Source organism: Phyllobates terribilis, unplaced genomic scaffold (genome assembly GCF_046119375.1).
Source record: "Phyllobates terribilis strain yellow unplaced genomic scaffold, ASM4611937v1 Scaffold_9__5_contigs__length_417890890, whole genome shotgun sequence".
Classification (NCBI taxonomy): domain Eukaryota; kingdom Metazoa; phylum Chordata; class Amphibia; order Anura; family Dendrobatidae; genus Phyllobates; species Phyllobates terribilis.
In genome coordinates, this window is record NW_027362769.1 from 410,186,828 (window position 1) to 410,475,185 (window position 288,358).

At 48.8% G+C, this 288,358-nt stretch overlaps 3 protein-coding genes across 12 annotated transcripts; 1 reads left to right on the forward strand and 2 right to left on the reverse strand.

Annotated features, from left to right (window-relative positions):
* The first annotated feature begins 5,020 nt into the window (after positions 1 to 5,020).
* Positions 5,021 to 88,583, forward strand: LOC141162662 (uncharacterized). Of its 3 annotated transcripts, none has more exons than XM_073648998.1 (10): positions 5,021 to 7,188; positions 52,805 to 53,007; positions 57,527 to 57,724; positions 57,928 to 58,016; positions 61,916 to 62,180; positions 68,538 to 68,813; positions 71,996 to 72,033; positions 80,603 to 80,873; positions 80,970 to 81,179; positions 85,325 to 88,583. In XM_073648998.1, the coding sequence occupies exons 1-10, from the start codon at positions 5,261 to 5,263 to the stop codon at positions 85,417 to 85,419; spliced, it is 3,573 nt and encodes a 1,190-aa protein (XP_073505099.1). In that variant the 5' UTR covers positions 5,021 to 5,260; the 3' UTR covers positions 85,420 to 88,583. The 3 variants fall into 3 exon arrangements, with proteins under 3 accessions (XP_073505099.1, XP_073505100.1, XP_073505101.1); XM_073648999.1 differs by having other exon boundaries at positions 80,970 to 81,173; XM_073649000.1 differs by lacking the exons at positions 80,603 to 80,873; positions 80,970 to 81,179; positions 85,325 to 88,583 and adding an exon at positions 72,258 to 73,451 and having other exon boundaries at positions 5,022 to 7,188.
* Positions 88,584 to 106,123: 17,540 nt separating this feature from the next.
* On the reverse strand, positions 106,124 to 217,328 carry LOC141162664 (uncharacterized). 4 transcript variants are annotated; one of them, XM_073649002.1, is made up of 12 exons: positions 217,118 to 217,328; positions 215,235 to 215,314; positions 213,234 to 213,253; positions 212,893 to 213,148; positions 201,406 to 201,606; positions 198,016 to 198,111; positions 197,439 to 197,531; positions 184,274 to 184,423; positions 183,451 to 183,476; positions 107,696 to 107,981; positions 107,145 to 107,339; positions 106,124 to 106,669 (listed from the first exon to the last, which is right to left on the reverse strand). In XM_073649002.1, the coding sequence occupies exons 2-12, from the start codon at positions 215,293 to 215,295 to the stop codon at positions 106,644 to 106,646; spliced, it is 1,410 nt and encodes a 469-aa protein (XP_073505103.1). In that variant the 5' UTR covers positions 215,296 to 215,314; positions 217,118 to 217,328; the 3' UTR covers positions 106,124 to 106,643. The 4 variants fall into 4 exon arrangements, with proteins under 4 accessions (XP_073505103.1, XP_073505102.1, XP_073505104.1 ...); XM_073649001.1 differs by having other exon boundaries at positions 217,103 to 217,328; XM_073649003.1 differs by having other exon boundaries at positions 184,274 to 184,369; positions 217,103 to 217,327.
* Positions 217,329 to 244,232: 26,904 nt separating this feature from the next.
* Positions 244,233 to 285,347, reverse strand: LOC141162665 (uncharacterized). Of its 5 annotated transcripts, none has more exons than XM_073649010.1 (12): positions 285,074 to 285,347; positions 284,394 to 284,557; positions 282,793 to 282,815; positions 281,623 to 281,884; positions 280,078 to 280,278; positions 272,747 to 272,772; positions 272,072 to 272,354; positions 264,047 to 264,241; positions 262,774 to 262,862; positions 250,318 to 250,398; positions 249,860 to 250,136; positions 244,233 to 246,845 (listed from the first exon to the last, which is right to left on the reverse strand). In XM_073649010.1, the coding sequence occupies exons 2-12, from the start codon at positions 284,452 to 284,454 to the stop codon at positions 246,625 to 246,627; spliced, it is 1,719 nt and encodes a 572-aa protein (XP_073505111.1). In that variant the 5' UTR covers positions 284,455 to 284,557; positions 285,074 to 285,347; the 3' UTR covers positions 244,233 to 246,624. The 5 variants fall into 5 exon arrangements, with proteins under 5 accessions (XP_073505111.1, XP_073505109.1, XP_073505110.1 ...); XM_073649008.1 differs by having other exon boundaries at positions 250,312 to 250,398; XM_073649009.1 differs by having other exon boundaries at positions 250,318 to 250,401.
* Between the last annotated feature and the right edge of the window lie 3,011 nt (positions 285,348 to 288,358).

Here is a 288,358-nt window from a genome sequence, read left to right on the forward strand (position 1 = left end):
GTGCCCGAGCAATGTTGTTGCACTGTTCACTACTCTGCTTCAGCCCTCAGGTCCCGTTGCCAGTTACCTGCCAGATTCCTGCCAGTTTGCTGTCTGATTCCTGCCTGATATTCCGCTTACCTGCCTGCTAGCCTGAGGTCCGACGGTCTGCCTACCGACTCCTGTCAGTCTGTCTAAGGACCAGCTTGCCCGCTCACCTGGGAGCGCACTTCTGCTACCTGCCTGCTAGCCTGAGGTCCGACGGTCTGCCCTCCAACTCCTGTCAGTCTGTCTATGGACCAGCTTGCCCGCTCACCTGGGAGCGCACATCTGCTACCTGCCTGCTAGCCTACCTGGAGGCTCCGCCGTCACGTGCTGTGACCACCCGCCTGTCCAGAGACTCCTGCCCACTCACCTGGGAGCGCTCATCTGCTGCCTGCCTGCTAGCCTACCTGGAGGCTCCGCCGTCACGTGCTGTGACCACCCGCCTGTCCAGAGACTCCTGCCCGCTCACCTGGAAGCGCTCATCGGCTGCCTGTCTGTTGGTCTACCTGGAGGCTCCGCCGTCACATGCTGTGACCACCCGCTTATCCAGAGACTCTCGCCTGCTCACCTGGGAGCTCACGTCTACCATCTGCCTGCTAGCCTACCTGGAGGCTCAGCCGTCACAGGTCGTACCAACCCTTTACCCAGAGACTGCCCCGGTCACTTGCCGTGACCTCCTGCCCGTTCATCCAGAGACTGCCCCGGTCACTTGCCGTGACCTCCTGCCCGTTCATCCAGAGACTGCCCCGGTGACTTGCCGTGACCTCCTGCCCGTTCATCCAGAGACTGCCCCGGTCACTTGCCGTGACCTCCCGTCCGTTCACCCAGAGACTGTCCCGGTCACCTGCTGTGACTGCCTGCCCGTCTTCCCTGGTCGCCACCCGCTCCCTTACAAGGACCGCCCCCTTGTATTGTAGCTCAGAGGTTCCGCCTCCCAGACCCGTTACACTGTGTGGCATGGGACATTGTCCTCAGAGTTGGGGAACATTGCCTGAGCAGAAGGAAGCAAGTGTTCTTCAAGGATAACCTTGTATGCGGCTTGATTCATACGTCCTTCACAAAGATTAACCTGCCCAATTCCAGCCTTGCTGAAGCATCCCCGGATCATCACCGATCCTCCACCAAATTTCACAGTGGGTGCAAGACACTGTGGCTTGTACGCCTCTCCAGGTCTCCGTCTAAGCATTAGCTGAAAATTAGACTCATCAGAGAAGATTACCTTACTCCAGTCCTGTATGGTCCAATCCTTATGGTCTTTGGCAATCTTCAGCCTGGCTCTCCTTTGCTTCTCATTGATGGAAGGCTTTTTTCTAGCTTTACATGACTTGAGGCCTCTAGGAGCCTGTTACGTACTGTTCTTGCCGCGCACTTCACCCCACCGGCCATTTGCCATTCCTTTTGTAGGTCACTTGATGTTTCTGAGTGACATTGGAATAAGATGACGGTCATCCCGGTCAGTGGAGAGTCGCTTTCGCCCTCTGCCGGTCTGTAGCTTTGTTGTCCCCCATGTCTGCTGCTTGACCTTGTTCTCATGGACTGACGTCTTCGAAATTTTAAGGATGGAGGCAACATGACGCTCACTGTATCCCTCTGCTAGTAAAGCCAGAATTGAACCCTTCTTTTCCTCACTCGAGACTTTTCTTTCCACCTCCTTTGGCATGGTTACAAGTTATTTTTTCACTCAAGTTACTTTTGGGCTATTCCTAGCACTTGTTTTGCCATCCAGCCGTCCTATTACAAGAGGATTGTGAAGACCACAGCAGGGTTTTTTATACTTTCTCTCGTTACATAAGATTTGGTTCAGGTGATCACCTAATCAGGAGCACATTAAGTAGAATGAGGTGGACGGTGGTTGGAATTCAGCTGACACTGGAATGGAATGGTGGTCAGACATGTGGAGAAAACTGGGCAGTGGTCTCGTAATTTTTGCCAGAGCTGTATATACGAGATAGAGAGGTTATAGTATAAGCGGTCGTCTGATAGCAGGGGATGAAAGAAAATAAATATAAAAATTAAGATCATCACCACCCTTTTACCCACCTTAAAAATAAAGGACAAAACAAAATAATCATATTTGGTGTCGCCATGTCTGTAAAAGTCCAATCTCTCTATAAAATTCATTTACCCATATGGTAAATACTGTAAAGACAAAAAAGGCAACACACCAGAATTTCATTTTTGGTCACCTTACCTCCCTTAAAAACTGTAATGAAAAGGGATCAAAGTGTCGTATATTTCCCATATTGGTATTAATGAAGTTGCTTCATCACGCAAATGTGAAGCCATCGCTCAGCTCCATCAATGGAAAAATAAATATGGTAACACTATTTTTTGTATCACAGATAGAGAAAAAAATCAATATGACTTTTTATTTTATTACATGTTGGAAGGAACTTTTTTGGACTGCACACATATGGAGACAGTCTTCTATGTAACAATGTGACACCTTAACTTGTGGTGATGGCTTCTGTGAAGAATATTCTATAATAATCACATGTGCCCTGGTTGTCAATTGTTTGATCACTAACATGTGCTCTTTTGTTATGGTACTATATTTCAATACTGAGTTGTGGAAGAACTATATGTCCCAGCTCTTCACAAAATGGATTTTCTAGCTCAGGGGGAGATAGCGAATGCCAGACTGCATCCCAGCCCAATCTAGCATGCAGGGATGAAGAGATACACGTCCCAGCCTTTTAGAAGCCCCTAAGGACACTGTGTTTGGTCTCCACATGTAGCAGGGTCCGGCTGGGTCCGATGACACCAGAACCGGTCCCCCGGGACCATCCAGTAAGGAGGTATAGCTCATTTTAGTTTTTGAGGTCTCTTAACTAAGAGGGAACGGGGTGGAGACTTGGGCTTGAGCAGGGGGGCAGTAGTGGGAGTAACCCAGAGTTTAAAAACTCCTGCAGGTCTCCTCCCACCTGTCTTTTCCTGGGGTAGCTCGTGACATCAAGACGTGTGAGAGAAGTCCAGCAACCAAGCAGGGCCCACAACCTCCCCCATGTGGCCGCCCATCCCCTGAGCCAGGCTTTCCATCTAAACTGATAACTGACTTTAAGTTCTGCTTACTTGGTGTACCATGCTTTTGTATTTGTAACTCTGACCACTGTATATGTATAATCCTTATGTATATATAGTTTGTTTAGTGAGCCCTTATGGTGATTAAATATATAATTTAATCTTGGGCTGTTCTTTTATCTCGACCCCAGTACCTTACATATGTTGTATGGTCCAACGAACACACTACCGGGCTGGTTTCTAGCCCAATATAAGTCTGTTATATCAAATAGGAACTGGTGGCAGCTCTATCCAGGCCGACAAGGCTCTGCTTCACTGGAGTAGTGAAAGAGCCTCTCTGCCTGTCAGGGGTGTGAGTCAGTGTCTGCGTGGACCACCATTTCTCACTCCCTGGTGCCTCTCTGTACCCGTGTGGACAGGAGGTGATGGTGTAGAACTGTACCAATCTGACCTTATGCGTCCTTAAGGGGGGTGCGGAACGTCAGTTAGGTGCAAGTGGTAGATCTGTATCAGGTGCTCCGTCTGGCATAGTGTGACGTCAGGTGGGTGGTGGGGTGTGGATCCACCGGAAGGAGTGGCAATAGCGAGACTCTGTGGGGCCCCCCTGGTGCCATTCCTTCACAGCTTCCCTTATACAAAAGGCTCCTCCCACTTGGCCATTAAGAGGTTCATGTAGCTGTGCACAAATTTGGCCTCCATTACCTGTTTTTTGGAGGTAGTACGACCAACGGAAGTAATTTTGGGTCAGCATAACCTGTAAGCCGCTCACAATAAGCGACTGATGACTCACTGAGCATGGAGCGAGTATTTGACTGATAGGGAAGTTGAGCCGTCTACTGTAGCTCCACGCTAGATTTGCTTGTATTGTTTCAAAGAGTTGGCCACTGTTCACACAAGGAAAGGTCATTTGGTTTTTTGGAGCTGAAATTATTATATCTAGTTGGATTGGACGGAGGAAAAGATCAGGTGAGGTCTGGTGTTGTCCAAATGGTGTCAGTTGTCTCTGCGCCAGTTCCTTCTCCCTTCTTTAATGTCTGCCTTACTATGCAGCAGTTCACACAGGGTTTCTCAAGGCTTTTAAGGCTGACTCAAACAGAAATCAGGTGCTTAGGACTTAAACCCAACGTATTACCAGGTTTTTGCTACATTATGCGACAGCAACACGATATAAGGGCAGAGAACCTGATTTTAGCGATATATCGCTAAAATATCTTATCATTACAAATGTATTTGTTTATTGGTTGAAGCAGTTTTGATAAAATCATTGTTTCTCTGCTGCAAATCTAGCAGATCTCGGAATGCTGAGCTGGGTATAACCACGCCCTCACACCACCCCGATTGCAGCTTTCTTTGTACGCTGTGCATAGGCAGAAAGCTGCTAATCAGTAATGGGGACATGGTTGGACTAGGAGGCACAAGGCAGCTTTTCCAGTAGTGATAACCTCCTGTTGATAAAACTGACTTTATTGTCACAAGTCTGCACGCAGTTTCCTTTCCTCAGCTTCAGACGTGAAGCCATAGGTTCCTCTGTGTCTCCTGTCTTCCATATTACAATCCGTGTTGTTTCCAACCTCAGTGTCGTCCACACGAACCCCTCAGCATGGAGGTTTCGCCTCCTCAGAGCTATTCACATGGGCAGAAGTGTAGGGGAGTGGTGGAGAATATGCACCGGGTGCTGGAGATGGGCGACCCCTCTATCGTCAGTATCACAATATACCATAGGGATAGATCCCGGCCTCCATGGAGGAGGAGGGACGGCTATCACCATATAGCTGGCACTGCACCGGCAGGAGGATTTCTGGGCCCCTCGTGTGATAAGGACCGTGTCAATCTAACATGGCTCCTATCAATCCCCCTGGGTTGTGCTGTAAATGATATATATTATGGCACTGGCACAGTAGGGTTAATGCTATAACAAGTTGCTATCTCAGTGCAATAATCTCTCTACATACCTCCCCCTTTGTACCTTGGTCAGAAACTTTATAGCACTTGGAATTTTCTTATTTTCTACGTTTCCTGCTGTGCGGGATCTACGAGAAAGAAGTTACTGACAACCACAGAAGATCCGGCTGGAAATACTGCAAGAAAGGGCGACTCCTGTGTCCTCACTGACCACCGAGACAGACATGAAGTCCATAAAGGTCAGTGATCAGTATTAATCAATGCAGGCAAAGGGGAACATCACAGACCTCAGAGAAGAAGATCAGGGAGGAAAATGGGGAACAATTTGCCTTGTTTTAAAAAAAGACAGACATTCTCAGTTACTACATCTAAGCCACCAGACCAAGGAGGTACCGAGACTGAGAAAACACTTGAACCAACTACACAACCAGAGAAAAAGACTGATGAGAATCCACCAATGGAAATAACGAGATCATCAGAGTCACAAAATGAAAAGACACCGAAAGACCAAAATCCACCATCACAGACACAAACTGGGAAGAAAGGGCCGATAATATCATCTCCACCTCTACCACCAAAGTCACCAGAAAAACGGAAGCTTCAGAATGGACCCAACCCACCATCAGAGCCACAAACCGAGAAGAAGCCACAGACAGGACCCAGTACACCATCAGAGCCACAAACCGAGAAGAAGCCACAGACAGGACCCAGTACACCACCAAACTCTCAAACCAATGACATGTCACAGACAGGACCCAGTACACCACCAGATTCTCAAACCAATAACATGTCACAGATAGAACCCAGTACACCACCAGAGTCACAAACCAATAACATGTCACAGATAGGACCCAGTAAACCACCAGAGTCACAACCCAATGACATGCCGCAGACAGGACCCAGTACACCACCAGAGTCACAAACCAAAAATAAGCCACAGACAGGACCCAGTACACCATCAGAGCCACAAACCGATAACATGTCACAGACAGGACCCAGTACACCATCAGAGCCACAAACCGAGAAGAAGCCACAGACAGGACCCAGTACACCACCAGAGTCACAAACCAATAACATGTCACAGATAGGACCCAGTACACCACCAGAGTCACAAACCAATAACATGTCACAGATAGGACCCAGTACACCACCAGAGTCACAAACCAATAAAATGTCACAGACAGGACCCAGTACACCACCAGAGCCACAAACCGAGAAGAAGCCAAAGACAGGACCCAGTACACCACCAGAGTCACAAACCAATAACATGTCACAGATAGGACCCAGTACACCACCAGAGTCACAAACCAATAACATGTCACAGACAGGACCCAGTACACCATCAGAGCCACAAACCGAGAAGAAGCCAAAGACAGGACCCAGTACACCACCAGAGTCACAAACCAATAACATGTCACAGATAGGACCCAGTACACCACCAGAGTCACAAACCAATAACATGTCACAGATAGGACCCAGTACACCACCAGAGTCACAAACCAATAACATGTCACAGATAGGACCCAGTACACCACCAGATTCTCAAACCAATGACATGTCACAGACAGGACCCAGTACACCACCAGAGTCACAAACCAATAACTTGCCACAGACAGGACCCAGTACACCACAAGAGTCACAAACCAATAACATGCCGGAGACAGGACCCAGTACACCACCAGAGTCACAAACCAAGAATAAGCCACAGACAGTACCCAGTACACCACCAGAGTCACAAACCAATAACTTGCCACAGACAGGACCCAGTACACCACCAGAGTCACAACCCAATAACTTGCCGGAGACAGGACCCAGTACACCACCAGATTCTCAAACCAATAACTTGCCACAGACAGGACCCAGTACACCACCAGAGTCACAAACCAAGAATAAGCCACAGACAGTACCCAGTACACCACCAGAGTCACAAACTAATAACTTGCCACAGACAGGACCCAGTACACCACCAGAGTCACAACCCAATAACTTGCCGGAGACAGGACCCAGTACACCACCAGACTCACAAACCAATAACTTGCCACAGACAGGACCCAGTACACCACCAGAGTCACAACCCAATAACTTGCCACAGACAGGACCCAGTACACCTAAGCAGAAGCCACAGATAGTACTCAATAAACCATCAGAGTTACAAACCAAGGAAGAGCCACAGATGGAAAAATCACAAACAGAAGACCAAGGAAATAGAGGGAAGATTGCGAAGCTAGAAACAAGTCCAAGGTAGGTGTTAGAAGTGCTGAGTCCTCCAGACCAGGTGGCTTTTTAGACATTTTTTTAAATGCATCTCAACATTTATTGATGTAATAGATCAGACAACCAGACACAAGAGCGTACTATATAAACTGTGACAACCTCTCATATGTGTACAGAGGCTGGTTGTCAGCAGTATTAGATGTGGAGCCAGTGCTGTAGTGTAAGGTATGTGGTCTCATGTCATTATATCAGTGATGTCACCACCAGGGGGCGGTGCTGACAACCCCTCACACCGTATACAGGCGGGGTGTCAGATATTATATCAGTGATGTCACCACCAGGGGGCGGGGCTGACAACCCCTCACACCGTATACAAGTAGGGTGTCAGATATTATACCAGTGATGTCATCACCAGGGGGCGAGGCTGACTACCTCTCACACCATATACAGGCGGGGTGTCAGATATTATACCAGTGATGACATCACCAGGGGGCGGGGCTGACAACCCCTCACACCGTATACAGGCGAGGTGTCAGATATTATATCAGTGATGACATCACCAGGGGGCAAGGCTGACAACCCTTCACACCGTATACAGGCGGGGTGTCAGATATTATACCAGTGATGACATCACCAGGGGGTGAGGCTGACAACCCCTCACACCGTATACAGGCGGAGTGTCAGATATTATACCAGTGATGACATCACCAGGGGGCGAGGCTGACAACCCCTCACACCGTATACAAGCGGGGTGTCAGATATTATATCAGTGATGACATCACCAGGGGGAGGGGCTGACAACCTCTCACACCGTATACAGGCGGGGTGTCAGATATTATACCAGTGATGACATCACCAGGGGGCGGGGCTGACAACCTCTCACACCGTATACAGGTGGGGTGTCAGATATTATACCAGTGATGACATCACCAGGGGGCAAGGCTGACACCCCCTCACACCGTATACAGGCGGGGTGTCAGATATTATATCAGTGATGACATCACCAGGGGGCAAGGCTGACACCCCCTCACACCGTATACTGGCAGGGTGTCAGATATTATATCAGTGATGACATCACCAGGGGGCGAGGCTGACAACCTCTTACACCGTATACAGGCGGGGTGTCAGATATTATATCAGTGATGACATCACCAGGGGGCGGAGCTGACAACCCCTCACACCTTATACAGGCGGGGTGTCAGATATTATATCAGTGATGTCATCACCAGGGGGTGAGGCTGACAACCCCTCACACCGTATACAGGCGGGGTGTCAGATATTACACCAGTGATGACATCACCAGGGGGTGAGGCTGACAACCCCTCACACCGTATACAGGCGGGGTGTCAGATATTACACCAGTGATGACATCACCAGGGGGCGAGGCTGACAACCCCTCACACCGTATACAGGCGGGGTGTCAGATATTATACCAGTGATGACATCACCAGGGGGCGGGGCTGACAACCCCTCACACCGTATACAGGCGGGGTGTCAGATATTATACCAGTGATAACATCACCAGGGGGCGGGGCTGACAACCCCTCACACCGTATACAGGCTGGTTGTCAGATATTATACCAGTGATGACATCACCAGGGGGCGAGGCTGACAACCCCTCACACCGTATACAGGCTGGTTGTCAGATATTATATCAGTGATGACATCACCAGGGGGCGGGGCTGACAACCCCTCACACCGTATACAGGCGGGGTGTCAGATATTATACCAGTGATGACATCACCAGGGGGCGGGGCTGACAACCTCTTACACCGTATACAGGCGGGGTGTCAGATATTATACCAGTGATGACATCACCAGGGGGCGGGGCTGACAACCTCTTACACCGTATACAGGCGGGTGTCAGATATTATACCAGTGATGACATCACCAGGGGGCAGGGCTGACAACCTCTCACACCGTATACAGGCTGGTTGTCAGATGTAATAGATGTGATATCTGTAGTATAAGGTTTCTTGATCTCATGTACACTGTCCCTGAAGTATATAAGGAAGTTATTGGACTATTCTGAGTTATTTGCTCGTTATCTCGTTCAGTAATTCTCAGGTTGGATAATTCCTTAAAGTTCCCAGTACAAAGGTGACAGTCCAGGTTGATGGTTTATGTCAGTGCTGGAATGTGACATGTCATGTGAGATACTGAGGTTGTGTTCAGGTAGTGGCGGTTCTCCTGGGTTCAGTATATTTGGGGATTTATGAATACGGTCAAATCCATCTGTAGCTGATGATAGAGGGTGGTGGTAATGATAGGAGCCACAGGGAGTTGTTGTCCGGTTTTGGGACCATAGAAGACCTTCAGCTGTTAGTCCCGGTCCTCTGCTCAGCTCGGTGACAGCTCTAGAGCTGCCCGGGTTGTCATCTCCTCACTCTCAGAACTTTGACCTTCTGTTATAATGATTGTCCTAAATTGGTACACTTTTTATTAATTAGTTTTATATAGTAAAGTATGCACACAGCGGTGCCACACAGTGTGCACGGGATCTTATTCCATCCTTTTCTCTGCCATGATCCCGCCCTACTTCTGTCTCTGATATAAGCAACCAAGCTCCCGCTTACATGAGCCTGTCACTTCCTGAGCCAATCAGTCCTCTGGAAAACACTAGTCATGATATTTTCTTCTCTTGCTTTGCAGAAAGTTGGCAAACATGGACAAGGTCATTCATGAGTGATCACTGTATTAGTACAGTTTTCTATAACCCTATTCTTTATGATGAGACATGAGTTCGTTGCTGCATTCTGCTCCCCTTGGTGATCAAGGCTACACGGCTCAGTACGTACCTCTGTGGTTGGTGCTGTACATAAGAAGGGGTTACATACAAAATGCAGCTATCACAGTAAACAAACTGTCAGGAAATTGTGCACTCACGATCCAGGTTACTCGCTACATAGCTATCAGCAAGCGATCAGAGAGCGTATGGCGTACACATCTCCGGATTCCAACGCATGGAATATATGTATACGTCCCCGTACGGTCACGGCCAGCTTCACGATAGCTCAATTATGATTATTCGCTGCCACCACTGATTAATTTGAAAATATAATACAGGCCTGATCGGACGCCTGCTTTCTGGTAGCGTATATGGCTTCAGGGGGAGGAACGATTACAGGACAAAAGAAACAGGACTATTGAATTTTATATTTAATCCAAAAGGGAGGGAGTGTTTCTGAAAAATATACAAAAGGTTTTACAAAAGGAGACAATACAATACAGAATATACAGTTCCACAAAATAAATGGGATTAAAGAAGAACTTACTAAATAGATCGCAGAGACGATTCAGTTTAGCTGGAGGGGAGACGCTCCAATGAATTTGACCGTTATTGAACGGGACCCCTGCTATATAAAATATAGACTTCCGGCATGAGTATGGACCCATCTTCAGCTGGGTCTTTTATACCGAAGGGGGGACCTGCTCACACACACCTTGTGGTGACATCACGTGGGCGGGGCTCCACCTTTCATGTTTTTATTAAAATATCTAACTTCTGCCATAACTCCACGCGGGTTGATCGCAGAAGCTTGCAAATGATACCATATTTTTCATTACGAATTTACCTTTCTTAAGAGACCACACATGGCATAGCTGCGTTCTGTTATTTTGTACTTTTGCATTACAGCTCACCGGAAGGGCGTACAGATTCGGAAAATTATGCGTATTGTTCCTTAGCTGACCCGGCCGCTAAAAATATGTGTCCCATTATTATCGGAAGTATAGAACTCCCGATATTCCATAGTTCGTGTCGGTGCCGACGAGACTGCAGATTTCTGTTTGAGCAAATGGGGATGCCCTGGGGGTGAGAAAGAATTCTTTTGAAGCCAGGAACTGCATCCTTCTCACCTAGGTGTATATTTATCACAACCCTGTGCCGCTAGGAAATACACTCGTATGTTAATTTGAATGGACTATTGAGCTTCTTTTACTCTGACATATGGTAGATAAGGGAGAGGGCGAGAGGGGCTTCAGGGGGAGAGAGATATTTTCTTAATATTTCTAATACATCTCCCCCTCTTTGAGGTTGCGTAGGGGCCTTTACCTTGCGGCCCAACCTTCCTGCTGGTCCGATAAGCCGTGGACCCAACTCACCCACCACTCTGACTGACTGGGGATCCCGTTTTCCGATCACCCTGACGGCTTCGGGATACATTTTTCCCACCCGTCTTACTGGCTATGGGCACCTTCCTCCCATATCCCTGACAGACAGTGGGACACACATTTCTTTCACCCTGCCCGATTGTGGAGCCTACCTTTCCACCCTTTCTTGTTCCCTTCGGAGCTGTGCTAGTTATGGGGCAGTTACGACCGGCCATGTCACAGTCCGTCGTGACACTGGTCGGCGTCACGGGACCACTTTCCCTATGATCCCCATGTTTCTCTCCATCCTTTCCCGTTACCTTTGGAGCTGTGCTCATCATGGGGCAGCTACCAACGACCATGTCACCGTCCGTCATGACACTGGTTCGCTGCACGGGACGACCTGCTTCCTGGTGTCCGTGCCTGCTCCCTTTGCCCATAGCACTTATGCTGGCTCGTTTTAGGGGATCCTCAGCAGCATCACCCCATGGCGTGAGGTGGCTGAGTTCCCCTTTACCACAACACTCATTTTTATTAGGCATCACATTGACATTATTGAAAGTGGCATTGCATGACAGATCAGATCTGGGAGGGTTGTTAGGAATGTATCGGGCAACCAACCATCCCAGATCAGTTCCCAATAGCACATTAGTGGGGAGATTCTCAAACACCCCCACTTCCCTTAACCCCCTCCCAGCACCCCAGTCCAGGAAAACTCGGGCCATCGGTATGGGACAGCGAACACCCCCAAACCCGGTGACAGTCAGGGTCTTTCCAGAAATGTTTTCTTCTGTTAACATGAACTCAGGGCGGATAAGGGTACGTTCTGTGCCAGTGTCCTTAAGGTCAACAGTATCAGTGTTGCCCACAGTAACCGGTTGTAAGTTCTCATGGGCCTGGCAGACCGCCCCACCCACATAAAGAATGGCTGCAGTGGGCCCTGGGGCCTCAGGGGTGGGGTTCATCTTCTGCTCCCCAGGCAGACAAGGCTGATGTGACGTGTTTGGTCACAAATATAACACTTACGGGAGTCAAATGCAGACCAGATGTTGGAGGATGAGGCAGGACCCGCTGCAGATAGCTGCTCCAAGACCATCTGCAGGTGGGGGTCCACACTACCCTGGCTACGGGTCTGGTTGGCAATCACAGGTGGGACCCTTGCAGCAGGGCCAACCGGGCCTTGGCTGGCCGCTCCATCATCAAGGCTCTGCTGTCGGACTGGCTCTGCGGCATCTTGCATCAGTTCAGCAATCAGTTGGGCCTTGTTTTTGCCCGTGAGGTCAATCTGTCTCAGCTCACAGAGGGCAGTGAGAGTGGGCTTCGACTGCTGGTGATAACTGGGCTCTCCATGTGTAGCCATCGTTGCCAAATAAAAGATAAGACAGAAAAACAAGAGAAGGGAGGGGATGTAACTGCTACACGTACAGTAATGTCCCAGATAAAAAAATATTAAAACACTGAGTCTGGTTCCTTAAAACGTTGCACAGAATTCTCGCAAGAACAGTGTAAGTTTTCAGTGACAGGAATGATTTCTCAATCCAGCCACTGATGTTCTGTAATATCCCACCAATTGCTACCAATTTGTCAGGAATTTGTGCACACACGATCCCGGTTACTCGCTATGTACCTATCGGCAAGCGAGCAGAGAGCATATGGCGTACACACCTCCGGATTCCAACGCATGGAATATGTGTATACGCCCTCGTACGGTCACTGCCAGCTTCACGATAGCCCAATTACGATTATTCGCTGCCACCACCAATCAATTTTAAAATATAATACAGGCCAGATCGGACGCCTGCTTTCTGGTGGAGTATATGGCTTCGAGGGGAGGACAAAAGATTACAGGACAAAAGAAAGAGGACTATTGAATTTTATATTTAATCCAAAAGGGAGGCAGTGTGTCATGCCAGGTGTGGGAAAGACTTAGTGCAACACAGAGGGAAGAGGGAAAAGGAGCCCAGACACTAGGGAAAGGGGGAAGTGGAGACCTCCTAGTCTGGTCTAGTGTCACCATGTCTCAACTACCGTCCCTATATTGCCTCTTTAGCAATCTCCACACGCGTGCCTCGCCCTGACTTTCCCTGGCATATGGCTAAGGCAAGGGATGGGAGGAGATGAGGACTAGGACTAGTTGATCTCCACTAAACTCTATAGACAACAAGGGTAAACAAACAGGGGGAAATTTCTTAGCTTAAGATGACTCCAAATGTGCACATGGCCTCAAGCTCCAGAGAGGACGAAGTACTGCTCTTGCTAAGCCTCACAAGTAGAAATTAATATAGCTGGCACCTCCCTCTCAGACATACCAGGTATTTATACACCCAGGCCAGAGAGCTAATTAGCCAGAGGGAGGTAGCCTAAAGACGGCCTCTCATCTAAGAAGATGTCAGTAATGCCAAACGTAGAGATCTACTGCAACCAACTGCAGGGTGACTGTCTGTCACCTCTGACACATCCGTGACTCAGTGTTTAAGAAAAATATTCAAAAGGTTTTACAAAAGGAGACAATACAATACAGAATATACAGTTACACAAAATAAATGGGATTAAAGAAGAACTTACTAAAGAGATCGCAGAGACAATTCAATTTAGGTGGAGGGGAGGCGCTCCAATTGATTTAACAGTTATCGAACGGGACCCCTGCTATATAAAATATTTACTCCCGTCATGAGTATGGACCCATCTTCAGCTGGGTCTTTTATGATGAAGGGGGGCCCTGCCCACACACCCCCTGTTATGACATCACGCGGGCGTGGCTCCATCCTTCATGTTTTTATTAAAATATCTAACTTCCGCCATAACTCCTCGCGGGTTGATCGCATAAGCTTGCAAATGATACCATATTTTCCATTACAAATTTACCTTTATTTAGAAACAACACATGGCATAACTGCGGTCTGTTATTTTGTACTTTTGCATTACAGCTCACCGGAAGTGCATACAGATTCGGAAAATTATGCGTATTGTTCCTTAGCTGACCCTGCCGCTAAAAATATGTGTCCTATTATTATCAGAAGTATAGAACTTCCGATATTCCATAGTTCTTGTCGGTGCCGATGAGACTGTAGATTTCTGTTTGAGCAAATGGGGATGCCCTGAGGGTGAGAAAGAATTCTTTTGAAGCCAGGAACTCCATCCTTCTCACCTAGGTATATATTTATCACAAGTCTGTGCCACTAGGAAATACACTCGTATGTTAATTTGAATGGATTATTGAGCTTCTTTTACTCTGACAGATGGTAGATAGGGGAGGTGGGTGAGAGGGGCTTCAGGGGGAGAGAGATATTTTCTTAATATTTCTAAGACACAAACTAACAATGATAGACTGGTACAGAGGGAAGATGGCCAGGCCCCTGCAGGCTTACATTCTACATTCATATAATAATATTCTTAGTGTGAACTATTCTGTTCAAAAAAACATAAAAAATAATTTTCTGTTGCTATAATGAGGTTCACTGATCCCAAATACATGTAGTGTACTGTAACCCAACCAGGGTTCCCCAAAAACTCTGGGGCTCCTTGAATTCTGGCCAGTGTTTCCCCAGGACATGACAGCAGGAAGCCTGGTCAAGTTTGCAGAGGGAAGGTTCCTGCTCTTGTCGTCTTCATCATTCATTGGTAAACTACCTGATGAAGAAGCTGCTGTGATCGGAAAGCTGAAATATCATTCATCTGGTTAGAGAATAAAAGTCTCACTCCTAGAAGGAGTCAGAGATGATTAGCAAACAATGGCAGGATCTAGAGCTGGACAGGACATGTAGAACGTGGCTCCAGCCTCCACCCATCAGTCACTTATAAAATGTGGTGCCAACAAGGATGTAAGAACGAGAAACAGTGAAAGGAAGACATTTATAAGGTGCAAAGTATGAAGTACAGACCGGAGCACAATCTATCGACCCCAGGAAGAATGCAGGAAGTGTCTGTTATCTCTCAGATAAGGAATGAGGGCAAACTTTAGCAAGTACAAAGCCCTCAGCACAAGGAACTAAGCCCTGGCCCATGATTGCCGAGGCCCATCCTTTGGTTTGGGTCTCATGTATGCCTATTAGTGATGTGCGAGCATTAAAATGCTCGGGTACTAGTTGCTCGGGTCGAGCACATTGGAATACTTGGGTGCTTGACCCGAGCAACAAGCCCAATGTAAGTCTATGAGAAACTCAAGCATTTTTCCGGTGATCCCCCCGGCGGTCTGCAGAGGGCCTAAAAATTGCCTAAATTGATGGGAACAGTGCTCAAATGACATGGGGACAGCATGGGGAAGACCCCTGGAAGCATCTCTGACTCCCAGGTCACTGCTGTCAACAATGTGGTCAGAGTATTACGCCACTTTTACAGACTCACAATAAAACATACAAAAACGAAACCAAAATGGATTTTCCTGGGAAATATGTTAACCCTCCGTCAGGGGCAATATGTTTCATAACGAGTTTAGGGGCATTGCGCTTGTCATGCACAGGCTAGAAAATTGGCTATATTTTCCTTTTTTTTAAATTTCAATGCTCTAAAAGTGATCAGTTACCTTAATAGGAATGTAATAAATGAGAATACACATAATCAGGTGGAAAAAAAAAAGTTTACTAACCAGAAAAGTAATATGTTTCAAAGTGCGCACTGAAAATAGAGAAATGAAACTAAGTGAGCTGCGCCTGTCAGATCAGTTGCCCCTGACGGAGGGTTAAGGAACATCCTTTCCAGGGTAATGACTTGTATATAAGGCAAAATAAATAACCTAAAACAAAAATATTCCTCCGCATCATAGGCTATGTTCACACGTAGCGTTTTTGATGCGTTTTTGCACTTTTGTATTGCTTCCAACCGTGACAAATGCATTCACCGGGAAATGTCATTTTAATATTTTACAACCATATCTGCCCATGTGCTGTGTGAGACATGATCAGACACATCCTGTTTCGTTTAAGAAGGGGGGACTCTGAAAGTCACAAAGCCCATTTTTATAGGGCCATCAGGTGGCCTTTACTATTCTTAAAGGGCCAGCAGTAGGTCCTCACTATTGTTAGAGAGCCATCAGCTGGCTATGCTTCGTTGTTCAAATTACTAAAGAGTGGGTCTCCTATACTGTTATTGCGTATGCAGTGAGTGGCAGGGCTGCCCAAAATTTGGACGTGCACCAATACCTCTTTGAAAATTTGGATGCACCCCAATACCCCTTTGAAGAGACTTAGAGGAGGTCCTCCTGAAAACAATGTTAGCGTTATTAGGAAGTGGATCTCCTATACTGTTTGCTTATGCAGTGAATGCAAGAGCTTCCAAAAATTTGGACCTACTCCAATGCCCCTTGGAAAAAAAATAGAGGGGGCCTCCTAAAAAAAATGTTCACATTATTAGGAAGTGGGTCTCCCATTGTGTTTGCCTATGCAGTGAATGCAAAGGCTGCCAAAAATTTGGAGGCACTCCAATGCCCCTTGGAAGAGACGTGGAGGTCAGAGGGCCTCCTGAAAACAATGTTCCCATTATTAGGATGTGGGTCTCCCATTGTTTTTGCCTATGCAGTGAATGCAAGGGTTGTCAAAAATTGGGAGGCACTCCCATGCCCCTTGGAAGAGACGTAGAGGGCCTCATGAAAAAATGTTCCCATTATTAGGAAGTGGGTCTGCCATAGTGTTGGCCTATGCAGTGAATGCAAGGGCTGCCAAAAATTGGGAGGCACTCCAATGCCCCTTGGAAGAGACGTGGAGGAGGGCCTCATGAAAAAATGTTCCCATTAGAAAGGAGCGGGCCTCCTATACTTGTATTGCCCTTGCACTAAGTGTATGGGCTGACAAACATTTACCCCTGGGGGTATACATGAACTGTATAAATAAATTTTTATGGGCATCATAAACACCCTTTAAAATAATTATGTGGGTGTTGCCTCACGGACCACGGTCACCCTGGTGATATGGTGGTGGAGGATGAGGAGAAGGAGGAGGACAAGACCAGATAGACAAAATCAAGAAGCGTATACCCATGTGTGGGTGTGAAAAGGTGCATGAGAATACACCTCTCAAGAAAAGACACTGGATTTGAGTTTATGTTACGCTGCTATCATTCGGCGGTGTTGAGAAGTCTGGCCCAATCCAGCCCTTGTTCATTTTTATAAGAGTCAGCCTGTCAGCATTTTCAGTTGACAGACTGATGCGCTTATCAGTTATAATTCCACCAGCGGCACTAAAAACCCGCTCTGATAAAACGCTAGTGGCAGGGCAGACCTCCAAGGCATAGAGAGCCAGTTCATTCCACGTGTCCAGCTTGGATACCCAATAATTATAAGGCACAGCGGAATCACGTAGGACGTTGGTACGGTCGGCAAGGTAGTCCCTCAGCATCTTCCCAAACTTTGCACTCCTCGTGAGAGTACCTCAGGGCCTGTGCGATGGGAGGGGCTGAGAAAATTCTACCAGAACTTTGACAGTGTTCCCCTGGCTCTGCTGGATTGAAGTTGTGTCTCTCTCGCCTGTACTCCTTGGTTGTCCAATGAACTATGACCTCTGCCGCCAGCTTTTTCAGATGGGAATTTTTTTAATAGTTCCGCAACAAGGGCCTTCTGGTACAGCCCCATTTTTGTAGATCTGTCCGTCTCAGGAATAAGAGATATAAAGTTCTCTTTATAGCATGGGTCTAGCGGTGTCACCAACCAGTAATGACTGTCACCAAAAATTTTGAGAACGTGAGGGTCATGGGAAAGGTAGCGTAACATAAACTCAGCCATGCGTGCCAAACTGCTAACAGGCAAGACTTCCCTGTCCTCACCAAGAGGACAACTGACCATGCTCTCCTCCTCCTTCTCCTCCTCTTCTCTGTCCTCAGGCCATCCACGCTGAACAAACGGTATGACAGTTGTGCAGGTAGTACCGTCTATAGCACAGGAAACTAGCTCCTGTTCTTCCTCCTCCTCCTCTTCCTCATTGTCACCCAATCCACGTTGGGATGAGATGAGGTTGGCTGTGTGTAATCACCCTGTATGGTTCCTTGCTCCATCTCATCGTGCTCCGCCTGCAATGCATCCTCTTTGATTGTGAGCAGAGAGCGTTTCAGAAGACAGAGAAGTGGGATGGTGATGCTAATTATGGCGTCATCGCCGCTCACCATCTTGGTGGAGTCCTCAAAGTTTTGGAGGATGGTACATATGTCTGACATCCATGTCCACTCCTGAGGTCTTACGTGTGGAGTCTGAACTGAATATCGACGGCCTTGTTGATGCTGGTACTCAACAACTGCCCTCTTCTGCTCACAAATCCTTCCCAACAGCTGCAGTGTAGAGTTCCAACGTGTGGGGACATCGTGGGGACATCACACGCCAATCTGTGAGCCTGAAGCTGCAAACGCTGCTGAAACACTGCAAGGGTGGCGGAAGCTGTAGGTGACTTTTCTAAAATGGGCACACAGGTGGCATACTTTAACAAGCAGATCTCATAGTTCCGGGTAAAATTTGAGAAACCGCTGAACCACGAGGTTAAGCACATGGGCCAGGCATGGTACGTGTGTGAGCTCGCCTCATCTCAGAGCCGCCACCAGGTTCCGGCCATTGTCACACACGACCATGCCTGGATGTAGGTTCAGTGGTGTCAGCCATAGATCTGCCTGCTCTTTCACAGCTGTCCCCAACTTTTCAGCATTGTGCGGTTTGTCACCCAAGCATATTAGCTTCAGGACAGCCTTTTGCCGCTTGGCCGAGACATTGCTGCAATGCTTCCAGCTTGTGACTGATGTGGTCATTTCGGAGATGGATGCTGATGAGGAGGAGGAAGCTGAGAAGGATGAGGTGCAGGAGCTGTAGACTGTGAGAGGCCCGAATCTATAAATGGGAAAGTGAACAGCTCTTCAGAGTGTCCAAGTGTGGGATCAGTTGTCTCCAGGCACTCGGCATGGTGGGAGGAAGGAGGATCAGGGTGAGGAATATTCGGTCCAGACTCACGGCTACTGAGACTTGACCGTGTGGAAGACAGGGTGGTGGTGGCAAAGTGACTGGAAGATTTAACCGCTATCCAACCAACAACCTTTTGACACTGCTCTGGGTTCAATAGTGATGTGCTGTGGTCCCCTAGGAATTGGGACAGGAAGGTCGGGCGAGAAGATGTGGGTATTTGTTGTTGCACAATTTCAGCTTGCCCATGGCCTCGGCTTCTGCATGCACCAACACCATCACCATCATGTCCAGTTCCCTGTCCCTTGCCACGCGCCTTGCCCATTTTAAATGGAGGACAATATCTTCCACGCTCACTACAAATGGCTGGATTTGGAGCGAAGTTATATGTGATCCGTGTGACGGAGAAAACAGAGTTTTAAATAGCTGGATTTTTAGCGCTGTAATATGGAAAGGACCTGGCTGTATTCTGCAGTGCCAGCAAGCAAATGTTCTCTGGATTGCTTTTTAAGCAAATAATGAGGATTAAGATCCAAAAAAAAATTATTCTTTGCCCGAGACCTGGGCCTATGTCTAGAAATGTCTAACAGCAGCAGCAGACAGAACTGGAATGAAGCCTCTTGTGCTATATGCACTGCAGTCTGCTATATACACTGCCTGCCTATATACACTGCCTGCCTGCTATCTCTGCAGATGGATTAGTCCTCAGAAGGACTGTTTGTTGAGATGGATATGTGTAATATACTTCTGCTCTACCTACACTACATAATAAACAAGCAAATCTCTCCCTAGCTCAGCAGCACCTCTCCCTACACTGTATGATTGCGGTGTAGACTGACGAGCACAGCGGCGCCAGGTCTGATATAGACCTGATGACGCTGTGCGGCCAGCCAATCACTGTAATGCCACAACCAATATGGCTGCGGCATTACAGTGAGTGGCAGGCAATCCCTGCATGTTCATTGGTTCTGTAAAGAGAGCCAAACATGCAGGGAGGAGACCCGAGCATCTGCCCCAGCATCTCGCAAGAACTCGGCGAGCTCCGAGCATCTCGATTACGGAGATGCTCGGGCGAGTACCAAGTACTTGCGAGATGCTCGCTCATCACTAGTGTCATGCATTCTCCAAAGATGACTCTGATATAGGCTGTATCCTGTTCTTGCATTTGAAAATTAATTTGAAAGACATGACCCCAGTAACCAGAAGTTACATGTCTGTGCCAAAAACGTTACATCGTGAAGTGAAAGAATATTTACAAGATCTCATCAACAGAGGTTTGGTCCAAAAGTCAAAGTCATCTTATGCCTCTCCTATTGTCTGTGTTAGGAAGAAGGACGGTACGTTGAGACTCTGTTGTGATTACCGGGAACTAAACTGAAAGTCAGTACCTGATCGACAGCCAATACCAAAGATCCAAGATATGCTGGATAGCCTTTCAGGAAGCACCTGGTTCTCTGTCCTCGATCAGGGTAAGGCATACCACCAAGGGTTTGTCGAAGAGTCCAGTAGACCCTTGATAGCAATCATCACACCGTGGGGATTATATGAGTGGATCCGCATACTGATTGGGCTCAGTTCAGCTCCAGCAGAATTCCAGAGGAGCATGGAGACATGTTTAGGAGGATTGAGGGACGATATCCTCCAGCCGTACTTGGATGCCAATGTGGTACACAGCAAAACCTTCCGGGAGCATGAACACGTGAGGTATCAACAACACGGAGTTAAGTTGACCCCAAAGAAGTGTGAACTGTTCAAAAGGCAAGTCCAATTTCTAGGGAAAATTGTGTCCGGAGAAGGATATACCATGGACCCAGCAGAAATCGCTCTGGTACTGGCCTTAAAAGACAAGCGGCCCTCTACTGTCGAGGAGTTGAGGCAGATCTTAGGATTCCTCTACTACTATCATACTTGCATTCGGAACTTCTCCAGGATTGCCGCCCTGCTATACCTCCTCCTGGGGGGAACGACAAAGTCAACAACACCCATGTAGAAAAAGAAGAATGCGGGTAGGACGGGGCTTAAAGAAACAACACTGTTTCATCCCAACAGCCCATTCTCTGGACAGCAGACCACCAGGAGGTATTGGAAGAACTAGTAGACTACCTGGTAAAACCACCCATCGTTGGAAATCCTGATTTCAACTTACTATTTAATCTTCATTGAGACGCTTCTCAAGGTAGACTGGGAGCTGCCCTGTATCAGCATCAAGATGGAAAATTGAGAGTTATCGGTTACTGTCAGGGAAAGATTGATGTCAGGAAAATATTGACCATTCCTCCCAAGCTCCTCTTCTATCTCACCCCCTCCCTTATCCATCTTTTGAGAGCTGACAGAACAGAAATGACAACCTACAGTGTCTTCCTGCAAATCATCAACCACTGCCAAAAGGCCTTACACAAACATATGGCAGCCAAGAGGTGCTACCAAGCTACTTAGGATGCGAGCCTCTTGTCCCTGGCACATACAGGGGGTAATTAGCAACAGGATCGCTCTAATTGGCTTGTAACTGGGAATATTTGCTTTCCCGAGCTTCAAAGAGAGTTTAACAGAAATTTCAAGACGTTCCGACTCCGAAACAAAATATGAAATATTGTGAGTTCCATGCGTCTGACAGTAACGGGACCCATATTTTTAGTGACCAAATCAGCCCAGGAATGTATGCTCAGTTTTTCATAGTCGTAGGCTTTTCTGGAGAGCTGTAGCGCAAAAACACCAGAATAGCAGACTGCAGCTATGCGATGTGTGGTCTCTAAATGAAGGTAAAATCATAATGGAAAATATGATATCATTTTTGGACTTCTGGGATCAACGAGCGATGAGTTATCCCAAAAAACAAGTTTTTACTACAGATCTGAGGGGTGCCCCCGTGATGTCATCACAGGGGGGTCTCCTTTCAGCATAAAAAAGTTTGTTGAGAGTGCAGCCGTGTTCTCTGTCCGGGAGTATATGTCTATCATAGCAGAGGACCCTGTTCAATAACAGTAACCGGAGCATCTCCCCTCCACCTATATTGAGTCGTCGCTGTGAACTTTATAGTGCAAGTTTCTCCTTTTTATCCTGTTTATTTTATGTAACTTCTTATGTATATTTATGTCTCCTTTGTAACATCCTTGCATATATTTTTCCTAAACACTGCCTCCCTTTTGGATTAAATATAAAATTTAATAGTTCTGTTTCTTTTGCTCTGTAATCGTTCCCTTCCCCGAAGCCATACATGCTACCAAAAAGCAGGCGTCCGGCCAGGCCGGTGGTAGTAGAGAATAATAATAATTGGGCTATCGTGAAGCTGACAGTGATTGTATGGAGGGCGCAAACACGGATTCCAGGCTTTGGAACCCAGAGGTGTGACGTCATATGCTCACTGGTTGCTAGCCGATACCCACGTAGCGAGTAGTCTGGATCGTGTGATCGCGATTCCGGACGAAATACTGACAGCATGACGGCACGGTGAGATGTTGCGTGATCTCTCCGGTGCCGGCCCTGTGTGGGGATCCCTGACAGTTACGGTTCTATAATGTTGACAGGCGCCGAGAAGGATTACCATCTGCATTCTGGAAAATTGGAGTTCCTGGCATTGAAATGGGCTATCTGTGAACGATTTAAAGATTATCTCTACTACAGTAAAGAGTTTGAGGTATATGACGTGCCCACTGGGCCGTGGGGATACCCGGAGCCGGGCCTGTATATGGCTGGGAGTTGTAGTCACCGTGGCGGCGACCTGGTCCGTGACCCAGGGCGGTCAAACCAATGGCGGTCTATGTGTAAAGGTTTATTTAGTCCGACTACGCCACCTGTGGATTGCGGTTATGGAGAACCGCCGCTGCGGAGCAGTCCACTGAAGCTGGTGATATGCGCAGAAAGTGTAGTATAGCTCCCCACAGGAAGAGTGTAGCTTCAGGGCAGCGCAGGTGAATGATGGTGGTTGTGCAGGGAGTCCCAGTGCTGTGAGTGCTGGCGCGGTAAGAAACACGGAGACAAGGTGATGCAGTCCCAGGGTCTTTACTCACGGTTATCAGTTTCCAAGTTACACTGCAGATCATAACTTCCCACGTTGTGCTGTGCGTACTCAGTGAGGGGCTCAGTCCACCCTCAGGTATCTCCAGAGCACTTTTCAGGACCCCGTTCTGTGTACCTTCCTGGCCTCTCTCCTTGTACCTCACACTTAGCGGCACCTCTGTCCAGTGTCCTCGGGCCTTGGCGGGCGACGTGTGTTCCATCCCCTGACCCTATGTGGCTACCTTCCTAGTGACTGGTGTGGGCGGCTTGCCGTATTTGAAGTGCTGCAGCCTCCGGTTCCCAGTTGAGCCCTGTAGTCTCTGCTGGTTGAGGGATCTGGTTCCCTTTCTTCTGGCCTGACCCCCCTACCTTCAGGCAGCGGCGGGCGTACGGGTGGCAGCTGCACGGCCCGTACCCCTGGGGTCCCTTCTGTTCCTTTTCTGGAGCCTTCCTGCTCCCTATTTCCTCTCCTTTCTCCTTTCAGGCTCAGGCCTCTTGACTAGGCCTGCCTGCGGAGCAGAGCTCGTACAGAGCCCCTGCTCCTACACTCTCCTCCTCTGACTGAACTCCTCCTCTCACCCTGAACCAAAATGGTTCCTTCCTTTTATATGCCCCTTCTCCAGTGCTCCCCTTAATTACTTCCTCCACCCATCCGCTACCTGGTTCCCCCTCTCTAGGTGGTTCCTCCCCACTCCAGCCAGGGATCAGGGACAGTTGTGCTTCCCCACAGGAGCATTGTCGCCCTGTCCCCCGGAAATGTGGTGTAGTGGATGTAGTGTTAGGGTCCTGAGCCATACTCCTTCCTTACCTGAGAGTGAGATACCACACCTCTGGATGAGATGCAATACCTCTGTGGTGACCGAACCCTCAGGGGCGCCACATATACACTGACAACAACCCTTTGACCTATGTCCTCACTACAGCCAAACTGAATGCAACGGATCAGAGATGGGTCGCTGAACTAGCTGACTTCAATTTCAACATCAAGTACAGGCCAGGAAAATGCAATGTGGATGCTGACGGATTGTCAAGAATGCCACTAGAGGTTGAGGAGTTCATGCAAGAATGCTCGGAGAAAGTCAGTCTGGAAGCAATTGAGAGCACTACCCAAGCAGTGCAAGCTTATCAAGAGGAAGACACACCATTGTGGTGTCCATTGACGGTGGAAACCACCATAAAAGCGAGAGAACAAGATCACTCCCTGTCCATTCAACAACTACCAAAAAGAAAAATCTATAGAGCACAATGGGAAGATCAGAAAATTGATAGAATACTACTTTATGTGGACCAAAATCGTTTTTCAAGTAAACGAGTGATAGATAATGAGTCACCAGCAGTATCTGTTTTAGTTAAAGAATGAACAAAGCTCTACCTCAGTGAAGACAGAATCCCGTATCGTAAAGGAGGACAAAACCGGCAGTTGGTACTACCCAGGGTATTCCGTAGGTTGGTCTTCAAAGAACTCCATGATAAAATGGGACACCAGGGAGTGGAAAGGACAACCAACTTGATCCGTGAACGTTTCTTCTAGCCATACATGCAGAGAGATATTGAGAGGTATGTGACCAGGGTGTTTGGGTGTCTGAAAGATAAAGGTCTCAACACTTCACCTATGGGCAACATCCAAATTATGTATCCGTTTGAAATGGTCTCAATAGACTTTCTACATCTTGAAACGTGCAAGGGTGGTTACGAATACATATTGGTGGTGATGGACCATTTTACTCGATTTGCCCAAGCATATGCCACCACCAATATAGCTGATCGAACAGCGGCAGAGAAGATCTTCAGTAATTTTGCTTTGAGGTTTGGGTTCCCTATGAGGTTATACCACGACTAAGGAAGAGAAATTGAGAACCAGCTCTTTGCTAAGCTAGGAAAGTACTGTAGAATTCAGAGATCCCACACAATGCAGTATCACCCAGAGGGTAATGGACAAGTGGAACGTTTTAACCAGACATTATTGTCGATGTTGTGCACTTTAACAGCTGATGAGAAGAAAGTGTTAGAATTAGTGATGAGCGAGCATGCTCCGTACTGCTCGGTACTCGCCCGAGCTTCTCACTGCTCGAGATGCTCGGCGCTCGCCGAGTATTTCCAGGTTGTTTGGGCGGGAACTCGGGTCCCCTCCCTGCATGTTTGGCGCTCTTTAGAGAGCCAATGAACATGCAGGGATTGCCTGCCACTCACTGTTATGCCATAGCCATGTTGGTTGTGGCATTACAGTGATTGGCTGGCCGCACAGCGTCATCAGGTCTATATCAGACCTGGCGCCGCCATGCTCGCCACAGTCACTCCAGATCAAACAGTGTAGGGAGAGCTGCGGCTGTGTCAGGGAAAGATTTGCTTGAGTATTAGGTAGTGTAGGGAGAAAAACCGTACATTACACATATCCATCTTAACAAACAGTCCTTCTGAGGACTAATCCATCTGCAGAGATATCAGGCAGGCACTGTATATAGGCAGGCAGGCAGTGTATATAGCAGACTGCAGTGTATATAGCACAAGAAGCTCCATTCCAGTTCTGCCTTCTGCTGCTGTTAGATATTTCTAGACAAAGGCCCAGGTCTCAGGGGCCAGGAATACTTTTCTTTGGATCTTAATCCTCATTATTTACTTAAAAAGCAATCCAGAGAACACCGTTGTTCTGCGCCATTTGCTTGTTGGCACTGCAGAATACAGCCAGGTCCTTTCCATATTACAGCGCTAGAAATCCACCTATTTAAAACCGTGTTTTCTCCGTCACACGGATCATATATACATTGTCAGAAAATGCTGTCATTTCTGGCCTCCATTAAAAATTTCCTTTAGTGTGTCAGTGAAGCAATTCACACCAGTTTGCTGTTCAAACTACTTACCTACAGGCCAGGTATTTAAAACTCTGCTTTCTCCGTCACATGGATCACATATAAGTTTGCTCCAAACTCAGTCATTTGTAGTGAGCGTGGAAGATATTGTCCTCCATTTAAAATGGGCAAGGCACGTGGCAAGGGACGGGGAACTGGACGTGATGGTGATGGTGAATGCAGAGGCTGAGGCCAAGGCCGTGGGCAAGCTGAAATTGTGCCACAACAAACACCCACATCTTCCCGCCTGACCTTCCTGTCCCAATTTCTAGGGGACCGCAGCACACCACTATTGAACACAGAGCAGTGTGAAAAGGTTGTTGGTTGGATAGCGGATAATGCTTCCAGTAACTTTGCCACCACCACCACCACCCTGTCTTCCACACAGTCAAGTCTCAGTAGCCGTGAGTCTGGACCGCATATTCCTCACCCTGATCCTCCTTTCTCCCACCATGCCGAGTGCCCAGAGACAACTGATCCCACACTTGGACACTTCGAAGAGCTGTTCACTTTTCCATTTATAGATTCGGGCCTCTCGCCCGATCCACTTGAAGCGGGGCAAGACTGGATCGCGTGCAGCAATGCCCAAATATTTGAGCAGCCACGGTCACACGAAGGCGACGGTGGGAAAGTGTAACAAGAGGTGGACGATGATGAGACACAATTGCCAGAAAGTCAGGAGGAGGACCAGGGTGCAGAAGTGGAAGACGAGGTGGTGGATGATATAGTAACTGACCCAACCTGGCAGGAGGACATGCAGAGCGAGGACAGCAGCACACAGGGGGAGGGAGGCAGAGCATCCCAACAGGCAGGAAGAAGCAGTGTGGTGGCCGCAGACAGAAGGCAGGCAACCGTTCTCCGTAACACCAACACGAAGGAAGTTGCCAGTGCAACTGTTAGGTCTTCCCGAGTCTGGTTGTTTTTTAAAGACTCTGCCGATAACCCCAAAAAGGCCATTTGCACCACCTGCCATGCCAGCATCAGCAAAAAAACAGTATGATCAGACACATGGCAGCAAAGCACCCGACTTTGTGGGCCGAACCCCAGGGTCCAGGAACAGTGTCTGCGGGTGGCACCATTGCTTCTTCCGCTGTTGTGCATGCAAGCCAATCCCCTGTCCATGGTGCATGCGAAGACGCCTCCTGCCCTGCACCTGTCGTTGCACACTGTCAAGTAGCAGCATCAGGAAGCACATCCATGTCCTTGTCCCAGCGTAGCATTCAGTAGTCCATACCCCAGTCCTTGGAACGCAAGCGCAAATATGCAGCCAACGCCCTACAGTCCACACTACTAAATTCTCACATTTCACGACTGCTTGCACTCGAAATTTTGCCTTTTAGGCTTGTGGAGACGGAAGCATTCCGCAACCTGATGGCGGTGGCCGTCCTTCGGTACTCGGTACCCAGCCGCCACTATTTCTCCCGGTGTGCCGTCCCCGCATTACACAAGCACGTGTCCCAAAACATTAGCCGTGTTCTCAACAACGCAGCTACCGGGAAAGTCCACCTAACCACAGACACGTGGACAAGTGCTTGTGGGCTGGGACAGTACATCTCGCTGACGGCACACTGGGTTAACATAGTGGAAGCCAGGACTCAGTCGGACCTAGGGACGGAACACGTCCTCCCGACGCCAAGGATTGCGGGCCCTAGGTCAATCAGAGTTGCCCCCACAGTCTACAGCTCCTGCACCTCATCCTTCTCAGCCTCCTCCTCATCTTCAGCCTCCATCTCCGAAATGACCACATCAGTCACAAGCTGGAAGCACTGCAGCACTGCCTCGGCCAAGCGGCAACAGGCGGTGCTGAAGCTAATATGCTTAGGTGAAAAACTGCACAATGCTGAAGAGTTGTGGACAGCTCTGAAAGAGCAGGCAGATCTGTGGCTCACACCGCTGAACCTACAGCCAGGCATTGTGGTGTGTGACAATGGCCGGAACCTGGTGGCGTCTCTGAGGCGAGGCGAGCTCATACACGTACCATGCATGGCCCATGTGCTTAACCTCGTGGTTCAGCGGTTTCTCAAATCCTACCTGGAGCTGCCGAATCTGCTTGTTAAAGTACTCCGCCTGTGTGCCCATTTTAGAAAGTCAGCTACAGCTTCCGCCACCCTTGCCGTGTTTCAGCAGCGTTTGCAGCTTCTGGCTCACAGAGTGGTGTGTGATGTCCCCACATGATGGAACTCTACACTGCAGATGTTGGGAAGGATTTGTGAGCAGAAGAGGGCAGTTGTTGAGTGCCAGCATCAACAAGGCCGTCGGTATTCAGTTCAGACTCCACACATAAGACCTCAGGAGTGGACATGGATGTCAGACATATGTACCATCCTCCAAAACTTTGAAGACTCCACCAAGATGATGAGCGTCGATGTCGCCATAATTAGCGTCACCATCCCGCTTCTCTGTCTTCTGAAATGCTCTCTGCTCACACTCAAAGAGGAGGCATTGCAGGTGGAGCACGATGAGTTGGAGCAAGGAACCATACAGGGTGATTACACACAGCCAAGCCTCATCTCATCCCAACGGGGATTGGGTGACAATGAGGAAGAAGAGGAGGAGGAGGAAGGACAGGAGCTAGTTTCATGCACTATAGACGGTACTATCTGCACAGCTGTCATACCATCTTTTCAGCGTGGATGGCCAGAGGACAGAAAGGAGGAGGAGCAGGAGTAGAGCATGATCAGTCATCCTCTTGGTGACAACACGGAAGTCTTGCCTGTTAGCAGTCTGGCACGCATGGCTGAGTTTATGTTACCCTGCCTTTCCCATGACCCTCGCATTCTCAAAATTTTGGGTGACAGTCAATACTAGGTGGTGACACTTCTAGACCCACGCTACAAAGAGAACTTTCTATCTCTTATTCCTGAGGCGGACACTTCTACAAAAATGGGGCTGTACCAGAAGGCCCTTGTTGCGGAACTATTAAAGAAATTCACATCTGAAAACGCTGGCAGCAGAGGGCACACTTCATTGGACAACCAAGGAGTACAGGCGAGAGAGACACAACTTCAATCCAGCAGAGGCAGGGGAACACTGTCAAAGTTCTGGAAGAGTTTTATCAGACCCTCCCATCGCACAGGTCCTGAGGCGCGGGGTACTCTCACGAGGAGTGCAAAGTTTGGGAAGATGCTGAGGGAGTACCTTGCCGACCGTACCAACGTCCTCCGTGATTCCGCTGTGCCTTATAATTATTGGGTATCCAAGCTGGATACGTGGAATGAACTGGCTCTCTACGCCTTGGAGGTCCTGACCTGCCCTGCTGCCAGCATTTTATCAGAGCGGGTTTTTAGTGCTGCTGGTGGAATTATAACTGATAAGCGCATCCGCCTGTCAGCTGAAAATGCTGACAGGCTGACTCTTATAAAAATGAACAAGGGCTGGATTGGGCCAGACTTCTCAACACCACCGAATGATAGCAGCGTAACATAAACTCAAATCCAGTGTCTTTTCTTGGGAGGTATATTGTCATGCACCTTTTCACATCCACACATGGGTATACGCTTCCTGATTTTGGCTATTTGCACTTGTCCTCCTCCTTCTCCTCATCCTCCACCACCATATCACCAGGGTGACCGTGGTCCATGATGCAACACCCACATAATTTTTTTAAAGGTTGTTTATGATACCCGTAAAAAAAATGTTGTATGTTCATGTATACCCCCAGGGGTAAATGTTTGTCAGCGCATACACTTAATGCATGGGCATTACAAGTATAGGAGGCCAGCTCCTTTCTAATAGGAGCATTTTTTTATGAGGCCCTGCTCCACGTCTCTTCCAAGGGTCATTGAAGTGCCTCCAAATTTTTGGCAGCCCTTGCATTCACTGCATAGGCCAACACTATGGGAGACTCTCTCCTTTCTAATGGGAATATGTCGTTACTGTGGCCCTGCTCTATGTGTCTTTAATTTCTTAGTGGGGTTTTTCCCAAATTTTGGCAGCCCTTGCAGTCATAGCATGGGCATTACCATCCGCTCCTTTATAATGGGAACATTTCTTTTACCGAGACCCTCCTCTATGTCTCTTCAAAGGGATATTAGGTTGCGTCCAAAGTTTTGGCAACCCTTGCAGTCACTGGATACGCAATAACAGTATAGGAGACCCACTTGTTAATAATGGGAACAACAAAGCATAGCCGGCTGATGCCTCTCTAACAATAGCGAGGGCCGACTGCTGGCCTTTTAAGAATAGTAAGGGCCATCTGATGGCCCTATAAAAATAGGCTTTATGACTTTCAGAGTCCCTCCATCATAAATAAAACAGGATGTGTCTGATGATGTGTCACACACCACATTGCCAGATAAGGTTGTAAAATGTTAAAATTACATTTCCCGGTGAATGCATTTGTGTTAAAAAATAACGTAAAAAATCCCAAAACAATAGGATCTTTCTATAGTATAAAAAACAGCGTCACCAATTTAACCTCAATGTAATTACATTGTTCAGCTCATGCACCTCCTCCTCCAACTCCGAAATGACCACATCAGTCACGAGCTGATAGCACTGTAGCACTGCCTTGGCCAAGCGGCAACAGGCTGTGCTGAAGATAACATGCTTAATGCTTAATTGACAAACCACCCAGCGCTGCAGAGTTGTTGAAAGCTGTAACACAGCAGCCTGATCTGTGGCTCTCACCGCTGAACATACAGCCAGGCATGGTCATGTGTGACAATGGGCGGAACCTGGTGACGGATAAATGACAGCTGGGGTAGGTACGGTTTCCCTCTATGCCAGTCCTTTCACCGAGCTGAAGAATATGGCTGTGGTGAAATACAACTCCCACTGAGAAGCTGTTTCAGATTGAAAAACATTGTGCCCACCAGAGGATTTGATTCTGAGGGCTAACCTTTCTTACCTGCTCAAGAGCCCCATAGCAGCTGCAAAGTTAGCTCTATCATGAACTCTCCTGAGGTAAAAGCCAGGGCACACCAGTGGATTCTCTGGTGGGACCGTCCAACCCTGCTGAGAAGCAGTCCTGGCTGAGAAAAGTGTGTGGGAAGGTTCCCGGACACTCTATTTTTACTGAGGAGGAAACACATGCAAACACGGGGAGAGCATACAAAGTCCTTGCAGATGTTGTCCTTGCTGGGATTTGAACCCAGGATCCCAGTGCTGCAAGGCTTCAGTGCTAACCACTGATCCAATGTGCTGCCGTTCACCCTCTAATATCTAACAGGCTGGAGAAACTTGCACCTACTGCCACTCTATCTTCAGCTCCTTTGTGAGAAAAAGATTTTGGGCAGCCACTCAGTCTACCAAATAAAATTCCTGAGAAGGAAATTGGGGATGACTTCACTACTGGTACTTGGCGCAGTGCTAATACCATGGCGTCGTACCATAGTTTGCTGGAAATATTCCAGGCTGGTTGGAGACAAGCAAATTCCCACAGAAAAGTACCAGCAGTAATGTTCAGGCCACATTTCAAGTGCAAGCAGCTTTAGAGGACTTCCTGCGAGAAATGACACGCAGGGTAGATACGGTTTCCCTCTATGACAGTCCTTTCACCGAGCTAAATACAACTCTCAGCAAAAAAAGTTGTGGACCGGCTCCGTACCGCCCCTGGCCACATTCACCTGTCCACATGTTTGCGGTTAGGCGGTCCTTCCCAGTAAGTGCACTGGGGAGGGCACGGGTAATGTTATGGGACTCGTGCTTGTGGAAGGCGGAGGCGATACCGGGAAATATAGTGGTGGCTGGGGACCGAGTATGGACACCCGGCCGCCACCGGCATGAGGTTGTGAAAAGCTTCTGCCTCAACGAGCTTAAAAGGCCTTATTTCAAGTGCAAAAAGCTGCCCAGAAATGTGTCAGTTTAGTGTTGCGGCCTGTGAGTGGGTGGGTGGCTGCATACTTGCGTTTGCATTCCAAGTAACAGAAAACTAAGCAGATGGTGGCCTCTATCATCATCATGGCCTCACCTCGGCACTATGAACTCTCCTGAAGGAGAAGCCAGGGCCTGCCGGAGGAGTCTCCGGTTCTCTGGTGGGCCCGTCCAACCCTGCAGAAAAGCAGCCCTGGCTAAGAAAAGTGTGGGGGAAGGTTCCCGGACACTCTATGGCTGCTTTTTTAATGTGGATCGGCCATGCTTAGTCATGTTATTTCTCAAAATGCATTACCGATCAGGCCATTGTCCAACTCTGTATTCATGAAATTAAATGCGCAAAGAAAGATGTGTGTGTGTCAAAGCACCACCGACAAGTGCGAGTTGATGTTGGATGGGCTGCCATTGCTTCTGCAACAAGCTCAATTACAGGACTTCCTGGGAGAAATGACACGCAGGATAGATACAGTTTCCCTCTATGCCAGTCCTTTCACCGAGCTAAATACAACTCTCAGCAAAAAAAGTTGTGGACTGGCTCCGTACCGTCCCTGGCCACATTCAGCTGTCCACGTGTTTGTGGTTAGGCGGCCCTTCCCAGTAAGTGCACTGGGGAGGGCACGGGTAATGTTGAGGAAGGCGGAGGCGATACCGGGAAATATAGTGGCGGCTGGGGACCAAGTATGGACACCCGGCCTCCGCCGGCATGAGGTTATGAAAAGCTTCCGCCTCCACGAGCCTAAAAGGCCACATTTCAAGTGCAAGCACCTGTCAAAAATTTGGCAGTATAGTATTGCAGCCTGTGGGTGGGTGGGTGGCTGGCTGCATACTTGCGCTTGCATTCCAAGGAATGGAGTAAGGACAACTGAATGCTGCAGTGGGACAAGGATGTGGACGGTGATTGTTGCAAGTCTGCAGCGACAGGTGCATGGCGGGAGGCATCTTCGCATGCGCCAAGGATAACTTATGATGGGCACACTTTTAGGCAGTGACCTGGGAGTCAGAGATGCTTCCAGAGGTCTTCCCCATGCTGTTCCCATGTCTTTTCAGCACTGTATGCATGTGTCTGATGATGTGTCACACACCACATGGCCAGATAAGGTTGTAAAATGTTAAACTGACATTTCCTGGTGAATGCATTTGTCTTGGTTGAAAGCAATGCAAAAGTGCAAAAACGCATCAAAAACGCTACGTGTGAACATAGCCCAAGGTGTGGAGGAGTATTTTTGTTTTTGCTCATTTATTTTGCCTTATATACAAGTCATTACCCTGGAAAGGATGTTCCTTAGCATATTTCCCAGGAAAATCCATTTTGGTTTCGATTTTGTATGTTTTATTGTGAGTCCGTAAAAGTGGCGTAATACTCTGACCATGTTGCTGACAGCAGTGATCTGGGAGTCAGAGATGCTTCCAGGGGTCTTCCCCATGCTGTTCCCATGTCATTTGAGCACTGTTCCCATCGATTTGGGCAATTTTTAGGCCCTCTGCAGACCGCCGGGGGGAGCCGCCTGAAAAATGCTCGAGTTGAGCACCCGAGTATTCCAATTTGCTCGACCCAAGCAACGAGTACCCGAGCATTTTAGTGCTCGCTCATCACTAGTTAGAATCTATTTTGTTTTACTATTGGCCATTCTGTTGTGGGTTGCTGGCTTCTAGTCTTTTCCTCTGGTGCTGGGTTCTTGGTCACGTGATCTCTGCACTCTTTATTACTCAGCACCTTGCTCCCATTCCCTGCTGGACATCAGTGTTGTAACGCTCGTGCTGTGGCTAAGTAGCCTTGTTTAGTTCTTCTTTCATTGGACTATTGTCATCCTGGGACTTATTGTTCCACCAGTTTTGTTTCCTTTAATTTTCGTTTCTGCAACTAACTTTTCTGTTAGGAGGTCTCTTGCTTTTACTCCCAGTCCTTAGATCTTTTAGGGACCCCTTTCCCTGTCCTACAGGTCTTCGTTTGAGTTCAGTGCAGGAGTTTCGGTGGGGCTATTCATAAGGAATAGGGCACCCACCCCAGCATAGGGTTAAGCTGAGTCTCAGTGCAGGGACAGCTTTTCCCTCCTATTTCTTAGTTCTAAGTTGCAGAACATAACAGTATGCCAAGCTGCATTTAAAAAAAAAAGGTTTTTTTTTCTTCTCCTCTCCTTTTCCTGGATTTTCTTCAATATGGTTACCATTCAGGAGCTTGCTCAACACTTGCAAGGTTTGACTCTGGAGGTTGCCCATCTTCAGCTGTATGTGAGTAAATACCCTGCAGAATGCTATGAAGAACCTAAGATAGGATTACCTGAGTGTTTCTCGGGGAAACGACAGGATTTTTTTTTCATTTAAAAATGCTTGTTTGTTGTTTTTTCTGCTCAGACCTAGATCTTCTGGTAGTGAACTACAGCATGTAGGAATTATTATGTCTCTATTGCATAAGGAACCTCAAATCTGGGCATTTTCCTTGTCTCCTGATGATCATTGTTTGAGTTCTGTGGAGGCATTTTTTGATGCCATGGGTTTGCTATATGATGATCCTGATCGGGTTACATCAGCTTAGGCAGAGCTCAGACGTCTCAAGCAGGGTTCTCGTGATGCTAAGAGTTATTGCACCCTGTTCAAACGATGGTCTGCAGAGGTCAGGTGGAACTATCCTGCACTCAAGTTTCAGTTTCTGGCAGGCTTTAGTGAAAGGGTTAAAGATTTGCTCATTGCATTCCCTCCACCTGATACTCTGCAAGTTGCCATACAGTTAGCTATCCGTGTGGATAGAAGGTTGAGGGTTAGACAGAATGAGGAAAAGTTACCTGTATTGCTGGATATTCCTGCTGACACTGGGGAACCTATGCAGGTTGGGGCAATGTCATCCCATTCCTAGGAGAGGGACAGGAGGTTCTCTGAGGGACTGATCATTTTTTAAAGCAATGTGAAGTTCGCTTAAGGAAATAAAAAAAAAATGGTCAGTAGAAATAACACTCCCGTTCGCATTGCGTTTTTACGTTCTGCTGGGGTGTTTTTTCCTGGTAATAACACCTGTCAGGGTCGTTCGATTGAGTTTCAGGTAATGGTGGATTGTGGTTCTGCACTTAATTTGATTGATCAACAATTTCTTGAAAAGTATAAGTTTGATTCTGAACCTTTGTCGTCTCCTTTTCCTGTGGTGGCGATTGATAATACTCCCCTGGAGCATGGGAGCATTCTTCGAAAGGTCACTGGGTTTCTGCTTACTATGAATATGGGACATCAGGAACAGATTGACTTTTTTGTACTTGCTAAGTTGCCTTCCCCGGTCGTCCTGGGGTTGCCCTGGTTAAAAGTGCATAATCCTTTGCTGGACTGGTCGTCTGGTTCCATAAGATCCTGGGGTCAGGGGTGTTATGGTAAGTGTTGTAATGTTCAGATTGCGGCTGTTATGAAGGGGGAGTTACCTGAACCCATTCAGGATTTTTGGAGGGTTTTTTTCGGAGGTGGAGTCGAAGGCTTTACCACCTCATAGAGATTACGATTGCGCTATTGACTTCGTCCCTGATGCTAAGCTCCCCAAGAGCTGGTTGTTTAATCTAACAATTCCCGAGAGGGAACCTTTGAAGGAGTACCTTCAGACTAGTTTAGCTGCAGGTTACATAAGACCCTCTAAGTCTCCTGTGGCGGTTGGGTTCTTTTTTGTCAAAAAGAAGGATGGAGGTCTTAGGCCATGTCTGGATTTTCGGGAGATTAATAAGATCACTGCGCAATCCTTACCCATTACCACTTTTTCTGGATTTGTTTAACCAATTGACCGGAGCTAAATGGTTTTCTAAGACTGACCTTCGTGGGGCATATAATTTGCTGCGGGTGAAGGACGGAGATGAATGGCAGACAGCTTTTAATACCCCGGAAGGTCATTTTGAGTGTTTGGTGATGCCTTTTGGGCTTACTAACGCTCCTGCATTTTATCAAAATTTCATCAATGACATTCTGAGACCTTTGATCGGTAGGAGTGTTATTGTTTATCTGGATGACATTTTGATTTATTCATCGGATCTTGAGTCTCATTGGCACAGAGTCCGCGAAGTTCTTCAGATACTGAGAGATAACACACTCTTTGCTAAATTGGAGAAGTGTCAGTTTGCTGTCCAGAAAATTAGTTTTTTGGGTTACTTTGTCTCTTGTGATGGTTTTGAGATGGACCCGGTGAAAGTTCAGGCTGTGCAGGAATGGCCGAGGCCTGAAGGTTTGAAGTCCGTACAGAGGTTTTTGGGGTTTGCCAGTTATTTCAGGAAATTCATAAAGAATTTCTCTGTCATCGCTAAACCCATTACTGATCTCACCAAGAAGGGTGCTAATACAGTCCAATGGTCCACTGAGGCTATTGAAGCTTTTGAGTATCTCAAGGACAGGTTCAGCTCTGCTCCTGTTCTTATCCAGATGGATGAGACCAAGCCATTTTTGGTTGAGGTGGATGCCTCATCTATAGGCGTAGGGGCAGTTCTGTCCCAGGAGGGTGAGGATGTGGTACATTCCTGTGCTTTCTTTTCAAAAATTTTTCTGAGACAGAGCTCAGCTATGATGTTGGGAATCATGAGTTGTTGGCTATTAAACTCGCGTTGGCGACATTTTTTGGAGGGGGCTCGACATCCTATACAGGTTTTCACTGATCATAAGAATTTGATTTGTCTGGACGCAGCTAAACGTTTGAATGCCCGTCAGGCTAGGTGGGCACTGTTTTTTGCCCGGTTCAATTTTTCCGTGACCTTTGTCCCGGGGACAAGGAATGTTAAGGCTGACGCTTTGTCTCGTAGTTTCTCTCCAGCGGTGAATGCTGAGAGGGAGGAGTGTATTTTGCAGAGAGGGGTGGAGGTGGCCTCTTTGGATTCTGAGTTGGAGAATAGCATCCTAGGAGCTCAGAGTGCGGCACCAACTAACGCTCCGTGCGGTAAATTGTTTGTGCCTAGAGCCTTGAGGAGAGCGTTGTTTGTTGAATGTCATGAGTCTCGGTTGGCGGGTCACCCAGGAATTTCGGAAACTAGGAAGTCTATTGGTTGGAGTTTCTGGTGGCAATGGTGGCAAAGGGAAGTCATCTGTGTGCGCTAGGTCGAAGGCCTCTCACGCTCCGCCTGCGGGATTGCTATGCCTCTTGGAAGTTACTAGTTCGCCATGGACGCACCTTGCCATGGATTTTATCACCGATCTGCCTTTATCGGAGAGTTTTTCTGTCATATAGGTTGTTGTGGACCGGTTTAGTAAAATGTGTCATCTGGTTCCATTCAACAAGTTACCTTGCACCAAGACTCTTGCTAAGGCTTTTGTGAAGGAGATTGTTAGGCTCCATGGTGTTCCCATGGACATTGTTTCCGATAGAGGACCACAGTTTGTGGCTCGCTTTTGGCGTGCTATTTGTGACAGATTGAAAATTCATTTGTCATTCTCGTCGGGGTATCATCCAGAGTCCAATGGACAGACTGAAAGGAAGAACCAGGATGTCTAGCAGTTTTTGAGATGCTTTGTGGCAGACAATCAGGAAATGTGGTCAGAATTTCTACCACTTGCGGAGTTTGCCCTTAATAATCATACTTCTTCCTCGGCTGTTTTATCTCCTTTTTTTTGTTGTACTGGCAGGTATCCATCTTTTGGTCCATTTTCCAAAGTTGGGGCTGCTGTACCAGAGGAGGACAATTTTTCTGGTGATTTGGAGAGGGTTTGCACCAGTGTACGTCTGAACCTTAAAGAGGCTAACAGGAGATCAAAAAGGTATTTTGACAAAAAAAGAAAGGAGTCCTTGTTTGCTGTTGGGGATATGGTTTGGTTGTCCTCTAGGAATCTTCGTTTGAAAATTCCTTCTAAAAAACAGGGGCCTAAATTTGTGGGTCCTTTCAAAGTGGTTCAGATTGTCAACTCGGCAGCGGTGAGGTTGGGCATTCCCTCGTCCTGGAGGATTAATTCTGTGTTTCATGTGTCGCTACTTAAGAAGGCGGACAAGCCTGATAAGCAGGCGAAGCCTACTGTTCCTCCTGTTGATGAGGACGGTGAATTTGAGATTTCTCGCATTTTGGATTCCAGGTGGCATAGAAGATTACAGTATCTTGTGTCCTGGAGAGGTTTCAGCCCTGAGGATAATTCCTGGGTGAAGGCCGAGGACGTCTCGGCCTCAAGGCTAATTAAGGCTTTTCACAGGAGATTTCCTGGTAAGGCTCAGCCTAGAATATCCAGAGGAACCTCGTAAAAGGGGAGGTACTGTTAGAATCTATTTTGTTTTACTATCGGCCATCTTGTTGTGGTTTGCAAGCTTCTAGTCTTTTCCTTTGGTGCTGGGTTTCTTGGTCACGTGATCTCGGCACTCTTTATTACTCTGCACCTTGTTCCCATTCCCCGCTGGACATCAGTGTTGTAACACTCATGCTGTGGCTAAGTAGCCTTGTTTAGTTCTTCTTGCTTTGGACTATTGTTATCCTGGGACTTCTTGTTCCACCAGTTTTGTTTCCTTTAATTTTCGTTTCTGCAACTAACTTTTCTGTTAGAAGGTCTCTTGCTTTTGCTCCCAGTCCTTAGATCTTTTAGGGACCCCTTTCCCCTTCCTACAGGTCTTCATTCGAGTTCAGTGCAGGAGTTTTGATGCGACTATTCATAAGGAATAGGGAACCCAACCCAGCATAGGGTTGAGTCTCAGTGCAGGGACAGCTTTTCCCTCCTATTCCTTAGTTCTAAGTTGCAGAACATAACAGAAAGACTGGAAGAGTTCTGTCAAAAGTGGTACATGCCTATAACTGTAAAAAGAGTGATGCAACTAGTTACTCAGCCTTCTTCCTATTGTATGGACGATTGCCAAGACTTCCAATCGACATCATGTTCGATACTTCGATGTCAGAGACTTACAGAACATATCCGGAGTACATTTGAAAATGGAAGGAACAGATGGCAATGGCATAAAATATAGCGTCCAAAGTGGTTACGCAAGGACAGAGCAAGAGTAAGGAGTACTATGATCGAAAATGCTATAGAGCAGAATTGGCTCCGGGAAGCCGGGTGTTAGTCAAGAACGTACGTGAGAAAGGCGGACCAGGAAAACTTCGTTCGAACTGGGAAGACAAAGTGTATGTGGTCGTAAGGTGGAAAGCTGATGACAGGCCAGTGTATGAAATCCGATTGGAAACGGGAAACAAGAAAACCAGAATAGTTCATTGGAATTTACTACTACCCTGTGATTATCTCCCACCACAACAAGACTTCCCATAAGTAGACTGACATCATCCGAGATCGACTAAGGGACCACCACAGACTGGAGCTCCGGAGGTGGATAGTGACCTTGAAAGTTCCGATGAAGATGAACACACTGTTGTATTTCTCGGACCGGCAAGGAGAGGGATGTACCTTCCTCAGGAGAGTGAATTAAGTCCCGAGGCTCCAGAGTTTGTACCAAGGAGTACAGATGAAGTCAAGTTCAGATCTGATGATCGAACACTGGTCCCTGAAGAGACCGATTGACACTCAGGAGAAGCGGAATTACCAGATAGTGCGAAAACAGGTGATTCAGGAGAAGTACAGGAACTTACAGAGGCAACTCCAAGAGCATCTGAGGAAGCACAGGAAATGAGTGCGATGGAAGAAACTCCTGTGACTGAAGAACCCGTGGTATCTGAGGAACAACCCACCAGGAGGATGTCGACTCGAGAAGTGAGGAGGCCTGTGATGCTGATGTATGAGACACTTGGTGAACCAAGTCAAGTGCCAAGGACTGTCGACTGGAAACAGGTATCTCTGTCTACGGACCAGGTAAGCCCACTGGAGAGGTATTCACCACCGAGAGGCAGTATGGAAAATGTTGCCTACTGGAAAGACTTGTTTTCATGCTTTGATTTTCCTTAAAAGACGTTGTAAAAACAAAGAACTGTTAAGGCCTAGTGAGAGAAAGAGCTGGTTGAAGACATACGAAAAGCTCCAGCTGAAGAGATGCTGATTGTTTTAATTGTGTTAATTGTTTATTTCTTACAGGCGTCCTACAAGAAAAAGGTTGTAAGAATAGGTTGTTATCAATGTTTATGAACGTTATACCAATTTGATAATGCCAATTTGTATATGAAGTTATGCAACTTTCACCACTGTCTCTGAATTGGTCAGATTGACCAATTAAGACGAATATCGTGGACGACATTCAAAAAGGAGGGAAGAGTGTGACATGCAGAAGTAGTGCTGTTGCTTCAAAAGCATCCAGCAACTATTAGAAGTAACAAGCACAGGAGACAGGGAGTGTTGTGCTTGAGAAGCATCCAGCAACTAGAGGGGTTAACCAATCCGTCCTGAATGCGGCAGCCAGGGTCGTATTTCTGTCCAGCCGCTTCACCGATGCCTCCATCTTGTGCTATTCAATACACTGGTTGCCCATTCGCTACAGGGTCCAATATAAACTCTTCGCTCTCACCCACAAAGCTCTCCACAGTTCTGCACCGCCTTATATCTCCTCTCTCATCTCTATCGCCCTACACGTGCCCTCTGTTCTACAAATTACTTAAGACTAACATCCCCATAATCCGAACCTCGCACCTCCATCTCCAAGACTTCTCTCGTGCTGCCCCAGTTCTCTGGAATGCTCTACCCCAGACGATCCGACTGCTGCCTAGCCCCCATGTCAAGCACGTTTTAAAAACTCATCTCTTTAAACAAGCCGACCACCTCAACTACTCAGTAAACTAACTTTCCCCTGTTCCCTCCTTCTAAATATTATTCAGAATCTGCTCCCTACTGTTCATCTGTCTCCACACCCTCCATGCACACGATAACGGCACTCGATACTTCATTATTGCACTTATACATACAGACTGATGACCGGATCATGCAGCTTTATATGAAAATTCCTAATTATTATAATTGCCAGACCTGAAATAACAAGCAATTTTCACCTATTGTGTCCCCCCATTTCCTTGTAGATTGTAAGCAGCGAGCAGCCGGACCCTCACTGCTAATGTAACTGTTTAAAATGTCTTAAATTGTATTGAATTTATTGTCTGTACATGTCCCCATTTAATTGTAAAGTGCTGCGGAATATGTTGGCGCTATATAAATAAAAAATATTATTATTATTATTTGTACCATCTAATCTGTGCTGCAAATTAATTAAGGAACATCAGAACCGTGGACCTCCTCTATCGTCGTTTTTGGTGGCCGGGGTTGCATCGGGATGTGATTAAACACGTAGCTGCTTGTAGTATTTGCGCACATTCTAAGGTTTCGCATACTTGTCCTTCTGGTACTCTTCTTCCGCTACCTATCCTTAGTAGGCCATGGACACACTTGTCCATGGATTTTATTTCTGCAGGAAAAACGGTGGTTTTGGTGGTTGCAGATAGGTATAGTAAAATGGTTCACTTCGTCGCATTACCTGCACTTCCAAATGCCAAGACACTTGCTCAGGTGTTCATAAATGAGATTGTGAAGCTTCACGGGGTTCCCTCCTATGTGGTGTCAGATCGGGGAACTCAGTTTGTTTCCAAGTTCTGAAAGGCATTCTGTTCTCGACTGGGGGTGCAGCTGTCCTTTTCCTCTGTCTTCCATCCTCAGTCAAATTTTCAGACCGAGCGTGTCAATCAGAATTTGGAGACCTACCTCAGATGTTTCATCTCCAAAAATCAGGAGGGTTGGGCATCCTACTTACCGCTGGCAGAATTAGCCATTAATAATCATTGTCAAGAATCCACTGGTCGGTCACCATTCTTCGGTGCATACGGTTATCATCCACAGTTTGGTACCTTTAGTGGGGGAGAAGCTTCAGGAGTTCCTGAGGAGGAACAGTTTGCTTCGTCACTCTCCTCGGTATGGCACAGTGTGCTGAGTAATTTAAAGACCATGGGTGACAGGTATAAACGTATGGCTGACAAAACGGCTGCCAGGTTCGGACCTGAATGTGAATGACTTTGTGTGGTTGTCTACCAGGAATATAAGATTGAAAGTTCCTTCTAGGAAGCTGGGACCTAGGTTTATTGGTCTCTATAAAATAACCGCCGTCGTTAACCCATCAGCGTTTCGTCTTGAACTTCCTCAGGCCCTTAAGGTCCACAACGTGTTCCACAGGTCCTTACTCAAGAAGTATGTAGAACCTCTTGAGCCCTTACCTCTACCACCGCCCCCAGTAATGGTTGATGGTAATCTGTAATCAGATTTCGAGGATTGTAGATTCTAATCTTCAACGTCGTTCTCGACAATATTTGGTACACTGGAAGGATTACGGTCCAGAGGAGAGGATGTGGGTTTCAGCATCAGAGGTGAACTCTCCCAGGTTGGTTCGCTCATTCCACACCTTTTATCCTGAGAAACCTGGTCCTGAGTGTCCAGAGGCCACTCGTAGAAGGGGGCTACTGTCACGGGTGTGTCAGAGGGTGACAGACAGTCACCTGCAGTTGGTTGCAGGTGATCTCTACATTTGGAATTACAGACATCTTCTTAGAGACTGTCTCTAGAACCCAGCGGCTACCTTCCTCTGGCTAATTAACACCCTGCCTGTGTATCAGAGGGAGGTGCCAGCGATATTCATTACTACTTGTGAAGGCTTTAGGAAGAGCAGTACTTCGTCCTCTCTGGAGTTTAAGGCCATGTGCGCATTTGTCTGGAGTCATCAAAAGCTAAGCAATCTTTCCCTGTTTGTGTACCCTTGTTGTCTATAGTGTTTAGTGGAGATCGACTAGTGCTCATCTCCTCCCTTCCCTAGCCATAACCATACACCAGGGAAAGACAGGGCTAGGCACGCATGCGGCGATGGGTGAAGAACCAATACAGGGACATTATGGGAGACATGGTGACGCTTGATCAACCTAGGAGTTCTCCACTTCCCCCCTTTCCATTGAGTCTGGGCTCCCTTTCCCTTCCTTTTCCCCTTTGTGTTGCACAAAGTCTTTCCCACATCTTGCGTGACACCTCTGGTTTGGCTACTCTTCACATTTAGCATTAGCACTGAGCAGGGCTGGCGTCAGCACACGGGCAAGTGCCGGGGCCCTGGACAAAGGAAGGGGGGTACACTTGCCATCAGGCTCCGGCAGCTGTACCAAGTTGACACGCAAGCAAAATTAAAGGTGCAGTGCCAACCCGGCCCTGTCATTACTAGCAGACACAGCCACACAGTGCAGCCATGTCTATTTAAATGATGGCCATCAAGCAGATCGCCCTGCACAGCCACATGCCAGAGATGCTGAATGGGAGACAAGCCGGGGGGAGGTGAGCGAGTCTTGTTGCCGGCTACCCCATGTTATGTCAGTAGCCCATGTATGTCAGTGTGTATGACTGTGTATCTACACTGCTCAAAAAAATAAAGGGAACACTTAAACAGCAATATAACTCCAAGTAAATCAAACTTCTGTGAAATCAAACTGTCCACTTAGGAAGCAACACTGATTGACAATCAATTTCACATGCTGTTGTGTAGATGGAATAGACAATAGATGGAAATTATTGGCAATTATCAAGACACCCTCAATAAAGGAGCAGTCCTGCAGGTGGGGACCACAGACCACATCTCAGTACCAATGCTTTCTGGCTGATGTTTTGGTCTCTTTTGAATGTTGGTTGTGCTTTCACACTCGTGGTAGCATGAGACGAACTCTACAACCCACAGAAGTTGCTCAGGTAGTGCAGCTCATCCAGGATGGCACATCAATGTGAGCTGTGGCGAGAAGGTTTGCTGTGTCTGTCAGCGTAGTGTCCAGAGGCTGGAGGCGCTACCAGGAGACAGGCCAGTACACCAGGAGACGTGGAGGGGGCCGTAGGAGGGCAACTACCCAGCAGCAGGACCGCTACCTCTGCCTTTGTGCAAGGAGGAACAAGAGGAGCACTGCCAGAGCCCTGCAAAATGACATCCAGCAGGCCACAAATGTGCATGTGTCTGCACAAACGGTTAGAAACCGACTCCATGAGGGTGGTATGAGGGCCTGACGTCCACAGATGGGGGTTGTGCTCACAGCCCCACACCGTGCAGGACGCTTGGCATTTGCCACAGAGCACCAGGATTGGCAAAGTGGCCACTGGCGCCCTGTGCTCTTCACAGATGAAAGCAGGTTCACACTGAGCATATGTGACAGACGTGACAGAGTCTGGAGACGCCATGGAGAGCGATCTGCTGCCTGCAACATCCTTCAGCATGACCGGTTTGGCAGTGGGTCAGTAATGGTGTGGGGTGGCATTTCTTTGGTGGCCCTCCTGTGCTCGCCAGAGGTAGCCTGACTGCCATTAGGTACCGAGATGAGATCCTCAGACCCCCTGTGAGACCATATGCTGGTGCGGTTGGCCCTGGGTTCCTTCTAATGCAGGACAATGCCAGACCTCATGTGGCTGGAGTGTGTCAGCAGTTCCTGCAAGATGAAGGCATTGAAGCTATGGACTGGCCGCCCGTTCCCCAGACCTGAATCCGATTGAGCACATCTGGGACATCAAGTCTCGCTCCATCCACCAACGTCACGTTGCACCACAGACTGTCCAGGAGTTGGCGGATGCTTTAGTCCAGGTCTGGGAGGAGATCCCACAGGAGACCATCCGCAACCTCATCAGGAGCATGCCCAGGCATTGTAGGGAGGTCATACAGGCACGTGGAGGCCACACACAATACTCAGCCTCATCAGGAGCATGCCCAGGCGTTGTAGGGAGGTCATACAGGCACGTGGAGGCCACACACAATACTCAGCCTCATCAGGAGCATGCCCAGGCGTTGTAGGGAGGTCATACAGGCACGTGGAGGCCACACACAATACTCAGCCTCATCAGGAGCATGCCCAGGCGTTGTAGGGAGGTCATACAGGCACGTGGAGGCCACACACAATACTCAGCCTCATCAGGAGCATGTCCAGGCGTTGTAGGGAGGTCATACAGGCATGTGGAGGCCACACACAATACTCAGCCTCATCAGGAGCATGCCCAGGCGTTGTAGGGAGGTCATACAGGCACGTGGAGGTCACACACAATACTCAGCCTCATCAGGATCATGCCCAGGCGTTGTAGGGAGGTCATACAGGCACGTGGAGGCCACACACAATACTCAGCCTCATCAGGAGCATGCCCAGGCGTTGTAGGGAGGTCATACAGGCACGTGGAGGCCGCACACAATACTCAGCCTCATCAGGAGCATGCCCAGGCATTGTAGGGAGGTCATACAGGCACGTGGAGGCCACACACAATACTGAGCCTCATCAGGAGCATGCCCAGGCATTGTAGGGAGGTCATACAGGCACGTGGAGGCCTCACACAATACTCAGCCTCATCAGGAGCATGCCCAGGCATTGTAGGGAGGTCATACAGGCACGTGGAGGCCACACACAATACTCAGCCTCATTGTGACTTGTTTTAAGGACATTACATCAAAGTTGGATCAGCCTGTAGTGTGTTTTTCCACTTTAATTTTGGGGGTGACTCCACATCCAAGCCTCCATTGGTTAATAAATGTGATTTCCATTGATGATTTTTGTGTGATTTTGTTGTCAGCACATGCAGCTTTCTACAGAACAAAGTATTCAATGAGAAGATTTCATTCATTCAGATCTAGGATGTGGTATTTCAGTGTTCCCTTTATTTTTTTGAGTAGTGTATGAATATGACGCGCCCCCTGGGCCGTGGGGTACTCGGTGCCGGGCTGATCGTTGTTGGGGAGATGTCACAGTGGCGGTGACCCGGTCCGTGACCCAGGGCGGTCAATAAAAGGGGAATATTTACAGGGCATTTATAGTTTTTATATACAGTTTGTGACGCCACCTGTGGTATGCGGCTATATGGGGCCGCCGCTGCGGAGCAGGTCCTCTGGAGCTGATGATGACGCAGCAGAGTTGGTTCAGCTCTCCACAGGCAGAGCTTAGCTCCAGGGCAGTGTAGATGTTGCTGTTATGGAAGTAGCACTTGTGGTGCAGTGTGGTGCAGGGGGTGATGGCGCAGAAATAATTTCACAGAGACAGTGGGGTGTAGTCTTCAGGGTTTACTCACAGTTGTTAAGTTCCTCAGGTTGCACTTTCCGGATTACGACCTCCCACGTCGCGCTGCGTTCACCGGTCAGGGGTTCAGCAAACTCCCAGGTGTTTCAAGAGTGCCTGACAAGACCCCGTTCTATATGCCCTTCTCAGCCGTTTTCCTGCGCTGGCTCTCACCCTTCTTGCCCTGCGCCTCGAAAAACAATGTCCCAAGCCAGTATCCTCGGATCTTTCTGGGCAACCTGCAGTTCCCTGGATCCTATGTGGTTACCGTTTTGGCGACTTGAGTGCGGATGTGGCAACTGCACCCTGAAAGTACAGAAGCCTCCGGTTTCCAGTTGAACTTTGTAATTCTCACTGATTAGGGGCCGGTCCCCTCTGTGGCTCGACCCCTCCACCGCCTGGCAGATTCGGGCGTACGGGTGGCCTCCAGCACTGCCCATACCCCTGGGATCCCTTCTTCATTCCTGGAGCCTTCCTCCTGCTCCTCTCCTCCTCAGTCTGTCCTGGGCCTCTCTGGCTAGGCCCTCCTCCTGAGCAGAGCTCCTACAGAGCTCCTGCTCCCTCTACTTCTCTTCTCAGACTGAACTGTCCTTTCAAGATGGCTTCTCTATTTAGATCACTTCTTCCAATGCTCCCCTGATTTACTTCCTCCACCCACACCCACTACATGGTTCCCTCTACTTTGGTTCCCCCCACTCCAGCCAGGGACAGGGCTCAGCAGGGAAGTGACGCATCTTGCCCCTTCTGCCAGTCTGGAGTAGTGTAGTGTTAGGGTCCCGGGCAGTACTCCATCCTTACCTGAGAGTGGGGTACAATGATAAAAATCCAGTGAAGTTATTGACACCAGGTCACTGTGAAAAATAGTAACCTACAGGCCAGCTATTTAAAATTGTGTTTTTTCATCACACGTATCACATATCACTGCGGTTGAAATCCAGCCATTTGTAGTGAATGTGGAAAATATTGTCCTCCATTTAAAATGGGCAAGGCGCGTGGCAAGGGACGGGGAACTGGACGTGATGGTGCATGAAGAGGACGAGGCCAAGGCAGTGGGCAAGCTGAAATTGTGCCACAACAAACACTTACATCTTGTCACTCGACAACACCACTATTGAACCCAGAGCAGTGTCAAAAAGTTATTGATTGGATAGCAGATAATTCTTCCAGTCACTTAGCCACCACCACCACCACCCTGTCTTCCACACGGTCAAGTCTCAGTAGCCGTGAGTCTGGACCGCATATTCCTCACCCTGATCCTCCTTCCTCCCACCTTGCCGAGTACCGAGAGACAACTGATCCCACACTTGGACACTCCGAAGAGCTGTTCACTTTTCCATTTATAGATTCGGGCTTCTCGCCCTGTCCACTTGAAGCGGGGCAAGAGGAGATCGCGTGTAGCGATGCCCAAATATTTGAGCAGCTACGGTCACACAAAGGCGACGGTGGGAAACTGTCACAAGAGGTGGTTGATGATGAGACACAATTGCCAAGAAGTCAGGAGGAGGACCAGGGTGCAGAAGTGGAAGACGAGGTGGTGGATGATATAGTATATGCAGAGCGAAGTCAGCAGCACAAAAAGGCCATTTGCACCACCTGCCAGGCCAGCATCTGCAGGGGTAGCAAAACTACTAGCCAGACCACTACCGGCATGATCAGGCACATGTCAGCAAAGCTCCCGACTAACTGGGCCGAACCCCAGGGTCCAGCAACAGTGTCTGCGGGTGACACCACTGCTTGTTCCGCTGTTGTGCGTGCACGCCAATCCCCTGTCCATGGCGCATGCCAAGATGCCTCCTGCCCTGCACCTGTTGTTGAATACTCTCAACTAGCACCATCAGCAAGCATGTTCACGCCCTTGTCCCAGCGTAGCGTTCAGTTGTCCCTACCGAAGTTCTTGGAATGCAAGCGCAAATACGCAGCTAACGCCTCACAGGCCACACTACTAAATTCACACATTTCGCGAATGCTTGCGCTCGAAATGTTGCCTTTTAGGCTTATGGAGACGGAAGCTTTGCGCAACCTGATGGCGGCGGCCATCCCTCGGCACTCAGTGCCCAGCCGCCACTATTTCTCCTGGTGTGCCGTTCCCGCATTACACAAGCACATGTCCCACAACATTAACCGTGCCCTGAAAAATGCAATTACTGGGAAAGTCCACCTAACCACGGACACGTGGACAAGTGCTTGTGGGCAGGGACAGAACATCTCACTGACGGCACACTGGGTTAACATAGTGGAAGCTGGGAACCAGTTAGACCTTGGGATGGAATGCGTCCTCCCGACGCCAAGGATTGCGGGCCCCACACATTCTATAGCTCCTGCACCTCCTCCTCCTCTTCCACTTCAGCCTCCATCTCCGAAATGACCACATCAGTCACTAGCTGGAAGCACTGCAGCACTGCCTCAGCCAAGCGGCAACAGGTTGTGCTGAAGCTAATATGTTTAGGTGACAAACCGCACAATGCTGAAGAGCTGTGGACAGCTCTGAAAGAGCAGACAGATCTGTGTCTGACACCGCTGAACTTACAGCCAGGCATGGTCATATGTGACAATGGACGGAACCTGGTGGCGGCTCTGAGTCGAGTCGAGCTCACACACGTACCATGCCTGGCCCATGTGCTTAACCTCGTGGTTCAGCGGTTTCTCTAATCCTACCCAGATCTGTTGGATCTGCTTGTCAAAGTACGCCGCTTGTGTACCCATTTTAGAAAGTCAGCTACAGCTTCCACCACACTTGCCGTGCTTCAGCAGCTTTTGCAGCTTCCAGTTCACCGACTGATCTACGATGCCCCCACGCTTTGGAACTCTACATTGCAGATGTTGGGAAGGATTTGTGAGCAGAAGAGGGCAGTTGTTTAGTACCAGCATCAACTAGGCCATCAGTATTCCAGTCAGACTCCACACATAAAACCTAAGGAGTGGACATGGAAGTCAGATATATGTACCATCCTCCAAAACTTTGAGGACTCCACCAAGATTGTGAGCGGCGATGACGCCATAATTAGCATATTCATCCTGCTTCTGTCTTCTGAAACGCACTCTGCTCTCATTTAAAGAGGATGCATTGCAGGCGGAGCACGATGAGATGGAGCAAGAAACAATACAGGGCGATTACACACAGCCCAGCCTTATCTCATCCCAACGTGGATTGGGTGACAATGAGGAAGAGGAGGAGGAAAAACAGGAGCTAGATCCATGCACTATAGACGGTCCTACCTGCACAGCTGTCATATTGTCTGTTTAGTGTGGATGGCCTGAGGACATGGAGGAGGAGTAAGAGGAGGAGGATGAGGAGTAGAGCTTTGTCTGTTGTCCTCTTGGTGAGGACACCGAAGTCTTGCCTCTTTGCAGTCTGGCACACATGGCTGAGTTTATGTTACGCTTCTAGACCCGACCCACGCTACAGGGAGAACTTTGTGTCTCTTATTCCTTTGCAGGACAGGCCTAATAAAATTGGGCAGTACGAGAAGGCCCTTGTTGCGGAATTAGTGAAAAAATTCCCATCTGAAAACGCTGGCGGCAGAGGTCACAGTTCATTGGACAACCAAGGAGTACAGGCGAGAGAGCCACAAATGCAATCCAGCAGAGGCAGGGGAACACTGTCAAAGTTCTGGGCCAGTTTTTTCAGACTCTACCATCGCACAGGTCCTGAGGCGCGGGGTACTCTCACAAGGAGTGCAAAGTTTCAGAAGATGGTGAGAGAGTACCTTGCCGACCGTACCAACGTCCTCCATGATTCCCGTGTGCCTTATAATTATTGGGTATCCAAGCTGGACACGTGGTATGAACTGGCTCTCTACGCCTTGGAGGTCCAGGCCTGCCCTGCCGCCAGCGTTTTGTCAGAGCGGGTTTTTAGTGCCGCCGGTGGAATTATAACCGATAAGCGCATCCGCCTGTCAACTGAAAATGCTGACAGGCTGACTCTTATAAAAATTAACAAGGGCTGGATTGGGCCAGACTTCTTAACACCGCCGAATGATACCAGCATAACATAAACTCAAATACAGTGTCTTTTTTTGGGGAGGTCTAACTCTGTTCCCATGCACCTCTGTCTTCACACCCAGACATGGGTATACGCTTCTTGATTTTGTCTATTTGCTCTTGTCCTCCTTCTTCTCCGCATCCTCATCCTCCACCAACATATCACCACCATAAGTCCCATATCAACATATCTACGTCTCTTGCAAGGGGCATTGGAGTTCCTCCAAATTTTTGCCAGCTGTTGCTTCACTGCATAGGCAAACACTATGGGAGACACCCTTCCAAATAATGTGAACATTGTTTTTAGGAGGCTCTCTGACCTCTACGTCTCTTACAAGGGACATTGGAGATCCTCCAAATTTTTGGCATCCGTTGCTTCACTGCATAGGCAAACAGTATGGGAGACCCACTTCCTAATAATGGAAACATTGTTTTTAGGAGGTTCTCTGACCTCTACATTTATTGCAAGGGACATTGGAGTTCCTTCAAATTTTTGGCAGACGTTGCTTCACTGCATAGGCAAACACTATGGGAGACCCACTTCCAAATAATGGGAACAATTTTTTCAGGAGACCCTCCAACCTCTACGTCTCTTGCAAGGGGCATTGGAGTTCCCCCAAATTTTTGGCAGCCCTTGCAGTCACTGCATACGCAATAACAGTATAGGAGACCCACTCGTTAATAATGGGAACAACAAAGCATAACCGGCTGATGGCTCTCTAACAATAGCGAGGGCAGACTGCTGGCCCTTTAAGAATAGTAAGGGCTGCCTGATGACCTTATAAAAATAGGCTTTGTGAATTTCAGAGTCCCTACATCATAAATGAAACAGGATGTGTCTGATGATGTGTCACACACCTCATGGCCAGATAAGGTTGTAAAATGTTAAAATAACATTTCCCGGTGAATGCATTTGTCTTAAAAAATAAAAAAATAAATAAAAACACAGTAGGATATTTGTTTAGTATAAAAACCAGATTCGCCAATGTAACCTCAATGTAATCACATTGTTCAGCTCCTGCACCTCCTCCTCCAGCTCGGCCGCCATCTCCGAAATGACCACATCAGTCACAAGCTGACAGCACTGCAGCACTGCCTTGGCTATGCGGCAACAGGCTGTGCTGAAGATAACATGCTTAGTGCTTAGGTGACAAACCGCCCAGCGCTGCAGAGTTATTGAAAGCTGTAACACAGCAGCTTGATCTGTGGCTCTCACCGCTGAACATACAGCGAGGCATGGTCGTGTGTGACAATGGGGGGAACCTGGTGACGGAGAAATGACAGACAGGGTAGATACGGTTTCCCTCTATGCCAGACCTTTCACCGAGCTAAAGAATATGGCTGTGGTGAAATACAACTCCCACTGAGAAGCTGTGTCAGACTAAAAAACATTGAGCCCACCAGAGGATTTGATTCTGAGGGCTCACCTTTCTCACCCGCTCAAGAGCACTATAGCTGCTGCAAAGTTTCCCGGACACTCTTTAACAAACACAGGGAGAACATACAAAGTCCTTTCAGATGATGGTTTTGCTGGGATTTGAACCAAGGATCCCAGGACTGCAAGGCTTCAGTGCTAACCACTGATCCAATGTGGTGCTGTTTATCCTCTGATATCTAACAGGCTGGAGAAACTTGCACCTACTGCCACTCTATCTTCAGCTCCTTTGTGAGAAACTGATGTATTTGGGCAGCCACTCAGTCTACCAAATAAAATTCCTGAAAGGAACTTGGGGATGGCTTCGCAACTGGTACTGGGGGCAGTGCTAATACCATGGCGTCGTACCATAGTTTGCTGGAAATATTACAGGCTGGTAGGAGGCAAGCAGATTCCCACAGAAAAGTACCAGCAGTAATGTTCAGGGACCCTTGCTTGTGGAAGGCGGAGACAATACCGGGAGAAATAGTGACGGCTGGGGATTGAGTATGGACACCCGGCCACCACCATGAGGTTGTGAAAAGCTTCCACCTCCACGAGCCACATTTCAAGTGCAAGCACCTGTCAAAAATGTGGCAGTATAGTATTGCAGCCTGTGGATGGGTGGGTGGCTGGCTGCATCCTTGCGCTTGCATTCCAAGGAATGGGGTAGAGACAACGGAACACTGCACTGGGAAAAGGACGTGGACGGTGATTGTTGCAAGTCTGCAATGACAGGTGCATGGCGGGAGGCATCTTCTAATGGGCACACTTTTAGGCAGTGACCTGGGAGTCAGAGATGCTTCCTGGGGTCTTCCCCATCCTGTTCCCATGTCTTTTCAGCACTGTACGCATGTGTCTGATCATGTGTCACACACCACATGGCCAGATAAGGTTGTAAAATGATAAAATGACATTTCCTGGTGAATGAATTTGTCTTGGTTGAAAGCAATGCAAAAGTGCAAAAACGCATCAAAAATGCTACGTGTGAACATAGCTCAAGGTGTGGAGAAGCATTTTTGTTTTTGGTTATTTATTTTGCCTTATATACAAGTCATTACCCTGGAAAGGATGTTGCTTAACATTTTTTTCACAGGAAAACAGTTTCAGTTTTGTTTTTGTATGTTTTATTGTGAGTCCGTAAAAGTGGCGTAATTTTCTGACCACGTTGTTGACAGCAGTGATATGGGAGTCAGAAATGCTTCCAGGGGTCTTCCCCATGCTGTTCCCATGTCATTTGAGCACTGTTCCCATCGATTTGAGCAATTTTTAGGCTCTCTGCAGACCGCCGGGGGGAGCCGCCTGAAAAATGCTGGAGTTTCCCATAGACTTACATTGGGCTCGTTGCTCAGGTCGAGCACCCGAATAGTCCAATGTGCTCGGCCCGAGCATTTTAGTCCTTGCTCATCACTAGATTCTATTCATCACCCATGTTCTCTCCATTTGGTATGGTAATTAGCCTGGGTAATTGACTTTTGCACTTGTTTTGAGCCCTACCATTTGCATAGAAGCAGCCTTCTAGATTGCGAGCTCTTGCTCCTTTGACAAATGGTATAGGGGAGGAGGGACGACTGAGAGGGGTTTCAGAGGGAAAAGAGATTATTAATATTTTCTATGAAAGATGGCATCAGCTCTTTATCTTTGTTAGAGGATGGGGAACCATTTTCAACCTTTTACAAGTGTGGGAGTGACAGCGCTGACCACAGGGACAGGGTCTAATCTCTCCTTGACGGTTGTACTCCTCTCTCAGAGCGATGATCTTCTCATCGGAAGAGGACAATCGTATGAAAAGTCTGGTGAAGTGGACGAGGAACATCATCCCTGACTGCCAACTCATCACTCCAACTACCATCGAAGACTGGAAAGCGAAGGTGGAGAACTGTGCCATAGTCATAGTCTACACTGCTTCATCCTCTTATGAAAAGATGGCACAGTACATGGAACACTGGAAAGGTTGGTATAAGGACAGAAGGAAGAGAAAGATAAAGATAGATAATAGATACATGATAGATGATAGATAATAGATAGATAATAGATACATGATAGATGATAGATAATAGATAGATAATAGATAGATGATAGATAATAGATAGATGATAGATAATAGATAATAGATAGATAATAGATAGATGATAGATAGATAATAGATAGATGATAGATAATAGATAGAAAATAGATAGATAATAGATAGATAATAAATAGATAATAGATAGATGATAGATAGATGATAGATAGATGATAGATAATAGATAGAAAATAGATAGATAATAGATAGATAATAGATAGATAATAAATAGATAATAGATAGATGATAGATAATAGATAGAAAATAGATAGATAATAGATAGATAATAAATAGATAATAGATAGATGATAGATAGATGATAGATGATAGATAGATAATAGATAGATAATAGATAGATAATAGATAGATAATAAATAGATAATAGATAGATGATAGATAATAGATAGAAAATAGATAGATAATAGATAGATAATAGATAGATAATAAATAGATAATAGATAGATGATAGATAGATGATAGATGATAGATAGATAATAGATAGATAATAGATAGATAATAGATAGATAATAAATAGATAATAGATAGATGATAGATGATAGATAGATAATAGATAGATGATAGATAATAGATAGAAAATAGATGATAGATAGATGATAGATAGATGATAGATAATGGATAGATAATAGATGGATAATAGATAGATAATAGATAGATGATAGATAGATGATAGATAATAGATAGAAAATAGATAGATAATAGATAGATAGATAGATGATAGATAATAGATAGATAATAGATAATAAATAGATGATAGATAGATAATAGATAGATGATAGATAGATGATAGATAATAGATAGATAATAAATAGATAATTGATAGATAATTGATAGATAATAGATAATAGATAGATAATAGATAGATGATAGATGATAGATGATAGATGATAGATAGATGATAGATAATAGATAGATGATAGATAGATGATAGATAATAGATAGATGATAGATAATAGATAGATGATAGATAGATGATAGATAATAGATAATAAATAGATGATAGATAGATAATAGATAGATAATAGATAGATGATAGATAGATAATATATATATAATAGATAATAGATAGATGACTGATGATAGATAAATGATAGATGATATATAGATAATAGATAGATAATAGATAGATATATAAAAGATAGATAGATAATAGATAGATAATAGATAAATGATAGATGATAGATAATAGATAGATAATAGATAGATAGATAATAGATAGATTATAGATAATAGATAGATGATATATAATAGATAGATAATAGATAATAGATAGATGATAGGTAGATGATAGATAATAGATAGATAATAGATAGATGATAGATAGATATTAGATAGATGATAGATAGATGATAGATAATAGATAGATAATAGATAGATGACAGATAGATATTAGATAGATGATAGATAGATGATAGATAGATGATAGATGATAGATATATAATAGATAGATAATAGATAATAGATAGATGATAGATAATAGATAGATAATAGATAGATAATAGATAGATAATAGATAGATAATAGATAATAGAAAGATAATAGATAGATAATAGATAGATGATAGATAATAGATAGATGATAGATAATAGATAGATAATAGATAGATGATAGATAATAGATAGATAATAGATAGATGATAGATAGATATTAGATAGATGATAGATAGATGATAGATAATAGATAGATAATAGATAGATATTAGATAGATGATAGATAGATAATAGATAGATGATAGATGATAGATATATAATAGATAGATAATAGATAGATAGATAATAGATAGATAATAGATAAATGATAGATGATAGATAGATAATAGATAGATAATAGATAGATAGATAATAGATAGATAATAGATAAATGATAGATGATAGATAGATAATAGATAGATAATAGATAGATAGATAATAGATAGATAATAGATAAATGATAGATGATACATAGATAATAGATAGATAATAGATAGATAGATAATAGATAGATAATAGATAAATGATAGATGATAGATAGATAGATAATAGATAGATAGATAATAGATAGATAATAGATAATAGATAAATGATAGATGATACATAGATAATAGATAGATAATAGATAGATAGATAATAGATAGATAATAGATAGATAATAGATAGATGATAGATAGATGATAGATAATAGATAGATGATAGATGATAGATAGATAATAGACAGATAATAGTAGATGATAGATAGATATTAGATAGATGATAGATAGATGATAGATAATAGATAGATGATAGATAGATGATAGATGATAGATAATAGATAATAGATAGATGATAGATGATAGATAATAGATGATAGATAATAGATGATAGATGATAGATAATAGATATATGATAGATAGATGATAGATGATAGATAGATGATAGATAATAAATATATAATAGATAGATGATAGATAGATGATAGATAGATGATAGATAATAGATAGATGATAGATAGATGATAGATAATAGATATATAATAGATAGATGATAGATAGATGATAGATAGATGATAGATAATAGATATATAATAGATAGATGATAGATAGATGATAGATAGATAATAGATAGATGATAGATGATAGATAGATGATAGATAGATAATAGATAGATGATAGATAATAGATAGATAATAGATAGATGATAGATAGATAATAGATAATAGATAGATAATAGATAGATGATAGATAATAGATAGATGATAGATAATAGATAGATAATAGATAGATGATAGATAATAGATAGATAATAGATAGATGATAGATAGATATTAGATAGATGATAGATAGATGATAGATAATAGATCGATAATAGATAGATGACAGATAGATATTAGATAGATGATAGATAGATGATAGATAGATGATAGATAGATGATAGATGATAGATATATAATAGATAGATAATAGATAGATAGATAATAGATAGATAATAGATAAATGATAGATGATAGATAGATAATAGATAGATAATAGATAATAGATAGATAATAGATAATAGATAAATGATAGATGATACATAGATAATAGATAGATAATAGATAGATAGATAATAGATAGATAATAGATAGATGATAGATAATAGATAGATAATAGATAGATGATAGATAGATGATAGATAATAGATAGATGATAGATAGATAATAGACAGATAATAGATAGATGATAGATAGATATTAGATAGATGATAGATAGATGATAGATAATAGATGATAGATAGATGATAGATGATAGATAATAGATAATAGATAGATGATAGATGATAGATAATAGATGATAAATGATAGATAATAGATGATAGATGATAGATAATAGATAGATGATAGATAGATGATAGATAGATGATAGATAATAGATATATAATAGATAGATGATAGATAGATGATAAATAGATGATAGATAATAGATAGATGATAGATAGATGATAGATAATAGATATATAATAGATAGATGATAGATAGATGATAGATAGATGATAGATAGATGATAGATAATAGATATATAATAGATAGATGATAGATAGATGATAGATAGATAATAGATAGATGATAGATAGATGATAGATAGATAATAGATAGATGACAGATGATAGATGATAGATAATAGATAGATGATAGATAATAGATGATAGATAATAGATATATAATAGATAGATGATAGATAGATGATAGATAGATGATAGATAATAGATAGATGATAGATGATAGGTAATAGATATATAATAGATAGATGATAGATAGATGATAGATAGATGATAGATAATAGATATATAATAGATAGATGATAGATAGATGATAGATAGATAATAGATAGATGATAGATGATATATAGATGATAGATAATAGATAGATGATAGATAGATGATAGATAATAGATATATAATAGATAGATGATAGATAGATGATAGATAGATGATAGATAATAGATATATAATAGATAGATGATAGATAGATGATAGATAGATAATAGATAGATGATAGATGATAGATAGATGATAGATAGATAATAGATAATAGATAGATAATAGATAGATGATAGATAATAGATAGATAATAGATAGATAATAGATAGATAATAGATAGATGATAGATGATAGATAGATAATAGATAGATAATAGATAGATGATAGATAATAGATAATAGATAGATAATAGATAGATAATAGATAGATAATAGATGATAGATAATAGATAGATAATAGATAGATGATAGATAGATGATAGATAATAGATAGATAATAGATAGATGATAGATAATAGATAGATAATAGATAGATAATAGATAGATGATAGATGATAGATAGATAATAGATGATAGATAGATGATAGATAATAGATAATTTTTTGCATCTTTCCTCTCTTTTTGCCGCTCATCTTGTCCAGGATATGAGAAAGTGATTGTGGTGATCGGGGACATCCAGACATTGGAGAATGAGGTCAGATCGGGGTGGGACGTCGTCCGATCTCCTCAGTGTGAGCTGCACATGTTCACACAGTCAGAGCTGCAGTGGGTTCTCCGAGACCCCCGGCTGCAGGAGACGTGGAGGAAGATACAGCAGATCCGGGACATTGTACTCAGAGGTGAGTGAAGGACGTCGCTGTATGGGCAGACATGGAGAGACCCTGTTGTTGGCTTCCTTCTCCCCTGGTGATGTGATGGTGACTGGGCGGTGTGTCCAGCCGTGCAGCTCGGACCTGGGAATCGCATGGACCGTTCTTTGTCGCTGTCCGCCGTCCATCTTATTCATAGCTGACCTTCCTCACTCACTTTCTCTAATTTCCAGATTATCAGAAGGAGATGACTTTAAAGGGAAAACAGAGGCATCAAGTGAAATTTGTTTCTATGTCAGACATCCACAAGAACCAGAAAAAAGTACGTTTACTGCACATTATATATCCTGCAGATGTTACCTCCAGCACTCAATGCCAAGCAGAGGCTGCAAAAGCAAGCGCAATATGAAGGTGCAAGAAATCCTGGGATACCAAAAATTATTTTCAAGACCTGCTACATTCCATTGTTTATCTCAATAACTGTAGAAAGTGTTGTGTGGTATTATGTATGTGTGGAGACAGCTCCATCATCATTAAGGGAAGGATTCTTCATAGTAAGAGCAACTACACTAAAGAATACCAGGCAATAAATGACAAGTTTCATAAAAGTAAATGTAGATAATAGCACTCCAAAAAGGTGGCGCTCTAATAGTCTTATTACTTATTATAAATCTGTATAACTAGGCCCTTTGTTGAACATAGAAGTGATACCTACTTGCCGTCCAACATGTATAATGATTTGCTCAATAACTTAGATCTTCTTCTGATAGAATATAAACATAAAAATGCAAAAAGAAATCTAATCAAAATTTGAAAATAATGATCTAAAAGAATTAAATAAACAACTGGTGAAATATATAGAACTTTGGGTCAGCCAAACATCAAAACCTATGGAATATGGCTGGAGACCATAAGGCTGATACGTGTAAAGTGCCAATATGGCTGAATTAAGGGCAAATACATTATGCGCTATAAGGGAGCATACATAGATAATTACTACAGGTGTGAGATTATTATTGTTTATTATTATAGCGCCATTTATTCCATGGCGCTTTACATGTGATAGGGGTATACATACATGAACAATTACAATGATCTTTAACAAAACGTCACAGCGACTGGTACAGGAGGAGCGAGGACCCTGCCCGCGAGGGCTCACAGTCTACAGGGGATGGGTGAGGATACAGTAGGTGAGGGTAGAGCTGGTCGTGCAGCGGTATGGTGGAGCGAGGACCCTGCCCGCGAGGGCTCACAATCTACAAGGGATGGGTGAGGATACAGTAGGTGAGGGTAGAGCTGGTCGTGCAGTGGTATGGTGGAGCGAGGATCCTGCCCGCGAGGGCTCACAGTCTACAGGGGATGGGTGAGGATACAGTAGGTGAGGGTAGAGCTGGTCGTGCAGCGGTATGGTGGAGCGAGGACCCTGCCCGCGAGGGCTCACAATCTACAAGGGATGGGTGAGGATACAGTAGGTGAGGGTAGAGCTGGTCGTGCAGCGGTATGGTTGAGCGAGGACCCTGCCCGCGAGGGCTCACAATCTACAAGGGATGGGTGAGGATACAGTAGGTGAGGGCAGAGCTGGTCATGCAGCGGTATGGTGTAGCGAGGACCCTGCCCGCGAGGGCTCACAATCTACAAGGGATGGGTGAGGATACAGTAGGTGAGGGTAGAGCTGGTCGTGCAGCGGTATGGTGTAGCGAGGATCCTGCCCGCGAGGGCTCACAGTCTACAGGGGATGGGTGAGGATACAGTAGGTGAGGGTAGAGCTGGTCGTGCAGCGGTATGGTGGAGCGAGGACCCTGCCCGCGAGGGCTCACAATCTACAAGGGATGGGTGAGGATACAGTAGGTGAGGGTAGAGCTGGTCGTGCAGTGGTATGGTGGAGCGAGGATCCTGCCCGCGAGGGCTCACAGTCTACAGGGGATGGGTGAGGATACAGTAGGTGAGGGTAGAGCTGGTCGTGCAGCGGTATGGTGGAGCGAGGACCCTGCCCGCGAGGGCTCACAATCTACAAGGGATGGGTGAGGATACAGTAGGTGAGGGTAGAGCTGGTCGTGCAGCGGTATGGTTGAGCGAGGACCCTGCCCGCGAGGGCTCACAGTCTACAGGGGATGGGTGAGGGTACAGTAGGTGAGGGTAGAGCTGGTCGTGCAGCGGTATGGTGGAGCGAGGACCCTGCCCGCGAGGGCTCACAATCTACAAGGGATGGGTGAGGATACAGTAGGTGAGGGTAGAGCTGGTCGTGCAGCGGTATGGTGGAGCGAGGACCCTGCCCGCGAGGGCTCACAATCTACAAGGGATGGGTGAGGATACAGTAGGTGAGGGTAGAGCTGGTCGTGCAGCGGTATGGTGTAGCGAGGACCCTGCTCGCGAGGGCTCACAGTCTACAAGGGATGGGTGAGGATACAGTAGGTGAGGGTAGAGCTGGTCGTGCAGCGGTATGGTGGAGCGAGGACCCTGCCCGCGAGGGCTCACAGTCTACAAGGGATGGGTGAGGATACAGTAGGTGAGGGTAGAGGAGGTCGTGCAGCGGTATGGTGGAGCGGTGGTTACTGCAGGTTGTAGGCTTGTCGGAAAAGGTCGGTCTTCAGGTTCTTTTTGAAGGTTTCCATAGTAGGCGAGAGTCTGATATGTTGGGGTAGAGAGTTCCAGAGTAGGGGGGATGCACGGGAGAAATCTTGTATGCGATTGTGGGAGGAGGAGATAAGAGGGGAGTAGAGAAGGAGATCTTGTGAGGATCGGAGGCTGCGTGCAGGTATGTACAGGGAGACTAGGTCACAGATGTATGGAGGAGACAGGTTGTGGATGGCTTTGTATGCCATGGTTAGGGTCTTGAACTGGAGTCTCTGGGCAATGGGGAGCCAGTGAAGAGATTGACAGAGAGGAGAGGCCGGGGAATAGCGGGGGGACAGGTGGATTAGTCGGGCTGCAGAGTTTAGGATGGATTGGAGGGGCACAAGAGTGTTAGAGGGGAGGCCACAGAGCAGGAGGTTGCAGTAGTCGAGGCGGGAGATGATGAGGGCGTGCACTAGTGTTTTTGCAGATTCTTGAGGAATGTGCGGATCCGGGAGATATTTTTGAGTTGGAGTCGGCAGGAAGTGGAAAGGGCTTGGATATGTGGTTTAAAGGAGAGATCAGAGTCAAGGGTTACCCCGAGGCAGCGAGCTTGCGGGACTGGGGAGAGTGGGCAGCCATTGACGTTGATAGATAAATGTAACCTGTACGGTGGCTCCAGAAGACCATGTCCTGACATAAGGGATTCATAATGTGTCCAGCAGAGAGACGAGTAAGTGTGCAGCTATGGCATAGGTATGGACGACTGTGACAGATTCGTGTCACGGTGAATGGAATGGATGTGACATAGCACAAGATCCAGCAGCCGGGAAGGACGTACTGAATGATGTTATCAGAAGTGTAATCTATATATATATATATATGACATTAAAACCCTGCAATGCGGCAAAGTAATAAGGAGGAATCAGATATATAAGTATAAAGCAGTTTAACATCAGTGGTCAGACAGAGATCGAATGAAGACAAATGAAATGAGGCTGAATCTCATGCTCCTTATTGAGACCTTTGGGTTCCATGTTGGAAGATCAAGGATCCAGTATACTCCTCTTCTTTTCAAGGTTAGATGCCACTCTCTCCTCCTCGGCACGGCAATGGCTCTTTCTCAATCGCCTGAAATTTCAGCTGTGAAATGCTGTGGCCCGTGTGGTGAGAGTGGTCCTGTGGTGGCAGAGGTCCAGGTACGGGCCGATCATCCCGATTACAGAAAGGTTTATCTTTTTTGCCCATCCTATGAATTCAGTACCGTGGATTTTTAAATGGATCTCCGGCATTTCTACAAAAATGTCCATTTAAAAACATCTCCGGATCCATCCCGTGAGAGATGAGTCCGGTGTGACCAAATCGTCACTGATCGCCCTCTCGGATTTAGGCCTTAAAAAAGTCATTGTAGACCCTCAGAGAAGCATTGGCCCCAGAACCTGTCGTTGAGGTTGTGTCCCAGGATTTCAGGACACGACAGCGAGATACAACACAGCAGATTATATTGTAACTCCGATATTTCTTCTGTTGATCAACAAGCAATTAATGATTATATGATGTGTGGGGGTCCGGAGGGGTCGTCTTTCTTCAGTGATGTAAATGTGTCTACAGCTTCTCCAGGGACGGTGGGATGTATTTATCCAATCTTAGATGTTATTTCTCCATTAGGAAAAAAATAAACGAGATCAAAAGAGAGGAAGCGTCAACGACAACTTAAACCGAGATTCCACCCAGAAGGAGGTCCACTGGCTGGGACCGCTGCTGACAGACAATGAGAAAGTGGATTTTACATCCTGCCAGATCTCAGAAATTAAGAACTTCCTACCCAAAGAGAAGGGGACCGTCCTCACGTGCATCCTGCACTTCACCAAGGAAAACTTCCAGAAGATTACAGAGAAGAATTCAGACCAACAATATATCAAGAAGCTGAAAGGTAAATACTGTGACCCATACCAGCTCCGAGAAAGACGCCTCCACCTAGGTCCTGGGCCTCACAGTAATAGCCGCAGACTGGTCCTACAGGCCGAATTACGGTGTCAGTAGCTCCCCTTATGTCTCTTTATTTCTGTATGTCTGGCGCTATCACTGACCTGTAGGGAAGGTTCTCCCATCACGGTCAGAGCCCGGACATATAGGTCATCATGGTATCATCTGGGTCCCCCCGCACTTCTCCATAGTGTCGGAGGATATTGATTGACCATGACTGGCTGTGTAATACTGTAGATTATACTGTCAAAGATTATGCCATAGATTATGCTTTAGCTTTTCTGAAGAGTCGGGGTATTCTTGGTGGCTTTATTTTTAACCTGGTGTATTAATATTTATTTAACGACCTTCAGCTTGATCTCGAGCCATGGTGACTTGATCGATGAATGATCTGTAGGAAAGTCTATGTTGTGGAGCCTAGATAGGTCCACCAGGGTCTTCTCCTCACTATCTTGACATTATCAAGCCATAGATTATGCTTTAGCTTTTCTGAAGAGTCTGGGTACTCTTGGTGGCTTTATTGTGACCTGGTGTATTAATATTTATTTAACGGCCTTCAGCTTGATCTCGAGCCGTGGTGGCTTGATGGATGAATGATCTGTAGGAAAGTCTATATTGTGCAGCCTAGATAGGTCCACCAGGTTCTTCTCCACACTATCTTGACATTATCAAGCCATAGATTATGCTTTAGCTTTTCTGAAGAGTCTGGGTACTCTTGGTGGCTTTATTTTTAACCTGGTGTATTAATATTTATTTAACGGCCTTCAGCTTGATCTCGAGCCGTGGTGACTTGATGGATGAATGATCTGTAGGAAAGTCTATGTTGTGCAGCCTAGATAGGTCCACCAGGGTCTTCTCCTCACTATCTTGACATTATCAAGCCATCGGGTTGCTGCTCTTCCTCTTCGCCTTGTTCCTTCTATTCTTCCGACCATGATGTCCTTCTCCAGTGATCGCTCTCTTCATATAATGTGTCCACAGTAGACAAGTCGTAGCTTGGTGATCCTTGCTTCCAGTATCCCTCGTCAATTAATGTGGGGTCTTCAAACTGACCCAGAGTCACCACTTTGATGCTGAAGAAAGATTATGCTCCTGATTCGATCACATCGATTATGATCTAGAATATTATAAGTAGATTTTATACTATAGATTAGAATGTAGATTGTACCACAGATTGTGCTGTATTATATATCATAGATTATAACATAGATTATACTGCAGATTATAAAGTGAATATACTGTTAGATCTTAGATAATATCATAGATTATAACATAGATTATACAGTGAATATACTTTTAGATTTTAGATTATATCATAGATTATAACATAGATTATACTGCAGATTATAAAGTGAATATACTGTTAGATCTTAAATTATATCATAGATTATAACATAGATTATACAGTGAATATACTTTTAGATCTTAGATTATATTATAGATTATAACATAGATTATACAGTGAATATACTTTTAGATTTTAGATTATATCATAGATTATAACATAGATTATACAGTGAATATACTTTTAGATCTTAGATTATATTATAGATTATAACATAGATTATACAGTGAATATACTTTTAGATTTTAGATTATATCATAGATTATAACATAGATTATACAGTGAATATACTTTTAGATCTTAGATTATATCATAGATTATAACATAAAATATATGGTAGATGATACTGTAGATTATAGCACAGACTAGCTGTTGTAGATTAAGCCATATCATATATTGTAGGATATACCGATAATTATACCAGTGATTATGCCTTACATTATACTTAGATTTTCCTATAGATTAAACCACAGATTATATCATAAATTATAGAGCAGATTACAACTATGCTATAAATAATACCGCAGATTATAGTGTTAACACAATTAATAGGCAATTTGTAGTTTTTATGATAATATTATTATTGATCATCCCCAGTGTCGTCAGTCCAGAAGGTGAATAAACCTGAAACTTGAGTATGTGGACAAAGTAAATGTGCGGCGGGAGTGGAAATGTTCCATATCATGAAGATATAATCACCCGGTGTACCCTTAAATATTACGTTAAAACTCCATCATTAGAACGAGGGTGTAGATAGAATAAAAGCCAACCTGTTCCAAACGCCACATACGTTCATAGTCATGGTATAGCACATACTGAGAAGCAAGGGGTTAACCCTTTAATGTCCCGTGGATATATTCATCATGGAATGTGTCAGGTACTTTGGAGCGGATTTAGAAGCAGAAATGGCTCCACACAGGGCAGATACCGGCTATATTATATAGCTGACATCTGCCTCTTACATCATTGGTTGGCGAGCCCACTAATCACTGCTGTTACCCTCTTAAATGGCGTCAACTGCTGACAGTGGTGTTTAAGCGTCGCAATTGTTAGTTAAGAATCCATTGACTCCCTGCAACACAATCGCAGGGAGCTGATAGATTGCTATGACAGCCGGAGGCAGGCTGAACGCCATCATGTCTGTCATGTGATCTCCTGCGACGTCCAGCCTGTGTATGCGCGTCATAGAAGACAGTGATTTTTTACTATATATAGCAAAGCCGTGTTATTGCTCTATATAGTAGAAGTGATCAGACGTCCGCCGGTAAAGTTTCTCAAGGTGACTAACAAATATGGTAAAAAGTAAAGAGAAAAAGTAAAAAAAAAATGTAAAATATATATAAAAATTCAAATCACCCCACCTTTTCCCAGTTAACAATAAAGAAATGTAAGCAAATAAAAAAATGCACATAGAGACCCAAAAAGCCATTATGGAATTGCGTTTTTCTTTGCAATTTTACTGACTTTTTTTTCTCAATTTCCATTTACCATATGATAAAATGTATGGTGTTATTCAAAAGTACAAATTCCAACTTGTGGCCTCCTCCTAATCAATAAATCTTCTTAACTCCTCAATAGCTATTCATCAACTGCCTAACAACCAGGAACTAGCTTCCCGTGTGCCCACGTAACCCCTCCCAGCCTGGGCCGGCACTAACTGTTATTACTGTCTTAGGCTGCAGAACACCGTGTATATAAAATCACATGAAATAAGACACATAAAACAGCAAGTCAATACAATAATATATGAGAAGACTTTGGAGAGGGTGCTAAGACGACTTCTCCACCTTTCATGTTCCCACAACGAGGAAAAATATGCATGAAAAAAAACAAAAAGAAGAGTAACAAGACATATTGGTGAATAGCAAATGATATTCATATAAAATGGAACAGATAATACATTGTTTCATAGAGTATGTGTGAGTGACTGCTGAACGGGCAACAAGTCTGTTTTACTCCATGCCCGGAGCCAAAGAGACCTGGCTCAGACATAAAGGACCGTAGATTATACCATAGATTATACCACAGACTAAACGGTAGATTATACCGTAGATTATACCATAGATTATACCACAGACTAAACGGTAGATTATACTATAGATTATATCACAGACTAAACCATAGATTATACTATAGATTATACCGTACATTATACCATAGATTATACTACAGACTAAACCGTAGATTATACTATAGATTATACCGTATATTATACCATAGATTATACTACAGACTAAACCGTAGATTATACTATAGATTATACCGTACATTATACCATAGATTATACTACAGACTAAACCGTAGATTATACTATAGATTATACTGTAGATTATACTATAGATTATATCACAGACTAAACCGTAGATTATACTATAGATTATATCACAGACTAAACCGTAGATTATACTGTAGATTATACTATAGATTATATTGTAGATTATACCATAGATTATACTATAGATTATATCGTAGATTATACCATATATTATACCACAGTTTAAACCGTAGATTATACTATAGATTATACCGTAGATTATACCATAGATTATACCACAGACTAAACCGTAGATTATACTATAGATTATACCGTAGATTATACTATAGATTATATCGTAGATTATACCATAGATTATACCACAGACTAAACCGTAGATTATACTATAGATTATACCGTAGATTATACTATAGATTATACCGTAGATTATACCACAGATTAAACCGTAGATTATACTGTAGATTATACCATAGATTATACCAAAGACTAAACCGTAGATTATACTATAGATTATACCGTAGATTATACTATAGATTATACCGTAGATTATACCACAGATTAAACCGTAGATTATACTGTAGATTATACCACAGATTAAACCGTAGATTATACTATAGATTATACTGTAGATTATACTATAGATTATATTGTAGATTATACCATAGATTATACTATAGATTATATCGTAGATTATACCATAGATTGTACCACAGTTTAAACCGTAGACTATACTATAGATTATACCGTAGATTATACCATAGATTATACCACAAACTAAACCGTAGATTATACTATAGATTATACCGTAGATTATACTATAGATTATACCGTAGATTATACCATAGATTATACCACAGACTAAACCGTAGATTATACCATAGATTATACCACGGACTAAACCGTAGATTATACTATAGATTATACCGTAGATTATACTATAGATTATATCGTAGATTATACCATAGATTATACCACAGAGTAAACCGTAGATTATACTATAGATTATACCGTAGATTATACCACAGATTAAACTGTAGATTATACTGGGACAGGAAAAGGTGCGTCCAGCGCAGAAATCCGGGAATGTTCAACTTACATTTAAAAACAAACTTTTATTGAAAAACTAGTTAAAAACTCGTGATGTTAAAAGAGCGCTATGTAAGAGGCATGCGCACTGACGCGCGTTGAACTCCCGGTTCTTATTCATCGTATAGCATAGTTCTCCCGCGCTGAACATTGCTTAAATAATGTGGAAATGGGACGTGACGTGGAAAGATTACCGATTCTCAGGGAAAATATATATTTTTCTCTTTTTATTAGTATATATTTCGTGGTTGCCCATGTTCTCATATTTGTGTGATCACTAGGAGATACACGGTTGCCGATGGTGATGCCCCGTTTAGACACAAATCGACAACCCTTTTCAGCAATATTTTTTAGGGTTTTGTCAGTATGTAATATTCGGAATCCTTATAATTTGATAATAGTTGGTGCTGTAATTGGTAGAAGGAAATCACTGAGGAATCACTATCATGGATTTTGCACTGTGACACATACTCTGTTGCTTTATTATGGAGTTCGCTACTTTTATAGCTTTATTAAGAATCTCACCTGAATAACCTCGTTTAGAAAAACGTGAATCAGTTACAGCTCATTCCGTATTATTAATTATAATTAAACAGTGTTTGACCTTTATATCCTCTCCTACTGGCAGATTATCAACTACTAGTGATGAGCGAGCGTGTTCTGTTAACCCTTTCGACGAGCATGCTCGGGTGCTCGCCGAGTATCTTCGGCGTGCTCGAGTGTTATATTTTAGTCACTGATGTCCATGATTTGCAACTGTTTGACAGATTTAATATATGTGAGGAATGCCTGACAAACAGGCATTCCTCACTTGTATTAAAGCTGTCAGTCGCAAATCATGGACAGGCAGTGACTAAAACATATCACTCAAGCATGCCGTAAATACTCGGCGAGCACCCGAGCATGCTCGTCGAAAGGGTTAACAGAACACGCTCGCTCATCACTATCAACTACATGTCTAGGGTGGCAAATCCTAAACATGCTACAGGACTCAAATATTTATCGTAAATTAACCATCGATCCGACTTTACAAATTAAAGCAAAACTGACATAACTTTTGAAAGAAGGCAATGATTGAGGAGTAATAAATATGAAACAAGTTGCATTTCTTAATTCTAAATATTCATGGATTCCAATAATTCATGCCCTCCCAAAAAACACACAAACAGAAGTTCCCACCGCCTTTCAGAACGAGATCCTGAGAATCGTTAATCCTTCCACGTCACTTCCCATTTCCACATTATTTAAACAATGTTCAGCGCGGGAGAACTATGCTATACGATGAATAAGAACCGGGAGTTCAACGCGCGTCAGTGCGCATGCCTCTCATATAGCGCTCTTTTAACATCACGATTTTTTTTAACTATTTTTTCCAATAAAACATTGTTTTTAAATGTACGTTGAACTTTCCCGGATTCCTGTGCTGGACGCACCTTTTCCTGTTTCTATTCTCATTGCTGCCGACACGAGCCTCAAGTCCGTGCCCCACCGGATGAATTTTCACCGACAGTGAGTGAGCTGGATACAAACTTTTTTTCTTTTCTTATCTTGTAGATTATACTCTATACAGTCACTGTAGATTATTCTATTACTTGCAGGACAGAAAGATCTGACCGTGGTTGTGGTAGTTGACGATCTGAATGATGAGCGTTTGGAGAAAGATCTTGAAGAGAAGTATAAGAAGTCCGAGTACAGCGGATTGTGGCACCTGTTCCTGTTCAGGCGGGAGGAGCAGCGGCCGGAGTGTCTGAATTACGTCTCGGCAGAAGTGACGGCCAAGGAGAAATGGAGCAAACTCCAGATATCTATCGAGACAATAGTGTCAAAGTCCAAGACCTGCGACACACCTGACACCACATCCTGTCCACCCCCAGGTAACGGCCGCTATCCTCTTCTTATATTATGGACACACGGGTGCCACCACCGGTCCAGGCTCAGTGTCTGTGGGTTATCAGACATAAGAAGGGAGAAGTAACACACGACCGCAGAATGTGAACTGCCATCTGGGCGACACAGGAGCTGCGTACACAAAACGGTAGAAGACTTTTAATGAGAACTAATTTATAGCTCCCAATCATCCCGAATTCATCGGGACTGTCCTGATTTTGTCCCACAGTCCATTTTGTCCCGACTTCCACTCTCTCTTCTCTGAGCGACGTCTTCACCCCTCTGTCTCTTCTCCTCGTCAGACTTCCACTCTCTCTTCTCTGTGCGACGTCTTCACCCCTCTGTCTCTCCTCCTCCTCAGACTTCCACTCTCTCTTCTCTGTGTGGAGTCTTCATCGCTCTGTTTCTTCTCCTTCTCGGGGCGGCGCCGCATCTCTGCTCTGCACACACTTACATTAATTACATAAACAATTCTCTTCTTTTCTTGTTATCTGGTCTAACCGGGTATAGAACCCATGACCTATATCATTGAAGACAGATTATACAGATACATAGAGCTACATATGTATATAGCAGTGTATTTCTATGTCCCTGTAGGTGAAGAAAAAGTTAGATTTTTTTCTTACTACAAAATTACTAAAATATAATGAAAATCAATAACAATAATTCTATTTTTACTGCACTTTTTTAAAATGATAATAAACATCACAAATCAGCAAATAACAGACATATTTATGTCCCTGTAATCGTAAAGACCCGCGCAACACATAAAAATGTAACCCATAAAAAATGTAATAAAAATGTAACGCTGAGGCCATGTTCACATACAGCTTAAATGCTGCATTTTTTCGACTGCTTTTTTCTGCAGTTGTCCACAAGACACAATAGCAATCTTCTCTGATTATTGCATGTTTTCTGCATTTCTTTTATGTGTTTTCCCCCTTATTTAATGTATTTTTGGTGCTGATGTGAAGCCAAATCTTAATCTTTAAATATTACACAAAAGCTTTGATTCTCTGGTCAAGAGGTCACATATAATCCTCACTGTCAGGGATCACCACACAGGGATGACACCGGGGAGATCACGTGATATCTCACTGTGCCGTCACACTGTCAGTATTTCGTCCGGAGTTGCAAGCACGCAATCCAGACTACTTGCTACGTGGATATCGGCAAGCAACCAGTGAGCGTATGGCATCACACCTCTGAGTTCCAAAGCATGGAATCCATGTTTACACCCTCCGTACCATCACTGTCAGCTTCACGATAGCCCTATTATTATTATTCTCTGCCACCTGCGGCCGAGTTTGAAATATAATACCGGCCTGGGCGGACGCCTGCGTTTTGGTAGCGTATATGGCTTCGGGGAAGGGAACGATTACAGGACAAAAGAAACAGAACTGTTAAATGTTATATTTAATCCAAAAGGGAGGCAGTGTTTAGGAAAAATATATACAAGGATGTTACAAAGGAGACATTAAAATACATAAGCAGTTACATAAAATAAACAGGATAAAAGAAGAAAAACTTACACTATACGATTGCTGAGATTATTCAATATAGGTGGAGGAGGGGCTCCCCAGTTTGATTATGCTATTATCGAACGCAACCCATTGCTTATAATCCTTATACCCCCTGGCAATGAGTGCTTCTGTACTGTCCATGAGTTCTCTTATACCTAAAGGGAGATTTACTCTCATGCCCCTTGTGGTGACATCATGCAGGCTGGTCTCCAGCCTGTACATTTTTATTAAAAACTCTAACTTCTGCGATAACTCGTCGCTCGTTGATCGCAGAAGCTTGCAAACCACGCCATTTTTTACCTTATGATTTTATCTTCAGTTAGAGACCACACACCGCATAGTTGCAGTCTGTTGTTCTGGTGTTTTTGTGCTACAGCTCTATGTAGTGTTTTTCAGCGGCAAAAAAACTATCCCTATCATTCCCTCGCTGATTTTATCTCTAATAATATGGGTCCTGTTATTGCCGGACGTATGGAACTTACAATATTTCATATTTCATATCGGAGTCGACGTGGCTATGGCTGGTGGCCGAGAATTGTTTGTGAGTGACTTTGAACTTAACAAACCATTTCCTCTTTCCTCCAAACTCTGGCCTGGGAGAAGGTGTCAATCTATCTCAGGTCTGTGTTAAGAGGAAATACATTTATATTTTAGTTGGCTTCTACCAGTTCTTGGCTGGCATTTGTTTGTGTAAGGCCTCTCTCATGACTGTGTTAATTGGGGCTTTTGTGCTGAGCAGAAAGGGAAGAATGGTCAATATCTGGGTCAGGGAAATATGGAATAACATTTTCAATATTCCTCAATACTTCCCTGACACTCACTGTTCGCCATCCTCATGGTGACTGCTCCTCTCATGGACACCACAGAAATGAGGAACATGGGGCTCCACACAACATGGAGAGGGGGTCACTTACTTACAAAAAAAGAGCATGGACCACACCTCCAAAAATTCATACATTGATCTAATGCCTCTCACCAAAAATATATATAACTGAACATGAGGTTCTTAGTGTAACATTGTGATCAGACTGTATGAAACCCACCGCCACGTCACGGAAAACCTCGTAGTGGGTCCTAACGTTGCCTGCCTAACAGAAGTGGTGCCGTGACACGCCAACCACTGCTGCAGCGACAGTGCCCCAGCAGGGCGGACGGCCTGATGCCTCACATCACCCATGCTGCAAGGCGGAGTCCCTGTGACTCCAGACCGCGCCGCCCCACAAGCACAAAACCACAGCAACAATAGCTGACACACTGTAACGACACCACATGATAGGAGCATTTCAACTCACCTTCCTCAAGCTCTCAAGTGAGAGCAAAAAAGGCTAGACCCACTGTGCAGTCCGCCGCTGGTGGTTGGCCCACGGCGCCACTTCCGTCAGGCAGGAAATGTTAGGACCCACTAAGAGGTTCACCATGACGTGTCGGTGGGCTTCATACAGTCTGATCAGAATGTTACACTAACAACCTCATGTTCAGTTTTTTACATTTTTGCCGAAAGGCATTAGATCAATGTATGATTTTGGAGGTGCGGTCCGTGCTCTCATTTCAGCTTATTGCGGGGTCACATACTTAGTTACTTGATGTATTGTGATGTCATTAATAAAATGGTAATTAGTGAAATGTTTTATCATTGTGTTTACCAGGTAATAGCGGTAATAGAGAAGAAACAAGAACTCCAAGGGTGAGAGCCGTCATATATCTATACATTCATCTATCTACCTATCAATCTATCTATTATCTATTATCCATCTGTTATCTATTATCTATCTATTATCTATCATCTATCTATTATCTATCTATTATCTATTATCTATCTATTATCTATCATCTATCTATTATCTATTATCTATCTATTATCTATCATCTATAAATTATCTACTATCTATTATCTCTCTATATCTACAGTTGAAACCAGAAGTTTACATACACTAAGATTACTATGCCTTTAAACATTTCTGGACGGCCCATATGATGATGTCATGTGTTTGGAAGCTTCTGAGTTAATTGGAGACACACCTGTGGATGTATTTTAATGCACACCTGACACACACTGCTTCTTTGTGTAGCATCATGGGAAAGTCTAAAGAAATCAGCCAAGATATCAGGAAGAGAATTGTGGACTTGCACAAGTCTGGCTCATCCTTGGGTACAATTTCAAGATACCTGAAGGTGCCTTGTTTATCTGTAGAAACAATTATACGCAAGTACAAACAAGATGGGAATGTCCAGCCATCATACCGCTCAGGAAGGAGACGGGTTCTGTGTCCCAGAGATGAACGTGCTTTGGTCCAACAAGTGTATATCAACCCAAGGACAAAAGCAAAAGACCTTGTGAAGATGATGGCGGAAGCTGGTAAGTTTGTGTCAATATCCAAAGTGAAACGAGTACTGTACCAACATGGGCTGAAAGGCCACTCTGCCATGAAGAAGCCATTACTCCAAAAGAAAAAAAAGCCAGATTAATGGTTGCAAATTCACAAAGGAACAAAGACCGTAATTTTTGGAGACATATCCTGTGGTCTGATGGAACTAAAATTTAACTTTTTGGGCATAATGACCATCGTTACCTTTGGAGGAAAAAGGGAGAAGTTTGGAAGACTAAGAACGCCATCCCAACTGTGAAACACGGGGGTGGCAGCATCATGTTGTTGGGTTGTTTTGCTGCAGGAGGGACTGGTGCACTTCACAAAATAGATGGCATCATGAGAAAAGAAGATTATGTGGCAATACTGTATCAACATCTCAAGACATCAACCAGGAAGGTAAAGCTTGGGCGGAAATGGGTCTTCCAAATGGACAATGACCCAAAGTAAACTGCCAAAATGGCAACAATGTGGCTTAAGGATAACAAAGTCCATGTTTTGGAGTGGCCGTCACAAAGCCCTGATCTCAATCCTATTGAAAATATATGGGTAAAGTTGAAAAGGCTGCGAGCAAGACAACCTACAAACCTGGATCAGGTACACCAGTTTTGTCAGGAGGAATCGGCCCAAATTCCCACCAACTATAGTGAGAAGCTTGTGGAAGGAGATCCCAAACGTGTGACCCAAGTCATTCAGTGTAAGGGCAATGGGACCAAATAATAATGAAATGGATGGAAACTTCTGACTTTGCAGAAAGTAATAAAAATGCCTTAAACCTTCTCTCTCTCTCATTATTCCGGCATTTGGCGAATATTAAACATTATGGTAAAATCCTAATTGTCCTAAAACGGGAAAGGTTTAGTCTGATTTCATGTCAGATATTAAGAAAAACCTGCAGATGTGTCTTTATATATAGTGGATGGAAACTTCTGGTTTCAACTGTATCTATCCATCCATCCAGGGCAAATTCCAGACTTATGCTAGATGATAATTTGTATTTCTGCTGGTTTTTCTGCACCTTATGGATGAGATCCAATCTGTTATTTCCTGCAGTGTGATCAGTGTATCCAGAGGATTCTGCAAATATTTGTGTTTTCCATTCATTGCCTTTAGTTTTCTCATGATTTGCGTCTGTTCTTCGCTTTTTACCTTCCTTCGAGATGTCTTCATTGAAGCATTGGAGCCAAATGGTGATGGTGGTTTTTTCTTTAAATGTTGTGCCCTTTTGATTCCATAACTCCCAGCAGGGCTGGACTGGGATTAGAAACCAGCAGGGCTGGACTGGGATTAGAAACCAGCAGGGCTGGACTGGGATTATAAACCAGCAGGGCTGGAATGGTTTAAGAAACCAGCAGGCCTGGACTGGTATTAGAAACCAGCAGGGCTGGACTGGGATTAGAAACCTGCAGGGCTGGACTGGGATTAGAAACCAGCAGGGCTGGACTGGGATTAGAAACCAGCAGGGCTGGACTGGGATTAGAAACCAGCAGGGCTGGACTGGGATTAGAAACCAACAGGGCTGGAATGGGCTTAGAAACCAGCAGGGCTGGACTGGGATTAGAAACCAGCAGGGCTGGACTGGGATTAGAAACCAGCAGGGCTGGACTGGGATTAGAAACCAGCAGGGCTGGACTGGGATTAGAAACCTGCAGGGCTGGACTGGGATTAGAAACCAGCAGGGCTGGACTGGGATTAGAAACCAGCAGGGCTGGACTGGGATTAGAAACCAGCAGGGCTGGACTGGGATTAGAAACCAGCAGGGCTGGACTGGGATTAGAAACCAGCAGGGCTGGACTGGGATTAGAAACCAGCAGGGCTGGACTGGGTTTAGAGACCAGCAGGGCTGGACTGGGATTAGAAACCAGCAGGGCTGGACTGGGATTAGAAACCAGCAGGGCTGGACTGGGATTAGAAACCAGCAGGGCTGGCACACAGACTCCACCAGCCCACATACTATATGCCACAATGTGTCACATCACAAAAAAAGCGATCCACAGTACACATGATGGCAAAATGCTGAGTTCTGCTTTCTGGACATGTTTCTTATAGAAAAGATATTTTAATCTAAGATGTATGTATATAAGACGTATGCACAGGGTCTGCAATAAATGTCATATATCTCTTGGTTCCAGAGGTCAGATATGCATCTATCTCAAGGATGGAGGTCCCTGACTCCCCACCTTCCCTGTCCGGCCTGATGAATTGCACTTAGTGGAAAGGTGTCAGCACAGGCGCTCTCCACTGAGTTTGATAGGAGCTCTGAAAAGAGCCAAGTGCAAATCACCTCCCGAGCAGTGGCACGTACACGCAGCGCAGCGCGACACACCACCCCAGAAGAGCCAAATACCAGAACGCAGCAAAAAATATCTCCCCATCAATGAAAACAAATACCTAGTGCAGCACTAAATACCTCCCCAGCAGCGCCAAACACACTGCGCAGCTCCATCACCTCCCTATCATTTACTGACAACTCCCTTCAGTCCGCAGTAATGGATCCCCTTCCTCACTGGCAGCAGTAATATACCCCCTTCATATCCCTCTACCACTATCTGTGGCACTTTGTCCCACTCCCCAAAAGCAGCAACAATGTACCCCCTCCGTACCGGCAGCAGCACTGTCATCTTTACCACCGGTTTCCCAGGGTTCACAGCACTGTATGTTACATGCACGCCGCTAGGTTCAGATAGGGGCGAGACAGGTTACATGAATTCTTTGGAATCCTGGGGGAACCGTTACTCAGGGCGACCATAGACCATTTGCTGCAGCTTCTCTCAGGCACACAGGGGTATTGACCCTCAGGCACAGACACATAGGTTGTTTCACTTGCTGACCAGACACACTTGACAAGAGTCTTCATAAACAGTAGAACAGTAGCATTTAATAAGAAGCCGCACAGACAGTGCAAGTTAAGTCTTATGAGCAACAGGCTCCAGTAACAAACAGTACAGTTTCCTTAGCAGCGCAGCAGTTCACAGTCTTCCAAGTAGTACAGGACAGCACAGATCTAATGCAAAGGCACATTAATGAACACAGCATTCCTTACAGCACAGTGAGATGGAGGAAGGGAGGGTTTGCTGAGGGAGATGATCCCTGTGACACCATTTCTTTCAGTCCTTATCTTTCTGCCTGACAGTACTCTGCACTGCTAGTTCAGGAACTCTACCTGACCTGTGCTTAACTTCAGGCTGTGTGCCCACGATGCAGAAATGCTGCATATTTTTTTTGCTTCTCGCTGGCAGGAAAAACACATGCGGATTTTCCATGCATTTTTCCCGCCAGGTAGAAGCGTTTGTCAAGCGTTTTTGCATGCATTTCTGCATGCGGGTTATCAAGCGCTTTTCCAAGCGATTTTAGCATCACTTGGAAAAGTGCTTGACAACTTGGTCACCCTTTATAAATCCATGCAACCGGCATATATAGTGTGACCAAGTAATAGTTAAAAAAAAAAGTATAAGAATGGTGAAAAATAAAAAATAAAGATTATACTTACCTTCCGATGGCCCCCGGTCTCCTTCTCCGCTCCGTCCGGTCTCCCCGGTGTCTCACGGTGGTGTGAAGGACCTGCGATGACATCATTGAGTCATGTCAGGTCCTCACACCATCGCGAGCCACCCAACACACCGGACGCATCGCTATGGAGACCGGGGGCCATCAGAAAGTAAGTATAATCTTTATTTTTTATTTTAAATTCTTTTTTTTACAGGTTCTATGGCAGAGGTCCCCAACCGCCGGTCCGCGGACCAGGACCGGGCCGTTGGGGTTTTTCAGCCGGTCCGCGGCGCCGCTGACCAGGGCCGGCGTCAGCACCCGGGCAAATGCCGGGGCTCTGAGCAGGCAGAGGGGCCCAGTAGCGGTCGCGCACCCCGCTGGGCTATGGGCGGAGGAGAGCGGTGTCAGCGCCCGCCCTTCTCCGCCGCTTGCTCAGGGCCCCGGCAGCCCGATACTTACCTCTCCCCGTGCCTCCGCAGATCAGCTGTCTTCCTGCTCTGCGCTCCCTGTGACGTCTCAGGTCAGAGGGCGCGGTGACGTCTTTACACCGCGCCCTCCCCTGAGCCGTCACAGGGAGCGCTGAGCGGGAAGAAACGACAACGCTGGAGTTCGGAGCCGAGCAGCGAGCGGCGGGCAGCAGGTAGCAGGTGAGGAGAAGGGAGGTGAGTATTTGATTTTTTTTTTTAATGTATGGAGGCATGGGGCAGTATAAAGAGGGGAGGGGGGGCATCCTGCTTGGGGCATTATAAAGAGGAGGGGTGACAGCCTGCATGGGGCATTATAAGGTGGGGACCAGCCTGCATGGGGCATTATAAAGAGGGGGGGATTCCTGCTTGGGGCATTATAATGAGGAGGGGTGACAGCCTGCATGGGGCATTATAAGGTGGGGACCAGCCTGCATGGGGCATTATAAGGTGGGGAACAGCCTGCACGGGGCATTATAAAGAGAGGGGGGGACATCCTGCATGGGGCAGTATAAAGAGGAGGGGTGACAGCCTGCATGGGGCAGTATAAAGAGGAGGGGTGACAGCCTGCATGGGGCAGTATAAAGAGGAGGGGTGACAGCCTGCATGGGGCAGTATAAAGAGGAGGGGTGACAGCCTGCATGGAGCATTATAAAGAGGAGGGGTGACAGCCTGCATGGGGCATTATAAAGAGGGGGGGTGACAGCCTGCATGGGGCAGTATAAAGAGGAGGGGTGACAGCCTGCATGGGGCAGTATAAAGAGGAGGGGTGACAGCCTGCATGGGGCATTATAAAGAGGGGGGGCAGCCTGTATGGGGCATTATGTGGGGGGTAACAGCCTGCATGGAGCATTAAAAGGGGGGGGGCTGTATGGGGCATTATGTGGGGGGGAACAGCCTGCATGGAGCATTATAAGGGGGGGGGGGGCAGCCTGTATGGGGCATTATGTGGGGGTAACAGCCTGCATGGAGCATTAAAAGGGAGGGGCCTGTATGGGGCATTATGTGGGGGGTAACAGCCTGCATGGAGCATTATAAGGGGGGGACAGCCTGTATGGGGCATTATGTGGGGGGTAACAGCCTGCATGCAGCATTATATGGGGACCGGTATCCTGTATGGAGCGTTATATGGGGGCCAGTATCCTGTATGGAGCGTTATATGGGGGCCAGTATTCTGTATGGAGCCTTATATGGGGGCCAGTATTCCGTATGGGGTCTTATATGGGGGCCAGTATTCCGTATGGGGCCTTATATGGGGGCCAGTATTCCGTATGGGGTCTTATATGGGGGCAAGTATTCCGTATGGGGCCTTATATGGGGGCAAGTATTCCGTATGGGGCCTTATATGGGGGCAAGTATTCCGTATGGGGCCTTATATGGGGGCCAGTATTCCGTATGAAGCGTTATATGGGGGCCAGTATTCCGTATGGGCGTTATATGGGGACCAGTATTCCGTATGGAGCCTTATATGGGGGCCACTATTCTGTGTGGAGCGATTCACCGGTTTCTGAGCTATTGTAGAATTTACAATAGATATCACTCATGAAGTGAAATCTTTGCATTGTACTATATATATATATTTCTCCGCCGTATCTCTGCATCATGAATCGTGGTATGTGTTAAAGGGGCCACTGAGACTCTTTCGCCCGGGGCCCAGAAAAACCTGGAGCCGGCCCTGCCGCTGACAGCTAGCTCCGCGGCCCTGCGCCTGGTCAGAACTCGCTCTGTGTGGATTTATAATGTTTTCTGCCATAGCCGTGACAGCTCGCAGCTCCCGGCAGAGAACATTATGCAGGACGGGGTGGGGCGTCGGGCGGGTCTTAGTGACGCAGCCCTCCACAGCACAGCATGGTACCTGTTGTACGTCACGGGGCGGGTCTTAGTGACGCGGCCCTCCTGCACAGCATGGTGTGTTCCTGACGGGGTGGGGCGGCAGGCTCTCCTCACTGACACGCCCCCGGCAGAACATGTTATGTGGGGCGTTCTGGGGCAGCAGACTGGCTTCAGTGACGCGGCTCCCGGTACCGGTGTTCAGTGTGTAGCGCTGCTAAGCAGCAGCGCTGTATACACTGACGCTCAATGTACAATGCTTCTACTTAGCAGCGCTGTACACCGAGGTCCCGCCAGCATCCTCCCCATACAGCTCCACCCCTCCATAACCCCACCCCCATATGACCAAAGCCCCGCCCCCACCCCCACCGGGCCGTGGAAAACTGGTCTTGCTTAAAGCCGGTCCCTGGTGCAAAAAAGGTTGGGGACCTCTGTTCTATGGTACCCGGGTCCGGAGGAGAGTCTCCTCTTCTCCAAACCCGGGTACCATCCGCACATTGAATCGCTTCATATCCGCATGTACAGATGTAGTGATGCGGATATCAAGTGTTTCAATGCAAGTCAATGGCGGCAATTAGGCTGTGTATCCGCAAAATTAATGGACATACTGCGTATTTTTCCGCAATGATAATCCGCAGAGGAAATTTCCGCAGCATGTGCACAGCACATGCAGATTATCATTGAGGACCATGGGGCACATATTACCAAGCATTTTTTAAGCGTTTTCGCTGCAGAAATTCTGCGGCAAAAACGCTTGAAAAACGCATAGTGGGCACACAGCCTTACTCCTGACTTGAATCCTTTTCACTTGCAGGGGCGCTTCTCTGTGAGATGAAGATCATATTCCACCTTTCTCTTCGGCTTCAACCAGACAGTAAACAACTTCCCCACAATCCCCTTGGGGTGCTGCTAAAACACTCCCCTTCTCCTGTGACTGTGTTAACCCCTCTAGTTGCTGGATGCTTCTGAAGCACAACACTTCCTGTCTCATGTGCTTGTGTTACTTCTAATAGTTGCTGGATGCTTTTAAAGCAACAGCACTACTTCTGCATGTCTCACTCTACAACAGCACTACTTCTGCATGTCACACTCTGCAACAGCACTACTTCTGCATGTCACACTCTACAACAGCACTACTTCTGCATGTCACACTCTGCAACAGCACTACTTCTGCATGTCACACTCTACAACAGCACTACTCCTGCATGTCACACTCTACAGCAGCACTACTTCTGCATGTCACACTCTACAGCAGCACTACTTCTGCATGTCACACTCTACAACAGCACTACTCCTGCATGTCACACTCTGCAACAGCACTACTTCTGCATGTCACACACTGCAACAGCACTACTTCTGCATGTCACACTCTACAACAGCACTACTTCTGCATGTCACACTCTACAACAGCACTACTTCTGCATGTCACACTCTACAACAGCACTACTTCTGCATGTCACACTCTACAACAGCACTACTTCTGCATGTCACACTCTACAACAGCTCTACTCCTGCATGTCACACTCTGTAACAGCACTACTCCTGCATGTCACACTCTGCAACAGCACTACTTCTGCATGTCACACACTGCAACAGCACTACTTCTGCATGTCACACTCTACAACAGCACTACTTCTGCATGTCACACTCTACAACAGCACTACTTCTGCATGTCACACTCTACAACAGCACTACTTCTGCATGTCACACTCTACAACAGCACTACTTCTGCATGTCACATGTACCCCCTCTTCCCACCTCTCCACCATTAGCAGCAGAACTGTGCCCTTTCCTATATCTCCCCCACTCCTAGCAGTGTTCTTCCACAATCCACACTGAGGACTAAAGCTTTGAGGCCTCTCAGCTCTCCTGGAGCTGATACTGGAGGTGTAGGGACAGCTATCCAGGCTGCCTCCTCCTCTGCTGTTCTCCACAGGGTAAAGGACCTTTGGTCGTGTGACTATGATGGCACATTGGTCCTTCTCATCTTCTAACATTGCAAACAGTGTTGATAATGAATGCTGTGTTGATAATGAAGTTGATAATGAATTGGACATTTGACCACACAGATTTGGTAATTACCTATGACTTCTTTATGTTTCAGGACCTCGGGATTGTTGGGATTTTCTCTCGATCTTCTAACACTGATTACTCCTGGATAGAGACGGAGCTCAAGTCTCCAGATATGATTCCGATGGTCTCCAAGGTCAGACCTTTTTATATATCCAATAATCAATCTGGGAAGTTTTATGAAGAACTAGGACTCTGCTCCTTCGGGATCCTGTATCACACCAAGAACAGAGGCAGAGTGAATGTGACCGACGTGACGGACTCCCTGTACGACGAGGAGCTGGAGGCCATGAGCGTTATTCTCGGTAATTGGCGCAGCGACGAGTACTGGGGGAAGTAATCATACGGTGACATCTGGTAGATACTGAGGGCTCACAATATCCCACATCTCTTGTTCTCAGGGAGGGAAAATGTGATTGTGGTGATCGATGATCTGAAAAACAGCAGCTTAGACGAAAAGCAAAGGCTCCTAACATCTCAGCCCAGCATTGATAGATACGCCTTCGATCTGCTGCTCTTCAGCGAGCAAGAGAAGAAAGATGGTGAACATGTGATAAGACTAAGAGAAGCGATTAGATCACTGGCTGCTGGGAAGAAGACAGCAGGTATGGGTATGTATATAGATACATATGACTTGCCCAGGGGGATATGGGGGAAACTCGGTGCCCGGGCCTTGACCTTCTTGGGATGTCATGGCAGTCAGCTCCCGGGCCCGTACCCTGGGGTCACTCTTTAAAGGGGTTGTTGCTTGAAGGGATGATAAACGGTTTTGTCTCGTGACGCCACCTGTGGTTCCCAGTAATGGGTACCGGCGTTGCTGCAGACCTCTGGGGCAGATGTTAGGGCAGCTGAGTTGGTGCGGCTCCCCACAGGCAGAGCACAGCTCCAGGGCAGTGTAGGTCCACATGGTGGTGCTGGGCGTTGTAGTGCAGGAGCGATAGCTTGGTAGAAATAACTGACAGATACAGTGGGGTGCAGTCATCCGAGTTTACTCACAGTTATTCAGGTTCCTCAGGTAGCACTATACAGCTGACAGTCTCCCACGTCGCGCTGCGTTCACCAGGCAGGGGTTCAGCACTCCCTCAAATATCTCAAGAGCACTTAACGGGAACCCTCTCTGTATGTTCCTTTCTTAGCCAACTTCCCGCACTGGGTCTCTCCCTCCTGCCCTGCGCCTCGCCACACAAAGTCCCGATCTGGTACCTTGAGATCCCTCTGGGCAACTTGGAGTTCCCGGACCTTGCTTGGTGTCCTTCTCGGCGGCTTAGGTGCGGATGTGGCAACTGCACCTTGAAAGTGCAGAAGCCTCCGGTTTTCTAGCTGAGACTTAAAGTCCCTTCTTGCGGCCTGATCCCTCTGACACCTGGCAGATTCGGGCGTACGGGTGCAGTCCTGCACTCACCGTACCCCCTGGGATCCCTTCTGTTACTCGAGCCTTCCTCCCTTGCTCCCACTCCTCTCTCAGTCTTGGGCATGACAGGCCGAGCCTGCCTCCCGAGCAGAGCTCCTGCAGAGCCTCTGCTCCCTTCACTTCTCCTCTTCTGACTCACTCTTAGTACTCCCTAAAAGATGGCTTCCCATATATATATATATATATATATATATATATATATATATACATATATATATATATCCTCAAGTGCTCCCCTTTTCTGCATCCTCAACCCACACCCACTACTTGGTTCCCCCTCGGTTTTTGTTCCCCCCACTCCAGTCAGGGACTGTGTAGTGTTGAGTGCAGGTGTTTGGGGTCTCGGGCAGTACTCCATCCTTACCCGAGAGTGAGACACCACACCTCTGGGTGAGGTGCAGTACCTCTGTGGCGACTGAACCCTCAGGGGCGCCACACATATATGTGTGTATATCAATATATATATTTGCGTATGTGTTCGTGAATGTGTATGCATGTCAGTAGGGCAGGAGCGAGGTTTTCATGGGATGAAAGAGTCTCTGTGGCCCCTTTAATACATACCATGATTCATGATGCACAGATACCGCAGAGAAATATATATATAGTACAATGCAAAGATTTCACTTCTTCCATTACATGAGCGATATCTATTGTAAATTCTACAATATCTCAGAAACCGGCGAATCCTCACAGCGCACAGTGCAGACCGAACAGTATAGTCCTCCATACAGTATTATGGGCCCCATATATTGCTCCATACAGAATATTGACCCCACATAGTCCTCCATACAGTATAATGGGCCCCACATAGTCTTCCATATTATAATGGCCCCACATAGTCCTCCATACAGTATAATGGCCCCACATAGTCCTCTATACAGTATAATGGCCCCACATAGTCCTCCATACAGTATAATGGGCCCCACATAGTCTTCCATACAGTATAATGGTCCCACATAGTCCTCCATACAGTATAATGGGCCCCATATAGTCCTCCATACAGTATAATGGCCCCACATAGCCCTCCATACAGTATTACGGGCCCCACATAGTCTTCCATACAGTATTATGGGCCCAACATAGTCCTCCATACAGTATAATGCCCCACATAGTCCTCCATTCTGTATAATGGCCTCACATAGTCCTCCATACAGTATAATCGCCCCACATCATCCTCCATACAGTATAATGACCCCACATAGTCCTCCATACAGTATAATGGGCCCCACATAGTGCTCCATACAGTATAATCGCCCCACATCATCCTCCATACAGTATAATGACCCCACATAGTCCTCCATACAGTATAATGGGCCCCACATAGTCTTCCATACAGTATAATCACCCCACATCATCCTCCATACAGTATAATGACCCCACATAGTCCTCATACAGTATAATGGGCCCCACATAGTGCTCCATACAGTACAATGGCCCCACATAGTCCACCATGCAGTATTATGAGCGTCACTTAGTCCTCCATACAGCATTATGGGCACCACATATTCCTCCATACAGTATTATGGACACCACATAGTCCTCCATACAGTATTATAGGCACTGCATAGTCTTCCATACAGTATAATGGGCCCCACATAGTCCTCCATACAGTATAATGGCCCCACATAGTCCTCCATACAGTATTATGGGCTCCACATAGTCTTCCATACAGTATAATGGACCCCACATAGCCCTCCATACAGAATAATGGGCACCACATAGTCCTCCATACAGTATTATGGGCCCCACATAGTCCTCCATACAGTATAATGGGCCCCACATAGTCCTCCATACAGTATTATGGGCCCAACATAGTCCTCCATACAGAATAATGGGCCCTACATAGTCCTCCATACAGTATAATGATCCCATATAATGCTCCCTACAGAATAATGGACCCCATATAATGCTCCCTACAGAATAATGGACCCCATATAATGCTCCATACAGAATAATGGGCCCCATATGGAGGGATATTCAGTGATGTAACTTCTATTTCGTGTGCCCCAATACAATAACTCTTTCAAAGCTCCCATTTGTCATGGGCTATTAACAGTATTGTAAGTATCATCCAGGTAAAATGGACCTTTAGCTTCTCCTAGACTCCATGGTCCCCGGTGCAACTCCTCCCCAGCACCCACGAAAGTTTTCCCCCCCAGGGGACATTTCACCTATCAACTACCCAGAACCAATGTAAGAACGGCTCATGTTCAGTTCATGTGACCATGGTGGATGACAATGATCTTCTATATCACGGACTCCGACCAACATACTGTAATAGGGAACCGGGGCGTCTGTTACAGAGGGAACCGAGGCGCCTGTTACAGAGAGAAGCGGGGCGCCTGTTACAGAGGGAAGCGGGGTGCCTGTTACAGAGGGAACCGGGGCGTCTGTTACAGAGGGAACCGGGGCGTCTGTTACAGAGGGAACCGGGGCGCCTGTTACAGAGGGAACCGGGGCGTCTGTTACAGAGGGAACCGGGGCGTCTGTTACAGAGGGAACCGGGGCGCCTGTTACAGAGGGAAGCGTGGCACCTGTTACAGAGGGAACCGGGGCGCCTGTTACAGAGGGAACCGGGGTGCCTGTTACAGAGGGAAGCGGGGCGCCTGTTACAGAGGGAACCGGGGCGTCTGTTACAGAGGGAACCAGGGCGCCTGTTACAGAGGGAACCGGGGCGTCTGTTACAGAGGGAAGCGTGGCGCCTGTTACAGAGGGAACCGGGGCGCCTGTTACAGAGGGAACCGGGGCGCCTGTTACAGAGGGAAGCGGGGCGCCTGTTACAGAGGGAACCGGGGCGTCTGTTACAGAGGGAACCGGGGCGCCTGTTACAGGGGGAACCGGGGCGTCTGTTACAGAGGGAACCGGGGCGCCTGTTACAGAGGGAACTGGGGCGCCTGTTACAGAGGGAAGCGTGGCGCCTGTTACAGAGGGAACCGGGGCGCCTGTTACAGAGGGAAGCGTGGCGCCTGTTACAGAGGGAACCGGGGCGTCTGTTACAGAGGGAACCGGGGCGTCTGTTACAGAGGGATCCGGGGCGCCTGTTACAGAGGGAACCGGGGCGTCTGTTACAGAGGGAACCGGGGCGTCTGTTACAGAGGGATCCGGGGCGCCTGTTACGGGCTCATTCCCTATCCCAAAACTTTTTCCCATTTACTGCAGTATAAATAATGAGGCACATGCATGGTAGAGGCCGCCATATATCCACGACCCCCCCATGTCTATATCCCATCGGATTATTCACTACATGTTTCCACGACATGAATCTCGGAGCGCGTGGTCAGTATACGTCAGAGGAGGCTCCTCGTCTGCGTCACACTCCTCTCTCATGTTTTCTGTGTTGTACAGGACCAAGCAATTCAAGTAAAAATCAGCCTGAAATTCAGGGAGAAATCACCGGCAATCAAGACGATCGAAATAAAGCTGACGAGGCAAAGTCATAAGATAATTACCATTAGGAAAGGATACCCCAACCCAAAGGATGCCTAAAGTATATATTCACTGACCTTATATCCTGATGGACAAGATCTGGATCTGATTAATAGTTATTGTACAAAGAAAAAAAAAGAATGAAAAGAAAATATCAAAACTTTATATATTATTGACCAATGATTGAGAACAGAAATTGGACAAAATGTAAAACAAAGAAACTCACAACTGTAACAGAACATAAACTAACAGAATACAACACAGCTACACACAAAGCAACAAATGTAACGATCCACAGAAAGCAACAAAGTATAACACAATAGACATAAACCAACAGAACACAGCACAAGATAATGCACAAAAACGCACAAATATAATATAATGTAACGCGCAGAAACCATCAAAATACAACACAATATATATAAACCAACAGAATAAACATAAACCATTAAAACATAATACAATATCATGCACACAAATATAACACAATGCACATAAAGCAGAAAACACAACATAATATAATGCATAAAGAGCAGCAAAGCCCAATATAATGCCAACAAAGCAATAAAACACAACACAATGTACATCAACCAACAAGACACAAGGTACAGTCAGAAGAAAACAACAAAACCTGACATGCATCGGCACATACATCATCCACTTCTCAGTCATTGCAATGGACACAAGCAAATAAAATATAACAAAACAAAGTGCAACAAAATACACACAAACCACAATGCACAAAAACCAACATAACCAACAAAAGCGTTTTTATGTCTTCAGTACATTTTTGAATTGAAAAGTGAGAATGACAAAAAACAGATAAAAAATAATGAGTTATACCTCAGATATTATTCTGGACCCAGAGGAAAACCATTGGACAATTGAAAACCTCTTTATCCGGTGTCTGGGACAGTCCCTGAAGCAGTACGGCTATCCTCACAGCACTCTGCCTCTTTACCCCGTGTCTGGGACAGTCCTTGAAGCAGTACGGCTATCCTCACAACACTCTGCCTCTTTATCCGGTGTCTGGGACAGTCCCTGAAGCAGTACGGCTATCCTCACAGCACTCTGCCTCTTTACCCCGTGTCTGGGACAGTCCTTGAAGCAGTACGGCTATCCTCACAACACTCTGCCTCTTTATCCGGTGTCTGGGACAGTCCCTGAAGCAGTACGGCTATCCTCACAGCACTCTGCCTCTTTACCTGGTGTCTGGGACAGTCCCTGAAGCAGTACGGCTATCCTCACAGCACTCTGCCTCTTTACCCGGTGTCTGGGACAGTCCCTGAAGCAGTACGGCTATCCTCACAGCACTCTGCCTCATTATCCGGTGTCTGGGACAGTCCCTGAAGCAGTACGGCTATCCTCACAGCACTCTGCCTCTTTACCCGGTGTCTGGGACAGTCCCTGAAGCAGTACGGCTATCCTCACAGCACTCTGCCTCTTTACCCGGTGTCTGGGACAGTCCCTGAAGCAGTACGGCTATCCTCACAGCACTCTGCCTCTTTACCCGGTGTCTGGGACAGTCCCTGAAGCAGTACGGCTATCCTCACAGCACTCTGCCTCATTATCCGGTGTCTGGGACAGTCCCTGAAGCAGTACGGCTATCCTCACAGCACTCTGCCTCTTTACCCGGTGTCTGGGACAGTCCCTGAAGCAGTACGGCTATCCTCACAGCACTCTGCCTCTTTACCCGGTGTCTGGGACAGTCCCTGAAGCAGTACGGCTATCCTCACAGCACTCTGTCCTACACATAATCTAATGAGGATGGATCGGGTCGGAGTCTTCATTAAGAAAAACGAGGAATACATTGGAATCAGTTTTGTGACAATTTATCCAACAAACAATGTAAGACGTCTTCTGAGGATTCACACGGGTCCAATGATTTCTTCCTGGTGGTCTCACCATTAATTGTAACATTATATGGTTCCACCATTTCTGTAGATGCTCAGGTCTCTTCATATAATCCGGATTGTCTATGAAGATGTGAACATGGACACATGAGAGCTGCCTGTATTTTTTTCCTCTTTGGGTTAAGGTTTTGAGAGGCTCCTCTCTCCTCCCTCTTCCCTTCATTGTTCTCCTCTCTTCTCTTGTCCTCTGATCACTTTGCATGGTTTTCTTTTAACCCTTTTTCTCTTCTTTCTTACCCCTGCTCTCTCCTTTCACTAGTTTTCACTCTTCCCTTTCTTTTACCTCCCCTTCTCTCTATTGTTTTATCCTTTCTTTTCCTATTTTTAGTTTCCCTTGTCCCTGTTTTTATTTCTTGTTCTCTCCTTTTTCCCCCTTAGTTCTCTCTCTTTTCTTCTATTTTCCGTCCCTTCCCATCACTTGTTCTTCCTTACATTTCCCTCCATACCTTCCTGTCTTACTTTTTTCGCTTCCCTTTTTCTACCCTTTTTCTTTTATCTCCCTTCCTTCTCTCGTTCTTCCCCTTATCTTCTCTGGTTCTCCGGCTTCTCTTCTTTTTCTCCTCTCCCTTTCCTTGTTCTCATATTTTTCATTCCCAACAATCTTGTGTTTCCTTTTTTTCTTGATCTCCTACTTTCTACCCCTCACGTGTTCTCCCCTTTCTTTACCCTTTTCCCCTTCTTTTCCTCGTTCTGTCTTTTCCTTTATCTGCTTCGCCCCTTTTCTTCCATTATTTGTTCCCTTCCTTTATTCTTCCCAAACTTTTCCTTTCCCTTCCTTCTTGTGTTTTTTTCCCTTTCCTTCTTTTAACACCTTCCTTTCTTTAGTTTCCTTCTTCTGGTTTCCTTTTTTCCTTCCCTTATTCTTCCCATACTTTTCCTTTCCCTTCCTTCTTGTGTTTTTTTCCCTTTCCTTCTTTTAACACCTTCCTTTCTTTAGTTTCCTTCTTCTGGTTTCCTTTTTTCCTTCCCTTATTCTTCCCATACTTTTCCTTTCCCTTCCTTCCTGTGTTTTTTTGTCCTTTCCTTCTTTTAACACCTTCCTTTCTTTAGTTTCCTCCTTCTGCTTTCCTTTTTTCCTTCCCTTGTTCTCCCTCTCATTCACCAGCCTGATGATTATTATTAGGGCACTTGGTCTCTTTATTTTGCCCGCACCGTGCACAATCAGACGCTCTTCCATTTCCTCAGTCCAGGCCACTAGATGATGTTGTCTTTCATTGAGTAGAAGTTATCAATATCTTACAAAATAAAAATCATTTTGATACAAACGAGCATCTTGTAATCGTCTTCATACATAAGGAACAATGGTGGAAAATGATTCTATGGGGAAAATGAGTGGATGGTGGAGCTGTTAAAGGAAAATTATGATATAAAGATGTACGGGACTGTCTCATTAGCTTTCACATTCATTGTATAGATCATATATTTACCATTTACTTGCACCCGGAGCAGAGTTCTGACATTTACTTACACCGCCGCCTGGTGACACAAGTGGTTAGTAATGTGCACATTAGCTTCATGAGCTAAGTGCTTGTGGACACACATGCTCAGTCACCTCCACCTAATGAGCCAAATGTTGGTGGACACACATGCTCAGTCACCTCTACCTAACCAGCTGAGTGCTGCAGGACACACATGCCCAATCCCTTTTCAACTAATGAACTTAGACTTGGAGGTCACACACGCTTCGCGACCTCCACCTAACTGGCCGAGTGCTGATGGACACACACACTCAATCACCTCTACCTAATGAGTTACATGCTGATAGACGCACATGCTCAGTCACCTCCACCTAATGAACTGAGTGCTGGTGGACACACACACTCAATCACCTCCACCTAATGAGATGAGTGCAGATGGACACTCACACTCAGATACCTTCACCTAATGAGCCAAGTGCTGGTGGACACACATGTTCAATTATCTCCACCTAATGAGCCGAGTACTGGTAGACACCCACACTCAGACAGATAGCTCCACCTAATGAGCCAAATGCTGGTGGACATACACGCTCAATCATCTCCACCTAATGAGCCAAGTGCTGGTGGACACACACGTTCAGTCACCACCACTTAATGAGCTGAGTTCTAGTGGACACACATGCTCAGTGACCTTCACCTAGTGAGCCAAGATCTGGTGGAATCACATGCTCAGTTACCTCCACCTAATGAACTGAGTGCTGAAGGACACACATGTTCAGTTACTTCCAACTAAGCGAATCTGAACTGTAAGTTCGGGGTTAGTACCGGACACCTAGTGTCTGGTGCCAAAATGCAAACATGGACTTTTTTCCTGAAGTCCGGTAAACTGGGTTTGGTGGCAAATAAAGTTGTTGAAAGGCTGCAGAGCAGCCAAACAACAAGCTTTTAGGCTGTGGGCACTTCTGGAGCCATCACAGCCATGCCAAGTATTGGCATGGCTGTGATAGGCCAGTGCAACACGTGACCCGGCCTGTATAAATGCCGGATCACGGGTTGTGCCGCCATTTTAGTCAAGGCCTGGTGCAGAGTGCCCTAACAGCATAGTGCACAGTGCCCTAACAGCCTGATGTAAAGTGCCCTAAGAGCCTGGTATATAGTTTCATAACAGCCTGGTGTAGAGTGACCTAACAGCCTGGTGTAGAATGCTCTGAGAGCCTGGTGTAGAGTGACCTAACAGCCTGGTGTAGAGTGACCTAACAGCCTGGTGTAGAGTGACCTAACAGCCTGGTGTAGAATGCTCTGAGAGCCTGGTGTAGAGTGACCTAACAGCCTGGTGTAGAGTGCCATAACTGCCTGGTGTAGAGTGCTCTAAGTGCCTTTTGTAAAGTGCCATAACAGCCTGGTGTAGAGTGCCCTAACAGCATAGTGCACAGTGCCTTAACAGCCTTGTGCACAGTGCCCTAATAGCCTGGTGTAAAATGCCCTAAGAGCCTGGTGTAGAGTGTTGTAACAGCCTGGTGTAGAGCTTCCTAACAGCCTGATGTAGAGTGCCATAACAGACTGGTGTAGAGTGCCCTAACAGCCGGGTGAAGAGTGACCTAACAGCCTGGTGTAAAATGCCCTAAGAGCCTGGTGTAGAGAGCTATAACAGTCTGCTGTAGAGTGTCCTAACAGCCTGGTGCAGGGTACCCTAACAGTCTCATGTAGAGTGACCTAACAGGCTGGTGTAGAGTGCTCTAAGAGCCTGTTGTAGCATGCCATAACAGCCTGGTGTAGAGAGCCATAACAGCCTGGTGTAGAGAGCCATAACAGCCTGGTGTAGAGAGCCATAACAGCCTGGTGTAGAGTGACCTAACAGCCTGGTGTAGAGTGCCATACCAGCCTAGTGTAGAGAGCCATAACAGCCTGGTGTAGAGTGCCCTAACAGCCTGGCACAGAGTGACCTAACAGCATAGTGCACAGTGCCCTAACAGCCTGGTGTAAAGTGCCCTAAGAGCCTGGTGTAGAGTGTCGTAACAGTCTGGTGTAGAGTGCCCTAACAGCCTGATGTAGAGTGCCATAAAAGCCTGGTGTAGAGTGACCTAACAGCCTGGTGTAGAGTGCCATAACAGCATGGTGTAGAGTGCTCTAAAAGCATTTTGTAGAGTGCCCTAACAGCCTGGTGTAGAGTGCCCTAACAGCATAGTGCACAGTGCCCTAACAGCCTGGTGTAAAGTGCCCTAAGAGCCTGGTGTAGAGTGTCGTAACAGTCTGGTGTAGAGTGTCGTAACAGCCTGATGTAGAGTGCCCTAACAGCCTGGTGTAGAGTGACCTAACAGCCTGGTGTAAAATGCTCTAAGAGCCTGTTGTAGAGTGCCATAACAGCCTGGTGTAGAGTGCCCTAACAGCCTGGTACAGAGTGACCTAACAGCATGGTGTAGAGTGCTCTAAGAGCCTTTTGTAGAGTGCCATAACAGCCTGGTGTAGAGTGCCCTAACAGCCTTGTGCAGAGTGAACTAACAGCCTGGTGTAAAATGCCCTAACAGCCTGGTGTAGAGTGTCGTAACAGCCTGGTGTAGAGTGACCTAACAGCCTGGTGTAGAGTGCCATACCAGCCTGGTGTAGAGTGCCCTAACAGCCTGGTGTAGAGTGCCATAACAGCCTGGTGTAGAGTGCCCTAACAGCCTGGTGTAGAGATACCTAACAGCCTGGTGTAGAGTGCCCTAACAGCCTGGTGTAGAGTGCCATAACAGCCTGGTGTAGAGTGCCCTAACAGCCTGGTGTAGAGTGCCCTAACAGCCTTGTGCAGAGTGAACTAACAGCCTGGTGTAAAATGCCCTAAGAGCCTGGTGTAGTGTGTCGTAACAGCCTGGTGTAGAGAGCCATAACAGCCTGGTGTAGAGTGACCTAACAGCCTGGTGTAGAGAGCCATAACAGCCTGGTGTAGAGTGACCTAACAGCCTGGTGTAGAGTGCCATACCAGCCTGGTGTAGAGAGCCATAACAGCCTGGTGTAGAGAGCCATAACAGCCTGGTGTAGAGTGACCTAACAGCCTGGTGTAGAGTGCCATACCAGCCTGGTGTAGAGAGCCATAACAGCCTGGTGTAGAGTGCCATAACAGCCTGGTGTAGAGTGCCCTAACAGCCTGGCACAGAGTGACCTAACAGCATGGTGTAGAGTGCTCTAAAAGCCTTTTGTAGAGTGCCATAACAGCCTGGTGAAGACTGCCCTAACAGCCTAGTGTAGAGTGCCTTGACAGACTAGTGCAGAGTACCATAAAAGTGTAATAATCTGCTGAGCACTTTCTCTTCTCTACTGTGCACTTTTTGTGGTGGAAGAAATGAGAAGAGCATCAAATAAGTGATGTGGAAGTGGCGGTGGTACTGCTGGTGGGGGTGGTGTAGCTGCTGCAGGGAAAGAATGTGGTCATTCTGTGCCTCACACGTGCCCAAATGAAACACCCAAATTTTGTGAGCCCGAATGAATGAACGGTGAGGTCAGAACATGTTGAGGCAGTTTTAGATTGGAATGGCTGAGAGTGGCTCCAGTTCACATTATCTTACACCCAGTCCCCAAAACGTGCAGAGTTGGCACCTGCGGCGCATGGGCATCTGGCTTCCACCTCACCCCCTTGAAAATCAACCAAGCAGTCTGAGTCATGCAGCAGTCTCTTCTGATTTTTGATGACTGGCTGTGGTTTTGTGGCCCATCCACCTGGCTCTGCCCCACAAGCGGAAGAGACTAAGTGCACTGATGCCCAACCACTTGTTCAGTTGCAGAATGAGTACATGGGAAGGGTAGTGTACATGGTCAGTGGACCACCACAGCACATCTCTGATGATGACGAAACACAGGTACCAACTGCTGAGTCTTTCTGCAGTGTGCAGACCGGTAAGGAGGGCATATGTGAGGCTTGGATGGAAGGTGATGCGGGGGATGATGAGGTCCTTGACCCCACATAGAGCAGAGGCCATCCTAGTGATGTGCGCAGTTCAGAGGAAGAGGAGGTAGTCACCGTGCCCCAGCAGCACAGCAAAAGAGGGAGCAGGGTGCAAAACCACAGCGGCCGGCCCCTAGCCAGTACGTCGGCTGCTACTGCCCACTGCGCCTACGAACTGAGCACACTGTAGCCATCAATTTGCTGACAACAAGAAAAGAGTGGTTTGCACGCTGTGCCGTCAATGCCTGAAGCGAGGCATAAATGTTCTGAACCTGACCACAACCTGCATGACGAGGCATCTGAATTCAAAGCTCGATCTGCAGTGGAGTGCACACCTGAAAAGCCAGGAAAGATCTGAGGATCCTCCTTCACCAGAAGGCTCCTTCTTCTGCGGTCTCTGTGTCTTCCTCCCATTCACGCTCAACAGGGCCACCTGGCTCACTGCAAAGAGAAGATGTGACAGTACCACCACCAGTAGTGTCACCGAGTATCTCTACACTGTCCCATGGCACATTCAGCTGTCCATCTCCCAAACATTGGAGAGAAAGAGGAAATACCCCCTTTCCCACCCACGAGCCCTGGTCCTGAATGACAGTATTTCAAAATTACTGGCGTTTCAAATGCTGCCATTCCAGCTGGTAGAGATGGAGTGTTTTAAAAAATTGATGATGGTGGCTGTCCCACAGTACATGGTTCCCTGCCGCCACTACTTTTCCAGGAGAGTCTTCGCTACCTTGCACACACATGTTGTGGACAGTATGTGGTGTGCACTTAACAACTCCATCAGTGGCAAGGTCCACATAACCACCGAAACATGAACCAGTAAGCAAAACTAGAGATGTTATAACTCCTTAACTGCCCACTGGGTAAATGTAGTGGCGGCTGGGACAGAGGCGGAAGGTGTTCTAGCGCATGTCCTAACACAACCAAGGATTGCTAGACGTTTCTCTGTCCATGTTGTCTCCTCCTACTCCCTTTCCTCCATCGCCAGGTGGAAATGACACCAGGCTGTTTGGGGGGAAGATTCCACACCGCACAGGAGCTGTGGATGGGGATCAAACGGCAGACAGATGTGTGGTTGGTGCCACTGAACCTCAATCTCTGAAATCTTGAATCAGCCCTGGGCTTAGTCAGTTTGATGCACATCCCTTGCCTGGCGCATGTGCTGAACTTGGTGGTGCAGAGCTTCCCCGATATGTCAGATCTGCTGCTGAAAAGCGTGGGCTGTCTGTGTGTGCTTTCGATGTTCTCACCCTGTTGCTGCTCACCTGTCTGGGCTGCCGCGTCACTTCTGCCTTCCCGCTCACCGTCTCATATGCGACGTCCCCCACAAGGTGGAACTCCACCTTGAATGTGCTGGAGGGACTATGCGAGCAGCAGCAGACAATAGTGGATTTCAGCTGCAGCAAGCTAGAGTGAGTCGCCTATGGAACAACACCACTTCATCACCAACGAGTGGGCCTCCATGCGGGACGTGTGTGCCATGTTGCGCTGCTTTGAATATTCGATCAATATGGCCATCGCTGATGACGCCATCATCGTAGTTACTATCCCACATCTATGCCTGCTTGAAAAAATGCTACAGGCGATGATGGATAAGGTGGTGGTACAGGAGGAAGAGGGGGAGGAACAGGGACCATTCACACCAGTATCAGGTCAGTTGTCCACACGTCTCGGAGGGTGGGTTCCTGTACCAACAGTGGCCAGGTACACAACTGTCCAGCCATGGGATAGTTTTGGAGGGTGAGAAGGAGAAGGAGGAAAAGGAACAGTGTTTCCAATAGGGTGATACTCAAAGCAGCTCATGGACATCACTGGAGTGTGGCTGGGGGGGGGGGGGGGGATACAGAGGATCCAGACCATACACCTCCCACCGAGGACAGCTTGTTGTTGCCTCTGGGCAGCCTGGCACACATGAGCCAATACATGCTGCTGTGCCTGTGCAACAACCACTGAGTTGCCCATATTGTGACCAGTGCAGATTACTGGGTGGCCACTCTGCTCAATTCCCGCTACAAGGACAACGTGTTAAATATTAATTGCGGATATTCATTTTATTCTTAATTCTATATCCACATACAAGATTGCATCAGCCTCGTGCTAGACCTTCAGGCTACTTTTAGCTCAGTGTAAGTTAATGCCATATATAGATAACAGATACTATGAGGGGGCTATATAACCCCTGTAAGACATAAGGAGGGCTTGCCATTTCACGGGACACTAGATGAAGGATCTACGTGTGGAGGTCAGATGACAAGACCCCCAAACACATGGTGTCATCCTGACACACGTGCTGGACACAGACAGGTGCAACCTGTTATCCAGGATCCCAGGAAAAGATGGGTGAATCTAGGGACATATGGACAATCACTTTGTAACAATTTCACCTATTTTATGTAACTACTGCAATTATTCTTTTTTTTATGGACAATCCAAGAATAAATCAATACATTTTTTATAAGAATATTGTGATATATTCTTATTCTCAAAGTTTTTTTGTTATCATTCATATTCTCTGAAACAAGGCCAAGAAAGGAAAAATTCTGCCGGGGTATGTAAACTTTTGAGCACAACTGTATATACAGTGTACAATGGGTACGGAAAGTATTCAGACCCCTTCACATTTTTCACTCTTTGGTTCTTTGCAGCCATTTGGTAAATTCTGAAAAGTTAATTTTTTTTTCTCATTAAAGTACACTCTGCACCCCATCTTGACTGAAAAAAACAGAAATGTAGAATTTTTTTTCAAATTTATTGAAAAAAAACTGAAATATCACATGATCATAAGTATTAAGACTCTTTGCTCAGACACTCATATTTAAGTCACATGCTGTCCATTTCCTTGTGATCCTCGTTGAGATGGTTCTACTCCTTAATTGGAGTCCAGCTGTGTTTAATTAAACTGATAGGACTTGATTTGGAAAGGCACACACCTGTCTATATAAGACCTCACAGCTCACAGTGCATGTCAGACCAAATGAGAATCATCAGCTCAAAGGAACTGCCCAAGGAGCTCAGAGACAGAATTGTGGCAAGGCACAGATCTGGCCAAGGTTACAAAAGAATTTCTGCATTACCCAAGGTTCCTAAGAGCACAGTGGCCTCCATAATCCTTAAATAGAAGAAGTTTGGGACCACCAGAAGTCTTCCTAGATCTGGCTGTCCAGACATACTGAGCAATCGTGGGAGAAGAGCCCTGGTGAGAGAGGTAAAGAAGAACCCCAAGATCACTGTGGCTGAGCTCCAGAGATGCAGTAGTGAGATGGGAGAAAGTTCCACAAAGTCAACTATCACTGCAGCCCTCCACCAGTCAGACCTTTATGGCAGAGTGGCCCAATGGAAGACTCCACTCAGTGCAAGGCATATGGAAGCCCGCATAGAGTTTGCTCAAAAACACATGAAGGACTCCCAGACTATGAGTAGTAAGATTCTCTGGTCTGAGGAGACGAAGATAGAACTTTTTGGTGATAATTCTAAGTGGTATGTGTGGAGAAAACCAGGCACTGCTAATCACCTGCCCAATACAATCCCAACAGTGAAACATGGTGGTGGCAGCATCATGCTATGGAGATGTTTTTCAGCTGCAGGGACAGGAAGACTGGTTACCATTGAAGGAAACATGAATGGGGCAAAGTACAGAGAAATCCTGGATGAAACCTCTTCCAGAGTGCTCTGGACCTCAGACTTGGCCAAAGGTTCACCTTCCAACAAGACAATGACACTAAGCACACAGCTAAAATAGCAAAGGAGTGGCTTCAGAACAACTCTGTGACCATTCTTGACTGGCCCAGCCAGAGCCCTGACCTAAACCCAATTGAGCATCTCTGGAGAGACCTGAAAATGGCTGTCCACCAACGTTCACCATCCAACCTGACGGAACTGGAGAGGATCTGCAAGGAAGAATGGAGAGGACCCCCAAATCCAGGGGTGAAAGACTTGTTGCATCATTCCCGAGAAGACTTATGGCTGTACTAGCTCAAAAGGGGGCTTCAACTCAATACTGAGCAAAGGGTCTGAATACTTATGACCATGTGATATTTCTGTTTTTCTTTTTTAATAAATTTGCAAAAAATTCTACATTTCTGTTTTTTTTCAGTCAAGATGGGGTCCAGAGTGGACTTTAATGAGAAAAAAATGAACTTTTTAAAATTTACCAAATGGCTGCAATGAAACAAAGAGAGAAAAATTTAAAGGGGTCTGAATACTTTATGTACACACGTGGTCAAAATTGTTGGTACCCCTCGTTTAAGGAAAGAAAAACCCACAATGGTCACAGAAATAACTTGAATCTGACAAAAGTAATAATAAATTAAAAATCTATGAAAATGAACAAATGAAAGTCAGACATTGCTTTTCTGCTTCCACAGAATTGAAAAAAAACTCATGAAATCGGCCTGAACAGAAATAATGGGACCCCTGAAACTAATGTAACAAAAGGGACATGTTCAATCAAGTTGTGTCCAGTAATTATCATCACAGGTGTCTACAATCTTGTAATCAGTCAGTGGGCCTGTATATAGGGCTACAGATAGTCACTGTGCTGTTTGGTGACATGGTGTGTACCACACTCAACATGGACCAGAGGAAGCAAAGGAAAGAGTTGTCTCAGGAGATTAGAAAGAAAATTATAGACAAACATGTTAAAGGTAAAGGTTATAAGACCATCTCCAAGCAGCTTGATGTTCCTGTGACTACAGTTGCAGATATTATTCAGAAATTTATGATCTATGGGACTGTAGCCAACCTCCCTGGACGCGGCCGCAGGAGGAAAATTGAAGACAAATCAAAGAGACGGATAATACGAATGGTAACAAAAGAGCCCAGGATAACTTCTAAAGAGATTAAAGGTGAACTTCAAGCTCAAGGAACATCAGTGTCAGATCGCACCATCCGTTGTTATTTAATCCAAAGTGGACTTCATGGGAGATGACCAATGAGAACAACATTATTTAAAAAAATCATAAAAAAGCCAGACTGGAATTTGCCAAACTACATGTTGACAAGCCGCAAAGCTTCTGGGAGAATGTCCTATGGACAGATGAGACAAAAATGGAAGTTTTTGACAAGGCACATCAGCTCTATGTTCACAGACGGAAAAATGAAGCATATCAAGAAAAGAACACTGTCCCTACTGTGAAACATGGAGGAAGCCCAGTTATGTTCTGGGGCTCCTTTATGAAGCATATCAAGAAAAGATCACTGTCTCTACTGTGAAGTTACAAAAATGCATTTGACGCGCCCCCTGGGCCATATTCTTTAGGGGAATACCCGGAGCCGGATCAGATGGGGGTTGTAGTCTTCCGAGTGGCTGTGACCCGGTCCGTGCCCAGGGTGTCAAGCTCAGAGTATGTGGCAGTCCTACAGATGTTATAAAGTTCTTTATGTCGACTACGCCACCCGTTGTATTGCGGTCACTATGGCCGCCGCTGCAGCAGGGTCCGCTGAGGCTGATGGTGTTGGTGCAGCTTTTGGTAGTATAACCCCCAACGGGTGGGGTATAGCCTCAGGGGGTCAGGTGCAGAGGATGGGGGTTGTGGTGGTGCAGCATAGATGTTAAGTGAAGACAGAGTCGGGTTGTGCAGTTTAGGGTATTTACTCACTGCTGATGTTCCGGTCACTCCAGCTTCAAGTGACCACCCGAGCCGTGCTGCGTCCACCAGGTCCTGGATTCAGCAAACCCCCAAACAAGTCCGGAGCGTGACCCTGAGCTCTCCTTCTGTCCTTTCCGCTGGCCGTCCCCACTAGTGATCCACCTAGGTCCAGCTCCCTCGGGCCTTCTGTTGGGAGACCCTTGGCCTTGGGTTCCCTGACCCTCCACGTGGTTTGCCTTCGGGGTGGATGTGGTGGGTGGCCGTGGCAGACGCTGCCCACGGCCTCCGGTCTCTGGCTAGGGTGTGCTTTTGCCCCCACCAGTTTGGGATCCGGTACCCTATTGCCGACTCTTCACCCGGGGATTGAATTTGGGTTCTCAGAGTCCTTGCTTTTTCCCTCTCTGGGTCTTTCCTTCTCTGCTCCACTCTCTCTCTGCAGGCTCATCTGGACCTCTGCTTCTTACTGACTCTGACAGACTGACCCTGATCTAAGATGGTGCCCACCTTATATACTCCCTCTATGTGTGAGCTCAGGTGACCAGCACCCAATGAGCTCCTATCTTTACCCAGGCTGCTCCCCCTATCTGCCCCTACACTACTTGGGATGTACCACCCCCCTCCCACTCCAGCCAGGAACAGACTCGGTCGTACCTGCACATTTCTAAGTGGGAGTACCGTCGGCCTGCCCCTCGGAAATGGGATGTGTGTAGTGCATGCAGCCTACCGAGCTCAGGTCCACACTCCATCCTTACCCGGGAGTGGAATACCACACCTCTGGGTTGAGGTGCAATACCCCTGTAGCAGCCGAATCCTCAGGGTGCTACATTCCCCCCTGGTAAATCACAGCACGTCCTCGGGCTGTAAGAACAAAACACCACAAAACATACAAATTTTTTTCATATAAACAACATAGTAAAAACATATAAAATATCATATATATATCAGAAAACTTTTCATATAAATAACATTCTCGTCGCCTCTGGCTCCTCCTCCGGTCACTGTGCAACGCATGACCGGGTAAAGTGCGACAGTCTTTTCTTGAAAAACTCGTGGCTTTCCTGTAAAACCAGTAGGGAGCGCTTTAGGACGCGCAACTATATACAGGGATATGGCCGCTCTCAGTCCTCGGCCAGGTATTAGGGAGGAATGACCGCTCTCAGTCCTCGGTCAGTGGGATTTAAGGGATAAACGGGTAAACAGTTCACACATGCTGGTCCCAACGGGGACTATATTATCAGCAACAGTTTCTTTGGTACCCCGACAGGTAACTATGTACAGCCTCTACTCTGCCATACTTAACAACGACGTCCTCCTGCTCTTTCTTTGTGGACAGTTTCAGTTTCAGACCCGTTCGGGCACGTATGCTGGGCGAATAGGTCCTCACCCAGGTGCGGTACTTTAGGTGTTATGGGCGCGGTGGTGGTGGCGGCGCCCGGGTTGCCCAGGCCTTGCGGCCAGGCCTGGGGTATCTGGAAGGTGAAGGGCACCGTAAGGACGGCGGCACCCTGGGCTACTTGGCCCTGCGACCAGGCCGGGGGCTCCGCGGAGGTAGGGGGCGCTGTTGGTATTGCGGCGCCCAGGGGTACTAGGCCTTGCGACCAGGCTGGTGGTACTTCCTGCTTGGTCACGCTCAGGGTCGAGGCGTGTGACGTCACAGGGGTCGCGGCTCCCGTTTGAGGCCTAGTCTGCGGCGGTGACGTTGCAGCGACGGGCACGGCAGGGGATACTTCGGGCTCTGCGACGGGGAGCTGGGGCAGGTACGCGGTTTCCCGGTTTGGGGTAGAGACGTCCCCTTTACCTGCCTCCTTTCGTTCGGCTCCCTTCTCGGCGCCGTCTCCGGCCTTGAGTCCTCCTGCGCCATCCTCAGAGGCGGTCTGTCTCCTCGTCTCGGGTGGCGTGCTCCGCTGACAGGTCTCGGTCTGCTGGGCCATCTCACGGCTCCACGCCGCCAACGTCTCTCGCTGCACCCGGGCCATCCTCCTTGCGAGGCCCTCCAGAGCGGTCTGTGCACACTCCCGGTCTCGGGGGAGCTGTGCTAGGACCTCCACTAGGCCTAGTGGGGTCGTTGCTTCCAGCAGGCTCCTGACCAACGGGTCGGTGCTGCTCTGCTCTCCTTCCGTTGTCTCCAGCAGGCTCCTGGCCAGCGGGCCGGTGCTGCTCTGCTCTCCCTCCTCTGTTTCTAGCAGGCTCCTGGCCAACGGGCCGGTGCTGCTCTGCTTTCTCGCCATCTCCGGGTAAGCTCCTCCGATACTCTTCTCCAGGCTTCTTGCCTCCTGGTGCGCTCGCTCCAGACTGCTCCAAGCGACACCCATCTTTGTTCTCTCCTTTCGTCTCCTCCCACCTCGAGGGCGGTCCCGGGGCCACTTGGTGATTGTCAGCTCCAGGGGCTGTTCTTTCACGCTGACAGACACCTCTAGCATCACAGTCTCTGTTGGTGGGGGCGGTTTCCACTTTTGGCGCCATTTTCGGTCCTGGCCCACGATGGGAGGTGGCCTCTCGCCACCCTCTGGCACGCCCATAATGGCGTCCGCTCTTCCAAGGCGGGAAACCTTCGGAAATGGCGGGAATCGTCTCCCAGTGGCGGGAAACTCTGCAGATGGCGGGAAAACGCTGTTAATGGCGGACAACCGGCTGGAATCGACCTGTGATGGAGTCCGATGGCGGGGACCCTCCGGAACCGGCAGGAGACTTCTTTTTGAGGTAAACTCGTTCTTTTCTTCAGGCACGCAGTACCCGGGTGTTGCGGGCACGTAATCCTGCCGACTACGCCAAAGTTGACGCGCCCCCTGGGCCATATTCTTTAGGGGAATACCCGGAGCCGGATCAGATGGGGGTTGTAGTCTTCCGAGTGGCTGTGACCCGGTCCGTGCCCAGGGTGTCAAGCTCAGAGTATGTGGCAGTCCTACAGATGTTATAAAGTTCTTTATGTCGACTACGCCACCCGTTGTATTGCGGTCACTATGGCCGCCGCTGCAGCAGGGTCCGCTGAGGCTGATGGTGTTGGTGCAGCTTTTGGTAGTATAACCCCCAACGGGTGGGGTATAGCCTCAGGGGGTCAGGTGCAGAGGATGGGGGTTGTGGTGGTGCAGCATAGATGTTAAGTGAAGACAGAGTCGGGTTGTGCAGTTTAGGGTATTTACTCACTGCTGATGTTCCGGTCACTCCAGCTTCAAGTGACCACCCGAGCCGTGCTGCGTCCACCAGGTCCTGGATTCAGCAAACCCCCAAACAAGTCCGGAGCGTGACCCTGAGCTCTCCTTCTGTCCTTTCCTCTGGCCGTCCCCACTAGTGATCCACCTAGGTCCAGCTCCCTCGGGCCTTCTGTTGGGAGACCCTTGGCCTTGGGTTCCCTGACCCTCCACGTGGTTTGCCTTCGGGGTGGATGTGGTGGGTGGCCGTGGCAGACGCTGCCCACGGCCTCCGGTCTCTGGTTAGGGTGTGCTTTTGCCCCCACCAGTTTGGGATCCGGTACCCTATTGCCGACTCTTCACCCGGGGATTGAATTTGGGTTCTCAGAGTCCTTGCTTTTTCCCTCTCTGGGTCTTTCCTTCTCTGCTCCACTCTCTCTCTGCAGGCTCATCTGGACCTCTGCTTCTTACTGACTCTGACAGACTGACCCTGATCTAAGATGGTGCCCACCTTATATACTCCCTCTATGTGTGAGCTCAGGTGACCAGCACCCAATGAGCTCCTATCTTTACCCAGGCTGCTCCCCCTATCTGCCCCTACACTACTTGGGATGTACCACCCCCCTCCCACTCCAGCCAGGAACAGACTCGGTCGTACCTGCACATTTCTAAGTGGGAGTACCGTCGGCCTGCCCCTCGGAAATGGGATGTGTGTAGTGCATGCAGCCTACCGAGCTCAGGTCCACACTCCATCCTTACCCGGGAGTGGAATACCACACCTCTGGGTTGAGGTGCAATACCCCTGTAGCAGCCGAATCCTCAGGGTGCTACACATTTAATTCTGAGAAAATGATGCTACATTAGAAGAATTAATTATTTTTAATTTTGGTTCTGATATATAAATTATTTTAAAAATTAATATTTTTTGGTATTAAGGGGGAAAATGTGTTTTTGATCTTGATTACATAATCCCTTTTGATCAATACTTATTTTTCACACGTTTTAATAAAGAAGAAATATTAATAAGATACAATGGTATAAGTTAGAAGGGTATTACATGCAAAGTTGCATAACTTAATTATTTTTGGTAATACAAGGTGATGACAAATATGAAATCATCCAGATTTGTTACTAAGAACATAATTACTCTGCATTTGTCATTAACATATAAAAGCCTTATTTTTATTCTTATTTTTATTTTTTCATTTTTGAATTTGTATTCTTACTCTATTCGTATTTTCCATTTATTAATTTTAATTTTAATCTTTGATTTTACTTCAGTTCAATGTTTAATAAAGTAATGACTAGTACAATAATATTGCTTCATTAAATATAATATGGTTCCAATATATAAAAAAAAGTTTCAGCTTTCTGAGTAAACACAAGTCATTTTTGCATTCTTTCATTCATTCTTTCATTCATTCATATATTAATTTTGGTTCATGAGTATACATTCTTTGGCATAATTGGTTTATTAAATATATCCAATTAATAAAGTTTGAGTAATAAGGATATAAACATTTGTTACATCAAAACACACTGACACCTATGAATTTGAAAAGGTAATTACACCTATGACATAAAAATATTCTATCACATGGAGAACTTGATTAATAATGAATTACTATCTATTATTGTTTTATTATTCCAAACATCATTTATTTAATATTTTGATAATAATTAGATGGATATTACTGATTGCTATGGTACGCTGTGATATTATAGGTTAGGAAAGTGCCAGATTTGGTATCAGATTAGGGAATGAAGACTTCAACCAAGACATCGCAATTATGAATTCTATCTTAATAAAGACTTTTCATATTTCTAAATCAAAGAGATTTTCAAAAGTTACAAGAAGAAGCAACCGATATCCGGAAGTCTCAGAAGGTAACAGGTGTGAATGCTGAGTGATCATAGACTGTGTCAGATACAATTCACACCACTGATCACCGGGACGGCAGAGGACGATGATCCTATATGAACTGGGTTGTGTTCAAGTTTCATCACGTTCCAGTGGTTTCCTATCACCTGAAAGCTGGTGAACATTTAATTGTCAGGATTCTGCAGCCTGACATATGTGTCCTGTATATAAAGGACCGAGTACTGGTTATGGTGCTCTATAAAGCAGGGAGGTGTCTAGTTAACCCTTGCTTTGCTGACCAAAGACGTCACATCTGTTCCAAAAGTGACACGAAACCAGTGCGGACGACACGGAAGATTCCAGAACTATCCAAAGACAACGTCAGTCCAGGTGACATCGCACAGATATTAAAGCTACATTTCATCCATGGACTTTGTTTTCTTATCAGTTGATACACATGATCTTTCTAATAAAGAGGACAGTTTATGGACCGAACAATAATGAATATAATTATGGACTGTACAATATCTACACGCTGTCATTTATTTCAAAGGAGTTTTCATCTAAAGACTGTGTTATAAAAGAACCAAGAAGAAGACGAGACGAAGACCCGACGACATCAGATGATGACGATTGGACCCGCGATTACTTCAATTTAGATTTAGGGAAGTTTAATTATACATTTATATGAATATTAGTCACTGCTTGTCATAACATGAATTCACATTATTATGCTATTGAATACGTATAACAATAATCTGATATGGATATTATTATCAGTATTATTATTATTATTATTATTATGGACATTAAATTATATTGCCAAGAAAGAAAAAAAGAAATGATCCTGTTATCCTAATGATGAACCTATCTACTTTGAGGTTTCCAGTTGATGTCTGTCATCCACAAAAGGGGGAATTGTTAAATATTAATTACGGATATTCATTTTATTCTTAATTCTGTATCCATACACAAGATTGCATCAGCCTCGTGCTAGACCTTCAGGCTACGTACAGCTCAGTGTAAGCTAATGCCATATATAGATAACAGATACTATGAGGGGGCTATATAACCCCTGTAAGACATAAGGAGGGCTTGCCATTTCACAGGACACTAGATGAAGGATCTACGTGTGGAGGTCAGATGACAAGACCCCCAAACACATGGTGTCATCCTGACACACGTGCTGGACACAGACAGATGCAACCTGTTATCCAGGATCCCAGGAAAAGATGGGTGAATCTATGGACAAATGGACAATCACTTTGTAACTATTTCACCTATTTTATGTAACTACTGCAATTATTCTTGTTAATGGACAATCCAAGATCAAATCTATACTTTTTTTTGTAAGAATATCGTGATATATATTCTTTAATCAATGGCATCTGATAAGAAGTCCTCTATAAAAATATACGGAAATAAGTATTTTTTTACACAACGTACCACCCTTACTTCCGTCACTGGAGCGGGATCGAAAAATGCGTGAATACAAACTCATGCTGGTAGCGGCACTAATGACGGCATTCCCGCCTGACAACGGGACTCAGTGAAAGAACAAGGCAGAAGAGGTGGAAGTCGCCAACACGGCTGGGGCACCGGCACCACCTCGGAAGGGAGGGTTAGCCTGTCCAAAATGTGGAAAACCTTCCTCAGCATGCCATAACATCCAGCACCACCATCTGATATGGTGCGTATTAGCAAGAGGCAGCGTTTCAACAATATGGTGGAAGAGTACGTGGCCAAACGTCTCCACATACTGAGTGATGGGTCGGCCCCATTTAACTTCTGGGTCTCCAAATTGGAAACATGGCCTGAGCTTGCCCTTTATGCCTTGGAGGTGCTGGCCTACCCTGCAGCAAATGTACTGTCGGAACATGCGTTTAGCATTGCAAGAGGTGTGATCACAGACAGGTTCATCCGCCTGTCCACAACCAACATGGAGAAGCTCACATTCATTAAAATGAACCAGGCATGGATCCCACAGGACTTTGCCATACCTTTTGTTGACTAGAGAACTATACCTGCCACACCCAGCCATTGTTATACTCCACCGTAGTTTGTTCGTTCTGTTTGCCATTCCCAATGTTTTTGGGCCTCCTCAAATTTAAACAATGTTGGCTACCTCCTCCTTCACCTCTTCTACCTACACCGCCACGTCCACCTCCTCCTCCACTTAGACCTCTGTCTCCTGGTTCTAGAATGTTATTTTTTTATTCTATGTTATTTTAAGTCATTTTGGGCCCCCATTGGCTTCTATGAAGTTCGGGTCAAGTTCTGGTACCCGAACTGATCTTTGGAATACAGTTCGTCTGAACCCGACGAAACCGAACATCCACAAGCCCACTCATCCCTAAAGCTGAGTGCTGGTGGACACAAATGCTCAATCCTCTCCAGCTAATAAGCTGGTGGAATCACATGCTCAGACACCTCCACCTTATGAGCCAAATGTTGTTGAATACGCATGCTGAGCCACCTCCACCTAATGAGCTGCTGTTGGTCACACATACTCAGTCATCTCCACCTGATGAGCCGAGTGCTGGCGGACACACATGTTCAGTTACCATTTCCTATTCAGCTTAGTGCAGGAGGACACACACGCTCAGTCCCTTCCAACTAGTGAGCTTAGTGCTGGAGGTCACACATGCTCAGTGACTTCCATCTAATTAGCCAAGTGCTGATGGACACACATCCTCAGTCACCTCCATATAATGAGTCGACTCCTGAAGGACACACCCGCTCAGTCACCTCCACGTAATGAACCGAGTGCTGATGGACATATATGCGGTAATTCAGTACCTCAAGAGTCAATCCATATATTCCAGCATTAATGGCCAAATCATGTCATATCACCTAATGTTTACCCAACATAAAGGAGTAGAACCAGATTTAATTTTTCCTATGATAATTTATTGTGTTGCTGTTTTCAAGCCTCTGTGGTGCTCAGACTGACGAGACGTCCAGTGAGATCCGTCAGTAAATATGAGTCCAACTTTCCGATAAACTGTAATAATCTATAATTTCCCTCGGGATCAATAAAGTGTATCGTATTGTATAAACCGGTTAAGCAAATCAATCTTTTTACTGTAAAATAGAAGACCCCAAAATAACAGATCGCTTGTTCCATTAGTCACGTTAGTCACGTTGTCGCCAATATTCTGCTGATTTTCATGACTTCACGTTGAACGTTCTCCGAGGACTGAAACTTAACGAGTCATTGCCGAGTCCAGGAACATTTACACAAAGGAGACAAACTGAAACAACTGATCTGATTGTAAGATTCATCTGATCCTTCACATCTGGCGATTCATCCTCTGGCCATGGAAGAAGGTCAGGATCTCGGCAGCTTTATCTTCATAGTCAATGTGATCAATGTCATCTTCATCGGAGAACCATTATCCCAGGTGCTCACACACTTGATGCGACGGCAGATCCTGGAAATAACAAAGCAGACTTAATATTATATCATACTTTATATTATTTAAAACAGATCGCCCTGAAGTCAATTATTAAAATGTGAAAGACATTTTGTAATCTTTCTTCAATGCAAAGATCTGATCACTTTGATTTTAAGGCCTCAATATGAGGCGGCACTAGTGAGAAAACATCTTATTAGTTTTTGGAATTTTCGTGGAGATCATGTGTAGATCAAGATAACCAAAGACAGCAATGGGTACATCGGTGGTAATGTTGTGTGTATATGTGGACATTGACGGATTTGGTGATTTCATGTGCTCAGATCTCCGCATAGAAGGATGTTTTCACGAGGGTTTTATAAACTGTCTTGTGATACAGCAATATCAAATTCACCGTCTATAGTAGCACCATGCAAGGAGCCAGTGAAGCACATGTGGTCCTTGGTTCGATGGAAGGTTCCCAGAACAGCCGAAATCTGTGACATGAACATACCTGCATCTCGGAGAAAACTCTTTATTTGATCAGTTTTCTTTCCCAGTAACCATGGGTCCATCTTATCATTATGTGACACCAGCAGTAAGTCAGCGGCCCGTTCCACAATGCTGCGCTGTTCCTGCAGGATGCCCTTTTTCCGGTAGCCATCACTGTCCTCCAGGTCATCAATGACCACCAGAACATTCCTCTTCCCTGTACACAGAAGATCTCAAGTCAGTCTCAATTTTATGGCGTCATGGCCATTTTTGCAAAATTGACAGCAAGAAGTGCCGCTCATATTGATTTTCAATCATAAAGTAGATTCTTAGAAAGCAATATATAACTAGAAACACTTTGGCTGCCCCTCCTGAATCACTGCAAAATGGTCGTAATTTATGTGGAAATCGTCTCTAGTAGTCAACTTCAGATAGATTAATACCTTGGACTATGCACTATGATGGGTTTCTAATATCGGATAAATTGGTGGTGGCTCGTTATGTGCTCCACAATATTACTGTCTGTAATCTGACTATGACAACCCAGGAAACATGTCCATCCATATCTCTTACCAAGTATCATATGAAGCGTTTCCAGTTCCTCATCATACAGAGAATCGGTCACGTTGGTGATGTTGACTCTTCCTCTGTTCTTGCTGTGATAAAGGATCCCGACTGTGCACTGATTGATGTCCTCTATGAACTCCTGGAAATTCTGATTGTTATAGATAAAGCAACTTTTCACATTTAAAACAAGAGAATTGAACTCCTCAGATCTGAGCTTCTTAACCACCCAGGAGTAATCTCTTTCAGTCGATCTTGAGAAGATTCCAACCCAGTGAGGTTTTATTTCTTCGCTCTGATAAGAGATAGAACATAGAGATGATATTCAGGAGTGGAGGATTGAAAAGCTCAAGTGCATTCACATCATCCCCCACTTCTTAATTAGTGATGAGCGAGCACTAAAATGCTCGGGTGCTCGTTGCTTGGGTCGAACAAATTGGAATACTCGGGGGTTCACCCGAGCAACGAGCCCAATGTAAGTCTATGGGAAACTCAAGCATTTTTCAGGCGGCTCCCACCGGCGGTCTGCAGAGGCCTAAAAATTGCCCAAATCGATTGGAACAGTGTTCAAATGACATAGGAACAACATGGGGAAGACCCCTGGAAGCATTTCTGACCCCCAGGTCACTGCTGTCAGCAACGTTGTCAGAGGTATTATGCCACTTTTACGGACTCACAATAAAACATACCAAAACAAAACCAAAATGGATTTTCCTGGGAAATATGTTAAGAATCATCCTTTCCATGACATGTACAATATATATAAAGCAAAATAAATAACCAAAAACAAAAATACTCCTCCACACCTTGGGTATGTTCACACGTAGGGTTTTTGATGCGTTTTTGCATTGCTTTCAACAAAGACAAATGCATTCACTGAGAAATGTCATTTTACCATTTTACAACCTTATCTGGCCATGTGGTGTGTGACACATCATCAGACACATGCATACAGTGCTGAAAAGACATGGGAACAGCATGGGGAAGACCTCTGGAAGCATTTCTGACACCCAGGTCACTGCCTAAAAGTGTGCCCATCATAAGTGATCCTTGGCGCATGCGAAGATGCCTCCCGCCATGCACGTCTCGTTGCAGACCTGCAACAATCACCGTCCACGTCCTTGTCCCAGCGCAGCGTTCAGCTGTCCCTACCCCATTCCTCGGAATATAAGCGCAAGTATGCAGCCAGCCAGCCACCCACTCACCCACAGGCTGCAATACTATACTGCCAAATTTTTGACAGCTGCTTGCACTTTAAATGTGGCCTTTTAGGCGGAAGCATTTCAGAACCTCATGTCGGCGGCGAGCGGGTGTCCATACTTAGTCCCCAGCCGCCACTGTTTCTCCCGGTGTCGCCTCCGCCTTCCACAAGCACGGGTCCCACAACATTACCCGTGCCCTCCCTAGTGCACTTACTGGGAAGAACCGCCTAACCACAAACACATGGACAGGTGAAAGCAGCCAAGGACGGTACGGAGACAGTCCACAACTTTTTTTGCTGAGAGTTGTATTTAGCTCGGTGAAAGGACTGGCATAGAGGGAAACCGTATCTACTCTGAGTGTCATTTCTCCCAGGAAGTCCTCTAATGCAGCTTGTTGCAGACGCAATGGCAGCTCGTCCAACATCAACTCGCACTTGTCGGTGGTGCTTTGACACACACACATCTTTCTTTGCGCATTTAATTTCTTGAATACAGAGTTGGACAATGGCCTGATCTGCAATTCGGTTTAAGAAATAACATGCATTAGCATGTCCGATCCACATTAAAAAAGCAGCCATAGAGTGTCTGGGAACCTTCCTCCACACTTTTCTTAGCCAGGGCTGCTTCTCGGCAGGGTTGGACGGGCCCACCAGAGAACCGGAGATTCCTCCAGCGGGCCCTGGCTTCTCCTTCAGGAGAGTTCAGAGTGCCAAGGTGAGGCCATGATGCTGATAGAGGCCATCATCTGCTTAGTTTTCAGTTACTTGGAATGCAAGTGCAAGTATGCAGCCACCCACCCACCCACAGGCCGCAACACTAAACTGCCAGATTTCTGGGCAGATGCTTGAACTTGAAATATGGCCTTTTAAGCTCATGGAGGCGGAAGCTTTTCATAACCTCATGCCGGCGGCGACTGGGTGTCCATACTTGGTCCCCAGCAACCACTATTTCTCCCCATGCCTGGCTGTATGTTCAGCAGTGAGAGCCACAGATCAGGCAGCTGTGTTACAGCTTTCAACAACTCTGCAGCGCTGGGCGGTTTGTCAATTAAGCATTAAGCATGTTATCTTCAGCACAGCCTGTTGCCGCTTGTCCAAGGCAGTGCTGCAGTGCTGTCAGCTTGTGACTGATGTTGTCATTTCGGAGATGGAGGAGGAGGAGGTGCATGAGCTGAACAATGTCATTACATTGAGGTTAAATTGGTGACGCTGTTTTTATACTAAAGAAAGATCCTATTGTTTTGTTTTTTTTACGTTATTTTTTAAGACAAATGCATTCACCGGGAAATGTCATTTTAACATTTTACAACCTTATCTGGCAAGGTTTTGTGTGACCCATCATCATACACATCCTGTTTTATTTGTGATGGAGGGACTCTGAAAGTCATAAAGCCTATTTTATAGGGACATCAGATGGCCCTTACTATTCTTAAAAGGCCAGCAGTCGGCCCATGCTATTGTTAGAGAGCCATCAGCCGGCTATGCTTTGTTGTTCCCATTATTAACAAGTAGGTCTCCTATACTGTTATTGCGTATTCAGTTACTGCAAGGGCTGCCAAAATTTGGACGCAACCCAATACCCCTTTGAAGAGACATAGAGGAGGGTCTCAGTAAAAAAAATTTTCCCATTATAAAGGTGCGGGTCTCCTATAGTGGTAATGCCCATGCTGTGACTGCAAGGGCTGCCAAAATTTGGGAAAAACCCCACTAAGAATTTAAATACACATAGAGCAGGGCCACAGTAACAAGTACGACATGTTCCCATTAGAAAGGAGAGGGTCTGCTATACAGTTATAGGGTATGCAGTGAGTCCAACGGCTGACCAAATTTAGTAAAAACACCACTAAGAATTTAAAGACACATGGAGCAGGGCCATAGTAACAAGGTACGACATGTTCCCATTAGAAAGGAGAGAGTCTCCCATAGTGTTGGCCTATGCAGTGAATGCAAGGGCTGCCAAAAATTTGAAGGCACTTCAATGCCCCTTGGAAGAGACGTGGAGGAGGGTCTCATAAAAAAATGTTCCCATTAGAAAGGAGCGGGCCTCTTATATTTTTAATGCCCATGCACAAGTGTATGGGCTGAAAAACATTTACCCCTTGGGGGTAAACATGAACATACTGTATAAAAAATTTTTTTTACGGGCATCATAAAATTATGTGGGTGTTGCATCACAGACCACAGTCACCCTGGTGATATGGTGGTGGAGGATGAGGAGAAGGAGGAGTACAAGAGCAAATAGCCAAAATCAGGAAGCGTATACCCATGTGTGGGTGTGAAGAGGTGCATGGGAATACACCTCCCAAGAAAAGAGACTGGATTGGAGTTTATGTTACGCTGCTGTCATTCGGTTGTGTTGAGAAGTCTGGCCCAATCCAGCCCTTGTTCATTTTTATAAGAGTCAGCCTGTCAGCATTGTCAGTTGACAGGCGGATGCGCTTATCAGTTATAATTCCACCAGCGGCACTAAAAACCCGCTTTGATAAAATGCTGGCGGCAGGGCAGCCCAGCACCTCCAAGGCATAGAGAGCCAGTTCATTCCACGTATCCAGCTTGGATACCCAATAATTATAAGGCACAGCGGAATCACGGAGGACATTGGTACGGTTGACAAGGTACTCCCTCAGCATCTTCCAAAACTTTGCACTCCTTGTGAGAGTACCCCGCGTCTGAGGGCCTGTGCGATGGGAGGGTCTGAGAAAACTTTCCCAGAACTTTGACAGTGTTCCCCTGCCTCTGCTGGATTGAAGTTGTGTCTCTCTCGCCTGTACTCCTTGGTTGTCCAACAAAGTGTGCCCTCTGCCACCAGCGTTTTCAGATGGGAATTTTTTTAATAGTTCCGCAACAAGGGCCTTCTGGTACAGCCCCATTTTTGTAAACCTGTCCTCCTCAGGAATAAGAGATATAAAGTTCTCCTTGTAGCGTGGGTCTAGAAGTGTCACCAACCAGTAATGACTGTCACCCAAAATTTTGAGAATGTGAGGGTCATGGGAAAGGCAGCGTAACATAAACTCAGCCGTGCGTGCCAGACTACTAACGAGCAAGACTTCCGTGTCCTCACCAAGAGGATGACTGACCATGCTCTCCTCCTGCTCCTCCTCCTCTCTGTCCTCTGGCCATCCAACCTGAACAGACGGTATGACAGCTGTTCAGGTAGTACCGTCTAGTGCATGACACTAGCTTCAGTCCTTCTTCCTCCTCCTCCTCTTCCTCATTGTCACCCAATCCACATTGGGATGAGATGAGGCTGGGCTGTGTGCAATCACCCTGTATGGTTGCTTGCTCCATCTCATCGTGCTCCGCCTGCAATGCATCTACTTTGATTGTGAGCAGAGAGCATTTCAGAAGACAGAGAAGCGGGATGGTAATGCTAATTATGGTGTCATCGCCACTCACCATCTTGGTGGAGTCTTCAAAGTTTTGGCGGATGGTACATATGTCTGACATCCATGTCCACTCTTGAGGTCTTATGTGTGGAGTCTGAACTGAATACCGACGACCTTGTTAATGCTGGTACTCAACAACTGCCCTCTTCTGCTCACAAATCCTTCCCAACATCTGCAGTGTAGCGTTCCAACGCGTGAGGACATCACACCAGTTCATGAGTCGGAAGCTGCAAACGCTGCTGAAACACGGCAAGGGCGGCGGGAGCTGTAGCTGACTTTCTAAAATGGGCACACAGGTGGCATACTTTAACAAGCAGATCCGGCAGCTCCGGGTAGGATTTGAGAAACCGCTGAACCATGAGGTTAAGCACATGGGCCAGGCATGGTACGTGTGTGAGCTCGCCTCGCCTCAGAGCCGCCACCAGGTTCTGGCCATTGTCACACACGACCATGCCTGGCTGTATGTTCAGCAGTGTGAGCCACAGATCTGCCTGTTCTTTCAGTGCTCACCACAACTCTTCAGCATTGTGCGGTTTTTCACCTAAGCATATTAGCTTCAGCACAGCCTGTTGCTGCTTGGCCGAGGCAGTGCTGCAGTGCTTCCAGCTTGTGACTGATGTGGTCATTTTGGAGATGGAGGCTGAAGAGGAGGAGAAGGCTGAGGAGGATGAGGTGCAGTAGCTGTAGACTGTGGGGGCAACCCTGATTGACCTAGGGCTTGCAATCCTTGGCGTCGGGAGGTCGTGTTCCGTCCCAAGATCCGACTGGGTCCCGGCTTCCACTTTGTTAACCCAGTGTGCCATCAGCGAGATGCACCATCCCTGCCCACAAGCACTTGTCCATGTATCCGTGGTTAGGTGGACTTGACCGGTAACTGCGTTGTTGAGGGCACGGCTAATGTTTTGGGACACGTGCTTGTGTAATGCGGGGATGGCACACCGGGAGAAACAGTGGCGGCTGGGGACCGAGGACCGAGGGACGGCCGCCATCAGGTTGCGGAATGCTTCCGTCTGCACGAGCCTAAAACGCTACATTTCGAGCGCAAGCAGTCGTGAAATGTGAGAATTTAGTAGTGTGGCCTGTGGGGCATTGTCTGCATAATTGCGCTCGCGTTCCAAGGACTGGGGTATGGACAACTGAATGCTGCGCTGGGACAAGGACATGGACGTGCTTCCTGATGCTGCTACTTGAGAGTGTGCAACGACAGGTGCAGGGCAGGAGGCATCTTCGCATGCACCATGGACAGGGGATTGGCTTGCATGCACAACAGCAGAAGAAGCAATGGTGCCACCTGCAGACACTGTTCCTGGACCCTGGGGTATGGTCCACAAAGTCGGGTGCTTTGCTGCCATGTGCCTGATCATGCTGGTGGTGGTCAGGCTGGTCGTTTTGCCACCCCTGCTGATGCTGGCCTGGCAGGTGGTGCAAATGGCCTTGTTGGGGTTATCAGCAAAGTATTTAAAAAACAACCAGACTCGGGAAGACCTAACAGTTGTACTGGCAACTTCCTTCGTGTTGGTGTTATGGGGAATGGTTGCCTGCCTTCTGTCTGCAGCCACCACACTGCTTCTTCCTGCCTGTTGGGGTGCTCTGCCTCCCTCCCCCTGTGTGCTGCTGTCCTCGATCTGCATGTCCTCCTGCCAGGTTGGGTCAGTTACTATATCATCCACCACCTCGTGTTCCACTTCCGCACCCTGGTCCTCCTTTCTGGCAATTGTGTCTCATCATCGTCCACCTCATGTGACACTTTCCCATCGTCATCTTCGTGTGACCGTGGCTGCTCAAATATTTGGGCATCGCTACATGCAATCTCCTCTTGCCCCGCTTCAAGTGGACCAGGCGAGAGGCCCGAATCTATAAATGGAAAAGTGAACAGCTCTTCAGAGTGTCCAAGTGTGGGATCAGTTGTCTCTGGGCACTCGGCATGGTGGGAGGAAGGAGGATCAGGGTGAGGAATATGCGGTCCAGATTCACGGCTACTGAGACTTGACCGTGTGGAAGACAGGGTGGTGGTGGTGGTGGCTAAGTGACTGGAAGCATTATCCGCTATCCAGCCAAAAACCTTTTGACACTGATCTGGGTTCAATAGTGGTGTGCTGCGGTCCCCTAGAAATTGGGACAGGAAGGTCGGGCGAGAAGATGTGGGTGTTTGTTGTGGCACAATTTCGGCTTGCCCACAGCCTTGTCCACGACCTCTGCATGCACCATTACCATCACGTCCAGTTCCCCGTCCCTTGCCACGTGCCTTGCCCATTTTAAATGGAGGACAATATCTTCCACGCTCACTACAAATGACTGAGTTTGGAGCGAACTTATATGTGATCCGTGTGACGGAGAAAACAGAGTTTTAAATACCTGGCCTGTAGGTAAGTAGTTTGACCAGTAAACTGCTGTGAATTGCTTCACTGACACACTAAAGGAAATTTTTAATAGAGGCCAGAAATGGCAGTATTTTCTGACAATGTATATGTGATCCGTGTGACGGAGAAAACACAGTTTTAAATCGCTGGATTTTTAGCGCTGTAATATGGAAAGGACCTGGCTGTATTCTGCAGTGCCAACAAGCAAATGACGCAGAAAAAACGGTGTTCTCTGGATTGCGTAATGTTCGGTTTTTCTCCCTACACTACATAACACAAGCGAATCTCTCCCTAGCTCAGCATCACCTCTCCCTACACTGTCTGATCCGGAGTGACTGTGACGAGCATGGCGGAGCCCGGTCTGATATAGACCTGATGACGCTGTGCGGCCAGCCAATCACTGTAATGCCACAACCAACATGGCTACGGGATTACAGTGCATGGCAGGCAATCCCTGCATGTTCATTGGCTCTCTAAAGAGCGCCAAACATGCAGAGAGGGGACCCGAGTTCCCGCCCGAGCAACCCGGAAATACTCGCCGAGCATCTCGAGCAGTAGCGAGCATGCTCACTCTTCACTATTCTTAATAAATAACAAGCAAAGAACATCATTATCGATTGTATTGTGGATTTGCCCAGATATCAGCAAAAGTGCCCTAATACCACTAATGATAAATATTAAAAATCGCAAGTGTTCACTATTGGCCAGGGCTGCTGTTCATGACAACATATTCTGATTTCAAGTCCTACAGAAAAATGGTATCTAACATGGTTGTTTCACAAAGAAATCCCATGTCCATATGAACTATTTGAACAATTGAGAGTCAATATGTGAGCAAGAAAATCACAATTGATTAGTTGCTTTTAGTGATGAGCGAGTATGTTTTGTTAACCCTTTCGCCGAGTATACTCGGGCGAGCACCGAGTATTTACAGCGTGCTCGGGCTTTAAGTTTTCATCGCTCCGTGAACATGATTTGCGACTGTTTGACAGATTTAATACATGTGAGGAATGCTTGAAAAACAGGCATTCCTCACATGTATTAAATCTGTCCAACAGTCGCAAATCATGTTCACGGAGCGACGAAAACTTAAAGCCCGAGCACGCTGTAAATACTCGGTGCTCGCCCGAGTATACTCGGCGAAAGGGTTAACAAAACATACTCGCTCATCACTAGTTGCTTTATCTCAATAGTACACAGAACTTCAGAGAACTCTTATTGCTTACAAGAAGAATATGAGGATTTTGAAGCTGGTGGAGGAGATGATGAAGTCTGAGTTCCTCCACTTAGGACCAGAGTAGGATCCCTTCATCTGTTAGAAATATATGATGTCTTTGTGATACCTTAATAGCTCATGAATAGTTATGAGCGAATATGTTCGAGATCTGATCTCCAAACTCAAGTTCGACACAAAAGTGGCATATTCGGATTCGTGATCGGAAAGGCGAGCAAAATTTGTTCAATTCTGGAAAATCGGCAAACGTTCTGCGAATTTATGTGGTTACGTGATTGCGGGGCAACTACTGCACTTTTTACAGTTTTGCTAGCATAGTGCTTGTGTATGATGAGCGGGGGGACGTGGTAGATGAGTGGGGGGCTGGTGATAGCTCAGAACAGGTCAGATCAGTGGTGCTTTTTTTTTTTTTCCTGTAGGCGGTAACTTTAAGTCAGGAAAGCGCAGCTAGCCAATCAGAGCGCAGGAAGCATCCACAGTGTCCCAGAAACAAGGGCCTCTGCAATTGGCTGCTTAAATCATATGTCCTCTCCATATAAAAACCGACCATGTTCCCTCAACGTCATTTCATGCATGTCACTCGTGTTAAACGCTGCTCCTGCACCCGGCTCCTGTGTAATGAGAGATATTAGCTAGATAGATGGGCGCTTGTGTGGAATGTTACACGCACACCCGCTAGGTTCAGATAGGGGCGAGACAGATTTCATGAATTCTTTGGAATCCTGGGGGAACCATTACTCAGGGAGACCATGAAAATGTGCTGCAGCTTCTCTCAGGCACACAGGGGTACTAACTCTGGAGACTCGGGACTTAGTTCACTCTCCTGAGGATGGTACATCCCTCTCCTTGCCGGTCCGAGAAATACAACGGTGTGTTCTTCTCCATCGGAACTTTCAAGGTCACTATCCACCTCTGGAGCTTCAGTCTGTGGTGGTCCCTTAGTCGATCTCAGACGATGTCGGCTTACTTCTGGGAAATCTTGTTGTGGTGGGAGATAATCACAGGGTAGTAGTAAATTCCGATGGACTATTCTGGTTTTTTTGTCTCCCGTTTCCAATCGGATTTCATACACTGGACTGTCATCGGCTTTCCTCTTTACGACCACATACACCTTGTCTTTCCAGTACGAGCAAAGTTTTCCTGGACCGCCTTTCTCACGTACATTCCTGACTAGCACCCGGCTTCCCGGTGCCAATTCTGCTCCATAACATTTTCGATCATAGTACTCCTTATTCTTGCTCTGTCCTTGCGCAACCACTTTGGACGCTATGTTGTATGCCTCTGCCATCCGTTCCTTCCATTTCTGAACGTACTCTGGATATATTCTGTAAGTCTCTGACACTGGAGTATTGAACATGATGTCAGTTGGCAGTCTTGGCGATCGTCCATACAATAGGAAAAAGAGTGAGTAACCCGTTGCATCGCTCTTTGTACAGTTATAGGCATGTACCACTTTTGACAGAGAACTCTTCCAGTCTTTCTTCTCATCAGCTGTTAAAGTGCGCAACATCGACAATAATGTCCGGTTAAAACGTTCCACTTGTCTATTACCCTCTGGGTGATAGGGCGTTGTGTGGGATCTCTGAATTCTACAGTACTTTCCTAGCTTGGCAAAGAGCTGGTTCTCAAATTCTCTTCCTTGGTCATGGCGTATCCTCGTAGGGAACCCAAACCTCAAAGCAAAATCATTGAAGATCTTCTCTGCCGCTGTTCGACCTGATTTATTGGTGGTGGCATATGCTTGAACAAATCGAGTGAAATGGTCCATCACCACCAAGATGTATTCGTAACCACCCTTGCACGTCTCGAGATGTAGAAAGTCTATTGAGACCATCTCAAACGGATACGTAGTTTGGATGTTGCCCATAGGTGCCTGGGTTGATGTGTTGGGACCTTTATCTTTCAGACACCCACACTCCTTGGTCACGTACCTCTCAATATCTCTCTGCATGTACGGCCAGAAGAAATGTTCAAGTTTGTTGTCCTTTCCACTCCCAGGTGTTCCATGGTTTCATGGAGTTCTTTGAAGACCAACTTACGGAATACTCTGGGTAGTACCAACTGTCAGTTTTGTCCTCCTTTACGATACAGGATACCGTCTTCACTGAGGTGGAACTTTGTCCATTCTTTAATTAAAACAGATACTGTTGGTGACTCATTGTCTCTCTCTCGTTTACTTGGAAACCGATTTTGGTCCACATACAGTATTATTCTACCAATTATCTAATCTTCCCATTGTGCTCTATGGATTTTCCCTTTTGGTAGTTGTTGAATAGACGGTGGGTGATCTTTTTCTCTTGCTTTTATGGTGGTTTCCACCGTCAACGGACACCACAATGGTGTGTCTTCCTCCTGATAAGCTTGTACTGCTTGGATAGTGCTCTTAATTGCTTCCAGACTGACTTCCTCCAAGCATTCTTGCATGAACTCCTCAGGTTCTAGTGGCATTGTTAACAATCCGTCACCATCCGCATTGCATTTTCCTGGCCTGTACTTGATGCTGAAATTGAAGTCTGCTAGTTCAGCGACCATCTCTGACCAGTTGCATTCCGTTTGGCTGCAGTGAGGACATAGGTCAAAGGGTTGTTGTCAGTGTATACCTCAAACTCTTTGCTGTAGTAGAGATAATCTCTAAATCGTTCACAGATAGCCCATTTCAGTGCCAGGATCTCCAATTTTCCGGAATGTAGATCGGAATTCTTCTCGGGGTCTGTCAATGTTCTAGAACCGTAACCGATGACTCTCAATTTTCCATCTTGATGCTGATACAGGGCAGTTCCCAGTCCAACTTGAGAAGAGTCACAATGAAGAACAAATGGTAAATTGAAATCAGGATATCCCAAGATGGGTGGTTTTACCAGGTAGTCTACTAGTTCATCTAATACCTCCTGGCGGTCTGCTGTCAGGATGAATGGGCTGTCAGGATGAAACGGCGTTGTTTCTTTTAAGCCTGGTCCTACCCGCTTTCTTTTTTTCTCCGTGGGTGTTGTTGTCTCTGTCGCCCCCCCCAAGAGGAGGTATAGTGGGGCAGTGTGATGAACCTGTAGCCGCCATCTTGGTAATGATAAATCATATCCAGGGATGGCCACACTTCAGCAGCCCCCACCCTTGGGACCTTCTGTTAAAACGTCAACTAGATAGTTTCCCCCATCCAGGGCCTACTTAACACTTGAATGCTAGGAGCTTCAAAGACTTCGAGAGGAAACACAGCCAGCAGGGGGGGGTGCTTCGTCTATCTGTACCTGACCATTTGTCCCATAGGACTAGTTTCTTTGTCTGTCACAAGCATGGAGGCATAAGATATAGAAACATGAAAAGTACACGCATGTTGCATGGGATGGGCCAATAAAAAAAATATCACGGCGTCCCGGAGCCATTGCGCACACAAGCCTCCGCGGTAGACGTTTGTACGTGCTCTGGAAGCCAAGATATAGCGCGGAGCCATTCCTGAGGACCGTATGGTATCATAATTGATATCAAAAGGTCGGTTACGGCGGCCCGAATCCATGGGAACCCCTGGGGGTATCCTGAGACCATCCCAGAAGAAGTTATTGGGTTCCTTAGAATTTGGGCTTCTGATCGAAGTTAGACCTGAGGGTGGAGACTGAGCCAGCTGACCTCACCAGCAGTGGGCGGGACGGGGCAGGTAAGATAGCAGGACAGACAAGAGATAAGTCAGTCTTGACCCAAGAGTGGGGTGCTGAACATCTGAGCACCAGCTGAGGCCACCAAGGGGAGGAGCAGTTTGACCATGCGGTGGTAGGCCTCAGCCTGTAACAAAGAACCGTGCCTGCGACCGCAGAATCCTCTCCCTGCGTCACAAGAAAATCAAGAAACCGGTAACTGATATGCTGTGGTGATTCTGTGTGTTGTATTCCATTGTTGTATAGTTTAGCCTGACCTTATACCTGTGTATATTTAGTTGTATATCGTGTATCTAGTGTATTATTATAATCAATTACCTCAAGTAATTGTGGGCCTGCCTTTTATTCTGCATAACGAACGCACGTCCGTGTGAGCTCGGCTCAAGCCAAAAACGCTACCCAGGGTTGGTTCCTGACCCGATATAGGCCCATTCACGGACTGGGCGTATATCTAAAATAGGGACTGGTGGCAGCATACCAACTGGGGATTGGGGAAGGCTGGTAGTGACGGTCGGAGGTTCAGATATATATATTCCTGGCGCGGCCAAGGAAGATATGTATACCGCCCTCACTACAGAGGGCCCCGATACCCAGTAGGTTACAGGACAGTCTCCCTGGCGACCGCTTATCCTAGGTGCAGTTCCTTGACTGACCTGAGGCTAAGAGGGCGCTAGCGAGTTGTGCTGTGTAGTGACGTTACGGTTTAGTGACGTTGAAGGGATAACACACTACCGTGTTCCCTGCGCTGGTTGCAGCTACCTGGCACTACTTTCTCTAGGTGCAGTACCTTGACTGACCTGAGAGGTAAGGGGGCGCCAGAGAGCTGCACCCACCGGCCGGCTTTCATCACATTGGTGGCAGAGCGGTGGGATTGCAGAATAATAGTGTTGTGGGACCCCTACTCCCAGGCACTAAAGACTGCCAGTGGTAACTTCCACTGCTGGAGTCTTAAGGTCAGCCCAACGTTAGACGGTCAGGCTAAAAGTATAACAAGGTGTGTGCAAACTCAGGGTTGCAGCGGTGTCGGTTACCAAGATGGCAGACGGCACCAGGAGCAAGACCCTGCAGGAGGCTAATGCTACGGTCCGTGTGGCAGGAGGGGAGGACATTGTTACTCATGGCGAGGAGGAGTCCAGCCCGGGCACCTCAGGGAGCCAGTCCCCAGTATACGGTCCCGCAGTGGGCTGCCCACCACCTACCCAGCCCAGCCTGTCCAGATCACAAGCCCTTTTACAAGCGGCTATGGCAAGTCTCCAGTCTCATGGCGATGCCGTCTACAAAACCCTCCTGGCAGCATCAGAGAAGGCAGCGGAGGAGGAGCGCGAAGCTGCGGAGCGCCGGGAGGCTGCGGAGCGTGCAGAGCGGGCTGCAGAGCGCCGGGAGGCTGCGGAGCGTGAAGCTGCAGAGCGCCGGGAGGCTGCGGAGCGTGCAGAGCGAGCTGCGGAGCGCCAGCACCAACTGGACCTGGCCCAGCGGGGGCTTCCGCTAGAGCAACCAACCCATCAGGAGACCAAGTCGTCCAAAGTCCGAGCTGAGGACTTCCCTCTACTGGAGAAGGATGGGGACCTGGACTCCTTTCTGGTGGCATTTGAACGGACCTGTCTTCAGCACCATCTGGCCCGGGATCAGTGGGCCAGATACCTGACCCCCCGTTTGAGGGGTAAGTCCCTGGATGCCTTGGGGGACTTACCTGCCGGGGAGGTACAGAACTACGACTGCATCAAGCGGGCCCTGATCCGGCAGTACAACCTCACTCCCGAGTCGTACCGCCAGAAGTTCCGGAGCCTGCTGCGTGGCCCCAAGGACACCTGGACCGATCATATGCGGGCGCTGTTGAGAGCCGCAGAGCACTGGACCTCGGGTCTAGCGCTTACTACCCGCCAGGAGGTCCAGGAACTGTTCGTCACGGAGCAGTTCTTGTGGAACTGCCCAGAGGACCTCCGACAGTTCCTCCGTGACCGAAAACCAACAGGGGCTTCTGCTACAGCCGCCCTGGCAGACGAGTATGCCAATAACAGGGCGCCTGAGCTGAAGAAGTCTGCCAGCAGCACCTGGAGAGGGGGTAAGCCCAGTCATGCCCCTGTTTCCCCGGCCCCTAGAACACAAGGGGTGTATCCCCCTGTTGCCCTCTCCAGGCAAGGACCAGACGTAAGACGTTGTCATCTATGCAACAAACCAGGACACTTTAGGGCTGAGTGTCCCCAGCGCCAAAAGACCCCATCCCAGTCCCAGAGAGCGCCCAATGTTTTGTGTGTGGGAGGGGGTGGTGGTCGGTCCCTGGACAACATCCAACCCGTCACCATAGGCCGTTCTGCGGTCATGGGACTGCGGGACACGGGCGCTGAACGAACACTGGTACGGCCTGAGGTGGTGTCCCCCCAGGACTTGGTACCAGGAAAGACTCTTTCCGTCTCCGGGGTTGGAGGCGTGGAGCCGGCACTTCCCGTTGCCATGGTGTATTTGGACTGGGGTGCCGGAAGGGGGATGCGGGAGGTGGGAGTAACGCCAAATATTCCCGCAAATGTTTTATTAGGGACCGACTTGGGGCGTCTAGTATCGCAGTATGTACCCTCTGAACCCCCAAGTTCGGCCCCCCAAGAGTGTATTGATTTGTCTGCTGCTAATGCCAACCATGTTGTATGTAGTGTGTGTCCTGCTGAGGAGGAGGGAGTGAAACCTGAGGGTAACACCTGCACAGACACAACACAAACAGGGTTAGTGAAAGCAGGTGGGGAGTGTGGGGATGCCCGCAGAGGTGCTCAGCCGGCGTGCCGTGACCTCTTGTCCTCCGGTGAGGGAGGGGGCGGGCAGGATTCTGTAGAGGGAAGCTCAGGGATGGAGAGGGGGGCAGCTACCGGCAGTGTAGGGCTCCCAGGGGTATCCAGGCTGCTGAGTATAGGCCCACTGCAGGGGGAGGAACAGGCCATGGGAGGTGGGGGTGTCCCAAGAGAGGAGCCGCCAGGTAAGACCCCAGGGCAGGAGTTCCCCACATCCGAGATGTCCAAAGGCCTAGGAAGCCTGCCTGATCGGGCGGCTTGGTCAGAAACAGAGGGGAAGCAGGCACTACCCACGGTCACAGCGGTCATAGCCGCTGTCACCAGGAGTGGGAGCGCCGGAGCCCAAGGAGCCTTGCAGAGGTCCGACGGCTTCCCCACTTCTGACCAAGTGTCTGCCGGGTCAGACAGCGGCCAGGTGACATGCCCGGAGGGGCTGACGGAGGATGTGGCAGTTTCGTCGATTCTGGCCACATCAAGTCAGGAATTTCAGGCTGCGTTGGAAGCAGACGACAGCCTGAAAGCTCTCAAGGAACAGGCGGCACAGCCTCCCATGGAGTCAGACTGCGAGCGGGTGGTCTGGGACCAGGGACGGCTGTACCGGGTAACGGTCCAGCAGGGTTCACCGGAGGCGTGGCCCAGGGACCGACAGTTAGTGGTACCCTATCCGTTCAGGGCGGAATTGTTGCGGATCGCACACGAGATTCCGATGGCCGGACACCTAGGGATCGCTAAAACCAAGGCCAGGATAGCTCAGCATTTCTACTGGCCTGGGATGGGAGCCGCGGTGGGTGCCTACTGCCGTTCGTGTGACACCTGTCAGAGGGTGGGGAAGGCGGGGCCGCGCCCCAAAGCCCCACTGGTAACTCTGCCAATCATCGAAGAGCCTTTCTCGAGGGTCGCTGTGGATCTTATTGGACCTCTGTCCACTCCCAGCCACTCCGGGAAATGCTTCATACTCACGGTAGTGGACTATGCCACCCGGTACCCGGAAGCGGTAGCTTTGTCGTCCATTCGGGCCGACAAGGTGGCTACCGCCTTACTGGAGATCTTCTCCAGAGTGGGTTTCCCCCAAGAAATGCTCACCGACCGAGGGACCCAGTTCATGTCGCGGCTGATGGAGTCCCTCTGTAAGCAAATGCAGGTGCAACATCTGGTGGCCAGCCCGTATCACCCACAGACTAATGGCCTGTGTGAGCGGTTCAATGGCACCTTAAAGCAGATGCTTAAGATGTTGGTCGACTCCCACGGGAGAGACTGGGAGCGTTACCTCCCACACCTCCTATTTGCTTACCGGGAGGTTCCGCAGGCCTCAACGGGGTTCTCCCCCCTTTGAGCTCCTGTACGGGCGACGGGTACGGGGCCCCCTGGCTCTGGTGAAGGAAGCATGGGAAGGGGATTTGGCCACCCCCGAGGTGTCGGTCATCGAGTATGTCGTGCGCCACCGGGACAGGATGATGGCCTTGGCAAAGCTGGTGCAGGACAATATGGCCCAGGCCCAGGCCGACCAGAAGCGGTGGTACGACCAGAATGCTTGTGAGAGGACCTACCAGGTGGGTCAAAAGGTGTGGGTACTGGTCCCCGTACCACAGAACAAGCTTCAGGCAGCCTGGGAAGGTCCCTACTTCGTGCACCAGAAACTCAATGCCGTCACCTATCTGGTCACCCTGGATCACGCCCGTGGAAGGAGGAAGGCCTTCCACGTGAACATGATGAAGGCTCATCATGAGCGGGAAGCGACTGCCCACCCAGTGTGCAACCTTCCCGAGGAAGGAGAGGTAGAAACCCTCCTGGATCTGCTCACCCAAGCCAAGGCGGGTGGGTCCATTGAGGATGTGGGGGTTGGCCACCAGCTCACGGAGGACCAACGGTCCCAGCTGGGGACCACCCTGCACCCCTTCCGGGGGCTGTTCAGCAGCCTGCCCGGAAGGACTGAGATGGCTGTCCACGACGTGGACACTGGCGATCACCCGCCGATCCGGCGTTCAGCATATCGGGTCTCTTTCGAGGTGCAGGGAAACATGCGCCAAGAGATAGACGAGATGCTGAAGCTGGGGGTGATCCAGGCATCCAGCAGCGCGTGGGCCTCGCCTGTAGTCCTCGTACCAAAGAAGGACCGAACTACACGGTTCTGCGTGGACTACCGGGGGCTCAACGCTGTAACGGCCACCGATGCGTTCCCCATACCACGCATCGATGACCTGCTCGATCGGATGGCCGGGGCTAAGTACCTGACCATCATGGATCTGAGCCGGGGGTACTGGCAGATTCCTCTGACCCCCGCGGCAAGGGAACGCTCTGCCTTTATCACCCCTTTTGGACTGTACGAGTCCACAGTGATGCCATTCGGCATGAAGAATGCCCCTGCCACTTTTCAGCGGATGGTCAATACGCTGCTTGAGGGACTTGAAGGGTACGCGGCTGCGTACTTGGACGATATTGCAGTCTTCAGTCCCACTTGGGAGGATCACCTAGAGCACCTGCGGCAGGTGCTCGGTCGGATCCACCGGGCAGGCTTGACCATCAAGCCGGAAAAGTGCCAGCTGGGCATGAGTGAGGTCCTCTACCTGGGTCACCGGGTAGGCGGGGGGGTTCTGAAGCCAGAACCGGGGAAAGTGGATGCCATCGCATCCTGGCCCACTCCTAGGACCAAAAAGCAGGTGATGTCCTTCTTGGGGACCGCCGGGTACTATAGGAGGTTCGTCCCACACTATAGCACCCTGGCCAAGCCCCTGACGGACCTCACCAAGAAGAAGCTGCCCGTCGCAGTCGACTGGACAGTCGCCTGCGAGACAGCTTTCGGGGCACTCAAGGCCGCCCTAAGTAGCTCCCCTGTACTGCAAGCTGCCGACTTCGACCGGCCGTTTGTGGTACAGACCGACGCCAGTGACTTTGGCCTCGGTGCTGTGCTAAGTCAGGTCAACACGACAGGCCAGGAACATCCTGTCTTGTACCTGAGCAGGAAGCTACTGCCCCGGGAGGTGGCTTACTCCACGGTGGAAAAAGAATGCCTGGCAATTGTATGGGCCCTGCAGCGTCTGCAGCCCTACTTGTACGGGAGCCATTTCACCGTGGAGACGGACCACAACCCCCTCAGCTGGTTACACACGGTCTCTGGGTCGAATGGCAGGTTGCTACGCTGGAGCCTCGCTCTCCAGCAGTACCACTTCTCCATTCGCCACAGAAGAGGCCGTGACCACGGTAACGCTGACGGGTTATCCCGGCAAGGGGAGGGTGCAGAAGGACGCACGGGGGAACACAGGAATGTGCTACCCCCTCGCGCCCTCGTATAGGGGGAGGTGTGATGAACCTGTAGCCGCCATCTTGGTAATGATAAATCATATCCAGGGATGGCCACACTTCAGCAGCCCCCACCCTTGGGACCTTCTGTTAAAACGTCAACTAGATAGTTTCCCCCATCCAGGGCCTACTTAACACTTGAATGCTAGGAGCTTCAAAGACTTCGAGAGGAAACACAGCCAGCAGGGGGGGGTGCTTCGTCTATCTGTACCTGACCATTTGTCCCATAGGACTAGTTTCTTTGTCTGTCACAAGCATGGAGGCATAAGATATAGAAACATGAAAAGTACACGCATGTTGCATGGGATGGGCCAATAAAAAAAATATCACGGCGTCCCGGAGCCATTGCGCACACAAGCCTCCGCGGTAGACGTTTGTACGTGCTCTGGAAGCCAAGATATAGCGCGGAGCCATTCCTGAGGACCGTATGGTATCATAATTGATATCAAAAGGTCGGTTACGGCGGCCCGAATCCATGGGAACCCCTGGGGGTATCCTGAGACCATCCCAGAAGAAGTTATTGGGTTCCTTAGAATTTGGGCTTCTGATCGAAGTTAGACCTGAGGGTGGAGACTGAGCCAGCTGACCTCACCAGCAGTGGGCGGGACGGGGCAGGTAAGATAGCAGGACAGACAAGAGATAAGTCAGTCTTGACCCAAGAGTGGGGTGCTGAACATCTGAGCACCAGCTGAGGCCACCAAGGGGAGGAGCAGTTTGACCATGCGGTGGTAGGCCTCAGCCTGTAACAAAGAACCGTGCTTGCGACCGCAGAATCCTCTCCCTGCGTCACAAGAAAATCAAGAAACCGGTAACTGATATGCTGTGGTGATTCTGTGTGTTGTATTCCATTGTTGTATAGTTTAGCCTGACCTTATACCTGTGTATATTTAGTTGTATATCGTGTATCTAGTGTATTATTATAATCAATTACCTCAAGTAATTGTGGGCCTGCCTTTTATTCTGCATAACGAACGCACGTCCGTGTGAGCTCGGCTCAAGCCAAAAACGCTACCCAGGGTTGGTTCCTGACCCGATATAGGCCCATTCACGGACTGGGCGTATATCTAAAATAGGGACTGGTGGCAGCATACCAACTGGGGATTGGGGAAGGCTGGTAGTGACGGTCGGAGGTTCAGATATATATATTCCTGGCGCGGCCAAGGAAGATATGTATACCGCCCTCACTACAGAGGGCCCCGATACCCAGTAGGTTACAGGACAGTCTCCCTGGCGACCGCTTATCCTAGGTGCAGTTCCTTGACTGACCTGAGGCTAAGAGGGCGCTAGCGAGTTGTGCTGTGTAGTGACGTTACGGTTTAGTGACGTTGAAGGGATAACACACTACCGTGTTCCCTGCGCTGGTTGCAGCTACCTGGCACTACTTTCTCTAGGTGCAGTACCTTGACTGACCTGAGAGGTAAGGGGGCGCCAGAGAGCTGCACCCACCGGCCGGCTTTCATCACAGGCAGCAATCCTGGAGAAGTTCCAAAATGTAAGTACGATAGTAGGAGAGGAATCCTAATATCTGCCTCAACTCCCCGAAGGTAGAGGCCCGCTTGTATTTTAAGGTCAGTACCAGAGCGATTTCTGCTGGGTCCATGGTATATCCTTCTCCGGACACAATTTTTCTTAGAAATCGGACTTGCCTTTTGAACAGTTCACACTTCTTTGGGGTCAACTTAACTCCATGTTGTTGATACCATTGTAATACGTTCCTCACGTGTTCAACATGCTCCCGGAAGGTTTTGCTGTGTACCACATTGTCATCCAAGTACGGCTGGCAGATATCGTCCCTCAATCCTTCTAAACATGTCTCCATGCTCCTCTGGAATTCTGCTGGAGCTGAACTGAGCCCAAATGGTATGTGGATCCACTCATAATCCCCACAGTGTTATGAATGCTGTCAAGGGTCTACTGGACTCTTCGACAAAACCTTGGTGGTATGCCTTACCCTGATCGAGGACAGAGAACTGGGTACTTCCTGATAGGCTATCCAGCACATCTTGGATCTTTGGTATCGGGTGTCGATCAGGTACTGATTTTCGGTTTAGTTCCCAGTAATCACAGCAGATTCTCAATGTACCGTCCTTCTTCCTAACACAAACAATAGGAGAGGAATAAGATGACTTTGACTTTTGGACCCAACCTCTGTTGATTAGGTCTTGTAAATACCCTTTCACTTCATGGTGTAATGGTTTTGGCACAGACATGTAACTTCTGGCTACTGGGGTCGTGTCTTTCAAATTGATTTTCAACTGCAACGATGGGATACAGCCTATATCAGAGTCATCTTTGGAGAATGCATGACACTCTTCTATCAGCATCTGTTTTGCTACCACTCGATCTTCAGCACACAAGTGTTCCAGGGATACTGGGGGATCCCAGGACTCCAAGGTGGGTTGTGCACTTTCTTCCCCTCGGCAACTCCTGTTCCTTGGTTGGGAGACTAAATTCACTGTAGACCACTAGGCGGGTCTCACACTGGCTGGATATACCATTTTAACTGTTTCAATGTGACCTAACACAGTCTTTGAATCCAGTCTAACTTCATGTTTTGTAGTATTCATCACCGGTACTGTCACTCGAACAAACTCAACAGTAGGAATCGTAAGCACAGTCTCACCCTGAACTATGTCTTCCGGAAGTTCTGAGGAGTCTTTTGGCATTAACAGCCTTTTCTGGACCTTTCTTCCCAGTTCTACCCAGACTCCACACCTCACCCCTACCATTTGATTTGCAGGGATGATGGTAGGGCGCCAGCCTACCTTGACTTCATTTAGGTCCATTGTATTCTGTGCTTTCTTTACTCTATGAATCTAATTTTCCACCACGGTGTTGGGTATGGCAAGTGATGTTGAAATTGCATTCACCACCAGCGTCCCTGCCATGTGTTTCGTGATGACCTCACTGATTACATTATAACCCAGGATAGGATCCTCTGCCACGTTCTGATCACTGGTCACGAGAAAAGGTACCAAAAGCTCAATGATGTTGCTGTTCTTTGTGGCCCTCAGTTGGAAAGTCACTTTCACCCAGCCTATGAGAGGGATTTCGGTCTGGTTGACAGCTTTGCCGTGGAGTTCCACAGGTCCTAAGTGTTGTTTTAGCGACCAAAGTCATTTAAAAGGCTCGCTTGGGCTCCTGTGTCCCACAGTGCTTTTACCAGGAGTCCATCTAGCTGGCACTGTATAAAGCACCTTTCACCGATTAGGCTGATGAGGCTATCTTTACTGACTGAGGAATCCTCATCCCAGGAGTACATCGTTTGACCTCCGCACTGGGCATTAAGTAACTGATGCCCTTGTCTCTCTTGCAGCTGTTATAGACGGAAACACACTTGGGGATAGTACTGACGCAGACATTTTACCTCATGCGCCGTTCTGGGGTTTGGTGAGATTTGGATTTGCTTCTGGGGCCTCCACCGTGTCGCGGTTACCAGTCGCTCCGCACTGGTAGCTTCCTGTCTTTTAACCCAAACAACCGTGACCATTGGCATTCCTTCGCATAATGTCCTTCCTCACCACATCTTAGACAGTGGACACACACCGTACTCTGATTTTATGAACGGCACACTTCACAAGCCGGGTATCTTTTTTTTTGGAACCCACTCCTGGGTATGAGGGATACAAGTTCTGGCCTGGAACGAATTAACTTTTTCACCTCAATCAACTCGGCTCACAGTTCTCCTATTACTTCCTCCCAGTCTGCGTTGGCGGTTCTCTCTTTTGTTGGTGATTTAAGGTTCCCTTTCGGAGGCTCTTTGCTGATTAACCCAGTTCCCAATGATCTCAAGAACTTCTTCTGGACTAGTCCAGCATCAAACTTCTCTTCTGCTTCTACATCTCTGGATGCAAACAACAGTCTATCCTTCAGTTCAATTGCTCTGAACAAGAAACTTTGGGGTGATTCCTTATTTTTCTGTGAGAGGTTAATGAGTCGGTGGAACAATTCTGAAGCACTCTCTTCTTTATAGTGCCCTTTTAAAATCATCTTCAGCTGTTGCAAGGTCTGTTGACTCTTCATTTCTAGCATACTACGGAGGTTCAGTCCTGGCCTGATCGCTTTCACCGCCCCCTCAACGCTCTCATCTGGCTGGTAGCCTTTCTGTAAGCCTGCATCGATCTGGTGCAACAAGTTCATATAAGACAGTCTCTCTTTCTGTTCACACTCTCCAATCTGTCCCAAGATCTTGAATTCTTTCCTTATGGTGATTTGTGGTGTTAGAGAGGACTGTCTCCCTGATTTATCTAACCCGAGCAGGTTAAAGGTCCTGTCTGAGTCTATCACCCGTTCAGAGGTTTCGGTTCATTCCTGCAGGGCTGTTGTTAGGGCTTTAAATTGTTCTTTCAATTCCTGTAGTTCTGTCTGCGGACGGAGATTCCCGCTTTTGGTAATTGGTGCCGCCCCTCCATCTTTCAACTTCAACCTGGTTAGAAACTGTGTTAGTTCCTGGAGGAATGTCCCCATGACATCTTCAGCTTCTTTCTCCCCCCGCTCATCCATTTTTGCATTAATGGCAGCTAACAGTTGCCTGCGGTTGTGTGCTTTAGAAATCTGTTCTTCTGACACCTTTATATGTTCTGCTACTGTGGCACCCCAGGGGTCTGGTTTTCCACAGTAATGTAATGTTATGTCTGAGAGCAGGTGGGAGGTCCTTTGGTCAGGGATCCTGTGCATGCCACACCTCCTGCCCAGTCTTGGGAGGGGAAGAACTTCCCCTATATAAACCCGGGGCTGAGGCAGGGTTAGTCAGTCAAGGAGAGTAGAGACAAGAAACAGCAGAAGCAATACTACTACGAGTCAGGGGCTGGCAGCTGCAGAGCTCGCCCTGACTGAGAAGCTTTCTTACCGGACCCGGCGTCCGAGGCTGTGGGGACTAACTCTTACCCAGCAGCAGAAGCCGACCGGCAGGGGATTTCAGGTCCTCAGGCCCAGAAACCCGAAGGCACGGTCACACGCGTGGGACCAGCACCGCCATCGTGGAGCGGAAGCCATTAGAAGGCCCCGAGTCACCGGCCATACGGGTGAACACCACACGGTACACTCAGGGACGTGGGCTACTTATATCCGCTTCTAGCAAGGTAGCCAGAAGAGTACAGTCAGTTTGGGAGGCCTACAACTCCGCCTGGCCAGGGGAGATCCCATCTGCTCAAGGACTGACCAGGCCCCGTTCACTAGCAAGTACTCCGGGAGGGTCTATCGTTGTTACCAGTAAAGACCCTGAATTACACCGCACCGTCTCTGAGTGGTTCCTGCTACCCCCATCATCCACATCCGCTGCCCTGAGGCCATACCCCTCCCATTGGGGGTTATACCATCTACGCTGCACCATCCATCCACCGGCCTCAGCGGACTGTCCTGCAGCGGCAGCTCCATAGCTGCATTCAACGGGTGGCGTAGTCGTCCTGCATCTACCGCTGTTACATCGCCGCTCAGTTTGACTCCCTGGGCACGGACCGGGTCACCGCCACGAGACTACAACCCTCAAGAGATCCGGCTCCGGGTAAGCTCCCGCGTGCGCAACGCAGCGCGACACAGGCCCAGGGGCGCGTCAACTTTGGCGTAGTCGGCAGGATTTCGTGCCCGCAACCACCGGGTACTGCGTGCCTGAAAAAGAGACTTTTCAAACTTACCTGTGGTGAAGATTCCCGCCATCCGGCGCCATCTTCAGCCTTCTTCCCGCCATCGGTGAAGTTTCCCGCCATCCGGCGCCATCTTCTGCCTTCTTCCCGCCATCCGTGGAGTTTTCCCGCCATTGGACGCCATCTTGAGGACGCCGCGCGGGAAGAAGAGGGGCGTGGACTCCGAAAGCGCGCGAGAACTGAAGCCCCGCCTCACGTCCGGACGTTGCGTAAGGTCCTGGAAGGAGCCCAGCAGACGCCGACGTCACAGGAGCGCGACGGAAGGTCCTCAACCCTGACGATCCACTGCGGAGCCGCGGCCTACGGAAGAGGATCATCGCAAGGTAGGCCACGGTCCACTAGGGGGGAGGAAGATGTCGGATACAGAGGAGAGCTTCACTGCTTCAACCCCCGCCAGCGCTACCGCTGCTGCAGTTATGCCCTTCACCATGCCCTATATCCCGGGAGCAGCTTGGCTACCCCAGTACTCAGGGGAGTCACATACCCTGCATGACTTTAGAGAAAAGCTGGATAGCCTCTTCCAGGTGTACCCCCTCACAGAAGAGCAAAAAGTGAGCATCCTGGTGGCCCAACTAACCGGGGCAGCCAAAAGGGAAGTAAAATCCTGGCCACCTGGGAGGAAGACTGTCGCAGGGATACTAACCCGGCTGAAGGATACCTTTGATACCCGCACCTCAGCCGAGATTAAGCTTAGATTCTACGGGTGCAAGCAGCGAGCGCATGAGAGTATAAGGGACTATGCACTAAACCTACAAGAGGCCCTGAGGGCCATTAAGCAGACCGACCCTGATGGAGTGGGAAACGAGGACAGGCTGTTGACCGAACAGTTTATAGAGGGACTGTATTGTAATACCCACCGAACCCAGTTGCGGGCAATGGCCTTACAGGATCCCCATCTGGGCTTTGCACAGTTCAAGGACAGAGCCATCCGGGTGCTCCGAGAACCGGCACCGGGTGGCGTTGTGACCCACAAGCGCCCTGCTATCACTTACCACCAGGAGGCGGCGCCCTTGTCGGCAGGGCCTGTGGGAGCTGATGCGCAGGCTTTGGACAATGACCCGGCTCCAGACCTACACCATCAGGTCCAAGAGCTAGCTAAGAGCGTTGCTGCGCTAACCCGAACTGTGCAGTCTTTACAGGCTTCCACCCCAGGGAAGATCCAGCTGTAATCCGGACCGGAGGACATCCCGTGGCGTCGACCAAGGAGGACCCCACCGGCCAGAGGAAGACCCAGTGACCGATACAGCGAGGACGGACGACCCATCTGCCGCCGCTGCAATCAACCCGGACATATGGCAAGGTACTGTTCTTTAAACGGGCACAACCTGGGGTAGAGGGCCAACCCCCAGGAAAAAGATCACCAGGCCCATCGAACTGGCGCGACAGATATGTGGGAGGACGTCCAATCTTGCCTGTGGTACTGGATGGCATTCCCATGAGTGCCCTACTGGACACCGGGTCACAGGTCACCACCATCCCGTACGTGCTCTTTAAGCAGTACTGGAATGACTCGGATATTACCCGCTACCCTGACGACGACTTGAGTATCATTGCCAGCAATGGTCAGCCCGTGCCACAGATCGGATTTAAAGAGGTGACCATCAAAATCGGTAGAGTTGAACTGGCAGCACAGGGACTGATCATTGTAGACATTGACAAACATGAGAGTCACCCAAAAATAACTCTAGGAACTAATGTAATTGAAAATTGTCTTGCAGAGGTGATTTTCCTTTTACAGCAGGTTGCCAAGAACGCCAGCTCCGGCGAGCAGCGGGTGCTCCAGAAAGAGATCCGGGCACTGATGCGACGGCAACAGGTGGAACTCTCCGGCGGTGAGATTGGTAGCGTAAGAATGTGTGACCCTTTTCCTATTGCCATGCCCCCAAAAAGTGAAATGATGATTTGGTGCCGGGCAGCTATTGGTCTGAGAGGTAGAGATTACCAGGCAATGGTAGAACCAGTTTACTCAGACAGTAGGCCCACCATTTTGACAGCACGGGGGGTGGTCAATGTACGCCATGGGAGGGTGCCCGTTCGCATAATCAATATCGGGGAGAGGGAAGTGTACCTGCCCCGGTATGCCACGCTAGCCAAATTATATACCATCAACCAAGACTCTATACAGTCTGTGGAACCCTTGCCTCCATCTCACCCGGAGGAAGGTAACGGCTCTAAGAAAGTAATGGAGGATTGGTGTCAGCAACTACACTTGGGAACTGACTCCACTCCCTCCCACCAGAAACAGGGAGTCTACCGGGTGGTTCAAGAGTATGAGAGAGTGTTTAGTAAACACCCGTTAGACTTCGGGCGAGTCAAGGGGGTAGAACACCGCATCCCCACGGGAGATCATCCTCCCATAAAAGAGAGGTATCGACCCGTACCCCCTGCACATTACCAACACGCCAAGGGGATGCTTAGAGACATGAAGGAGGCTGGGGTAATCCGGGATAGCTGTAGCCCCTGGGCAGCCCCACTAGTCTTAGTCCGAAAGAAAGACAACACCATGAGGATGTGTGTAGATTACCGGAAAATCAATCGTATCACACACAAGGATGCGTACCCCTTACCAAGGATAGAGGAGTCATTGGCTGCTTTAAGATCTGCTAACTTCTTCTCTACCTTGGATCTCACTAGCGGGTACTGGCAGGTTCCTGTAGCAGAGGCGGACCGGGAGAAGACCGCATTCACCACCCCGATGGGACTTAGCGAGTTCACCTGCATGCCGTTCGGACTCTGCAACGCACCGGGAACCTTCCAACGACTAATGGAGTGTTGTCTGGGCCACAGAAACTTCGAGACGGTCCTGTTGTACCTGGACGATGTCATCGTATATTCCAAGACGTATGAGGACCACCTGAAACACCTGGCGGAAGTGTTCGAAGCTCTGGCAAGTTACGGCCTAAAGGTGAAACCCTCCAAGTGTCACCTCCTGAAACCAAAGGTGCAGTACCTGGGACACGTGGTGAGCGCTGACGGAGTGGCTCCTGATAAGATCACCGCAATTAAGGAATGGCCAAGCCCCTCCAGCGTAAAAGAAGTGCGGCAGTTCCTCGGGTTGGTAGGCTACTACCGAAGGTTTATTCCCGGTTTCACCAAAAAGGCAGCACCTATGCAGGACCTCCTGATAGGCCAGTCCCGGAAGGCCAAGAACCAGAAGCCGCCCTTCAAATGGGAGGAGCTGGAAGAAGAGTCCTTCCGCCAGCTGAAGATGGCCCTCACGGGGGACGAAATCCTGGCGTACCCGGATTATAGCCAGCCCTTTATCCTCTACACCGACGCCAGTAACATCGGGCTAGGAGCCGTACTGTCCCAGATCCAGCAGGGGAAGGAACGAGTAATTGCCTACGCCAGCCGAAAACTGCGACCCACCGAAAGGAACCCCGAAAATTACAGCTCATTTAAGTTAGAGTTCCTGGCCGTAGTATGGGCAGTCACCGAGCGCTTTAAGCATTACCTCGCTTCTTCCCGGTTCACCGTGTACACGGATAACAACCCGTTGACACACCTGGACACGGCAAGACTCGGTGCCCTGGAGCAGAGGTGGATGGCCCGTCTGTCCAATTACGAGTTCACAATCAAATACCGGGCAGGACGCTCCAATACCAACGCGGACGCCCTGTCCAGGATGCCCAACCTGCCGGACGGAGGAGAAGATCCGGAGGGACTGGAAGAAGTTGAACTCCCTGCATTCCACCGTCATGGGACTATCCAGTATTCCCACCGGGTAAGGAGTAAGCAGGCTGCTACGTTGAACCCCTTACCCCACTACAACTGGGCGGAAACGCAAGACAGCGACCCTGCCGTCCGACTGGTGAAGGAGATGCTGACTCGGCCGGAGGCTCGCCTTGAACCAGACGCTCCGGAGGAAGCCAAACAACTATGGGCAGAGAAGAGTCGACTGTTCCTTTACAAAGGGAAGTTGTGCCGCAGAATGGTTAACTCCCGGACGCATGAATTACTCTGGCAAGTAGTGGTGCCACGAAGAGACGCAGCCATGGTGATGGAGGCATACCACGACGGAGCTGGACACTTCGGGTGGAAGAAGCTGGAGTTCCTGCTGCGCGAGCGGTTCCACTGGGTAGGCATGAGGGGAACCATCGAGAAGTGGTGCAGAGACTGTGGCCCGTGAAACCTGAGAAGGAAGGACCGTGCCAGCCAGAAGACTCCCCTGCAGTCCATCGTCACCCGGCAACCGTTGGAACTGGTAGCCTTGGATCATGTAAAACTGACCCCAAGCAGAAGTGGCTACGTCTACGCGTTAACCATCGTGGATCATTACTCCCGGTTTCTGGTTGTCGTCCCCGTCAAGGACTTAACGGCTCAAACAGCAGCTAGAGCCTTCCAGCAGCACTTTTGCCGTCCACACGGGTACCCGGACCAAGTGCTGACGGACCAGGGACCTGCCTTTGAAGCGGAGGTCTTCCAGGAATTCTGCAATCTGTATGGCTGCCGGAAGATAAGGACGACACCCTACCATCCGCAAACTAATGGACTTTGTGAGAAAATGAACCAGGTGGTAATGGATCTTCTAAAAACGTTGCCCCTGGAAGAACGCAGTCTGTGGCCTGAGAAGTTGCCCGATCTGGTGGACCTATACAACCACATCCCGGTAGGTTCCACCAACTGTACCCCGGCTTACCTAATGAGGGCAAGACCTGGTAAGTTACCTGTTGACCTGGAAATGGGAGTCCTGACACCCGAGGACACTTCACCAGAAACAGACTGGGACACAGAGAGGCAGCAGCAGTACTGGAGAGTACAGGAGAGCGTGGAGCGAAGTCTCTGTCAGGCTAGGGAAAGACAAGAGAAAACTTACAACCAGTATGCTCCCGCTGTTCCCCTGGTACCCGGAGAGCAGGTCTTGAAGAGGAAGAGACAGCTCCACAAGTTGGACGACCAGTGGGAGAAGGACCCGTACACCGTACTGCCCTCAAGCCACGAGAACCCGAAGGTTTGTACCATCAGTAAAGACGGAGGGGAAACTACAGCCATTGTATCCCGGGACCACCTGAAGAAGTGTCCCGAACAACTGAGGAACCCTGAAGAGGAACAAGAAGACCATCGACCCGTAGAGGAAAGGGAAGATATGGTTAGTACTGTGCTCGGGGACTTCCCTCGGTCTTGGACTCAAGTCAATGGTGCAGTTGTGGTACCCGTACTCACCTTCCTCCAACCAGCATCCCAAGCACCTACGGAGCAACAGGTAGAGCTGGAAGAACAGCCGGTCCAGGAGGCAGAAGACTCCACACAAGCAGAACAGGAGGATCAACCCTCTGCTTATAGTGAGCCTGCCGTACCCCTAGTGAGACAAAGAGCCGGTAGACAGCTGCCCAGTTTACCCTTGACAGCTCCTACACCCTGTAGTTCAGGGCTAGACAGTCAGCTCCGTAGGTCCACTAGGGCCACTAGAGGCCAGTTACCCGCACGCTGGAGGATTTGAAGTGTATAAATTGTTTTATTTATGTTTACCTGTGTATTGTTGCTTGTGTATAATTTTGTGTTTCCAGTTATTTTTAGGAATCCTTGGTGGATTTACCGGGAATCCTTGTACATAGTTGGAGCGTAACCCAGGATGGACTAGAGACTGTTAAGGACTCGGGGTAGGACAGACCCCTACCTGGTTACGTCTCCCTGTTTTGGTGAAATGGACACCTTGCTTTTCTTCAAAGACTGCACCCGGTTACGGACATGCCGTGACCACCTTTATGTGTTTCTTCTTATTGTACTGTTATTGTTGTTATATCTTGTTATGTTTTTCTAAAATATGTTTAGTCCCGGAGTACTAAATTTCACTAGGGGGGAATGTGGCACCCCAGGGGTCTGGTTTTCCACAGTAATGTAATGTTATGTCTGAGAGCAGGTGGGAGGTCCTTTGGTCAGGGATCCTGTGCATGCCACACCTCCTGCCCAGTCTTGGGAGGGGAAGAACTTCCCCTATATAAACCCGGGGCTGAGGCAGGGTTAGTCAGTCAAGGAGAGTAGAGACAAGAAACAGCAGAAGCAATACTACTACGAGTCAGGGGCTGGCAGCTGCAGAGCTCGCCCTGACTGAGAAGCTTTCTTACCGGACCCGGCGTCCGAGGCTGTGGGGACTAACTCTTACCCAGCAGCAGAAGCCGACCGGCAGGGGATTTCAGGTCCTCAGGCCCAGAAACCCGAAGGCACGGTCACACGCGTGGGACCAGCACCGCCATCGTGGAGCGGAAGCCATTAGAAGGCCCTGAGTCACCGGCCATACGGGTGAACACCACACGGTACACTCAGGGACGTGGGCTACTTATATCCGCTTCTAGCAAGGTAGCCAGAAGAGTACAGTCAGTTTGGGAGGCCTACAACTCCGCCTGGCCAGGGGAGATCCCATCTGCTCAAGGACTGACCAGGCCCCGTTCACTAGCAAGTACTCCGGGAGGGTCTATCGTTGTTACCAGTAAAGACCCTGAATTACACCGCACCGTCTCTGAGTGGTTCCTGCTACCCCCATCATCCACATCCGCTGCCCTGAGGCCATACCCCTCCCGTTGGGGGTTATACCATCTACGCTGCACCATCCATCCACCGGCCTCAGCGGACTGTCCTGCAGCGGCAGCTCCATAGCTGCATTCAACGGGTGGCGTAGTCGTCCTGCATCTACCGCTGTTACATCGCCGCTCAGTTTGACTCCCTGGGCACGGACCGGGTCACCGCCACGAGACTACAACCCTCAAGAGATCCGGCTCCGGGTAAGCTCCCGCGTGCGCAACGCAGCGCGACACAGGCCCAGGGGCGCGTCACTACTGTTCTCAATTCTTCACAGGTTAACTGAAGAAGCAGCTCACTAATTCAGTCCATTTGTATTTCCACATCCATTGCTGCTAGTAAGTTTTCTTTAGGGCTGGTCCCCTTTAACTGGTGTAGCAGAGTTGAGTTGAGGTGCTGCGCTGCCGTGTTTTTCCAGACACTTTTCCTCTTCTCCCTCTACACGCTAATTCCCGCTCAGGACTCCCCGTACGGGCCACCAATGTTACACGCACGCCGCTAGGTTCAGATAGGGGTGAGAGAGAATACATGAATTCTTTGGAAAACTGGGGTACCGTTACTCAGGGCGACCATAGACCATGTGCTGCAGCTTCTCTCAGGCACACAGGGGTATTGAGCCTCAGGCACAGACACGTAGGTTGTTTCACTTGCTGACCAGACACACTTGACAAGAGTCCTCATAAATGGTAGAACAGTAACATTTAATAAGAAGCTGCACAGCCAGTGCAAGTTAAGACTTATGAGCAACAGGCTCCAGTGACAAACAGTACAGTTTCTTTAGCAGCACAGCAGTTCACAGTCTTCCCAGTAGTACAGGACAGCACAGATCTAATGCAAAGGCACATTAATGAACACAGCATTCTTTACAGCACAGTGAGATGAAGGAGGGGGGAGGGTTTGCTGAGGGAGATGGTCCCTGTGACACCACTTCTTACAGTCCATATTAGTGATGAGCGAGCATGCTCGCTACTGCTCGATACTCGCCCGAGCATCTCACTGCTCAAGATGCTCGGCGCTCGCCGAATATTTCCGGGGTTGCTCGGCAGGAGCTCAGGTCCCCTTCCTGCATGTTTGGCGCTCTTTACAGAGCCAATGAACATGCAGGAATTGTCTTCCACTCACTGTAATGCCGCAGCCATGTTGGTTGTGGCATTACAGTGATTGGCTGGCCGCACAGCGTCATCAGGTCTATATCAGACTTGGTGCCGCCATGCTCGTCACAGTCACTCCGGATCAGACACTGTAGGGAGAGGTGCTACTGAGCTAGGGAGAGATTTGCTTGTTTCTATTTAGTGTAGGTATACCAAACTATATTAGAGACACATATCCATCTCAACAAACAGTCCTTCTGAGGACTAATCCATCGGCAGAGATATCAGGTAGGCAGTGTATATAGGCAGGTGTGGCACCCTGCTGTTCACAGGTACCACAGGACCCAAAAGGGTGCATGGACGGACTTCTCCACAAGAGGCCCTCATTACATACAAAAACCTCCACCCTTCCACCTCATACCACCAGAGGGAGCCCAGATAGGGATATATATACTGGAGGGTGGAGTTAGGTAGTCAGAGTGTGCTGACGCTAGGAGATCAGTGAAGACGCAGCACGCTGGCTGCTGTGCTTAGGCGAGCCAAGGCCTACAGCACAAGTAGAAGCCTGAAGAGCCCCGAGTGTGGCCGGAGGCAAGAAGCAGAGGAGAGAAGTGATAAGGAGGCAGAGGAGCATCATAGGCTCACCCCAGAACGTAAACCGGACACCGGGTCCGCGCCTACAGGGTCCCTTTATACCCAGTAGGGATCACCGGCATACCAGGAGGACTACAAGTCCCTGGCCGAACTGAAGCTAGACCCACACAGGACCAGAAACCACGAAGGCCCCGGCGCCCAGGGATAGTGGTTGCCAGCGGAAGGTCCTACTACCAAGCGACAGGAGAAGGAACAGCACAACACAAAAGCTAGGCCCAGTTGCAGGCTGGCCAAGGAATTTAGAGAGAGGGAGATATGGACCAGGAGGCCTTATATCCGCTCACTGGGGAGAAGTCCTGAAGTGCACCCTTCCTACCGAGTACCCTGGACCGTACCTGACATCCGCACCAGTAAAGGTATTGAAGCGAATCCCCTGTCTCTGTCAGTTACTCCTGCTGCGCCATCCCGACTGCAGAAGCGCTGGTACAAATTACCAGAAACCACAGGTGGCGTCACGATCAAACTACAAATCCCATATAAACTATTCCATTTTTGTTGACCACCCTGGGCCACGGACTGGGACAGCCACTGTGACATATTCCCCCCAGCATCCATAGGCCCGGACACCCAGTACCCCACTGCCCTGGGGGCGCGTCACAGGCACGGTATATAGCAGACTACAGTGCATATAGCACAAGAGGCTCCATTCCAGTTTTGTCTGCTGTTGCTGCTGCTGCTTTTAGATATTTCTAGAAATAGGACCAGGTCTCAGGGACCAGGAATCATTTTTTAAAAAGAAATCCAGAGAACATCGTTGTTCTGCGCCATTTGCTTGTTGGCACTGCAGAATACAGCCAGGTCCTTTCCATATTACAGCGCTAAAAATCCAGCTATCTAAAACAGTGTTTTCTCCGTCACACGGATCACATATACGTTGTCAGAAAATACTGCTATTTCTGGCCTCCATTAAAAATTTGTTTCAGTGTGTCAGTGAAGCAATTGACACCAGTTTGCTGTTCAAAATAGTTACCTACAGGCCAGGTATTTAAAACTGTGGTTTGTCCGTCACACGGATCACATATAAGTTCGCTCCAAAGTCAGTCATTTGTAGTGAGCGTGGAAGATACTGTCCTCCATTTAAAATAGGCAAGACACGTGGCAAGGATGGGGAACTGGACATGATGGTGATGGTGCATGCAGAGGCCAAGGCAGTGGGCAAGCTGAAATTGTTCCACAACAAACACCCACATCTTGTCGCTCGACCTTCCTGTCCCAATTAATAGGGGACCGCAGCACACCACTATTGAACCCAGAGCAGTGTCAAAAGGTTGTTGGTTGGATAGCGGATAATGCTTCCAATCACTTAGCCACCACCACCACCACCCTGTCTTCCACACGGTCAAGTCTCAGTAGACATGAGTCTGGACCGCATATTCCTCACCCTGATCCTCCTTCCTCCCACCATGCTGAGTGCCCAGAGACAACTGATCCCACACTTGGACACTCCGAAGAGCTGTTCACTTTTCCATTTCTAGATTCGGCCCTCTCGCCCAGTCCACTTGAAGCGGGGCAAGAGGAGATCACATGTAGAGATGCCCAAATATTTGAGCAGCTACGGTCACACAAATGCGATGGTGGGAAAGTGTCACAAGAGGTGGACGATGATGAGACACAATTGCCAGAAAGTCAGGAGGAGGAACAGGGTGCGGAAGTGGAAGACGAGGTGGTGGATGATATAGAAACTGACTCAACCTGGCTGGAGGACATGCAGAGTGAGGACAGCAGCACACAGGGGGAGGGAGGCAGAGCACCCCAACAGGCAGGAAGAAGCAGTGTGGTGGCCGCAGACAGAAGGCAGGCAACCGTTCCCCGTAACACCAACACGAAGGAAGTTGCCAGTGCAACTGTTAGGTCTTCCCGAGTCTGGTTGTTTTTTAAAGACTCTGCCAATAAGACCCAAAAAGGCCATTTGCACCACCTGCCAGGCCAGCATCAGCAAGTGTAGCAAAACTACAGGAACATAGCAGCAAAGCACCAGACTTTGTGGGCCGAACCACAGGGTTCAGGAACAGTGTCTGCGGGTGGCACCACTGCTTCTTCCGCTGCTGTGCATGCAAGCCAATCCCCTGTCCATGGTGCATGCGAAGATGCCTCCATCCATGCACCTGTCATTGCACACTCTCAAGTAGCAGCATAAGGAAGCACGTCCACGTCCTTGTCTCAGCGCTGCGTTCAGTTGTCCATATCCCAGTCCTTGCAACGCAAGTGCAAATACGCAGCCAACGCCCTACAGGCCACGCTACTAAATTCCCACATTTCGTGACTGTTTTCGCTCGAAATGTTGCCTTTTAGGCACGTGGAGACTGAATCATTCCGCAACCTGATGGCGATGGCCGTCCCTCGGTACTCAGTCCCCAGCCGCCAGTATTTCTCCTGGTGTGCCTTCCCAGCATTACACAAGCACGTGTCCCCAAACATTAGACGTGCCCTCAACTAACCAGTTACTGGAAAAGTTCACCTAACCACGGACACGTGGACAAGTGCTTGTGGGCAGGGACGGTACATCTCACTGACGGCACACAGGGTTAACATAGTGGAAGCCGGGACCCAGTCGGACCTTGGGACGGAACACGTCCTACAGACGCCAAGGATTGTTTGCACTAGGTCAATCAGAGTTGCCCCCACAGTCCACAGCTCTTGGACCTCATCCTCCTCAGCCTCCTCCTCCTCTTCAGCCTCCATCTCCGAAATGACCACACCAGTCACAAGCTGGAAGCACTGCAGCATTGTCTCGGCCAAGCGGCAAAAGGCTGTGCTGAAGCTAATTTGCTTAGGTGACAAACCACACAATGCTGAAGAGTTGTGGACAGCTCTGAAAGAGCAGGCAGATCTGTGGCTCACACCACTGAACCTACAGTCAGGCATGGTCGTGTGTGACAAGGGCTGGAACGTGGAGGCGGCTCTGAGGTGAGGCGAGATCCCACAGGTACCATGCCTGGCCCATGTGCTTAACCTCGTGGTTCAGCGGTTTCTCAAATCCTACCCATATCTGCTTGTTAAAGTAGCCTGTGTGCCCATTTTATAATGTCACCTACAGCTTCTGCCGCCCTTGCCGTGTTTCAGCAGCGTTTGCAGCTTCCGGCTTACAGACTGGTGTGTGATGTCCCCACGCGTTTAAACTCTACACTGCAGATGTTGGCAAAGATTTGTGAGCAGAAGAGGGCAGTTGTTGAGTACCAGCATCAACAAGGCCGTCGGTATTCAGTTCAGACTCCACACATAAGACCTCAGGAGTGGACATGGATGTCAGACATATGTACCATCCTCCAAAACTTTGAGGACTCCACCAAGATGGTGAGCGGCGATGACAGCATAATTAGCGTCACCATCTCGCTTCTCTGTCTTCTGAAACGCTCTCTGCTCACAATCAAAGAGGATGCATTGCAGGCAGAGCATGATGAAATGGAACAAGGAACCATACAGGGTGATTACACACAGCCCAGCCTCATCTAATCCCAACGTGGAATGGGTGACAATGAAGAAGAGGAGGAGGAAGAATAGGAGCTAGTTTCATGCTCTATAGATGGTTCAACCTGCACAACTGTCATACCATCTGTTCAGCGTGGATGGCCTGAAGAAAGAGAGGAGGAGGAGGAGGAGAGCATGGTCAGTCATCCTCTTGGTGAGGACAAGGAAGTCTTGCCTATTAGAAATCTGGCACGCATGCCTGAGTTTATTTTACGCTGCCTTTCCCATGACCCTCGCGTTCTCAAAATTTTGAGTGACAGTCATTACTGGTTGGTGACACTTCTATACCCACGCTAAAAGGAGAACTTTATATCTCTTATTCCTGAGGCTGACAGGTCTACAAAAATGGGGCTGTACCAGAAGGCCCTTGTTGCGGAACTATTAAAAAAATTCCCATCTGAAAACGCTGGCGGCAGAGGGCACACTTTGTTGGACAATGAAGGAGTACAGGCGAAAGAGACACAACTTCAATCCAGCAGAGGCAGGGGAACACTGTCAAAGTTCTGGGAGAGTTTTCTCAGACCCTCCCATCGCACAGGGCCTGAGGCGCGGGGTACTCTCACAAGGAGTGCAAAGTTTTGTTTTGAAAGATGCTGAGGGAGTTGCTTGCCGACCAACGTCCTCCGTGATTCCTCTGTGGCTTATAATTATTGGGTATCCAAGCTGGATACTTGGAATGAACTGGCTCTCTACGCCTTGGAGGTCCTGGCCTGCCATGCCACCAGCGTTTTGTCAGAGCGGGTTTTTAGTGCCGCTGGTGGAATTATAACTGATAAGTGCATCCGCCTGTCAACTGAAAATGCTGACAGGCTGACTCTTATAAAAATTATCAAGGGCTGCATTGGGCCAGACTTCTCAACACCACCGAATGATAGCAGAGTAACATAAACTCCAATCCAGTGTCTTTTCTTGGGAGGTGTATTCCCATGCACCTCTTCACACCCACACATGGGTATATGCTTCCTGATTTTGGCTATTTGTTCTAGTCCTCCTCCTTCTGCTCATTTGCCACCACCATATCACCAAGGTGACCGTGGTCCGTGATGCAACACCCACATAATTTTTTTAAAGGGTGTTTATGATGCCCGTCCAATAAATTTTATACAGTATGTTCATGTAAACCCCCCAGGGGTAAATGTTTGTCAGCCCACAAGCTTAGTGCATGGGCATTACAAGTATGGGAAACCCGCTCCTTTCTAATGGGAATATTTTTTATGAGGCACTCCTCCATGTCTCTTCCAAGGGGCATTGTAGTGCCTCCAAATTTTCGGCAGCCCTTGCATTCACTGCATAGGCCAACACTATGGGAGACCCACTTCCTAATAATGGGAACATTGTTTTTAGTAGGCTCTCTGACCTCTACGTCTCTTGCAAGGGGCATTGGAGTGCCTCCAAATTTTTGGCAGCGTTTGCATTCACTGCATAGACAAACAATATGAGAGACCCACTTCCAAATAATGAAAACATAGTTTTTAGGAGTCTCTCCGACCTCTACGTCTTTTGCAAGGGGCATTGGAGTTCCTCCAAATTTTTGGCAGCCGTTGCTTTACTGCATAGGCAACCAGTATAGGAGACCCTTTCCTTTCTAATGGGAATTTGTCATTACTGTGGCCCTGCTCTATGTGTCTTTAAATTGCTAGTGGGATTTTTCCTAAATTTTGTCAGCCGTTGGACTCACTGAATACCCTATAACTGTATAGCAGACCCTCTCCTTTGTAATGGAAACATGTCATTACTGTGGCCCTGCTCTTTGTGTCTTTAAATTGTTAGTGGGGTTTTTCCCAAATTTTGGCAGCCTTTGCAGTCACAGCATGGGCATTACCACTATAGGAGTCCCGTTCCTTTATAATGGGAAGATTTTTTTTCCTGAGACCCTACTCTATATTTCTTCAAATGGGTATTGGGTTGCGTCTAAATTTTTGGCAGTCCTTGCAGTCACTGCATATGCAATAACAGTATAGGAGACCCACTCGTTAATAATGGGAACAACAAAGCATAGCCGGCTGATGGCTCTCTAACAATAGCGAGGGTCGACTGCTGGCCCTTTAAGAATAGTAAGGGCAGCCTTATGGCCCTATAAAAATAGGCTTTGAGACTTTCAGAGTCCCGACATCATAAATGAAGCAGGATTTGTCTGATGATGTGTCACACACCACATGGCCAGATAAGGTTGTAAAATGTTAAAATAACATTTCCCGGTGAATGCATTTGTCTTAAAAAATAACGTAGAAAAAACAAACAGTAGGATCTTTCTTTAGTATAAAAAACAAAGTCGCCAATGTAACCTCAATGTAATCAAATTGTTCAGCTCCTGCACCTCCTCCTCCATCTCTGAAATGACCATAAAAGTCACAAGCTGAAAGCACTGCAGCACTGCCTTGGCCAAGCGGCAACAGGCTGTGCTGAAGATAACATGCTTAATGCTTAGATGACAAACCGCCCAGCGCTGCAGAGTTGTTGAAAGCTGTAACACAGTGGCCTGATCTGTGGCTCTCACCGCTGAACATACAGCCAGGCATGGTAGTGTGTGACAATGGGCGGAACCTGGTGACGGAGAAATGACAGCTGGAGTAGATATGGGTTCCCTCTATGCCAGTCCTTTCACCAAGCTAAAGAATATGGCTGTGGTGAAATACAACTCACTGACAAGCTGTGGACTGGCTCTGTACCGTCCCTGGCCACATTCACTTGTCCTTGTGTTTGTGGTTAGGCGGTCCGTCCCAGTAAGTGCACTGGGGAGGGCAAGGGGAATTTTGTGGGACCCATGCTTGTGAAAGACGGAGACGACACCGGGACAAATAGTGGTGGCTGGGGACCGAGTTTGAATACCTGGTTGCCACCGCCATAAGGTTGTGGACAGCTTCTGCCTCCACGAGCCTAAAAGGCCACATTTCAAGTGCAAGCACCTGTCAAAAATTTGGCAGTATAGTATTGCAGCCTATGGGTGGGTGGGTGGCTGGCTGCATACTTGCACTTGCATTCCAAGGAATGGGGTAGGGAGAACTAAATGCTGCACTGGGACAAGGATGTGGATGGTGATTGTTGCAAATCTGCAATAACAGGTGCTTGGCGGGAGGCATCTTCGCATGCGCCAAGGACCACTGCTGATGGGCACACTTTTAGGCAGTGACCTGGGAATCAGAGATGCTTCCAGGGGTCTTCCCCATGCTGTCCCCATGTCTTTTCAGCACTGTATGCATGTGTCTGATGATGTGTCACACACCACATGGCCAGATAAGGTTGTAAAATGTTAAAATGACATTTCCCGGTGAATGCATTTGTCTTGGTTGAAAGCAATGCAAAAGTGCAAAAAGGCATCAAAAACGCTACGTGTGAACATAGCCCAAGATGTGGAGGAGCATTTTTGTTTTTGTATATTTATTTTGCCTTATATACAAGTCATTACCCTGGAAAGGATGTTCCTTAACATATTTCCCAGTAAAATCCATTTGAGTTTCGTTTTTGTATGTTTTATTGTGAGTCCGTAAAAGTGGCATAATACCTCTGACAACGAACGTTGTTGACAGCAGTGACCTGGGGGTCAGAAATGCTTCCGGGGGTCTTCGCCATGCTGTTCCCATGTCATTTAAGCACTGTTCCCATCGATTGGGGCAATTTTTAGGCCCCCTCCAGATCTCCGGGGGGAGCCGCCTGAAAAATGCTCGAGTTTCTCATAGACTTATATTGGGCTCGTTGCTCGGGTCGAGCACCCGAATATTCCAATGTGCTCGACCCGAGCAACGAGCACCTGAGCATTTTACTGCTCGCCCATAACTAGTCCTTATTAGTGATGAGCGAGTATGTTTTGTTAACCCTTTCGCCGAGTATGCTCGGACTGAGCACCGAGTAGTTACAGCTGCTCGGTGTTATGGTTGAATCGCTCCCATGTGCATGATTTGTGACTGTTTGACAGCTTTATTACATGTGAGGAATGTGTAAGAAATAGACATTCCTCACATGTATTAATGTTAGGAGGACGGTTGCAACAACTTTATTAAAATGATATGCAACCGAACCCCGGGGTCCGCGATGCAGCCACGAAGACTGCGGCCGAACACCCACCAGGTAGGGGTGTAAGACAACCAACTTAAAGTGTAAATCCCTCCAGTGTTACAACACACCTGGATGGGAAAAGGGATTCGCACTATCTCCGTTAGCTACACGAGAGATGTGCCACAAATAGTCGTAGCCCTGTTAACTGCACAGGGGCTATGCAGCAGGCGCCAGGAAGTGTGTGTGACTCACGCCGGCATATACGTGCTCCAGCCGATGTGGGACCGGACTGCGGAGTAACTCTCCACGTGGCTAAAAGGCGGTGCCAGGGATACGGAGTCTGTAGTCTGCTCGAGGTGTATGGAAACCTCCTTGCCGGAGCCAGACTACCAAACGGGAACTACACGCCTCCCCCAGCTAAGTCTGCCTAAGCAACCTGTGCTAATCAGCCGAGCGAACTCTGGCATCGGCAGGTCATGGAGAGAGCAGCTAAGGAGCACGTGGAGCCCAACAGACAAGCGTCCACACATGAACACAACCTAAGCTCAATGATCAGAGCGCATCGCCATGCTTGTGGGTGGGCTATTTAAAGACTAAGCCCTGCCCACCGTCACATTATTGGTCGCACTACTGATGACGTCACCCGCGGCCAATCAGGCGGTGCCAGGTCGCCGGATCAGCTGACACCAAACCACCAATCACGGTCCGCCATGTCACGGGCATGCTCAGTGCAGTGCATCCTGGACTTAGGATGTAGCAGCCCTTGTTCCCCTCCGCAACCTATGCTTAACACTACTAGGAACAAAGACCCAAGAGACAACTTGTACATCTCGTGCACCAACTAGGCATAGGGACCAACGGCGATGCTGAGCAGCATCTGCCCCGGCTGCACTGGAATCCACTGATGATTCTGACCCAATTTCAGATCCAGCAACCGCCCGACGCCTAACAATTAAAGCTGTCAAACAATCGCAAATCATGCACATGGGAGTGATTCAAACATATCACCAAGCACGTTGTAACTACTCGGTGCTTGGCCCGAGCATACTCGGCGAAAGGGTTAACAAAACATACTCGCTCATCACTAGTCCTTATCTTTCTACCTGACAATAGTCTACACTGCTAGTTCAGGAACTCTACCTGACCTGTGCTTAGCTTCATTCCTGACTTGAATCCTTTTCACTTGCAGGTGCACTTCTGTGAGATACAGAACACACACACAACCTTTCTCTTCGGCTCCAGCCTGACAGTAAACAACTTCCCCACAATCCCCCTGGGGCTCTGCTAAAACACTCCCCTTCTCCTGTGACTGTGTTAACCCCTCTAGTTGCTGGATGCTTCTGGAGCACAACACTTCCTGTCTCCTGTGCTTGTGTTACTTCTAATAGTTGCTGAATGCTTTTAAAACAACAGCACTACTTCTGCATGTCACACTCTACAACAGCACTACTTCTGCATGTCACACTCTGCAACAGCACTACTTCTGCATGTCACACTCTGCAACAGCACTACTTCTGCATGTCACACTCTGCAACAGCACTACTTCTGCATGTCACACTCTGCAACAGCACTACTTCTGCATGTCACACTCTACAACAGCACTACTTCTGCATGTCACAGGAAGTCAGATAGTATAGATAAGTCCTGTGCTGTGTACCTGTTCAATTGACCTTGAAGCACTTTTTTTGTTTTCGTGCAATTACTGAGATTCTGACAGAAAGAGCAGGGACTATGGCATTGAGCAGTGCTGTGCACCAGTTGTACTGTCTGTGCTCCATGCAGGGGTATACCTTCAATCTATTTTTGCACTTGCTAATGTGCTAATGTGAAAAAGCAAGCAAGCCCTTGTAGGCCACTATTTTATTTTGTCGGGTTGAAATTCAGCTATCTGCAGAGCTTGTCAGTGTAGAGCTTCTGAGTGCAGGGCACAGAAAACCTTTTCTTTCATGTGCTAATGTGATAGTGCAAGCTGTGTTAGCCCAGTTTGTCATATTTTTGGTGGGTGAAATTCAGCTGTTTTCAGAGTAAAAAAATAGATTTTTTCTGTCACAGTCCACCAAAGATTTTTTTGTATCGCAAACATGTTACGCTCTGCTATAAGTCACCTAGTCCTTTTAGTGGCGGTGAAATTCAGCTGTATTCAGAGCTTGTGCAGAGTCAAAAAATCTATTTTTTGCTGTTCCTAACGTTATACAGCAGGCTAGATCTGAGTTTGAAATAGTTTGGAGAATATCTCGTGTGTTATACAGGCCTCATCCCCATTAAAAAAAAATAATTTGTTTGGTTAGTAACGTTATACAGCAAGCCATATCTTACCTTGTCATTTAGTGCTGCTGAAATTCAGGTGTGTACAGAGCTGTTGCAGAGGAAAAAATTTAATTTTGTTTTGCCAATAGCGTGCTCCTACCACAGTATCTGAGCAACATGAGTGAGAAAAAGAGAGGTCGTGGTGGAAGGGAGAATAAACTTGGTGTTCAAGGTATACGTGGGGTAAGTGGTAATGTTAGTGAAAGCACTAGTGAATCAACACCGTCATGTCTTATCCACAAACAACTGAAAACTTCTGTTACTGGACTGGCTACTCCACTCCCTTTCTTTGGCAGCCACACAGCAATGCGCCTTGTTGATAAGGGTCAGAAAGAGCAGGTGCTCCAGTGGATGGCCAGTGCTGCTTCAAGTGCCCTCTCCTCTTCTTCCTCCACCTCAACATCACACACAGTACAGTCCACAGAGGTGGCACCCCAATTACCCTTGCTTCCCCCCCGCGTCACAACTGTCCAAGTGCCCAACTGACTGTAGCGAGCCACAGATGAGTGAGTCTGTAGAACTGTTCACCCATTCTATACCGTGGGCATCAGAAGTGTACTCCAAAGAGTCACAGAGTCGAGGAGAGGAAAGCATCTGCACCGATGCCCAAAATTTTTTTACGTTGTATTCAGGGCAGGACGGAGTGGGATCTCAGCAGGTTCCTGACCCTCGTCATCAGAAGTTAACAGCAGGGGAGGGAGGTGATCGTGATGAGACTCAGATACCTGAGGCTCATTCGGACTGTACTGTGCTGTCAGGGTAACAAGAGGAGAAGGGTCATTCTGAGGGCGAGGAATGGGATAACACATTGGATGATGACGAGGATGGAGATCCTACTTGGTTACTTGGTGTGAAAACAGAGTCACACAGCCGAGTAGCTCATCTGAGGAGGTGGAGGAGGAAGACGAGGAGGTTACATTTCGCCCTACAGTGCAGACACGGAGTGATGCAAGTACGAGGAACCCTGCATCCTTAGCCACAACCGTGGCTGTGGCCAGTAGCGGTCACGGGTCTGCAGCTCACAGGGGCAGCAAGGGTTGCCTAGCCTGGGCCTTTTTTGTCACTGCAAAGGATGAGCTAACTCACGTTATCTGCAAACTTTGCGAAAAAACTCAGTAGAGGGAAAAACTGCAATAATTTGACTACTACATGCATGAACGTTCACATGCGCACATAACATGCATTACGCTGGGAATCTCACTGCGCTAAAATGCGGACCAGCGGACCTCAACAACCGTCAGCTGCCCCATCAACTGCATCCGCTGCTTCTTCCTCCTCCTCTATTACCGTGCCAAGTATTGTCACGCAGGTCTCCCACCGCAAAACTTCTGGTTCTCTACCTGCTCCAGTCAGGCTGAGTGAGAGCCCGTCAGCTGTAATGGAAGCGGACACGCATGATGTGTTCCTTTCAGCGAGCACACCACACTTTTCTCAATCCATCGTAACATCTGTGACTGCACCTCACTCACGCTCCACCAGTTTGTCCGGTTCACCATACTCCTGTGGCGCCCCTGAGGGTTCAGGCGCCACAGGGGTACTGCACCTCAAAATGAGGTGTGGTATCTCCTCTCCAAGGTAAGGATGGAACACCACACAGGACCCCAACCACACACTCAACACTACACCACTCCAGTTCTGAAGGAGGCCTAAAAGCACCATAGTGCTGCCCCGGTCCGAAATGGAGGAGTTGGGGGGAACCAAAGTTAGGGGGAACCATGTAGTGAGTGAGGGTGGAGGAAGCACTTTACTTTAGCACTTAATAGAATCATATATAACTGGAGGCCATTTTAATAACCGGGTCTTTAGTCGTGGGTCTTCGGGACGGCAAGTCAGTACAAAGCTGCTGCCGGCTGGAGGGTCCACGGTTCCCGGTCTCAGGCCTCGAGACGGGGGACTGGGGCAGAGTTAGAACCGGCTCTGTCCCCGGTCAGAGTCCAACCAAGAAGGCCCAGGAGGGGAGCAAAGGAGTTAGGCTCCACAGGCGAAAGGATCTCAGGGGGTGCGGACGGAGCGGAGTCGCCACCTGCATACCTTATTATGGCCCTGCCAGAGAGACCCTGCCACAAGAGGGGGTACCGGTCCCCGATTATCTGACTTTGCACTTCACATCTCTGTCGGAAAAGTCCGGAGACTTATGTGGATCCCAGGGGGATACGGACGGAGCGGAGTAGTCACCTGTATTCCCTAATCTGAGTTCATCCAGAGGGACCCGGCCTTACGCCACATTCTCACCACTAGTAACCAAGAAGAGCACCCAGTCGGTCCGGGATTTACAAGCTACCCATCAAGGATATTGCAGTACCCGTACGGGACACAGTGGGGGACACAAGGCGGGAGAAGCTACAACAGGAGAGGAACACTTTAGATCAGGGGTCCTGTCAAGCGCTTTTGAGCTACCTGGAGTGTGTTGAACCCCACCCTGGCGGCCGCAGCTCGCCGTGTGACAGCAGAGAGAAGCTCTGAGCTGAGAAAGCACCACCGTGAGTAAAGACTTGGATGACTTCAAATATTGACTCTGTCTGTTCTTTCCTCCGCGGCACTGCACCCACCACGCTCTATCCTGCATCCCTGCTCCTACGCTGTCCTGAGGCCCCGCTCCACATGTGGGGAGCTGCACCAATTAAGCTGCCTGACCGCCGGCCTCAGAGGACTGTAGCAGCGCTGGTGATCCTCACCAGACACCACGGGTGGCGTCACAAACTTTTCCTATCCCATACACCTTTCCCCCATGATCCCTTGCTTTTAAGATTGACCCCAGGATACGGCCCCGAGAGCCGGCCACCGCAACATCCCCAAAACCAAAAAAGCAAGGCCTGGGCACCGAGTCCCCCTCCCTTGGGCGCGTCACTCTGCCCTCTCTCAGCACTACAGCCAGCCCTCGGTTCCGCAGTTGTCACGAAAAAGATTGTTTCCTCCTACACTTGACAAAGCTAAGAGGTTGAACTCCACCATCTCAAATCTGTTGGCCACGGAAATACTGCCTTTCCGCCTGGTAGATACAGACGGTTTCTGAAAGCTGATGGCTGTCGCAGTACCCCAGTACCAGTTGCCCAGTCGCCATTACTTCTCTAAGGAAGCTGTGCCTGCGCTACACCAGCATGTCGCAGACATCATCACCCGTTCCTTGACTAAATCTATATCTGCCAGGGTGCATTTCAACACAGACACCTGGACGAGTAAGCATGGTCAAGGGCATTACATCTCGCTGACTGGGCACTGGGTGACTGGTGGCTGTGGGGACAGGCGAGGAAGGGGCTGCTCCACAAATCTTGGAATCCCCAAAGCTTGCAGAAGAAATCTCTGTATTTCACACTTCCTCCACTGCTTCTGCGTCCTCCACCTCCTCTAGGGTCTCCACCTGCGCAATGAACCTCTGCCTTAACGAGACACGCATTCCAAGGGTGCAGAGCGAATCCACACCACCTCCATACTGTGGCTCACCGCAATCAGGCAGTCTTCAAATTAATATGCCTTGGAGATTGCAGTCATACAGCTGAAGAGTTGTGGACAGCTCTCCAGGCTCGGTTTCAGCAAGGGCTGTCCCTGGAGTCAGAGAAGGCCGTGTGTGATAACGGTGTGAACTTGTTGGCGGCCGTACACTGAGGCCAACTCAAACACTTGCCTTGCATAGCTCACGTCCTCAACCTGGTGGTACAGCGATTTCCCCGCCACTATCCTGGCCTGGATGAGCTGCTTCACAAAGTATGGAAACTGCGTGCTCACTTCCGCCGTTTGCATCCCTCATGTCATCAACTTGCATCGATACAGAGGTCTTTGTCCATGACAGTTAACAGATTGATATGCGATGTGCCGACGCGGTGGAATTCCACTCTGCACATGTTGCAGCAGCAACGAGCCCTGATGCATTATGTCATGTCGTATAGCCCAAGCCAACGCGGGGCATATCACGTTTATGGAGTGGGAACAGATTAAGGACCTCTGCACCCTTCTGCACAGTTTTGAAATGGCTACTAAACTAGTTAGCGCTGACAATGCCGCCATCAGCATCACTATTCCGGTTATTAACATGCTCGAGAAGACTTTGACTAGCGTGTGGCAGGAGGTGGTTGTCCCAGAAGAAGAGGAGGATGCGGAAGGGATAAGAATGTCTCAAAGTTCCAGACTTTTGTCACACAGGCGGATGCCAAGTGGCGGTGGCTTCCTGAGATCGAGGGGGTTTGGTGATACCAGCCATACTGTTAGTGAAGGTGCAAGAGCCGAGGAACAAATGGAAGAGGAAGAGGTGATGGGCGAGCAACAGTCAGAAGATGAAGAGGATAATCATCCCCTCTCTGTTGAACGTGGTTGGCAGGAAGGGACTCAGGAAACATGCATCAATGTTACACAGCTAACAATAAAGTCTGGCTTTGGACCACCTGGAAGAGCTCGGCATATGAGTGCCTTCTTGCTGCACTTTCTGCAACATGATCCCCGTATAGTTAGGATTCTAAATAATGCTGACTACTGGGTTGCCAATCTGTTAGATCCATGTGATAAGAGTAAATTTTGCCAGATGCTTCCCGCCCTGGAAAGGGACCTGCTAATGTTGGAGTATCGACACAAGCTTTTAAGCAACCTTCATAGAGCTTTTTCCTAAGATAAGAGTGAGGCACACAGTGTGCATTGCAGCTGTAGTCTTTCAACCTCCGGCACGTCAGTTCGTCAACGCCAAAACATTAGCAACAGAGTAAGTGGTAGAAGCAATTTCTGGGAGTCTTTTCACACATTTTTAGACCAGCTTGTGCACCAGCACAACAGAGCACAAGTCTGAAACGTGGAGAATGACTGGAGAGGATGGTGTAGGACTATCTAGAGCTCAATATGAATACCATCAGTGAGGGTTTTGACCCTTTTACATTTTGGTCTTCAAAAATGGATGAATGGCCTGAGCTCACCTGTCATGTCTTGGAGGTTTTATTATGCTTGACAGCCAGCGTTCTCTCAGAACATGTGTTCAGCACTGCTGATGGTGTCCTGACAGATAACCGCACCTGGTTGTCCCATGAAAGTGTTAAACGCCTAACTTTCATCAAGATGAACAAGTCATGGATCTCAAAGGTCTGTTGCACCCCAATTTCAGACTGTACAGAGTAGGCGATGTTGTAGTTTTTAGTTTGCTGCATTGATCTTGCGGAATTGCAGTCTGTGAGATGGCTTGTGTGCCTGCTCTTGCTGTGGCTGCAGGTTTTCGGCCCTAATTTTTGGAAATGTGGGGAATCCTGAATGGGTCTCCATTAGTGATGAGCGAGTGTATTCGTTACTATTCGCACGGATAGTACGGTATTCGGGTTACTCGTTATTCTGCGAGTATTTGTGTACTCGCCTCGCTATATTCGGATGTCCCGCCCTGCAGTTTTGGCGCCTTCTTTGCAGACACTAAACATGCTGGGCTTCTTAACCAATCACAGTAATGCCGCAGACATCTTGGTTGTGTCATTACTGTAATTGGCTGGCCGCCCAGCGTCGTAGGGTCTATTTAAGCCCTGCCACCGCCATTTTGTGCACATTGCGTCCGGAGCCTGTGTTCTACAAGCATAGGGAGAGATCGCTGAGCTGCTAGGGAGAGATCGCTGAGCTGTTAGGGAGAGATCGGTGAGCTGCTGGGAGAGATCGCTGAGCTGCTAGGGAGAGATCGCTGAGCTGCTAGGGAGAGATCGCTGAGCTGCTAGGGAGAGATCGCTGAGCTGCTAGGGAGAGATCGCCGAGTTACTAGGGAGAGATCGCTGAGCTGCTAGGGAGAGATCGCTGAGCTGCTAGGGAGAGATCGCTGAGCTGCTAGGGAGAGATCGCTGAGCTGCTCGGGAGAGATCGCTGAGCTGCTAGGGAGAGATCGCTGAGCTGCTAGGGAGAGATCGCTGAGCTGCTAGGGAGAGATCGCTGAGCTGCTGGGAGAGATCGCTGAGCTGCTAGGGAGAGATCGCTGAGCTGCTAGGGAGAGATCGCTGAGCTGCTAGGGAGAGATGGCTGAGCTGCTAGGGAGAGATCGCTGAGCTGCTAGGGAGAGATCGCTGAGCTGCTAGGGAGAGATCGCTGAGCTGCTGGGAGAGATCGCTGAGCTGCTAGGGAGAGATCGCTGAGCTGCTAGGGAGAGATCGCTGAGCTGCTAGGGAGAGATCGCTGAGCTGCTAGGGAGAGATCGCTGAGCTGCTGGGAGAGATCGCTGAGCTGCTAGGGAGAGATCGCTGAGCTGCTAGGGAGAGATCGCTGAGCTGCTAGGGAGAGATCGCTGAGCTGCTGGGAGAGATCGCTGAGCTGCTAGGGAGAGATCGCTGAGCTGCTAGGGAGAGATCGCTGAGCTGCTAGGGAGAGATCGCTGAGCTGCTAGGGAGAGTGTTTAGGCCTCTTGATAAAAAAGCCCTTTCAGGGCTACCTGCAGTATACATTAGTTCAGTGTTTAAAGGAGCCGCTCACTAGCTCCATAATAGCACCAAAAAATAGCTCTTTTCAGAGCTGAAGACTCACAACAAAGTCAGAGTACAGGGGAGAGACTGTGTATTAAGTAGGGAGAGGATAAAGTGTTCTTCCAGTGTCCATCTTAAACCAGCTCTTGTCAGAGGCAAAGCAATATTTTTCAGCACACAGAGTAGTAGCATTTTGTGCTGCGTTTTTTTTTAGCACCGGTCTGTTTTCCCCGCTGTTTTAGGGGTCAGAGCCTGGCTTCTGCTGTCCACATTAGTCCACTTAAAAAGGCGGTTAGTGCCCAACGCAAAGCAGTAGTCCAAACATTTCCTACTGCCTGCTACCAAGCACGCGCCAGGCCGTTTTACCCACTATTTTGGAAGACACCATCCTAAGGGCCACCAATCACAAGTAGTAGCTAGGCTGGAGTAGGAATACTGTCCTGGTTTGTCCACTGCACAATGTGCATAGGGTTTGTAAAAATTAGCCCTCTGGGCTGAGTCATGGTTGACGAAGGAAGGAAATGGGTTCTTATGGGAAGGGGGTGACGTTAACAGCAGTAGCATGAATCTTTATTTTTGGTGAATTTAGGTTGGCTTGCTGTCATCTGGAGGGATTACAAGCTGTGGAGATATCCAGTCCTTGTTGAATGTAATCAGAGTAAGTCTGTCTGCATTTTCCGTGGTGAGGCGTGAGCACCTATCAGTGATGATTGCCCCAGCGGAGCTGAAAACACTCTCAGACACCACACTAGCAGCCGGGCAGGCCAGCACCTCCAAGGCATATAAGGAGAGGTCGGGCCAAGTGTTCAGCTTAGACACCCAATAATTAAAGGGAACTGAAGCATCAGAAAGGACGCACATATGGTCACTTAAGTACCCCTTGACCATGTTCTACCACTTATCCCTCCTTGGCATTGTTACAAGCACAGATAGCCCTTGCTGTTGTGCTGGTTTATTGAAAATTGCCCAATTTGTGGACATTCCCCCCCCCCCAACCTCTGTTGGAGCTGGTGTTCTTGTCCCTCCCATTATCTTTTGGTGTTGAAAAGAGTCGGTACTTCTGCCACCAGCCTTGTCTGAGGGTGATGTTTTCAGCAACTTATCTACAATGGTCCTCTTAAACAATTCAATTGTAAAACTCTTTGCTGACTCCAAAAGGAGAGAAGGAAATTTCTTCTTGTACTGTGGATCGAGAAAGGTGGCCACCCAGTATAGGTCTCTCTTGTCACCTGCACCTTAAAAATATCTCCAGAATCCGATCTTTTCTCACCTTTGAAACTGCTAAAACTCTTCCTGTCGCTCTTATTCACTCTCGTCTGGACTTCTGCAACTCCCTTCTGATCGGTCTCCCTCTTACCAAACTTTCTTCACTTCAATCCGTCCTGAATGCGGCAGCCAGGGTCGTATTTCTGTCCAGCCGCTTCGTCGATGCCTCCATCTTGTGCCAGTCATTACACTGGTTGCCCATTCGCTACAGGGTCCAATATAAACTCCTCGCTCTCACCCACAAAGCTCTCCACAGTTCTGCACCACCTTATATCTCCTCTCTCATCTCTGTCTATTGCCCTACACGTGCCCTCCGTTCTACAAATGACCTAAGACTAACATCCCCCATAATCCGAACCTTGCGCCTCCGTCTCCAAGTCTTCTCTCGTGCTGAACCAGTTCTCTGGAATGCTCTACCCCAGACGATAAAACTGATGCCTAGCCACCACGTCTTCAAGCGCGCTTTAAAAACACATCTCTTTAAACAAGCCGACCACCTCAACTACTCAGTAAACTAACTTTCCCCTGTTCCTTCCTTCTAAATATTATTCTAAATCTGCACCCTACTATTCATCTGTCTCCACACCCTCCATGCACACGATAACTGCACTCGGTAATTGAGTATTGCACTTGAACATACTGGCTGATGACCGGATCATACAGCTTCATATGAAAATCCCTACGTATTATAATTTTATTATCTGTACATGTCCCCACTTAATTGTAAAGTGCTGCGGAATATGTTGGCACTATATAAATAAAAATTATTATTATTATTGTTGGATAAAATGTGTATCAAGCGAGGGTCTTGCCACAGACGCTTACATATGAACTGTGCCATGTGGACCAAGCGGCAAAAAGGCAAATGTTCTGTGTCCCAAACAGTAGAAACAGTACCCATCCTCTCCTCACGCTGACTCCCCTCCTCCTCCTCCTCCTCCTCCACCTCTTCCTCTCCAGCCCATCCAGGCTGGACAGACATGAAGCTTGGGTTGGGTGTCCCCTCTGTAGCATTACGAGTCCCCTCGGTAGCACAAAAAACAAGTCCTCTCCCTCCTCATCTTCCTCCTCATCACCCATTGTTGTCTCAGAATATGGCTGGGCTGGGTAGTATCACCCATTGGGAAATCTGGCTCCATACCAACATGCTGGGCACTCAAAGCTTCCTCTTTAAGATTCTGCAGTGATTGTTTCAAGAGACACAGCAGCGGGATAGTTACGCTGATAATAGCCTGATCACCGCTCGCGAGGTTGGTGCAGTACTCAAAGATCTCAAGAACCTCACAAATGTCAGCGATCCACACCCACTCGACAGTTGTTATGTGTGGTGGCTGACTCTCAGTCGGACGGGCATGCTGAAGCTGGTATTCAGCTACTGCCCTCTGCTGTGCACTAATCCTCGCCAACATATGATAGGTGGAGTTCCATCGCGTGGGCAGGTCGCAAATGAGTAGGTGACTTGGCAAATTCAAGCGCTTTTGCAGCGCTGTAAAAGCAGCAGAGGAATGGCATAAATGAGCGCTAATATGGCGCACCTTCTCAAGTAGGTGTGGCAAGTCACGGAAAGTTTTCAGAAATTTCTGAACAACTAGGCTCAGCACATGAGCCATGCATGGCACGTGTACCAGCTTGCCGACCTTTAAAGCCGCCACCAGGTTACGCCCATTATCACAGACAACCAGACCGAGTTGGAGGTGCATAGGGGAAAGCCACTGATCGGTCTTTTGTTCTAAAGCTTGCCACAGCTCTGCTGCAGTGTGTGCTTTCTGACCTAAACAGATCAGCTTCAGCAGAGCGTGTTGCCACTTTGCCGAAGCACTGCTGCACAGGTCCCAGCTTGGCGGTGATGGGGAGGGTAATTCAGCAGAGGATGAGGAGCAGGAAGAGGGGAGAGAGGAAGTGGAATATGAAGAGGTGGAAACCCTCACAGAAGTTGGGCCAGCTATTCTTAGCGTGGGTGGGATGTGTCATGTTCCATTTTGCGCCTTTGTCCCACCCTTCACCAGGTTCCCCCAGTGTGCCATGACAGAAATGTATCGTCCCTGTACACAACAATCTGTCCAGGTGTCTGTTGTTAGGTGGACCTTCCGGGTTACGGCATTGGTGAGAGCATGGTTCAGATTATTTACCAAGTGCTTGTGTAACACAGGGACGGAACACCGGGCAAAATAGTGGCGGCTGGGAACACTGTATCGTGGGGCAGCCACAGCCAAGAAGACTGTGTACCCACAAGCCTAAACGGCCACATCTCCACAGCTAGCAATTTGGCAATGTGCGAGTTTAGTATTTGTGCCTGTGGGTGCGTGGCTGGGTATTTACGCATTCTTTCCAAGCTCTCAGGCATGGACAATATGACACTTTGCTGGCACAAGGAAGTGGATGTGGTTGATGTTTGTTGTGACTGACTTGACGCACAGCGGGAGTGCTCTTGGGAACAGTTGATCCAGTTCTCACTCTGGGCAAACCACGACCCTTGGTGCCTGTGTTAGTGCTACATATCTATCTTCCCCTGTGTTGCTGTCATTGCTATGTGAGCCAACGGTCCAGGTCGGATCAGTGGACTCATCATCGACCACCTCATCTTCTATCTCATCCTCGTTCCCAGTTGACATTGTAGGCTGACCTGATGGCAACTGTGTCTCATCATCATCAGCCTCCACCTCTGGAGACAGTAAATTACGTTCCTCCAAGTGGCTTTCTTCTGGCCGTAGGTCCTTAAATACTTGAGCATCAACGCATGCCACCTCCTCTTGTCCCTCTTCAATGCTCCACGGTGATAGGCCAGAGCCAACCAAAGGATACGTACCAATCAGATCCTTGGAGTGGCCAAACTTGGGGTCATATGTCTCCTGTGACTCATAATGGCGGGAGGAAGGAGATCCAGCTTCAGGATTGGATGGGCCAGTCTTCTGTGTATCCACAGTAGACTGTGTGGTCATGGAAGATTTGTTGCTGCTTGACAAATGCGTAGAGGCCTTGTCTCCTATCCAAGACAGAATCTGCTCACGCTCTTCTGGCTTCCACACACGTTTACGTTCCAGACCGGGAACTTTTTCCAGGAACATAGTGGATGCATCAAGCTTCTTCTGACCGGGTGTGCCTTTTCGCACACCACCGACCACACCATGTCCACGTCCCTTAACAACAGGCTTTTTTGGCATTTTGGGTTTTGTTGACAGATTTTCAGATGTTGATGGCACAAGCAATGCTAGCTGTCACAGACACAGCCAAAATAGTAAGTCAACCATGACAGCCTATAGGGCTAATTTTTACAAATCCTATGCACATTGTGCAGTGGACAAACCAGGACAGTATTCCTACTCCAGCCTAACTACTATTTGTGATTGGAGGCCCTTGGGATGGGGGCGTCCTGCGTCAACCATGACTCAGCCCATAGGGCTAATTTTCACAAACCCAATGCACATTGTGCAGTGGACAAATCTGGAATGTACAGTGGTCCTATCAAACTAATATTTGTCATTGGAGGCCCTTGTCACAGGTTGTGCCGCATTGTGACTGAGATAGGGGATACATATTCAATTGAAATTTACACTGATTGTTGATGACCGACTGATGGCCCTCTGAAAACTTGAATTGAGGGCCACAGCTACTATAGTACTCCATCGTAGATAATGTTTGTCAAGGGAGGCCCTTGTCATGGAATCTTCCTGCACCTATGACACAGCCCCCAGGAGTAATTTTTGGAAATACGATGCACATTCTCACTGGACCAAGTAGTACAGTATCAAGAAGTCTTCTCTTCCTATATAATCTGGGGAATATTGACAATCAAAATCTCTGAGCCATTTGGAGAAGCTTCTCCAACCCATCCTGGAGGGGAGGCACCATATATCCTTGTCCATTGACTTGCACAAGTGATATATTCAAGCTTGTCATCCAGTTGACTAGTGCAGCTTTATTTTTACGGTTCACAGAGTTCAGCCGTACCTGAGGATCGTCGACCGCACTCACTGCTACCTTCTAGTACTCCATGTCTCTTGGCCATTTTCTCTGTAGGTCTCTGCCCTTAAATGAGTTAAATAATAGAGTGAGGGCCCTGCAATATGAATAAGTCAGGGCACTCTCAATTGTATTGTACACAAGAGGGACCTCCAAAATCTCTAGAGGAGGGCACTTCAAAATGTATGTTACAGGGCCACACGAGGACTCTCGCAAAACTCAGCTTTCCTGCCTACTGCAGGGCCTCTGAACATTGGAATTTAGGGCCGCAGTATCACATGGTGGTGGAGGAGGAGGAGGGGGTCAAGCCCAACGCAACAATGGGCACATTGTAAACTGCTATGGAATATGTATTCCACTAATGATGAGTGTCAATGATGGAGGGACCACCCAAATGTTCCTCCAAAACTCATGTTACAGAGCCACCAGAAGCCTCTCAGGTCAAAGATCAACATACCTACTGGTACGTTCTAGCTGTGCTTGTAAAGTGCTGGGGAATAGCGAACTAAAAATGATGTATTGACAGAGGAACCTACAAAATGTATAAGTCAGGGCCCTCCCAATTGTAAAAGGCGAAAAAAAGCCACGACAGTAAGTGTGAACAAAGGCTAAAAGGGATATTTTTTTGCTTCTCTGGTTTATTTAGCCTTATATACAAGTGATTGTGCAGGGAAAACTGTTTCTTAACCTTTTTGACCTGTTAAATGCAATTTAGGTTAGATTTGGTAGTTGTTCTTGTGTGTTGGTAAAAGTGGCGTAATACTGCGACAAACTTATTCCCAGAAACCATATGTGAGTCAGAAATGCATGCAGGCACATTCTCCAGGCTCTTCCCATTCTGTTTCATCACTTTCCCATCCATTTCAGACTTTTCCTCAGGCCCCCCAGAACCCTTTGTAGGGTCCAGCAGAAAATTACTCGCATTTCCCTTTGACTTATGTGGCACCCCAGGGGTCTGGTTTCCACAGTAATAGCAATATTACGTCTGAGAGCAGGTGGGAGGTCTCCTGGTCAGGAATCCTATGCATGCCACACCTCCTGCCCAGTCCTGGGAGGGGAAGAACTTCCCCTATATAAACTGGGGCTGAGGCAGGGTTAGAGAAAAGAGAAAGAGAAGAAGAGGAGTCCCAGACAGAGACACAGTCTGGTCTGGAGTGAGGCAGCTATAGGGAAAGAGAGATCAGGAGCTCTGTGGGAGCCGTGCTAAAAGAGGTCAGGGGCTGGAAGCTGTAGAGCTCGCCCTGATTGAAGAGTTCTCACCGGACCCGGAGTCCGAGGCTGTGGGGACTAATCCTTACCCAGCAGCAGAAACCGACCGACAGGGGATTTCAGGTCCTCTGGCCAAGAAACCCGAAGGCACGGTCACACGCAAGGGACCAGCACCGCTGTCGTGGAGCGGAGGCTACCAGAAGGCCCCGAGTCACCGGCCATACGGGTGAGCACCACACGGTACACTCAGGGACGTGGGCTACTTTTACCCGCCTCTAGCAAGGTAGCCAGAAGAGTACAATTAGTTGGGGAGGCCTACAACTCCGCCTGGCCAGGGGAGATCCCATCTGCTCACGGACTGACCAGGCCCCGATCGCTAGCCAGTACTCCGGGAGGGTCTATCTTTGCCACCAGTAAAGACCCTGAATTACACCGCACCGTCTCTGAGTGTTTCATCATCCACGTCCGCTGCCCTGAGGCCATACCCCTCCCGTTGGGGGTTATACCATCCACGCTGCACGACCGTACCACCGGCCTCAGCGGTCTGCCCTGCAGCGGCGGTTTCGTAACCGCATTCAACGGGTGGCGTAGTCGAACAATATCACATCTGCCACTAAAAACATCGCCACTTAGTTTGACACCCTGGGCACGGACCGGGTCACCGCCACGCGGACTACTATCCCCAACAGATCCGGCTCCGGGTATTCCCCTAACATGGCCCAGGGGGCGCGTCAACTTTTGGCGTAGTCGGCAGGATTTCGTGCCCGCAACCACCGGGTACTGCGTGCCTGAAAAAGAGACTTTTATACTTACCTGTGGTGAAGTTTCCCGTCGTCTGGAGTCGTTTCCCGCCATCCGGAGCCGATTCCCGCCATCAGACGCCATCTTGGACCGTTTCCCGCCGTCTTCTGCCTTCTTCCCGCCATCCGCAGCTGCTTCCCGCCTTCGGACGCCATCTTCGGGACGCTGCACGGGAAGAAGAGGGGCGTGGACTCCGAAAGCGCGCGAGAACTGAAGCTCCGCCTCACGTCCGGACGTTGTGTAAGGTCCTGGAAGGAGCCCAGCAGACGCCGACGTCACAGGAGCGCGACGGAAGGTCCTCAACCCTGACGATCCACTGCGGAGCCGCGGCCTACGGAAGAGGATCATCGTAAGGTAGGCCACGGTTCACTAGGGGGGAGGAGGATGTCGGATACGGAGGAGAGCTTCACTGCCTCAACCCCCGCCAGCGCCACCGCTGCTGCAGTCATGCCTTTCACCATGCCCTATATCCCGGGGGCAGCCTGGCTACCCCAGTACTCAGGGGAGTCACATACGTTAAATGACTTCAGAGAAAGGCTGGATAGCCTCTTCCAGGTGTACCCCCTCACAGAAGAGCAAAAAGTGAGCATCCTGGTGGCTCAATTAACAGGGGCAGCCCAAAGGGAGGTAAAGTCCTGGCCACTCGGGAGGAGGAGGACTGTCGCAGAGATACTAGCCCGGCTGAAGGACACCTTTGATACCCGTACCTCAGCCGAGATCAAGCTTAGATTCTACGGGTGCAAGCAGCGAGCACATGAGAATATAAGGGACTATGCACTAAACCTACAAGAGGCCCTGAGAGCCATTAAGCAGGCCGACCCTGACGGCCTGGGAAACGAAGACAAGTTGTTGACTGAACAATTTATAGAGGGTCTACATTGCAATGCCCACCGAACCCAGTTGCGGGCAATGGCCTTACAGGACCCTCATCTGGACTTTGCACAGTTCAAGGACAGAGCCATCCGGGTGCTCCGAGAACCGGCACCAGGTGGCGCTGTGACCCACAGACGCCCTACTACCACTTACCACCAGGAGACGGCGCCCTTGTCGGCAGGGCCTGTGGGAGCTGATGCGCAGGCTTTAAACAATGACCCGGCTACAGACCTGCACCATCAGGTCCAAGAGCTAACTAAAAGCGTTGCTGCGCTAACCCAAACTGTGCAGTCTTTGCAGGTTTCTACTCCAGGGAAGATCCAGCTGGCATCCGGACCGGAGGACATCCCGTGGCGCCGACCAAGGAGGACCCCACCGGCCAGAGGAAAACCCAGCGACCGATACAACGAGGACGGACAACCCATCTGCCGCCGCTGCAATCAACCCGGACATATGGCAAGGTACTGTCCTTTAAACTGGCACAACCTGGGGTAGAGGGCCAACCCCCAGGAATAAGATCACCAGGCCCATCGAACTGGCGTGACAAATACGTGGGAGGACGTCCAGTCTTGCCTGTGGTACTGGATGGCATTCCTATGAGTGCCCTACTGGACACCGGGTCACAGGTCACCACCATCCCGTACGTGCTCTTCAAGCAGTACTGGAATGACTCGGATATAACCCGCTACCCTGACGACGACTTGAGTATTATCGCCAGCAATGGTCAGCCCGTGCCACAGATCGGATTTAAAGAGATGACCATTAAAATCGGTAAAGTCGAACTGGCAGCGCAGGGACTGATCATTGTGGACATTGACAAGCGCGAGAGTCACCCAAAGATAACTCTAGGAACTAATGTGATTGAAAATTGTCTTGCAGAGGTGATTCTCATTTTACAGCAGGTTGCCAAGAACGCCAGTTCCGGCCAGCAGCGAGTGCTCCAAAAAGAGATCCGGGCACTGATGCGACGGCAACAGGTGGAACTCTCCGGTGGTGAGATTGGTAGCGTGAGAATGTGTGACCCTTTCCCTATTGCCATGCCCCCGAAAAGTGAAATGATGATTTGGTGCCGGGCAGCTATTGGTCTGAGAGGTAGAGATTACCAGGCAATGGTAGAACCAGTCTACTCAGACAGTAGGCCCACCATTTTGACAGCACGGGGGGTGGTCGTGGTACGCCATGGGAGGGTGCCCGTTCGCATCATAAATATCGGGGAGAGAGAAGTACACCTGCCCCGGTATGCCACGCTAGCCAAATTGTTCACCATAAACCAGAATTCTGTACAGGCCGTGGAACCCTTGCCTCCATCTCAACCAGAGGAAGGTAACGGCTCTAAGCAACAAATGGAGGACTGGTGTCAGCAACTACATTTGGGTACTGACTCCACTCCCTCACACCAGAAACAGGGAGTCTATCGGGTGGTTCAAGAGTACGAGAGAGTGTTTAGTAAACACCCGTTAGACTTCGGGCGAGTAAAGGGGGTAGAACACCACATCCCCACGGGAGACCATCCTCCCATAAAGGAGAGATACCGACCCGTACCCCCTGCACACTACCAACACGCCAAGGGGATGCTTAGAGACATGAAGGAGGCTGGGGTAATCAGGGATAGCTGTAGCCCCTGGGCAGCTCCACTAGTCTTGGTTAAAAAAAAAGACAACACCATGAGAATGTGTGTAGACTACCGGAAAATCAACCGTATCACACACAAAGATGCGTACCCCTTACCAAGGATAGAGGAGTCTTTGGCTGCTTTAAAATCTGCTAACTTCTTCTCCACTTTGGATCTCACTAGCGGGTACTGGCAGGTTCCTGTAGCAGAGGCGGACCGGGAGAAGACCGCATTCACCACCCCGATGGGACTTAGCGAGTTTACCTGCATGCCGTTTGGACTCTGCAACGCACCAGGAACCTTCCAACGATTGATGGAATGCTGTCTGGGACACCGGAACTTTGAGACGGTCCTGCTGTACCTGGACGATGTTATAGTTTATTCCAAAACCTACGAGGACCACCTGAAACACCTGGCGGAAGTGTTTGAAGCCCTGGCAAACTACGGTCTGAAGGTGAAACCGTCGAAGTGTCACCTGCTAAAACCAAAAGTGCAGTACCTGGGACACGTGGTGAGTGCTGACGGAGTGGCTCCCGACCCTGATAAGATCACCGCGATTAAGGAATGGCCAAGACCCTCCAGCGTAAAGGAAGTGCGGCAGTTCCTCGGGTTGGTAGGCTACTACCGAAGGTTCATTCCCGGTTTCACCAAAAAGGCAGCTCCTATGCAGGACCTCCTGATAGGCCAGTCCAGGAAGGCCAAGAACCAGAAGCCGCCCTTCAGATGGGAGAAGCTGGAAGAAGAGTCCTTCCGCCAGCTGAAGATGGCCCTCACGGGGGATGAAATCCTGGCGTACCCTGATTACAGCCAGCCCTTTATCCTCTACACCGACGCAAGTAACATCGGGCTAGGAGCCGTACTGTCCCAGATCCAGCAGGGAAGAGAACGGGTAATTGCTTACGCCAGCCGAAAACTGCGACCCACCGAAAGAAACCCTGAGAATTACAGCTCATTCAAGCTAGAGTTCCTGGCAGTGGTGTGGGCAGTCACAGAACGCTTTAGGCACTACCTTGCCTCTTCCCGGTTCACCGTGTACACGGATAACAACCCGTTGACACATCTGGACACTGCAAGACTCGGTGCCCTGGAGCAGAGATGGATGGCCCGCCTGTCCAACTATGAGTTCACAATCAAATACCGGGCAGGACGCTCCAATACCAACGCGGATGCCTTGTCCAGAATGCCGAACCTACCGGACGTAGGGGAAGATCCAGAGGAACTGGAAGAAGTTGAACTCCCCGCGTTTCACCGTCATGGGACTACCCAGTATTCCCACCGTGTAAGGGGTAAGCAATCCACTACGTTCAACCCCTTACCTCATTACAACTGGGCGGAAACGCAGGACAGTGACCCCGCCGTCCGACTAGTGAAGGAGATGCTGACTCAGCCAGATGCCCGTCTTGACCCAGACGCTCCGGAGGAGACCAAGCAACTGTGGGCTGAGAAGAGTCGACTGTTCCTTTACAAGGGGAAGTTGTGCCGAAGAATGGTTAACTCCCGGACGCATGAACTGATCTGGCAAGTAGTGGTGCCAAGAAGAGACGCGGCTATGGTACTGGAGGCATACCACGATGGAGCTGGGCACTTCGGATGGAAGAAGCTGGAGTTCCTGCTGCGCGGGCGGTTCCACTGGGTAGGCATGAGAGGAACCATCGAGAGGTGGTGCAGAGACTGTGGCCCATGCAACCTAAGAAGGAAGGACCGTGCCAGCCAGAAGACCCCCTGCAGTCCATCGTCACCAGGCAGCCGTTGGAACTGGTAGCCTTGGACCATGTAAAACTGACCCCCAGCAGAAGTGGCTACGTCTATGCGTTAACCATCGTGGATCACTACTCCCGGTTCTTGGTTGTAGTCCCCGTCAAGGACTTAACGGCTCAAACAGCAGCTAGAGCCTTCCAGCAGCACTTCTGCCGTCCACACGGATACCCAGAGCAGGTGCTGACGGACCAAGGACCTGCCTTTGAAGCGGAAGTCTTCCAGGAGTTCTGCACTCTGTATGGCTGCCGGAAGATAAGAACAACACCCTATCATCCGCAAACCAATGGACTCTGCGAGAAGATGAACCAGGTGGTGATAGACCTTCTGAAAACATTGCCCCTGGAAGAACGCAGTCTGTGGCCTGAGAAACTGCCTGATCTGGTGGACCTATACAACCACATCCCTGTAGGTTCTACCAACTGTACCCCGGCTTACCTAATGAGAGCAAGACCTGGTAAGCTGCCTGTTGATCTGGATATGGCAGTCCTGACACCCGAGGGCTCTTCACCAGAAGCAGACTGGGACACAGAGAGGCAGCAGCAGTACCGGAAAGTACAGGAGAGCGTTGAGCGAAGTCTCAAGAGAAAGACAGGAGAAGATTTACAACCAGTATGCTCCCGCTGTTCCCCTGGTACCTGGAGAGCAGGTCTTGAAGCGGAAGAGACGGCTCCACAAGTTGGACGACCAGTGGGAGAAGGACCCGTACACCGTACTGCCCTCAAGCCATGAGAACCCAAAAGTCTGCACAATCAGTAAGGACGGAGGAGAAACCACAGCCATTGTTTCCCGAGATCACCTGAAGAAGTGTCCCGAGCAGCTACGAAACCCTGAAGAAGATCAAGAAAACCCTCGACCCGCAGAGGAAAGGAAAGAGATGGTCAGTACTGTACTCGGAGACTTCCCTCGGTCTTGGACACAAGTAAATGGCGCTGTTGTGGTACCCGTTCTCACCTTCCTCCAGCCAACATCCCAAGTGCCTACGGAAAAACGGGTAGAGCTGGAAGAGCAGCCGGTCCAGGAGGCAGAAGACCCCACACAAGCAGACCAGGAGAATCGACCCTCTGCTTATAGTGAGCCTGCCGTGCCCCTAGTGAGCCAAACAGTCCGTAGACAGCTGCCCAGCTTACCTTTGACAGCTCCTACACCCTGTAGTGCAGGACCAGTTAGTGAGCTCCGTAGGTCTACTAGAACCACTAGAGGCCAGTTGCCCGTACGTTGGAGGATCTAAAGTGTTTTATTGGTATTTACCTGTTTACTGTTGCTTGTAAATAATTATGTTTTTCCAGTTATGTTATAGGTGTCTTTTGTGGATTTACCAGAACTCTGTTGTACATATGTTTGGAGCGTAACCCAGGAAAGGACTAAAGACTGTTAAAGACTCGGGGCAGGACAGACCCCTACCTGGTTACGGCTCCCTGTTCTTTGGTGAAATGGACACCCTCGTTTTCTTCAAAAACTGCACCCGGTTGCGGACACGCCGTGACCATCCTAATGTGGTTTTCTTTATTGTACTGTTTCTGTTTATAACTTGTTATGTTTAAAAAAAAAAAAATATATATATATGTTTAGTCCCGAAGTACTAAATTTTACTAGGGGGGAATGTGGCACCCCAGGGGTCTGGTTTCCCCAGTAATAGCAATATTACGTCTGAGAGCAGGTGGGAGGTCTCCTGGTCAGGAATCCTAAGCATGCCACACCTCCTGCCCAGTCCTGGGAGGGGAAGAACTTCCCCTATATAAACTGGGGCTGAGGCAGGGTTAGAGAAAAGAGAAAGAGAAGAAGAGGAGTCCCAGACAGAGACACAGTCTGGTCTGGAGTGAGGCAGCTATAGGGAAAGAGAGATCAGGAGCTCTGTGGGAGCCGTGCTAAAAGAGGTCAGGGGCTGGAAGCTGTAGAGCTCGCCCTGATTGAAGAGTTCTCACCGGACCCGGAGTCCGAGGCTGTGGGGACTAATCCTTACCCAGCAGCAGAAACCGACCGACAGGGGATTTCAGGTCCTCTGGCCAAGAAACCCGAAGGCACGGTCACACGCAAGGGACCAGCACCGCCGTCGTGGAGCGGAGGCTACCAGAAGGCCCCGAGTCACCGGCCATACGGGTGAGCACCACACGGTACACTCAGGGACGTGGGCTACTTTTACCCGCCTCTAGCAAGGTAGCCAGAAGAGTACAATTAGTTGGGGAGGCCTACAACTCCACCTGGCCAGGGGAGATCCCATCTGCTCACGGACTGACCAGGCCCCGATCGCTAGCCAGTACTCCGGGAGGGTCTATCTTTGCCACCAGTAAAGACCCTGAATTACACCGCACCGTCTCTGAGTGTTTCATCATCCACGTCCGCTGCCCTGAGGCCATACCCCTCCCGTTGGGGGTTATACCATCCACGCTGCACGACCGTACCACCGGCCTCAGCGGTCTGCCCTGCAGCGGCGGTTTCGTAACCGCATTCAACGGGTGGCGTAGTCGAACAATATCACATCTGCCACTAAAAACATCGCCACTTAGTTTGACACCCTGGGCACGGACCGGGTCACCGCCACGAGGACTACTATCCCCAACAGATCCGGCTCCGGGTATTCCCCTAACATGGCCCAGGGGGCGCGTCACTTACATTGTACTCGCTATTCGGAATGAATACGCGATTATTACAAAGTACTCGTTACGAGTATGGCGATAACCAATATTACGGTACTCGCTCATCACTAGTCTCCATCTAATGGGTTGGCTGTAGTGGAAGAGGTGTCGGTCACCATTACACTACTTATACTCTATTGAAATTGATGCCACTTTGGTGGTTTTAGGCCCAAATGTTTTCAAATGTGAACACTAGTCTTGATTGGGTCTCCATCTACTGTATTGGCTGTAGGGAAAGAAGAGTCGGTCCTAATTATACCATTTCCACTGTACTGAAATTGATGCCACTTTGTTGGTGTCTGCCAGTAATTTTTGGCAATGTGGAGACTCCTGATTGGGTCTCCATCTATTGGGTTAGCTGCAGGGGAAGAGGTGTCGGTCACCATTACACTACTTATACTCCAGTGAAATTGATGCCACTTTGGTGGTTTTAGGCCCAAATGTTTTCAAATGTGAACACTCCTGATTGGGTCTCCATCTACTAGGTTGGCTGTAGGGGAAGAAGTGTCGGTCATAATTATACTATTTCTACTGTACTGAAATTGATGCCACTTCATTGATATTAGGCCCTAATTTAGGGAAATGTGAACACTCCTGAGTGGGTCCCTATCTGCTGCGTTGGCTGTAGTGGAAGAGGTTTTGGTCTCCTTTACAATAGTTATATTCTAGTGAAAATAATTTTTTGGTGCAGATCTCCACACCGGGGTAACACAGACCTGATAAGCTCAAAATGGGTATATAAAGCAGACGGCATCTAAGCTTAAAATTGTTTGGGGTAGATATTCTTCTCCACACAGGGCAAGAAGAAGAGTAGGGTGACTCTGAGGGCGAGGAATGGGATATCACATTGGATGATGATGAGGTTGCACATCCTACTTGGTGTGAACCCAGAGTCACGCAGCTGAGTAGCTGATCTAAGGAGATGGAGGAGGAAGACGAGGAAGTTACGTCACGTCTTATGGCGCAGACACGGAGTTATGCAAGCACGAGGAGCACTGCATCCTTAGCCACAACCGTGGCAGTGACCAGCAGCGGTCGCGGGTCTGCAGCTCGCAGGGGCGGCAAGGGTTGCCTAGCCTGGGACTTTCTTGAGACCGCAAAGGAGGAGCCAACTCACGTTATCTGCAAACTTTGCGATAAAAAACTCAATAGAGGAAAAAAGTGCAATAATTTGACTACTACATGCATGAACCTTCACATGCGCAATCAACATGCGTTACTCTGGCAATCTCACTGCGATAAAATGCGGACAAGAGGACCTCAACAACCATCGGCCGCCCCATCAACCACATCCGCTGCTTCTTCCTCCTTGTAGCATCAGCGTCTCTGCCACCTGCAAGGCAGAGACGCCGTCCCCCTTACCGCCGCGGTCCTGCTCCGGCGTCTTCTGGCCTCCCTGCTGCGGCTGCTGGTACACGCAGCTTCCCTGGCTCTGTGCTTAGGGCGCTCGTGCTTGCGCTCCCTCCTTCTTAAAGGGGCTGCACGCGCCATCCTAAAAAGTCGCCGCCAATGGCTGGAGAACTTTCTCTATAAAACCCACCTCCTCCAACCTTGGTGCCTGTGCAAGGTTTGTGTTACTTACTTTGCTTCAGCCCTCAGGTCCTCTGCAAGTCAGTCCTGTCCGCCAGTCTGTTGTTCAGTCCAGTCTGCCAGTCTGACTACTATCCAGCCCAACAGTCTGCCTGCAGTCCAGTCCGCCAGTCTGGCTATGGGCTCTGCCCGCCTGCTTACCTGGAAGCATCTGCCTGTTACCTGTCGTACTCGCCTGCCTGCTTACCTGGAAGCACCTGCCTGTTACATGGCGTACTCGCCTGCCTGCTTACCTGGAAGCACCTGCCTGTTACATGTCGTACTCGCCTGCCTGCTTACCTGGAAGCACCTGCCTGTTACATGTCGTACTCGCCTGCCTGCTTACCTGGAAGCATCTGTCTGTTACCTGTCGTACTCGCCTGCCTGCTTACCTGGAAGCACCTGCCTGTTACATGTCGTACTCGCCTGCCTGCTTACCTGGAAGCACCTGCCTGTTACATGTCGTACTCGCCTGCCTGCTTACCTGGAAGCATCTGTCTGTTACCTGTCGTACTCGCCTGCCTGCTTACCTGGAAGCACCTGCCTGTTACATGTCGTACTCGCCTGCCTGCTTACCTGGAAGCACCTGCCTGTTACATGTCGTACTCGCCTGCCTGCTTACCTGGAAGCACCTGCCTGTTACATGTCGTACTCGCCTGCCTGCTTACCTGGAAGCACCTGCCTGTTACATGGCGTACTCGCCTGCCTGCTTACCTGGAAGCACCTGCCTGTTACATGTCGTACTCACCTGCCTGCTTACCTGGAAGCACCTGCCTGTTACATGTCGTACTCGCCTGCCTGCTTACCTGGAAGCATCTGTCTGTTACCTGTCGTACTCGCCTGCCTGCTTACCTGGAAGCACCTGCCTGTTACATGTCGTACTCGCCTGCCTGCTTACCTGGAAGCACCTGCCTGTTACATGTCGTACTCGCCTGCCTGCTTACCTGGAAGCACCTGCCAGTTACCTGTCGTGCCCGCCTGCCTGCTTACCTGGAAGCACCTGCCTGTTACCTGTTGTGCCCGCCAGCTTGCCTACCCGGAGCACTCGTCTGGCTATTAGCCAAATCAGCCTGCCTGCCGTGCTCATCCGCTGTACCGGTCAGTTCCTGCCTTCTGACCCATGGGAGTCACCTGCTCTCATACAAGGTCGGTCCCAGAGTGGCACCTGGTCCCCCTGCTCGGTTCCTCCCTGGTTCACAGAGTCGACTGAGCTGCCATGCGACCTTGGTAGATACTTAGTCACGCCCCTCTGGTCCCTCCTTGCACCGCAGCACAGAGGTTCCACCACCCGGATCCGTAACACTCCTCCTCTGTTACTGTGTCAAGTATTGTCACGCATATCTCCCACAGCAGAACTTCGGGTTCTCTACCTGCTCCAGATAAGCTGAGTGAGAGCCCGTCAGCGGACATGCCTGCTGTGTTTGTTTCACCGAGCACACCACATGTTTCTCAATCCACCGTAACATGTCCTCTTGCACCTCACTCACGGTCCAGCAGTTTTTCCGGTTCACCCTACTCCGCCCTCTCTCACCACTGCAGCCAGCCCTCGGTTCCGCAGTTGTGGTCACGTAAAAGACTGTTTCCTCCCGCACACGATAAAGCTAAGAGGTGGAAATCCACCATCTCCAATCTGCTGGCCACAGAAATGGTGGTGTCAGGCCCTAATTTTTTGAACTGTGAACACTCCTGTATGGCTTCTTTTTTACTGAGGAGGTAACCGGTGAACCTGAAGGAAACCCCCGCAAACACGGGGAGAACATACAAACTACTTGCAGATGTTGTCCTCTATCATCATATAGAAGTTAGCTCGTTATCTAGGAGACCGACCACCGCTGCTGTCTACCTTGTGAACATTGTGTTGAAGCTTGCAAGGTGTCATAGGTTTACCGTGAGAGAGAGGAGCCAGAAGTCCACAGCGTCTGATTCCTCCCACTCCTGCAGTCATTAAAAAGAAGCCTTTTGCCTTCAAATTAATCGGTGCAGGCGTTAATCTGCTCAGTTGTGAGCTCCTGGAAGCTTAATGTGATTTAGGCTCTCGACAGATTTGTCCCGTGCATCTCCCCCGGTCCGTGCCCAGGGTGTTCCCCTAAAGAATATGGCCCAGGGGGCGCGTCAACTTTGGCGTAGTCGGCAGGATTACGTGCCCGCAACACCCGGGTACTGCGTGCCTGAAGGAAAGTGCAAGTTTACCTCAAGAAGAAGTCTCCTGCCGGTTCCGGAGGGTCCCCGCCATCGGACCCCATCACCAGTCGATTCCAGCCGGTTGTCCGCCATTAACAGCGTTTTCCCGCCATCTGCAGAGTTTCCCGCCACTGGGAAGCGATTCCCGCCATTTCCAAGGATTTCCCGCCTTGGAAGAGCGGACGCCATTATGGGCGTGCCAGAGGGTGGCGGGAGGCCACCTCCCATCGTGGGCCAGGACCGAAAATGGCGCCAAAAATGGAAACCGCCCCCACCAACAGAGACTGTGATGCTAGAGGTGTCTGTCAGCGTGAAAGAACCGCCCCTGGAGCTGACAGTCACCCAGTGGCCCCGGGACCGCCCTCGAAGTGGGAGGAGACGAAAGAAAAGAACAAAGATGGGTGCCGCCTGGAGCAGTCTGGAGCGAGCGCACCCGGAGGCAGGAAGCCTGGAGAAGAGTAGCAGAGAAGCTCACCCGGAGATGGCGAGAGAGCAGAGCAGCACCGGCCCGCTGGCCAGGAGCCTGCTGGAAGAAGAGCAGAGCAGCACCGACCCATTGGTCAGGAGCCTGCTAGAAACAACGACCCCACTAGGCCTAGTGGAGGTCCTTGCACAGCTCCCCCGAGACCGGGAGTGTGCACAGACTGCCCTGGAGGGCCTCGCACGGAGGATGGCCCGGGTACAGCGAGAGACATTGGCGGAGTGGAGCCGAGAGATGGCCCAGCAAACCAAGACCCGGAGCATGCCAGCCAAGATGAGGAGACAGACTGCCTCTGAGGATGGCGCGGGAGGACCCAAGGCCGGAGACGGCGCCGAGAAGGGAGCCGAACGCATGGAGGCAGGTAAAGGGGACGTCTATACCCCAAACCGGGACACCGCTTACCTGCCCCAGCTCCCCGTCGCAGAGCCCGAAAGTCCCCCTGCTGTGCCCGAAAACGCCATGTCACCGACGCAGACTAGGCCCCAACCGGAAGCCGCCGCCGCGACCCCTGTGACGTCACACGCACCGACCCCGAGCGTGACCAAGCAGGAAGTACCACCAGCCTGGTCGCAGGGCCTAGAATTCCCGGGCGTCGCATCACCAACAGCGCCCCATACCTCCGCGGAGCCTCCGGCCTGGCCGCAAGGCCAGGTAGCCCAGGGCGCCGCCGTCCTAACGGTGCCCTTCACCTTCCAGGTGCCCCAGGCCTGGCCGCAAGGCCTGGGCAACCCGGGCGCCACCACCACCGCGCCCGCACCCGTAAAACCAAGGGTGCCGCGTCTGGGAGAGGACTTGTTTGCCCAGCACACGTGGCCGGACGGGCAGCCTTTCATCTGGCCCCAGAGGTATTATGAACTGGAGCACCAGAGGAGAGTTGGGGCCATGTGTGCACCCCTGATTCCGGCTCCGAAGCCCGTGATAAGGATCTCGCCCCCAATTGAAGAGACCCAATTTGAGTGGGACCCCACCGGAGAAGACCTAATGGGGTTCACTCAGGAAACCAGGGCAGCTGCAGCGGAGCGTGCTGAGTGTTGCCGACAGCAGCTCGAGGAGTTTGCGAGGGAGCGGAGAGAGAGGCGGGTCCGGGAACAACAGGCCCAAATAAGGAGCGCGGAGCAGAAGAGCCGGGCCAGGAGAGACCCCCGTGCAGCGCATAGTCCCCGCACCATCGGGACTGTAATAAAGTTTAACCTGCAGCACGGGTGGGGCTTCATCAGAGACAACAACACCCCCGGCGACGTCTTTGTCACGCGCAGAGATGTGGAGTCCCATCTGCCGGAGGGGCACAGAGGTCGTGACCTTTACATCGGGGACGAGGTCACCTTTACCCGGCACAAGTGTGCCAAAAGACCTTACGCCCTCCATGTGCATCGCCTGACAGAAGAGGAGCTGCGATGTGAGGAGGAAGAGCAAGAGGATCCGGACGGGTCTGAAGCTGAGATCCCCAAAGAAGGAGCAGGAGGAAGACGTTGTTGGGTACAGCGGAGCAGGTGCTGTAAATAGTTACCCGATCGGGGTATAAAGAAACTGTTACTGCAAATATAGTCCCCGTTGGGACCAGCTGAGTGAACTGTTTACCCGTTTACCCTTAATCCCACAGGCTGAGGACTGTGAGCAGCCATTCCCTTTCCCTCCTTAACTGGCCGAGGACTGAGAGCGGCCATACCCTTGTACATAGTTGCGCTTCCTAAAGCGCCCCCTACCGGTTTTATAGGAAAACCATGTTTTCTAGAAAGACTGTCGCACTGTACCCGGTCACACGTTGCACAGTGACCGGAGGAGGAGCCAGAGGCGACGAGAAAGTTTTATATATATAATGTTTTATATATTTTATATGTTTATGCAAAAATTTTGTATGTTTTTGGTGTTATGTCTTACAGCCCGAGGACGTGCTGTGATTTACCAGGGGGGAATGTAGCACCCTGAGGATTCGGCTGCTACAGGGGTATTGCACCTCAACCCAGAGGTGTGATATTCCACTCCCGGGTAAGGATGGAGTGTGGAACTGAGCTCGGTAGGCTGCATGCACTACACACATCCCATTTCCGGGGAACAGGCCGACGGTACTCCCACTTAGAAATGTGCAGGTACGACCGAGTCTGTTCCTGGCTGGAGTGGGAGGGGGGTGGTACATCCCAAGTAGTGTAGGGGCAGATAGGGGGAGCAGCCTGGGTAAAGATAGGAGCTCATTGGGTGCTGGTCACCTGAGCTCACACATAGAGGGTGTATATAAGGTGGGCACCAACTAAGAACAGGGTCAGTCTGTCAGCCTTTGCAGAGAAGTAAGAAGCAGAGGAGCAGAGCAGCCCCAGAGAGAGAGAGAGGAGAAGAGAGAGAGAGACCCAGAGGGGGAAACTAAGAAAAGGACTCCAAGAACCCAACTTAAATCCCCGGGTGAAGAGTCGGCACAGGGTACCGGAACCCAAGCTGGTGGGGGCAAAAACACTCCCCAGCCAGAGACCGGAGACCGTGGGCAGCGTTTGTCACGGTCACCCACCACATCCACCACGAAGGCATACCACGAGGAGGGTCAGGGAACCCAAGGCCAAGGGTTTCCCAACAGAAGGCCCGAGGGAGCTGGACCTGGGTGGATCAATAGTGGGGACGGCCAGAGAAAGGACAGAAGGAGAGCTCAGGGTCACGCTCCGGACTTGCTTGGGGGTTGGCTGGATCCAGGACCTGGTGGATGCAGCACGGCTCGGGAGGTCACTTGAAGCTGGAGTGACCGGAACATCAGCAGTGAGTAAATACCCTTAACTGCATAACCCGACTCTGTCTTCATTACCATCTATGCTGCACCACCACAACCCCCATCCTCTGCACCTGACCCCCTGAGGCTATACCCCACCCGTTGGGGGTTATATCATCACAAGCTGCACCTACACCATCAGCCTCAGCGGACCCTGCTGCAGCGGCGGCCATAGTGACCGCAATACAACGGGTGGCGTAGTCGACAAAAAGAACTTAGTAACATCAGTAAGGACTGCCACTTACAACTGAGTTTGACACCCTGGGCACGGACCGGGTCACAGCCACTCGGAGACTACAACCCCCATCTGATCCGGCTCCGGGTATTCCCCTAAAGAATATGGCCCAGGGGGCGCGTCAACTTTGGCGTAGTCGGCAGGATTACGTGCCCGCAACACCCGGGTACTGCGTGCCCAAGCTGGTGGGGGCAAAAACACTCCCCAGCCAGAGACCGGAGACCGTGGGCAGCGTTTGTCACGGTCACCCACCACATCCACCACGAAGGCATACCACGAGGAGGGTCAGGGAACCCAAGGCCAAGGGTCTCCCAACAGAAGGCCCGAGGGAGCTGGACCTGGGTGGATCAATAGTGGGGACGGCCAGAGAAAGGACAGAAGGAGAGCTCAGGGTCACGCTCCGGACTTGTTTGGGGGTTGGCTGGATCCAGGACCTGGTGGATGCAGCACGGCTCGGGAGGTCACTTGAAGCTGGAGTGACCGGAACATCAGCAGTGAGTAAATACCCTTAACTGCATAACCCGACTCTGTCTTCATTACCATCTATGCTGCACCACCACAACCCCCATCCTCTGCACCTGACCCCCTGAGGCTATACCCCACCCGTTGGGGGTTATACCATCAAAAGCTGCACCTACACCATCAGCCTCAGCGGACCCTGCTGCAGCGGCGGCCATAGTGACCGCAATACAACGGGTGGCGTAGTCGACATTAAGAACTTATTAACATCTGTAGGACTGCCACATACAACTGAGTTTGACACCCTGGGCACGGACCGGGTCACAGCCACTCGGAGACTACAACCCCCATCTGATCCGGCTCCGGGTATTCCCCTAAAGAATATGGCCCAGGGGGCGCGTCAACTTTGGCGTAGTCGGCAGGATTACCCAAGCTGGTGGGGGCAAAAACACTCCCCAGCCAGAGACCGGAGACCGTGGGCAGCGTTTGTCACGGTCACCCACCACATCCACCACGAAGGCATACCACGAGGAGGGTCAGGGAACCCAAGGCCAAGGGTCTCCCAACAGAAGGCCCGAGGGAGCTGGACCTGGGTGGATCAATAGTGGGGACGGCCAGAGAAAGGACAGAAGGAGAGCTCAGGGTCACGCTCCGGACTTGCTTGGGGGTTGGCTGGATCCAGGACCTGGTGGATGCAGCACGGCTCGGGAGGTCACTTGAAGCTGGAGTGACCGGAACATCAGCAGTGAGTAAATACCCTTAACTGCATAACCCGACTCTGTCTTCATTACCATCTATGCTGCACCACCACAACCCCCATTCTCTGCACCTGACCCCCTGAGGCTATACCCCACCCGTTGGGGGTTATATCATCACAAGCTGCACCTACACCATCAGCCTCAGCGGATCCTGCTGCAGCGGCGGCCATAGTGACCGCAATACAACGGGTGGCGTAGTCGACAAAAAGAACTTAGTAACATCAGTAAGGACTGCCACATACAACTGAGTTTGACACCCTGGGCACAGACCGGGTCACAGCCACTCGGAGACTACAACCCCCATCTGATCCGGCTCCGGGTATTCCCCTAAAGAATATGGCCCAGGGGGCGCGTCAACTTTGGCGTAGTCGGCAGGATTACGTGCCCGCAACACCCGGGTACTGCGTGCCTGAAGGAAAGTGCAAGTTTACCTCAAGAAGAAGTCTCCTGCCGGTTCCGGAGGGTCCCCGCCATCGGACCCCATCACCAGTCGATTCCAGCTGGTTGTCCGCCATTAACAGCGTTTTCCCGCCATCTGCAGAGTTTCCCGCCACTGGGAAGCGATTCCCGCCATTTCCAAAGGTTTCCCGCCTTGGAAGAGCGGACGCCATTATGGGCGTGCCAGAGGGTGGCGAGAGGCCACCTCCCATCGTGGGCCAGGACCGAAAATGGCGCCAAAAATGGAAACCGCCCCCACCAACAGAGACTGTGATGCTAGAGGTGTCTGTCAGCGTGAAAGAACCGCCCCTGGAGCTGACAGTCACCCAGTGGCCCCGGGACCGCCCTCGAAGTGGGAGGAGACGAAAGAAAAGAACAAAGATGGGTGCCGCCTGGAGCAGTCTGGAGCGAGCGCACCCGGAGGCAGGAAGCCTGGAGAAGAGTAGCAGAGAAGCTCACCCGGAGATGGCGAGAGAGCAGAGCAGCACCGGCCCGCTGGCCAGGAGCCTGCTGGAAGAAGAGCAGAGCAGCACCGACCCGTTGGTCAGGAGCCTGCTAGAAACCACGACCCCACTAGGCCTAGTGGAGGTCCTTGCACAGCTCCCCCAAGACTGGGAGTGTGCACAGACTGCCCTGGAGGGCCTCGCACGGAGGATGGCCCGGGTACAGCGAGAGACATTGGCGGAGTGGAGCCGAGAGATGGCCCAGCAAATCAAGACCCGGAGCACGCCAGCCAAGATGAGGAGACAGACCGCCTCTGAGGACGGCGCGGGAGGACCCAAGGCCGGAGACGGCGCCGAGAAGGGAGCCGAACGCATGGAGGCAGGTAAAGGGGACGTCTATACCCCAAATCAGGACACCGCTTGCCTGCCCCAGCTCCCCGTCGCAGAGCCCGAAAGTCCCCCTGCTGTGCCCGAAAACGCCATGTCACCGACGCAGACTAGGCCCCAACCGGAAGCCGCCGCCGCGACCCCTGTGACGTCACACGCACCGACCCCGAGCGTGACCAAGCAGGAAGTACCACCAGCCTGGTCGCAGGGCCTAGAATTCCAGGGCGTCGCATCACCAACAGCGCCCCATACCTCCGCGGAGCCTCCGGCCTGGCCGCAAGGCCAGGTAGCCCAGGGCGCCGCCGTCCTAACGGTGCCCTTCACCTTCCAGGTGCCCCAGGCCTGGCCGCAAGGCCTGGGCAACCCGGGCGCCACCACCACCGCGCCCGCACCCGTAAAACCAAGGGTGCCGCGTCTGGGAGAGGACTTGTTTGCCCAGCACACGTGGCCGGACGGGCAGCCTTTCATCTGGCCCCAGGAATATTATGGACTGGAGCGCCAGAGGAGGGTTGGGGCCATGTGTGCACCCCTGATTCCGGCTCCGAAGCCCGTGATAAGGATCTCGCCCCCGCTTGAAGAGACCCAATTTGAGTGGGACCCCACCGGAGAAGACCTAATGGGGTTCACTCAGGAAACCAGGGCAGCTGCAGCAGAGCGTGCTGAGTGTTGCCGACAGCAGCTCGAGGAGTTTGCGAGGGAGCGGAGAGAGAGGCGGGTCCGGGAACAACAGGCCCAAATAAGGAGCGCCGAGCAGAAGAGCCGAACCAGGAGGGACCCCCGTGCAGCGCACAGTCCCCGCACCACCGGGACTGTAATAAAGTTTAACCTGCAGCACGGGTGGGGCTTCATCAGAGACAACAACACCCCCGGCGACGTCTTTGTCACGCGTAGAGATGTGGAGTCCCATCTGCCGGAGGGGCACAGAGGTCGTGACCTTTACATCGGGGACGAGGTCACCTTTACCCGGCACAAGTGTGCCAAAGGACCTTACGCCCTCCATGTGCATCGCCTGACAGAGGAGGAGCTGCGATGTGAGGAGGAAGAGCAAGAGGATCCGGACGGGTCTGAAGCTGAGATCCCCAAAGAAGGAGCAGGAGGAAGACGTTGTTGGGTACAGCGGAGCAGGTGCTGTAAATAGTTACCCGATCGGGGTATAAAGAAACTGTTACTGCAAATATAGTCCCCGTTGGGACCAGCTGAGTGAACTGTTTACCCGTTTACCCTTAATCCCACAGGCTGAGGACTGTGAGCAGCCATTCCCTTTCCCTCCTTAACTGGCCGAGGACTGAGAGCGGCCATACCCTTGTACATAGTTGCGCTTCCTAAAGCGCCCCCTACCGGTTTTATAGGAAAACCATGTTTTCTAGAAAGACTGTCGCACTGTACCCGGTCACACGTTGCACAGTGACCGGAGGAGGAGCCAGAGGCGACGAGAAAGTTTTATATATATAATGTTTTATATATTTTATATGTTTATGCAAAAATTTTGTATGTTTTTGGTGTTATGTCTTACAGCCCGAGGACGTGCTGTGATTTACCAGGGGGGAATGTAGCACCCTGAGGATTCGGCTGCTACAGGGGTATTGCACCTCAACCCAGAGGTGTGATATTCCACTCCCGGGTAAGGATGGAGTGTGGAACTGAGCTCGGTAGGCTGCATGCACTACACACATCCCATTTCCGGGGAACAGGCCGACGGTACTCCCACTTAGAAATGTGCAGGTACGACCGAGTCTGTTCCTGGCTGGAGTGGGAGGGGGGTGGTACATCCCAAGTAGTGTAGGGGCAGATAGGGGGAGCAGCCTGGGTAAAGATAGGAGCTCATTGGGTGCTGGTCACCTGAGCTCACACATAGAGGGTGTATATAAGGTGGGCACCAACTAAGAACAGGGTCAGTCTGTCAGCCTTTGCAGAGAAGTAAGAAGCAGAGGAGCAGAGCAGCCCCAGAGAGAGAGAGAGGAGAAGAGAGAGAGAGACCCAGAGGGGGAAACTAAGAAAAGGACTCCAAGAACCCAACTTAAATCCCCGGGTGAAGAGTCGGCACAGGGTACCGGAACCCAAGCTGGTGGGGGCAAAAACACTCCCCAGCCAGAGACCGGAGACCGTGGGCAGCGTTTGTCACGGTCACCCACCACATCCACCACGAAGGCATACCACGAGGAGGGTCAGGGAACCCAAGGCCAAGGGTCTCCCAACAGAAGGCCCGAGGGAGCTGGACCTGGGTGGATCAATAGTGGGGACGGCCAGAGAAAGGACAGAAGGAGAGCTCAGGGTCACGCTCCGGACTTGTTTGGGGGTTGGCTGGATCCAGGACCTGGTGGATGCAGCACGGCTCGGGAGGTCACTTGAAGCTGGAGTGACCGGAACATCAGCAGTGAGTAAATACCCTTAACTGCATAACCCGACTCTGTCTTCATTACCATCTATGCTGCACCACCACAACCCCCATCCTCTGCACCTGACCCCCTGAGGCTATACCCCACCCGTTGGGGGTTATACCATCAAAAGCTGCACCTACACCATCGGCCTCAGCGGACCCTGCTGCAGCGGCGGCCATAGTGACCGCAATACAACGGGTGGCGTAGTCGACATTAAGAACTTATTAACATCTGTAGGACTGCCACATACAACTGAGTTTGACACCCTGGGCACGGACCGGGTCACAGCCACTCGGAGACTACAACCCCCATCTGATCCGGCTCCGGGTATTCCCCTAAAGAATATGGCCCAGGGGGCGCGTCAATAGCGCTGTAACCCAACACATCAGACTGTCGCCTACCGTGGAAACCTTGAAAAGGAAACTGAAGACCCACTTCTAGTGACAAGCGTACAATCTACGGTAACCCTCTCTCCAGCATACCGCTGCACGACTAGCTCTATCCTGACCTAATGTATCCTCCCCCATCCCTTGCAGATTGTTTGTGTGCCCTCGCGGGGCAGGGTCCTCTCTCCTCTTGTACAAGTCGGTGACCCCTTTTCACATGTAAAGCACCACGGAATAAAAGTCGCTGTAATAGTAATAATAATTATAGTACTTGTACTCTGGGTCAATTGATGGCACTTTCCAGGTGTCTACCCCTAATTTGATGTGTTTTGGCAGCTTTTGGGCCCATTTGAAGGTGTTGTGTATGCGTTTTTCTTGTCCCCCCATTGAATCCTATGGCGTTCAGTAACGTTCAACGAATAAATCGGCGAATATTGCAATTTTGGCAATTGTAATCCGAATCAAATATTGAAACATTCATCACATGTACTGAGAAGGGAATCAGTGGTGGGAACAATATCCTGGAGCAGATAAGAAGGTGTAGTAGCAGCTGGGGAGTAGGAGTAGTGAGAGATGAGGAGGAGAAGGGGAAGCAGGAGATGAGGAGAAGGTGTAGCAGGAGATGAGGAGGAGGAGGAAGAGGAGGAGCAGGAGATGAGGAGAAGAAGGAGGAGATAAGGAGGAGGAGAAGTAGCAGGAGATGAGGAGGAGGAGGAAGAGGAGGAGCAGGAGGAGGAGCAGGAGATGAGGAGAAGAAGGAGGAGATGAGGAGGAGGAGGAGAAGTAGCAGGAAATGAGAAGGAGGAGGAGAAGCAGGAGATGAGGAAGAGTAGCAGGAGATGAGAAGGAGGAAGAGAAGCAGGAGATGAGGAGGAGGAGTAGCAGGAGATGAGAAGGAGGAGTAGCAGGAGATGAGGGGGAGGAGGAGGAGATGAGGAGGAGGAGTAGAAGGAAATGAGGGGGAATAGTAGCAGGGGATGAGGAGGAGAAGTAGCAGAAGATGAGGAGGAGTAGCAAAAGATGAGGAGGAGGAGTAGCAGGGGATAAGGGGTAGTGAGGTTGACCTTTATTTTTATTATGTTTTACGTTGAAGTGTTAAATCATTAAAGGGGATTCTAACTCTTAACTTTCACCCCACAATATACAGAATAGATTTGTGAGGGCCTACCACTATGACCACCACTGATTGACAGAGACCCTAACCTCAGATGTCTTACCTGGGAGAAATGTTCAACAGTGTCACCTGCGGAGGAAACAGAGAAGATGAGATGATGCCTTCACTATCAGACTGAACTTTCTGCCATTGTATTTAAAAAAGGAAATTTAAACATTAGACAAAACTGTGATCCTTAGTGTCAGGATGTTGTATTTTCCATTTCTGTTGCTGAGCGCCGTCTATTGTGACAGATTCTATTGTTAATATAACATCTGTCCAGAAAACAAATGAAGAGTGGAAGCTTTATAGATAATGAATATTACTTTAGAGGGAAAAGGAAGAAAAGGGGAATGAAGGGAAGAAGGAATGAAAAGAGGAAAAAAAGGAGGTAAGAAGGAAGGAAATGAGGAAGGAAAACAGGGAGGAAGAAAGGGAGGATGGAAGGAAAGAAAGAGTAAAAGGTGCAAAGGGAAAGAAAGAAACAAATAAATAAAGAGGGTGATAGGAAGTGAGGACAGAAGGAAGGAAAGGAGTAATACAAGGAGGAAAAACGGATGGGTAAGAGGAAGAAAGGTAGGAAGAAAAGAAGTTAGGAAGGAAGGCAGGATGGAAGGAAGGAAAGAAGGAAGGAGGAAAGAGGCAAGGAAGGAAAAGAGGAATGATGGAACAAGGGAAGGACGATAGGAATGAAAGTAGAGGAAAAGGGAGGAAAAGAGGAAGGAAAGAATGAAACTTTAATAAAAGAGGAAAGAAGGAAGAACAAAGAAATGAAGTAGAAAATGAATAAGATATGATGAGGAAAAAGAGAAAAGAAAAGAGAAAAGAGACAATACTGAGGAAAAAGGAATAAAAGTAAGATATTCACATAGTTATGACATTTTTACCATTGCTGTCACCATATCGGGTGTTTTGCGGCTCCTGGTGATGGCGATCGCTGCTGATGAGTTTCCTCGTTGATCTCCTGCCCGTGGAATTTGACCCTGAAATGACCCCACATATAATGAAGATGGCGGCACAGTGTCCTATTCTATCAGCTGTAATATCAAGAATAACATAAATGGTCACTGGTTTATGTTGGATAATTGTCATTTTTTTTAACTTAAAGTGGATCTGTCAACAGATTACAAAGATCTTAGACCAGATGAGGCTGGTATATTTGTTTTGAAAATAGAACATTTAACTTGGTTACTGACATGACATATCATTGGATTACCTGCAAGGTCATTTTCCCACATGATCACAAGCTTTACATTAGTTTTTACATTTATATGGCAAGTTTGCTGACAATCTGGAAGGATATGGGCTCATTGCAGGAGAATATTGATTAACACGCATTAATGTGTGCAGGTAGCTCCAAACTCTCCCAATGCGGTGTTATTGTATCCGTGTCATGGTGGGAAAGTTGGTGCTTGTTCAGGGCAGATATGCGGCTAAGTGGAGCATTCACCCGGTATGGTCGTTACATTGATAACCTCAGTATAATAAATGGGGGTGCCGATGTGAGGACCAGACCAGTTAATACATGAATAATCCTCTTCACCTAATGTGATAAAGTCAATCCCACAGGTAAATTTACAGGAGAGAAATAAAGAGTGTGAGAAGATTTGTGGCGCCCTGCTGCGCACTGGTGCCACAGATCCCAGAGGGGTGCATGGATGGAATTCTCCCCAGTGGCCTCAATACATACAGACACCTCCACCCAAGTCCACTAGATGGAGCCCTGTCAGGTATATAAATACAGGGGGGTGGAGTTCAGGAAGTCAGTCAGTCGGAAGCAGACAGTGTGACACCATGCTGCAGCTCCAGACCAGCTGAAGTCTGTGTGGCTGAAGGCCAGGCTAGGCCCAAGCTGCGGGCTAGTCAGGCTTGAGCTGCAGGTAGCCGTCAGGTAACACACCTAGGCAGTCCCTGGTACTGCAGCAGCTGACCCCAGGGATCAAGATTGTTGAAACAGACATGGACTCGGAGTAACTGGCAGGACAGGATTTGGGCACTATTCAGACAATATGGGTTTTCTGGGTCATTGGGCAGAATGGACACTGACTCGGAGTCACTAGCAAGGCAGGAGTCGGATACTGGAACAGGCTTCGACAGTACGGACTCTGGAACACTAACCAGGACAGACAATGGTGGTGGTTAAAGTACCACCAGAATGGTTTCAGGTTTGGGTACCACCGGTGCGGCTTCAGGCTCAGATACCATTGGTGCAGCTTCACAGTTCAGGTACTGTTAGTGCGGCTTCAAGGTTCAGGTACCATCAGTGCGGCTTCAGGGATCAGGTACCATCAGTGCGGCTTCAGGGATCAGGTACCGGCAGTGCGGCTTCAGGGATCAGGTACCGTCAGTGCGGCTTCAGGGATCAGGTACCGGCAGTGCGGCTTCAGGGATCAGGTTCCGGCAGTGCAGCTTCTGGGATCAGGTACCGGCAGTGCGGCTTCAGGGATCAGGTACCGGCAGTGCGGCTTCAGGGATCAGGTACCATCAGTGCGGCTTCAGGGATCAGGTACCGGCAGTGCGGCTTCAGGGATCAGGTACCGGCAGTGCAGCTTCAGGGATCAGGTACCGGCAGTGCAGCTTCAGGGATCAGGTACCGTCAGTGCGGCTTCAGGGATCAGGTACCGTCAGTGCGGCTTCAGGGATCAGGTACCGTTAGTGGGGCTTCAGGGATCAGGTACCGTCAGTGGGGCTTCAGGGATCAGGTACCGACAGTGCGGCTTCAGGGATCAGGTACCGACAGTACGGCTTCAGGGATCAGGTACCGTCAGTGGGGCTTCAGGGATCAGGTACCGACAGTGCGGCTTCAGGGATCAGGTACCGACAGTACGGCTTCAGGGATCAGGTACCGACAGTGCGGCTTCAGGGATCAGGTACCGACAGTACGGCTTCAGGAATCAGGTACCGACAGTACGGCTTCAGGGATCAGGTACCGTCAGTGCGGCTTCAGGGATCAGGTGCTGACAGTACGGCTTCAGGGATCAGGTGCTGACAGTATGGCTTCAGTGATCAGGTACCGACAGTACGGCTTCAGGGATCAGGTACCGTCAGTGGGGCTTCAGGGATCAGGTACCGACAGTACGGCTTCAGGGATCAGGTACCGACAGTGCGGCTTCAGGGATCAGGTACCGACAGTACGGCTTCAGGGATCAGGTACCGATAGTACGGCTTCAGGGATCAGGTACCGTCAGTGCTTCTTCAGGGATCAGGTACCGTCAGTGCGGCTTCAGGGATCAGGTGCTGACAGTACGGCTTCAGGGATCAGGTGCTGACAGTACGGCTTCAGCGATCAGGTACCGACAGTACGGCTTCAGGGATCAGGTACCGACACTACGGCTTCAGGGATCAGGTACCGCCACTACGGCTTCAGGGATCAGGTACCGCCAGTGCGGCTTCAGGGATCAGGTACCAGCAGTGCGGCTTCAGGGATCAGGTACCGTCAGTGTGGCCTCAGGGATCAGGTACCAGCAGTGCGGCTTCAGGGATCAGGTACCAGCAGTGCGGCTTCAGGGATCAGGTACCATCAGTGTGGCCTCAGGGATCAGGTACCAGCTGTGCGGCTTCAGGGATTAGGTACCGGAGTTGCGGTTCAGGGATCAGGTACCGGCAGTGCGGCCTCAGGGATCAGGTACCGCCAGTGCTGCTCCATGGAACAGGTACCAGCAGTGCAGCTTCAGGGATCAGGTACCATCAGTGCGGCCTCAGGGATCAGGTACCAGCAGTGCGGCTTCAGGGATCAGATACCGGAGTTGTGGTTCAGGGATCAGGTACCGGCAGTGCGGCTTCATGGATCAGGTACCGCTGGTGCGGCCTCAGGGATCAGGTTCCGGCAGTGCAGCTTCTGGGATCAGGTACCGGCAGTGCGGCTTCAGGGATCAGGTACCGGCAGTGCGGCTTCAGGGATCAGGTACCGGCAGTGCGGCTTCAGGGATCAGGTACCGGCAGTGCGGCTTCAGGGATCAGGTACCGGCAGTGCGGCTTCAGGGATCAGGTACCATCAGTGCGGCTTCAGGGATCAGGTACCGCCAGTGCGGCTTCAGGGATCAGGTACCGTCAGAGCGGCCTCAGGAATCAGGTACCAGCAGTGCGGCTTCAGGGATCAGGTACCGGAGTTGCGGTTCAGGGATCAGGTACCGGCAGTGCGGCTTCATAGATCAGGTACCACTGGTGCGGCCTCAGGGATCAGCTACCGGCAGTGCGGCTTCATGGATCAGGTACCACTGGTGCGGCCTCAGGGATCAGGTACCGGAGTTGCGGTTCAGGGATCAGGTACCGGCAGTGCAGCCTCATGGATCAGGTACCGGCAGTGCGGCTTCAGGGATCAGGTACCGGCAGTGCGGCTTCAGGGATCAGGTACCATCAGTGCGGCTTCAGGGATCAGGTACCGCCAGTGCGGCTTCAGGGATCAGGTACCGTCAGAGCGGCCTCAGGAATCAGGTACCAGCAGTGCGGCTTCAGGGATCAGGTACCGGAGTTGCGGTTCAGGGATCAGGTACCGGCAGTGCGGCTTCATGGATCAGGTACCACTGGTGCGGCCTCAGGGATCAGGTACCGGAGTTGCGGTTCAGGGATCAGGTACCGGCAGTGCGGCTTCATGGATCAGGTACCACTGGTGCGGCTTCAGGGATCAGATACCGGAGTTGTGGTTCAGGGATCAGGTACCGGCAGTGCGGCTTCATGGATCAGGTACCGGCAGTGCGGCTTCAGGGATCAGGTACCGGCAGTGCGGCTTCAGGGATCAGGTACCATCAGTGCGGCTTCAGGGATCAGGTACCGCCAGTGCGGCTTCAGGGATCAGGTACCGTCAGAGCGGCCTCAGGAATCAGGTACCAGCAGTGCGGCTTCAGGGATCAGGTACCGGAGTTGCGGTTCAGGGATCAGGTACCGGCAGTGCGGCTTCAGGGATCAGGTACCGGCAGTGCGGCTTCATGGATCAGGTACCACTGGTGCGGCCTCAGGGATCAGGTACCGCCGCTTCAGGGTTCAAATAGTGCCAGTGAGGCTTAAGGGTTCAGGTACCGCTGGTGCGGCTTCAGGCTTCAGGTACCATTAATGCAGTTACAGGTTCTGGGACCGCAGATGAGGTTTCAGGTTCAGGTAATCGTTAACTAACTCTAGGACATGGACCTGGCAACATAGAGTTGCACAAACACAAGTAGTGAAACTACAGGGGTTGCTCAGGCACCTCCTTACTGGGGAGAGTGCCTTATATACTAGACGCCTCCCAGAAATTGGCTGGAGGCATTTCCAAAGTGCATGCGCAACCCCTTTAAGAATCAGTGACCGCGCTCGCACTAGGCGCGCTGCCAGGAGACCTGTGCAGAATGCACAAGACCAGAGCAGCACAGAGCCATGGCAGGAAATGAGCACATTGCCACGCGGCTGAGGCGGTGAGTATGTTGGCGTCGCTGCCGGGGGGAGGGAGAGGGAATATGCAGGGATGCCGACATTAGATTTACACATTGCAAATCAGCTTACAAGAAACCTCATCACTTCTGCCATTTTTAAACCACACGGTCATAAAAAGTTGATATTGGTAAACAAATCTCAGACAATCCAAATAAAAATGGCAATAAATGATCTGCGAGATCTAGAGATTTTGCACAGTATCACAATGGCACAACAGCAGTTAATAATCAGTATGGAAAAGATCATTACATCGCCGAACAGGAAACCTAAGCCCTGTATATCCCTAGAGCTAGGCCCTGGATAGAGAGGGGGGATGAGCACTGGTCAGTCCCCACTATAAACTAAAGACAATAAGGGAGACAAACAAAGGGGGGGGGGACTAAGCTTGAGCAGAAATCAGAGAGATAACACCAAATGTTCTCTAAGGACGCCAGCTGCAGAGCAACTGTCTACTACATCTGACACACTCGTGACTGTAAACCATTATTCAGCCGGAAAATAGAGAGGCCGGATTAGACTTTGCCAAAAACATCTAGAGAAGCTGCCCATTTCTGGAAAAGCAAAACTGAGATTAACCTGCACTTGAATGATGGGAAGAAAAAAGTCTGGAGAAGGCTTGAAGCAGCTCCTGATCCTCGGCACATCCTCTGTAATACATGGTGGAGGCGGTGTGATGGCACGGACGTGCATGGCTTCCAATAGCACAAACTCATTAGTGGTTATTGATGATGTGACTGAAGACAGAAGCAGCCGGATGAATCCTGTGTGTACAGAGCAAGACTTTCTTCTCAGATTTAACCAAATGCAGCAAGGTTGATTGGACGAAGCTTCACAGGACAGATGGACAATGACCCGAAACATCCTGTGGAAGCAAAGAAGTGGAATATTCTGCATTGGCCGAGTCCTCACCAGGTTTCAGCCCATCAAGCCCCATTTCACAGGTAGAAGACACAATGTAAAGCAGAAAGAGCCATAAAAAAACAACAACTGAAGTCTCTGCAAAGCCTCACACAGAAGGAGACCAGCGATGGTGACGTCCATGACCTCCAGCCTTCAGCCTGTCATTGCTGAAAATACTCACACAAAAGGAGACCAGCGATGGTGACGTCCATGACCTCCAGACTTCAGCCTGTCATTGCTGCAAAGCTTCACATAGGAGGAAACCAGCAATGGTGACGGCCATGACCTCCAGACTTCAGCCTGTCATTGTTGGAGATCCTGACACAGGAGGAAACCAGCGATGGTGACGTCCATGACCTCCAGACTTCAGGCCGTCATTGCTGGAAATTCTCACACAGGAGGAAACCAGCGATGGTGAAGTCCATGACCTCCAGACTTCAGGCCGTCATTGCTGGAAATCCTCACACAGGAGGAAACCAGCGATGGTGAAGTCCATGACCTCCAGACTTCAGCCTGTCATTGCTGGAAATCCTCACACAGGAGGAAACCAGCGATGGTGACGTCCATGACCTCCCGACTTCAGCCTGTCATTGCTGTAAATCCTCACACAGGAGGAAACCAGCGATGGTGACGTCCATGACCTCCCGACTTCAGCCTGTCATTGCTGGAAATCCTCACACAGGAGGAAACCAGCGATGGTGACGTCCATGACCTCCCGACTTCAGCCTGTCATTGCTGGAAATCCTCACACAGGAGGAGACCAGCGATGGTGACGTCCATGACCTCCAGACTTCAGGCCGTCATTGCTGGAAATCCTCACACAGGAGGAAACTAGCGATGGTGACGTCCATGACCTCCAGACTTCAGGCCATCATTGCTGCAAAGCTTCACATAGGAGGAAACCAGCGATGGTGACGTCCATGACCTCCAGACTTCAGCCTGTCATTGCTGCAAAGCTTCACATAGGAGTAAACCAGCGATGGTGATGGCCATGACCTCCCGACTTCAGCCTGTCGTTGCTGGAAATCCTCACACAGGAGGAAACCAGGGATGGTGACGTCCATGACCTCCAGACTTCAGGCCGTCATTTGCTGGAAATCCTCACACAGGAGGAAACCAGCGATGGTGACGTCCATGACCTCCAGACGTCAGGCCGTCATTGCTGGAAATCCTCACACAGGAGGAAACCAGCGATGGTGACGTCCATGACCTCCAGACTTCAGTCTATCATTGCTGGAAATCCTCACACAGGAGGAAACCAGCGATGGTGAAGTCCATGACCTGCAGACTTCAGCCTGTTATTGCTGGAAATCCTCACACAGGAGGAAACCAGCGATGGTGACGTCCATGACCTCCAGACTTCAGGCCGTCATTGCTGGAAATCCTCACACAGGAGGAAACCAGCGATGGTGAAGTCCATGACCTCCAGACTTCAGCCTGTCATTGCTGGAAATCCTCACACAGGAGGAAACCAGCGATGGTGACGTCCATGACCTCCCGACTTCAGCCTGTCATTGCTGTAAATCCTCACACAGGAGGAAACCAGCGATGTTGACGTCCATGACCTCCCGACTTCAGCCTGTCATTGCTGGAAATCCTCACACAGGAGGAAACCAGCGATGGTGACGTCCATGACCTCCCGACTTCAGCCTGTCATTGCTGGAAATTCTCACACAGGAGGAGACCAGCGATGGTGATGTCCATGACCTCCAGACTTCAGGCCGTCATTGCTGGAAATCCTCACACAGGAGGAAACTAGGGATGGTGACGTCCATGACCTCCAGACTTCAGGCCATCATTGCTGCAAAGCTTCACATAGGAGGAAACCAGCGATGGTGACGTCCATGACCTCCAGACTTCAGCCTGTCATTGCTGCAAAGCTTCACATAGGAGTAAACCAGCGATGGTGACGGCCATGACCTCCAGACTTCAGCCTGTCATTGCTGGAAATCCTCACACAGGAGGAAACCAGTGATGGTGACGTCCATGACCTCCAGACTTCAGGCCGTCATTGCTGGAAATCCTCACACAGGAAGAAACCAGCGATGGTGACGTCCATGACCTCCAAACTTCAGCCTGTCATTGCTGGAAATCCTCACACAGGAGTAAACCAGCGATGGTGACGTCCATGACCTCCAGACGTCAGGCCGTCATTGCTGGAAATCCTCACACAGGAGGAAACCAGCGATGGTGACGTCCATGACCTCCAGACTTCAGTCTATCATTGCTGGAAATCCTCACACAGGAGGAAACCAGCGATGGTGAAGTCCATGACCTGCAGACTTCAGCCTGTCATTGCTGGAAATCCTCACACAGGAGGAAACCAGCGATGGTGACGTCCATGACCTCCAGACTTCAGGCCGTCATTGCTGGAAATCCTCACACAGGAGGAAACCAGCGATGGTGAAGTCCATGACCTCCAGACTTCAGCCTGTCATTGCTGGAAATCCTCACACAGGAGGAAACCAGCGATGGTGACGTCCATGACCTCCCGACTTCAGCCTGTCATTGCTGTAAATCCTCACACAGGAGGAAACCAGCGATGTTGACGTCCATGACCTCCCGACTTCAGCCTGTCATTGCTGGAAATCCTCACACAGGAGGAAACCAGCGATGGTGACGTCCATTACCTCCCGACTTCAGCCTGTCATTGCTGGAAATCCTCACACAGGAGGAGACCAGCGATGGTGATGTCCATGACCTCCAGACTTCAGGCCGTCATTGCTGGAAATCCTCACACAGGAGGAAACTAGCGATGGTGACGTCCATGACCTCCAGACTTCAGGCCATCATTGCTGCAAAGCTTCACATTGGAGGAAACCAGCGATGGTGACGTCCATGACCTCCAGACTTCAGCCTGTCATTGCTGCAAAGCTTCACATAGGAGTAAACCAGCGATGGTGACGGCCATGACCTCCAGACTTCAGCCTGTCATTGCTGGAAATCCTCACACAGGAGGAAACCAGTGATGGTGACGTCCATGACCTCCAGACTTCAGGCCGTCATTGCTTGAAATCCTCACACAGGAGGAAACCAGCGATGGTGACGTCCATGACCTCCAGACTTCAGGCCGTCATTGCTGGAAATCCTCACACAGGAGGAAACCAGCGATGGTGACGACCATGACCTCCAGACTTCAGCCTGTCATTGCTGGAAATCCTCACACCAGAGGAAACCAGCGATGGTGACGTCCATGACCTCCAGACTTCAGCCTGTCATTGCTGGAAATCCTCACACAGGAGGAAACCAGCGATGGTGACGTCCATGATCTCCAGACTTCAGGCCGTCATTGCTGGAAATCCTCACACAGGAGGAAACTAGCGATGGTGACGTCCTTGACCTCCAGACTTCAGGCCGTCATTGCTGGAAATCCTCACACAGGAGGAAACCAGCGATGGCGACGTCCATGACCTCCAGACTTCAGCCTGTCATTGCTGGAAATCCTCACACAGAAGGAAACCAGCGATGGTGACGGCCATGACCTCCAGACTTCAGCCTGTCATTGCTGGAAATCCTGACACAGAAGGAAACCAGCGATGGTGACGTCCATGACCTCCAGACTTCAGCCTTTCATTGCTGGAAATCCTCACACAGAAGGAAACTAGCGATGGTGACGGCCATGACCTCCAGACTTCAGCCTGTCATTGCTGGAAATCCTGACACAGGAGGAAACCAGCGATGGTGACGTCCATGACCTCCAGACTTCAGCCTGTCATTGCTGGAAATCCTGACACAGGAGGAAACCAGCAAAGGTGACGTCCATGACCTCCCGACTTCAGCCTGTCATTGCTGGAAATCCTGACACAGGAGGAAACCAGCGATGGTGACGTCCATGACCTCCAGACTTCAGGCCGTCATTGCTGGAAATGCTCACACAGGAGGAAACCAGCGATGGTGACGTCCATGACCTCCAGACTTCAGGCCGTCATTGCTGGAAATCCTCACACAGAAGGAAACCAGCGATGGTGACGTCCATGACCTCCAGACTTCAGGCCGTCATTGCTGGAAATCCTCACATAGGAGTAAACCAGCGATGGTGACGTCCATGACCTCCAGACTTCAGCCTGTCATTGCTGGAAATCCTGACACAGGAGGAAACCAGCGATGGTGAAGTGCATGACCTCCAGACTTCAGCCTGTCATTGCTGGAAATCCTCACACCAGAGGAAACCAGCGATGGTGACGTCCATGACCTCCAGACTTCAGCCTGTCATTGCTTGAAATCCTCACACAGGAGGAAAACAGCGATGGTGACGTCCATGATCTCCAGACTTCAGGCCATCATTGCTGGAAATCCTCACACAGGAGGAAACTAGCGATGTTGACGTCCATGACCTCCAGACTTCAGGCCGTCATTGCTGGAAATCCTCACACAGGAGGAAACCAGCGATGGTGACGTCCATGACCTCCAGACTTCAGGCTGTCATTGCTGGAAATCCTCACACAGAAGGAAACCAGCGATGGTGACATCCATAACCTCCCGACTTCAGCCTGTCATTGCTGGAAATCCTCACACAGGAGGAAACCAGCGATGGTGACGTCCATGACCTTCAGACTTCAGCCTGTCATTGCTGGAAATCCTCACACAGGAGGAGACCAGCGATGGTGACGTCCATGACCTCCAGACTTCAGGCCGTCATTGCTGGAAATCCTCACACAGGAGGAAACTAGCGATGGTGACGTCCATGACCTCCAGACTTCAGGCCATCATTGCTGCAAAGCTTCACATAGGAAGAAACCAGCGATGGTGACGTCCATGACCTCCAGACTTCAGCCTGTCATTGCTGCAAAGCTTCACATAGGAGTAAACCAGCGATGGTGACGTCCATGACCTCCAGGCTTCAGCCTGTCATTGCTGCAAAGCTTCACATAGGAGTAAACCAGCGATGGTGACGGCCATGACCTCCAGACTTCAGCCTGTCATTGCTGGAAATACTCACACAGGAGGAAACCAGTGATGGTGACGTCCATGACCTCCAGACTTCAGGCCGTCATTGCTGGAAATCCTCACACAGGAGGAAACTATCGATGGTGACGTCCATGACCTCCAGACTTCAGGCCATCATTGCTGCAAAGCTTCACATAGGAAGAAACCAGCGATGGTGACGTCCATGACCTCCAGACTTCAGCCTGTCATTGCTGCAAAGCTTCACATAGGAGTAAACCAGCGATGGTGACGGCCATGACCTCCAGACTTCAGCCTGTCATTGCTGGAAATACTCACACAGGAGGAAACCAGTGATGGTGACGTCCATGACCTCCAGACTTCAGGCCGTCATTGCTGGAAATCCTCACACAGGAAGAAACCAGCGATGGTGACGTCCATGACCTCCAAACTTCAGCCTGTCATTGCTGGAAATCCTCACACAGGAGGAAACCAGCGATGGTGACGTCCATGACCTCCAGACTTCAGGCCGTCATTGCTGGAAATCCTCAAACAGGAGGAAACCAGCGATGGTGACGTCCATGACCTCCAGACTTCAGCCTGTCATTGCTGGAAATCATCACACCAGAGGAAACCAGCGATGGTGACGTCCATGACCTCCAGACTTCAGCCTGTCATTGCTGGAAATCCTCACACAGGAGGAAACCAGCGATGGTGACGTCCATGATCTCCAGACTTCAGGCCGTCATTGCTGGAAATCCTCACACAGGAGGAAACTAGCGATGGTGACGTCCATGACCTCCAGACTTCAGGCCGTCATTGCTGGAAATCCTCACACAGGAGGAAACCAGCGATGGTGACTTCCATGACATCCAGACTTCAGCCTGTCATTGCTGGAAATCCTCACACAGAAGGAAACCAGCGATGGTGACGGCCATGACCTCCAGACTTCAGCCTGTCATTGCTGGAAATCCTGACACAGGAGGAAACCAGCGATGGTGTTGTCCATGACCTCTAGACTTCAGCCTGTCATTGCTGGAAATCCTCACACAGAAGGAAACCAGCGATGGTGACCGCCATGACCTCCAGACTTCAGCCTGTCATTGCTGTAAATCCTGACACAGGAGGAAACCAGCGATGGTGACGTCCATGACCTCCAGACTTCAGCCTGTCATTGCTGGAAATCCTGACACAGGAGGAAACCAGCGATGGTGACGTCCATGACCTCCCGACTTCAGCCTGTCATTGCTGGAAATCCTGACACAGGAGGAAACCAGCGATGGTGACGTCCATGACCTCCAGACTTCAGGCCGTCATTGCTGGAAATCCTCACACAGGAGGAAACCAGCGATGGTGACGTCCATGACCTCCAGACTTCAGGCCGTCATTGCTGGAAATCCTCACACAGAAGGAAACCAGCGATGGTGACGTCCATGACCTCCAGACTTCAGGCCGTCATTGCTGGAAATCCTCACATAGGAGTAAACCAGCGATGGTAACGTCCATGACCTCCAGACTTCAGGCCGTCATTGCTGGAAATCCTCACACAGGAGGAAACCAGCGATGGTGAAGTCCATGACCTCCAGACTTCAGCCTGTCATTGCTGGAAATCCTCACACCAGAGGAAACCAGCGATGGTGACGTCCATGACCTCCAGACTTCAGCCTGTCATTGCTGGAAATCCTCACACAGGAGGAAACCAGCGATGGTGACGTCCATGATCTCCAGACTTCAGGCCGTCATTGCTGGAAATCCTCACACAGGAGGAAACTAGCGATGGTGACGTCCATGACCTCCAGACTTCAGGCCGTCATTGCTGGAAATCCTCACACAGGAGGAAACCAGCGATGGTGACGTCCATGACCTCCAGACTTCAGCCTGTCATTGCTGGAAATCCTCACACAGAAGGAAACCAGCGATGGTGACGGCCATGACCTCCAGACTTCAGCCTGTCATTGCTGGAAATCCTGACACAGGAGGAAACCAGCGATGGTGACGTCCATGACCTCCAGACTTCAGGCCGTCATTGCTGGAAATCCTCACACAGGAGGAAACCAGCGATGGTGACGTCCATGACCTCCAGACTTCAGGCCGTCATTGCTGGAAATCCTCACATAGGAGTAAACCAGCGATGGCAACGTCCATGACCTCCAGACTTCAGCCTGTCATTGCTGGAAATCCTGACACAGGAGGAAACCAGCGATGGTGAAGTCCATGATATGCAGACTTCAACCTGTCATTGCTGGAAATCCTCACACAGGAGGAAACCAGCGATGGTGATGTCCATGACCTCCAGACTTCAGGCCGTCATTGCTGGAAATCCTCACACAGAAGGAGACCAATGATGGTGACGGCCATGACCTCCAGACTTCAGGCAGTCACTGCTGCAAAGCCTCACACCGAAGGAGACCAGTCATGGCGAAGGCCATGGCCTCAGACTTCAGGACGTCATTGCATGCAAAGTATTCTCCACAAAGGGTTAAACATGGACATATTATTTATGGAAAAGTTAATTTATCCAATTACTTTTGAGCTCCTGAAATGAGGAGGATTTGTAGTAAAATGGCTGCAATTCCTAAAGGTTTCACAGGAGATTTCAGTTCAACCCCTTTAATTAAACCTGAAAGTCTCCTCTTCAGTTGCATCTCAGTTTCATTTTACATCCAAAATAGAATAATAGTAAAATAGCGGCCTGCAGAGCTGAAATCACAAGGATTCTGTCACTGGTGAAATATTTCTGGACCTACCTGCATTTGGGGTATTTTAGCAAGTAAAAAAAGGGTTGATAAGAAGTGTACTACACCTTTAAATAAAGTAAGAAGCTTTCTTTGCGGTCCAGGTTGGTGTGTTGGATTTACTTACCGAATAAATTGAAGACCGACTTCCTCTCAGAGCCACGGACCTTACGGGTGTCATTGCGGATGACGGGGAGAGTTGCTGACATTTTCTGCTCACCTGTAAGAAAAGAAAAGAAATGGAGGAAGAAAGGAGGAAAGGAAGAATGGAGTGACAAGGGATGGAGGAAGGAAGTGGGAGGGAAGAAAGTAAGGAATGAGGGAAAGAAGAGTCAGAAGAAGTGATAGGAGAAAATGAGGGAAAGAAGTGAGAGAAAGAAAGGAAATAGTGAAAGAAGAAAGAAGAGGAGGAAGAAGGAAGACGGTGAGGATGTAATGAAGGAAGAAAGGAAGGTGGAAAAGAGAAAGAAAAAAGAGAGACAGAGAGAGAAGGAAAGCAGAAAGGCAGGAATAGATTAAGGAATGAAGTAAGAAGCAAAAGAAGGAAGTAGTGAGGGAAGAAAGGAAAGAAGAAAGGAAAGTAGAAAAGAAAGATAAAAAAGAAAGGAATTGAGGGAAGAAGGGAGGAATGAAGAAAAATATATAAATATTTACTTTCTGTCATTGACGTACGGTGGGGAAATGACTTATTTGTGACTTTTCACCTTTGTTGTCACGGTGTCCGGTGTTTTGCGGCTCCTGGTGATGGCGATCGCTGCTGATCTGATCCCTGGTTGATTTCCTGCCCAGAGATTGTGACCCTGAAATGACCCCACATATAAAGAAGATGGCGGCACAGTGTCCTATTCTATCAGCTGCAGTATCAGGAATGACACCAATGGTCACCAGTTTTCCTATTCTAGGCCGTCTTTGGGGACATTTTTTATTTTTAAGTTCATGTATCTTGGGGCTAAAAATCATTTTTTCCATTGGGTTGCATTACACATTTTGCACTGTTTTGCATTTACAGTCTCTTGGTTTGCTGCACATTCGTGAGAAATGAGATGAGTTCAGGAAAGGACAGTGACGAGTTCTCAGAGGTCGGGTGCTTCCTCTTATTACTGTAGTTTCCTCACACACTGACCAGCACAATGGCGGCTGGTAGACGGTCATGTGACCAGATCAGCCCATCAGCCTCCTCCAATAGAAAAGCAGCTTTCCCCTGTGAGGTGAGTTACCATTTGGTGGAGGCTGATGGTCACATGACCGTCATCATCATGACCGCTCATCTGGTCACATGACCGTCCACTAGGACCATTGGTGGAGGCTGACGGTCACATGACCTTCATCATCATGACCGCTCATCTGGTCACATGACCGTCCACTAGGAGCATTGGTGGAGGCTGATGGTCACATGACCGTCATCATCATGACCGCTCATCTGGTCACATGACCGTCCACTAGGAGCCGCTGAATCGACAGAAGTGCCAGTCAGCGTGTGAGGAAAGCTGCACCAGCAAGAGAAAGTGGTCCGAACTCTGACTGAGAGCCGTCAGCGAGCTCATTCTGACAGGAGAGATTGTCGCTTTTTTTATCTTTCTTTTTTGAGCACCCCTCTCAGCTGATTTCTGACCACAGTCTACATTAAAGTTAACAAAAAAAAAAAAACCTGTGGAAGCCAACTGGTACAAAATGTATAATAAAAACACATGTAAAAATGATTTGTATTCCAAGATAAATGTATTTAGGTCAAATAAAGAAAAACCTACAAGAAGCAAAATGAACATGAACCCTGCTGTAAATAAATAAAAAGCAAAAGTGCATATAAATAAAATAGGTTTCTTAGTAACACTGTTTTTGATCAAAAATAGTATAAAAGCCATCCCACCACGACAAGGTGAACCCGTTCGGGATAGTCCTACTCTGTCCAATATTAAAAATCTTACCATGTGTCAAAGTTGACCTCTGTTTTAATAAGGACAGACAAAGGACCGGGTCCTGAACTGTGGACACCAGCCAAGGTTTTTAATATTAGACAGAGTAGGACTATCCCGAACAGGTTCACCTTGCCATGGTGGGATAGCATTTATACTATTTTTGATCAAAAACAGTGTTACTAAGAACCATATTTTATTGAAATGCACTTTTGCTTTTTATTTATTTACAGAAGGGTTCATGTTCATTTTGCTTCTTTTAGGTTTTTCTGATTCATGCCCATTGTGAAACATGCATTTATGAGCTGAATGTATACCAACTTAAACCAAGCCCAAATTTTTTGTTTTGTGTTTAGGTAAAATAAAACTCTTAAAGGTGATCAGCTCCTGTAAGGATGTTACACATTAGTGTGTTTATTTCCATTAGAAACATATTTAAAAAATGGTATGTAGAAATGTATGTATTTCTGTACATTTTTCACAATCAATGTAAAAGGGGTTTCCCATGAACAAAGTTAATTTTAATCAATAGATCTTGGAATAATAATAATTTCCACAATTGGATGGTAAAAAACAATGTTCCTATGCTAAGAGCTGTGCCCCTGCTGTGTACTGTGTAATGGCTGTGTCTGACCATGTAGAGCTGCTCCAGTTCATGGTCGGTAAATACTGCAGCTCCTGGCCAAGGGAGGTAGCATAAGAAAATATACTGATGACACAGCAGGGGCTCACAGCTACTCGTTTCCCTGCTTGTTTGTTTTATCACAGGAGCGAGCGTCTCTGTCTTGTCACCATTCCTCTGACCTCATCATAAACCAAGACAGTGACACATGAGCAGAGCCGCTTCTTAAGCTGCTGAGTCACGGACTTGATTTATGAAGAGCTTAGGGGATTGGAGATGAGCCAGAAACAGTCTCTCCTGTGATAAAACATGCAGAGAAATATGCCTCCTCGCACAAAGCAACAGCTAAGAGCCCCTGCTGTCTCATCAGTAATAATTTTAATTTCTATAGTGCAAACATATTCTGCAGTATATCAGTATATTCACTTAATGTTTCCTCCCCTGACCAGGAGCAGTGATATGTGCTGAGCATGAACTGCAGCACCTCTACATTGTCAGACACAGTCATTACACAGTACATAGCAGGGGGAAGATTTATAAGATTACCTAAAAAGGAAATAAGGAGAAAAGATAAGAAAAGGCAGCAAGGAAAAAGGGATAAAAGATAAGAAAAGGCAGCAAGGAAAAAGAGAAAAGATAAGAAAAGGCAGCAAGGAAAAAGGAGAAAAGATACGAAAAGGCAGCAAGGAAAAAAGGAGAAAAGATAAGAAAAGGCAGCAAGGAAAAAATGAGAAAAGGTAAGAAAAGGCAGCAAAGAAAAAAGGAGAAAAGATAAGAAAAGGCAGCAAGGAAAAAGGAGAAAAGATAAGAAAAGGCAGCAAGGAAAAAAGGAGAAAAGATAAGAAAAGGCAGCAAGGAGAAAATGTAAGAAAAGGCAGCAAAGAAAAAAGGAGAAAAGATAAGAAAAGGCAGCAAGGAAAAAGGAGAAAAGGTAAGAAAAGGCAGCAAGGAAAAAAGGAGAAAAGGTAAGAAAAGGCAGCAAGGAAAAAAGGAGAAAAGATAAGAAAAGGCAACAAGGAAAAAAGGAGAAAAGATAAGAAAAGGCAGCAAAGAAAAAAGGGAGAAAAGATAAGAAAAGGCAGCAAAGAAAAAAGGGAGAAAAGATAAGAAAAGGCAGCAAGGAAAAAAGGGAGAAAAGATAAGAAAAGGCAGCAAGGAAAAAAGGGAGAAAAGATAGGAAAAGGCAGCAAAGAAAAAAGGAGAAAAGGTAAGAAAAGGCAGCAAGGAAAAAAGGAGAAAAGGTAAGAAAAGGCAGCAAGGAAAAAAGGAGAAAAGGTAAGAAAAGGCAGCAAGGAAAAAGGAGAAAAGATAAGAAAAGGCAGCAATAAAGCACAGTAACATGTTTTTTAACATCCAATTGTATAAATTATTATTACAAGATCTGTTGATTAAGATGTAATTTGTTTGTGGGAAAACCCCTTTAATCATCCCCGGTGATATAAAACACATAACACATGAGAGTCTACACCCTGTAATCAATACGTTTATTTTTTACTCTAATAAAAGCACTAACATTTAACATGGATTTATCAGTGATTACAGTTATCTCCATATCTCACCTTTCTTTTTCTTTCTCATGCTCCTCTGGGGATGATCATTCACTAAGCGATTCAGATAATTAAAACTTAGTTCCTTTTTGCTGAAGAGAATGACATTTTCCTTCCATCGGATACAGTCTCGGTTTTCTCGTAGGATTCTCTCCTTTTCCCTCTCGCTGTTGTCCTCCAGATTGTGAATAATGAGGATCACATTCTCCCTTCCTGCACAGAAAACATCACAAGATAAAGTCAAGATGGAGAAAGGAAGAAGAACATCAATGTCAGACATACAGTGGGTACGGAAATTATTCAGACCCCTTTAAATTTTTCACTCTTTGTTTCATTGCAGCCATTTGATAAATTCTAAAAAGTTCATTTTTTCCTCATTAAAGTCCACTCTGCACCCCATCTTCACTGAAAAAAACAGAAATGTAGAAATTTTTGCAAATTTATTAAAAAAGAAAAACTGAAATATCACATGGTCATAAGTATTCAGACCCTTTGCTCAGACACTCATATTTAAGTCACATGCTGTCCATTTCCTTGTGATCCTCCTTGAGATGGTTCTTCTCCTTCATTGGAGTCCAGCTGTGTTTAATTAAACTGATAGGACTTGATTTGGAAAGGCGCACACCTGTCTATATAAGACCTCACAGCTCACAGTGCATGTCAGACCAAATGAGAATCATGAGCTCAAAGGAACTGCCCAAGGAGCTCAGAGACAGAATTGTGACAAGGCACAGATCTCGCCAAGGTTACAAAACGCTCTGGGAGGTATGTAATAGGTTTAATGATGCATGGTGATATATGTTTATATATGAGCTATACTTAGACTCAATTTTTGGCATCTATTCTCAATATGTATGTAGAGCACAGTAAATGAAACACTATGTGCCACCATTCTTGACGGCCGTTGAGAGTGTTTTTATAATATGTATCCCATTTTTGGATTATGTCCTGTTTACACGATGCATGTGTAATAAAGCATTTTTAAAGTGACAACATCACCATCTTTGTCGTCCATTTTGGTTTTGGCCACTCCCCCTCATATAACATGTATGACGACTGGTGTATTATCAGTCCTCTCTTTTGAGCAGCAACATATATATAATTATAATACTGTTTATCAATGTACTATATTTTGTTGCTGTGGTGCTCTTTCAGTCATATCAAGGTTCCTAGGAGCACAGTGGCCTCCATAATCCTTAAATGGAAGAAGTTTGGGAACACCAGAAGTCTTTCTAGACCTGGCCGTCCAGCCAAACTGAGCAATCGTGGGAAAAGAGCCTTGGTGAGAGAGGTAAAGAAGAACCCCAATATCACTGTGGCTGAGCTCCAGAGATGCAGTAGGGAGATGGGAGAAAGTTCCACAAAGTCAACTATCACTGCAGCCCTCCACCAGTCGGGCCTTTATGGCAGAGTGGCCCGATGGAAGCCTCCACTCAGTGCAAGACATATGAAAGCCCACATAGAGATTGCTCAAAAATACATGAAGGACTCCCAGACTATGAGAAATAATATTCTCTGGTCTGATGAGACGAAGATAGAACTTTTTGGTGATAATTCTAAGCAGTATGTGTGGAGAAAACCAGGCACTGCTCATCACCTACCCAATACAATCCCTACAGTAAAACATGGTGGTGGCAGTATCATGCTATGGGGGTGTTTTTCAGCTGCAGGGACAGGATGACTGGTTGCAATTGAAGGAAATCTGAATGCGGCCAAGTACAGAAATATCCTGGATGAAAACCTCTTCCAAAGTGCTCTGGACCTGAGACTTGGCTGAAGGTTCACCTTCCAACAAGACAATGACCGTAAGCACACAGCTAAAATAACAAAGGAGTGGCTTCAGAACAACTCTGTGACCATTCTTGACTGGCCCAGACAGAGCCCTGACCTAAACCCAATTGAGCATCTCTGGAGAGACCTGAAAATGGCTGTCCACCAACATTCACCATCCAACCTGACGGAACTGGAGAGGATCTGCAAGGAAGAATGGCAGAGGATCCCCAAATCCAGGCGTGAAAAACTTGCTGCATCGTTCCCAAGAAGACTCATGGCTGTACTAGCTCAAAAGGGTGCTTCTACTCAATACTGAGCAAAGGGGCTGAATATTTATGACCATTTCTGTTTTTTTCAGTCAGGATGGGGTACAGGGGCGCAGAGTGGACTTTAATGAGAAAAATAATGAACTTTTTAGAATTTACCAAATGACTGCAATGAAACAAAGAGTGAAAAATTTAAAGGGGTCTGAATACTTTCCGTACCCACTGTAACACTGACTATTTGGTGACAATGGCACCTTTCAGGGATGGATGGGTTGAAATATATTGGGCAGCAAGTGAACATTCAGTTCTTGAATAGGGATGAGTGAACCCGTAGAAGTTCAGGTTCTGGTACCTGACCAAACTTTAGTCCAAAATTCGGTTCGGGTATCTTGGTCTCTCTCTTCTCGGACTCACAAACTGTAAAACGGACTTCCAGGGGAAACCAGTGTTTGGATTTCAGGACCGGACTAGGTGTCCAGTAACATAGTAATGTAGGTTGAATAAAGACCTCGGTCCATCCAGTTCAACCTTTCTCCCCCAATTGTCCTCCCTACACTAACATACTAACTTACTGGGACTCGGCCTCACAAATGTAGTATTACAATTTTTATTTATGTACATCCTGAAGAAGGACAGCGCTTCCTTTGAAACGCGTCGGTCTTTGTGGCCTTTCTAAGGTCCCGTAGCTCTCTGAGCATTGACGTCACACCATCACCATCCCGTGCACGGCAACAGCAAGCATCGTCGCTTCTGGCCGCGGCACTCCACGAGCCGAACACCAGCTGAAGACGCACAGCGAGGGGCATCCCTGGGAGGACGCTCCCATTACAGACTACTTGCAGCAAGATCAGCACCTGGACTCATGGACTCAAGCACACCACAGGAGGACACACTGAACCGCACAGGTATTTCAGCATTTTGCCCAGCAGGGTCTTACCAGTAATTCCCTATTCTATAGATCATTCCTATACTTACAGGGGCTCAGGGTTTTCCCTTAGAAACCTATCGTTCCCTCTGCATGCAAGCGCGGCAATATATACTATTTACTGTTGTTATCATTTTTTTAGCTGGAGGATCACACGGAGCCTGCTTTACTGCAAGCAGCTGCATACATTTTATACCAGTACAGCGCGAGTGGGTGGAGATATACATATCTAGTATTACTAAAACCCCTCTGCCTAAATCTGTTGATCCAGAAGAAGGCAAAAAAACCCAGGACACATTCAGCCAAGTTGCATCAAAATTCCTTCTTTACCCTGAGAAAAGGCGATCAGTCCTAGAACCCCGGATCAAACCTAATTATGATAGTAATGTGGCACCCTGCTGTTCACAGGCACCACGGGACCCAAAAGGGTGCATGGATGGACTTCTCCACAAGAGGCCCTCATTACATACAAACACCTCCACCCTTCCACCTCATACCACCAGAGGGAGCCCGTTAGGGATATATATGGAGGGTGGAGCCAGGCAGTTTAGTTTAGAGCGTGCTGACGCTGAGAGCAGTGAAGACGCAGCACGTCTTCTGCTGTGTTCTGAGGGCCCCGAGTGTGGCCAAAGGAAAAGAGGAGAGGAGAGAGGAGTTGAGGGGTCCAGAGGAGCATCATAGGCTCACCCCCGAGTATACAAACCGGACACCGGGTCCGTGCCTACAGGGTCCCTTTATACCCAGTAGGGATCACCGGCATACTAGGAGGACTACAAGTCCCTGGCCGACCCGAAGCTAAACCCATTACAGGACCAGGAACCACGAAGGCCCCGGCGCCCAGGGATAGTGGTTGCCAGCGGAAGGTCCCACTACCAAGCGACAGGTGAAGAGAGCAACACGACACAGAAGCAAGGCCCAGTTGTAGGCTGCCCAGGAGCTTAAAGAGAGGGAGACACGGACCAGGAGGCCTTATACCCGCTCACTGGGGAGAAGTCCTGAAGTGCACCCATCCTACTGAGTACCCTGGACCGTACCTGACATCCGCACCAGTAAAGGTGTAGAAGCGAATCCCCTGTCTCTGTCAGTTACTCCTGCTGCGCCATCCCGACTGCACTACAAGCCCCAGCATCACCACCATCTGCACCTACACTGCCCTGAGGCCCGCTCCACCTGTGGGGAGCTGTTCCATCCCAGCTGCCCTATCAACTGCCTCAGACGTCTGGAGCAGCGCTGGTGGCCATCACCAGAAACCACAGGTGGCGTCTCGATCAAACTACAAATCCCATATAAACTTTCCCCTTTTTTGTTGACCGCCCTGGGCCACGGACCGGGCCAGCCACTGTGACATATTCCCCCCAGCATTCATAGGCCCAGACACCGAGTACCCCACTGCCCTGGGGGTGCGTCACTAGTTATGTAATTACTATTACCATACTAAATGTACTACTATAGGTGTAATATTTTGTATAATTTAACTGTAGCCCACATTGTTATGTGTATCGGGGACGTCATCCAGCCCTTTTTTGAAAGCTGTTATAGTGTCGGCCATCTCTACCTCTTGTGGTCGGCATTTCACGTCCAAGTGCTCTTACTGTAAAGAACCCTTTCCAGTTTAGGTGCTGGACGAACCCTGAACTTTACAGTTAGCTCATCTCTATTCTTGAACCTAATATTTTGAAAGCAGAAACAACAGACAAGAGTGAGGATCTGAGGGACTTTATCATGAGTGAAATTGTGATGTCTAGATTATGGGTCACCTTCAAGGCTATGTGGAGTGTTCCTGTTATACGACGGGTCTTGCGGGATGCTCTCGGTATACAATGGTTCTTGTGGGGTTTTCACATTATACGACAGGTTTCGTGGAGTATTCTAAGTACCTGTTGGGCCTTGAGGGGGGTTCTCAGTATATGGTGGGTCTTGTGGGGTGTTCCTGGTATACGGTGGGTCTTGTGGGGGTGTTAAGAACCGAAATAGGTAATGGAAGATTCCGTTCCAGAAGTTAGATAATAGGATAAAATTGCACTTTATTTCATCTTCAATAAAATCACGTGGTGAATCAAAAAAGTGTTAAAAGGACAGAGAAACACATGGCCTATGCGTTTTCATACTCAACAGTTTCTTAATCATAATCTTTTGTTATAATTAACAACCTGTTGAGGTTCGAAATGTGTAGGCCACGCGTTTCTCTGTCCTTTTAACACTTTTTTGATCCACCACGTGATTTTATTGAAGATGAAATAAAGTGCAATTTTATCCTATTATTTAAGTTCTAGAGCGGGATCTTCCATTACCCGTTTTACTTCTACTTCTGCTTGTGGGACCAAGCCCATTGAGTTGTCGACCAAACTCACTGAATATCGCATGACCATCAAAAATCAATTAAACGGTTGGCCAATCTTTCTTGTTGGAGGTCCTCAGTACATGGTAGTGACGCGCCCCCTGGGACATATTCCTTTTTGAGGGGAATACCCGGCACCGGATCAGATGGGGGGGGTTGTAGTCTCCGAGCGGCTGTGACCCGGCCCGTGCCCAGGGCGTCAAACTCAGTGTTAGGTGGCAGTCCTACAGATGTTATTAAGAGTTCTTTTGTGTCGACTACGCCACCCGTTGTGATGCGGTCACTGTGGCCGCCGCTGCAGCAGGGTCCGCTGAGGCTGATGGTGGGTGCGCAGCTTGGTGAGATAACCCCCAACGGGAGGGGTATAGCCTCAGGGGGGACAGGTGCAGAGGATGGGGGTTGTGGTGGTGCGGTGCAGACGGCAATGAAGACAGAGTCGGGTTGTGCAGTTAAGGGTGTTTACTTACTGCAGATGTTGTACTGGTCACTCCAGCTTCGAGTGACCACCCGAGCCGTGCTGCGTCCACCAGGTCCTGGATCCAGCCAACCCCCAAACAAGTCCGGAGCGTGGCCCTGAGCTCTCCTTCTGTCCCGTTCTCTGGCCGTCCCCACCAGTGATCCACCTAGGTCCAGCTCCCTCGGGCCTTCTGTTGGGACACCCTTGGCCTTGGGTTCCCTGACCCTTCATGTGGTGTGCCTTCGGGATGGATGTGATGGGTGGCCGTGGCAGATGCTGCCCACGGCCTCCGGTCTCTGGCTAGGGTGTGTTTTCTGCCCCCGCCAGTTTGGGATCCGGTACCCTGTGCCGACTCTTCACCCGGGGATTTAAGTTGGGTTCTTGGAGTCCTCTTTTCTGTTTCCCCCTCTGGGTCTCTCTTCTCCTCTCTCACTCTGGGTCTCTCTTCTCCTCTGCTTGCTGACTTGTTCTCTGCATCTGACCCTGATCTTAGTTGGTGCCCACCTTATATACACCCTCTATGTGTGAGCTCAGGTGACCAGCACCCAATGAGCTCCTATCACTACCCAGACTGCACCCCCTATCTGCCCCTACACTACATGGGATGTTCCAACCCCCTCCCACTCCAGCCAAGGACAGACTCGGTCGTACCTGCACATTTCTAAGTGGGAGTACCGTTGGTCTGCCCTCCGGAAATGGGATGTGTGTAGTGCATGCAGCCTACCGAGCTCAGTTCCACTCTCCATCCTTGCCCGGGAGTGGAATATCACACCTCTGGGTTGAGGTGCAATACCCCTGTAGCAGCCGAATCCTCAGGGTGCTACATTCCCCCCTGGTAAATCACAGCACGTCCTCGGGCTGTAAGACATAACACCAAAAACATACATATTTTTTTGCATAAACATATAAAACATTTAAAACTTTATATATATATATCAATATAAAACATTCTCGTCGCCTCTGGCTCCTCCTCCGGTCACTGTGCAACGTGTGACCGGGTAAAGTGCGACAGTCTCTCTGGAAAACTGGTTTTCCTATAAAACCGGTAGGGGGCGCTTTAGGACGCGCAACTATATACAGGGGAAGTTGGCCGCTCTCAGTCCTCGGCCAGGTAAAGGGAAGGGAATGGCTGCTCACTGTCCTCAGCCTGGTATGGATACGGAATAACAGGTAAACGGGTGAACAGTTCACTCATGCTGGTCCCAACGGGGACTATATATGTAGCAACAGTTTCTTTGGTACCCGGTCGGGTAACTATTTACATCTACTGCTCTGCCGCACTCAACGGCGTCTTCCTCCTGCTCTTTGCTTGTAGCTGGTTGTAACTTCAGACCCGTCCGGGTCCTCTTCCAGATGCGGCACTCTTGGTCTTATGGGCGCGGTGGTGGTGGCGCCCGGGTTGCCCGGGCCTTGCGGCCAGGCCTGGGGTACCTGGAAGGTGAAGGGCACCGTTAGGACGGCGGCGCCCTGGGCTACCTGGCCTTGCGGCCAGGCCGGAGGCTCCGCGGAGGTAGGGGGCGCTGTTGGTATTGCGGCGCCCGGGGGTACTAGGCCTTGCGACCAGGCTGGTGGTACTTCCTGCTTGGTCACGCTCGGGGTCGAGGCGTGTGACGTCACAGGGGTCGCTGCGGCGGCTTCCGGTCGGGGCTTAGTCCATAGCGGTGACATGGCGGCTACGGGCACAGCAGGGGGACTTTCGGGCTCTGCGACGGGGAGCTGGGGCAGGTGGGCGGTTTCCCGGCTTGGGGTATAGGCGTCCCCTTTACCTGCCTCCATGCGTTCGGCTCCCTTCTCGGCGCCGTCTCCGGCCTTGGGTCCTCCCGCGCCATCCTCAGAGGCGGTCTGTCTCCTCATCTTGGCTGGCGTGCTCCGGGTCTTGATTTGCTGGACCATCTCTCGGCTCCACTCCGCCAATGTCTCTCGCTGTACCCGGGCCATCCTCCGTGCGAGGCCCTCCAGGGCAGTCTGTGCACACTCCCGGTCTCGGGGGAGCTGTGCAAGGACCTCCACTAGGCCTAGTGGGGTCGTGGTTTCCAGCAGGCTCCTGACCAACGGGTCGGTGCTGCTCTGCTCCTCTTCCAGCAGGCTCCTGGCCAGCGGGCCGGTGCTGCTCTGCTCTCTCGCCATCTCCGGGTGAGCTCCTCCGTTACTCTTCTCCAGGCTTCTTGTCTCCGGGTGCGCTCGCTCTAGACTCCTCGTTAGACTTCTTGTCTCCGGGTGCGCTCGCTCCAGACTGCTCCAGGCGGCACCCATCTTCGTTCTCTCCTTTCGTCTCCTCCCACTTCGAGGGCGGTCCCGGGGCAACTCGGTGACTGTCAGCTCCAGGGGTAGTTCTTTCACGCTGACAGACACCTCCAGCATCACAGTCTCTGTTGGTGGGGGCGGTTTCCACTTTTGGCGCCATTTTCTGTCCTGGCCCACGATGGGAGGCGGCCTCTTGCCCTCCTTTGGCACGCCCATAATGGCGTCCGCTGCTCTTCCAAGGCGGGAAATCTTCGGCTTTGGCGGGAAGCGTCGCCCAGTGGCGGGAAACTCTGCAGATGGCGGGAACAAGCTGGAAATGGCGGACAATTGGCGGGAAACGACCTGTGATGGGGTCCGATGGCGTGGACCCTCCGGAACCGGCGGGAGACTTCTTTCTGAGGTAAACTTGCACTTTTCTTCAGGCACGCAGTACCCGGTTGTTGTGGGCACGTAATCCTGCCGACTACGCCAAAGTTGACGCGCCCCCTGGGACATATTCCTTTTTGAGGGGAATACCCGGCACCGGATCAGATGGGGGGGGTTGTAGTCTCCGAGCGGCTGTGACCCGGCCCGTGCCCAGGGCGTCAAACTCAGTGTTAGGTGGCAGTCCTACAGATGTTATTAAGAGTTCTTTTGTGTCGACTACGCCACCCGTTGTGATGCGGTCACTGTGGCCGCCGCTGCAGCAGGGTCCGCTGAGGCTGATGGTGGGTGCGCAGCTTGGTGAGATAACCCCCAACGGGAGGGGTATAGCCTCAGGGGGGACAGGTGCAGAGGATGGGGGTTGTGGTGGTGCGGTGCAGACGGCAATGAAGACAGAGTCGGGTTGTGCAGTTAAGGGTGTTTACTTACTGCAGATGTTGTACTGGTCACTCCAGCTTCGAGTGACCACCCGAGCCGTGCTGCGTCCACCAGGTCCTGGATCCAGCCAACCCCCAAACAAGTCCGGAGCGTGGCCCTGAGCTCTCCTTCTGTCCCGTTCTCTGGCCGTCCCCACCAGTGATCCACCTAGGTCCAGCTCCCTCGGGCCTTCTGTTGGGACACCCTTGGCCTTGGGTTCCCTGACCCTTCATGTGGTGTGCCTTCGGGATGGATGTGATGGGTGGCCGTGGCAGATGCTGCCCACGGCCTCCGGTCTCTGGCTAGGGTGTGTTTTCTGCCCCCGCCAGTTTGGGATCCGGTACCCTGTGCCGACTCTTCACCCGGGGATTTAAGTTGGGTTCTTGGAGTCCTCTTTTCTGTTTCCCCCTCTGGGTCTCTCTTCTCCTCTCTCACTCTGGGTCTCTCTTCTCCTCTGCTTGCTGACTTGTTCTCTGCATCTGACCCTGATCTTAGTTGGTGCCCACCTTATATACACCCTCTATGTGTGAGCTCAGGTGACCAGCACCCAATGAGCTCCTATCACTACCCAGACTGCACCCCCTATCTGCCCCTACACTACATGGGATGTTCCAACCCCCTCCCACTCCAGCCAAGGACAGACTCGGTCGTACCTGCACATTTCTAAGTGGGAGTACCGTTGGTCTGCCCTCCGGAAATGGGATGTGTGTAGTGCATGCAGCCTACCGAGCTCAGTTCCACTCTCCATCCTTGCCCGGGAGTGGAATATCACACCTCTGGGTTGAGGTGCAATACCCCTGTAGCAGCCGAATCCTCAGGGTGCTACAGTAGGTCTTGTTGGGTGTTTCTGTTATGCATGGGTTAAGTGGGTACCAAAAGTAGTACAATGAAGCTGAATTAGTGACCGGGACATGGGCTGTGTGCGTAGGTTGGCCCATCTGGTTTGATCCCAAATAATATAAATTGTAATAGAAATTTTTGAAAAGCTAAAGAGGTTGTCAGGATTTTAAGAAAATGGTCGGAGAACATGGAATGTTATAAAAAATATATATATATATATACCTTGCACGCTCCTGTGAAATCCCTCTCTTCTTCAGTGCCGTTACCGCTTCTGCAGATAAGTCGTCATGTAAAGCATTCACGCGCACATTGACGCCAATGATTGGCTGCAATTTTCACATGAATAAAGTACATTATGTCATGACTGTAAGTGGTGGGAACCACTGGAGCATTGACACTGGCCTGTGTGGCGCCCTGCTGCACATCGGTGCCACAGATCCCAGAAGGGTGCATGGATGAACTTCTCCACAAGAGGCCCTCATAGCATTCACACATCTCCACCCTACCACCTCTTACCACCAGAGGGAGCCCGGATAGGGATATATATACTGGAGGGTGGAGTTAGGCAGACAGTCTGGAGAACAGTTTCCTCAGGGGACAGAGCTAGTTCCAGTCTGTGAGAACTTCGGTCTGTAGAAGGAAGCCTGTTGAGAGGAGCTCCTGCAGAAGCTAGCCTGCAGTGGAGCACAGTCCAGACTCAGAGAGCTCAGATTAGTGAGCCAAAGGCGTGCCGATGCCATAAGAGCGGTGACGAGTAGCGAGGCCTACTGCCCGTGTGAAGCCTAGTCAGGGCCTCGAGCGAGGCCGAAGGCGAGTGGAAGGAGAGTAACATAGGGGGCAGAGGAGCTTTACAGCTCACCCCAAGAACATATACTGGACACCGGGCCTGCGTCTGCAGGGATTCCTTACACCCAACAGAAACAACCGGAACCCCTGGCGAACTATATGTCCCAGGAACACCAAAAGCTGATTAAGTACCAGGGCCAGGAGTCACGGAGGCCCCAAGGACCAGGGAGTGTGAACTCCAACAGAAGGCCCTACCACCAGGTCAGCAGGTGCAAGACAGAGACCAAGTTAGGCCTAGCTCCAGGCAGGTCAGAAACTTATCAAGGAAAGGCAAGGAACAGGAGGCCCCACACCTGCTCACTAGGGAGAGTCCTGATATGCATCCTTCACCCTACAGTGCCCTGGATCGTGCCTGAAACACCACCAGTAAAGGTACTGAAGTGAACTGTTGTGTGTGTGTCTATCCTTCCTCTAACCCGGCTGGGTCCCCTCTGTCCTGCATACCTACATTTACGCTACCCTGAGGCCCCGCTCCACCTGTGGGGAGTCCTACCAACCAAGCTGCTTAAACACCGGCCTCAGAGGACTGTCGCAGCGCTGGTGATCCTCACCAGACACCACGGGTGGCATCACGAACATTTCCCTATTCCATATAAACTTTCCCCCTTGTCTTTTAAGAGTGACCCCAGGGTACGGGCCCGGGAGCCGACCACCGCGACATCCCCAAAGGTCAGGCAACAACAAGACCCGGGCGCCGAGTCGTCCCCAGCCCCTGGGCGCGTCACCTGGTCAGGGATTAAATAGACAAATGGGACTGATGGCGTAGAGCCTATCCTTACCTGCAGAAGGTGTGGAGACCAAGCCCATCCTGCCCCACGCTGTGTTACCACTTACCTGTGTGTCTGGATCTACATGTGAAGACCTCTTCTGGTCAGCAGAATATTTAATCATGGAACCTTTTTCTGGATATTTGTACACCTCTAATTATTGTAAGATTTTTATTCTGTGGATTGGTCTGCTGATCACTTACCAAATAAGAACCCAAGTCTCCGTCTCATGGCTGGAAACGTCTCCTGGTTATATCCACTACAGATGGAGATGTAGAAGGTGCAGGAGGACATCATTTTTAATATCTTCTTTGTGTCTTTATCAGACGTGTTAATGAATTCCATCTTCTTTATTATTCCCGAGAAGTGATGAGAACTCAGCGCTGCATGCAACCATCCGAAAGTATTCTCGGCCAAGAAGTCAGCGATGATCCCAACCTTGTGGGCTTTATTTGATCTCTGCGTAACAGAAAAAAATGGAGGCGAAGAAAGAAGAAAAGAAGGAACAAAGGAAGGAATTTTGAAAAGGATTTATCGTTCTTACCGTGCAATCTGTCCTGGGTTCTGTCAATCAGAGGAGAATATCTCAGTAAAACACATAGATCCATTATATGACAGTATATGAACCGAAAAAAAATGAACTGGAGTATAAAGTTGGTATGCATGCAAAATTGGAGCATGTTCACATAGGCCATCAAACAGACAAAACTCAAGACAGAGACAAAATGAACACATACCCTGCTGAAAGCAAATAAGTAAAAGCAATATATATCAATGATAAGATTGTATTTAGTGTACAGAATAAAGGCATCTATGACAGTAACTGGCAGAGGCAAGCTCCTCTATAGCTGGAGGCCATTACACAGACAAGTTAGTGTCAGATATGATTGTAAACTTAATTGCACCATACTTATAGGGGTTTCACTACTATTTGCCGCCTTTCATAAGTCCTATCTTTTCCTAATAACTTTTCTAGTATATTTTTATTACGTGCTGTAATGGAGATATTAAGAAAATGTTAACAATTTTTTCCCAAACCCCCTCATTCCCCCTTCCCTATAGTAATTGTCAAAAGAGAAGCTGACACTTGGCCAGTGGCATCTATGCAAATTAACACACACCTAATAAATGCCTTGTAAGCAGATGCCAGCCAAGAGGTGCTACCAACCCAATTTAAATAGGAGTGTTTTTCCCTCTGGCAGAGGCAGGGGATAATTAGACACAGGCTTGCAACAAATTTACACCTAGCTGAGGAGGACGCAACTCGTTAAATTCAAACACAGTCACAAGTCTTAGCTGCAAATCTCCAGACTTTTGGGCACGACACGAAATATTGAAGTTCCATTATTAAATATTGTGAGTTCCATGATTCCGATAATAATGGGGCCCATACTTTTTGTGATAGGGTCAGCTAGGAAACAATATGGATATTTTCCCATCTCTGTAAGCCCCTCGGGGGGGGTGGGGCTGTGGTGCAAGAGTAACAAAATAGCAGACCGTAACTGTATCATGTGTGGTCTCTGCTGGAAGGTAAATAACGAAAAAAATGATATCAATTTTGGGCCTCTATGATCAACCAACGATAAGTTACCACAAAAAAACAGATATTTTAATAAAAATGTGCAGGCTAGAGCCCAGCCCACGTGATGTCATTCCAGGGGGTGTGTGAGCAGGTCTCCCCTTAGGCATAAAAGAATCCATGGAGGATGGAATAGTATTCATTGCCGGGAGTATATATTTATTATAGCAACGGATCCGGTTCGATAACGGTCTCCCCTCCACCTATACTGAGCCGTCCCTGCGAACTGTATAGAGTAAGTTTCTTCTTTAATCCTCTTTATTTTGTGTAACTGTATATTCTGTATTGTAATGTCTCCATTTGTAAAATCTTGTATATTTTTCATAAGCACTGCCTCCTTTTTGGATTAAATATAAAACTTAATAGTTCTGTTTCTTTTGACCTGTAATTGTTCCCTCCCCCGTGGCCATATACGCTACCAGAACGCAGGCGTCCGGCAAGGCCTGTATTATATTTCAAATTTGGTTGGTGCTGGCAGCGAATGATCATAATTGAGCTATCGTGAAGCTGGCAGTAACAGTACGGGGCTTATACACATATTCCATGCTTTGGAATCCAAAGGTGTGATGCCATACTCTTTCTGCTCGCTTGCCGATAACAACATAGTGAGTAGTCGGGATCGTGTTCTCGCAAATCCTGACAAAGTGACGGCAACGGTGAGATATTGTGTGATCTCCCCGGTAGAACCCTGACACCTGCTGTTTCTATGAGCTTCTCTGTGTGGATCACGTAACCTTTTCTTATCATAGAGCCTCTTCTTCCTGTTCTAGGAAATTTGATCGTGGAGAATATAACAAAGAGAGGTGACAAGTGGGCTGACTGTCTTTTATTGATTGACAGCAGTCTGTACAAGTACATTAGAAGAGTGATTCGGAAGAGATAGGACTTGTGAAAGGGGCAAAATAGTAGTGGAAACCCCTATATACGGATGTGTCATGATATCATGAAAATGACTATAAACTTCACCCATTACGGCTTCCATGGTGTCTTTTATCTTTTCAAACTTCTTTAGAGTCTCTTCCTCCATCTCGATCTGATACTTCAATCTGGTCAGGAGAAAAAGTGTTGAGTTCAAAATTGTGTTGATCAGGAAATGAGATCCTGAGATCCATCACTGTGTATCCATTAATCAATGGATGTCCTGCAGATCTGTACAGAGATCAGGCTCGCTTTACTGCCTGCTGTTCTCATTAGTCGACCTACGATATCTATTATCAGGGAAAGGTGCTAGGTCATACGCCTGGGTCCTGAAACCTGAGGGGACCCAAAGTATCTCTACAACATAAGAAGACACCAGTAATATGAATGACACATGGTAAGAGGGAGCCGGCTGCAGATTTTACATTAGGGTTTAGGAGCTTTGATTAACATTATCTGAGCTTAATGTTACACGCACACCCGCTAGGTTCAGATAGGGGCGAGACAGGTTACATGAATTCTTTGGAATCCTGGGGGAACCGTTACTCAGGGTGACCATAGACCATGTGCTGCAGCTTCTCTCAGGCACACAGGGGTATTGACCCTCAGGCACAGACACGTAGGTTGTTTCACTTGCTGACCAGACACCCTTGACATGAGTCCTCCTAAACGGTAGAACAGTAGCATTTAATAAGAAGCTGCACAGCCAGTGCAAGTTAAGTCTTATGAGCAACAGTCTCCAGTGACAAACAATACAGTTTCCTTAGCAGCACAGCCGTTCACTGTCTTCCCAGTAGTACAGGACAGCACAGTTCTATTGCAAAGGCACATTAATGAACACAGCATTCTTTACAGCACAGTGAGATGGAGGAAGGGAGGGTTTGCTGAGAGAGATGATCCCTGTGACATTGTTTCTTCCAGTCCTTATCTTTCTGCCTGACAATACTAAGCACTGCTAGTTCAGGAACTCTACCTGACCTGTGCTTAGCTTCACTCCTGACTTGAATCCTTTTCACTTGCAGGGGCCCTTCTGTCAGATGCAGAACACACACACCACCTTTCTCTTTGGCTCCAGCCAGAAAGTAGACAACTTCCCCACAATCCCCCTGGGGCTGTGATAAAACACTCCCCTTCTCCTGTGACTGTGTTAACCCCTCTAGTTGCTGGTTGCTTCTGGAGCACAACACTTCCTGTCTCATGTGCTTGTGTTACTTCTAATAATTTCTGAATGCTTTTAAAGCAACAGCACTACTCCTGCATGTCACACTCTGCAACAGCACTACTTCTGCATGTCACACTCTGCAACAGCACTACTTCTGCATGTCACACTCTGCAACAGCACTACTTCTGCATGTCACACTCTGCAACAGCACTACTCCTGCATGTCACACTCTACAACAGCACTACTTCTGCATGTCACACTCTGCAACAGCACTACTTCTGCATGTCACACTCTGCAACAGCACTACTACTGCATGTCACACTTTGCAACAGCACTACTTCTGCATGTCACAGTCTGCAACAGCACTACTTCTGCATGTCACACTCTGCAACAGCACTACTTCTGCATGTCACACTCTGCAACAGCACTACTCCTGCATGTCACACTCTGCAACAGCACTACTTCTGCATGTCACACTCTACAACAGCACTACTTCTGCATGTCACACTCTACAACAGCACTACTTCTGCATGTCACACTCTACAACAGCATTACTTCTGCATGTCACAATCTGCAACAGCACTACTTCTGCATGTCACACTCTGCAACAGCACTACTTCTGCATGTCACACTCTACAACAGCACTACTTCTGCATGTCACACTCTACAACAGCACTACTTCTGCATGTCACAATAAGATGATTAATCCGGGACTTACTTCACTTCTCATTTATCCTTGTGTTGTGCTGATTACCTGTTGATCACTCACAGTTAAGCCTTGGTGGATGAACTCCCTCCGGTTGTCTCCACCGTTCTTCCTGGTTGTGGCCTCGTTAGCTCTACCTTCTGTGCCGTGGATCGTTCTTGTCCTTCTGCTGCCGACCTCCCACCGGAGACTTATGTCTATACACCTGAACCTGAGAAGATCTTCATTCTTATCTCTCCAGGAAATAGAGAGAGTTTTCTTGGACGAGTCCAATGTTCAATCCTAAACCAGAGATATGAGAAATAAGACAGCAGAGGAATTCATAGGAGGGGAATTCACAAACATCTCAAGATAAGATGAAGTCCAAGAGGAGGACGGAGGAGAGTAACCAGAATTAGGACAATAGGGGAAAATGGAACCACTGCCCCAGCAAACAATCTGATCCAGGCTCTCATTAGCCAAAGACCCCAGAAAAAGACAGCGGACACCTAACTGATGACTGCAGGAAACTCCTTCATTATTACTTTGCTCTAATTCTGATGATTGTCTCCCATGTGTCCCTGTAAGGAGGACAACGAAAGTGCAAAGAGGAGAAGACAAGGCCAAATGTTTACTAGTCTTAAACTTTAAAAAAAAGTGAAGTCTTCTGCACAACCAAAACCAGCACTACCACTCTCAACCACTATGTGTCCTCTAAATATGATGAAGCATGGGGGTCCCAGCACTGGAGGTTGGGGTCGCCACTAATAGTCCTAGACTCAGTGGATGAACCATTAACCACAACTTTCTAGAGACATAATTAAGCGATCAGACTGCGACTTTACTTTCTAACCATTTATTGTATATAAATTACATTCAGGAGACCCCAAATATACCCGAGAGTAAACTTCCAGAATATTCATTACAGAACCTACTCTCCAGAATATAGAATATACTCCCAAAATATATCCCCAGAATATACCCCCCCATCCCTGTGTACATCCCCCAGAACATGCCCTTATATTATCCTCTAAAGAATAAGACGTTTATCTCCGAAGATGCTCCACAGGGAATGGTAAAGGAAGGGAAGCCATCTGCGGAGCTGTAATCATTGACTGCTGCTCTTTGTTCTCTACCATAAAAGTACAAGAATCATGCAAATAACCTCCGGGATACAATCCCCTCCAGTTATATGACATCAATGCTGTTTTCTGTTTTATCCTGAATACTGTGTAAAAAGCTAAATAAAGATCAAAGTCACGGGATCTGAAAATGCATTACATGACTGCAGAATGAGTGCAGCTCTGAAGTATACTGAAGTATGTAATGCATGCTATATCTCAGGATGAGTACAGGATCAGTAATGTAATGTATGTATATGACGCGCCCCCAGGGCAGTGGGGTACTCGGTGTCGGGGCCTATGGATGCTGGGGGGGATATGTCACAGTGGCTGGCCCGGTCCGTGGCCCAGGGTGGTCAACAAAAATGGAATAGTTTATATGGGATTTGTAGTTTGATCGTGACGCCACCTGTGGTTTCTGGTAATTTGTGCCAGCGCTGCTGCAGACCTCTGAGGCAGTTGATAGGGCAGCTGGGATGGAACAGCACCCCACAGGTGGAGCGGGCCTCAGGGCAGTGTAGAGTTTGATGGTGGGTGGTGATGCTGGGACTTGTGGTGCAGGAGAGATGGCGCAGCTGAAATAACTGACGGAGGCAGTGCAGTGCAGTCATTCGAGTTTTATTCACAGTTCTTATTCAAGGTTCTCAGGTACACTGTATGGGTGTCCGCCTCCGCGTCGCACTGCGTCTACCAGACCATGGGTTCAGCACTTTCTCAGATGTGTCAGGAGCGCTTGACGGAGCCCCACTTCCTTTATGTTCCTTACTAGACCGACTTCTCACGCCGGGTCTTCTCCCTCCTGCCCTGCGCTTCCCACACTCAGTCCCGATCGGGTGCTCTGAAGTCCCTCTGGGCAACCTGGAGTTCCCGGACCTGCTTGACCCTCACGGTGACTAGGGTGAGACTGTGGCGACTGCACCATGGTAGTGCAGAAGCCTCCGGTTTTCCAGCCGAGACCTGGAGTAACACGGCTGGGCCAAGGACCGATTCCCTTCTTGCGGCCTGATCCCTCTGACACCTGGCAGATCCAGGGCATAAGGGTGCCGTCCTGCACTCGCCGTACCCCCTGGGATCCCTTCTGTAGAACGGAGCCTTCCTCCTCTGCTCCCCTCCTGGGTCTCTATCACTAGGCCCCAATTGTGGAGCAGAGCTCCTAAAGAGACTCTGCTCCTCAGACTGCTCACTGATTGTTCTCCACTGACTGACCTGCCACCCTAAGATGGCTTCCCTTTATATAGACCTATTATGGTGCTCCCCTATTCTACATCCTCCACCCACACCCACTACTGGTTCCCCCCACTCCAGCCAGGGACAGGGCTCAGCACTCTGCACATGCATCTTGCCTTTCCTGCCGACCTGGAGTAGTGTAGTGTTGAATGTGGGTGTTGGGGTTCTGGGCAGCACTCCCTCCTTACCTGAGAGTGGAGTACCACACCTCTGGGTAAAGTGCAGTACCTCTGTGGCGACTGAACCCTCAGGGGCGCCACATACACAGTGACTGCACCAGCAGAATAGTGAGTGCAGCTCTGGAGTATAATACAGGATGTAACTCAGGATCAGTAATGTAATGTATGTACACAGTGACTGCACCAGCAGAATAGTGAGTGCAGCTCTGGAGTATAATACAGGATGTAACTCAGGATCAGTAATGTAATGAATGTACACAGTGACTGCACCAGCAGAATAGTGAGTGCAGCTCTGGAGTATAATACAGGATATAACTCAGGATCAGTAATGTAATGTATGTACACAGTGACTGCACCAGCAGAATAGTGAGTGCAGCTCTGGAGTATAATACAGGATGTAACTCAGGATCAGTAATGTAATGTATGTACACGGTGACTGCACCAGCAGAATAATGATTGCAGCTCTGGAGTATAATACAGGATGTAACTCAGGATCAGTAATGTAATGTATGTACACAGTGACTGCACCAGCAGAATAGTGAGTGCAGCTCTGGAGTGTAATGCAGGAGGTAACTCAGGATCAGTAATGTAATGTATGTACACAGTGACTGCACCAGCAGAATAGTGAGTGCAGCTCTGGGGTATAATACAGGATGTAACTCAGGATCAGTAATGTAATGTATGTACACAGTGACTGCACCAGCAGAATAGTGAGTGCAGCTCTGGAGTGTAATGCAGGAGGTAACTCAGGATCAGTAATGTAATGTATGTACACAGTGACTGCACCAGCAGAATAGTGAGTGCAGCTCTGGAGTATAATACAGGATATAACTCAGGATCAGTAATGTAATGTATGTACATAGTGACTCCACCAGCAGAATAGTGAGTGCAGCTCTGGAGGATAATACAGGATGTAGCTCAGGATCAGTAATGTAATGTATGTACACAGTGACTGCACCAGCAGAATAGTGAGGGCAGCTCTGGAGTATAATACAGGATGTAACTCAGGATCAGTAATGTAATGTATGTACACAGTGACTCCACCAGCAGAATAGTGAGTGCAGCTCTGGAGTATAATACAGGATGTAACTCAGGATCAGTAATGTAATGTATGTACACAGTGACTGCACCAGCAGAATAGTGAGTGCAGCTCTGGAGTATAATACAGGAGGTAACTCAGGATCAGTAATGTAATGTATGTACACAGTGACTGCACCAACAGAATAGTGAGTGCAGCTCTGGAGTATAATGCAGGATGTAACTCAGGATCAGTAATGTAATGTATGTACACAGTGACTGCACCAGCAGAATAGTGAGTGCAGCTCTGGAGGATAATACAGGATGTAACTCAGGATCAGTAATGTAATGTATATACACAGTGACAGCACCAGCAGAATAGTGAGTGCAGCTCTGGAGTATAATACAGGATGTAACTCAGGATCAGTAATGTAATGTATGTACACAGTGACTGCACCAGCAGAATAGTGAGTGCAGCTCTAGAGTATAATGCAGGATGTAACTCAGGATCAGTAATGTAATGTATGTACACAGTGACTGCACCAGCAGAATAATGAGTGCAGCTCTGGAGTATAATACAGGATGTAACTCAGGATCAGTAATGTAATGTATGTACACAGTGACTGCACCAGCAGAATAGTGAGTGCAGCTCTGGGGTATAATACAGGATATAACTCAGGATCAGTAATGCAATGTATGTACACAGTGACTGCACCAGCAGAATAGTGAGTGCAGCTCTGGAGTATAATACAGGATGTAACTCAGGATCAGTAATGTAATGTACACAGTGACTGCACCAGCAGAATAGTGAGTGCAGCTCTGGAGCATAATACAGGATGTAACTCAGGATCAGTAATGTAATGTATGTACACAGTGACTGCACCTGCAGAATAGTGAGTGCAGCTCTGGAGTATAATACAGGATGTAACTCAGGATCAGTAATGTAATGTATATACACAGTGACTGCACCTGCAGAATAGTGAGTGCAGCTCTGGAGTATAATACAGGATGTAACTCAGGATCAGTAATGTAATGTATGTACACAGTGACTGCACCAGCAGAATAGTGAGTGCAGCTCTGGAGTATAATACAGGAGGTAACTCAGGATCAGTAATGTAATGTATGTACACGGTGACTGCACCAGCAGAATAGTGAGTGCAGCTCTGGAGTATAATACAGGATGTAACTCAGGATCAGTAATGTAATGTATGCACACAGTGACTCCACCAGCAGAATAGTGAGTGCAGCTCTGGAGTATAATACAGGATGTAACTCAGGATCAGTAATGTAATGTATGTACACAGTGACTCCACCAGCAGCATACTGGGTGCAGCTCTGGTCAGCTGTTAGTCAGTGTGGTGATTGCGGGTGTGGTGGCTGCAGATCCTGCTGTGAGCTCCTGATCTCTGAGAAACCAACACCTCTCCACCTGGGGACCTGCTCTCTCTCCTTCCCAGGGAGGGAGCGGGTTTCTGGCATGAGTGATGGAGCCAAGTCCCAGGCTTCTGCTTCCCGAACCAGGCCGGCGGGGGACAGAAGAAACCAGCAACCGGCCTGCACATCAGAGGACTCGGGGGTGAGACGCTGCACCAGGAGTCGCAGCAATGTGGCTCCTACTCCCCCCGGGATTGTGGAGACCCCCAGAAGCCGCAAGGCTTCCAGCATGGAGGAAAAGCCTGACAGCGGCGTGCAAGATGGCGCTCCTTCCGGAGGAAAGCTGAGTGCTCACGGAGGTGAGGCCGACCTCCCTGAGGGGGGGTGTGCGCTGCAGGGACCCCGGGAGTCTGTGTCCACCTTTGCCTCCCGGGTCATGATCCACCTCCGTGAGTATGAAGATGCCAGTAAGCTCATCAGGAGGCTCCTGGAGGAGCTGCGCTGCACAAGCGCAAAAGCTGCAGGCGCCTCCTAACCAAGAAAGTCCAAGCTCCAAACCGAGGTAAAAAGACTGAGCAGTGAAATTCATCTCCTGGAACTGAGGAAAGCCACCATCAGGGAGCAGAGTGGTCCTTTCAAAGAAAAACTTATAAATGAAGACCGCTTTAGAGAAATGGCTGATACCAGAGAGCAAAGATAGATAGGGCTGCAGCCTGAGAGCCAGGTGGATGATGAGAGTGATGATGACCAGCAGGAAGCCCCACCTGGCAGCCTGCAAAGTCACCCGCAGGCCACGTGCAGCGAGCTCCCTGCAGGACAGGCGACAGTGACATCCGGTCGCAGTTCTGCCGGCTCTGGGGAGGACAGTGACAGCAGCGGCCAGGGAGGGGCGCTAATGGCGGAGATTAAGCTCCTGGAGTCCCCAGTGTGCCTCCAAAACTTCCATCTTGGTGACGATCTACCAGAAGAGGCACCTGGGGGCCACAAAAAGGCAAAGAAGACCAAGCCAAAGCTGCAGGAAGCGGTAAGCTATGTCTATGCCCCCCTTCCTGTACCCCCTGAGTCGGTGGCAGGCTCAGCTCGCTGTATAAGCCCCGTTGCACAGCCCAGCCCGGGTTCTGCTGTGGATCCGGTGCAAAGGCGCGGGGAGATTACAGAGCGCGGTAGTGAGGCGCAGAGCTCCGTCTCTGCTTGTAGTAGCGGGGACGCAGCAGGAGGTGCATCAGCCGAGAGGCTGGACAGTGAGGGCGGCCCGGTGGCGGGCGTTCCATCAGGCCACGATGGTGTGGTGCGCTCCTCAGTGGGAGGGGGGAGCAGCCCGGTGTCGGGGGCAGCTCCAGTAGCCTCGGCGCCTCTGAATGCTGTTGCCGCTGATCACTTAGTTGAGAAGCGGCGGCAGTGTGAGGGGGCAGTTGGGTCTGAGCGTTCCGGTCCTCCCACGAAAGTGCTATTTTGTGTTGGCGTTGCTGGTCCGGAAGATCCTGATGCTAAAGATCAGCGGCGCCTAACTGCAGCTAGAGATCAGCGGCACATTATACCAAATGCCAAACAGCGGAAATTACCGACCGATGATGTGGAGGGCACACATAAGACCGGGGGAGAGGTCGCCTCCAGTTCTATGGAGGTGACTGAGCCCCTTGTGCCTGATGCGGAGCTCAAAAGGTCATCCACCATTGTTACTGGTCCAGCAGGAATGAATGTGGTGGTGGAGGTGAATGAGGATAATTCATTGTCTGGTGGTGTGGTTGCTGGTTTGGTGGAGGGTGAGATGGAGGTGGGTAATGGTGATACTGTTGGGGCTGACGTGGTCACTGGTCCGGTTGCCCCCCCGGGGGTGGCAACACCTGTTCGGAGTTATGCCAGTGTCACCTCCGGGGCAAATAGGGCATCCTCCTCGTCTCCGGGCTTTGGGGAAGGCATGTTGCAACGGCGCCTTCTGGAGGCTCTAAAGAAGGGGGAGAGATCACTAATGGTAGAGGGTCGAGAGGTTGATCTATCCTTCTGGATAGAGAGGCATGGCCTCGGGGCCTTCCGAGAGCAAAAAGGGGGAGATACAGTGTGGTCCCTCCCAACAGCCGGGCCAGGCAGTGTGCGTAGGAATGTGGTCCGTCTTCAGTGGAGGGGCAGTGATGCATGTCCGCCAAGGTCTAAAGTTGTGGAGCTCCTGCTGAGGATGGGCTTCAAGGCGATTGACATCTACGCCTTGATACATCCCTATTCCACGCCTGAGTTTGATGTCAGCTTTGTTCGGCCGGAGGGGCTTGAGCTCTTCTGGGCGAATTATGAGTTGGCAAAAAATGAGCCCGGCTGGCGAGACTTTGCCGTTCAGGCAGTGTCTCGCCAAAACCAGATCAAGAAAGTGACCGTGATGACTCGTAACGAGTCGCTTTCTTGCTATGACATCATGACGTGGCTTGGTCGGTATGGAGAGGTGGTGGAGATGCCAAAGAAAAACCGCGACGAGTTTGGTATCTGGTCAGGGGCCTGGACGTTTATGGTAAAACTTAAGCGTTCAGGTGGTACGGTTGCCCACATTCCATCGTCTGCCTTCCTGGGTAGGGATCGTATCCTGGTCTTCTACCAGGGGCAACCGAAGCTCTGTCACAGGTGCCGCGACCCCACACACTTCAGTGCAAACTGCACCGTGCAGAAATGTGCGTTGTGTGGGGGTGTCGGCCATCTTGCCGCCTCTTGTGTGGAGATTAGGCGCCACCTGTGTGGTGAGTTAGGCCACCCATTCAGCCGTTGTCCTCGCTCCTTTGCTAATGCAGTCGAGACCCCGGTGGGAGTAAGCCGTGAGGCCGATTCTGCTGGGGAGGGGACTAGCATGGGTGGGGGAGCTGAGGGGCCAGGGAAGAAAAGCAATAAAAAGACGCCTGCCCAGCTGAGGCGTCTAGACAAGCGCAGACAGGAGAGGGAGCGGGGCGAGCCCCAGACTACCGGGGCAGCCCCTGTCCTGGATGCCAGTCTTGCTGCTGAGGCCCCGAGGGATAATGAGTTGGATGAGGAGGTCAGGAGGATCCACAGGGAGGAAACTGCCTCTGCTTCAGAATCCTCCCATTATGAAAGTATGAGGATAATAAGCGGTGGCTAGAGCACAAGCGTAAGCTCGGCACCAAAAAGAAGAGAAAGAAGGGAGATAAAACATCTTCTCCTGCTCTGACCAAGGTACCTAAGGAAGGTAAAACCGACTCCCCTCTAGTTGGTCTTTCTAACCGGTTCCAAGCCCTTGATAACATCTCTTCCTCTGAGGAGGAGGCTGAGGGTGAGGTTCCGGCTTCAGCGGAGCTTACAGGGGGCGCCGAGTCTCCTTCTCCTGGGGATGCAAGGTCCTTGGGGGGAGGGACTGGCCCAGAGTCCGGAGACGAGGACGAAAAAAGAAGGAAAAATGTGGGAATGGACACCTCTGTGTCATTAAAGAGGGGGAAGGATTCCTCCTCTGAGGCAGAGGATAAGGGGAGTGGGAAGAAGAAAGCCATCTAACTCAATCACCAATGATGGCGGTACCCACTCCGTTGACGCTGGCGTCCATTAATGTCGCCAGCATTAAGTCAAACATGGCTAGATTTGCGGCCTTTGATTTTCTCAGCCGGGTTGAAGCTGACATTTTCTTTTTGCAAGAGACCAGGCTGCCAAATATGGCAGAGGTGTTTCTAGCTAAGAGGGAGTGGAGACTCGGGCCCTCCTATTGGTCTCTTGCGGCCGAGCCGTATAGCGGAGTGGCGGTCCTTTTTACCGCACCGGTAGAATGCCGACGGGTTATTGAGTTAGAAATGGGGAGGTGCCTGATATTAGATGTCCTCATGAAGGGACAGGAGCTTCGGCTCATTAACATTTATGGTCCCCAATCTAAATGGGACCGGAAGTGTCTCTTTATGAGGATCAAGCCCTACCTTTTTACGAGTCGGCAGGTCGTCTTTGGAGAGGACTTCAACACTGTCACGAGGCCCCGGGATAGAGGAGGTTCCAGAGACAAGCTGACTTATGATAGCGTCGCCCTTAATAGTATAGCTAGTGAGGCTCGCCTGGTGGATGTCCACATCCGGCACACCGCAGGCCACGAGGGGTTCACCTATCATAGAGGTAACTGTAGGTCCAGGATAGACAGGTTTTATTTAAAGGAGGAAGCCGTCTCTTCAGCAGTATCTGTTGTTGAGGTGGAGTTCTCCGATCACTATTTGATTTTGTTTTCCCTGAATGTTACAGAGACCCCCCGGATGGGAAGAGGCTTTTGGAGGCTCAATTCGTCTCTCTTGGAAGAAGCGGAGATAAGACAGTCCTTTGAGGATTTTCTTCAGAGCCAGGTACCCTTACTGGATCTTTGTAGTAGTAAGTCAGAGTGGTGGGAGATGTTTAAGAAAAGGGTGGCGAGATTCTTCCGCCAGCTCTCGAGCCTCAGGAGCCTGGACAGGTACCGCCTGTATCAGGGCCTGAGGAGGAAACTCGAGCATCTTGTCTCAACTGGAGGTAGCCGCGAGGAGATCTCCAGAGTGAAATCTTTGCTAATGAGGTGTCAGTATGATAGACACGCATCTTTGGTTTTTGAGAGGGATTACGGGAAGTACCGCTCGCCCGACCCTTACAGAAACTGCAATATGTCAGTGAATAGTAAAGTTGTTACAGGACTGGTTGACACTGCGGGGTCCCTGAAAAGATCCAGATCAGGGATCCTGGAGGTCGTCAGATCCTTCTACTCGCACCTCTTGAGGAAGAGGTATCTGGAATGGGATGAGATATCGGCTTTTCTGGCTGAAGCTGTCCCCGAACCAGGGGTAGACCCCTCTCTTGGCGTTTTGACAGAGATGATCAGGGAAGAGGAAGTTAAGTTGGCGATTGAAGGGCTTGCCCTGAAGAAATCTCCCGGTCCGGATGGCTTAACATCTGAATTCTATAAGACCTTTAAGGACGCCTTGGTTCCCCTCTTGACTGAGGTATTCAATGAGTGTCTTTCCTCGGGCACTCTGCCAAAGTCAATGAGGAGGTCTGCCCTGATCATCTTGTCAAAGGGTAAGGACCCATCTTGCATTGAGAATTGGCATCCCATAGCGCTTCTCAATGCAGACAGGAAGGTTTTGGCAAAGGTGCTGTTTAATCGGCTGGTGAAATTTGCACCCCAGCTCCTTTCGGGGGCCCAGCATTGCTCTGTTCCGGGCCGCAGTACAATTAGTGCTGTACTCTGTGTCCGAGAGGCGGTGGAGCAGGGGAGGGCTGGCCACTGGAAGGGGTACATGCTGTCATTGGACCAGGCAAAAGCGTTTGATCAGGTTAATCATGAGTACCTCTGGTCTGTCCTTCTGAGGTATGGCCTGCCGGGGGGGTTCGTTGATTGGCTTAAGACCTTGTACTCTGGGGCAGAGAGTTTCCCGCTTGTGAACGGTTGGATTGGCAGCTCTTTTGAGGTTGGGTGTGGTGTTCGCCAGGGTTGTCCCTTGAGCCCGCTACTGTACGTGTTTGCGATTGACCCACTTCTTAGGAGGGTGGAGCGTGGACCGTTGGCTGGGATCGGGATGGACCGGGCAGCACCGGAAGCCACTCTGAGAGTGGTGGCGTATGCCGATGACGTCACCGTTTTTGTTTCCTCTGATGGGGAGGCAGAATGGCTGATGTCAGAGGTAAATCGCTACTCGGAGGCATCCGGGTCTAAGATCAACCGGGATAAGTGTGAGAGTCTCTGGCTGGGAGGAGGAGATCCTGGTTTTGATCTCCCGGACACCCTTCCAGAACCCAAAGTCTCTGCAAAAGTTCTTGGCATCGAATTTGGCCAGGGGGATTACCCCAAACAAAATTGGGACAGCAGGCTAGAGATCGCCACTCAGAAGGTGAACCAATGGAAGGGTTGGTCTTTGACCCTAAGGGAAAGGGTAAACCTGATCAAAACTTACCTGCTCCCTTTGCTGATCTATCTGGGCAGTGTGTGCATCTTGCCAGAGCTTCTCTGGACTCGGGTCTACAGTTTGTTCTTTCAACTGTTATGGGGGAATAGACTGAACCTGGTCAAGAGGGAGGTTACTTACCGTACGAGGAGACTAGGAGGGTTGGGTATGGTCAACCCTGTGGTATTCCTTGTGAATACCTTCATTAAGATCAATATTGCCAACCTCTGGAAAGAGAGGGCTCCTCCGTGGGTATTCTCCTGTAAGGGATGGTTTCAGCCTTTCTTCCAGGAATGGGAGACAGGAGGGCAAGTGAAGGATCTCCGCACACCGCATGGACATCTCCCTGCTTACGCTACCGTGGTTCTGAAGGTAATTCGCCGGTGGGGTCTGGGAATGTGGGAGGTCAGGACTCTGCCAAGGAAGCTCCTTGACAAAAGGGTTCTGTTGACCCATTTTTAGAGGCCTCTGGCGCTCAGGGATTGCCCAAGTCGGGATCTTGGGGTGGGTCTGCATCTTTTGAATTCTATCAGGATCCCCTCGAAGGTTTGGGACTTGGCTTGGCGCTGCTTCCATGGGAAACTGTGTGTGAGGGACAATCTGAAGTGTAGGAGCTCTGAGGACAGGAACTGTCCTCGGGAGCATTGTGGTACCATGCTTGAAAGCATGGACCACTTCCTGCTTCGTTGTCCCTTTAACACAGAGGTGTACAACAGGGTGGGCGCCTCCATTGGCTGGCCCCGGCTGGCCGGTCTCTCTTATGCGGAATGGGCCTATGGAGCATTCGGGGACCTGGGTGGTCGGGACCGCTGCACCTTATTTCTAGTTAGCGCAGTGGTTAGGTATCACACGTGGAACGCACGGTGCTTAGTATCGACGCAGCGGAAAATCCTCCCAGTGGACGATGTGTTTAGGACCATACTCGGTGACCTGGTGAAGGTGCGTTCTCTGGAGTATGAGAGACTGGGTACACGGAGGGCCGCTCTCCTCTGGAGGGGCTTTTCTTTTAGTGTGCCCTAGTCTGGTCATCTCCTCTCCTGTGGTGGGCTGCTGCTGACACCATAGATTTTTGTTTTATTGATCAGTAGACAGTGATGTAGGGCTGCAGGCGCCGAACTTGGGCTTTGTCAGTTGTGGTTATTGTATTGTTTGTTTCTGTATATATTGTATATATGGGTTTGGGTGGAGGGAAAAGGGGGGAGGTGGGTTCATCTTGTGGGACACTGGTTATTTGGGAAAAAACTGGCACTGCCTGATCTGTCCTATGGACGTTGGTCTGAGGCATGAGGCGCAGGACCAGCTCTCAGGTCAGTGCCGGGGAGGGACTGGTGGGCTCCAGTGTGGGGTGTTTTGTTTTGTCTTGTATATATTTGTATAGTTAGTATTTATTTTATTTAAAAAAAAATAAATAAATAAATAATATATATATTAGTTTGTATATAATTTGTCGGTTATTGTTTATTATATTGTTATTATTTGTTTGGCAACCGGACCAGATGTCACAGTGTAGGTAGTTATTATTGTGTATATATGTATAATATGTGTGTGAGGAGAGAGGGAGCGGCTGGACCAGCAGAATAGTGAGTGCAGCTCTGGAGTATAATACAGGATGTAACTCAGGATCAGTAATGTAATGTATGTACACAGTGACTGCACCAGCAGAATAGTGAGTGCAGCTCTGGAGTAAAATACAGGATTTAACTCCGGATTAGTAATGTAATGTATGTACACAGTGACTGCACCAGCAGAATAGTGAGTGCAGCTCTGGAGTATAATACAGGATGTAACTCAGGATCAGTAATGTAATGTATGTACACAGTGAGAGCACCAGCAGAATAGAGAGTGCAGCTCTGGAGTATAATACAGGAGGTAACTCAGGATCAGTAATGTAATGTATGTACACAGTGACTGCACCAGCAGAATAGTGAGTGCAGCTCTGGAGTATAATACAGGAGGTAACTCAGGATCAGTAATGTAATGTATGTACACAGTGACTGCACCAGCAGAATAGTGAGTGCAGCTCTGGAGTATAATACAGGAGGTAACTCAGGATCAGTAATGTAATGTATGTACACAGTGACTGCAACAGCAGAATAGTGAGTGCAGCTCTGGAGTATAATACAGGATGTAACTCAGGATCAGTAATGTAATGTATGTACATAGTGACTGCACCAGCAGAATAGTGAGTGCAGCTCTGGAGTATAATACAGGATGTAACTCAGGATCAGTAATGTAATGTATGTACACAGTGACTGCACCAGCAGAATAGTGGGTGCAGCTCTGGATTATAATACAGGATGTAACTCAGGATCAGTAATGTAATGTATATACACAGCGACTGCACCAGCAGAATAGTGAGTGCAGCTCTGGAGTATAATACAGGAGGTAACTCAGGATCAGCAATGTAATGTATGTACACAGTGACTGCACCAGCAGAATTGTGAGTGCAGCTCTGGAGTATAATACAGGATGTAACTCAGGATCAGTAATGTATGTATGTCCACAGTGACTGCACCAGCAGAATAGGGTGTGCAGCTCTGGATCAGCTGCTGGTCAGTGTGCTGATTGTGGGTGAGGTGGCTGCAGATCCTGCTGTGAGCTCCTGATCTCTCTGAGAACCAACACCTCTCCACCAGGGGACCTGCTCTCTCTCCTACCCAGGGAGGGAGTGGGTTTCTGGGAAGAGTGATGGAGCCAAGTCCCAGGCTTCTGCTTCCCGAACCAGGCCGGCGGGGAGCAGGAGAAATCAGCAACCGGCCTGCACATCGGAGGACTGGGGGGTGAGACGCTCCACCAGGAGTCACAGCAATGTGGCTCCTACTCCCCCTGGGACTGTGGAGACTCCTAGAAGCCGCTAGGCTTCCATTATGGAGGTAAAGCCTGACAGCGGCGTGCATGATGGCACTCCTTTCGGAGGAAAGCTGAGTGCTTACGGAGGTGAGGCCGACCTCACTGAGGGGGGTTGGGCGCTGCAGGGACCCCGGGTGTCTGTGTCCACCTATGCCTCCCGGGTCATGATCCACCTCCGTGAGTATGAAGATGCGAGTAAGCTGGTCAGGAGACTTCAGGAGGAGCTGCGCTGCGTAAGCGCCAAAGCTGCGGGGGCCTCCAAATAGAGGAAGACAAAACTCCAGGCGGAGGTAAAGAGGCTAACATCTGAAATGAATGTGCTGGAACTTAGGAAAGCCACCATCAGGGAGCAGAGTGGTCCTTTTAAGGAAAAACAAATTAAAGAAGACCGCTTCTGAGAAATGGCTGATAACAGAGAGCAAAGCAAAGGCAGATGATGCTGCAGCCTGAGAGCCAGGTGGAAGCCCCACCTGGCAGCCAGCAAAGTCACCCACTGGCCACGTGCAGCGAGCTCCCTGCAGGACAGGCGACAATGACATCCCGTCACAGTTCTGCCGGGTCTACGGAGGACAGTGACAGCAGCGGCCAGGGAGGGGCGCTAATGGCCGAGATAAAGCTCCTGGAGTCCCCAGTGTGCCTCCAAAACTTCCATCTTGGTGACGATTTACCAGAAGAGGCACCTGGGGGCCACAAAAAGGCAAAGAAGACCAAGCCAAAGCTGCAGGAAGCGGTAAGCTATGTCTATGCCCCCCTCCCTGTACCCCCTGAATCGGTGGCAGGCTCAGCTCGCTGTATAAGCCCCGTTGCCCAGCTCAGCCCGGGTCCTGCCGTGGATCCGGTGCAAAGGCGCGGAGAGATTGCACAGCGCGGTAGTGAGGCGCAGAGCTCTGTCTCTGCTTGTAGTAGCGGGGACGTAGCAGGAGGTGCATCAGCCGAGAGGCTGGACAGTGAGGGCGTTCGGTCAGGCCACGATGCTGGGGTGCACTCCTCAGTGGGAGGGGGGAGCAGCCCGGTGTCGGGGGCCGCTCCGGTAGCCTCGGCGCCTATGAAATCTGAACACTTAGTTGAGGAGCGGCGGCAGCGTGAGGGGGCTGTCGGGGCTGAACGTTCCGGCCCTCCCACCAAAGTGTTATTTTGTGTTGGCACCGTTGGTCAGAGAGATCCTGATGCTAAAGATCAGCGGCGCCTCACAACAGCTAAAGATCAGTGGCGCATCTCTGTAAATGTAAAACAGCGGAAATTACTGACTGATGATGTGGAGGGCACACATAAGACCAGGGTGAGGTCGCCTCCAGTTCTATGGAGGTGACTGAGCCCCTTGTGCCTGATGATGCTGAGTTCAAAATGTCATCCAAAATTGTTACTGGTCCAGCAGGAATGAATGTGGTGGTGGGTGTGAATGAGGCCAATTCATTGTCTAGTGGTGTGGTTGCTGGTTTGGTGGAGGGTGAGATGGAGGTGGGTAATGGTGATGCTGTTGGGGCTGATGTAGTCACTGGTCCAGTTGTCACCCCAGTGGTGGCAACGCCTGTCCAGAGTTATGCCAGTGTCACCTCCGGGGCAAATAGGGCATTCTCCTCCTCCTCATATCCAGGCTTTGGGGACAGCATGTTGAAACGGCGCCTTCTGGAGGCTCTAAAGATGGGTGAGAGATCACTAATGGTAGAGGGTCGAGAGGTTGATCTATCCTTCTGGATAGAGAGGCATGGCCTCGGGGCCTTCCGAGAGTAAAAAAGGGGGGGATACAGTGTGGTCCCTCCCAACAGCCAGGCCAGGCAGTGTGCGTAGGAATGTGGTCCGTCTTCGGTGGAGGGGCAGTGATGCATGTCCTCCAAGGTCTAAAGTTGTGGAGTTCCTGCTGAGGATGGGCTTCAAGGCGATTGACATCTACGCCTTGATACATCCCTATTCCACGCCTGAGTTTGATGTCAGCTTTGTTCGGCCGGAGGGGCTTGAGCTCTTCTGGACGAATTATGAGTTGGCAAAAAATGAGCCCGGCTGGTGAGACTGTGCCGTTCAGGCAGTGTCTCGCCAAAACCAAATCAAGAAAGTGACCGTGATGACTCGTAACGAGTCGCTTTCTTGTTATGACATCATGACGTGGTTTGGTCGGTTCGGAGAGGTGGTGGAGATGCCAAAGAAAAACCGCGATGAGTTTGTATCTGGTCAGGGGCCTGGACGTTTATGGTAAAACTTAAGCGTTCAGATGGTACGGATGCCCACATTCCATCATCTGCCTTCCTGGGTAGGGATCGTATCCTGGTCTTCTACCAGGGGCAACCGAAGCTCTGTCACAGGTGCGGCGACCCCACACACTTCAGTGCAAACTGCACTGTGCAGAAATGTGCGTTGTGTGGGGGTGTCGGCCATCTTGCTGCCTCTTGTGTGGAGATTAGGTGCCACCTGTGTGGTGAGTTAGGTCACCCATTCAGCCGTTGTCCTCGCTCCTTCGCTAATGCAGTCGAGACCCTGGTGGGAGAAAGCCATGAGGCCGATTCTGCTGGGGAGGAGACTAGCAGGGGTAGGGGAGCTGAGGGGCCAGGGAAGAAAAGCAATAAAAAGACGCCTGCCCAGATGAGGCGTCTAGACAAGCGCAGACAGGAGAGAGAGCGGGGCAAGCCCCGGGCTACTGGGGCGGCCCCTGTCCTGGATGCCAGTGTTGCTGCTGAGGCCCCGAGGGATGATGAGTTGGATGAGGAGGTCAGGAGGATCCACAGGGAGGAAACCGCCTCTGTCTCAGAATCCTCCCATTATGAAAGTATGGATGAGGATAATAAGCGGTGGCTAGAGGACAAGCGTAAGCTCGGCACCAAAAAGAAGAGAAAGAAGGGTATCAAGTATATACTCCTTGAGGCTATGGAGACCGATGGCATGGGTCAGAGTGAAAACAAACACAGTATATAAACATACTTTGCATCTCTCATATCCTCCCTGTCTCACAACCCTAAACAACCATTCAACACCTTCAATTCTCTCCTCCGTCCCCCAGTGCCTCCTCCCTCTCCTCTTATTTCAGCCGAAGACTTTGCCTCATTCTTCAAACAGAAGATTGACACCATGAGACAAAGTTTTTGCCTAAAGCCCCCACCGCCCCTCCCCACACCTACTCAACCCTCCTCCTCCAAAACTACATTCGCCACCATTTCTGAAGATCAACTTTCCACCTTACTCTCCAAATCACACCTCACCACCTGTAAACTTGACCCAATCCCGTCCCACCTCATCCCAAACCTTACCACTATCTTCATCCCAGCCCTAGCCCACCTCTTCAACCTGTCACTAACAACTGGTGTCTTCCCCTCATGCTTCAAACATGCCTCAATCACACCCATCCTCAAAAAGCCCTCCCTTGACCCATCCTCCGTGTCTAGCTATCGCCCCATATCACTTCTCCCCTATACCTCAAAACTACTGGAACATGTCCATTCTGAACTGTCCTCCCACCTCTCCTCCTGCTCCCTCTTTGACCGCCTACAATCTGGTTTCCGACCGCACCATTCTACTGAAACTGCACTGACTAAAGTCACAAACGACCTACTAACCGCCAAATCTAAGCGACACTACTCTGTCCTCCTCCTTCTAGACCTGTCTTCTGCCTTTGACACAGTGGACCATTCCCTCTTACTCCAGACTCTCTCATCTCTCGGCATCACAGATTTGGCCATATCCTGGATCTCCTCATACCTAACAGACCGGACATTCAGTGTCTCCCACTCACACACCACCTCCTCATCTCGCCCCCTATCTGTCGGTGTCCCCCAAGGTTCAGTTCTAGGACCCCTGCTCTTCTCCATCTACACCTTAGGCCTGGGACAGCTCATAGAGTCTCATGACTTTCATTATCACCTCTATGCTGATGACACACAGATCTACCTCTCTGGACCCGATATCACCTCCTTATTAACCAAAATCCCACAATGTCTGTCTGCTATTTCATCCTTCTTCTCTGCCAGATTTCTAAAACTTAACATGGACAAAACAGAATTCATCATCTTTCCACCATCTCATTCAACCCTCCCAACTGACCTATCTATCAACGTCAATGGCTGCCCACTCTCCCCAGTCCCTCAAGCTCGCTGCCTTGGGGTAACCCTGGACTCGGAACTCTCCTTCAAACCACATATCCAAGCCCTTTCCACTTCCTGCCGACTCCAACTCAAAAATATCTCCCGGATCCGCACATTCCTAAATCATGAATCTGCAAAAACACTAGTGCACGCCCTCATCATCTCCCGCCTCGACTACTGCAACCTCCTGCTCTGTGGCCTCCCCTCTAACACTCTCGCACCCCTCCAATCTATCCTAAACTCTGCTGCTCGACTAATCAACCTGTCCCCCTGCTATTCCCCGGCCTCTCCTCTCTGTCAATCGCTTCACTGGCTCCCCATTGCTCAGAGACTCAAGTTCAAAACCCTAACCATGACAAAGCCATTCACAACCTGTCTCCTCCTAGTCTCCCGTTACATACCTGCACGCAACCTCCGATCCTCACAAGATCTCCTTCTCTACTCCCCTCTTATCTCCTCCTCCCACAACCGTATACAAGATTTCTCCCGTGCTTCCGCCCTACTCTGGAACTCTCTACCCCAACGTATCAGACTCTCGCCTACCGTGGAAACCTTCAAAAGGAACCTGAAGACCCACCTCTTCCGACAAGCCTACAACCTGCAGTAACCCTTGCTCCACCATACCGCTGCACGACCAGCTCTACCCTCACCTATTGTATCCTCACCCATCCCTCGTAGATTGTGAGCCCTCGCGGGCAGGGTCCTCGCTCCTCCTGTACCAGTCGCTGTCACATTGTGTTCAAGATTATTGTAATTGTTCTTGCATTATACCCCTTCTTCACATGTAAAGCGCCATGGAATAAATGGCGCTATAATAATAAATAATAATAATAATAATAATAGTATATCACGTCTCAATAAGTATATTGTAGCAATCAGGATTTAGTAATAAATGATAAGCAAATACAGTCTGTAGAAACAGATCTGATATCTTGTACGAACTGATAAGTACTCAAGGTCCAGAAATGCAAAGTCCAAAGATCCGGAGCCCGAACTGGGCTCCTTGCGGGGAGCAAGCCGCAATGGAGATAGATGCAGGGCAGATCAGAACGAGTTGAATCTTCAGACGAACAGTAGATAAGTAGCAGACGGGGAACCAGGATGATGAGAAGAGGCAAGTGCAATACAAGTCCTCCAAGCTTGGCAAAAGGTGAAGCACAAGATACACAAGCAAAGGTATAGTGGACGGAGTCCCTTTATATATCCAGCAAACAGGAAGCAGGAAATGTCAGACAGGAAATAAGATGGCCCCCGTGAAACTGTCAACTCCATCTTGGATAAGGGCAAAACCAGGCAGAACAGGTATATGATTCAGATCCTTATATAGGGAGATAAAACATCTTCTCCCGCTCTGACCAAGGTACCTAAGGAAGGTAAAACTGACTCCCCTCTAGTTGGTCTTTCTAACCGGTTCCAAGCCCTTGATAACATCTCTTCTTCTGGAGAGGCGGCTGAGGGTGAGGTTCCGGCTTCAGCGGAGCTTACAGGGGGCGCCGAGTCTCCTTCTCCTGGGGATGCAAGGTCCTTGGGGGCAGGGACTGGCCCAGAGTCCGGAGACGAGGACGAAAAAAGAAGGAAAAATGTGGGAATGGACACCTCTGTATTGTTAAAGAGGGGAAAGGATTCCTTATCTGAGGCAGAGGATAAGGGGAGTGGGAAGAGGAAAGCCATCTAACTCAATCACCAATGATGGCGGTACCCACTCCGTTGACGCTGGTGTCCATTAATGTCGCCAGCATTAAGTCAAATATGGCTAGATTTGCGGCCTTTGATTTTCTCAGCCGGGTTGAAGCTGACATTTTCTTTTTGCAAGAGACCAGACTGCCAAATATGGCAGAGGTGTTTATAGCTAAGAGGGAGTGGAGACTCGGGCCCTCCTATTGGTCTCTTGCGGCCAAGCTGTATAGCGGAGTGGCGGTCCTTTTTACCGCACCGGTAGAATGCCGACGGGTTATTGAGTTAGAAATGGGGAGGTGCCTGATATTAGATGTCCTCATGAAGGGACAAGAGCTCCGGCTCATTAACATCTATGGTCCCCAATCTAAGTGGGACCGGAAGTGTCTCTTTATGAGGATCAAGCCCTACCTTTTTACGAGTCGGCAGGTCGTCTTTGGAGGGGACTTCAACACTGTCACGAGGCCCCGGGATAGAGGAAGTTCCAGAGACAAGCTAACTTATGATAGCGTCGCCCTTAATAGTATAGCTTGTGAGGCTCGCCTGGTGGATGTCCACATCCGGCACACCCCAGGTCACGAGGGGTTCACCTATCATAGAGGTAACTGTAGGTCCAGGATAGACAGGTTTTATTTAAAGGAGGAAGCCGTCTCTTCAGCAGTAACTGTTGTTAAGGTGGAGTTCTCAGATCACTGTATGATTTTGTTTTCCCTGAATGTTACAGAGACCCCCCGGATGGGAAGAGGCTTTTGGAGGCTCAATTCATCTCTTGGAAGAAGCGGATATAAGACAGTCCTTTGAGGATTTTCTTCAGAGCCAGGTACCCTTACTGGATCTTTGTAGTAGTAAGTCAGAGTGGTGGGAGATGTTCAAGAAAAGGGTGGCGAGATTCTTCCGCCAGCTCTCGAGCCTCAGGAGCCTGGACAGGTATCGCCTGTATCAGAGCCTGAGGAGGAAACTTGAGCATCTTTTCTCAACTGGAGGTAGCCGCAAGGAGATCTCCAGAGTGAAATCTTTGCTAATGAGGTGTCAGTATGATAGACACGCATCTTTGATTTTTGAGAAGGATTTCGGGAAGTACCGCTCGCCCGACCCTTACAGAAACTGCAAGATGTCAGTGAATAGTAAAGTTGTTACAGGACTGGTTGACACTGCGGGGTCCCTGAAAAGATCCAGATCAGGGATCCTGGAGGTCGTCAGATCTTTCTACTCGCACCTCTTGGGGAAGAGGGATCCGGATTGGGATGAGATGTTGGCTTTTCTGGCTGAAGCCGTCCCCGAACCAGGGGTGCACCCCTCTCTTGGCGTTTTGACAGAGATGATCAGGGAAGAGGAAGATAAGTTGGTGATTGAAGGGCTTGCCCTGAAGAAATCTCCCGGTCCAGATGGCTTAACATCTGAATTCTATAAGACATTTAAGGACGCCTTGGTTCCCCTCTTGACTGAGGTATTCAATGAGTGTCTTTCCTCGGGCACTCTGCCAAAGTCAATGAGGAGGTCTGCTCTGATCATCTTGTCAAAGGGTAAGGACTCATCTTGCATTGAGAACTGGCGTCCCATAGCGCTTCTCAATGCAGACAGGAAGTTTTTGGCAAAGGTGCTGTTTAATCGGCTGGTGAAATTTGCACCCCGGCTCCTTTTGGGGGCCCAGCATTGCTCTGTTCTGGGCCGCAGTACGATTAGTGCTGTACTCTGTGTCCGAGAGGCGGTGGAGCAGGGTAGGGCTGGTCACTGGAAGGGGTACATGCTGTCATTGGACCAGGCAAAAGAGTTTGATCGGGTTAATCATGAGTACCTCTGGTCTGTCCTTCTGAGGTATGGCCTGCCGGGGGGGTTCGTTGATTGGCTTTATGACCTTGTATGCTGGGGCAGAGTTTCCCGCTTGTGAACGGTTGGCTTGGCAGCTCTTTTGAGGTTGGATGTGGTGTGGTTTTGATCTCCCGGACACCCTTCTAGGACCCAAAGTCTCGCAAAAGTTCTTGGCATCGAATTTGGCCAGGGGGATTACCCCAAACAAAATTGGGACTGCAGGCTAGAGATCGCCACTCAGAAGGTGAACCAATGGAAGGGTTGGTCTTTGACCCTAAGGGAAAGGATAAACCTGATCAAAACTTACCTGCTCCCTTTGCTGATCTATCTGGGCAGTGTGTGCATCTTGCTGGAGCCTCTCTGGACTCGGGTCTACAGTTTGTTCTTCCAATTGTTATGGGGGAATAGACTGAATCTGGTCAAGAGGGAGGTTACTTACCATACGAGGAAACTAGGAGGGTTGGGTATGGTCAACCCTGTGGTATTCCTTGTGAATACCTTCATTAAGATCAATATTGCAAACCTCTGGAAAGAGAGGGCTCCTCTGTGGGTATTCTACTGTAGGGGATGGTTTCAGCCGTTTTTCCAGGAATGGGAGACAGGAGGGCAAGTGAAGGATCTACGCACACCGCATGGACATCTCCCAGCTTACGCTACCCTGGTTCTGAAGGTAATTCGCCGGTGGGGTCTGGGAATGTGGGAGGTCAGGACTCTGCCGAGGAAGCTCCTTGACAAAAGGGTTCTGTTGACCCATTTTCAGAGGCCTCTGGTGCTCAGGGATTGCCCAAGTCGATCTTGGGGTGGGTCTGCATCTTTTGAATTCTATCAGGATCCCCTCGAAGTTTTGGGACTTGGCTTGGTGCTGCTTCCATGGGAAACTGTGTGTGAGGGACAATCGGAAGTGTAGGACCTCTGAGGACAGGAACTGTCCTCGGGAGCATTGTGGTACCATGCTTGAAAGCATGGACCACTTCCTGCTTCGTTGTCCCTTTAACACAGAGGTGTACAACAGGGTGGACGCCTCCATTGGCTGGCCCCGGCTGGCCGGTCTCTCTTATGCGGAATGTGCCTATGGAGCATTCGGGGACCTGGGTAGTCGGGACCGCTGCACCTTATTTCTAGTTAGCGCAGTGGTTAGGTATCACACGTGGAACGCACGGTGCTTAGTATCGACGCAGCGGAAAATCCTCCCAGTGGACGATGTGTTTAGGACCATACTCGGTGACCTGGTGAAGGTGCGTTCTCTGGAGTATGAGAGACTGGGTACACGGAGGGCCGCTCTCCTCTGGAGGGGCTTTTCTTTTAGTGTGCCCTAGTCTGGTCATCTCCTCTCCTGGTGGTGGGCTGCTGCTGACACCATAGATTTTTGTTTTATTGATCAGTAGACAGTGATGTAGGGCTGCAGGCGCCGAACTTGGGCTTTGTCAGTTGTGGTTATTGTATTGTTTGTTTCTGTATATATTGTATATATGGGTTTGGGTGGAGGTGTTAGGTTGGGTGGTGGGAAAAGGGGGGAGGTGGGTTCATCTTGAGGGACACTGGTTATTTGGGTGAAAAACTGGCACTGCCTGATCTGTCCTATGGACGTTGGACATGGTCTGAGGCATGAGGCATGAGGCGCAGGAGCAGCTCTCAGGTCAGTGCCGTGGTTGGGAATGGTGGGCTCGAGTGTGGGGTGCTTAGTTTAGTCTTATATATATTTGAATAGTTAGTCTTTATTTTATATTAATTAAAAAAATATATATATATAAAAAAAATGTTTATGTATATATTAGTTTGTATATATTTTTGTCGGCTATAGTTTATTATATTGGTATTATTTGTTTGGTAACCGGACCAGATGTCACAGTGTAGGTAGTTATTATTGTGTATATATGTATAATATGTGTGTGAGGAGAGAGGGAGCGGCTGCACCAGCAGAATAGTGAGTGCAGCTCTGGAGTATAACACAGGATGTAACTCAGGATCAGTAATGTATGTATGTACACAGTGACTGCACCAGCAGAATAGTGAGTGCAGCTCTGGAGTATAATACAGGATGTAACTCAGGATCAGTAATGTAATGTATGTACACAGTGACTGCACCAGCAGAATAGTGAGTGCAGCTCTGGGGTATAATACAGGATGTAACTCAGGATCAGTAATGTAATGTATGTACACAGTGACTGCACCAGCAGAATAGTGAGTGCAGCTCTGGAGTATAATACAGGATGTAACTCAGGATCAGTAATGTAATGTATGTACACAGTGACTCCACCAGCAGAATAGTGAGTGCAGCTCTGGAGTATAATACAGGATGTAACTCAGGATCAGTAATGTAATGTATGTACACAGTGACTGCATCAGCAGAATAGTGAGTGCAGCTCTGGAGTATAATACAGGATGTAACTCAGGATCAGTAATGTAATGTATGTACACAGTGACTGCACCAGCAGAATAGTGAGTGCAGCTCTGGAGTATAATACAGGATGTAACTCAGGATCAGTAATGTATGTATGTACACAGTGACTGCACCAGCAGAATAGTGAGTGCAGCTCTGGGGTATAATACAGGATGTAACTCACGATCAGTAATGTAATGTATGTACACAGTGACTGCACCAGCAGAATAGTGAGTGCAGCTCTGGAGTATAATACAGGATGTAACTCAGGATCAGTAATGTAATGTATGTACACAGTGACCGCACCAGCAGAATAGTGAGTGCAGCTCTGGAGTATAATACAGGATGTAACTCAGGATCAGTAATGTAATGTATGTACACAGTGACTGCACCAGCAGAATAGTGAGTGCAGCTCTGGAGTATAATACAGGATGTAACTCAGGATCAGTAATGTAATGTATGTACACAGTGACTGCACCAGCAGAATAGTGAGTGCAGCTCTGGAGTATAATACAGGATGTAACTCAGGATCAGTAATGTAATGTATGTACACAGTGACTGCACCAGCAGAATAGTGAGCGCAGCTCTGGAGTATAATACAGGATGTAACTCAGGATCAGTAATGTAATGTATGTACACAGTGACTGCACCAGCAGAATAGTGAGCGCAGCTCTGGAGTATAATACAGGATGTAACTCAGGATCAGTAATGTAATGTATGTACACAGTGACAGTACCAGCAGAATAGTGAGTGCAGCTCTGGGGTATAATACAGGATGTAAACCAGGATCAGTAATGTAATGTATGTACACAGTGACTGCACCAGCAGAATAGTGAGTGCAGCTCGGGAGTATAATACAGGATGTAACTCAGGATCAGTAATGTAATGTATGTACACAGTGACAGTACCAGCAGAATAGTGAGTGCAGCTCTGGGGTATAATACAGGATGTAAACCAGGATCAGTAATGTAATGTATGTACACAGTGACTGCACCAGCAGAATAGTGAGTGCAGCTCTGGAGTATAATACAGGAGGTAACTCAGGATCAGTAATGTAATGTATGTACACAGTGACTGCACCAGCAGAATAGTGAGTGCAGCTCTGGAGTATAATACAGGAGGTAACTCAGGATCAGTAATGTAATGTATGTACACAGTGACTGCACCAGCAGAATAGTGAGTGCAGCTCTGGAGTATAATACAGGAGGTAACTCAGGATCAGTAATGTAATGTATGTACACAGTGACTGCACCAGCAGAATAGTGAGTGCAGCTCTGGAGTATAATACAGGATGTAACTCAGGATCAGTAATGTAATGTATGTACACAGTGACTGCACCAGCAGAATAGTGAGTGCAGCTCTGGAGTATAATACAGGATGTAACTCAGGATCAGTAATGTAATGTATGTACACAGTGACTGCACCAGCAGAATAGTGAGTGCAGCTCTGGAGTATAATACAGGAGGTAACTCAGGATCAGTAATGTAATGTATGTACACAGTGACTGCACCAGCAGAATAGTGAGTGCAGCTCTGGAGTATAATACAGGATGTAACTCAGGATCAGTAATGTAATGTATGTACACAGTGACTGCACCAGCAGAATAGTGAGTGCAGCTCTGGAGTATAATACAGGATGTAACTCAGGATCAGTAATGTAATGTATGTACACAGTGACTGCACCAGCAGAATAGTGAGTGCAGCTCTGGAGTATAATACAGGATGTAACTCAGGATCAGTAATGTAATGTATGTACACAGTGACTGCACCAGCAGAATAGTGAGTGCAGCTCTGGAGTATAATACAGGATGTAACTCAGGATCAGTAATGTAATGTATGTACACAGTGACTGCACCAGCAGAATAGTGAGTGCAGCTCTGGAGTATAATACAGGATGTAACTCAGGATCAAGTACACGTTCACATTAGTAATATGTATTATATATGATTAATACTGGAGATCATGGGCACCTGATCCATTCACACTTTTTCATGTGGCTCTGATAATAAAATTAACACTTACATTTCTATTTAGAGCATTTTTTTTATTTTACTGGACTGAGACTTAAACCAGAAATGTATATTTTGTGTCATTTGCGCTGTCACCTCCACTAATAATAATAATAATAATAATCTTCCAAGATCTCTGAGAATAGGAACATTTTTTTTTCACATTCAAATTCTGTAAACTTCCCCTGGATTGTTTCTGCTTGTTACATTGTATTAATATAAATTAAATACAGTAATATAAAGGTTAAAATGAATGCAGCTGGAGGGAACATTAACCTCTGTACACGGTGATACTATTGTAGATAAATATCCGCGCTGATATCATTATTTTCCATCCGGATTAGAAATGCTGCAAGGATAAAACGTTGAGCTCTGTAAGGTAATAATGGAAGCTTGATACTTCCAGTTCATTCATAGAGGGCAACACATAATATTGCTGGCTCAGGATGTATTTAATGCATTACATGTTTCACCACTGAAGCAGCTTCCTCTCTGGGTATAGAATATGTTTCACCACTGAAGCAGCTTCCTCTCTGGGTATAGGATATGTTTCACCACTGAAGCAGCTTCCTCTGTGGGTATAAGATATGTTTTGTCACTGAAGCAGCTTCCTCGCTCGGTATAGGATATGTTTAGTCACTGAAGCAGCTTCCTCTGTGGGTATAGGATATGTTTCACCACTGAAGCAGCTTCCTCTGTGGGTATAGGATATGTTTCGTCACTGAAGCAGCTTCCTCTGTGGGTATAGGATATGTTTCACCACTGAAGCAGCTTCCTCTCTGGGTATAGGATATGTTTCACCACTGAAGCAGCTTCCTCGCTGGGTATAGGATATGTTTTGCCTCTGGAGCAGCTTCCTCGCTGGGTATAGGATATGTTTCGTCACTGAAGCACCTTCCTCTCTGGGTATAGGAAATGTTTCGTCACTGAAGCAGTTTCCTCTGTGGGTATAGGATATGTTTCACCACTGAAGCAGCTTCCTCTGTGGGTATAGGATATGTTTCGTCACTGAAGCACTTTCCTCTGTGGGTATAAGATATGTTTCACCACTGAAGCAGCTTCCTCTCTGGGTATAGGATATGTTTCACCACTGAAGCTGCTTCCTCGCTGGGTATAGGATATGTTCACCACTGAAGCAGCTTCCTCGCTGGGTATAGGATATGTTTTGCCTCTGGAGCAGCTTCCTCGCTGGGTATAGGATATGTTTCGTCACTGAAGCACCTTCCTCTCTGGGTATAGGAAATGTTTCGTCATTGAAGCAGTTTCCTCTGTGGGTATAGGATATGTTTCACCACTGAAGCAGCTTCCTCTCTGGGAATAGGATATGTTTCGTCACTGAAGCAGCTTCCTCTGTGGGTATAGGATATGTTTCACCACTGAAGCAGCTTCCTCGCTCGGTATAGGATATGTTTTGTCACTGAAGCAGCTTCCTCGCTCGGTATAGGATATGTTTCGTCACTGAAGCACCTTCCTCGCTCGGTATAGGATATGTTTCACCACTGAAGCAGCTTCCTCTGTGGGTATAGGATATGTTTTGTCACTGAAGCACTTTCCTCTGTGGGTATAGGATATGTTTCACCACTGAAGCAGCTTCCTCTCTGGGCATAGGATATGTTTCACCACTGAAGCAGCTTCCTCGCTGGGTATAGGATATGTTTCACCACTGAAGCAGCTTCCTCGCTGGGTATAGGATATGTTTCACCACTGAAGCAGCTTCCTCTGTGGGTATAGGATATGTTTTGTCACTGAAGCACTTTCCTCTGTGGGTATAGGATATGTTTCACCACTGAAGCACTTTCCTCTGTGGGTATAGGATATGTTTCACCACTGAAGCAGCTTCCTCTCTGGGTATAGGATATGTTTTGCCTCTGGAGCAGCTTCCTCGCTGGGTATAGGATATGTTTCGTCACTGAAGCAGTTTCCTCTGTGGGTATAGGATATGTTTCACCACTGAAGCAGCTTCCTCTCTGGGTATAGGATATGTTTCATCACTGAAGCACCTTCCTCGCTGGGTAGAGGATATATTTCGTCACTGAAGCACCTTCCTCTGTGGGTATAGGATATGTTTCACCACTGAAGCAGCTTCCTCTGTGGGTATAGGATATGTTTCGTCACTGAAGCACCTTCCTCTGTGGGTATAGGATATGTTTCACCACTGAAGCACCTTCCTCTCTTGGTATAGAATATGTTTCACCACTGAAGCAGCTTCCTCGCTGGGTATAGGATATGTTCACCACTGAAGCAGCTTCCTCTCTTGGTATAGGATATGTTTTGCCACTGAAGCAGCTTCCTCTGTGGGTATAGGATATGTTTTGCCACTGAAGCACCTTCCTCGGTGGGTATAGGATCTATTTCACTACTGAAGCAGCTTCCTCGCTCACTATAGGATATGTTTTGCCACTGAAGCACCTTCCTTATCGGGTATAGGATATGTTTCGTCACTGAAGCACCTTCCTCTGTGGGTATAGGATCTATTTCACCACTGAAGCAGCTTCCTCGCTCACTATAGGATATGTTTCGCCACTGAAGCAGCTTCCTTGCTGAGTATAGGATATGTTTCGCCACTGAAGCAGCTTCCTCGCTGGGTATAGGGTATGTTTCATCACTGAAGCACCTTCCTCGGTGGGTATAGGATCTATTTCACTACTGAAGCAGCTTTCTCGCTCGCTATAGGATATGTTTCGCCACTGAAGCAGCTTCCTCAGTGGGCATAGGATATGTTTAGCCACTGAAGAACTTTCTTTAGGGGATATTGGAGAACAGCCTTATATCTCTATCCCTTGAGGAAGCAGCTTCAGCAGGGAAACATTTAAAGATGGCTATAAGTTAATTCTTTCAGAAAGAGCAGCAATAGCCATTCAGAAATGTTTAGATGGGCATGCACTGCAGGCAGTGGTGGTTAAACATATCGTACATACTGAGCTGAGATTATTATAGTCTGTTCTTTAAGAATGAATTGCAAGCAGTTAGTTACATTGAAAAATTGATGTATGTGGATTTACACATGGTAGCACATGCAAAAAGAGTGCTCCTAAGAGTGCTGCTCAGTGACAGAAGGCTCGAACATGAATCCTACAGAGCTCATATTGTCATCCATGTAATATTGGTAAGCCGGCTGGCAGATAATTATGTCACAATGATATTTATCTACAATAGTAGATCACTTTATAGAAATCCCCGTCCTGTCGGCTATAAATACAGTGAGTCTCGCTGCTTTAATTCTAACGCTTACATTGTTTGATAACAATTCATTTTATGGACACAGACGTTTTAATAAAAATAATAGTAAAAGTTATATTTTAGGAATATTTAGCGACTGGTGGAAGGAGCATAACATTTGCCGTTGGCGATTGAGTTTATAATTGGCTTTATATACTGAGCGACTATTCACAGGTCCGTACTTATCGGAGGAGCCTTTTAGATTCACATAGATCTCTCTTCTGTCATTGACGCCATCTGCACAAATACATTGTAACAAAGCGAATACGATCGGACCAGACATGTTTTAGTGTCAGGATTCCAGTTGTTCTTCTACATATTGACCACTATTGACTGCTATTGTTCACCTTAATAATTGTGCTGCAATCCCACTCCTTATCACTGGAGGCTCCTATTGTGTTCTGTAATTGCCCTTTACGAATATAGCAGATTCTGAACCTGTGTGATCCATCTTTTTTCCTGTTTGGGCCTACTTAAAGCTGCATGGATCTCTTACTCATTGCTTGGGTATTGTGTCTAGCTGTTAGTTTCCAGTCTCCAAGCGCCTGAACATTCTTACCTAGATTGTTCTCACCTATCTACGGATTGTTTGCTACAACTCCTTGCTGTTCCTAATTGTGCTCCTTTAGCCTATTAAGCCAATATCGTAACATTTAGCTGTTGGATGTCGACAATGAAGGCTATCATTTACTGACAGCGAACACATTACAATATATTATATAATCTTTCTCCAGGAATTTCACATTAACCATTTATATCTCAGCTATCACGGAACAATATTTCAGTCTCTTTTTCATGTCAGAAGTTTCTTCATGTTGCTGATTTTGTCCATTGTTGATTTGCTCATTTTACTCCTGTGTTTGCCCTGATCCATGTTCTTCTTCTCAGATCTAGTGAAGAAGAAGATCTCTGCGACCATTCTCCCTAGACTCGGCTGCCTCTCCAGGATCTGCTTCTTCAGCTTGTGATCAATGTCATCCAAATCATCAATCACCACAATCATCTTCCTCTTCCCTGGAAAATCCCAGAAAGAAAAAACACTCACATGATATAGAAGGAAAAAGAGATAGACACCCCACCACCAAGAAAAGAGAAAGAAGAAGATAAAGATATGAAAGGGATAAAAATAGAAAAATAAAGAAAAGAAGAATGAAAGAAAAGTGAAGGAAAAATGAAAATACTGATAGAAAATACTGTAAAAGAAAGGTAGTAAAATAAGAATATGGAAAAAGACAATGAAAAGCTAAGAAATAAAAGGAAAAAGTGAAAAACGGAAACAGATAATAAGACATTAGTGAGAGAATATAAAAGAAAATAAGCAAAAGAAGAACGAAAAAGTCAAAATAAGAGTTTTAAATAAAAGGACAAGGAAAAAAAGAAAAAGAAAAGGAGTAAAAGAAGATGGGAAATAGGAGAATAAGGAATAAAAAGAAAAAAGAGAATGAAGATGATAAACTTAAGTCTTAAAAAAAACAAAATGAGGTATATAAGGAAACGGAATTGAAGAAGAGAAAGAAAAAAAATGAAAACATACATTAAAGAGAAAAACAAAGAAAAAAGAGAAGAAGGTAAGATAAGGATGAAGACGTGAAAGAGATAAAAAGAGGAGGACATACAGTGCCTACAAGTAGTATTCAACCCCCTGCAGATTTAGCTGGTTTGATAAGACGCAAATAAGTTAGAGCCTTCAAACTGCAAACGAGAGTAGGTTTTATGAACAGAAGCATAAATCTTACAAACCAAAAAGTTATGTTGCTCAGTTGAATTTTATTAAATTTTAAACATAAAAGTGTGGGTCAATTATTATACAACCCCTATGTTTAATATTTTGTGGAATAACCCTTGTTTGCAATTACAGCTAATAATCGTCTTTTATAAGACCTGATCAGGCCGGCACAGGTCTGTGGAGTTATCTTGGCCCACTCCTCCATGCAGATCTTCTCCAAGTTATCTAGGTTCTTTGGGTGTCTCATGTGAACTTTATTCTTGAGCTCCTTCCACAAGTTTTCAATTGGGTTAAGGTCAGGAGACTGACTAGGCCACTCCAACACCTTGTCTTTTTCCCTCTTGAACCAGGCCTTGGTTTTCTTGGCTGTGTGCTTTGGGTTGTTGTCTTGTTGGAAGATGAAATTACGACCCATCTTAAGATCCTTGATGGAGGAGCGGAGGTTCTTGGCCAAAATCTCCAGGTAGGCCGTGCTATCCATCTTCCCATGGATGCGGACCAGGTGGCCAGGCCCCTTGGCAGAGAAACAGCCCCACAGCATGATGCTGCCACCACCATGCTTGACTGTAGGGATGGTATTCTTGGGGTCGTATGCAGTGCCATCCAGTCTCCAAACGTCACGTGTGTGGTTGGCACCAAAGATCTCGATCTTGGTCTCATCAGACCATAGAACCTTGAACCAGTCTGTCTCAGAGTCCTCCAAGTGATCATGAGCAAACTGTAGACGAGCCTTGACATGACGCTTTGAAAGTAAAGGTACCTTACGGGCTTGTCTGGAACGGAGACCATTGCGGTGGAGTACGTTACTTATGGTATTGACTGAAACCAATGTCCCCACTGCCATGAGATCTTCCCGGAGCTCCTTCCTTGTTGTCCTTGGGTTAGCCTTGACTCTTCGGACAAGCCTGGCCTCGGCACGGGAGGACACTTTCAAAGGCTGTCCTGGCCGTGGAAGGCTAACAGTAGTTCCATAAGCCTTCCACTTACGGATGATGCTCCCAACAGTGGAGACAGGTAGGCCCAACTCCTTGGAAAGGGTTTTGTACCCCTTGCCAGCCTTGTGACCCTCCTCGATCTTGTCTCTGATGGCCTTGGAATGCTCCTTTGTCTTTCCCATGTTGACCATGTCTGAGTGCTGTTCACAAGTTTGGGGAGGGTCTTAAATAGTCAGAAAAGGCTGGCAAAAGAGATCTTTAATCCACACATGTGAAGCTCATTATTCTTGGTGCCTGAACTACTTCTTAATACTTTAGGGGGACCAAACAGAATTCTTGTGGTTTGAGGGGTTGAATAATAAATGACACTCTGAATTAACTTTTTACGTTTTTTAAAAAAAAAAAAAAATTTGCTGCAGTGCATTTCCCACTTCCAGGCTGATCTACAGTACAAATGTCACAATGCCAAGTTAATTCCGCATGTGTCAACCAGCTAAATCTGCAGGGGGTTGAATACTACTTGTAGGCACTGTATATATAGAAGACACAAAAGGATAAAAGAAGAAAAGGAAAATGACAAGATAACAGCTGAAAAAAGGTATAAAAGAAAAAAAGAGAAGAAAATAAAAATTCAAAGAAATGAAGAGACAATAGAATGAAGGAAAAGGAAGAAGATGAGGATGATGAAGACATTAAAGAGGAAAAAAGTCAGATAAGAAGAAACAATAAAATAAGGAAGAGATAAACGTAAGACATCAAGCAGATGAGAAGAGAAATAGAAAAGAGAAGCAAGGAAGGAGAAGTTAAGACGGGAAAATGAAAGAAAAGAAGAGAGATGAAGACAAGATATGGAAGAACAGAGAAAGAAAAGGATCAGATATGTGAGCACAATACACGAAGGAGATACAAATAAAAATATATAAAGAAAGAAAAAAGAGAAATAGATGTAAAAGAAATAGAAGAGGATAAGACCTAAAGGAGATTAAAAGCAAAGAATATAAGACAGAGAAGAGAAACAGAAGAAAATGAGAACAATGAAGACATCAAAGAGAAGAGAAAGAAAAAGGAACAAGGTAAAAGTCTGAAGATGGCAACGAAGAAGACAAGGACAAAACAAGGAGAAAAGGAGGAATATGAAAAAGATGATAAGACACTGAATAGAGAAAAATAGGGAACCAGGACACAGAGAAAGAAGTGTAGAAGAACAGAGACATAAACTAAGAAGAAAGAAAAAAGCGAAGGTGATAGAATGAGAAGTAATTACAGATAGGAGGAATATAGAAGAGAGAAGGATGAAGATCAGTACAAGTGGATCCATCCCAGTACGTGATCTCCTGTCTCTGATGGATCACACTATGGCCTCTCACCATATTTGATTGACAGCTGCTCCAGCTCCGTATGATACAGAGAATCTTTGACATCGGTGAGACGTATCTTCCCATTCTTCACGCTGTGGTATAAAATAAAAAACTTAACCTTAAAGGCCATCTCTCGAAACACCTCGTCATTGCCTAAAGTTTTATAACAATGAACGTCCTTATGTCCAAATTCTTCTGATGCGAGAAGTTTCTCCAACCAGGAGTAGTCACTCTCCTCCGATCTAGAGAAGATGCCAACGGTGGATCTTGATGACGTTAGTGTGGGCTAGAGGAAGTGCAAAACATTCAGTTAAAAAATATCTAATTGTTTTTACAATGATATTATAGTAATATTGTAATCGAGAGAAGGTATTACCTGTACATGAACATTGTGACATATGGGAGTAATGGAACAAGAAATGTCCTCAAAGCTATAAAACCAAAAGAAATGTATAACTTACACGTACAACAGAGGAAGATGGCAGCTCTTCACAAGGCATGTCAGGCGGATATGATTCCTCTAAATATTGATCATAAACGGCTCCTCTCTGCTGCAAAGAAATGAGAATACAGGGAATTTGTCAACGGGTTTTTCTTACCCGATCTATAAGAAGCAGGTAGGGGCCGAGAGCTTGATTCCAGTGATGTTATTTTTTAGAATGTGACTTGTTGTTTTAATAAGATCAGTGTTTTATCAGCAGGAGATTATCACTGATGGACTGGGGGGCACGTGCCTTCTGGTCATCCTTCTTTGTTTAACCCCATCCTAATTACTGATTTGCAGCAATCTGTCAATGTATAGTATGAAGAAAGCTGCCAATATATTGTGGGTGAGTGTCAGGCAAAAGGTATTTTTTCCAGAATTTTAAAAATGAGAGATGTTTTAAAAAAGAAAACCCCCCACCCCCTATCCGTTTGTAAGAAGACATAGAACTGCAGTGCTGGCCCCCACCCTAAGAATTTTTATTAGCGTCGTAAACCCTCAGTGTAGCGCAGCTTCTAGCTCAAACTAGATTATTCCCTCCAAAATTCCCATTGTTTAAAAGCTTGTACAGTTAATGTAGAATTTAAAAACGCACATGACGGTCACTAACCCAGGGACCAGATTTTTGGAATGTTCACATTTTCCTGGTTACAATGATATATTTTTCATAACTGGGATGCCCCCAGAAATCGAGGAATTGGTTTCTTAGCTTCTGAGCATCATAGAGAGGTCCTGTTTAATATCCATCTGCATGAAAATTAGTGACGGCCAACATGATGTCTCCATCTTGGATGTGGGACCCCCCCACACCAAGATATGAAACATGAAGGTTTTTATGTTCTATGCAGCTGGGTGGTCTCACAAAGCCGAGCCCCCCTTGTGAGGTAAATAATGGGTGTCTCCCAGAGTTTTGGCTGCTTTTCAAAAAAGCAAATCGGCCATTTTCAGGTCATTCTTTTCAGGGACGTCGAACGCACGCACACCACGCGGCATAGAAGAATCACCTCTAATTTCCGGGGAGCCGTCCCCCCCACAAAATCTGAGACCATCACCTTGTGAAGCAGGTTTTGCTATTACTTATCCCTTTTATTTTAATAACTGTTTATGCATACATGTAAATTGTCTCTCTTATAATATCTTGTATATATTTTGTAAACACTGCCCCCCTTTGGGAGTAAATCATTATTATTTACCAGTTTTCGTTCTTCTTGTCGAGCAAACACGTTCCTCACCCGCTAATTCACGTTACCTACCAGGTACCCGATCCACCTGTTAAGCGATCGGTGGTGGCAGTATACCAGTATTTATGTGATATTGTGGTTTGAGGGTGGCTGGTCGGAGGTATATATACGTTCCTGGAAGGAACTGGTGGTATATATACGTCCTGTCACATCACGTGCCGCAATAGTCGACATAAACTAGAGCAGCTGCACCCGTGCTTATCCTCGGTCAATACCGTGTTTGACCAGCAGGATAAGGGGGCGCCAGAGAGCTGCAAGGTCTGACCCAAACGTCGGTGTTGTTTTCCTGACAAATTGGTGGCAAGCGGTGGGATCATAGGACATTAGTGATCTGGTTTGAGCAATCATTCCTCTCACTAAAAGCTTGCACGGTTCTTACCTGGACCCTGCACAAAAGTTTTGAAGATCGAACTCAGTGTTTATTAGATCTGAGACAATACTGTATGTGTAGCAGTCACCCCTACCCTTCTTCGGTTTTTCTTTTCTATTCTTATTTTGGTGATCATGGTCGTAGTTGGGGAGCCCTGGTACCGCCAGCAGAAAAAGGACACTCTTATTGGAATATGTATAACCAGAGGCATTGACCACCGTGACAAAAACAAAGAACAAATGGCGGCTGCACTGGCGCAACTGGAGACTGAGCAAGCCCTTCTCCAGACCTCAGCAGGGCCAGAGGTCAGCCGAGATATGGACAGTACTGCTGCAGGGGTCCCACCTGTAGACGCACGCCGCGTCAGCGACCAGGGCAGCGTGGACCCCTATCTGCAGATGGCTCTACATCAACTTCCTGCAGAGGATCATGAAGGACGGCTGAGAGTAATTTAACAGCACCAGGAGGCCGAGAGAGCCCAGCGAGAGGCCGAGAGAGCCGAGCGAGCCGAGAGAGCCGAGCGAGAGGCCGAGAGAGCCCAGCGAGAGGCTGCCGAGCGGCGAGCGGAGGCCCAAGCTCAGAGGGCCCATGAACTGCAGATGGCCCAAGCTCAGGATCCCAGCATCCACCTCACGGAACGGTGAGACCAACAATGCGACCTGGTTTAAGCCCCGTCCAGAGCATTTTCCTGTGATGGAAAAGGACGGCGACCTCGACACCTTTCTGAGGGGTTTTGAAAAGACTTGCAGACAATACCAGCTGCCGGAGGGCCAGTGGGCGCAATATTTAACTGCAGGGCTGCGAGGCAAAGCTCTGGATGTGTTTGTGGCTCTTCCTCTAAGCCTCGATGGGAACTATGATGCCATTAAGCAGGCCCTAATCCAGAGGTTCCAACTGACTCCTGAGGTGTACCGTAAAAAGTTCTGGAGCCTCCAGCGTGGACTGCACGACAGTTACAGTGATGTGGTGCATGGGCTCCGAACCAACTTTGAGCAGTGGATCCAAGGACTGTCAGCGACTACCTTTGAGCAGCTAAAGGATCTGATGGTGAAAGACCAGTTCCTGCATCTGTGTCCGACTGAGGTACGGCAGTTCGTGATGGATCGAGAGCCACCAGATGCCAATAAAGCAGCGCAGATCGCAGACACCTACGAGGCTAACCGGAGACCAGAGGTGCGGAAGCCAGTCGTCGCCAGCTGGAAAGGGGGTAAGCCATCAACCACCATCCCTACCCCTGCCAGCCGACCTTCCGGAGGCTTTTTCCCCGTTACCAATGCCCGGCCTTCATCTGATGCCTGCAGGTGTTATTTCTGCAACCAGACCGGTCATCTTAGCGCCACTTGCCCAGAGAAGCAGAGGAAGAACCCCCCCATCCAAGGCCCCAGGGCCTAATGCATCAGTTCTTTTGGTGGGTGGGCCGGTTGGGAGGGCCTGTGAAAACTTTCAGTCTGTCAGGGTGGGGGACACTCTCACTGTAGGCCTCAAGGACACTGGGGCCGAACGAACCCTCATCCGACCCGAACTGGTGTCCACTGAAGAGCTTATTCTGGGAAAGACCCTGACTGTCACCGGGATTGGGGGCGTCCGATGCCCCTTGCCCATTGGGGTGCGGGGAGTGGGGTGAAGGAAGTGGGAGTATCCAAAAACCTACCTGCAAATGTTTTGTTGGGAACTGATTTGGGGAGGATGCTTGCTTATTATGTCCCTAACACCCCTCCCGATCTGATACGGTTGGTAAGGTTAATGCTAATAATGGGAATGTCAATGCTTTACCTGATGATGATGATGATGATGATGATGATGTATTGGAAGGTGCAGGAGAACTCAGCCATGTCACGCTGCGGGGTGATGTTGCTGAGGATCCCCTAGCAGGAGCAAGTGTCAGTGCTAAGGGTAATGGGGAGAGGCACGAGGACCAAGAAGCAGGTGGTGCTGTGCCAGTGACCAGTGTCACAACAGAAGGTGACCTGGCTGATAGTCGCTGCCCCATACGAAGCACTGTGCCTGAGGTAATGGAGGAGGATGGGGAAATAGTACTCATAGCCGCACAGGCTGATGGGACGGTGTTATTCCCCGGGGAGACGGCCTATATATCCGCTGTTACCCGCAGTCAGAGTGCCCAGAACGCAAGTAACGCCCTGCCTTCTGGACCCCCCTCGGACAGAGGAATAACAGGATCAGGTATGGACCCAGAGCCGGTTCCAGAGGGTCCCAGTGAGGACGTGGCCTTAACCTCACTTCTGGCTTCCTCCAGCCAGGAGTTTCAGGCAGCTCTTCACTCAGATGCTAGCCTGGAGACGTTAAGGAGCCTCGCTGAGAAACCCACCTCCGAGTCGGATAAGGAGAGGGTATTCTGGGACCAAGGGAGGTTGTACCGGGAGACAGTTCCCTGTACACCCCAACAGGAGTGGCTGAGGGAAAGACAGCTGGTCGTCCCCTACCAATTCAGGGATGAGTTGTTGCGGGTCGCCCATGAAATTCCACTCGCAGGACACTTGGGGGTCAGCAAAACCAAGGCCGAGCTGTCTCATCACTTTTATTGGCCCAAAATGAGGACAGATGTGGTGAACTACTGTCGCTCCTGTACCACGTGTCAAAGAGTGGGAAAGTCAGGGCCGGCCCCCAAAGCCCCCCTGATCTCTTTGCCAGTGATAGAGGAGCCTTTCCAGAGGATTGCTGTGGACATTGTGGGACCACTGGCCATGCCCAGCAGCTCTTCAAAACGTTTCATCCTTACCGTGGTAGACTATGCTACCCGGTATCCGGAGGCAGTAGCCCTGTCCTCAATTAGGGCGGATAAGGTGGCGGACACCCTCTTGGCCATCTTTTCGCGAGTAGGATTTCGCAGGGAGATGCTTACCAACCAGGGGACCCAGTTCATGTCACGCTTAATGGAGGCCCTATGTAAGAAAATGCAGGTGCAGCATTTGGTATCGAGTGCGTATCACCCCCAAACCAATGGTTTGAGTGAGCGATTCAACGGTACCCTCAAACAGATGTTAAAAATGCTGGTTGAGACCCAGGGTCGCGACTGGGAGCGTTACCTCCCACACCTGTTATTTGCTTACAGAGAGGTTCCACAGGCCTCGACGGGGTTCTCCCCCTTTGAGCTCCTGTATGGCAGGCGTGTCCGAGGACCCCTTGGGTTGATAAGGGAATTCTGGGAAGAAGAGCCGAGCTCCCCAGGAGTGTCCATCGTGGAGTATGTCATGCGCTTCCGTGACAAGATGCAGACCTTGACGCAGTTGGTGCATGACAACATGGCGCAAGCCCAGGCTGACCAGAAGCATTGGTACGACCAGAACGCCCGAGACCGGACCTACCAGGTGGGTCAGAAGGTGTGGGTGCTGGTCCCCGTACCAAAGGACAAGCTTCAGGCGGCCTGGGAAGGCCCCTACGTCATTCACCAACAGCTCAACCCGGTCACCTACGTGATCACACTTGACCACGAGCGGGGTAGGCGGAAGGCGTTTCACGTTAATATGATGAAGGCTCGTCAAGAAGGTGGAACCTGCGTCCTACCGGTCTGCAACCTGCCCGAGGATGGGGAGGATGACCCCCCTCTTGGACATGCTCGCCCAAGCGAAGGCCAGCGGGTCCCTAGAGGATGTAGAGCTAAGCGACTTGCTATCCGCAGACCAGAGGTCTCAGATGCAAGCAGTGCTGAAACCCTTCCAAGCAGTGTTCACCAACCTGCCTGGCAGGACTGAAGTGGCGGTCCATGAAGTGGACACCGGGAATCATGCCCCACTCCGGCGGACAGCCTATCGAATCTCCGACGAGGTGCAGCATGTCATGCACCAGGAGGTCGAGGAAATGCTGCAGTTGGGGGTGATTAAGCGGTCCAAGAGCGCGTGGGCCTCACCTGTAGTCCTGGTGCCAAAGAAGGACCGGACCACCCGGTTCTGTGTGGACTACAGGGGGCCCAACGCTATCACAGCCTCTGATGCGCAACCAATGCCACGCATTGAGGAGCTGCTGGAGCGGTTATCCAGTGCGAGCTATCTCTCCATTATGGATTTGAGTCGGGGATATTGGCAGATTCCCTTGAGCCCCAGGGCCCAGGAGAAGTCCGCCTTTATCACCCCCTTCGGATTGTATGAATCCACGGTCATGCCCTTCGGCATGAAAAATGCCCCTGCCACGTTCCAGCGAATGGTCAACCACCTGCTCCAGGGACAGGAGAGGTACGCAGTGGCGTACCTGGATGACATTGCCATCTTCAGTCCCACCTGGGAGGATCACCTCGAGCATCTGCAGCAGGTGCTCGGGCACATACACCAGGCGGGCTTGACCATCAAGCCGGGAAAGTGCCAGATGGGCATGAACAAGGTCCACTACCTGGGGCACCGGGTAGGTTGGGGTACTCTGAAGCCAGAGCCTGGAAAGGTGGACGCTATCGTGTCCTGGCCCACCCCCAGGACCAAGAAGCGGGTGCAGTCCTTCTTGGGCACCGCAGGGTACTATAGATGCTTTGTACAGGACTATAGTAGCCTTGCGAAGCCCTTGACAGACCTCACCAGGAAGAGCCTACACCATTCTGTCAAGTGGATGGATGAATGCGAGGTGGCCTTTCGGGCTTTAAAGACTGCCCTGAGCAGCTCTCCTGTGCTAAAGGCGGTCGACGGCACACGGCCACTCTTAGTACTGACCGACGCCAGTGAGTTTGGCCTCGGTGCTGTACTCAGCCAGGTCGACTCGGGGAACCAAGAACACCCCGTGTTGTACCTAAGCCGGAAACTGCTGCCGAGGGAAGTGGCCTATTCCACCATAGAGAAGGAGTGCCTGGCCATTGTATGGGCCCTCAACCACTTACAGCCTTACTTGTACGGGCGCCCCTTCACTGTCGTGACTGACCACAACCCCCTGAGTTGGCTGCACACCATGTCAGGTGCCAATGGAAGGTTGTTACGCTGGAGCCTCACCCTCCAGCAGTAGCAGTACGACTTTACCGTTCAACACCGCAAAGGCAGCAAGCATGGCAATGCCGATGGGTTGTCCCGGCGAGGGGAGCCTCCAGACATCCGCTTGGAGGAGTACCAGAAGGTCCTACCTCCATAGCGCAGTCTAAAAGGGGGAGGTGTCAGGCAAAAGGTATTTTTTCCCGAATTTTAAAAATGAGAGATGTTTTAAAAAAGAAAACCCCCCCACCCCCTATCCGTTTGTAAGAAGACATAGAACTGCAGTGCTGGCCCCCACCCTAAGAATTTTTATTAGCGTCGTAAACCCTCAGTGTAGCGCAGCTTCTAGCTCAAACTAGATTATTCCCTCCAAAATTCCCATTGTTTAAAAGCTTGTACAGTTAATGTAGAATTTAAAATCGCACATGACGGTCACTAACCCAGGGACCAGATTTTTGGAATGTTCACATTTTCCTGGTTACAATTATATATTTTTCATAACTGGGATACCCCCAGAAATCGAGGAATTGGTTTCTTAGCTTCTGAGCATCATAGAGAGGTCCTGTTTAATATCCATCTGCATGAAAATTAGTGACGGCCAACATGATGTCTCCATCTTGGATGTGGGACCCCCCCCCACACCAAGATATGAAACATGAAGATTTTTATGTTCTATGCAGCTGGGTGGTCTCACAAAGCCGAGCCCCCCTTGTGAGGTAAGTAATGGGTGTCTCCCAGAGTTTTGGCTGCTTTTCAAAAAAGCAAATCAGCTATTTTTAGGTCATTCTTCTCAGGGACGTCGAACGCACGCACACCATGCGGCGTAGAAGAATCACCTCTAATTTCCGGGGAGCCGTCCCCCCCACAGAATCTGAGACCATCACCTTGTGAAGCAGGTTTTGCTATTACTTATCCCTTTTATTTTAATAACTGTTTATGCATATATGTAAATTGTCTCTTTTATAATATCTTGTATATCTTTTGTAAACACTGCCCACTTTCGGGAGTAAATCATTATTATTTACCAGCTTCGTTCTTCTTGTCCTATGTCGAGCAAACACGTTCCTCACCCGCTAATTCACGTTACCTACCAGGTACCCGATCCACCTGTTAAGCGATCGGTGGTGGCAGTATACCAGTATTTATGTGATATTGTGGTTTGAGGGTGGCTGGTCGGAGGTATATATACGTTCCTGGAAGGAACTGGGGGTATATATACGTCCTGTCACATCACGTGCCGCAATAGTCGACATAAACTAGAGCAGCTGCGCCCGTGCTTATCCTCGGTCAATACCGTGTTTGACCAGCAGGATAAGGGGGCGCCAGAGAGCTGCAAGGTCTGATCCAAACGTGGGTGTTGTTTTCCTGACAGTGAGGCTAATAAAGAACTCAGCATTCAGAGCTCTGCTAGATCCTGCAGCAGAGAAAATAGGGATTGTACCAAAATGACAGCAAGAAGCCCAGTAAGTGACACATCGCGGTAAACACAGTCTCTACGCTACATCCTACTGCTCTCAGATTACATAACAAACACCAGCTGATAGATTCTGTCAGGAATCACCCCAGGGACAACACCGGGGAGATCACGCAATATCTCACCGTGCCGTCACGCTGTCAGTATTTCGTCCAGAATCGCGAGCGCACGATCCAGACTACTCACTCCTTGGGCATTGGCAACCACGTAGAAATGGCATCACTCCTCCGACATTCCAGCTCCAGGAATATGGGTGTACGCCCCGTACGGTTGCTGCCGGCTGCACAATAGCCCAGTTACTAATATCATTCGCTGCCACCACCGGCCGAGTTTGAAATATAATACAGGCCTGACGGGACGACTGCATTTTGGTAGCATAAATTAGAGGACAAAAGAAACAGAACTATTCAATTTTATATTTAATCCAAAAAGGAGGCAGTGTTTAGGAAAAATATATACAAGGATGCTACAAAGGAGACATTAAAATACCTAAGCAGTTACATAAATAAAACAGGATAAAAAAAAGAGAAACTTATACTATAAAGATCGCTGCGATGATTCAATATAGGTGGAGGAGGTTCTCCATTTACTGTTATCGAACAGGGTCATCCGCTATTATAGACGTATACTCCCGGGCAAAGAACACGGCTTCAGCCTCAATAAACTATTTTATGCTGAAAGAAGAGACCCCCCCAGTGATGACATCACAGGGGCTGGGCTCCACCCTTCAGATTTGTATTAAAAACCTGTTTTTTGGGTTAACTCATCGCGCATTGATCCCAGAAGCCCAAAAGTGATATCATATTTTCTATTATGTTTTTACCTTCATGTAGAGACCACACATCGCATAGCTGCAGTCTGCTATTCTGGTGTTTTTGCGCTACAGCTCTCTGATTATGCTTACAGCCATGGAAAATTATGGATACATTCCTGGGCTGATTCTGCCACATCGTCGGACGCATGGAACTTACAATATTTCATATTTCGCTTCAGAGTCAAAGTGTCTGTAAACTTATTTTTGAAGCTCAGGAAACAAGTTTTCCCAGTTACACACAAATTATGGCAATCCTGCCGCTAATTACCCCCTGGGTCTTCAGGGACAAGAGGCTGGCATTCTAAGTAGCTTGTAACACTTCTTGGCTGACAGCAGTTTGTTTAAGGCCTTATTCATGACTGTGTTAATTGGGGCTTTGTGCTGAGATTTTTATGGAGACAGCTTGATACTGAGAAAAGGGAGTAATGGTCAAAATCTATGACAGGCTTTCAATATTCCTCAATATTTCCCTGACAGAATTCTCTGTAACTAAGTACTGTTAACAAATGTGATCCCAGATCTATATGTAAGATAGATGACACATTACCCCGGGTCTATACAGGATATATCATAGATGACACATTACCCCGGGTCTATACAGAATATATCATAGATGACACATTACCCCGGGTCTATACAGGATATATCATAGATGACACATTACCCCGGGTCTATACCGGATGTATCAATGATAGTGTTGAGCATTCTAATACTGAAATATTGGGTATCGACCGATATTCGCGGTATCTGAGTTCCGATACTGAGTTCTGATACTTTTAGAATATCGAATACCGGAATCGGAAGTTCCCATAATGCCTGCGCTCTGCAGTGTCTCTGATGGATGACAAGCTGGATGGCAGCGCTCAGCTTACTGTACTTGCCATTTATTGTTAAAGGATTTATTAAAAAAAATAATAGTGCTTTCATGCACCGTCTCTTTAAAAAAGCCGGCCGGCAATTCAGCAGCGGCATACACCGGTACCCGACAATTTAGAACAGAAAGAATAGAGCATCACACATAGATTACATAGATAGAAACATGTCAGTCACATATATAAGAAGTACAGTGACAGTGTTGGTTACTGTACTTGTCATTTAGTGTTAAAATAAAGGATTTATTAAAAAAAAAATTGGCGTGGAGTTCCCCGTAATTTTAGTCTCTAGCGGAGGTTAAGCAGACGGCTGGGGCAGATGTTTGAAGCCTGGGAAGGGGGTAATACCCACGGAGCTTCCCAGGCTACTAATATCAGCCCCCAGCTGAATACCTAGACCTTTACTAGCTATTAAAATGGGGACCCCCCCCCCCCAAAAATGACGTGGGGTACCCCCTATTTTAATAACTAGCAAAGGCTAGGCAGACAGCTGGGGGCTGATATTAATAGCCCAGGAAGGGAGCCATGAATATTGGCCCCCTCCCAGGCTAGAAACACCAGCCGTCAGCCGGCCCAGAAATGGCGAATCCATAGGATGCGCCAATTCTGGCACTTAGCCTCGCTCTTCCCACTGCCCTGTAGCGGTGGCAGTGGGGTAATAGGGCTGGGGTTGATGTCAGCTTATAATGCCAGCTGACATCAAGCCCAGGTTAGTAATGGAGAGGCGTCTATAAGACACCCCCATTACTAACCCCATAGTCAAAGTTACAAAAAACCACAAACACCCAGAATAAAGTCCTTTAATTGAAATAAAGACACAATTCTTTATTGTTCTAAATTAAACCATACTTACCATCACGCCCATTCCAGCTGAAGCCAACGATCTCCTGCAATAAAAGTAAAATAATAAAGCAACCTCATCTTTACCTTTCCATGGTTCCCAGGACGGCTCCAGCTCTGCTACATTCACATGACAGGCTGGATCGCAGCAGAACGCTGCCATCCAGCTTGCCATGCCGCAGACACTGAGAAGCGCAGGCATGCTTGCGCTCCTCAGTGTCTGGCTGTGACGGCATCCAGATGAGCCGAGTTCATGTCCAATGAACTCAGGTCACCTCATGCACGTCACTGACAGCGTGGGAAAATTCTCCTGCTCAAGCGCTGAGCACAGGAGAATTCTCCCACGCTGTCAGTGACGTGCATGAGGTGAGCAGAGTTCATTGGACATGAGCTCACCTCATGCACGTCACTGACAGAGTGGGAAAATTCTCCTGCGCTCAGTGCTTGAGCAGGAGAATTTTCCCACGCTGTCAGTGACGTGCATGAGGTGAGCTGAGTTCATTGTCGGCTCATCTGGATGCCGTCACAGAGAGACACTGAGGAGCGCAAGCATGCCTGCGCTTCTCAGTGTCCGCGGGATGACAGGCTGGATGGCAGGGTTCTGCTGCGGTCCAGCCTGTCATCTCGATGTAGCAGAGCTGAAGCCGTCCTGGGTATCATGGAAAGGTAAGGATGAGTTTGCTTTATGATTTTTCTTTTATTGCAGGAGATCGTTGGCTTCAGCTGGAATGGGCGCGATGGTAAGTAGAGTTTAATTTAGAACAATAAAGAATTGTGTGTTTATTTCAATTAAAGGACTTTATTCTGGGTGTTTGTGTTTTTTTGTAACTTTGACTATGGGGTTAGTAATGGGGGTGTCTTATAGACGCCTCTCCATTACTAACCTGGGCTTGATGTCAGCTGGCATTATAAGCTGACATCAACCCCAACCCTATTACCCCACTGCCACCGCTACAGGGCAGTGGCAAGAGCGAGGCTAAGTGCCAGAATTGGCGCATCCTATGAATGCGCCATTTCTGGGGCGGCTGACGGCTGGTGTTGCTAGCCTAGGAGGGGGCCAATATTCATGGTACCCTTCCTGGGCTATTAATATCAGCCCCCAGCTGTCTGCCTAGCCTTTGCTAGCTATTAAAATAGGGGGGACCCCACGTCATTTTTTGGGGGGTTCCCCATTTTAATAGCTAGTAAAGGCTAGGTATTCAGCTGGGGGCTGATATTAGTAGCCTGGGAAGCTCCGTGGGTATTACCCCCCTCCCAGGCTTCAAACATCTGCCCCAGCCGTCTGCTTAACCTCCGCTAGAGACTAAAATTATGGGGACCCCCACGCCAATTTTTTTTGGGGGGTCCCCCATTTTAATAGCTAGTAAAGGCTATGTATTCAGCTGGGGGCTGATATTAGTAGCCTGGGAAGCTCCGTGGGTATTACCCCCTTCCCAGGCTTCAAACATCTGCCCCAGCCGTCTGCTTAACCTCCGCTAGAGACTAAAATTACGGGGAACCCCACGCCAATTTTTTTTTTAATAAATCTTTTATTTTAACACTAAATGACAAGTACAGTAAGCAACACTGTCACTGTACTTCTTATATATGTGACTGACATGTTTCTATCTATCTAATCTATGTGTGATGCTCTATTCTTTCTGTTCTAAATTGTCGGGTACCGGTGTATGCCGCTGATGAATTGCCGGCTTTTCGCATAATACATTCTACATTATTCTTAGTTGTTTTCCTTCATGTAGAATTAACCTACAAGGAAAGAAAGGGTTTATTTTTATTCCGATATTTGTGTCCCATTGACTTGCATTGGTTTCCGGTATCGGAATCGGCGATATCCGATATTTTTTGGGTATCGGTCCGATCCAATCCGATCCGATATTTCCTGATATCGGAAGGTATCACTCAACACTAATCATAGATTATATATTACCTCAGTTTCTCTCGATCTGGATCCGTATAATGACATATCGCTCTCATTTTCATGTTGTGAGTTTTTTGGTGTATGTTCTGAAATTTTACCTGTAAAACAAGCAGAAAGTTCCTTTTTATTTATTATCTATAATATACTGGGAGATGTTTCCCTCTGTCTGAAGCCTCTATAGACTGCGCAGTCTGGCTCCAGACAGAAGACCGCACGGAGCCGTTACAGGTAAGAGGAGTGTATGGCACTGGGGATCGTGGTAGGTGTAGACACTGAATGCATACCGCGATCTCCGGTGCCATACTTACATACCTGACCGGGAGGAGCGTTGCCGCGGCGCCTCTCTTCTCGCCTGAGACCGGGGCAGGAGTGAGGCGTCAGAATCGGCGCATGCACATAGCGCTATCCAGCGCCATTTTACTGTAGACACATTTGCAGTGTGTCTTCAGCAAAAAGGCGCCAGACAGCGCGGTATGGGCATGCGCGTACTCCGGCGCCACACTCCTCCCCCGGCCTCCAGCAGAACAGGACACCGCAACAGCTTGAGCACAGGGAAGAAAGGTGAGTATAAGTGTATATTTTTTTGTATGTGTGCAGTGTGAAAGGGATGAGGGGTGTCATACATACCAGGATTGGGGGTGAGGGGTACCATACATACAAGGATGAGGGATGAGGGGTGCCATGCATACCAGGATTGGGGATGAGGGGTGCCATGCATACCAGAATTGGGGTTGAGGGGTGCCATGTGTACCAGGATTGGGGATGAGGGGGCCATGCATACTAGGATGGGGATGAGGTGTGCCATGCATACCAGGATTGGGGGTGAAGGGTGCCATGCATACCAGGATAGGGATGAGGGGTGCCATGCCTACCTGGATAGGATGGGGGCACAGGATGGGGGGCAGCACATACCAGCATGGGAGACCATTTATCAATAAATATGCTCACCACCCGGGCATAGAATGGGTTCAGTAGCTAGTATCTTATAGTTCTCTATCTTCAGACTGTCCGTTATGTAACCAGACTGGTAAAACCTGATATTTCAGGAGAACCTGATGACTATTTTGGTTTTGCCATCTTTAATAACTCATCTATGAGCACAACACATCGCTTCTTTATTGGTTGTAGAGATTTAAACGTCTACTTCTTGTGTATAACGGTTGTAATATCGTCCTTCCCGGACTGTCCTATCTGAACTTCTCTCGCAGACTCATCAGTGGGTCGTAGCTACCAGATATGAGACGATCTAATGATGAGTAATAAAGAGCGTTTTGTTTCATACCTGAAAGCTGAAGAAAATAATCCAGGATCTTTGATTTTGCTGATTGTCCTAAGTTATCAGTCTTGTCTTCATATGAAATTAGAATCAGGTCACTGGCGTAATTGGCAATTGTCGGCTGCGAGAGAAGGATCTGGCTCTTCTTCCCATCACCGGAGTCCTCCAGATCATCAATTATCACAATTGTGTTCTTCTTCCCTGCAAATCAGTAGCTGGATTAGTGAGCTCCTCCTGAAGATCCATGTCTCCTCTACTGAAGATCCATGTCTCCTCTACTGAAGATCCATGTCTCCTCTACTGAAGATCCATGTCTCCTCTACTTTGGTTACACATTAATGGCATAGTTCTATAGAGGACACGTGCCTCCAGATCAGACATCCGTGATGGCCTCCAAAATAGATGGTTGATCCCCCAACAATCATGTCTATGGGTAAAATATAACCTGTCCCTGCCATCTTCTGTAGGGAAACTCTTAATGGAAACATGTCGGCTACAAAAACACGAGCTACTTGTAAGTTTTTTTCTTTTTTCGCAGGTATATGGTGCTTAAATCATGTTCGGCTGGTTAATTGGAAGGGCGGCTACAGGGAGAAAATAAAGTTTTATCCTTCCTGCAACCTCTAGCTTCCAGATATAGGGATGGTAGAGGTAGCTGTAACATTCACAGCTCACTACACAGTGATCACTCCCTCTGCACATTGACTGACAGTCCGCTCTGCAGACACACACTGCTGCTGTTACATCTCCCTGCCCGTCCCTGATGTCAGAAAGTGATCGGCTGCAGGGTGATTATAACTTCATTTTCTCCCTGTAGCCGCTCTTCAGTTAAACCAGACTTACATGATTTAAAAGTGATTTATCTGCAGATTATCCCCTATATCTGCGTATAAATTCTTGTTTTCTTTAATCCTTACACTATAAACTTATTGTAACATACCTGGCGGCGTCCTTGCATAGTGGTCCATCTCCCACTGTGCAAGAGCGCGCACTTGATCTCCTGTCCAGAATGTCTCTCTGGCTTTCCTCCTTGCTGTCTGTTTGTCTGTTTTGGCTGCATAGGGCGACGCCCGCTGAACTTCCTGTTTCTTGTACCTGCTGCGGACACGCCCCTGTTGCACCTTCAGCCTATTGCTGTCCATCTTTGGGTATTTATACCACCTTCTTCCTCAAGATGGCGCCTGAGCATAGTGTTTCTTTCAGTGTGTGCTTGCACTCTGAAGGTGCCAGGTCCCGTTCTGTGTTCTCTTGTCTGCCTATCCTGGAGGCTGTATTTCCAGACCTGTCTGAACACGCTCCTAGCCTGTTCCTCCTGCCTTCTAGGGGCCGATTACCTAGACCTGTTCCTGTATCTTGTCTGACCTGTCTGAACACGCTCCTAGCCTGTTCCTCTCGCCTTCTAGGGGCTGATTACCTAGACCCGCTCCTGTATCTTGTCTGTCCTGTCTGAACACGCTCCTTGCCTGTTCGTCCTGCCTCTCTGGGGGCCGTATTCCCAGACCCGCTCCTGTATCCCGCTGCAGTGTCGGTCTCCTCCGTACACTCAGTTCCAGTCTGAACTCTCTCCTATCCTTTACCTGTTTTGCCTCTATGTCCGTTCCCTTCCTTTTTCTGCAGAGTCTGAACTCGTACCTAACTCCTGCTTGTTGTCTCTGTACTCCCGTTTGTGAGTTTGTGGTCCACTCGCTACTTCACTGCAAGTACCCTGTGGGTGTCTGGCTCTGCCTTTCCCTTCCTGTCTGTTCCGTGTGAACAGAGGCCTGTCCCCCCTACTCAGCCTAGCCTGCTCTGACTCCTTTGCTCACCGCTCCGGCGGTTCTAGCCTGCTCTGACTCCTTTGCTCACCGCTCCGGCGGTTCTAGTCTGCTCTGACTCCTTTGCTTACCGCTCCGGCGGTTCTAGCCTGCTCTGACTCCTTGCTCACTGCTCCGGCAGTCCTGTCCTGCCCTGCTTCTGCCCGCTGCTCCGGCAGTCCTGTCCTGCCCTGCTTCTGCCCGCTGCTCCGGCAGTCCTGTCCTGCCCTGCTTCTGCCCGCTGCTCCGGCAGTCCTGTCCTGCCCTGCTTCTGCCCGCTGCTCCGGCAGTCCTGTCCTGCCCTGCTTCTGCCCGCTGCTCCGGCAGTCCTGTCCTGCCCTGCTTCTGCCCGCTGCTCCGGCAGTCCTGTCCTGCCCTGCTTCTGCCCGCTGCTCCGGCAGTCCTGTCCTGCCCTGCTTCTGCCCGCTGCTCCGGCAGTCCTGTCCTGCCCTGCTTGTGCTCGCTGCTCCTGCAGCCCTGTCCTGCTCTGTTCTTGCCCACCGCTTCGGGCGTTCCCTCTCTGCTGTGGTTGTCTACCGCATCTGCGGTTCTGTGACCCAGTCTGTACTGGGTCTTAACCTTTCTGTGCTCCAGCCCGTCCTTTCGGCCAGTACCTCCCTGCCTGCATACTCGCCTGTATCCACCCATCTGCATACCTGCCGTGTTTGCTTATATCCACCAGTCTGTGCCTGCCTAACCTGCCTGTTCCTGAGTCCCAGTGTGTACTGGGTCCTATCCCGCCTGTGTTCCTACCTGCTAGTGCCTCCCTGTCTGCACTCTAGCTGCGCTTGCCTTTACCCGCCTGCCTGCATACCAGTCGTGCCTGCCTATACCCTCCAGTCTGTGCGCCAGCCTAACCAGCCTGATCCAGTAATCCCTGTGTGGGTCAACCCCCGTGTCCGGAGTTTGACCTGGAGTAGCACCTGGTCCCTCTGCCCGGTTTCTCCCTGGTGCACTGGCGTCGTATGCCGTCGTGCCATCTTGGTCGGATCGGCCAGATACTTAGTCACGCCCCTCCAGGCACTCTCCGGTTCATGGTCCAGTGGAATCACTACAATCACACGCACACGCCGCTCAGCCCGGGCGTGTGCATAACAGCATGCTCAGGCCATGGTTCCCGTTGAGCCCCACGGCCTTCGCTCTCTGAGAAGTTTTCCAGCGACTACATGCATTAAAATAAATAAATAAACATTTTTTTTTTCCTTTAGCTGAGTTCCAGGCGAATTACACACCCGTCCAGATGGATCTATCTGCTCTCGTTCCTGCGGATCCGCTACGTTATTATGGGGATCCAAGACAAAGTCGTGCATTTGTGGAGCAATGCATGCTACACTTCAAGTTCTACCCTCTATGTTTTCCCACCGATCGGGTTAAGGTGGCATTCATTATGTCTTACCTGGCGGGTGATGCCTTGGAATGGATCAACCCCCTATATGAAACACAGGATCCGATCCTCCTGGACCTAATGGCCTTCCTGGTGGCCTTTCTAATGGTCTTCGATGATCCTAACCCGGAGGCTCCTGCTGAAGCTTCACTTCCCAATATCCCGGAGCAGCCCCAATGGGTAATGTGTGTGGGTAGCGCAATAGTCCTCCAGCCCAATGAGACTACTGCCCACCCAGAATCCTCACAGGGTGACTACGCTTTCCGGAATACTTCTCCCAACCTCAAGAGGCAGTCCAGACGTGCTAGACGTAGAGGCAAGCCGTCACGCCAGGGTCTGTCCTCCCTGAGACCTCCTGACCCCAACCTTGAAGTCCCTACTGAAGCTTCATCTCCCTGTATCCCGGAGAAGCCCCAACGGGTAATGTGCGTGGGTAGTGCACCAGTTCTCCTGCCCGAAGAGACTTCTGCCCATCCAGACTCCACACAGGAGAACTTCCTGCACCCGGCATCAGATGCTTCACCCACTTTAACCGGTGTGCATGTCCAAGGATGCTCCAAAGCTGTGGTTACCTCAGAGTCTGTGCACCTCTACTACCTGGCGGAGGACCCCCTGTTGCCTCCTGAATCCTCCGGGATACCACTCGATGACAAATGGAGAGAGACTTCTCTACACCCAGTACTCGATACTTTGTCCGCTTCGTCCTGTGAGCCTGACAATGGGTACCCCAAAGTGGTAGTTACCCCCGAGTCTCTACACCCCTCCGACCAAGCGGAGGACCTCCAGTTGTCTCCTGGACCCTTCGGGGTGCTACCTGGTAGCGAAAGGACAGAGACTCTCCTATACTCTGTACCTGATACCTCGCTCGCTTCGTCCAGTGAGTCCAACCTAGTGTACTCCGAAGCAGAGGTTACTCCTGAGTCTCTACACCCCTCCGACCAGGCGGAGGACCTCCAGTTGTCTACAGAACCCTTCGGGGTGCTACCTGGTAGCGAAAGGACAGAGACTCTCCTATACTCTGTACCTGATACCTCGCTCGCTTCGTCCACTGAGTCCAACCTAGTGTACTCCGAAGCAGTGGTTACTCCCGAGTCTCTACACCCCTCTGACCAGGCGGAGGACCTCCAGTTGTCTCCAGAACCCTTCGGGGTGCCACCTGGTGGTGAATGGACAGAGACTTTCCTATATCCTGGATCTGATACCTCGCTTGCTTCTTCCAGTGAGTCCGACCTAGTGTACTCTGAAGCAGAGGTTACCCGTGAGTCTCTACACCCCTCTGACCAGGTGGAGGACCTCCAGTTGTCTCCAGAACCCTTCGGGGTGCCACCTGGTGGTGAATGGACAGAGACTTTCCTATACTCGGTACCCGATACCTCGCCTGCTTCGTCCAGTGAGTCCGACCTAGTGTACTCTGAAGCAGATGTTTTCTCTGAGCCTCGGCACTCTTCTGACCCGGCGGAGGACCTCCAGTTGTTTCCTGAATCCTCCGGGGTACCACCAGATAACAAAGAGACAGTGACTTTTCCTTATTATGTACCTGATAACCCATCTATTTCTTCCTGTGAGCTTGACAAGATGTACCTCGAAGCAGAGATTACCCCCAAGTCTCTGTCCCCCTCCAACCCGGTGGAGGACTTCCAGTTGTCTCCTGTACCCTCTGGGGTGCCACCTGAAAATATGTGGAGAGAGACTTCCTTGTGTGCTGTTCCTGGTACTCCACCCGTTTCGTCTGTTGCTAAGGGTGGCTGGATGGGAGGTAGCATCCTAGCTAACCAGAGGAGACCAGTTTTTCCGGTGGACAGTGGAAGTGATCTCTTCGAAGTGAAGAATTGGCCCTCGAATTCCCTGCGGAAGATTCTGGCAGGCCTGAAGAAGAGGGGGCGTAAGGGGGGGGGTACTGTAACATACCTGGCGGCGTCCTTGCATAGTGGTCCATCTCCCACTGTGCAAGAGCGCGCACTTGATCTCCTGTCCAGAATGTCTCTCTGGCTTTCCTCCTTGCTGTCTGTTTGTCTGTTTTGGCTGCATAGGGCGACGCCCGCTGAACTTCCTGTTTCTTGTACCTGTTGCGGACACGCCCCTGTTGCACCTTCAGCCTATTGCTGTCCATCTTTGGGTATTTATACCACCTTCTTCCTCAAGATGGCGCCTGAGCATAGTGTTTCTTTCAGTGTGTGCTTGCACTCTGAAGGTGCCAGGTCCCGTTCTGTGTTCTCTTGTCTGCCTATCCTGGAGGCTGTATTTCCAGACCTGTCTGAACACGCTCCTAGCCTGTTCCTCCTGCCTTCTAGGGGCCGATTACCTAGACCTGTTCCTGTATCTTGTCTGACCTGTCTGAACACGCTCCTAGCCTGTTCCTCTCGCCTTCTAGGGGCTGATTACCTAGACCCGCTCCTGTATCTTGTCTGTCCTGTCTGAACACGCTCCTTGCCTGTTCGTCCTGCCTCTCTGGGGGCCGTATTCCCAGACCCGCTCCTGTATCCCGCTGCAGTGTCGGTCTCCTCCGTACACTCAGTTCCAGTCTGAACTCTCTCCTATCCTTTAACTGTTTTGCCTCTATGTCCGTTCCCTTCCTTTTTCTGCAGAGTCTGAACTCGTACCTAACTCCTGCTTGTTGTCTCTGTACTCCCGTTTGTGAGTTTGTGGTCCACTCGCTACTTCACTGCAAGTACCCTGTGGGTGTCTGGCTCTGCCTTTCCCTTCCTGTCTGTTCCGTGTGAACAGAGGCCTGTCCCCCCTACTCAGCCTAGCCTGCTCTGACTCCTTTGCTCACCGCTCCGGCGGTTCTAGCCTGCTCTGACTCCTTTGCTCACCGCTCCGGCGGTTCTAGTCTGCTCTGACTCCTTTGCTTACCGCTCCGGCGGTTCTAGCCTGCTCTGACTCCTTGCTCACTGCTCCGGCAGTCCTGTCCTGCCCTGCTTCTGCCCGCTGCTCCAGCAGTCCTGTCCTGCCCTGCTTCTGCCCGCTGCTCCGGCAGTCCTGTCCTGCCCTGCTTCTGCCCGCTGCTCCGGCAGTCCTGTCCTGCCCTGCTTCTGCCCGCTGCTCCGGCAGTCCTGTCCTGCCCTGCTTCTGCCCGCTGCTCCGGCAGTCCTGTCCTGCCCTGCTTCTGCCCGCTGCTCCGGCAGTCCTGTCCTGCCCTGCTTCTGCCCGCTGCTCCGGCAGTCCTGTCCTGCCCTGCTTCTGCCCGCTGCTCCGGCAGTCCTGTCCTGCCCTGCTTCTGCCCGCTGCTCCGGCAGTCCTGTCCTGCCCTGCTTGTGCTCGCTGCTCCTGCAGCCCTGTCCTGCTCTGTTCTTGCCCACCGCTTCGGGCGTTCCCTCTCTGCTGTGGTTGTCTACCGCATCTGCGGTTCTGTGACCCAGTCTGTACTGGGTCTTAACCTTTCTGTGCTCCAGCCCGTCCTTTCGGCCAGTACCTCCCTGCCTGCATACTCGCCTGTATCCACCCATCTGCATACCTGCCGTGTTTGCTTATATCCACCAGTCTGTGCCTGCCTAACCTGCCTGTTCCTGAGTCCCAGTGTGTACTGGGTCCTATCCCGCCTGTGTTCCTACCTGCTAGTGCCTCCCTGTCTGCACTCTAGCTGCGCTTGCCTTTACCCGCCTGCCTGCATACCAGTCGTGCCTGCCTATACCCTCCAGTCTGTGCGCCAGCCTAACCAGCCTGATCCAGTAATCCCTGTGTGGGTCAACCCCCGTGTCCGGAGTTTGACCTGGAGTAGCACCTGGTCCCTCTGCCCGGTTTCTCCCTGGTGCACTGGCGTCGTATGCCGTCGTGCCATCTTGGTCGGATCGGCCAGATACTTAGTCACGCCCCTCCAGGCACTCTCCGGTTCATGGTCCAGTGGAATCACTACAATCACACGCACACGCCGCTCAGCCCGGGCGTGTGCATAACACTTATTCTTAGCTCTACATCTAATAATAATTATAAAACTTAACCTAACCCTAAAACTAAACCCTAACAGAGATGAACAAATCTCCAGAAATTAGTTTTGGGCAGATTCGCTAGAATCGTCGGGCAGATTCGTTCTAATGGGCCCCTCATTACCTTTTATTATTCTCTGAGGTCTCTATAGAACTCAAAGCCCATGAAACTGAGGGCGGAGAAGGGGTGAACAGTAATAAAAGATTACACTGACCAGTTGAAAACCTGCCGCCCACCTCTCCTGCCACCGCAGCGCACCACTTTGTCCTCGGCTTTGGACTGTGTAATTGGTCTTCAGTATTCTGGTACTAAAAGGTCAATAACGTGCAGACATGTCGCTCAACATGAAATGAGGTCTAGTCGGTGCCAGAAGACTGAAGAATGATCACCTTTAAAGAGCTAGAAAGCAAGGATCGGGCGGGGATCTGCGGCAGCAGGACAGGTGAGGATAAGATTTATTTATACGAATCCTGAAAAATTTAAATTCTGGCAAATTCCAAATTTTTAAGGAATTTGTAACTAGTGTGATAATGAATTTGATTCCCTCTTCTCTACATGCAGTATAATCCTGCCCTTAATCCTAATCCTAACAATGTATCTAACCCTAACACTAAATCAGATTCCAACCCCAACCTATTACCCCAATTCCAACACTGAATTTAGCGCTAATTTTAATTTTAAACGGAATCCCAACCCTTATCCTACAGGTAACCCAATCCTAGCACTAAAACTAATCCTGACCCTAACCCTACTAGCAACCCTAACCTAAGCAGAAAATCTAATCGCAACCTGAATTCTACATCTAATCCTAACACTAACCCACGCTGATCCTTAACCTCACACCTAGCTGAAATCGTAGTGGTTGTCAGTGCAGTTCCTCCGGACAATGGTTCTTCTACAAGTCATTTTCTTGGGTGGTTTCTATCTTACCCAGGGTCGTAGACAGTTGCAGCAGCTCCTCGTCGTACAGACTGTCTGTCACATCAGTAATGTTGACTCTGCCCTTTTTCTTGGTGTGATAGAGGATCCCGAATGTGCAGTGGGACAAGTCCTCACTCATCTGCTGGAAACCATCGTTGGAGATGAAACATGGCCGGACACCTAGGACGTGGTCTCTGAACTCCTCAGTTTTCAGCAGAGCCTTCAGCCAAGAGTAATCTCTTTCCGCTGAACTTGAGAAAATCCCAACGTTATATTTTGTCCCAAACACAACCTTGAAATGAAAAAGACATTAAAATATTAACGGGCAACTAAAAGAGGACTGCAGACTGCACCGGGTCTCTACGACTCTACTAAGGTCTCAAGCTCCTTCATGGAGGGGGCACCAATATTTCACCAGTGGTTAGAACTATAGCCCTGCAGCGCTGGGCTCCTGGGTTCAATCCCACCAAGGACAACATCTGCAAGGGGTTTTTATGTTCTCCCCGTATTTGTGTGGATTTCCTTCAGGTTCTCTGGTTTCCTCCCACACGCTAAGACATTCTGATAGGGAATTTAGGCTGTCAGCCCCAAAAGGGACAGTGATGATGATAATGTTTTGTATAGCGCTTTGGAATTAATGGCGCTATATAAGTTAGGAAAATAAATAAATAAAAATATATCTACCTGTTTGGAAATGTCGGCCTGATAACCTGTAGAGCAAAAAGAAATTCAAGTGAAGAAATGCAAGTAAAATGGTTGAAATATTACTGCTTACTACTAGAACCTGTATTGGAAATACTACTACTATCAGGCCAAGGAGCTTTGGAGATGGTCAAAACCAACTATTTTTTTTTCAAGCGCAAACTGGTTCCTTCTATGTGAAGTTTTTGGAGGAGTTTTGAAAAGTTTTTGAAGAGTTTTCTATTTTTGCTTTTCCTTAGTTTTTTATGTAGCCTTATGATTGGACGGGGCCTAGTTTAGAGCAGATTCCATCACAAGATGTTTCAAAGAAGTGACATGTAGTTTCTTTTTTTTTTTCCCAAATGGTATTTTACAAAATCAAAAACGGAAAAGAAAAAAAGCTCAAAAAATGAACATGTGAACAGAAAAGTGGTTTTACAAAAGAAATAAATAGGAAATGTTTTGGCGCAGCTCAAAATAATCTCCGCCTGCACATAGTCTCGCTCTAACCCCTGCCAAAAAATGATGAAAAGTTCAAAATTATGGATTCACTGGGATTTTTCACTTCCTGATAAATCTACATAGGACAGATCAGAACTTTTTGCTTCTTGAAATTTTTCTCAAGCTCATGAAAGTCAAATATTTGTATTAATGGCTGATGTTTCACCAGATCGTTGGTCGCCACCAATGATAAATATTCTACATTTTTCTTCTTTCGAGTCTCTCGATGAGCTGGTGATCGATCAGCTCTGCAGATTGGAGCCATTATTTTGATTTACTGACTTTGTGTTGGATTTCCATCTTAAGAGAGTTGTATGATCCTTTCCATTGTTACAATGAACGTCTCTGGCTGGTATTAAGGATGAAGTTAATATCCAGACACAATGGGCTCATAGAGGACCCAAAAATGATAATAGATGACGATAGATGTAGGGTTCCCCATCCTTATGTAGCGCCCTGAGGGCTCGGCTGCTACAGGGGTATTGCACCTCAAACCAGAGGTGTGATATTCCACTCCCGGGTAAGGATGGAGTGTGGACCAGGACTCGTTAGGCTGCATGCACCACACACACCCCATTTCCGAGGGACAGGTCAACGGTGCTCCCACGAGACAGGAGTGCAGGCACGACAGCATCTGTCCCTGTCTGGAGTGGGGAGGGGAAGGAAAACCCAGTGGTGTAGGAGCAGATAGGGGTGGGTCTCTGGGCAAAGGTAGGAGCCCATTGGTTGCTAGTCACCTGGGCTCACACATAAGGGAGGTATATAAGGTGGGCACCATCTTAGGACAGGGTCCAGTTCAGTGCAGTCTGTGAGGAGAGCAGACAGGGAGCAGCAGCTCAGGCTGGGTGCTGCTCCAGAGGCAGGCCTAGAGAAGAGGCCGGAGCCTGAGAGGAGAAGGAGAAGTAGGAACTGGAACTGGAACAGAAAGGAGATAAGGGAACTGGAACACAGAGAAAGGCCCAGAGACACGAGGACAGAAGGAACCCCATAGGCCCAGGAGATTGCGGGTGAAGGGTTGGCAGAGCAGGGTACCGGAACCCAAATTGGTGGAGGTAACAGATTCCTCAGCCAAAGACCGGAGGTTGTGACCACATCTTGGTGCGACCCCTCACTACATCCACCAGGAAAGCATACCACATAAGGTCAGGGAAACCGGAGATAGGTTTCGCCAAGAGAAGGCCCGAGGGAGCTGGACAAAGGTGGGTCACTGGTGAGGACGGCCAGAGAAGGGAAGAGAAGGGAGCCCTGTGCCACGCTCTGGAATTGCCTGGGAGTTGGTCGAGCCCCCTGCCTGGTGGACGCAGCACGGCTTGGGCAGTCATCGCCTGCAGGATTGACACGAATAACAACTGTGAGTAAAGCATTGGAAACTGCAGCCCCACGTCTCTGTGTTTCATCGCCGCACCAGCACCATCAGTATTGGGACGCTCAAACCATCACTCCCATCATCCACACAAGCTGCCCTGAGGCAATACTCCTCCCGTGGGGAGTTATCCCATACTTGGCTGCGCATACAACATCAGCCTCAGCAGTCTGCAGCGCAGCGGCGGTCCCCACTGACCGCAATCCACGGGTGGCGTAGTCGGACAATTATCATAATACTAAGACTGCCACTGGTTTGACCACCCTGAGCCACGGACCGGGTCGCTGCCACACTGAGACTACTACCCCCCAGCATCCCACCAGAGGACCGGTTCCGGATTCCCCACGCGGCCCAGGGGGCGAGTTAACTTTTGGCGTAGTCGGCAGGATCTTTACCAACCCGCCACAAGCGGGTATTGCGTGCCTGAAGAAGATTGTGCATGTACCTTGAAAAGGAGTCTCCCGCCATTTCCAGAAGTTTCCCGCCATCAGGGGCCGATTCCTGCCATCAGACGCCATCTTGGACCGTTTCCCGCCATCTTCATCCGTTTTTCCCGCCCTGGCAGAGCGGACGCCATTATGTGCGCACCAAAAGACAGCAGGAAGCTGCCTCCCATCGTGGGCCAGGTCTCGGAATGGCGCCAAAGAAGGAGCCCGCCCCCACCAGCCATGAATGCAGCAGTGGAGATGTCCATCAACGTGGGGGGGCTGCCCCTAAAGGTGATTGTCAGCAGATGCCCCCAAGACCACCCCCCATGGGGGCGGATAGGAAATAAAACTGTGGGGCCGGGCGCGGCCTGGATCAGTCTGGACCTGCTGCACCCGGAGATGGAGGGAGCAACGAACCCCACCAGCACCCTGGCCCGCAGCCTACTGCAAGCTGAGCCACCCTGCAGCCTGACAGAGTTGCTGGCACAGCTGCCCAGAGACCCGGCCTGCGCGCGAGCTGCGCTTTAGGATCTGAATCAGAGGATGGTCCGGGCGCAGCAAGATGTGTTTCCGGGTGGAAGGAGGAGTTGGCCCGGCAGCACGAAAACAGCCAGCGGAGGACCCCGCAAGGACCGAGCAGCGCGCCTGCTGCCGAGCGCGGTGAAGATGGACCGGCGGCAGCGGACGACGCCGCGGAGGAGGCAACGGAGGCCGAGGCAGGTAACGGGGATGCCACCACTCTACGCCCTGAGATCACCAGCCTGCCCCCACCCTCCGTTGCGGGATCCGAAGACCCGGGGACCGAACCTGACATCACGCCTCCACCGCCGCCAGCTAGGCCTCAGGCTGCAGGCGTCGCTTACACGCCCCGCCCCGCGCTGTGCCCTCTGAACCCAGGCGCCGTAAAGCAGGAGACGTCACCGGCCAGGATGCAAGGCCTAGTACACCCGGGCGCCGCTGCCTCACCAGCGCCCCCTACCGTGACTGTGCCATCCCTGGGTGCGACCATCAGGCGACCACCGGCCTGGTCGCAAGGCCGAGTGCCCCGGGTGCTGCTCCCCAAAGGGGGTCCCATGCAATACCACCCCTGGGCGCGGATCTCTTCGCCCAGCATACGGACCCAGATGGAATGCCCCTGGTGTGGCCGGCCAAACTGACCAGCGGTCAGCCCTGGAGAGCTCCACCCCTGCGTGAGCCTCTGATACCGGCTCCGGATCCCACGGAAGTCGCCCCGCCCCCACTACAAGAAACACAGGCGGACGCAGATCGTCACCTGGACTGCTGCCGTCAACAGCTGGCCACCTATGAAAGGGAGCGGCGGCAGAGGCGCATCAGGGAGGAGCGACTCCAAGCCCGGAGCGCAGAGCAGAAGAGGAGAGCCCGTCAGGACTCCCAAGCCATCCGCGGTCCATGAGCGACCAGAACCATAGTAAAGTTCCAGCTGGAGCACGACTGGGGCTTCATAAGAGACCCGGAGGCTGACACCGACGTCTTCGTCACCAGGAGAGACGTCGAAAGCCACTTGCCAGAGGGACATCACGGCCGTGACCTGTACCCCGGCGACGGGGTCACCTACACCCGGCACAAGGGCGCAAAGGGACTGTACGCCCTCCATGTCCACCGTCTAACGGAGGAGGAGCTGCGGTACCGCCCAGACATGGACTACCCAGAGGGTCCGGACGGACCTGAAGACTACCCGGAAGAGCGAGGAGGACACCGTTACCAGTGAACAGTAAAATTGTAACTGTATATAGTTACCCGTCTGGGTACAAGGACTGTTTTTGGAACTGTTCCCGGTTTTGAAAGTGTGGTCCCCGTTGGGACAAATAGTGAACTGTTGACTGTTTAAAAATAGCCCCTAATCCCTAACCAGGCTGAGGACTGTGAGCAGCCATTCCCCCTTGCCAAAACTGGCCGAGGACTGAGAGCAGCCATCCTGTAAATAGTTGCGCTTCTTAAAGCGCCCCCTACTGGTTTTATAGAAGAACTGCAATGTCTACCTCAAGACGGATTAAATGGACTGTTGCACTTAAAAGAAGAGTGAGCACCTGGTCACAAGTTGCACCGCGGCCAGGATTCAAGAATGTGTTTTGAGAATGTTTTCCTTGCGAATGTTTTATAATGAAAAAAGTTTTATATGCTGCTAGAGTAATAATGCAAATGTTTTATGTGATGTTTTATATGATAAAAGAGTACCAGTAACGTTGAAAGGGAAAAGTGCCTCCCATAAAGGGATGGGTTAATAGTTATTGTCTTATATACGAATGCATTCTAAAATTTTTGTATGTTTTAAATTGTTTTTGCTCTTTTCCAGCCCAAGGACGTGCTGTGATTTACCAGGGGGGAATGTAGCACCCCGAGGGCTCGGCTGCTACAGGGGTATTGCACCTCAAACCACAGGTGTGATATTCCACTCCCGGGTAAGGATGGAGTGTGGACCAGGACTCGTTAGGCTGCATGCACCACACACACCCCATTTCCGAGGGACAGGTCAACGGTGCTCCCACGAGACAGGAGTGCAGGCACGACCGACTATGTCCCTGCCTGGAGTGGGGAGGGTAAGGAAAACCCAGTGGTGTAGGAGCAGATAGGGGTGGGTCTCTGGGCAAAGGTAGGAGCCCATTGGTGGCTAGTCACCTGGGCTCACACATAAGGGAGGTATATAAGGTGGGCACCATCTTAGGACAGGGTCCAGTTCAGTGCAGTCTGTGAGGAGAGCAGACAGGGAGCAGCAGCTCAGGCTGGGTGCTGCTCCAGAGGCAGGCCTAGAGAAGAGGCCGGAGCCTGAGAGGAGAAGGAGAAGTAGGAACTGGAACTGGAACAGAAAGGAGATAAGGGAACTGGAACACAGAGAAAGGCCCAGAGACACGAGGACAGAAGGAACCCCATAGGCCCAGGAGATTGCGGGTGAAGGGTTGGCAGAGCAGGGTACCGGAACCCAAATTGGTGGAGGTAACAGATTCCTCAGCCAAAGACCGGAGGTTGTGACCACATCTTGGTGCGACCCCTCACTACATCCACCAGGAAGGCATACCACATAGGGTCAGGGAAACCGGAGATAGGTTTCGCCAAGAGAAGGCCCGAGGAAGCTGGACAAAGGTGGGTCACTGGTGAGGATGGCCAGAGAAGGTAAGAGAAGGGAGCCCTGTGCCACGCTCTGGAATTGCCTGGGAGTTGGTCGAGCCCCTTGCCTGGTGGACGCAGCACGGCTTGGGCAGTCATCGCCTGCAAGATTGACACGAATAACAACTGTGAGTAAAGCATTGGAAACTGCAGCCCCACGTCTCTGTGTTTCATCGCCGCACCAGCACCATCAGTATTGGGACGCTCACACCATCACTCCCATCATCCACACAAGCTGCCCTGAGGCAATACTTCTCCCGTGGGGAGTTATCCCATACTTGGCTGCGCATACAACATCAGCCTCAGCGGTCTGCAGCGCAGCGGCGGTCCCCACTGACCGCAATATCCACGGGTGGCGTAGTCGGACAATTATCATAATACTAAGACTGCCACTGGTTTGACCACCCTGAGCCACGGACCGGGTCACCGCCACACTGAGACTACCACCCCCAGCATCCCACCAGAGGCCCGGTTCCGGGTTCCCCACACGGCCCAGGGGGCGAGTCAACTCTTACAAGCAGCTTGCCATGTGAATAGAGTGCTATACCCCAAAGCTGCTCCATCTAATGTCTTATCGACAGCCTCATCTGGTTCTCTCTGCTCAAACTCTCATGTCCTTACTCTGGTCAATGACTGTTGGGGTCATGTAGGATATAGACCTTCTCCTTCCCCTTTGTACTTATTCTGAGGTGGGAAGATAAGGCAGTCCATGGTTCAGAGTAAAGACCAAGAGACACATTAGATAGATGTAATCTAAGTGATCGGCTGACAGCGTCTCTCCCAACTCCTCCATACACATGAACAGTTGGCCAAGCATCATCTGTCGGGGAGAGTATAGAGGTCCTCATAGCCAAGCATCATCGGTCGAGGAGAGTCTAGAGGTCCTCATAGCCAAGCATCATCTGTCGGGGAGAGTCTAGAGGTCCTCATAGCCAAGCATCATCTGTCGGGGAGAGTCTAGAGATCCTCATAGCCAAGCATCATCTGTCGGGGAGAGTCTAGAGGTCCTCAAAGCCAAGCATCATCTGTCGGGGAGAGTCTAGAGATCCTCATAGCCAAGCATCATCTGTCGGGGAGAGTATAGAAGTCCTCATAGCCAAGCATCATCGGTCAGGGAGAGTCTAGAGGTCCTCATAGCCAAGCATCATCTGTCGGGGAGAGTCTAGAGGTCCTCATAGCCAAGCATCATCTGTCGGGGAGAGTCTAGAGATCCTCATAGCCAAGCATCATCTGTCGGGGAGAGTATAGAGGTACTCATAGCCAAGCATCATCTGTCGGGGAGAGTCTAGAGGTCCTCATAGCCAAGCATCATCTGTCGGGGAGAGTCTAGAGGTCCTCATAGCCAAGCATCATCTGTCGGGGAGAGTATAGAGGTCCTCATAGCCAAGCATCATCTGTCGGGGAGAGTCTAGAGATCCTCATAGCCAAGCATCATCTGTCGGGGAGAGTATAGAGGTCCTCATAGCCAAGCATCATCTGTCGGGGAGAGTATAGAGGTCCGCATAGCCAAGCATCATCTGTCGGAGAGAGTCTAGAGATCCTCATAGCCAAGCATCATCTGTCGGGGAGAGTATAGAGGTCTTCATAGCCAAGCATCATCTGTCGGGGAGAGTCTAGAGGTCCTCATACACATTAGACTGTCGGCCACTCCTACAGATATCAGTGGTTTAGGAAGACTTTGGTTAAAGGTGTACAGGAGACCCTTAGACAATCACTGTATTCCTATATGGAAGCTATGACATAATATGTAACTTAAAAATCCACAATTGTGCTGTGAACACAATTCACCGTGTCGAGACTCCATATATTACATTTTATTATCCTCCGTTTATCCTTCCCATATTATACCTTTGACTCCGCCATTTATTTACAAAAACACATAAAACCTGTAACGAAGTAAAGGATTTTCAGGCACTAACCTCGGGCGGCGACATTGTTAGATTCCGGCTCCGAGGAATTATAAAAACACTTCTGATAATCTGACATCTTCTCCATCGCTGTGAACAGGAAGACAGCCCGGGCATATTTCTTTATATTCGGATACTTTTCTATCATCCGATCCTTCTCATCATTATCGCTGTTCCTTACATTATCAATCACCACAACCAGATTCTTCTTCCCTGTAAACACAAGACTGAGTTCAGACCACGACCGTTTAAACTGAGATATTAATAGAAAAAAAATTTATGTTACAGATTATACAGATTTTTCTAATTTTTCATTAAACTCACAACAGAAAATATTGCTATTTCTCACTGTCCGCTGAGTCCTCACAATAAGTGTATAATTCCTGTGACTTTTCCGCTTACACTGTGCACACTGGGACCAGAGTCAGCAGTTATCTCATTATCAGCACAGACAGGAGGACAATGAGTGGCTCTATTATAAAGACAGATCACATAGGAGCCATCATTGATTACAGGCCCCGGGGGCCACTCTGCTCCTGTACAGCGGCCTCAGTACATGACACAGAGCATGCTCATAACACTCTTATATAGGAGTCAGTAAGTTATGGGAGCAGGTCAGCTCCTCCCCCCCTGCACAGAGACCTCTGCACATGGCACAGAGCATGCTCAGTACATTGTCTCATAGAAATCAAGAGGTGATTGGAGCAGGTCAGCTCCTCCCCCTCCTGCACAGAGACCTCTGCACATGGCACAGAGCATGCTCAGTACATTGTCTCATAGAAATCAAGAGGTGATTGGAGCAGGTCAGCTCCTCCCCCTCCTGCACAGACACCTCTGTATTTGAAACAGAGCATGCTCAGTACATCATCACATAGAAATCAAGAGGTGATTGGAGCAGGTCAGCTCCTCCCCCTCCTGCACAGAGACCTCTGCACATGGCACAGAGCATGCTCAGTACATTGTCTCATAGAAATCAAGAGGTGATTGGAGCAGATCAGCTCCTCCCCGTCCTGCACAGACACCTCTGTACTTGAAACAGAGCATGCTCAGTACATCGTCACATAGAAATCAAGAGGTGATTGGAGCAGGTCAGCTCCTCCCCCTCCTGCACAGAGACCTCTGCACATGGCACAGAGCATGCTCAGTACATTGTCTCATAGAAATCAAGAGGTGATTGGAGCAGGTCAGCTCCTCCCCCTCCTGCACAGACACCTCTGTACTTGGCACAGAGCATGCTCAGTACATTGTCTCATAGAAATCAAGAGGTGATTGGAGCAGGTCAGCTCCTCCCCCTCCTGCACAGAGACCTCTGCACATGGCACAGAGCATGCTTCCTTCTCCCGCCTTCTTGTAGAGACAACTACCACTGTCCGTCCTTCCTCTGGATCAGCAGAGCCAATCATGGACTGATGGACATGACTATATATTTAGCATTATGGACGCATTGAGTGACATTTTGGTTTTATTCTTGCACCTGGCAGCAGTAGACGGTGAAACGCCGGCGCACAATGACTCTGCAGAGTGGACGACAGCACTCAGTCCTCACAAGCCTCTTACCTTGCAGTGACAGTGACTTCAGCCTCAGAGTCGGTGTCGCGCCCGGTGTCGAGTCATATTCTCTATGGACGTAGATGCAGAAGGTGTACTCGGCGCTCTGCTTCTCCCAGCTCTTTTCCTTAATCGTACTGATGTTGATGAAGTTTGTCTGCCTGACTTGTTCTTTAAAATGTACAGAGTTTATTTTTGTCACCAACCACTGGACGTCGCCCTCATCAAGAGCGGAGATGACTACGACGTTGTGTCCCGACGTCTGCTGGCTCTACAATGGCAGAGGACATTATACAAGCTGGACACTTATCACGGTGATGGCATTCACATAGGAGAACACTGATTTTTTCGATCTGCTTAAAGTATTTAAAATACTTTAAATAGTCACAAAACTATTGTGTAACTTTACGTTTTTACGCCACTTTTGGACAACTCTACCAAAATGGTTGGAGCATGTGAAGGACGTGGAATGGTGAAATCCGCTTGATAAATTCATCAAAGCTTGTGGCGTAACATACCAGAAATGAGATGTGAGGCTGAAACGTCGGCCCAGACCCTCTCCTTTGATGTAATTATGTAATAACATATAATACCTATAATATCTTCTACTATTCGGGGCACAAAAAAGCTTAAAGAGTTTTTACGCTCCTTTCTCTATCTTTACACATGACCTCAGTTTGGTAAATGGATAAGAAATAGCATATCCTTACCTTCTGTTCCCCTTACGATCCATCATTCCATTGACCGTGTCCTTTGCAGGTCTCCTCTTCTAAAGTAGCGTGCACATGACAGCTGCAGCCAATCACCATGGTCACTGATTGGTTGCAGCAGTCACATGCTGACCCTGCCAAAAGAGAAGGAGAGGAGAAAGGCGATGGACATGGCCAGCGGGAGGTGGAGGTGTGGCGAGTGAGTGGAAGGTGAGTAGGTGCCATTTCTGATCACATTTGAACCAAACGCAAAATTAACAAAAGGGGTTTGGGAGTAACTTTTGTAAGTAGAGAAGTGGATCTTATGTGGTCATCCATAATAGTAAAGGAGATACCAGATCTTTCCTACAAGATCTGCAGTTACTGAAGGGAAACTGGATCCCTCAGGTTGCAGATTTGGAGCAAATCAAAGGGATTCATGTTTTGGAGAATCGTTCATCCAGAACTTCTCAATAAATCTAAATCTTACCGATTTCTTTCCCTTTGTCAGATCTGAAAAACAGAAAAAGAAACAATAATGGAGTAAATGTACCGTGTAGACCTCTGTGACATTACGGTACACTGACTTATTGTAGGCTTCGTCATTAGGAGCAACGGGAGTAAAGAGCCTTTAGAATTGCAGAAATTGTGCCCCTCCACCTAATGAATGGTGGATTGTCTGATAACATGACTGTCAGGCAAAATGTATTTTTGTCCTAGTTTTAAAAATGTTGAAAGGATAGCCAGAGATGCCTTAAATCTCCGCCCCCTGTTCACTTGGAAGGGACCTCCATAGAAATCTACTCTTGCTTCCCCCAAACAAGGAATTTTTATAATCGCCATAAACCTCAGCCCAGAGCAAGCATATTGGTCTACACTGGATTTCCTCTCCAAAGCCCTATTGTGTAACTGTGCAAACTTTTAATGTCGAGTTTAATAATGCCCATGACCGTCACAAACACATGGACCACATTTTTGGGATGTTCACCTTTTTCCAGTTATGATGGTGTATCTTTCATAACTGGGAAACCACCAGAAACCTAGGAAATGGGTTCTGAGCTTCTGAACATCATAGAAATATCATATTTGATATCAATCTCTGTGAATATTGGTGACGGCAAACATGATGTATCCATCTTGGATGTGGGGCATCCCCCATACCATGATTTGGAAGATGAAGGATTTTTATGTCTTGTGCAGCTGGGTGGGTTCACAAAACCGAGCCCCCGTGTGAGGTAAACAACATGGGTGTGTCCTAGTGTTTTGCCTCCTTACTAAAAACCAGAACGTCCATGTTGGCTCATTCCAACCCAGGGACGTCAGACGTAAGCACTCCTCGCTGCGTGGAGGAATCACATCTAATTTCTGGGGAGCCGTCCCCCCACAGAATCTGAGACCTCATGGCACAGGTTTTGCTATTATTTACCCCTTTTATTTTAATAACTGTTTTATGCATATATGTAAATTGTCTCTTTTATAATATCTTGTATATCTTTTGTAAACACTACCAACTTTCGGGAGTAAATCATTATTATTTACCAGCTTCGTTCTTCTTGTCCTATGTCGAGCAAACACATCCCTCACCCGCTAATTCACGTTACCTAACGGGTACCCGATCCACCTGTTAAGCGATCGGTGGTGGCAGTATACCAGTATTTATTTGATATTGTGGTTTGAGGGTGGCTGGACAGAGGTATATATACGTTTCTGGAATGAACTGGTGGTATATATACGTCCTGTCACATCACGTGCCACAATAGGCGACATAAATGAGAGCAGCTGTACCCTGTTGCTTATTCTCGGTCAATACCGTGTTTGACCAGCAGGATAAGGGGTCGCCAGAGGGCTGCAAGGTCTGACCAAGTTTTCCTGACAATGACCCTGTAGGGCTCCATGTAGATGACGTTGTGTGCTCAATGGATGTAGGAGGATGATTAGATAAACTGAGGAGATCACGATTCAATGAGTCACAACCCTAAGGATGACCTCGTTCTGACAAGTGGCCGTAAGGACAGACAAGGCTCAATGTCATGAGATCGTGTCATGGATGAAACCTGGTGACCAGCAGTGTCGATATCTTACGTGACCCACCTTTAGTCTGCTCCATGATCTCCTTTAACTGGTTCAGTTTCTGGTACATTACACCCCCCATATTTTATAGCGCTTTAATCCCCAGATCCACTCAACTCTGTGCTCGACTCAAGACCAACGTCCTTACAGAAGTTCTGTCCTAGAAGACTGGGGATCTTGATGTTCTGAAAGATAAATTTGTAATATTTGTCTTACTAAATATGATATTAGAGACAAATTATTTTCCAAAGGTGATGATGAAGCTCCTGGGCCCCAGGGAAGAACTTATACAGTAATAGGGTCCACACCTACTATGTGATCTTTTCATCCCTACGGCGCTTCAAGTACCAGGACCTTCATGCACAATCAGGGCCCCAACTACTATGTGGCAGACAGTGTCTTCTTATGTGGCAGAGGGGCCCTATTGGGCATTAGGGCCCGAGTGCTATATCTTGTGATATGACATATATTTTATATTAGAATTTCAACATCTTCAATTGTAATTTGGAAAAAAGAATTGAGAGAAGCCATAATCAATATTCATCAATAATCTATCATCATCACCAATAAATCAATCTTCACCATCAATAATCATTCTTCATCACCAATAAATCAATCGTCCTGGTTATGAGAGTCTCTATGTTATCTGAGATCCTGCCATCATTGAACACATTGAATTGAGAATGCTTCTGGCCTCTTACTGCATCGGTGGTGCTGTCTTCTCTTTTCCTGGAGGTCTTCAGGTTCCCGGGCGGTTCCTGTGTCTTCTCCCTCCTTTCTTGCCGATTATGTCGCTTATTTTCCAGCACCAACCCAAGAAGAAAGTTTATAAGGCCCCTTGTGCCTGCATCGTTACCCCAGGCCTCCCGTCCTTCACCTCCTATCTCTCCCTTAACTTTCCCGGATCTGAGAAGACGCCTCCGCCTTAGCTCCTGCTGATTGACCTTAGGCCCCAATTTATGTTTCGAATATGATTTGCATTCTCAGGTCAAGGTCCACGTGGGGCGTTCCTCCAGCTCCTTCACAAACAAAGCTGATAAAACCATATAGACTTTACTCACAGGTTTAAGAGGTAAAATAAAAAATGTAACAAAGCTTAAAGAACATCAGTCCTTACGGGACGAGACGTCGTGTGTGCACCGGAGTGATACCGAGGATTCTCATCGCTACATGCAATGTATCATGCACATTTTGACTGGTTTGTAATTCATGGAGGAGTCATCTCTTGGCTCCATGTCACATCGTTCATGTGGTTAAAGTTAATAATTGAGAGTATAAAGTGCTCAAAAGTCATTCTTGCATTTTCAGGATGGTGTTATCTCTTCCTTTTAGGGCTACGGTCATCCCCAAGTTGATTCCAAGGACAACACAGCTTGATGTTACACGCACGCCGCTAGGTTCAGATAGGGACGAGACGGGTTTCATGAATTCTTTGGAATCCTGGGCGAACCGTTACTCAAGGCAACCATAGGCTGCAGCTTCTCTCAGGCACACGATAGATTCAGTTGCTGACCAGACACATCTGACAAGAGTCTTTTTCAACAGTTTTACAGTGGAATTTAATTTGAAGCACGGCCAGTGCAATTCAGGGATATTACAGCAACCGGCTCTAGTAACAATACGTAGTTTCTTCACAAGGCACAGTATTACAGTCTCTTCAGTAGTATAATTCAGCATAGATTAGATCTCTTAGCTGCACACTTCTATGCTGTAGCGTCGGCGTCTCTGCCTCCTGCTAGGCAGGGACGCTGTTCCCCTCACCTCTCTGCTCCGTGCCCGGCGGCTTCCTCCCGCTCTGCTTGCAGCGCCCGCTCTCCCCCGGTCACTGTGCTTAGGGCGCGCGCGCGCGCGCTCCCCCTCTCTTAAAGGGGCCGCATGCGCCGCCCTAAGGAGTCCCCGGCCAATGGCCGGAGGATCCCTCCATATATAAGGCACCTCCTCCAAAATGGAGGTGCCCGAGCAATGTTGTTGCACTGTTCATTACTCTGCTTCAGCCCTCAGGTCCCGTTTCCAGTTACCTGCCAGTTACCTGCCAGTTTCCTGCCAGTTTGCTGTCTGATTCCTGCCTGTTATCCGCTTACCTGCTTGCTAGCCTTAGGTCCGACGGTCTGCCTTCCGACACCAGTCAGTCTGTCTATGGACCAGCTTGTCCGCTCACCTGGGAGCGCTCATCTGCTACCTGCCTGTTAGCCTACCTGGAGGCTCCGTCGTCACGTGCTGTGACCACCTACCAGTCCAGAGACTCTTGCCCGCTCACCTGGGAGCGCTCATCTACTAGCCTACCTGGAGGCTCCGCCGTCACGTGCTGTGACCACCTGCCAGTCCAGAGACTCTTGCCCGCTCACCTGGGAGTGCTCATCTACTAGCCTACCTGGAGGCTCCGCCGTCACGTGCTGTGACCATCTGCCTGTCCAGAGACTCTCGCCTGCTCACCTGGGAGCACACATCTGCTACTCACCTGCTAGCCTACCTGGAGGCTCCGCTGTCACGTGCTGTGACCACCTGCCTGTCCAGAGACTCTCGCCTGCTCACCTGGGAGCACACATCTGCTACTCGCCTGCTAGCCTACCTGGAGGCTCCGCCGTCACGTGCTGTGACCACCTGCCTGTCCAGAGACTCTCGCCTGCTCACCTGGGAGCACACATCTGCTACTCGCCTGCTAGCCTATCTGGAGGCTCAGCCGTCACAGGTCGTACCTGCCCTTTACCCAGAGACTGCCCCGGTCACTTGCCGTGACCACCTGCTCGTTACCCAGAGACTGTCCCGGTCACTTGCCGTGACCACCTGCCCGTTTTCTAGAGACTGTCCCGGTCACTTGCTGTGACCTCCTGCCCGTTTACCCAGAGACTGTCCCGATCACTTGCCGTGACCACCTGCCCGTTTACCCAGAGACTGCCCCGATCACTTGCTGTGACTACCTGCCCATCTTCCCTGGGTGCCACCCGCTTCCTTACAAGGACCGCCCCCTTGTATAGTTGCTCAGAGGTTCCGCCTCCCAGACCCGTTACAGTTTGCTCGGGCCATGGAACCCGGTGGCACCCAAGCTCCCTCGCTCTCGGACCTTTGTCATGAACTGTCCCGACAGAGGTCCCAACAGGAGTCCATCCTGGGTCACCTGCGGAATGTCAATTCTCGCCTGGACACATTGACTGCTCCGCTAGCAACCACCGCTAGTGTCATGACTCGCAGCCTGGCTGCTCCGCTGTCCGCCAATACCATAGTATCCTGCTCCAGAACCCGGCTTTCTGCATCTCCTCGCTTCGGAGGCGACTCCGCTCAAGCTCGGGGCTTCATTAACCAGTGCACCCTGCACTTTGAACTCCTGCCCCACCAGTTTAATTCCGACCGGGCCAAGGTAGCCTTCATCATGTCCCATCTCACGGGGGAGGCACTGGCTTGGCTAAATCCTCTATGGGAGAGAGGAGATCCCCTGGTGTCCGACCTGCCAGCCTTTCTCACGGCTTTCCGGAAGGTCTTCGACGAACCCGGACGGAAGACCTCATCAGCCTCATCTCTGCTACGCCTCCGCCAAGGGAGTCTCACCGTGGGCCAATATGCCATACGGTTCCGTACCCTTGCTTCGGAGCTGGCCTGGGATAACAACGCCCTGGTGTCCGTCTTCTGGGAGGGTCTGTCCGGCCGTATTAAAGATGAACTCGCCGGTCGGGACATTCCTACCACTCTCGACGACTTAATTACACTTGCCACCCGGATTGACATCCGGTTCCAGGAGCGCGCCAGGGAGGTCACCCGTGAGAGGAGGTTTCCACGTCTAGCCCCTACCTTCCAGAGACCCGTCACTCCCTCTGTTACTCCCCAGGCACACTCACCTGAGCCTATGCAGGTCGACCAGACCAAGATGGTCAAGACCCGTCAAGACTTACGTCGTGCCGAGGGGAGCTGTTCCTACTGTGGCAGTAAGGAGCACCGGATCCGTTCCTGCCCAGAGAGGTCGGGAAATGCCTGTGTCTAGGATCGCTCAGAGA

Coding starts and splice junctions, on each gene's coding strand:
- LOC141162664 (XM_073649002.1), bottom strand. CDS start 215,295: ATGGAGGAAGAGACTCTAAAGAAGTTTGAAAAGATAAAAGACACCATG. Junction 107,982..183,450: donor CTGTTGAACATTTCTCCCAG/GTAAGACATCTG, acceptor ATCTCTTATCAG/AGCGAAGAAATAAAACCTCA. Junction 107,340..107,695: donor AACGCTTCATATGATACTTG/GTAAGAGATATG, acceptor TTCTGTGTACAG/GGAAGAGGAATGTTCTGGTG.
- LOC141162665 (XM_073649006.1), bottom strand. CDS start 284,454: ATGGGGGGTGTAATGTACCAGAAACTGAACCAGTTAAAGGAGATCATG. Junction 250,402..262,773: donor CCAGATCGAGAGAAACTGAG/GTAATATATAAT, acceptor ATTTCTTTGCAG/CAGAGAGGAGCCGTTTATGA. Junction 246,846..249,859: donor GCAGCTGTCAATCAAATATG/GTGAGAGGCCAT, acceptor GGGATTTTCCAG/GGAAGAGGAAGATGATTGTG.
- LOC141162662 (XM_073648998.1), top strand. CDS start 5,261: ATGGGGAACAATTTGCCTTGTTTTAAAAAAAGACAGACATTCTCAGTT. Junction 57,725..57,927: donor CCGGGACATTGTACTCAGAG/GTGAGTGAAGGA, acceptor TCTAATTTCCAG/ATTATCAGAAGGAGATGACT. Junction 68,814..71,995: donor CACATCCTGTCCACCCCCAG/GTAACGGCCGCT, acceptor TGTGTTTACCAG/GTAATAGCGGTAATAGAGAA.